The sequence below is a fragment of the Phoca vitulina genome, unplaced genomic scaffold, assembly GCF_004348235.1.
Source record: "Phoca vitulina isolate PV1807 unplaced genomic scaffold, GSC_HSeal_1.0 scaffold66, whole genome shotgun sequence".
NCBI classification, from domain to species: Eukaryota; Metazoa; Chordata; class Mammalia; order Carnivora; family Phocidae; genus Phoca; species Phoca vitulina.
In genome coordinates this window covers 7,056,877-7,342,328 of record NW_022589769.1, presented here as the reverse complement: position 1 = coordinate 7,342,328, position 285,452 = coordinate 7,056,877, and the positions used below count along the sequence as shown (strand labels likewise).

General features: G+C 47.4%; 6 protein-coding genes across 17 annotated transcripts in view; 4 read left to right on the top strand and 2 right to left on the bottom strand.

The window, feature by feature from the left end:
* Positions 1 to 13,814: 13,814 nt before the first annotated feature.
* LOC116624335 (peflin-like) lies at positions 13,815 to 14,684 on the top strand. The gene is given in 1 exon segment (XM_032392142.1): positions 13,815 to 14,684. A coding segment is annotated over 1 exon segment (870 nt).
* A 13,784-nt stretch (positions 14,685 to 28,468) lies between these two features.
* Positions 28,469 to 44,624, top strand: CEP20 (centrosomal protein 20). The gene is made up of 5 exons (XM_032392208.1): positions 28,469 to 28,546; positions 31,640 to 31,837; positions 33,876 to 33,960; positions 38,417 to 38,553; positions 42,917 to 44,624. Exons 1-5 carry the CDS (start codon positions 28,519 to 28,521, stop codon positions 42,991 to 42,993), a joined length of 525 nt encoding a protein of 174 aa, XP_032248099.1. The 5' UTR covers positions 28,469 to 28,518; the 3' UTR covers positions 42,994 to 44,624.
* A 5,950-nt stretch (positions 44,625 to 50,574) lies between these two features.
* Positions 50,575 to 163,136, top strand: MYH11 (myosin heavy chain 11). Of its 6 annotated transcripts, none has more exons than XM_032392200.1 (42): positions 50,575 to 50,645; positions 66,531 to 66,892; positions 75,679 to 75,835; positions 96,938 to 96,965; positions 108,176 to 108,278; positions 109,705 to 109,725; positions 111,803 to 111,895; positions 113,102 to 113,165; positions 116,103 to 116,201; positions 119,200 to 119,343; positions 123,569 to 123,664; positions 125,748 to 125,866; positions 126,883 to 127,035; positions 127,924 to 128,097; positions 129,199 to 129,372; positions 130,559 to 130,673; positions 133,096 to 133,289; positions 134,652 to 134,773; positions 134,901 to 134,970; positions 135,110 to 135,270; positions 136,494 to 136,602; positions 138,349 to 138,480; positions 138,571 to 138,777; positions 139,673 to 139,810; positions 140,807 to 140,930; positions 141,456 to 141,627; positions 143,208 to 143,420; positions 144,622 to 144,766; positions 146,685 to 146,891; positions 148,301 to 148,405; positions 148,494 to 148,646; positions 148,872 to 149,120; positions 150,569 to 150,781; positions 151,132 to 151,344; positions 151,601 to 151,762; positions 152,178 to 152,306; positions 152,583 to 152,671; positions 153,115 to 153,238; positions 153,865 to 154,073; positions 154,988 to 155,096; positions 155,188 to 155,360; positions 162,438 to 162,570. In XM_032392200.1, exons 2-42 carry the CDS (start codon positions 66,548 to 66,550, stop codon positions 162,568 to 162,570), a joined length of 5,940 nt encoding a protein of 1,979 aa, XP_032248091.1. In that variant the 5' UTR covers positions 50,575 to 50,645; positions 66,531 to 66,547. The 6 variants fall into 6 exon arrangements, with proteins under 6 accessions (XP_032248091.1, XP_032248096.1, XP_032248094.1 ...); XM_032392203.1 differs by lacking the exon at positions 50,575 to 50,645 and adding an exon at positions 159,297 to 159,335 and having other exon boundaries at positions 66,548 to 66,892; positions 162,438 to 163,136; XM_032392201.1 differs by lacking the exon at positions 50,575 to 50,645 and having other exon boundaries at positions 66,548 to 66,892; positions 162,438 to 163,136.
* Positions 148,950 to 194,610, bottom strand: NDE1 (nudE neurodevelopment protein 1). Of its 2 annotated transcripts, none has more exons than XM_032392207.1 (9): positions 194,529 to 194,610; positions 187,124 to 187,249; positions 185,953 to 186,106; positions 180,428 to 180,576; positions 171,015 to 171,151; positions 169,489 to 169,668; positions 167,891 to 167,982; positions 166,255 to 166,406; positions 148,950 to 149,006 (listed from the first exon to the last, which is right to left on the bottom strand). In XM_032392207.1, exons 2-9 carry the CDS (start codon positions 187,204 to 187,206, stop codon positions 148,997 to 148,999), a joined length of 957 nt encoding a protein of 318 aa, XP_032248098.1. In that variant the 5' UTR covers positions 187,207 to 187,249; positions 194,529 to 194,610; the 3' UTR covers positions 148,950 to 148,996. The 2 variants fall into 2 exon arrangements, with proteins under 2 accessions (XP_032248098.1, XP_032248097.1); XM_032392206.1 differs by lacking the exon at positions 148,950 to 149,006 and adding an exon at positions 164,273 to 165,468.
* A 4,211-nt stretch (positions 194,611 to 198,821) lies between these two features.
* Positions 198,822 to 238,019, top strand: MARF1 (meiosis regulator and mRNA stability factor 1). 6 transcript variants are annotated; one of them, XM_032392195.1, is made up of 27 exons: positions 198,822 to 198,924; positions 202,687 to 202,888; positions 205,052 to 205,741; positions 206,491 to 206,665; positions 207,594 to 207,820; positions 208,905 to 209,022; positions 209,601 to 209,773; positions 211,010 to 211,435; positions 211,637 to 211,794; positions 211,882 to 212,040; positions 213,079 to 213,268; positions 213,989 to 214,167; positions 215,733 to 215,813; positions 218,132 to 218,368; positions 218,498 to 218,617; positions 219,314 to 219,489; positions 220,796 to 221,016; positions 221,742 to 221,884; positions 222,062 to 222,195; positions 223,523 to 223,725; positions 224,378 to 224,605; positions 227,940 to 228,170; positions 230,537 to 230,749; positions 231,998 to 232,058; positions 232,146 to 232,271; positions 233,655 to 233,825; positions 235,369 to 238,019. In XM_032392195.1, the coding sequence occupies exons 2-27, from the start codon at positions 202,745 to 202,747 to the stop codon at positions 235,611 to 235,613; spliced, it is 5,229 nt and encodes a 1,742-aa protein (XP_032248086.1). In that variant the 5' UTR covers positions 198,822 to 198,924; positions 202,687 to 202,744; the 3' UTR covers positions 235,614 to 238,019. The 6 variants fall into 6 exon arrangements, with proteins under 6 accessions (XP_032248086.1, XP_032248085.1, XP_032248087.1 ...); XM_032392194.1 differs by having other exon boundaries at positions 213,076 to 213,268; XM_032392196.1 differs by having other exon boundaries at positions 211,007 to 211,435; positions 213,106 to 213,268.
* A 9,537-nt stretch (positions 238,020 to 247,556) lies between these two features.
* BMERB1 (bMERB domain containing 1) overlaps positions 247,557 to 285,452 on the bottom strand; it is a 113,701-nt gene continuing 75,805 nt past the window's right edge. The window contains exons 3-6 of the mRNA XM_032392271.1: positions 258,995 to 259,068; positions 252,549 to 252,663; positions 251,158 to 251,240; positions 247,557 to 248,813 (exon numbers count right to left, since the gene is read on the bottom strand). Of these exons, the coding sequence (XP_032248162.1) occupies positions 248,701 to 248,813; positions 251,158 to 251,240; positions 252,549 to 252,663; positions 258,995 to 259,068 (385 nt within the window). The 3' untranslated portion in view covers positions 247,557 to 248,700. The remainder of the gene's footprint in view (positions 248,814 to 251,157; positions 251,241 to 252,548; positions 252,664 to 258,994; positions 259,069 to 285,452) is intronic.

Sequence of the window (285,452 nt, the reverse complement as noted above, 5' to 3'; positions counted from 1 at the left end):
GTGGAGCTGGATGTGGGACTTGATCCCACAACCCTGACATCATGACCTGAGCTGAAACCAAGAGTCAGACACTCAACTGACTGAGCCACCCAGGTGCCACTACAAATAATTTCTGACAATGAATTATAATGTGATATGTGGCAAATTACATAGGAGTTCAAATAGTGTGACCTTGAGTCACTTAGCAATGACAAAATTTCCATTCTAGTCTCCTGTTTATGTGAAAAGCATTTCTCAGTATTTACTTCTATAAAAACAAAACATTGGACTAGCACTTATTCTAAACTCTGTCCCATTCCAGCCATGAGTAATATGCATCCACAGGTAGATGAACCTGAAAAAAATACACATAAAAATAGCCAGCCCCATTCACCTCATTAAAAGACTTATTTAGAATGAAACATTTTATACATTGTACATCTGAAACTAAGATTACAGTGTACGTTAACTAACGAATTTAAATTAAAACTTTTTTTAAAAGTATAAAACAAAAGAATAAAACACTTTTTAAAAAGATTTTATTTATTTATTTGACAGAGAGAGACATAGCGAGAGAGGGAACACAAGCAGGGGGAGTGGGAGAGGGAGAAGCAGGCTTCCCGCGGAGCAGGGAGCCCGATGTGGGGCTCGATCCCAGGACCCTGGGACCATGACCTGAGCTGAAGGCAGACGTTTAATGACTGAGCCACCCAGGTGCCCCAAGAATAAAACATTTTAATATATAACAATTACTCATCAAAATGTAGTATGGTTATATTGTTCTGACCAATTATATTCAGATAATAATTGTAGTGATAATTCAGAGAAAAATTTTAGCACTTACAGCCTTAGGAACACAGGACAGTTTTCAAGATTAGACCCCTGGGGAAACAGGACTTTAAAAATAAATAAATAAATGTCACTACACATAAGCATTTTTGTTGCAGAGAAGTGTGATCAGGGGATTAATTTAAAAAAAAAAGGCTTTCGAGTATATTACCTTAAGATAGAAATCTGTGGGGGGAGACGAATGGAAATAGGAGTTCAAGGAGGGAAAAAAAGAGGGAAATAAAGTGTTCAACTGTTCAGAGCCTGTTCTTGTTTTTTTTTCCCCCCTACGAAATTTTCCATTTGTTTTCATGATGTTGTGTGATTCTGCTTATGAATTTTTTTGTTTTGTTTTGCCTAGTTTTTATTTCATAATCATAAACTTCCCTCTGTAATCTAGACTTGGAGGGGAGTAAGGAAAAGGGACCCAGGCAGCAATGGCGATCTCCTTGCTGCTCTTGTCCTGTCTGGACCCACGGCGCTCGGGGCTCCCACAATATTCAGGCCCTCTTACACCTTGCCAGAGACCACAACCTTGCCATCCAACCACTCAGTCTTGGCAGCGCCGATGAAAAGCTGGGAACGCGCTTGTCGTCGGGTCCAGTATTTGCCGTGGACCGGATGCCAGGACCCGTGTGCTTCAGGATGAAATTCGCATCCTCAAATTTCTCCCCATAGAGGGCCTTGCGGCCAAGGTCGTGGTGGCATGTGACGTTACCACCCTGACGCACAAATCCCGGAATAATCCTGTGAATGCTGGGCCTCCTACAACCAAATCCTTCCGCCCCAGCACGCAGAGTACGAAAGTGTTCTGTGGCCTTTGGAACTTTGTCTGCAGACAGCTCTGAGGAGACGTGGTCTGAGGGCTGGCCATCAGGGGCTGCCTCGACCATGGCTGGGTGAGGCTGGTGGCACCAGACCAGCGGCTTCTGCTCATGGATTTTTTTTTTTCTTTTTTGTCTTTTATGAATGATGGCAGGTATATTCAAAAGTGTGAAGTAGAGGGGCGCCTGGGTGGCTCAGTCGGTTAAACGTCTGCCTTGAGCTCAGGTCATAATCCCAGGGTCCTGAGATTGAGTCCTGGGTGGGGCTCCTTGCTCAGTGGGGAACCTGCTTCTCCCTCAGCCTGCTGCTCCCCTGGCTTGTGCGCTCCCTCCCTCCCTCCCTCTCTCTCTCTCTCTCTCAAATAAATGAATAAAACGTCTTTTAAAAAATAAAATAAACTTATGATAAACAAATTGTAGATGTTGACTTAAAAATGTGTCAGGGGCACATAGTTCTTAGAACTTCTTTCAGGAGAAACACAAGGAAAATACTTGAAGATCACTAAATAAGACCTCGGTCCATCTGCTAAGCAGTACCCGTGTACCAGGCAAAATACTCAAAATCAAAACTGACAGGGTCCCTGCTCCCATGGAGCTAACATCTAGTAAGTAATAAACAAATAAAAACAAAGGAGAAAACAACCCAGTCTCAGGAATTGATACTTTGGGAAACATAATACAGGTGAAAAACACAGGGATTAGGGGCGCCAACCCATCCCCCACCCCGCACAGTTGAAAATCAGCCAATGACTTTTGATTCCCCAAAATCATAACCACCAAGAACCTACTGTTGACAAGAAGCCTTACCAATAACATGAACAGTCGATTAACATAGATTCTGTATGTTATATGTATTATATACTGTATTCTTACAATAAAGTAAGCTAGAGAAAAGAAAATGTTATTAAGAAAATTATAAGGAACAGAAAATACAACTATAGTACTGTACTGGATTTAAAGAAAAAAGTCTGCATAAAAGTGGACCTGCACAGTTCAAAGCCCTGTTGTTCAAGGGTCAACTATAAATGTACCAGTTCCTTGAGTGGGGGAGGGGGGAGGGTTGAGGGGAGAGGGGCAGATGAGTTGGTCAAGGTAAGTCTCATGGGGGAGGAGACATTTGAGCTGAGACCTGAATGATGAAGGTGTCAGGAACCAGAAAATCTGGGGAAGAGAGCTTAGGAAACAGCAAGTACAAAGGTCCTGTGGCAGGAACAAGTCTGGTGCGTTCCAGGAACGAAAAGAAGATGCCTGTAGCTGGAGTATGGTGACCCAGAGGGAGTATAGAAAAGTTAGGCAGGGGACTTGTAAACTGTGCTATACAGTCTGAATTTTATTCCCAAAACAATAGAAATCCTTTAGAACAGAGTTTCTCAACCTCCACCCTATTGACATTTGGTCCAGATAAGTCTTTGTTGTGAGAGACGGTCCTGAGCATTGTAGGATGTTTGGCAGCATCCCTGTCCTCTACTCACTAAATGCCAGTAGCAGCCCACCTCACTCCTCGTTGTGACAACCAAAAATGTCTCCAAACATTGCCAAATATCCTCTGGGTGCTCATATCCCTCTAAAGGGATACTACAAAGCCCCCAGAAATGGTGATGCTGGTCTACACTTGATCAGCTGATGAGCAGGAAAACACTCATGACCCCAGTGAGTCATGGCAGATTGAACACATTTTATCTCTGCTCCCTCCCATAACCTCTCTGAAATGACCATCGAGGAATCAGAAAGGTTTAAGTTAACGAGGACAAGGAGAACAGGAGAGGAAACAACATCAGATGAGGAAGGTGGACACAATTTTAGCAGATGGAAAACAAGTGGTAAGTGAGTCAGCAGAACACAGAGATGGAGGCCAGCAGGAACAAAGCTAATCCCCACGGTAGAGGCCAGAAGAGTCTGAGAAACCAGTTACATGTGGAGGCTGCGTGAGTTGCCATGGAAAGCGGAAGTCAGTAGAAGGAAAGCCTGGATTCCTCCCACCCCACAGAGCAGGTGACTACATCTTCCCCAGCCACAGCATAAGACAAGAAGTGTTAGCAGACCTGGATGTGGGGAGGGGCCCAGCGTGGGAAGGAGTGGGTCGCGGGACTGAAGACAGGAGGATTCAGGGAGAGGGTACCTAGGAAAGGTGAGACCCCCAAGCTCCCATCCCCAATCTGCTCCCAAAATGATGACAGTTAGGCTAAGACCTCTGAAAAGTCAAGATTGGCTAAGTCATGCTGTAGTAACCCAAAACACCTGAACCTCAGTAGTTCAGAACGACTAAGGTCTATTCTTTGCTCAAGCTTCATGTCCTCGTGTCCTCAGTCTGTTAGAGCAGTCATGACCTCAAAGGTGGATGATCGCCATGCTGAAGGGAAAAGAGAGGTTCAGAGAGTCCCACATTGGTCATCAAATGCTCCACTTGGAGCAACACACCATTTTTTTTAGATGAAATTCACATAGTATAAAAGTCACCATTTGAAAATGAACAATTCTTGGGGCACCTGGCTGGCTCAGTTGGAAGAGAATGTGACTCTTGATCTTCGGGCGGAGGTGAGTTCGAGCCCCACAAGGGTGTAGAGATGACTTAAAATTTAAAAATCTTTTTAAAAAATGGACTATTCAGGGCTATTTAGTACCTTCACAATGTTCTATAATCACCACCTCCATTCAGTTCAAAACATTGTGATCACCCCAGAAAGAAACCTGTGCCCATAAACAATTGTTCCCCAGACCCCTCTCCCCCTGCCTCTAGCAGACATCCGTCTGCATTATGTCTCAATGAATTGACCTCGTCCAGATATTTCATATACGTGAATCCTCATTACTTGTGGATTCCATATTTCTGAATTTGCCTACTCTTCAAAATTTACTTGAAATCTCACAATCAATACTTGTGGCCGCTTTCAGGGTCATTCGTGGAAATGCACAGAGTAGCAAAAAATTTGAGTTGCTTAGAGTGTTCCCAGCCAAGGTCAAACAAGGCAACACTCTTCTTGTTCCAACTCTCAGACTCTCAACAAGTATCTTTTTTGTGGTATATTTGGTGCCATGTATTTTGCATTTTTGTTGGTGATTTCACTTTTAAAATGGTCCAAAGTATAATGCTGGAGTGTTATCTCGTGTGCTACGAAAGCACATGTGTTAGATAAGCTTTGTTCAAGCATGGGTTATAATGCTGTGGGCTGTGAGTTCAATGTTAATGAATGAACAATATATATCCAACATGGTTTCTTTAAAAAGAAACACACATAAATCAAGAGGTTATGTAATTTTTTTAAAGATTTTTAAATTGGGGGCGCCTGGGTGGCTCAGTTGTTAAGTGTCTGCCTTTGGCTCAGGTCATGATCCCGGGGTCCTGGGATGGAGCCCCGCGTCGGGCTCCCTGCTCAGCGGGAAGCCTGCTTCTCCCTCTCCCACTCCTGCTGCTTGTGTTCCCTCTCTCGCTGTGTCTCTCTCTGTCAAATAAATAAATAAAATCTTAAAAAAAAAACTTTAAAGATTTTTAAATTTATCTGAGAGAGAGAGAGAGAGAGTGAGCACATGAGCAGAGGGGAGGGGCAGAAGGAGAGGGAGAAGCAGACTCCCTGCTGAGCAGAGTGCCCAACACAGGGCTCCATCCCAGGATCACGACCTGAGCTGAAGGCAGTCGCTTAACTGGTTGAGCCACCCAGGAGCCCCAAGGGGTTAGGTATTGATGAGTTCATAAAAAACATTGTAGCCAGAGGCTCATGGGACCTGTATTTCCCCTAGGAACAACGATTCAGTATGTGCTAATTCGGTGTTCCCAGTGTCTTTTCTGAACATTACTACCATGAATAATGAGGTTCAACTATAAATGGAATTATATACTATGTGACCTTTGGTCTGGCTCCTTTCACGTAGCATAATGTTTTTGAGGTTCATCCATGCCGTAACATGTGTAACATGCGTCAGTATTTCATCATTTCAATGGCTGGATGACAGTGCATTGTATGAATATACCACAATTTATTTAGCCATGCAACGGTTGAGGGACATCGGAACTGTTTCCATCTTTGGGCTATTGTGAATAGTGCTGCTATTCACATGTGTCTACAGGCATTTGTTTGAGTACCTGGGTTTTTTTCCTCTTTTTTTTTTTTTTTAGGTTTTATTTATTTATTTGAGAGACAGCAAAAGCGAGAGAGATCACAGAGGGAGAAAGAGAAGCAGACTAGCCGCTGAGCAGGGAGCCCAATGTGGGGCTCGATCACAGGACCCTGAGATCATGAGTTGAGCCAAAGGCAGACGCTTAACCCACTGAGCCACACAGGTGCCCTGAGTACCTGTTTTTATTATTTTCGATATCTACCTAGGAGTGGAATTGCTGGGTCATATGGTGATTCCATGTTTAACTTTTTGAGGAATGGGTGTTTTCCACATCAGTAGCACCATTTTACATTCCCACTGGCAATGTATGAGGGTTCCAATTTCCCCACATCCTCACCAACACTGGTTATTCTCTGTTTGGTTTGTTTTCATTATAGCTATCCTTGTGGGTGGATTTGCATTTCCCTGATGACTAATGATGCAGAGCATTTTGTTTTGTATTTGTTGACTATTTGCATATCTTCTTTGGAGCAGTATCTATTCAAATCTGTTGTTTATGTTTTCATTGTGGTGTTTGCTTCTTTGTTGAGTTGTAGTGTTCTTCATATATTCTGGATACTAGGCCTTTATTAGATACATGATTTGCAAATATTTTCTCCCTTTCTGTTGGTTGTCTTCTCACTGTCCAGATAATATCCTTTGATGCACAGGAGTTTTTAATTTGTTAAAGTCCAATTTGACTATTTTTCTTTTGTTTCTGTGCTTTTGGTGTTCTAAGAATCTATTGGCAGGGTGCCTGGGTGGCTCAGTCAGTTGAGCGTCTGACTCTTGGTTTCAGCTCAGGTCATGATCTTAGGGTCATGAGATCGAGCACCATGTTGGGCTCCACGCTCGGTGAGTAGTTGATTGAGATTCTCTCCCTCTCCCTTCCTCTCTGCCCCTCCCCCCCACACATTCTCTTTTTTTTTTCTCTCTCTCTCTAAAATAAATAAATCTTTTTTTTTTAAAGAATCCATTGGCAAATCCAAGATCATGAGGATTCACCTCAATGTTTTCTTCTAAAAATGTTATAGTTTTAGCTCTTATATTTAGGTCACTGATGAATTTTGAATTAATTTTTGTTTATGGTGTGAGGTAAGGGTCCAACTTCATTCTTTTGCATGTGCATATCTGGTTGTCCCAGGACCATTCATTGAAAAGACTATTCTTTCCCCCAATGAATGATCTTGGCACCCTTGTCAAAATCACTTGGCCAACGGTTCGAACTATCCACATGGCCCAGGCCAACCTCAAGGGATTAGGTATAGTTGCAAGGAAGGAGACTAAAAATACATGGTAAAAGAAACCAATGACTACCACAGTCTTCATGGGGGTGACTGCAGAATTCTTCTTGAGGAAACTAAGTAACTCAAGAGAAAGAGCCTCAGATACTGATATTTGGAGCTCTCCATGATAGGTGGGGGTCCCTCACATCTCCCTATAATGAAGCTTGCTAGTCTACAAAACTCTCTTCATGCAGAACTTTCCAGAAGCTTTTAGCTCCTCACTCTAAAACATGAACAGGCAGCCAAAGACTCCAGATACCTGAGAAAAGTTTTTATTATGAAAGACAAGTCCAAAACAATTAGCAAAAAGGGATTTGGAGAAACAATGATAATGAGGGTAATAAAGTCCCCAAAGGCTTCTGTAAATATTGTAGAGAGATAACAGATGATATATCATTCCTAAAACAAGAAAAGGGCACCTTTTATCTTTATTTTTTTAAGTAGGCTTGAACTCACGACCCTGAGATCAAGACCTAAGCCAAGATCAAGAGTCGGACACCTAACTGACTGAGCTACCCAGGTGCCCAGTACTGGAGTATTTAAGGTGGATTCATGACCTCTGTAAACTTATCTTAAAATATTTCAGCAAACCACAACAAGATACCACATTGTATGTTCTAGAACGGTTGTATAAAAGCAACAAAAGCAGATGTGGGTTTTGGTTTGTCTTCCTTTTCCCCAACTCCATGTCTAGCTCTTTGTTCCCCCAACTGCTGACGTTGCAGATCCTACAGCAACTTGAGGTCCTCCATCCAATAGAGAGATAGCAGCTGTCCACTGAATTCTCCACCAACTGCCACAATTATATAAAGTTTAATCTCAATAACACATCCCACTCATACTGATTCTACTTCTCTGATCCAACCCTAATTGATGTAAGGTTGATACTAATTATCCAAGGAAAGGCGGCCATGTATTCCTCAATGGTACTGCACACATAGGACATCCCTGAAAGACTCTACCAGCCAGTAGTAATGGTAGGATGTTTGAAGGGAGGGGCTGGGAGGTCCAGGGGTAGGGAGACTTACTTTGCATGCATTTGTTTGTTTGCATTTTTTTTTACCTTGTGCACGTATACATTTTTCAAACACATGCTCATGATAAAATACAACATGCATACAGAAAAAGCACATAATATATGTAGCCTGTGTGGTGATATCCCATTGTGGTTTTAATTTGCATCTCCCAGATTACAAACGAAGCTGAGGACTTCCTTCTATGTTATTGGCCCTATGGATTTCTTACTATTTGTAAGGGCATGTTAAAGTCTTTTGCCATTTTTCTCCCAATTGTCCGTCTTTTTCTTAATGATTTGCAGGAGTTCTTTGTTCAGTCTAGGTATAAATTCTTTGTCATTTATATAGATAGCAGATATCTTCTACTCCTCTGTGTGTTTGTGTGTTTTTAACCTTCTTTTGAAGAAGTTTCTTTTGATGAAGAGAGTTTCTAAATTTAGTTCAGTTGAATTTATCAATTTCTTTCTTTCTTTTTTTTTTTAAGTTTGATTTATTTATTTAAGTAACCTCTACACCCAACGCAGGGCTTGAACTCATGACCCCAAGAGTCCTCTGGCTCCTCTGACTGAGCCACCAGGTGCCCCTCAATGTAGTTCCTTTTTTTTTTTTTTTTTTAGTTTCAGAGGTAGAATTTAGTGAATCGTCAATTGCATATAACACCCAGGGCTCATTACACCCTCAATGTATTTCTTTATTGCTAGTGCTCTGTGTGTTTTATTTAAGTCTCATGGTAAGTCTTGATATCCAGTGAAGCAAATCTTTCACTTTGGTTTCCCCCCTCCCAAGAGTGTCTGGCTATTTTTTGCCTCTTTCCATTCCCATATAAGTTTTGGAATCAGATCATCAAGTTCTTGGGAAAAAAAAAAAAAGCTGAGATTTTGATTGGGATTGCATTTGATCTATAAATTGTTGTAAGGGGAATTGATGCTTTTCAATCGTGAATCTCCTAGTCAATTAACATGGTATTACTCTTCATTTACTTAGGTCTACCTTAATGTCCCTCAAAAATTTTTTACAGTATTTCAAAGAGGTTTTGTACATCTTTTGCAAGATGTTGGATCTTTTTATTAGGTACTCCTTGGGTATAAGAGGAAGCCTTGTTTTTCACTCTTTTGAACTGTGTGAAATTTTTTTTACCATATACATATATTTTTCAGAATAAATTATTTAGATCTTTAAATCAGTGCTATATCATCATTGCTTGAAAATTGAAACTCTAAAGAGGTACACATTAGGAAGTCTCTCTCCCACTCCTGTATCCATTTACGTATCCCCAACTCTTTCCAAGAGGTAACTGTTATTTTTAGTCTCTTGTCTATCCTTCCAGAATTCTTTTTTTAAAAACATTTATTTATTTATTTATTTATTTATTTATTTGAGAGAGAGTGAGCAAGCACATGCGAACAAGCAGGGGGAGGGGGCAGAGGGCGAGGGAGAAGGAGAAGCAGCAGACATCTCGCTGAGCGGGGACCCCAACATGGGTTCGATCCCATGACCCTGAGATCATGACCTGAGCTGAAATCAAGAGTTGGACACTCAACCAACTGAACCACCCAAGCACCCTTTCCAGAATCCTTCATACACACGCCCTTAAATCTATATTTCCTCTTGGTATGGTCTGAATGTTTGTCGTATGCTCCAAATTCATATATTGAAATCCACACCCAGTGTGATGACATTAGTAGGTAGGGCCTTTGGAAAGTGATTAGGTCATGAGAGGGGAACCCCCATAAATGAGATTGATATCCTTACGAAAGTGACCCCAGAGAGCTCCCTTGTAAACTTCCACATTGTGAGCACTATGGACCAGGAAAAGGGTCCTCACTCAACCATGCTGGCACCTTGATCTTGGACTTCAGCTTCCAAAACTGTGAAAAATAAATTGTTATTGTTTATAAGCCACCCAGTCTGTGGTATTTTGTTATGGTAGCGTGGGTGGACTAAGACACCTCTCTTCTCAAAACAAATGCTGTAGATGATGTATCTTTCTGACAAATCTCGCAGGCAAGGCGAAACACAAGGGACCAGCGGCTGTGTTCCTTGCATTCAGAAGAAGCTGAGTGTGCAAATCCCAAGAAGTTCTGATAAAGGGATCCCTGGAGAGGCATTCCCCACTGTTACACTCTGTTCTCTGAACAGGCTTTTAAAGTTTTTGATTATCATTTATTAAGTTACAAAGAGCCAGGCCCTGTGCTCTGCTAAGCAATTTATATACTCGACCTGTTTTCTCTTCTTCACCAGCGCCCAGAGCCCATATACCCATCCAGTTACAGAAGGCACAGTGCCTAAGGCCATGATACTTACTTTTCGGACCCCATGAAAAATACTTTAATTCTTTTCAAATCAAAAGAAAACGATAAATACAACCTGGCCTTTATTATATTTGTCTTTATAACAATGCAATCAAAAGAAAATTAAAAAAAATAAAAATAAAAATAAGAATAAGAAAAAAAAATAAATATAACAATGCAATCATAAAATATAGTTTTACATTGTTTTTTGTGGAGGAATGCAGCCCCACCAGCAACCCTACCAGGTGGGTACTACTGTTATACAAATTATCCAAGGGAGGAAACTCAAGTGCCTTGGCCAAGGTCAGATGGCTGGAAAGTATGGCAACAGGGACTTGAACCCAGGCCTGGAGGACCCTGCGTGGCCACCAAGCTAAAGGACCTCCAGCTCAGCACTTCCTTATCCAGGGCACATGTCTGGCTGGAGCTGGGGAGGTTTACGCCAGGAGGAGAAGAGTTAGAAGAGATTTCATGCAGGCTTCAAATATCTTAAGGGCTGTCACATGGAAAGAGATTAGCCCGGTTTTGAATTGTTCCTGAGAACTGAGCTAGCATAGGTGGAGTGAGGTTGCCAGAAAGTAGATTATGATCCAGTGAGATACTGAACTTACTGAGACTAACAAGATCCCTGGCAGTGACAATTTCTCCTGAAGACCAAAGAAGGGGCATGTGACCCCAGCCGCTGACAAGAAAAGAATTCAAAACAAGGCTCTGTTGGAGAGGTTTGCTGCCTTGGGAGGAGATTCGGATGAGAAAGAGATTAACTTTCATGTCCCTTGGATGTAAAGAGTCTACAGTTTTAAATATGAGCAGTTCATCAGTACAGGGGAGGTGGGATCCTCCCCACCCATACCCCAGTCTCACGAATCCTTATTGAGTCCTCTCATACACCATGGGTGGGAGCCTGAAGGGATAGACTCTTTGGAAGACCTCTTGGCAGTATCTGTTAATATTTAGACTGTTCGTACCTTTGACTTAGCAGTTCTATATGGAGGAATCTGTCCTACAATATAAGCACATAGATGAGCAAAAGCATTCGCCCAAGGGTGTCTGCCACAGTATGCTTATAATTGCAAAAGATTGGCAACAACCTATGTGTCCATCAGAGAACAGATTAATTGGATGATATAGGATTGATATATTGTGAGTGATGAAGACCCCCACCCTTGAGGATATTGCCCTTAGGGAGGGTGGGGGGGCGTCAGACAATTAACAAACATCTTTAATAAGTTAAATCATGCAGCACAGTTAGAGATTCGTGGGGGCTGCGTTGGGAACTTGGGAATGTGGGGTGGAAGTGGGGGCAGGGTGCAATTTTAAGTAGGGTGGCTGGGGTAGGCCTCACTGAGAAGGTGACACCTGAGAAAGACCTGAAGTTCACTGGGACACCTGCCCCTTCCTGTCATTCTTTTTTAATTTTTTTTTCAAGTTTTTGTTTTGTTTTTAAGTAGGCTCCTCGCCCAACGTGGGGTTTGAACTCACAACCCCGTGATCAAGGGTCAATGCTCTAACCACTGAGTCAGCCAGGTGCCCCCTTCCTTCATCCTGAGGGGAAATTTGCCGAGATAAGCCCTTTGATGGGCCTGGCATCCAGCAGGCCTTGGAAGGACTATTGTTCGTTTTAGTCCTGAAATTAAAAAGAGCTCACAAAGCTCTTATCTCAGGAAGATGCCTAAAAACATTTCAGTTTGCAAATCAAGAGTGGGAGGCCTTGGGCTCTGGTGACTGTCTTATCTGCTTCCAAGAAAGGAATTGAAACATCTCATTGGAAGGAAAGGTCCTGCCTGTGCATCCTGTCTGCCTGCCTTCCTTTGTAGCAATCGGCCCATTGTGTTTCCATCAGTTTAACTGTCTGGGGAGGCTCCTCAGCTCCCTTTGTCCTTGATAAAGGCCCACAGGGCCTCCTCCATTAGGCAATGATGAAGCCACTGGTGTGGTAAAATCTCTCCCTGCACAGGAGGTCACTAGTCAGCAGGTCCTTAAACCACAGGAGTTGGTCCCTATCAATACATTTATTCTGTGACTTGGCAGCAGAAGGGTGGTACCAAAGGGATCAATTGCTTGCTTCCTCTGACTCCAAGCAGACCTTATCTGGTTCCTTCTAAAAATGGCTCTGGCCCCTTTAGAGTAACAGGTATCTAATGGGGTCTGCTCTGGTTTACATGTTATCTGACGTAGAGAAAGCAGCTCCTTCGAGGGGAGAAGAGACAAACCGGATTTTTACACAAAGCCAGAAATAAGTATCCCCAGACAGATCAATAAAGTCCCAATGCAGGGATGAGGAAAGGCTTTCCTCACACCGACGACACTGCTGAGAAGTGCAGAGAAGACACAGTTGGGGTTTTGACACAGGGAAATGGGGGATGGTGTCCTAGGCAGAAGGCACAGTTAAGAAAAACACATGGAACCTGCTAACAGTGGAGCATATTCAAGCTGTTCTAAGTAGTTCCTTTTGTCCAAAGCATAGTGACAAAGAAAAGAATAAATCATAGTAATAACTAACATTCATTGTGCACTTATATGTGCACGGCAGCATTCAAAACATTTTCTACTCTGTCTGATCCTGTAAGAAAGTATATTAAATATCCCAACTCTCTGAGGAAGCAGAGGCAAAGATAGGTTGCTAAATTGCCCATTTGTGGCACCACCAATAATAATAATAATAATAATAATAGCCACAATACTCAACTGCCACTGATTGATTACCATGTCCCCTGAGTGTTGGACGTACCTCCTCTTCTGATCTGACCCTCATTGTCCAGTGAGGAAACTGAGGCCTGGGTAGGAGTAAAATTTTTGTATATTACTGAAGCTAAGTTGGTATTAATTCTAACCAGCTTGTTATAAATTAAGAAGTTAATTGTAATTCCCAGGGCAACCACTAAGAAAACAACTGGAACATATATAGTACAAGAGATAAGGGAATCAAATGGTACACTAGAAAACATCTATCTAACAACAAAAAAAGCAGGCAGTAATGGGGGAATTGAGGAACAAAAAGATATGACAGAGAGAAAACAAATAGCAAAACAGCAGAAGTAAGTCTTACTTACCAGCAATCACATTCAATGTAAGTGGATTAAATTCTCCAATTAAAGAGCAGGTTGACAGAATAATCAAATAACATGAACCAATATTATGCTCACTAGAGATCCAAAGACGCAAATAGGCTGAAAGACAAAGGATAGAAAAAGGTATTCCATGCAAATAGTGGTCAAGAGAGCTGGAATGGTTATAGTGATATCAGAAAAATGAACTTTAAATAAGAAACTATTACAAGAGACAGGGGCGCCTGGGTGGCTTAGTCAGTTGAGCATCAGACTCTTGGTCTCAGCTCAGGTCATGATCTCAGGGTCCTGGGATCAAGCCCCAAGTCAGGCTCTGTGCTCAGCGTGACAGAATCAGCTCGAGGTTCTCTCTCCCTCTGCCCCTCCCCACTCTGTAAAATAAATAAATAAATCTTTAAAAAAAAAGGAACTGTGGTGACGTCGAGTCGCCATGGCCAGCTACCCGTATGGGCAGGGCTGCCCAGGAGCTGGAGGATAAGCGCCCAGAGCCCCTCCGGGCAGCTACTACCCTGGACCCCCCCATGGTGGAGGGCAGTATGGCAGTGGGGTACCCCCCAGTGGTGGTTATGGAGGGGGTCCTGCCCCCGGAGGGCCTTATGGACCACCAGCTGGTGGGGGACCCTGTGGACACCCCAACCCTGGGGGACTCCCCTCTGGAACTTCAGGAAGACTATATGGTGGAGCGGCCCCAGGGAGCCCCTATGGTCAGCCGCCTCTGAATTCCTACAGTGCCCAGCATCCTGGGCCTTATGGACAGGGACCTCCTCCAGGTGGTGTTCCTCCCAATGTGGATCCTGAGGCTTACTCCTGGTTCCAGTCAGTGGATGCCGATCACAGTGGCTACATCTCCATCAGGGAGCTGAAGCAGGCTCTGGTCAACTCCAACTGGTCCTCTTTCAATGACGAGACATGCCTCATGATGATAAACATGTTTGACAAGACGAAGTCAGGCCACATTGACGTCTATGGTTTCTCAGCCCTGTGGAAGTTCATCCAGCAGTGGAAGAAACTCTTCCAGCAGTATGACCGGGACTGCTCCAGCTCCATCAGCTACACGGAGCTGCAGAAAGCTCTGTCCCAGATGGGCTACAAGCTGAGCCCCCAGTTCACCCAGCTCCTGGTCTCCCGCTATTGCCCACGCTCTGCCAACCCCGCCATGCAGCTAGACCGCTTCATCCAGGTGTGCACCCAGCTACAGGTGGTGACCAAGGCCTTCTGGGAGAAGGACACAGCCGTGCAGGGCAACATTCAACTCAGCTTCGAGGACTTCGTCACCATGACAGCTTCTCGGATGCTCTGAGCCAGCCCCTCTGGAGAGAACAGAGCATACCAGGGACTTTCCTGGCTCTTGAGAGTGGGAGAGGCATGTGGGCCTCTCCTCTTTTCCTGCCCCTCCTAGAAAAAGATTCTCCCTTGCCTGATGCAGCACTGTTTCCAAAGAGGGCCGGGAGTCTCCCCGTCACCAAATCGTGGGGACCTAGGCTGAGGCCACACAAGTAGTGGCCTGATCTAAGAGAGGCCTGGGAGCTGAATGTCCTTAGAGCCCTGAGCATTTGAATGGCCCAGCCTTGCGCCAGGAGCAGAAGATGTCAGTCACTGCAGTGGAGTGAGTAGGGCTCCAGCCTCTAGCTGTCCCTTCTGCACCCTGACACCAGGGGTGAGTGTTCATCAGCCTCTTGCCATTTGCACCTGAGCCCCCTCACCCATACCATCTTGTCCAGTGAACCCAGTTTCCCCAAAGTGGAAGCTAACCAAGCATGAGAAAGGTTTGTCCGTGGGACCAAGTGGCTTGGGTTCCACCAGCCCCATGCCCCAAATCTGCACATGTTGATTTCTCACTGCCTGGGTGCCGTCCCTGCTCAGGGAGCTCGGACAGGCTGCTCTCTGGGCATCCTTGGTTAGGCTCCCCCTCTGCAGCTTGGAACCCTCCCTTGCCTGCCATTCTCTGCTTGGCTTTAATCCCCAGGGGACAGTTGCCACCTCCCACTGCCAATGCTCTTTTTTTATTTGCGGTTTTTTTTTTTTTTTCTTTCGGGGCCAAAAGTTCAGTGAAACTGTAAGCTTCAATCAAAGGACAAAACTCTGGGAAAAAAAAAAAAAGGAACTGTTACAAGAGACAAAGAAGGACATCACGTAATGATCAAAGGGGAAATCCATTAAGAAGATATGACAATGATTAATCTATATGTACCTAAAGCAGAGCCCTATAATACATGAAATAACAACTACCAGAGTTGAAGGACAAATAGTCCAACAATAATAGCTGGAGACTACAACACCCTACTTTCAACAATCGGTAGAACTACTAGATAAAAAATCAATAAGGAGAGAGACAACTTGAACACCATAAAGCAATTAGACCTAACAGACTTATATACAACATCCCACTCAAAAACACCATGGTAACAGAATGAAGGGGGAGAAAAATCACATGAACATCCCAAATGAGGCAGAAAAAAACCATTTGGTAAAATCCAACACCCTTTCACGATCAAAATACTCCACAACCAGGACTGGAAAAGAACTACATCAACATGATAAGGGGCATACAAGAAAAACCCTCTTTATATGCAGTAATGGAAGACTTAAAGCTTCCCCGTCTAAGATTGGGAACGAGACAAAAATGCCTACTTTTGCTAATCCTATTCAATACTATACTTGAATGTTTTACAATATAGGATTTATAATTATTCGGGTATGGTGAGTCTAACAGATCAGGAGATGACTGCCATTGAAAAGGTACTTTATAAGGGGTGCCTGGGTGGCTCAGTCGGTTAAGACTCCAACTCTCGGTTTTGGCTCAGGTCATGATGTCAGGGTCGTGAGATCAAGCCCCCTGTCAGGCTCTGCACTCAGCACAGAATGTGTTTAAGACTTTCTCTGCCTCTGCTTTCCCCTCCCCACCTCCCCCCAACCCTGCTCTCTCTCTCTCAAATAAATAAATAAATCTTTTTTTTTTAAATCCCATTGTCCTCTTTAGCAGACATGGAAAAGCCAAATCTAAAATTTATATGGTATTTTAAGGGACCCTGAAAAGCCAAAAGGATCTGGGGAAAGAACAAAGTTGGAAGACTCACACTTCATGATTTAAAACTTACGATGAAGCTACAATACCTGAACAGTTTGCCACTGGCGTAAAGTGTAGACAATATAAGTGAGTGGAATAGAGCTGAGATTTTGGAAATAAGCCCATATATCCATTGTTAATGGATTTTGACAAGAGTGCCAAGACCGTTCATTGGGGAAAAGAATAATCTCTTCAACAGATGGTCATGGAACAACTGGATAGCCACATGCAAAAGACGGAAGTCAGACCTTGAACTCACATTGTTTAGAAAAATTAGCTCAGAATGGATCAACAACCTAAATATGAGAGTTGAAACTATAAAATACATCGAAGAAAACCTAGAGGCAAATCTTCACGATCTTGGATTTGGCAATGGTTTCTTAAATGTGGCACCGACAGCACAAGCAGCAGCAACCACAACAATAGAGTGATGATAATAATAATGAATAATTTCCAGTTTATCAAAATTGAAAACATTTGTGCACCAAAGCACACTGTCAGGAGAGTAAAAAGACAGCCCACAGGATAGGAGAAAATGTTTGCAAATCATACATTTGATAAGTCTCTGGTATCCAGAATATGCAAAAAAAAAAAAAAAAAAAACCCTAAAAATGTTTACAACTCAAGAACAAGAAAAACGAATAACTCCATTTTAAAATGGGCCGAGGATGGGCGCCTGGGTGGCTCAGTCGTTAAGCGCCTGCCTTCGGCTCAGGTCATGATCCCAGGGTCCTGGGATGGAGTCCCGCATCGGGCTCCCTGCTCCGCGGGAAGCCTGCTTCTCCTTCTCCCACTTCCCCTGCTTGTGATCCCTCTCTCACTGTGTTTCTCTCTGTCACATAAATAAATAAAATCTTTAAAAAAATAAATAAATAAAATGGGCCGAGGTTCAAAAAGACATTTCTTCAAAGAAGATACTCACATGGGGCGCTTGGGTGGCTCAGTCGGTTAAGGTCTGCCTTCAGCTCAGGTCACCGTCCTGGGGTCCTGGGATTGAGCCCCCCATCGGGCTCCTTGCTCAGTGGGGTGTATGCATCCCGTCTCCCTCTCTCCCTCCCTCCAGCTTGTACTCTCTCTCTCAAATAAATAAATAAATAAAACCTTAAAAAAAAAAAAAGAATATACTCAAATGGCCAACAAGCAGATGACAAAAGGCTCAACATCATTAGTTACTGGGAAAATGCACATAAAACCATGATGAGATGCCACTTCACAGACACTAAGACGACTATAGAAAAAACAAAAAAGAAATAACAATTTTTGGTGAGGATGTGGAGAAACTGGAAGGCTTACACGATAGGAATGTAATAGTGTATTCTCTGTGGAAAATAGTCTGGCAGGTCCTCAAAAAGGTAAACAGACAAAAAAAAAAAAAAAAAAACCAAACCTGCCATATGACCCAGCCCTTCCATGTCTAAGCATATACCTCAGAATGGAAAAGAAGTGTTTAAATATTAACTTGCACACAAATGCTCCCAGCCTCTTTATTCATAACAGTCCAAAAGTAGAAACGACCTAAGTGTCCATCAACAGTTGACTGGGTAAATAACGTCTAGTCTAGTCAAACAATGGACTAGTTCTCAGCCACAAAAGGCAGGGAGGTATTGATACGCACGACATGGTGGATGAATCTTGAAAACATGCTACGTGAAAGAACCCACGCATAGAAAGCCACGTATTAGATGCATCTATTTATATGAAATATCGAGAACAAGCGAATCCATAGAGACTGAAAGTAGGTTAGTGGTTGGCAAGGCTGGGGCGGGGGGGGGGGGGGGAGCAGGGAGTGGGGAGTGGCTGCTTAATGGGGATGGCGCTTCCCCTTGGGGTGATGTAAATTCTCTGAAATAGTGGTGGTGGTTGCGCAATGTGGTCAAGGTGTTAAAAGCCACTGACCTGTATCCTTTAAAATGGTGATTTTTATGTTATGTGAATTTTACCTCAATCAGTTAAGAGATGAATAGAAATGAGACCCAACTTAGATGAATGGGATATGAGGAGAGTTTTGCTAAGTGTTTCTGGGCAAGTTCTGGATCTCTGGGAGAGATTCTGGAAGTTGTTTTCTTCTCTGACCATTGTGGTACTTGAATGGGATCCTTGAAACAACTTGGGTCATCTCATCAACCCTTTAAAAAATGGTGTCCATCTATGGGGAGGGTATGAGGGCATCACTGGCATGCAGTTTGGCACTGTGCCCTGAATCAATGCTCCCCACCGAGTAGGCAGTCGGAGATTGCAGTTTTCAGCCTGTGCTCTTCTTGGGATATGGTTGAGTCTTCTCAAGGAAGGAGATTTTTTTTAAAAAAGTTTTCCGGAGGGGTCCTCCCACTAATTTGCTTAAGGCCACCATATATACACCAGCAGCAGCTAGAGCAATCCATAAAATATAAAGAAAGAGGGCCAGGGACCCAGGCACAAGTCAGGTTTTAAACCTGCTAAGAATCTGTACGTCTAGCTGTGTTTAACATTAATTTATCCTACCAATAGGGAGAATTGATTTGCATAAAAAGTCTAATCAATCTCCCTAAACCAAAATCTTTTGACTCACATATCTAAAATGTCCAGTGGTAGAGCGCCTGGCTGGCTCAGTCGGAGGACCATGAGACTCTTGATTTTACAGTTGTGAGTTTGAACCCCACCTTGGGTGTAGAGATGACTAAAATAAAATAAGGGGCACCTGGGTGGCTAGTCGGTTAAGCGTCTGACTTCAGCTCTGGTCATGATCTCAGGGTCCTGGGATGAAGCCCTGCTTCCCTGCTTCAGGCTTCTCACTCAGCGGGGAGTCTGCTTGTCCCTCTGCCCCTTCCCCTGCTCGTACACTCTCTCTCAAATAAATAAATAAAATCTTAAAAACAATAAAAATAAAACAAAATAAAATAAAATGTCCAGTGGTAAATTTGGTTTCAATCATGGTCCAGGAGCTCAAGAGCCTCTATTACTTGGTTCTCCTTTTCTCTTTGTTGGTGACATTGTCAGCCTGGTTCTCAACTCACGGTCAGAGATGACACCCAGCACTTCCAGCTATATTATTCCTACTAAGCCCCAAAGAAAGTTTACATCCCTTGTCCAAAACTCCAGCTGATGTCTTGGGTTTGAATCTCATTGGCCCTGCCGAAGGCACATGTCCATTCCTGGGCCAATCGCTCAGGTGGGTGTGAGTAGAATCTAGTAGATCCAGGCTAGACCTGGGTTTTATGCCCACTCCTACAGCCCCACTAAAAGGATTGGGGAGCAGGGAGTTAACAGTTCCCCAATGGAACTTTAGGGTGCTGTCCTTAGAAGAATGGACAATGGAAGCTGAGTGGAGACAACAGGTGTTTAGGGGATTTTTGTTTGTTTGTTTTTAGAGAGGGAGGGGGAAGGGTAGAGGGAGAGGGAGAGAGAGAATCTTAAGCAGTCTCCCTGCCCAGCACGGAGCCCCATCTCACAACCCTGAGATCGTGACCAGAACCGAAATTAAGAGTCGGTTGCTTAACCGACTGAGCCACCCAGGTGCCACAAGAAGCAACAAATGCTTAAAGCACATGACAGACGAAGCTCTATGCAATCTGCCCTTTCATATTCCCTTTATGACTCTCTGTCTCTCTGACCCTGTCACTTGAGCCTGCTTTCAGTTTCTCAGATGTGCTCATTGTTTCACCTCAGGGCCCTTCCACATGCTGTTCCATGTTCCTGGAATGCTCTTCCACCACTGTGCCTGGCCAACACCTACTTATCCTTTAGCTCTCAGCTCAAACATCACTTCCCTGGGGGAGCTGTGGCCATTTTATATATACAACTGTAATTCCCATAGCCCATGCTGTTCTTATAAGGTGACTTTGACACTCTGCCCATGAGATGTGTGGTCTGTGTTTCCTTGCCTTGAATCCAGGTGAGCTTGAGACTCCCATCAGAGTGCCACTGCGTGACTTTGGTAGGAGTGGCATTATGTGACTTTCATAAAAGGTGAAAAGCTTCTGCCTGGCTCTCTTGTGAGGCTCACTCTTGGAACCCAGCCACCATGCCATACGGAAGCCCAAGTAGCCATGGCAGGGCCCCCACGGAGGGGAACTGGGATTCCTGGTCCGTATCCCTGGGTGACAGCCAGCTGATAACCAGCACTGACTTGCCAGCCAGCCCTGTGATGAACCATCTTAAAAGTGGATCCTCCAGAATCTTGACAACATCAAGTGACAGAAGCCAGACATAAAAGGCCACATATTGTATGCTTCTATTTATATGAAACGCCCAGAATGTTAATATCTATAGGAACAGAAAGTAGAGTAGTGGTTGCCAGGGGCTGGGGAGAGGGAAGCATGGAGAGTGACTTTTAATGAGTACAGGATTTCCTTTTAAGGGAATGAAAATGTCCTGGAATTAGATCGTGAAGAGGATGACACAACCTCGTGGATCTACTCAAAACCACTGAGTTGTACCATTTAAAATGGTGAATTTGATGGTATGAAAATTATATCTTTAAGAAAGTAGACCCACCAATCCTAGTCAAGCTGCCCTGGCTGATGCCATGGGGAACAGACTCGCTGTCCGGGCCCATTTCTGCCCAAACTGCAGCTTTGTGGACAAAAATAAATGTTGCTGTTTTAAGCCACTAAGTTTGAGGATAGTTTTGTTACAGAAGAATAGATGCTGATGCTGATATGGAAGCTTCCCCCAGCCTCCTCCTCAGTGTAGGGCAGGGTCCCTGTTGTCTCTGTATTTATTATAGCTCCTATCTCAGTGTGTAATGAAATATTTGACTAATTCTGTCTTCCTCATTGACCAGTAAGCTCTGTGCAGTGTCTTTAGCAAGAACCAGTCCCCAAAGGTGTATGTACCCGCAGTGTTCGAGAACCACGTGGCTGATGTCGAAGTAGATGGAAAGCAGGTGGAGTCGGCTTTGTGGGACACAGATGGGCAGGAAGATTAGGATCACTGGAGGGCCCCTCTCCTACTTGGACACTCACGTTCTACTGATGTATTTCTCCATTGACAGCCTTGATAGTTTAGAAAAAAATCCTAGAATAATGGACTCCGGAAGTCAAGCATTTCTGTCCCGACACATGCATCACCCTGCTTGGGAACAAGAAGAGTCTTCAGAATGATGAGCCCACAAGGCAGGAGCTAGCCAAGACGAAGCACGGGCTGGTACAGACCTTTTCTGCCTTCCTTCGGCTTCATGCTTGAGGCACACATAACTTGTCAGCATTCACACCCACTTCTGAGTGACAGTGAAGCTGAGCAGATAACCAGGACCCTGCAGTGGTGTCATAGGTAGGAAAGTCAGAGCAGCAAGGGGCCAAGGATGTGTTTGTAAGAACGTCATCAAGAGCCAGGGCAGCCGCGGTGACCCACCCAGACATCACCTTGCCTGGCTGGGTTCAAGACTGGCTCTGCCACCCATTCCCTATGTGACCTTGAGCCAAGTGCTTGACCCTTCTCTCCTTTGGGTTTAGCGTGTATATTCTCACAACGATTGGAGGTCGAAGAGGAAAGAGAAGTCTTACCTGCGACAAAAATTTGGAAAATTGGAGGAGATTTTGGGGGAGGGCATCAATATTATCCTACATTCTTTTCCAGCATGAAAAAGTCCTTATTGTATGGATCTGTGAGTTCATTGAACCAACCACACATTATAGATTTGCCAGTTCAAGTGGAATATCAAATAATCTGTCCACTTGCTGGGCAAATGAAATGGAAAACCTTGGAGGTGGCATCAGACTGTGAAGGCGCCAAGTCTCCGCCCAGCTGTCTGAACTTGGGCAGGTCACTTTGCCCCCCTGAGCCTTCCATTCCCCTTCTCACCCTTAAACCAGGATAACAATAGCAACTACCTCCTGGGAATAAGCTAAATGGTGCATGCAAAATGCTTCACACAGTACCTAGGATAGGGATGTGTGAAAAACAACAGCCACTCCTATTTTTTGGAATGTGCTCAGTGCAACGATATTACAAATAAAGACAGAAGCTATTTCTCCCTTAACGAATGCAGAAAGAATTTGAATTCCCTGGGATTCCGACCCATCCCTTTGAATCAATGGTTTGGATTTGGTTGCCATAGTCTTAGGGGCCATGAATGGCCAATGTGGAGGCATGTCGTATTTTCAAAAGTTGCCTTGACTTATCTAACGAGGAGATACTATTTCTATAATGTAGTTGTCTCCAATTTGTAAAATTCCATCTACAGATCTTTTTTATTCCTAATCTTTACAACCTCTTGCTGCAGGTCCTAAAAGGAATGCCTACTAGGAGGGAGGTGACTAAGTCTTGGTAAGACACTTGACTCATTTGAACTGAACTTTGTCCAGCTGGGTTCCTCTAATAAAACATATTTCAGCAAGAGTTACCTCAAGAATTCCTTAATCCCTAATCCTTTTTGTAAACAAGACATTGAATAAATTTATAGCTCATCCCTCTGAAAAAGACCTTTAGAAAGTGGCATTCTCATTTTACCCGGCAAATCCATTTTACTTCCTCCAAAGGGCTGACATTACTATCCACTGCCTTCCCCAACTCCCCCCCCCCACACAAAAAATTCCACATTAAAACCTCCCACGCGTCAATGTTCCAATGTGAGAACCATGTCTATGCCACAGTTCAGAAGCTGGAACCTGTAATTTCCGTGGGTTGCATTTTCTCAGTCACTGGAGAGCAGGACGGGGGTATAATCCCAGCTCTACCACACTGTCTACTTGCTTGGGGCCGGTTACTTCTCTGAATGTCCGTTTCATCTGTGAGATGAGCTGCCTGGCAGCCCTTCATTCATTTGGTCATTCTACAGATATGTGTGTCAGAGATGATCACGATAAGCAAGGTCTCTGTCCTGCAAGGCAATCCGTGTGGGCACCAGGCGTGAAATAGAATTGCAGCCCAGTGCATGTGGGCAGCATTGTCATGGCGGTGGTGGAGGGTGGGGGAGTTCTGGAACCGTCTGAGGATGACGTTGCTCAACGTTCCTGCCGCCCTCCAGGTGCAGTGCAGGGAACGCCCTCTGCTCTGGAATTGCTGAGTGATGAGTCACCCTCGAGAACCTGGGGAAGTGGAGCAGGCAGGGGACCAGAGGCCACCAGACTTATTACTGGTCTCCGGGATTGAGTCATGGGTTCCTTGGGAAGCTGACTGTGGGCATTTGTTCGAGAGGGCCACTGGGGTCAACATCTAGAGAGGGTCTTGGGGGAGGGGAGGAGGAAGTTGGAAAAAAAGGCCTCGACCTACCCCCTCAGGAAGCTCTGAAGTCGAGGAGATCCCAAAGAATTGTCCCAATCTGGGGTAAGGAGGCTGGACCTTTAGACCCTAACATGGTTCGGGCACCGGAAGTGGTCTGCCCCCAAGGAGGGGGCATGACCCTGGGTTTTGGTGGGGGGGGCCAGGGGCACGGGTGTGGTGCATCTCTACTTGGAAGCCTTCTCTTGTCTCCATACCCATCCCTTTTCTCAGCCCCTCCCACCTCCCAAAATAGATCTGAGAAAAGGAGCCTAATCTGGCCAGGGAAGTTTTAGGAAGAGCCAGGGTATAAACTGAGACCTGACAAAGGAGCAGGAATCAACTAGGGAGGAAGAGGAGGAAATTTCTGGGCTGAGGGATGGACATGTGCCAAGGCCCAGCAGCAAGAGAGGGAGGGAGAGGAGGGAGGAGGAGGGAGAGGGAGAGGTGTTTCTCACTTCAGGGTAACCAAAAATAGCTACGTAGGGGTCACTGGACTTGGGGTCCAGTTCTGACTTTGCCAAGTGCTCGGAAGTCACTTAAACTCTCCAAACACCAGTTTCTCTGTATAATAAACAAGGATGATTGATACAACTTGCCTCTCAGTTGTTTTTAGGATGACAAGAAATAACACACACATCGTAAGGGCTTCCTAAGTGTCAGGTGTCACATTTCTTATTACTGGCTATTGCTCAGAGAATCATAATGGTTGATCTGTTTTTTTATTTATTTAATGCTTTTTTTTTTTTTTTAAGTAGGCTTCACCCCCAGCACAGAGCCCAACATGGGGCTCGAACTCAGGACCCTTAGATCAAGACCTAGAGCTGAGATCAGGAGTTGGACGCTCAACCGACTGAGCCACCCAGGCGCCCCCCGTAATGGTTTATCTGTTAAATCATATACCCTTTTCCTGGAAAAATTACAGTACAAGGAATCAGGAGTCAGCAAATTTTTTCTTGAGGAGCCAGATTCAATATTTTTAAGCTTGTGGACATGTGGTCTCTGTTGGAACTACTCAGCTCTTACAGCATGAAAACAAGCGCAGTCTATGCATAGAAAACAGGCAGGGCTGCGTTCTGGTAAGACTTCCATTTCCAGAAACAGGCAGCGGTCCCATATGCCAACACCTGAACCTGTATTATTAAAACATCAAAACAAGTTTCTGTGGTTGAAGGAGACATTTCGGGTGTCTTTCCCTGCCTTGCTCAGAATGCTCTGTGTACATACCAGTTCCATGGATCTGCATCAGCTTACAATATCGCCTAACAATGAAATAAAAAGTGAGACACAACGATAAAATTCTCATCTTGTCATCATAAGACCTCATGATTCAGATTCCATGAAGCTCATAAGCAGCCATTTACTCCACTTGAAATGATCAGTTGCCATGATCTTGAGTCAGAAAACTGACTGCAGTAATGAGGCATCATGCAGGGACTCTGCATGGACTTTCTATATATAGGAAGGTCATTGCCCTAGCTTGGTTTAACCCCAAAAAGCAGAATCTGAGTCGAGGGCTGGTTTGCAAATAGTTTATTTTGGGAAGAATTCTGGGAAACTGGAGTGGGGATACTGAAGGGGGTGAAGCCAATGCAGTAGTGGGTTATGGGGATGTTTACTGCCCGGGCTATCCCAATAGAGATCCCCTAAGGAACTATGTAGAATATGTCTCAGAAATGTCCACCCAAGGGGCGCCTGGGTGGCTCAGTCGGTTAAGCGTCCCACTCTTGATTTCAGCTCAGGTCATGATCTCAGGGTCGTGAGATCGAGCCCTGTGTCGGCTCCACACTCAGCACAGAGTCCGCTTGAGATTCTCCCTCTCTCTCTGCCCCTCCCCCTGCCTGTGCTATGAATGAATGAATGAATGAATGAATGAATGAATAAGGAATGTCCACCCGAGACATGGATTATCCACTTGCTCCCCTTGGTCAAAGGAGGTATTAAATCTCTTACATTTTCCAGAATTGAGCATGTTAAGGTACTTAATGCAGTCAAGAGGAGGCGTGAACAGGTTACCCCTGCACATACCTGGCTATGCACAGTAATGCATACACATAATTAAATCAAAATTTAAATCAAAATTAGTCTATGGATTAAGACAGAAGTCTCTCTCTGACCATCACCCTCTAGTCATCCAGTCCTCCTTCTCAGGGACAATTTTTGCTTTACTTTTTTGTGTATCTTTCCAGAGGCATCCCATGTGTAGGCAAACAAATACTTAGTATTTTTCCTTTCTCTGAACCATTGGTGACATACCGCATACTGTCTACTGGACTACGCTTTTAAAAATTTCTATCTATGCATATTGCTGATAATTACATATGTATATGTTTAGAACTCACTCTTCTTTCAAATGATTGTGTTTCATTTATGACTGTACCTTAATTTACTTAACCAGTTTCTCTACTGACAATATTGGTATTTCCGGGAACTTTGAAAAAGTCAGGTTGATTGAGGTATCCATGCAATAAAGTTCATTCTTCCAACTGGGCAGCTCTATGCATTTTGATCCATGCATACAATTGTGTAGTCACAACCAAGATGTAGAGCAGTTCCATGACTCCAAAAATCGTCCTAGTGCATCCTTATGGACAGTCCCCTTCATTATCACAGCCCCTGGCAACCACTGATGAGCTTTCCATACCTTTTCCAAAGGGACTTTGCCTTTTCCAAAACATTACATAAGTGGAATCCTACAGGATGTAGGTTTTTGAGTCTTGTTTCTTTCACCAAGCACAATGCATTTGAGATTCATCCACATTGTTGCATGTATCAGTGGCCAGCTCCTTTTTATTATTGAGCCTTTATTATCCCATGGTACAGACATACGCCACAGCTAATTTATATCCATTCACCAGTTGGAAAACATTAGGTCATTTCCAGGTGGAACAGTTATGAATAAATCCGCTAGTATTTCATACTGGCTTTGTGTAGAGAGAAGTTTTTATTTCTCCTGGGTAAACACCTAGGAGTGGGATTACTGAGTTGTACGGTGAGTATATGCTTGGCTTCATCAGCACTAGCCAAACCGATTTCTTTGTTTTCCTACCAGCAATGAATGTATACTCACCAGCCTCTGATATTGTCATTGTCACTTGTTTTTCTTTTGGCCATTCTGACAGGCACATATAGATTTTGTCTACTATAAACAGCGCTACAGTGAATATTCTTATGTATATATCCTTGGTGATTAGATGTGGGTGTATCCATAAGATACATTCTTAGAACTAGAATTGGTGGGTCATAGGTAGGGTGTGAAAGGTTGATTAGATATTGCCAAATAGCCTGCCGAGAAGGTGGGGCCAATATACACACATACCAGCTGGGAATGGTAATGCCCGTTTCCCCACATCCTCACCAACACTGTGTATTAGGTGATTGCTGTGTGAGTTGTTGGTGAGGACTTGAAGTAAAGCGTTAGAGCCATGCCTATCACACACAGAGTGCTAAAGGATGTTATTGTATGATTTCCACCATTAATCAATCAATCATATTATTATTTGCCTCTCTCTCTTAGTTCCTCATCAATATATCCAGGAGTGCTTTTCTCTGAGGAGCTCAAACATTTTACCTATGGAATTTGGTTAATCCTTATAAATCTCTTCAGATGTTGGTCAGGAATTCAGGCTCTGTGGGTTTTACAGAATAGGGAAGTGTGACAGAATAGGGCCTTTCTAAGTTTACAGAACAGATCTGTGTTCCACAAGGTCAAAATTAATCTACTTTGGAATGGGAATGGACTCCTCTAGGTTACAATGGCTTTCAAACTTTTTTTTCACTGCTACCCACTTTGAGAAATACACCAAGAATCAGGACACACGTTCATACTCAAAACAAAAGTTCCCCCCAAAACCCCAATACTTGTTTTCTATTTGTTCCATCCCATTTCATTGAAAATACATTCATTGGGAGCCACTGATAAATAGATTTCAAAACCTACTATGGGTTAAGACTAGCAGTTTAAAGGGCACTGTTCTAGCATCTAGGTCACAGGTGTTGGTCTTCTGGCAATGGGAGGAATCACCGAACTGGATTCCTAAATGGAAGCACAGAATCTCACACTCAGCTTTGGTTAGATTATTCCCATGTTCTTTCTTCTTCATTTCCTTGGGATGGTAGAGTTTATTCAAAGTTCCTCAATTATTCACAAATAGCTTTTGGACTCCTTAGGTGCACTACCCATTATTAAGTGCCATTAGACTACCCATTATTAAGAGGCCTGCCTGGATTCAAATCTCACTTCCACCATCTGCTGATGATCTTGGTTAAGCCTCGTCAGTCATAAAAGACTCAAGTTTCCTCCTCTGTAACATGGGAGACATAATAGAGAAATCAATGAGCCAACGTGTGTAAAGCATTTAGGACAGTGTCAAGGTGTGATCCCCAGAACAGCAGCACCAGCATCCCCGGAGAACTTGTTAGAAATGTAGTTCTCGGATCTCACCCTGGATTGACTAAATCGGAAATCCCAGCGGTGGGGCTCCGCGATCTGTTTTAACAAGTCTTCTGAGGCACGCTCAAGTTTGAGAACCACAGGCTTAATACATGGTAACCATTGACAATTAGTCCCTGAGGCTGCAGAGGTGAGCAGTGAGCAGATCATGGAAGGATTAATAAGCACTAACTTGACGGCAGCACCCACAGGTGAGGGCTCTAACCTGTCTCAGTCCCGGTTCCTCCTCCCTCCTCCCGCAGCACCTAGAGGGCTCGCTGATTGGTGAGGTCCCTCCAGACTGTCACCACCCACCCAACCCGGGAGAGCGAAAACTGAAAGGGGCGGGACCGAGCGCCGCGAGAGAGGCACGCCTATTGGCTATAGACCACGCCGCATAGCGGGGCGGAGCTGCGCGTGCGCACGGCGAGGCGCGCCCCTGACGGCCGTTGAAAAATGGCGACTGTCGCCGAGCTGAAGGCTGGTGAGTGCGAGTGGGAAGTTTTCCGGATGAGAGGCGTCTGGCCTTCCGCCTGTGAAAGGGATGCAACGAAAGGAGAGCGCGCGGAACACAGAACCAGCCTTTTCGGGGGTCGTTCTGAGGCGTCAGGGCTCGCAGAGCGTCCGGCTGGTGTGGCGGCCGCTTCGCCGGGGCCCTGGGTGAGGGAAGGGGTCGCACAGGGGCAGTTTTGGAATCAGCTGTGAGCTGGAAGAGGAGCTGCAGGACCCGCAGGGTCCTGAGAGGTCTCTAGTCCTGCACGTTGGGCCTCTGGCGCATTTGTCGGACCTCGCTCGAGCCGAGGCTTTGGGCCGCAGCTTTCATTCGGGACTGATGATTACAATACCCACATCCGTTATTGGGGTTAGGTGCAACCCCTAAACCATTTGCTTACTTGTTTTACGGAATCCTTATAACAACCAGTGGGGTAGGTCCCGATCTCCATTGGGAAAACCTGGAGGTAGAAAAGTTTCCTGACTTGGCCATTCTCCTGTGTTTTTCACTCAGTTCCACAAAGGTGCGAGTCATGAAACGGGTAACGCTTGTGCCCGGTGGTTTTGACGCAGATATCCAGGCAAATAATAGTATTTATAGTTGCAAGTGAGCCTTAAATGTCAGACACTGCCCAGTCCCTGTGTCACTTAATAGTCTATGTGACAATCTTATGCCCCATTTCATAGATTGGGAAATTGCGATGCAGAGAGGTGAAATAGCTCGCCCAAAGTAACTTAGCTAGAAGGAGGCAGTGCGTGAGAACCTGGATATGCTGCACCCGAACTCCAGGTCTTAAAACACTGGGTGATACTGCTACCTGATTAATAAAACCAGTTCCAGTGTTCAGGGACCTTGCACTCTAATAAATCAGTAATTCTTAAAGATCTGGCAGAGAAGGGTTGAATCCCTTTGAGAATAGGATTCAGTAAGCATTGATACAAATGTGTATTTGGGGCACTGGGCTGATGATGAACAGTCATAAAAAAGGCATGCCTTTATCCACAAGAACAGACTTTCAGGTGAATCTGAGCACCCTCCCTGCATGAAATACAGAACACATGTAATACTGCATCAGCTTCAGAGGATTTAAAGATACTTTGGGATATTAGGCCAGGTTAAGAACTTCTTTCTGAAGAAGTTGTTACGGTACAGATTTTTTTTTTTTACGGTACAGATTTTTAAGCATAATTAAAGGAAGGGCAAAATGGTATGGAACCTGAAAAGAAAATATAACTGGGGATTAGGAATGTCCTATGCAGATGTATCCCTTTGTTTTTTCTGCATTCTCCAGTTCTGAATATGCTTTGTGTTCAGAGAAAATGTATTTCCCGCTCAATTATCTTACATTGTATGGGCTTTCATCTCCCCCCCCCCCCCCCCCCCCACACACACACCTTGGGGTAATTGGGGAGGGGCAGAGGGAGAAAGAGAATCTTGAGTAGGCTCCATGCCCACTCTGGAGCCTAGTGCTGAGCCAAAATCAGGAGTCAGTCCTTAACCCACAGAGCCATCCAGGTGCCCCTGGGCTTTTACCTTATTAAAACATTTTCACATTTTTCCACCTCACTTGGTTCTGCCTTTGAGAGGTAGAACTCATTATGTTGGAGAGGGCAGCTGAGGCATGAGCTGGTGATGAGAAAGGATAGGCTTCCTAACTCCAGCGTCATTAATACTCACTTCTCTGCTGAGTTTGAGGCTGTGCTGTGTGCTAATTCAGAGTATTTGGGACAGGATCCTGGCCAGGGAAAAAAGTCTCTTCCATCTAATTTCCAAAGATGGAGTTAGAGAACCGGGGTTTGGTTATGATCCCAAGAATACGATAAGGCTGGACCTTCCTTTCATGGGCCTATTACAAAGTCTGATTGGGTGATAACTGTACTTGCATACCTGCCAAAAAGGTTGAGGGGATGATTTAAAAACAAGGGGCGAGAAAGGTTAAAGTTTAGTCTACATTGTGTCTCTGTAATCATATCACCCAGGTTTTTGTTGTTGTATCTTAAAGCTTAAAGGGATTTTATGTTTATGCCTACATGGATAAGCTCCTTGGGCTCCATTTATTAATTTTTCTTTATTTTGGTGTAGTTATTTGGTGCCTTTGGCAGGGCACAGTACAGTATTAAACTATGTTTATTACACCAATAGTATTCAGCACTGTATTATAATGCTCCCAGGTAGCATTTATTGAGCTCTTACTATGTTCTAGGCACTGTGCGTGAGATGTGTTGATTGTCTGGGTTTGTTATTTAGCCATTAGGGACAATGTGAAAAAAGAGGTTCCAGACCACTGCAAGGAATGATGCCAGTTCAGCTCTATGCCCCTCAGTGTCCATACTGGTATTCATGGTTAAATCTCATTATCACAACCGATATTGTAATAGGACCTTTGCTCATCAAGAAGAAGTTAGATTACATTCAGCATATATATCCCTGATTCTTTAAGATGGCAATGATATAGCTACGTGTTAGATTTCTGTCTAGGCTTACAATTTCAAAATCCTGTTTTTTTTAGGAAGTTAACTCATAAGTGTCTTTAAAAAAACAAACAAAACCCAAAGAAACACCTTTTTGTTCAGAATGGGCCATTCCCCAGCGGTTATCTGGGTATCAGAGGTTTTTATCAAAAGACAACAAATTCTTTCCTTTTATGGGATGTACTTGTTATCTTTAACCATCTTTCTAGACCAGAGGTTTTTAGTGACACAGACCTATCTGCAGTGATAAATGCTCTTGAAAATATAGGAGACGGAAAATTTCAGGCCCCAGTAAGCCAAGGATAATTCTGCATTCCCTTTTCCTCCCTCCCTGAAGATGCATACCAGACTATAGCTTCCCACGGTGATGATGCTGGAAAGAGAAACTTGAATTTGCTTAAATATATTAAAACAGCAAATCATTGCAACTTGAGAACTTTATTTTTTTTTATTACAAACATGATGCTAATCGGATAACTTCCATTCAGCACATTGTTTAGATAAAAACAATGGCTACTAGGCCATTTACCTTTTAAACATTTTTCTTCAAAGTATGCCTAAGAATGACCAAATTTAATCTGTAATTGAAGCATTAATGTTTTATGTTTAACAGTTTTAAAGGACACGTTGGAGAAAAGGGGAGTATTAGGGCATTTAAAAGCAAGGATCCGAGCTGAAGTTTTCAGTGCCCTAGATGATGAAAGCGAACCCCGACCATCATTGTCTCATGAAAACCTTCTAATTAATGAACTAATTCGGGAGTATCTGGAGTTCAACAAATATAAGTACACAGCATCTGTCCTCATATCAGGTAAGAGGTTATTATTACTTGCCTGAAACAAAATCTGCTTTTTCCCTTCCCTCACTTCTCAGAAAATATTTAGGCTGAAAATCTAATTCCATTACCACACGGTGTCATCCAGGTGACTGGGACATAAAAAGCTCCTGGGCTCTTTCCATAGCTTGAATACATTCTCATGGGGCGTATTGTATTGTAGGGGAAAATAAATACCTAAACACTTAAACTAGGTGCATACTTTGAAAAATCATCTGTATTTCCTGATACTAAATAAAAAGTTGTTTACATTTTATCTTGTTTGCTGCCAGCTTTTTTCTGTGTAGATGCTTTAAAAATACAGTTTCAGAGGCTCAGTCAGTTAAGCATACGACTCTTGATCTCAGCTCAGGTCTTGATCTCAGGGCCTCGGGTTTGAGCCCTGAGTTGGGCTCTGCGCTTGGCCTGGAACCTACTTAAAAAGGATTGGGAAGGTAAACTCCAAACTCACTATAATGATAGGAGGGAGAGAAGTGGTGTTGGGGGGAGGAGGTGGGCTGTTAAAGAGATATCTATCTCTTATTTTATTTCTGAAGAAAGTAAGTAAATAACTGAAAAGAATGCACATTAATCAGGATAGACTTTCCTCTGGGCTTGGGGGAGAAATGGGATTGGAAGGATTGCTTTCTTTAAGGTTTAATCTGTGCTTTAAGACTATTTCATGCCTCATCAAAAAAAAGAGACCATGAAGTAGATTTTGGAAGAGAGAATGAATTCTTGGTGATGTTGGAACTTTTCCATTTAATAGATTTTTTAAAATTAACATTCTATATCTTTAATGTTAAGCACATATCTTAACTGAATAAAGACTGGTGAGTTTCAGTGGTTTAAGGATCTTCAGAATCAGCCTCCACTTTCCTCAGTTTGTTATAGATGGCTGTATAATACTATTAACACTCAGGAAAGAAAATTATGAAAATATAATGAATTAAGTCTTGGACCTGGGCTTCCCTAGAATGAAATGTAGTCACAATAGTCAAATTTCATGTTAAGTGTCTTGGCTTTTTTAAAAAACTGAGGTATAATTAACAATGCAATATACCTTTTTCAGCGTACAGTTCTATGGATTTTACCGAATGTATACAGTTGCGTAACTACCACTTCAGTTACAATCACTGTAGAGAATATTTTTATCACCTCAAAACATTCTCTGTGCCCTGTTTTAGTCAACTTCTTCACCTACCCCAACCCCTAACAACCACTGATCTGTTTTTTTCTGTACCTGTCATTTGCCTTTTCCGGAATGTCATATAAATGAGCCTATTCAGGATGTAGCCTTTTGAGTCTGTTTCCTTTCACTTAGCATAATGCATTTCAGATTCAGCTGTGTTGGTTTTTCCCCCACTGAATATCAGCATTCCTTTGTATTGCTGTGCCAATTTATCTATTATCAGTTGATGGCCAGTTGTGTATATATTTTGGCAATTATCAATCAAGCTGCTGTAAACATTCACCACAAGTTTTTGTGTGAATGTAAGCTTTCATTTCTCTTGGGTAAAGAGCTAAGAGTGGGATTGCAGGTTATGTGTGGTAAGTACATGCTTACCTTTATAAGAAATGGCTCAACTGTTTTCCAAAGTGGTTGTACCATTTTGCTCTCCTACTAGCAAAGCAAAGGATGAGAGTATCCAGTTGCCCTGTATCCTTGCCAGCACTTGATATTTGGGTTAATTTTACTTTTAGAGTTATTGCCACCAAATGGATATTGTTACTGTCCTGTATTTAATTCGTAGGCTTCTTCAAAAAAAGACTACTGAAGTCCAGTATGCAGAAACATATGTTCCCAACCAAAAATTGGGGGATTTAAAAAATGAATTTATGTTAAACTCTGTTAAGTTATACATATAACAAAATGGTATTTTGAAAATCATAAAATCACATACAATTGGATCTGCCTTGGTATGTGCCATCATCACTCTTCCAAAATCTGGAAAGTCTGTATAACTGGTAAGTGGTTCTTACCAAAATCATATGTGCTTTTTAGATGAATAAAGACTCATGATTTTTCCTCTAGAATCTGGTCAACCTGTAGTTCCATTGGACAGACAGTTTCTCATCCGTGAACTAAATGCATTTGAAGAATCAAAGGATGATACAATGTAAGAAGTTTTTTTAAGTAAAGTTTTTAAAAATAAAAATTTTAAAGGAAGTTTTTGGATATCGTTGTATTGGAGCTGTAATCACGTAGTGGTTTTATTTCATTTTAATTGAGCAGGTGTTTATTTGGTTCGAGTATGCCTCTGACACTGCACCAAATCCAAGGTGTGTAGCAATGAACGGGACAAGGCCTCTGCTCCCTGGAGCTAAAATTCCTGTGGCTTCAGCGGCCCCAGCATCTGTCTCACTAAGGGTCACTCTTCTTGGCTTCTTGATGCATCCCTTTTTTTTTCTTCTGAGGCTTTACTCTGTCAGTTGTTTTCTTGCTCATGATGAACTCTTCCTCCTGATTGTTTCCTTCACTTCAACTTAGGAATATACTCAGATGTCCCAAAAAAACCAGTCAGCTTGTTTTTACCACTGAACTTAGTGAAAACCAACCATCTGCTTTCATTTTGTCACTCTCCCCTCTTTTGCCTTCTTTGCATATTAAATTCTTCCTTCACCATTTATACTGAAACTATGCTCTTGAAAAGAAGGGTGACCACTTTCTAGTAGTTTCTTAGTTCTATTCCTACCTCAAAGTTGCTTAAACTTTTTCCAGAGGATCCCTGAATGGCAAAAAAAAAAAAAGAAAAGAAAAAATTGTACCTAGGACGCTCAAAGCAGCCCCCTCCCCCCCCCCCCCGCAAGAAATTTCTTTGAAGTCTTGAGCGTTTTCCCTTTCTAAAAATTTCTTGAATTTTTTTCTTTCTGCTTCATGGTATAATTGTTTTACCATAAAAATGTTATAAATGACATAGCAATTAAATTGAACTCTCCCACAAACCTTTGTACAATTAATGTTCCCGGATCATATGCCACTTTTATCCTGTACTTTGTCCCAAGTCCCCGGCACCAAGAGTGGGTGTATATCTGTATTTCCAATTTGAGAAGCTCAGTTTTACTTGAGTTTCTGTAGCATTTTGTAATAGTGACTATTCTCCCTTAAAACATTTTTTGTCATTTGTCTTTTATGAACCTTTACTGTCTAGGTTTTTCTTTCTTTTTTTTTTTTTTTTTAAAGATTTTATTTATTTATTCATAAGAGACAGAGAGAGAGAGAGAGGCAGAGGGAGAAGCAGGCTCCCCGCTGAGCAGGGAGCCCGATGCGGGACTCGATCCCAGGCATCTGGGATCATGACCTGAGCCGAAGGCAGACGCTTAACCATCTGAGCCACCCAGGCGCCCTGTCTAGGTTTTTCTATCCGTAATAGTGTTCTCAGTTTCTTCATTGGCTCCTTTAGGGTTCCTTTAAATCGTGAGCACTCTCCAAGTTTTGTCCTTAACAAAACTTTTCTTCCTGTCCCCTTACCCACTTTTCTAAGTATGCCTGAGTCTTTAATGATGCCTCCATGCTGGTGACTCTGCTTTAAATCTGACAGATCCTCTGAATTACGGACCCACATTTCTGCTGGCATCTCAAACTCAGTGTGTCCAAAAATGAAATGTGTTACTTTCACCTCCTTAAACCCCCCCTTGTAGGTTCCTCATATAGCCATTCGGGTCTTAAACTCAGAGTCCATGTACAGTTATGGCTCCTTCCCCTCTCTCTACCAGTCACTCTGTGGGCTCCGTGACTTCTGCCTCTGTACTGTTCAGAAGCCATCTGTCTGCTTTTCTGTCTCTAGTCACTTTCTTTCCTGACTTACTTCATACTGCCAACAGCGGGCTTTCTAAAAGACAGTTACTGCTTTGTTTGAAACATTTCCATTGTAGGGCTGCCTGGCGGGTTAGTCGGTTAAGCCTCGGACTCTTAATGTCAGCTCAGGTCTTGAGTTCAAGGCCCGTGTTGGGCTCCATGTCCATAAAAACAACAAAACAAAACATCTCCATTGTGAAGTTTTCAGATTTTAAAAAGTAATATGGATGGTATATTTGAAATTTGCTGAGAGAGTAGAACTTAAATGTTTTCTCACCCATGAAAGTAACACACAAAGTAAATCGGTGAGGTGATGGGTATGTTACTTAACTCAATGACGGGAATTCCTTCACAGTGTGTGTGTGTGTGTGTGTGTGTGTGTGTGTGTGTGTGTATCAAATCATCATGTTCACTTTAAATACCTTACAATTTTATTTCTCAATTATACCTCAATAAAGCTAGGGGAAAGAAGTAAAGCAAATACTAGATACATGTGCCAGTGTGAACATAACGTGGCAGTCCGTAAATACATTGTTATTTTTCAGGAAAACTTAAGAATTTTCACACAAAGTAGGATAAAGTCTAGAATAGCCTTAGTTAGGTCAAGCCGTGCCACCAAATGAGTTTGTGCCAAATTTATGAAGAAAACTTTCAGAGTTTTTGTGTTTCATCATTGCAAATAAGGTTATGGTAAGGCTGAACTTAAAAAAAAAATTCTTTTTTAAACTTTTATTTAAAAAAATCTTAATATCCATGAATTTGTGGATTAAATATGCAAGCTTTCAATTTTCTAATAACATTTTAAAATATCTGAATCTTAAAAATTTTAAATCTTAAAACTTCATTGATGTTAATTTAAGAACAAAATTGTTCGAACTTAAAAATCTTCTTGAACCAATTAGCTCTTTGGGAAACATGGGTTTAAAATTAAACAAAAGACCGATCTTACATTCCTGGATCTAAGAGTTACAATATAAGATATGCTTTCCTAAGAGCTGAGGCATCTTAAATAGAAAAACTTACTTTCCTGCTCTTGCCATGGTCTGAAGAAGTTGGCATGCAAGCAGTTAATTACTGCTGCATAACTGAGGCCCCAGGATTTGGTGGCTTGAAACAACAATCATTTATTCTCTGTGGTTGGTCAGGAATCTATGGGCGGTTCTGGTGCTCAGCGGAGAGCTGGAGATTCCAGTTACAATGTAGCCAGGGAGGCCCTCATCTGAAGGGCTGCCTGGGGCTGCAGGATCCCCTTCTGTGTGGCTTGCTCACATGGCTGCTTGCACCAGGCCCCCATTCCTTCCATGGCTACCTTTCCCTGGGACAGCTCTGGTGTCCTCATGACGTGGCAGCTGACTTCCCCCAGAGAGAGTGGCCCAGAGAGAAGGCACGGAGGTAGCCACGGTACACAGTGCTTTATGACCTAGTCTGGGAAGTTGCACAGTGCTGTCACTTAATACCTTACTTGGTTCCTAGAAATGACTTGAGCCCACACTCCAGGGGAGGGCAGTTAGGTTCCACCTTTTGAAGGGAAAGGAATATCATACTTTAAACTATCACATCAGCTAATAAATAGATAGCTTGAAAAAATCAGACAAATTGTATTTTCAATGATGAGATTAGAAACGAAGAAAACATTTCTGTTGTACCTCTCTTCATTGTCAGCAAGTAGCTTCCCTTTGTGCCGGGGTACTAATAGAAATCACCAGGCAGATTATTGTCATGAAAAGAATATGGGACTTGGAGTTCAAGTAGAAGGTTTGTTTACTTACAGAGGAATCTCCAGCAAATCTTCCCTGAGCTGTGGTGGGATGATGATTAGGACATTCACAAGGAGAGGATAAAATGGAGAGAGGTTTGGGGCGCCTGGGTGACTCAGTTGTTAAACATCTGCCTGTGCTCAGGTCATGATCCCAGGGTCCTGGGATCGAGCCCCGCATCGGGCTCCCTGCTCCGCAGGAAGCCTGCTTCTCCCTCTCCCTCTCCCCCGCTTGTGTTCCCTCTCTCGCTGTATCTCTCCCTGTCAAATAAGTAAATCTTAAAAAAAAAAAAATGGAGAGAGGTTAGAGTGTTTTGTAAACTGTAAAAATAGCCTTTTTTTTTAACCTGCCCTCCCTCCCTAAAAATAGCTTATTAAATGTTAGTTCTTACTCAACTCCTGAATAGCTAACATTTATATACCATTTAATATGTGCCAGGCACAGTCCTAAACACTTGGTATTTATTAACTCATTTAGTCCACAGCAACCCTAGGAGGTAAGGGCTACACTTAGCTTCATTTGTAGAGGAAGAAACATGTATCAGGGTGGGGACATTAAGAATCTTGTTGAGGTCAAGTGGTGAAGCCAGGATTTGAACCCAGGCAGTCTGGCTTTCGGGCCATATGACCATCTTTAGGCAAGGATTTATTCACCCAGTAAGTGTTTACTGAATACCTACCGTGTATCAGACAGTGCTAGGCACTGGGAAATCTCAACTGGACTTGAAAGGTGGAATTCCTGTGTATTGATGGATTGACCTTGTATTTCAGTTTAGATGATGTTTAAGTTGTTAACATGGGTTCTCTGGGTTTTTAAATTGTCTTTCGAGTTAAATGGTACTCTTAAATTTAGAAAAGCATGAATAGTTTACAGTTTGGATAGTAACTGTGCATCTTCTTTCTTTTAAGTCTGGAGAATTACCTGGCCGTTTTGGTGGCAGAGGCTGCCTTAAAGAAGAGAGATTTTAAGCTTTTCCTCTATCTGCAATTTTAATTGATTTTGCTTTTCTTCCTGCTACAGACCTCTTTTATATGGAATTTTAGCTCATTTCTTGCGTGGAACTAAGGATGACCTCCAAAATCCATTTCTGAGAGGGTCTTCACTTCAGCCTCCAAACCCAAATCTTGGCGAACAACCTAGCAGAAGAAAGCAAAGGGGTATGAATTTCCATTTAGCTGTCAGCAAGTATTTTTTCTTCTTTTGTTTTTTTAATTTTTTTTAAAGATTTTATTTTTAAGGAATCTCCACACCCATCGTGGGACTCAGACTCACAACCCCGAGATCAAGAGTCACAGGCTCCACTGACTGAGCCAGCCAGGTGCCCCGAGTATTTTTTTCTTCTTAAATATTTTTCTCTCAGGTCACCTGGATGGCTCAGTCGGTTAAGCGAGTGCCTTTGGCTCAGGTCATGATCCCAGGGTCCTGGGATTGAGCCCCATGTGGGTCTCTCTGCTCAGCTGGGAGCCTGCTTCTCCCTCCGCCTCTGCTTGCTTCTCCCCCTGCTTGTGCTCTCTCTCAAATAAAATTTAAAAAAAAAATTTTTTTTTGTCTCTCAGGAATAGTTTTTCCTGAGCTTTTGAGTCACAGTTTAATTCTACTTACGTCTAATATAGTTTGAGTCTGTGTTACTTATCCTCCAAAAAACAAAATGGTGTTTGGAAAGAGAATCTTGAGGGGATGGGGGAATGACTGGACAAAATTCTTAGATATTGTTTCTATGCCAAAGTATGGAAAAACCTGATTTTCACATAGATTTGTATTTGGGACAGCTTAGGTCATTGGCATACTCAATAAATAGATTTTTATCAAATCATCACTTTTTTTTTTCCCCTCCAAGACTGAAGAAAGGCAAGATTGCTGAATACAGATAGAGAAGTCACAGGTGTCTATATTCTTTGCATTTTTAGGATACTGTTGGTAAAAGACTGATAGTTACCTACAGATAACATATTCCTAGGAGAATAGCCCCTATTTCTTTCAGAATGTTCACTCTTTAAATGAGCTTTCAGTTGTGATCACATCAGCAATAGGATCTCAATTTGATAATCTGAACTGAATGGTTTATAGCTCCTTCTTTCCAACCTTGGTAGAATTGATCTCTTTCTAAGGACAGTCAGAGGTGGGGCTCAGGCAGAAGATTAGCAGAACAAATCTAAATCTTGAATGTTGAAATAAACTTCTAGGAAACATCTAAAATACAAATTGTCTTTCGTAGTTTTCATAGACTGCTGTGAGCAGTATTGATTCCGTTAAATATTTGTTGTGTCTCCTAAGATCTGAAAACGAAGTATTTGTGAAGCAAGGTTACTTTTGTGGGTTATTTCTGATTTCAGTAGGAGTTACTCATCTATGTATCTTAGAACGCTGAGCTGATGGACCATTGAAAAAGAAATCACCCCCACCTCCTTACTTTACAGTTGAGAAAACCAGTACTGAGAGGTTAAGTGACTCCTCTAAAGCCTACAGCTGATCATTTTTAGCAGAATCAGCATCTCCGAGTGCCATTCCTGTACACTTTTCCACTTAAAGAATGTAAAGAAGTTTTCCTAGTTCCCTTTTCAGGGCTTGGTAAGGAACTGTCATTAGTGGCTACTATTTGACAAGTACTTAAAAAGCAAAACGAAAAAAAAAAGCAAAACAAAACACACAAGTAGACAAGTAAATCTCTAAGCATTCATATAATACAACGTAAAATTCTCTTGAATCTCTTCCCTGTTGTCTCTCCCTAACTCCCTAATCTCCATCCCTTCCGAGGAAGGTCCCTATTAGCAGCTTGCAGGGGGTCTCCTTCCGGACTCATTTCTGTGCATGTGAATTTATATGTACTGCTATTCGACATGTTATCCTGAGATTTGCTTTGTTTTCCCTTGTCCTGTCAATATGTGTAGATCTACTTCGACCTCATTCTTAACTTTGTGTAGTATTGCATAGTACTGCTAATCATCCCTTACTGATGGACTTTTATGTTTTTAAGTTTACCGTATTGTAATGTAGAATTACTTCTTTGTCCACGTAAGTATTTCTCTTATGTGGATGCCTAGAAGTACAGTTGCTGGTTCAAAGCATATGCATATTAAAAAACGTAGTAGATATTGTCTAATTCCCCTCCAAAAAGGCTTTACCTACCAAGAATATATGCTAATACCAGTTTCTCTATTTAATTGCCACCAGGGGATATTGTACACGTGGACACCTGCTAACACAGCAAACCATGACATGGGTAGTTTCAGTCCCATAAGCAAAAATAACCTCTTGAGAAATCACTTTTCTGGCTTACAAGCTTTTTATTTTTATTTATTTATTTTCAGGTGTACAATATAGCAATTCAGCACTTCCATACAACACCCCAGTGCTCATCACAAGTGCCCTCCTTAATCCCTATCGCCTGGTGATCCATTAGTGTGTTCTCTAGAGTTAAGGGTGTTTTTTTGGTTTGTCTTTTTTCTTCCTTTGTTCATTTGTTTTGTTTCTTAAATTCCACATATGAGTGACGTCATTGGTGTTTGTCTTTCTCTGACTTATTTCGCTTGGCATGATACTCTCTAGCTCTATCCATGTCATTGCATGGCTTGTAAGCTTTTTATAATCCATCTCATTCATGGCTAATGACTAATAGCCAAGTTACAAGTAACAGAGTATTTCTTAACCCAGTTCTGTTCTTTTGAGATGTGGGTAGAATAACTAGTGGTAGCTTTACACCGTGGAGGTGGGAGGGCTGGAGCGTGGGTGTGTGTGTGCGTGGGAGAGAGAGAGAGAGAGAGGGCGCACTAGTTGCGTTGGGGCCTCTAGAGACATCAGAGAATCTAGTTCAGTAGAGCTTTGGGTGCGTGTTCTGTGGAAAGCTCCGGGCAGGCTCAGAGGTGAGGAGGACGGCTGAGCTAATAGAAGAACAGGGATTTTGCAAATTATTTTTCTTGACCATCAAAACTTTTCTTGATAACGGTGAACTCTTTGTGCAATGATTTGTGAAGCATTAGCAGCCACAAATCGCATTTTGTCCCAGTAACACATGTCAGCATTTACTTTCAGCATCTGCTTTCTCAGTTCTAGCTTACTGTTTGATAGAAACATGTTTTATTTTGACAACATGGAAAGGTTATGAAAATAGTAAAATATTACTCAGATTACAGTACCTGATCTCTACAGAAGCTCATCTAACTGAGATATAACACACTAAGATGAAATTGTCTTGGGTGTGAACACAAGTCTAAAGCATGCCAACACCAAACCACTTTTATCACAGCTCCCAAAGAGCTGGAAAAAATGAACAGTGTAGACACACTTGCCTCTGGGATGGTAACCAGTTCATTAGGGCTGCTGATGTCAGTGCTTGAGACACTGGAGGCAAAGTAGGTTCTAGCTATAAGTAAAAGACCAGATATTTTGTAACAGAGAAAATCATTAGCAGTGCAACTTTACTGCACATCTGTGAAGTGCATGAATCACATACTTCTTCGTAATGCTTTTCTAGAAAACCTAAAATGTCTGTGGCCCCAGGATATTGTTAATTTTGTTCTGTCCAGCAAAGCTGCCTAAAAATGAGGGAGATAGTCCTCCGTGATCCAGACCTGCAGTCTCCAGTCTTTATGAGGACGATCAGCTGCCAGGGACTAGCAGGCCTGGGTGTAGAATCAGGTTGTCTTTAGAATTAGAAAATCCAGGATGTGTTTTTGGTGCTAAAATTGCATGTTTCTAACAACTGTCTAAATTTGTATTCTTTTTCTCCTGTCATCAAAATCATAAAAATGGGTTTTTCCAGTGTAAAAATGTCTAGGGAATATTTTCAGTTTTTCACGGTTTCTCAGAATTTAGTCTTCGCCTTGCATTTTTGTTGCATTTGGATATTAAGTCTCTTCAGGTTCTTTTACTCCAAGGCACTTCTGCCTTCTACCCCTTTCTCCCCATGACAAAAATTCAGCAGAAGTGACTAGGACCCCTTCTATCCCCAGAGCACAGGGGGTGGTCACAGGGGCTCTGGGCTCTTCTGAACTCTCACGGAGCTTTATTGTTGCGTCTTCGGCTGAAGAACATTTTCTATGATTTCTTGGGTATTTTCTGATGTGGGTAGGAAAATGTAAACTCTGCTAGCTTTTTCTTGCCGCAAGAGGGTGCTGCTGAGAGGCATTTCTATTTGAAGGTGGTTTGTTTTTTGTTTTTGTTTTTGTTTTTAGTTGAAGAACTTTGGCATCCCTCAAAATGTTAATTGAATACCCTGTCCTTTCTCTCATTCCATTCCTTACATATCGTGTAAGAGAAGTTTGTAACTGCTCCTTACACATGGATTTACTCCACGGTGCTCTCTGTTGCCTTAAAAACACTTGACAGTGAGTCTTTAGTACTAAATGTTTCTGACTTCTTCAATAATGTTTTTAAAATGGTGAGTTTATTTCATTGTCCTAAGCCACCTAAAGAACTCCTACAATATTAAATACATAACATCCAAAAATACGTGTAGGTATGTCTGCACACTTCCTACTTTGACTTGGGATAAGTACTGACATTGGTTTCTGTTCATTTCAGATGACCACCGAAGAACGGAGAAGGGGAATAGTGCTAACATTGAAGAGCCTCTCGTTTCTCAAGCAGTGAAGAGATGACATTTCCATTTGGGGCATCTTTTGTCTTAAAATAGACATATTTATTCTCCCAACATAACCAACATACATCACTAATATTTGTCCTTTGTAGAAATTTGAGTTTCTGCAAAACATTTAGCCCTCCTGTTTTACTACAATTGTGAATAAAGGCTAACTCTGTCATCTAGCTTCCTGGATTTGACTCGAAAGAAAATACATTGTTTTTAGAAACTATTTTAAAGGTTTTTAAATTTGTGAGCACTGGAAGGATTTTTTAGTACCCCGTTATTCTTAAAAAAAAAATAAAAGAAAATTCAGGTCTTTATAGCCATATGCTCTGCTCTTTAACAAGCCTACATTAATTAAATTTCCTTCAGGCTGGAATTATGTGGATTTGTAGAAAAATTCATTTACGTTTCTAAAAAACACTTAAAAGAACATTAAAGCCAGAAAAAATTAATTCCTATGAAGTTTGGTTTTTTGTTTATGATTAGCGGTTTTTCAGATAACCATTTATAATTCAGTTTAAATGTCTGAATTTCTATCTAAATTTGAACTTTTAAACTAGGTAACAATGTGCTTTTTCTTTCCTTAGACCATTTTGGCTTCTACTGGAAGATTTAATTAAAAGGTAGAGGGGGAAATAATTCTTTTAATTTTGCTGTAAGTAAAACAAAGAGTTTATTTTATTATATAAAGAATGTGGAATCAGCATGAAGAGACAGGCTTTAGGAGAAATACCAGAAAGCACCTCTTAAAAGATGGCATTGTTTAACCTCCATGTGGCCTTCAGTGATGCAATCACAAGATGAGCTCTAAAAGAGCCAGTCCCTACTTTTCTGGACTCATTGCATGTCAATTTTTTATTCTTGGGATAGAAAAATGGTAAGAGCTCTTCCTGTGCTATCTCTAAAATGCTATTTTGATATTTACTAAGACATTTTTATAACGTGGAGTCTCCAGATGATGGCACTGACGGCAGCCGTGATAATAGCATGTGATTGGCAGAAGTCATAAAGTGTATTCGGCAAAACTGCCCGGGCGCCCACATACCGACAGCATTTAACTTGAATGTTTTCCACAGGGCAAGTGAGAAGGGCTGTAGGTGGCTAAATTGGCATTCTCTTCAGAGTGTCGATTCTGTGCTGTCTTTTGAAACTTTTGAGTGTATATTTGGTGTAAATTCTTGATGAACCAAGAATTTTTATCTGAATGCAGAAAAGTATTAAAGAAATCCCCTTAAGCCATACTTTACAAGTGAGAGGAGTTTGAGAGGCCCTGTTGATGAGCTAGGATTACAGAAGAGATGTAGAAGTACTGTAAGGGCTCATTTCCATTTTTCAAATCAAATCTGTAGTCTCTGATAACAATTATGAATTCCACTGTATTGTATGTGGGAATATAAGTATGTGTATTCTTCTCAGAGGACTTGGTTTACATCCAAGGATGTTGGCAGTGGACGCTAAGGTTACCTCAGAAATTATAATCGTGCAGGACTAGATTAAGAAAAAATGCTGGAGTTTATAATTTTGGTTATTGGTAAACAGAATTGTCACATGTAGTCCATAGTGCGTTTGTATGTATTATTCTGTAACTTGTTTGTACCTAGGCAACTTTTATACTTTCAATGTATTACTTAATAAAAAACAATAAATCAACTCGCCTTTGTGCAAAGGGTGTTCCTATGACTCTTCTGTCACCAAGAGGTGGGCACCAGGACAGGAAGAATGTTGGAGGTGGCTCCCCAGGCCTGCCTTCAGGATCTCCAGCGGCCTAGTTGTTGGAGGGTATAGTGTGAGGTGGAGGGAAGGGAAATTTCCTGGTGTGTGGGCCCCTGGCATCAGCCACATCACCCTGCAACACTTGGTCTTCATCCCGGAGGCTGATGGTGTCAGTCTCCAGGGGGACAGCATTGTAACCTGGGGGGCCATTTAGGGGTTTGAAAAAGCATATTTAGTAGTATGTTTTTCTATTTGCAAAAGAGAAAAACCACCTATTTTCGAAACAGATTTTTGTGATTTCCTCAAAGGAACTTAGGTTGAAAAATCTGCTCTAGAAATTTTTATACTCAGGATTTTTGAACGGTGTCAATTTATAAGCCAGTCGTTGAAAAAGGTGCATGGGCTGAGACATTTAAAAAAAAAACTGAGGGAAAGACAAATAGAAATACAGAGAACCCATTGAACTATTCACACACCTCATAAACTACATCAGTACATCATTGCTGGTGGTTTTCATGGGGTTGTTGGGAGAAGTTCTCTTCCAGAAATAGGGAGAAGTTTTAGGAGAAGATTTGGATTTACAGAAAAATAGGATGTGAATTGAGACTGAAGAGGGGTTTAGGAAAAGTGGAAATATAAAACCTGGGCAGTCTAAAAACCCAGCAGGAGCAGAGGTGGTGTTTGAAGATGATAAATTTAGCTTAGCATGTATGTTTGCACAGAGTAAACTGATAGCTTTATAATTATGTGCAAGAATGCAATTGTATATGACTCACATGCCTGTATGATTATATAAAATTTGATGTGTTCTTTCAACCTAAAGCCAAGTGTACATGAAGGATTAACATTGTGAGAAGATGCCTTTAAAGGCATTTGGGACAGTGCTTCCCAGCCACTTGGTATTTGATTTTTGTTAACCATTTTGCAAGGATTGTATGGTCTTTGTTCATTTTTTTTATTTTTAATTTTTTTAAAGATTTTATTTATTCATTTGACAGAGCACAAGCAGGGGGAGCGGCAGGCAGAGGGAGAAGCAGGCTTCCCGCTGAGCAGGGAGCCTGATGCAGGACTCGATACCGGGACCCCGGGATCATGACCTGAGCCGAAGGCAAATGTTAACTGATTGAGCCACCCATACGCCCCCCCAAAATATACTTTATTTTTGAGAACAAACTTAGGTTCACAGCAAAGTTGAGTGTAGCATACAGAGTTTCTATATGCCTCCTATCCACCCCCCCAACTCACGGCACTCCCCCTCCCCCCAAGGAGTGGCACATTTGTTCCAATGGGTGAACCTACGCGGACACATCATTATCACTCACAGTCCATAGTTTACATCAGGGTTCATATTTGCTGCTGTCCATTCCATGCATTTGAACAAATGTATAATGACAGGTATTCACCATTGTAGTACCACACAGAGTACTTCCACTGCCCTAAAAAACTTCTGTTCTGCCCATTCATCCCTCCAGGCCCCCAACCCCTGGCAACGACAGATCTTTTAACTGTCTTCTTAGTTTTGCCTTTCCCAGAATGTCATATAGTTGGAATCCTACAGGATGTGGTCTTTTCAGCCTGGCTTCTTTCACTTGGTAATACGCACCTAAGATTCCTCCTTGTCTTTTCGTGGCTTGCGAGCTCGTTTGTTTTTAGCACGAAAGAATATTCCATCACCTCAGTGTACTGCAGATTGTCCATGCACCTGCTGAATAGCCGCTTGGTTGCTCCCAAGGTTTGGCAATTATGAATAAAGCTGCTTTAAACATCCCAAGTGCAGGCTTTAGCATGGATGTAAGCTTTTAACTCATTTGGGTAAATCCTGAGGAGTATGATTTGCTGGTTCATATGTTTAGAATATGTTTCATTTTGGGGCGCCTGGGTGGCTCAGTTGGTTAAGCGGCTGCCTTCGGCTCAGGTCATGATCCCGGGGTCCTGGGATCGAGCCCCGCATCGGGCTCCCTGCTCAGCGGGAAGCCTGCTTCTCCCTCTCCCTCTGCCTGCCTCTCTGCCTACTTGTGCTCTCTCTCTGTCAAATAAACAAATAAAATCTTTGAGAAAAAAAAAATAGAATATGTTTCGTTTTGTAAGACACTGTAAAACTACTTTTGAGAATTTTAGGACCCTTCCTAATGGAGGATAGAGAATCTGGAGTTACCAAGACACCAGAGTCGGAAATTGGTGAAGGAAAGAGCATTGCCGGTCCGTCTCCCATGTAGTCTTGTCCTGGAGAAGTGTGGAGCCATCATGAGTGAAACAGAAGTGCCTCCGTGCAAGAGATAGAGCCGAGCTGGGCTTGTGGCCAGGAATGATGTCCCTTCATTCACAAGAAGGCACAGCGCTGTGCAAATCTTGGGCTGGAGGACTTGAATGCTGGTACACTTTTAAATAATTAGATTGTGAAGCACACACAGGGGTAACCCATGCTTGGACCCAATCTTAGATATTATTAAAAACTGGAGGGAATCACATTTTGGAGCCTTTTGAAGCCAATAACAAATACAAAGCTATTTGATAAAGAGGGAAAGACTCCAAGAGAGAAATTTCCCCTTTGCCATCTTGTTTCATGAGTTCATGGAAACTCCCATTACACATCACCTCACAAAGAAGACAAGCCAAGGAAATTTACTGGACTGCTCTCAAAGTAACACTTTTTTTAAAGTATTTTTTCCCCCTTGATCTTAAAATAGCTGGCTTTTTGAGCCATGAGAAATAAAACACGCATTTGATTTCATTATTGTTACAATGCGCTTTTGAAGATTCAAACATCTGAGCTTCTGCGTTGGACAGATATTTAATGAATGACTGTTATGTACACATACTGTCCCTGAGCACTCGTAGAATGTACCAGAAAGGTATGAAATACTTTATACAAGGCCTTCACATGCATCATCATATTTAACAACCCAGTAAGGTGGTTGAGGCAAAGAGTCTGTCCATCTGCCCTCCTCCTTGAGAAGACCCAGTCTCAGTTCACGGACTGTCCTGTGGCTTCCGGTCTGGTGCCTCGCAGATCATGTGTAAACCTCCCCTCTACTTAACACGGACTCGATCAGACATATGGCGTTGGAACTCTTGCTCCAGCACTAACTAGCTATGCTACCTTGGCTTGTTACTTAATTCACCAACCTGGTTTGTCAACAGCAAAATGGGGGAAAAAAGATCTTTTTTAAAGTACCTACTTCATAGGGTTGTTGTAAGGAAGAGGAAAGAGAATGCAGTAAAATTCAGTGTTGTTTTTTTAATAAACCCTCCATTTATTAATAATTGCTTATAAGGATTCTCTTTTAAATTTTACCAACAAGTTCTTTAAGGAGTCAAATGCAAAACCCCTTTGAAGTACCAGTGTTAAGGCCTCCAGTCAAGGTAACTGCTCTTACTCTGAGGCCAGCAAGTTCGATTCTGACAGCCTGCTCTGGGTTCTTTCCAGGACGGGAAGGTGGTGGTCAACTTCACTCTTCCCTTTCCATCACCCTCCGCCCGGCACCCTGTCCGTACCAGCCAACGCAGGGACAATTTCCACTCCTTTTACAGTGCAGACAGTAAAAGGCATGTGGAGAAGCAACTTATCCATCATTTTCTGAAGATCTTTACCCCTAGCTGTGCAGTAAGCTGAACTCTGGCCGTTCTTGACTCTGATTTCGGTCCCTCGCGTGTTTTCAGGGGTGAGAAAGCAAGAGAGCCTGACGTTGGAAGCATGAGGAAGTGACCAAGAGGGTCTGAGATGCTGAGCTCTGCGGCGGGGACCCTGCAGGAGGGACAGGCTCTCACTCACCATCACGCACCCAAGGCCTGTGCCACCCTACTTGGTTTCAAGTTGGTTGAGAATAATAACAGCTACCAGGAAACAGCACAATTGTGTTCATTCTGCATGGATCATCTCAAGGGCTGTTTACAAACAGCCAGGTAGGGAAACTGAGTCACGGAGCCTTTAAGGGACTGGTCCATGCTGGAACAGCTAGAAAGCCGCATGGGCCACTAACCTCAGAGTCCTGTCTTTAGCCCCTAAGCCAATTCACCCTGGGAAGGCGTTGCCCTTTAAAATCTCCCTGGAAGTGAATCCTGGCAACAGTGGGCTCCAGTCCCAGCGAGAGCCTGGGCAGATCTCTGCACACCTCTAGGACCTCAGTTTTCTCACCTGCAAAATGGGGGTATTGATACAGCCGCCCCCTCCCCCCCCATCTGATCTGGTTACCAGGAGAGGGGGTGTGGACCAAGGGCACAGAGCCCGGCAGGGGTCTTCCCACCGCCTCTGACCCTCTCCCCAAACCCTCTGGCCGCTGGGAGTAACTGGAGCCCGCGCGGGCCTGGAGGGCTGTCCCCGCGCGCCGCTGTCACAGCCACGAGAGGCAGGGCCCCCTCCCCCGCGCCCGCAGCGCCGGGACGCCGCTCGGCACCATATTTAGTCAGGGGGAGCGGGCAGCCCCGGGCTGGTATGCGGCGCTGGGAATTCCTGCAGGAAGGAGCCCGCGCCTGCCCTTTTTGGGTTGTCGCCCGCCCTGCGCCCCCCGCCGCGCCCCGGGAGGGAGGACCGGCCCGGGAAGCCGGAGCCCGTGCGGGGCGGGGAGCGGGGCGCGCGGGTCCCCCCCGCCCGCGGCCTGGCGCGGGGCCAGCCCACCGCCTCGGCTTCCTTTTATGGCCTGTGCGCGTGCGGGCCACAGAGACCCGGGAGAAGCCGGAGAGCCAGGGAGAGAGCCAGCCAGAGAGATCTGGAGCCAGAGACACCGGGCTCGAGACACGGGGAGACGTGCGGGAGAGACACCGGGCTCCAGACACAGGGAGACTCAGGACAAAGTGAGAGACAGAGAGAGACAGTGATGGACACAGTGACATACAGAGTGACCGCAAGACAGAAAGCTTGATGGATCTGTGTCATATACAGGAGGGATAGACAGACAGACAAACGCAGGGGGAGGAGGGGAGAGAGAGGTCCTAAGTTTTAAGTGAAGTTTTAAGCAGCTTCTTCATTTGCAAGAATTTCTTGGGCGGGGGAGGAACGGTTGGGAACTTGCAAGAGCGGGGTCGCACCCACTTTGTCTTTGGATCCTGACTCGCACCTTGCCAATTACATAAAGGTACCGGCCCCAACGCACGCACCCGTTTTTCAGCTGCGGACACTGAGGCTCAGAGCAAGTATATGACTTGCCCGAGGTCAGGCAGGCAGCGGAAGGCACATCCAGGCCTGAAGTCACAGCAGCGGGTTTTTTTTTTTTTTTTTTTTTCTCTTTTCCTTTCTTCTTTTGCTTGTGGGTGGAGGTGGGGATGGCAATTTGGGAAAAATAAAAAGTTCCCCTTCACGAATAATTCCCAGCAGTCAGGGGCTCCTGCCTCGCACTTTGCAAAGTTCAAAAAATCCCCTTTCTCTACCCTTCATGCGGCACGGCTGGCCCCGTGCCCAGCCAGTGGGAGGCGAATAAAACGAGGAGTGGGGCGTGGAGGTGACAATTCAGACCCCCCCCAACACACACACATCCGCCCGTGGGGAGGAAGCGGTTAAAATCCGTGCACTGCACTGACCCGGCGAAGCCATTCTCAAGCATCCCTCTAGACGCTGGCCGTTTGACCCCTTTCTCTGGGAATGAGAGTCTCGGTGACTGTCCCAGAGCGGGGAAGGGGGGTGAGACACCTGCCCCCAAGGCTGCGCAGCCCCCTGCGCTCCCGTCCAGCGTGCGCCCCCCTCCCCGCGCGGCTGCAGGTGCGCCCTAGGGCCGGCACAGACGCTGCGCTTCCAGGGCCCTGCAGGGGGAGCTGCGGAGGGAGGAGCATGGGACCCCCTCTCCCCCCTCCCGCCCCCCACCCGGCCGCCTCCCCTTTCCCACCCGCGGGCAGCTCCGGGTCTATAAAGCGAGGCGTCCGGGGCGAACCGGGAGATTTGGACTCCCCTGCCTGGGAGGTGTGCCAGATCTGAGCTCTCCACCCAGTTTCTTCTCCGCTGTCCCCCCAGTTGGGAGATCCGTAAGTAGGGTGGTCCTGAGGTGGGGGGTGGGGCAACTGGGTAGGAGGTTTGAAGGTCCCACGGGGCATCCTACAGGGGCTGGGGAGCCGCGAGATGGTTTGGTTTTCATCCTCTCAGGGACTATGGTGAGGAGGTGGGGATTCACAATTTTCATTTCTCTGCCCCGACAGCCTAGGTTTTTCCCCAAACCAGCATCTCCCAAGGTTGCCAATGATAAGTACCCTCTTGGGGGTACTTACTAAAGACAAATGCCCGGGCCCACCTCCAGTTACACTTGAATCTCCAGAAAAAAAAAAAAAAAAAGAGGAGTCCCATACTATTCTTATAAGGCAAATCTGGGAGATGTGATCCCTTAAAATCTCAGAGGACTAACTTCCCTCAGCTTCTTTTATCTTAGGCACAGATAAAGTGCACCTGAACTTCACTGAAAAGTCATTTCCAGTCACAGAGGCGAGCAAAGTAACGCTCCAGGTGTATTTGGAAGCCTGGCTTAATTCTGCTGATGATGTGTTAAATCAGTTACAAACACATGGGCAGATGCTCTGCAGAAAGAGGAGTGTTTTGCATCAGTTTAGAGGATGTGCTTGTTGATATCCCCGGAGAGGTAGGGCTGGTTATGATCCAGTTTATTTCTTACAGCCCAGTTTTCTTCCAGACCACCCCCCCACCCCCTCCAAAGTGTAAAAAAAAAAAATCTGAGGCAGGTTGACCCCAGGGGCTTCAGATACCCAGACAAATGCCTGAGGCTCAATCTGCATCCCTGACCTGCAGGTAGACTAGGTGAGAAGGGGCTGGGGTTGCCTGCAGAGCAGGTGTTAGAAATGTAGCTCTCGATGCCGCACAAAGTGGGCAAAGGGAGAAAAACCGTGCCCGTTGCACAGAGAGCAGGTGGGGGTTTCGCTGCTTGACGAAAGGCACCATTCGAAGCCATGCTGATCAAGAAGTCAGAGAAAATATTTAGAAGCCCAAGACAGAGAGTGTTCAGTTCCAGTATTAAGAACAGTTGGACAAAATTGCGAAGTGGCCAGGGTTTGGCAAAGGGAAAGCAGGGCAGACTGTGAGTAAGCTGATGTGCACAGCTGTGTTCTGTTTGGTCTTTCTCGATTGGTTTCCTTTTCTTGAAGATGCTGGACTGAAAGGCATTGGATGGCAGTGTGTAACAGAGGATGTTGAATCTCTGTGGGAGGATGTCTTCCTTCCGAGCTTTTCCAGGGAGATAGCCACCGCTGGTGGGATACGTATGTACCCGGCACTGTAGCAGTGTTTGATGTAATTAATCTCCTTGAACCGCCGCAACATCCTTTTAAAAGAGGCATCATGATGCCTGTTTAGTAAAAAGGCAGCTGTGGCTCAGAGAGGTTCAGTAACTTGCCCAGCGTCACACAGCTGCCAAGTGGTAGAACCCGTTCCTGGGTCTGTCTGATGCCAAAGTTATAGCCCTGACCCCCCCATCTTTTGTCTTTACAAAAACTCTCTTGAGTCAGGTTTCTGGGGGCGACCAGATGCTTCCGGGAAGGCAAGTGTTTATCCTCTTCTCTTTGAAGAAAACAACAAACTGACCTTTTGCGAATTTAAAATAAAATGCATTGTTTGTCTCCCGGTGGTGGGGGTGGTGGGCCGGGGGGCGGCCATCCCGAGGGTCCAACCCATGAACTAGCTGGGCCCTCCCGCAAGAAGCTTCTGGGGCTCGCCTGGTACCCACCATGTTTTTTTATTTTCACGTCTGAAATAGACGTGTTATTCCGTACAAGGTATTTGTTATGGGTTTGTTATCATTACTTTTCTGTCCGGGGGCCGAGATTGAGGCAAACATGCCCATGTATGGTAGCGTTTTCCACGAGGCCATCCCCAGCTCGCTCGCAAATTAGCGTTCTATTGCAGCTTTGTTGGTCGTGACTCTGGGGATTTCTTGGCCCTTGTTCTTCCCCTTTGGGAACAAGTGGGGGAGCCTGGAGGAGAAGGCCTTGGGGAGGCAAGGGGGATGACTTTTGCCTGCTCCTTTCTTATTTGGAGGTTTTATTTATTTTTTAAAATTTTTTGACCACTCAGGTTTATTAAGCTACTGCTTTCCAAGGTGGGAATAGAAAACAGAACTTCTGGTTCTGTAAAAAGCTAATTATCTTTGTGAGACCCTATTGCACCAGGGGTTAGTAACGCCAAGGCTTCACAGAGACCATGAGGAGTCCTTTCCAGTCTGTTGATGAATTTCTCTAACACTCCACAGTCAGGTCCCTTCATTCACGAGCAGGTTCCCTGCTGTCTCCTCCCTCTTCCACCATCCGCCTCTGGCACTTTCCCCTCTGCCTTCCCCCTTCCCGGAGCTCTGGCACCCAGAAGGTTCGGCCAAACCAGCTCATCAGAATCCTGCCTATTCATCAACTGCCGATGACCCGAGTCCCTTCCTCAGCACTTGGCCCTCATTATTGACTGAATCAGTTAGCCAAGTGAGGACCTGTCATCTTAAAGGAAGGGAAGAGCAACAGCTCTGGAGGCTGTGACGTCCAATGTCAAGGCGCTGGCAGATTCCGTTCTTGGTGAGGACCCTCTTCCAGGTTTGAAGAAGGGTGCCCTCTCACTGTGGGCTCACATGGCCTCTCCTGGCAGTTTTATTTTTTTGAGCAGGGGAAGTTGTCTCTTTTTTCTGCAGGACATTGGATCCCAGCAGGTAGATTTTCTGTTGTAGGCACAACCATGTTCCAACTACAACTTGGAAAACCAAGTCCAGAGTTAAATCCCCTGGAATCCTAGAATGTCACAAGCGAATTTAGACATCACCCGTGTTGGACTTGGCAAACCTCAGTCTTCCCATCTGAAAAATGGGGTGGAGAAGAGCTAATGAGCACTTTTGCCAACTGACATGCTAAGCCCTTTATTGGCATCATTTTACCGTCTGTACAACAACCCTTTGGAGTAGATATTATTACTGGCCCCTTTTTACTATTGTTCTCTGAGTAACTTGCTCAAGAGAGCTTGCCTGGCCAATGAGAAGGAATGGATTCTGCAGATCTAGCTCTTTCTAACTCTAGAGCCAAATGGATCACCCTGTTGGGAAGATTAAGTGGGATAATGCCCATGAAGGCTTTAACGCTGTGCCTGGCCCCTGGTCACCTTCAGTGGACAGTTACTTAAAACGCACCTGACCAGAGACCTTAAGGATTTTGCTTAACGTGGCAGAGCGGGTACTTGGCAGAACCAGAACGCCTATCTATGGTGTGGCCTTTCTGTAAAGGAGAAACTGGTTCCTAATTTTCTTTTTGGATAATGTCTTCATAAACCCAATTCCTATTTGCCCTGAAGGTGGTTGCTAGAATCTTCTTCTGCTTTCATATGGCCGCACTTCTTTACCTGTGCCAGGAACATCACAAATTCCAGTGCTCTTGGCCCGTTTGTGATTCATGTAGGGCCACGATGGCATCGTTGAAGCGCTCACCTGTGAACGGAAACCTGTCTGGCTTTTAGAGCAGCTCTTTTGCTCCTTGGGGTGTCCGCCCTCCACCCCTGACCTGTAAAGAATTTAACCATGGCCACACGTTGGAGGAAAGGCTGAGTTTGGAGAGGGCCAAGCAGGAATTGGAAGGAAATTTTGTAAGGGTCAGATGATGGAGGAAGGAGCTCTTGGTGCCCATCGTTCTTGCCATGGGGAATCCCGCCCGTACCTTGGACTTGAATCAGTTTTTCAGCAGCTTGGAAGGAACAGCCCTCATCAAAAGTCCCCAAGAAAGGGCCACAGGACTGATCCCTTGTTCACTAACACAGGCTTGAACTTGCCATATCACTAGACCCATTCTTTCCTTACCCTGGTGCAGCCAAGCGTGCAGCAGATGATGCAGAATCTCAAAAGGGACCAACCTCTGAGACCCCTGGGGTCACAATTGCCAGGGTAGAATGCCCTTCTCCCTGATCCCCTGCTCCTCCCCGTTCCCCATCCTCCCTGGAAGTAACCCCAGTGTATTCTCATGTATCTTTCCAAAACCTTTCTACGTCGAATTTCCTTTTTTTACACAAATATTGGCATTCTGGAAATTAGGATTTTTTTTCCCACTGAATCATAGATCTTCGGCATCTTTCCATACCAGTATGTTTTGGCATTTTTAAAAATCAGCTGCGTAATACTCTATTATTTGAAAGTCTAGCTTTTTACTGAAACATCCCCTCATGGAAACATACCATCACTTATAAAGAGTGCTTCAGGGACCATCCTTGTATCTATTTTTGTCTAATTACATGAGATTATCTGTCAGATAAATTCCCAGCAATGCAATGGCTAAGTCAAAGGGCATGCACGTTTATTTTTATTCTTTATTTTTTTGAGACAGAGTGAGAGTGAGCGTGGTGGGGCAGGGGCAGAGGGAGAGAAGGAGAGAGCAGGGGAGGGGAGGAAGGAGAGGGAGAGAGAATCTTAAGTAGGCTCCATGCCCAGCACGGAGCCCAGCATAGGGCTCGATCTCACGACCCCAAGATCATGACCTTAAGCCGAAATCAAGAGCCGGATGCTTCAGTGACTGAGCCATCCAGGCGCCCCGGCATGCACATTTAAAATAGATAGATACTGACAAACGTCTGTCACATTCGAGACTATACATTTATTGTAAGCAGCGTTGTGCCAGGGTTGTAAGCGACAAAGTACAATGGGGCTTTTAGGGCCAGAAATGACCAGTTCTCTCTATCCCAAAATTGTTCTCCATAGGAGCTACGATGTCTCTTGCTAACCCAGTTCTCTCGGTTGGAGAGGAATAAGAATTTCGCTCTACGAACTAAAAACATTTCCTTCCGGAGTTACATTAAACACAGTATTTAAATGAGTTAGACAAATGTCAAAAGCAGCACTGAAATGACAATTTCACCACCCACCTTTTTCCTGTTACGGTGAGGTCAGGCTTCCTCGGGACCCTCGGGAGGTGGGGGGTGTGATCGGTTGGGGGCATGGCGAGGGGGCCAGGCCGTGTGGCAAGGAAGAGCTTTTCTGCTAAGAGTAGATGGGGTGTCAGGCAGATCTGGGCTTAAATCCTGGCTCCAACTTTTACCAGTGAAGGCTTCTAATGTAGTTTACTTTCCAGGATCTCTGTAATCTTAAAGGAGTAATAAATGATGCTCACCTTGCTGAACACTTAGGGCACATAGTGAGCTGGTATATTTAATAAGTGGCCCCCTCCGGGGACACCTGGGTGGTTCAGTCGGTTAAGTGTCTCTGCCTTCAGCTCGGGTCATGATCCCAGGGTCCTGGCTCAGTGGGGAGCCTGCTTCTCCCTCTGCTTGTGCTTGCTCTCTCTCTGTCTCCCTCTCTCTGTCAAATAAATAAAATCTTTAAAAAAAAACCTTTCTAAAAAAAAAATAACAAATGGCCTGACCCAATACCCCATGAATAGAAGGGCCTCAGTAATGATGGTGGCTATTATTAGTAATAGAGGTAGAGTCCGGTGGCCTCTTGGGGACAGCTTGGGGCTGGGACAGCCGGTGTGCTGAGGGAGCCTGGTCCGCCTCTTGCTTCCCCCCACACATTTGGCTCCTCCCACACCTGGGCCAGACCTTGACTTTGTTTCACTGATGCAGAGGTCCTTCCAGCAGGCGGGTTGTGTCCTAGATCGGGCTCAGAGGGCGTTCAGTTTTGTCTGCGTGAAACGGGCAGTGCTTTAACTTGCGGGGGTGGCTCTCTCGGACCTAAATTCAGACTTGTGGACCTGCTGACCACCTGGCAACGCAGGGCCCACATTCTCACCGGCTGACCCCAGCTGGAGGGAAGGAGCTACTGCCATCTCTAGGCAGAGTGAGAGGGCTCTGGCCAGCCGCCTTGAGCCTGGGTCACCCTACATTGTACCTCGGACTCCAGGGACATTTATTTAGGTTTGTGTCTCTGGTCCTAGCTCTGGAGCTGGCGGCTTGGCAATGAAACCTACAGGGAAGCTGTCGAGCAAGCGTGGGGATGTGCAAATCCTATACTATTTGGGCCCTGGGGTATTTTATTCATTTTTCATTAGTGCAGAAGCAGAAAGGGCAAGATCTTTTACCCCCACATCCCTCTGGGGAAAATAAAGCCGATGTGAAAACACACGAGAGTAGCTGAACAGTCTTAATGGGTCCAATTTCAACCCTTTGATATCCACAGATATCATAAAATGTGAGAGCCAGGCCAGCCCACCATTCCCCCCGGCTCAAATGAATGTCTTGTTGGTGCTCCAAGAACGAAACTGTGTGGTGTTGGCAAGGAAGTTAGGACTGTGTCCAAGGTGGACACGCTTAGTTGTGTCGAATACTGCTGACGCCGAGAGCAAGAGTCCTTTGTTCTCACCAAAACGTTTGAGAGCAGCCCTTGAGGAACGAACTGTACGGAGTATCCATCAGTCCTGTGCAATGATACCTCAGGTGCCCTTTCAGGCCCTGAAGCCGATGCAGGCCGTGGGAGGAGGGGACAGTGAACGGGGAGGGCTCGAAGCGGTGGGGGGTCTCCTTGAGGTTTGGCCCTCTGGGCGTCTGTCTCTTGTCTGATCTGCTGTCTTCACTCCACGTGTGCGACCTTCTGCACTTGGCCTTCCAAGTTGGTGTGGATGAAGTAGCGACTGTCCTCAGCTTTACTTGTCTTCCTAAGAGAGCCCTTGCATTTGCTCTAAAGCAGTGGTTCGCACTGGGGACAGTTTCGAGCATCTGGCAATATCCAGAGGCCCTTTGGTTGTCACAACTGGTAGGAGGAGTGGTCGCTGACACCTAGTAGGTAAAGAACAGGGATGCTGTAGACATCCTCCGGCGCACAAGACAGCCCCCTCCCCCACCAAAGAATGATCAGCGCTGCATGTCCACAGCGCCAAGGCTAAAAACCCCTGCTTGAACTGAAGGACCACAGCAGGGAGCAGGGGACCAGGTTTTGCTTCCACGTAGCACGCGGAGAATCCTCTCCCTGGGATGATGCTCCCTGATCACTCCTGTGATTTTGCCAGCTACTTTTTATTCCTCCCTGTGTCTCCCCTAATGCCTGGCCTGAGACTTTTTGCCTAGTTGCCAGCATCCCAGATTTTGAAGACTCAAGGCTCTGGGTGCATGCTGGGGCACATCCTTGTGACAACGAAACTGACTTATCGGGAGCCTTCGACACTGATCCGGGATGTCTCTCAGGCACACCTGTATTTTCTACAGTCCTCAAGTGCTCTGCCCGTTTCAGAGAAGGCAAACAAAGCAGAAAAGATCACCTTGGAAATACACCTTTATTCAGGGTCCACCATAGCTAGCTGTGCCGCGATGGGGAAGTTACTCAACCTCTCTGTGCCTGTTTCCTCATCTGTAAGCCAGAGTTAATGGTGCACCTCGGTGTTAATGAGGGGATTGAGATAATAGCTGGTACCCCATAAAGATTTAGCAGCTATGATTACTAATATTAGTATTATTAATTTGCTAGGCTCACCAAATTTTCTCAAGGGCAAATCTGTAGGATTTCTTCCGTGTGTGGTGGGAAAAGAGGTCTGTGGCCAAATGTTTTGGGGAGCCCTGGGTCCAAAGGCATAAAATCGCTTTTGGAATTCAGGACCTGCCAAGGTCTTGGATGTCCTGATACATGCTCTGTCTCTCCATGCAGAGGTGGGGGGTGGGAGCTTGGGAGAGAGGGAATGGGGTGGGAAAAGGTAGCCCTTTTCAAGTGGATTTAGCCACAGAATCTTTTTTTTTTTTTTTTTTTTTTGAGTATCTCAACTTCCTTGAATCCCACCCAACCCCCACCCCTACTATTTCAAGGGATTAGGGTCCAAGGAACACACTCTGGGAAACGCCATTCCAGGGTGAAGCCAGGCTCCTCTTTCCTTTGACCAAAGCAGATGTTGTACTTCGTAACTGTCAGAAGCATCAAAGCCGTGGGAAGCAAGCCAGCTTCTCTCTCTCCTTTTTTGGATAGAGACAAGACTCTCTGCACTTGATCTTGGTTGTGCTTCTGAGTCCTGGATGAGACAGGGTTCCTGGTGATGGAGATTCCTATGTCCTTTTATTTTTCTGTTGTATTATTTTTGCTGGTTTTCTGACTTTTAAGACAGCTGTGACCAACATTGCAATCTGAAAGCGCCCACTTAGCTGTCGCATAGTTGTCACGCTGCTTGGAACAAACCAAACACTTCCCTGGCCCTCTTGAGTATATTTAGGTATTTTTAAACACTTTGCATTACACACACTAACATAAGTGTACTTAACACTTTTGAGCTGTGCACTTGACTGGTTAATGTGGTCAATTTTATGTTATGTGTATTTCATCATGAGGATCAAAAAGAAAAAATGAAACCACAATTTTTCATGGAAGTGTATACTTTGTATCGGAAAAGTACCCATTCCGTGGGTATGTAGCTTAATGAAATGTCACAAAATGAACGCATCCCTGTCACCGGCACAGATATTAAGAAGGTCCTACTCTTCCAGTCAAGACGTCTGACGTTTATCACCATGGGATAGTTTTGCCTGGTTTGGAACCACCTATAAACAGAATCCCACAGTGCATCCTTTTTGTGTCTCCTTTCTTCGTTCAAATGTGTGTGTGAGATTCTTTTCTTACTGTGGTGTGGAGCTGAAGTTCCCTTCGTTTGATTGGGGTCCCATTTGGAATGTTGATAATGTGCCAGGCACTGTGTTAGGTACTTTCAAGGGTCAGTTCATTTATTGCAAATTCTCCGTTGAACTTGGGACAAGCCCATCAGGCTCATGGGGGGGGGGGGGCAGAGGGGCACAGGTTCTGGAATCAGACACGGGCTCAGAACCTGGCTCTGCTGTGTGACCTCAGGCAGATTGCTTCGCCTCTCTGAACCTCTGTTTCCCTATCTGTAAGGTGCTGACGGTAACACTTAACTCCTAAGGCTGTGCTGTTGTTCCTTGATGGTCCTGCATGTGAGCCACTCAGCCCAGCACCTGTCCGGGGGGGGGGTGTCTGAGTATTAACCAACACTGTGGGTATTCAGAAAACTTGGCCTTGGGGATGACGTACAGGCCAAATGGGAGATGGTGTGGTATTGACACAGCTTACGCATAGACGAGATTCGTACAAATTTTATGCAGTAATATTTTTCCTTTTAAGGACAAATGTCAGACAGAACAGTGTAACCCATCTGCAGGCACCCCACCCCTGAACCCCAGGCTTGTCAGTTCTGTTACAACTGCTTCCCACTGTCTCAGAAAGGAAGGGGCTCTAAATACTTTTTTAAGGTTTATTCGTTTAAAGTCCTCTCTGCACCTAACGTGCGGCTCGAACTCATGACCCCCGAGATCAAGAGTCACATGCTCCTCCCACCAAGTCAGCCAGGCGACCCAGGAAAGGACTCCAAATAGATGAAATCCTAGTACCATGGTCGCCCCAAGAAATTTAACAAATTCCCTAATATAAAGGATTATCGAGTTGATGTTCAAGATTTTCTTGATCATTTCCCACGTTTTTGGGAGGGGTTGTCGGAATTTTGTTTTTTCTCACAATTGCACTCAATTTTGCAAAGCTTTCCACGCGAGGGGTGGCTTTTTAAAAAGATGAAATGTGCCCTTATTTCTGATTTGCACTCGTATGTGTGTGTTAGGGGGAGGAGGGGGTTCTTTTCCTCCCTTCCTCTCCGCGTTTGTCTTTTCTTGTCCCTGTTGGACTTTTTCATTGTGAAAATGTTCCAATGTATGCACAAGTAGAGAGAACACTAGGACAAACCCCCCCCCCCCCACCCCAGGCACCTGCCACTCCCCTTTGGTAATGACCAAACCGGAGGCGGTCTTCATTTGTCTTCATCTCCCATTTTTCCTCTGGGTCTCAAGGCCCCTTCTAGTTTATAGGTTCCTCTCCTTTTTCTGTACTTTATTAAAGGAACGGAGTCATTTGTCCTATGCCTTCCCACCTGTGGATTTGTTGCATCCTCCCCACCATCCCCCATGACAGTGTTCAGCGTGTTCTCTGTGCCTTGCATTTCCGGGGTGTTAGACCCAGAGGCTTTGTCAGCTTTGACCCCCCACCCCCTCCCCTTTTCCTTTCTGGGAGAATATTTCCTTGATGTTAATGGTACTTTTCATGGCTCCCCATCTGCCACCTGATCGACTCTTTATTGTGATATTAAGGTTAATGAGCACATTTGGGTGACATCTGATTGACTCTTTATTGTGATATTAAGGTTAATGAGCACATTTAGGTGACACCATCCTGATGCACGCGTGATAAAGCTCTCCATCCACTTCTCATCTAACACCGTGGGTCCGGAAATGTGGACCCCAGACCCACATCCTCAGCATCACCCAGGAACTTGTTAGAAATGCAGATCCTGGGGCTCATCCCAGCCCTGCTGATTCAGGAGATCTGGGGGCGGACCAAGCCATCTGTGATTTCACAACCCCCCAGGGGAGGCTGGTGCCCAGGGATGTGTGCAAGCCATTGGTCTCATGGTTTTAGCAATTACCGATGGTCATTGTCAGGGTCCTTTATTTTATCAGGGGTTCCAAAATTGCTACTTTCTAGTTTTGTCATTTCTTCTACATTTGTTAACTGAAATTCTTCCAAGTAGAGGGAGTGCTCTTTCACAACAGTTAAAAGTGAGGTTGCGAGAGGGATGCTCCTGGGATAATGTCCCACGCAAAACCCGTAAGAGTTTAAAACTGCAGGAAATGTGGTTGTTAAACTCAAGTTTGTGGGCAGTTCCTTATTTCACTTCTTTGAGTGATAAAGTGATTATTCAGGTTTAGGGAATAACTTGCTCATTTCTCCACCTTCTTAAAAATGCGCTATTAGAGGCATCTGGGTGGCTCAGTCAGTTAAGTGTCTGCCTTCACTCAGGTCATGATCCCAGGGTCCTTGGATCGAGGTCCTTGGATTGAGCCCCACGTCGGGCTCCTTGCTCAGCGGGGAACCTGCTTCTCTCTCTCCCTCGGCCCCTTTCCCCTGCTCATGTTCTCTCTCTCAAATAAAGAAATAAAATCTTTTTTTTTAAATGCGCTATTAGAGGGGGACCTGGGTGGCACGGTCGGTTAAGTGGGCAACTCTTGATTTTGGCTCAGGTCGTGGTCTAATCGAGCCCTGAGTCCGCCTCCGTACTCAGCGGGGAGTTGGAGCCTGCTTGCGATTCTCTCCCTCTCCTTCTGCTGCTCCCCCTGCTTGTGCTCACTCTCTCTCTCTCAAATAAATAAATAAATCTTTAAAAAAAAAAACATGAGCTACTAGATCAGGACTCTTGGAAGAAATAACCTCCCCCTCTGAGCATATCAGTTTCTGGCTTTTCTTACTGTTATTTTCACCCCTGAAAGAGAAAAGTGGCTGTATTTGGCCTTGTAAAGTCTGCATCTCAGGAGTTGGCTGTCCGTTCATGGGATGTGGGGCTACCCCATCTCCATGGGATTTGGGGTCCAAGCGTGGGCGTTACCTTGGTGAGTTCAAAGGAGTTGTGAATTCTTCTCTGCTGAAGTAGGGGTAGCAACCACACAGTATGTCCTGGTAGCCATCCATCCTAACTCAGCCTGCGCCTCAGTTCCTGGGGGCATAGCAGCAGTGGGTGGGGGGAGGCATGGGGCAGGTGGGAGGAGCCGGCTGACCAAATCAGAGCCTGGTGTCTCAGCACCTGCCTCGTGGACACATCTAGACAGGGGGACGAAGACTGTCTCAGATGGGCTCCTCATGTTGAGAGGATGTTTAAGGACTTGAAATTTTACATAAAGACTTTTCTCTGCCAATTGTTTAGTGACCTTGAGGAACGATTTATATCAGGAAGGCCGAATCAATGTTTTGCTTCCCCTCTGCTCATCGTGACCAGTTTTCAAGAGAATGTCTGGGTTGCCCAGCATCTTATATGGACAACCTTTGAAATTTATGTTAATCATCATGCCTCATGGGTTTAACATCCTCCTCTTTCCATTTTTTTTAAAGATTTTATTTATTTATTTGAATGAGAGAGAATGAGAGAGAGAGAGAGCATGAGAGGGGGGAGGGTCAGAGGGAGAAGCAGACTCCCCACTGAGCAGGGAGCCCGATGTGGGGCTCGATTCTGTGACTCCAGGATCATGACCTGAGCTGAAGGCAGATGCTTAGCCAACTGAGCCACCCAGGTGCCCCCTTCTTTCCATTCTTATAGCTCTTTTTCTTTTTCTTTTTTTTTTTAAGATTTTATTTTTTTGAGAGACAGTGAGAGAGAGCACGTGCACAAGTGGGGGGAGGGGCAGAAGGAGAGGGAGAAGCAGACTCCCTGCTGAGCAGGGAGCCCAATGCGATGCAGGACTCAGTCCCAGGACCCCGAGATCATGACCTTAGCTGAAGACAGATGCTTAACTGACTGAGCCACCCAGGCCCCCCTTACAGTTATCTTTCTTACCAATGTTCAAACTCACCTGTATTGGACCAGATAGAACCATAGTTTAATATTTTAGTATATAGTGTTCTGGACTTTTTTTTTTTAAGGTTTTATTTATTTATTTGACAGAGACAGACATAGCGAGAGAGGGAACACAGCAGGGGGAGTGGGAGAGGGAGAAGCAGGCTTCCTGTGGAGCAGGGAGCCCGATGCGGGGCTCGATCCCAGGACCCTGGGATCGTGACCTGAGCCGAAGGCAGACGCTTAACAACTGAGCCACCCAGGCGCCCCTAGACTTTTTTTTTTTTAAGTCATCTCTACACCCAACGTGGGGCTCGAACTCACAACCCCAAGGGCAAGAGTTACATGCTCACTGACTGAGCCAGCCAGGCACCCCAGTTTTCTAGACTTTTAAAAATGTATATACATACATATAAAATTACAAGAAAGATTCTGTTATAAATATTTCAATCAGCTTTATTGAGGTACAAGCTACATACAGTAAAACTCATCAGTTTTTTTAAAAATTCACTGGCTTTTAAGTGTACAGCCCAGTGGGTTTTGACAAATGTGTACAGTTGTGTAACCACCATAATCAGAATTTAGAACATTTCATCACCGTGAAGGTTCCTTGGTGCCTCTCAGCAGTCAGGTCCCTTCCCTGCCCCTACTGATCTGCTTTCTGTCATGATGGTTTTGCCTTTTCTAGACTTGCGTATCAGTGAAACAATAGAGCCTTTGGGGTCTGGCTTCTTTGGTTAAGCACAATGCTTTTGAGATTTGTCTATTTTTTTCCCTGAGTATTCTATTTATACGTAATTTTAACTTAGGAATACATTATAAGTATCTTTGTGTGATCAACGGTCACCTATGGTATGATTCCATTTATATGAAATGTCTAGAAAAGAGGAACCTATAGAGACAGAGAGTAGATTAGTGGGTGCCAGGGGTTGGGGTTGGAATGATGGCAGACCAGCACAAGGGAACTCTTCCTGGGGTGTTGGGAACGTTCCAAATTTTATCGTAGCGATAGATGCACAACCCGGTAAATTTGCTAAAAGTCATTGGATTGAACATTTACAAACAAGGGAATTTTATGGCATGTAAATGACCCTTTAACAAACATGTTAAAAGAAAAGGGATAAATTTTGGCATAAAGGGAAGTCCACACCCTGAATTTTCAGGGGAATTACCCCATTCTAATGCATGGATGTCCCAGTTAAGGCATTACTGAAGGCCATTTGAGGGATTGCAGATTTGCTGTTCCACAGAGCATTGCAACCCACATTGTGGTGCATCTGTTAGCCCTTGTCCATTTTCTTAGGCTAAATTCCTAGAAATGCAATTGCATTTAAGCATCTGCCTTTGGCTCAGGTCATGATCTCACGGTCCTGGGATCAGGTCGGGTCAGGCTTCCTGCTCACTGGGGAGTCTGCTTGTCCCTCTCCCTGTGCCCCTCCCCCCTGCTTGTGCTCTATCTCTGTATCTCTCAAGTAAATAAATACAATGTTAGAAAAAAAGAAATGCAATTGCAGGTCAAGCATTTGCATAGATTTTAATGTTTTCTGTCCATAAGGGTGGTGTGTGCAGAGGCCTACTCCCTACAACTCTTCACGACACTGGATATTAGCAATAGTTTTCATCTCATCCGAGCTGATAGGGGAAAATCAATATCTCATTGCTTTAACTCATTTACTAGTGAGGTTGAGCATCTTTTTCTCATGTGTATTGGCTATTTGAAGGTCTTTATAAAAAAAATAAATAACTATTTTTGTTGATCATAAATTTAACAAAAATTATAAACCTACAGTTATGATAAAAATAGTTAATTGAAAGTATATCCCTGTTCATAGTAGCATTACTCGCAATAGCTAAAACATGGACACAACTCAGGTACCTATCAACAAATGGAGGGATAAGCAAAATGCGGTATATACATACGATGGGAATATTATTCAGCCTTGAAGAGGAAGGAGATTCTGACACATTTGACAGCATGAATGAATCTTGAGGACATGATGCTAAGTGAACAAGCTAGTCACAAAAAGACAAATATGGTATGATTTTGCTTGTATGGGTACTTAGAGTAGTCAGGTTCATAGAGACAGAAAGTAGATTGTGGGCGCCAGGGGTTGGGGGAAGGGGAGTGGGGAGTTAGTGTTTAATGGGGACAGAGTTTCAGTTCTGTAGGACATAAAAAGTTCTCAAGGTGAATGGTGGTGACAGTTGCACAGCATATGAATGTACCTAATGCCATTGAATTATAAACTTAAAAATGGTTGATAGCAAAATTTATGTTACGTATATTTTACTGCGATAAAAAAAATTGGGGGACAAAATGATAGAAAGTAAAAATCCCTAGGGGCACCTGGGTGGCTCAGTCAGTTATGCGTCCAACTCTTGATTTCTGCTCAGGTCATGATCTCAGGGTCATGAGATCGAGCCCTGTTTCGGGCTCTGCACTCAGTAGAGAGTCTGCTTGATATCTTCTCCCTCTCTTCTCTCTCCCTCTCCCCCCACCCCTGCTCATGCTCTCTCTCTCTCTCAAAAAAAAAAAAAAAAAAAGGAAGTAAAAATCCCCTCATAAGTGTACTCAAAAGTGAGTATTTCTCCAATTTTTTGCCTATATTATTCTAAATATTTTAAAATAAAAATGGGGTATTATACTTACTGTTTACATTCTCCCCTCTATTTTTTTTTAAACTTTATTGACCTATAAATCACATACTATACACTTCACTCATTTAAATCGTACCATTCAACGGTTTTCACATATTCACAAAGCTGTGTATCCACAGCTACAATAAATTCTAGAACATTTCCATTACTCCCAAAAAGAAGCCCTGTACCCTTCTCAGCTGTCACTCCTCAGCCTCTGGCGACCACTAATCTACTTTAATCTCTGTGGATCTGCCTCTTCTGGACATTTTATATAAATGGGATCATACAGTATGTGGCCTTTTGTGACTGGATTCTTTCATTTGGCATAATTTTATTGAGATTCATCCATGTGGTAGCATGTATCAGTACTTTGTTCCTTTTTCAGGCTGAATAATATTCCATTGTATGGATAGACCACATTTTATGTATTCATTCCATCTGTTCATGGGCGCTTTGGTGACTTCCACATTTTAGCCATTGTGAGTAACGCTTCTGTGAACATTCGCTGCAAGTTTTTGTGGGGATGTGTATTTTCATTTCTCTTGGGTTTGTGCCTAGGAGTGGAATTGTTGGATCACATGATAACTCTATGTTTAACTATTTGAAGAACTCTCCTCTTTTATTTTTACAATAAACAGTAAGCGTTGGCTATCTTCCTACGTCAACACACGTAGATCTTACTCTTGCTTCGTAACCCCTGGATAGCATTTCGTTGTATCAAAAAACCATGGTTTACGTCTCCAGCACCATGATGGTGGACAATAGGCAATGAATGCAGATCCTCTTCTGAGGGGCTTTGGATTGTTTCCATTCTTTGACCATGTAAACAATACTGCAGGGAACATCCTCGCACTTTGTGGAATGTTTCTGCAGACGGCGTTCCCAGGCATGCGAGGTGAGGGATTCGTCTGTCTTTAGGACTCAGTTCTGGCTGGATTCTGATGCTGTCCCTTTTTTCCACAGGGGACCAACCAGGCACCATGGCACAGAAGGGCCAGCTCAGTGACGATGAGAAGTTCCTCTTTGTGGACAAAAACTTCGTCAACAGCCCAGTGGCCCAGGCTGACTGGGCTGCCAAGAAGCTGGTTTGGGTCCCTTCGGAGAAGCAAGGCTTCGAGGCAGCCAGCATCAAGGAGGAGAAAGGGGATGAGGTGATCGTCGAGCTGGTGGAGAACGGCAAGAAGGTCACGGTTGGCAAAGATGACATCCAGAAGATGAACCCACCCAAATTCTCCAAGGTGGAAGACATGGCAGAGCTGACGTGCCTCAACGAAGCCTCTGTGCTACATAACCTGAGGGAGAGATACTTCTCAGGACTCATCTACGTGAGTATCTGGGGGGACAGCCCGTCACTTCTTCCAAGCCTCCTCCACCCCTGAGGGAAGGAAGAGCTTTCGAGATGTGTTTGGGATACAGGTTGGGGGGGGGTGTCACGTGGTGAGGTAGAATCATTGCCTTGGGTTCACACCTAATTCTGTGACATCGAACAAACTCTTTGACCTACTGAAGCCTCAGTGTTCCTATTTGTGAAATGGGAATAACCACCCTCCCCCCACATAAAGGAGGTGTAAAGATGCTATGTGATCGCCTATGCAGAGTGCCAAGGTGCCTGGCAGATGCTCAGCAGACTTCACTGAAGTCGTGGGGGGATGATGTGACTCGGGGTGCGCAGGTTCCTTGTGGGTTCAGACCAACTCCCAGAGCAAGAGGGACACAGGTGACCCCCTGGTATCAAGCTGCTGGGCAGGGGGTCCTGCAGTTCAGCCTTTCTCTATTTGCCTCTCAGAAAGGGTGTGCTAATCCTTTGGGCGAATTACCTAATTTCTCTGAAATTTCATTTCCTTCTCTGTGAAATGAGCAAGAGATTAGTACCAACCTCACAGAGTGGGTTACTCTCAAAAGAAAGCACTTGGCATGCCTCTGGGCACATGGTCAGCTCTCAGGATGCTCAGTGTTACCACTGGTTATGTCGTTGTTACAGCCCTTTTTTCTCAGATCTTTTGCAAACTTGTGAAAACAGTCCCCCCCTTCCATCATTAAGCCCTCTGGCTCTCCCCTTCCATGTTGCCACATGAAAATTACAAAAAAAAAAACAAAAAACAAAAAAAGACTTGTCCTCTATAAAAATGCTCTGCAGATTTTTTTTCCTAATTAGGAAAATAAGTCACGTTTATTACAGAAGATTTGGCAAATTCAGGAAAGCACAGCAAACGCAAAAAATCATTCCTCCCCCAGAGGTAACAGCTGATAAAACGGTGCATTCTTGAGCTCTTGCTTTGTGAGAATGGTACATGTTTATGTATTTACAAGCCTGCACACATAGGTTAGCCTGCTCGCTCTTTTTTTCCGCCTATGAGTCAATGCTGAGCGTTCCCATGTTTCCATTATAACCCCAAAAATATCTTCTTGGGGGCTATTGTAATCTATCCCATAGATGTGTCATAACTGATTATCCATTCTCCATATGGATAGTTCAGAGGGGCTAACAGTAGCTTTTTTTTTTTTTTTAAAGATTTTATTTATTTATTTGTCAGAGAGAGAGAGAGAGCGCACAAGCAGGGGGAACGGCAGGCTCCCCGCTGAGCAAGGAGCCCAATGTGGGACTCGATCCCAGGACCCTGGGATCATGACCTGAGCCGAAGGCAGACGCTTAACCGACTGAGCCACCCAGCATCCCAACAGTAGCTTTTTTTAAGAGCCAAGAGGGAACAGAGGAGCAACCTGGAATTATCAAATACCTCCTCTCACCCCTGTTGTGTGCCTTGACATATCTTATCTCATTTAATCAACACAACGCCCACGGAATAAGTATGCTTGTCCCATTTTACAGGTGAGCAAGCTGATCTCAGAGTGCTAAAGCCTATCCTTAACTTCCCTAACTATGCAGGGAAAGTCCCCTTTGTCCGAGCCACTCCTTGTATGGAAATACTATCAACTTGGAGCTGTTGGTACAAGATGGGCAATTCTAAGGAGGCCAGCCTTCAGGGAGCTGGGGGTGGGGGATGGAGCTCTTCCGGGCCTCCCACCTCAGATGTGTCCTCTCCCTCGGAGAGGTCAAGGACGGGCCTGCGTATAAATCTCACCTGCTGTCCTCTGACATAGCATTTGAGCCCAAAATACAAATCAGAAAAAAAAAAAAAAAAAAAAGAAGGGCTTATGAAGGTCCCAAGACCCAGAATATTTAATTTGACAGCAGATTAAAAAATGAATCAAAGCTTCAAATTCCTGCTATGCTTCTCTGGACAGATTAGATGAAAAGCCTTTCAGCCTTGTGACCGCATGCCTACTCCTAACTGTTCCTTTCTGGTCAGTTTAATCACTTAAATAGAAGCCGTTGTCCATGATGGAGGAGATAAAGAAGGAGGTGGGGGAGGGGGAGCAAAGCACGGGACAGCAAGAGGCACAGGTGGGGGGCAGGTGATGCCGAGGCAGCCAGGGTGCCCGACTTCGCCTTTGCTAATGAAGAGGACTTTCCCCTCCATTCTGCAAAGTGCACCTCAGATGAAGACCCTTGTCCTCTTGGTTCTAGAAGAGTCTATGGAAGCCATTGGGTCCTGTGTCCTTATCCTCGAGATGCAGGTTCTTTCCTTACCTGTTCATGGCACACGCATGTGACTCTGAGTCCTCGTCCACACATCTGCCCTTCTGGACTCTGGGTTCTTTCTGCCCGGAGCTTAGCACGACCACTCAGCAGTTGGCTCTGTGCTTACTCTTTGGCTGGGGGATGGGACAAGAGGTTCAGGCAGAGGAAGCTCAATAAAGTGTGAGCCTTGCCTGTAGTGGATACTGTCCTAAGTCCTTCCCGGCCCGTTTTGTCCTTTCCATCACCGGTGAGAGCAAAGCTGACCTCCCACCCCGCACGTGACCTGTCCGAGAGAGAGCTGACGTGACTTGCCTGGGAAGGGACCCGGGTCCGACTCTGGCCTGTCCGGTAAAATGCTCTAGGCTCTTCTGCTTCCATCTCTGTGGGATGCTGAGAGTTACAACGCCCAGCCCTTGCCCTGAGGCTGCTTTCTAATGAAGGGGAGGAAGATAAGACACACTTGAGCCAGATGCGAATAAAGGACCTAGATTCTAAGATGATGAACAGATGGAGAAAATGTGGTATGTCCATTATTTCAGGCTTAAGAGAGGAAATCCTGCTATTGGTGACCACATGGAAAGCCGGGGGACATGATACTGAGTGAAATAAGGCAGTCACAGAAGGATGAACAATCCGGGTTCCACCCACAGGAGGCATTGAAAATCGTCAGGCTCAGAATCAGAGCGTGGAAGGGTGGCTGGCTCGGGGAGAGGGAAATGGGAAGGTGTTCTCCAACAGGTACAGAGTTTCAGTCCTGCAGATGAGTATGTTCTAGAGAACTGCGGCTGAAGTTAACAATGCCGTACGGTACACTTAAAAATTGGTCAAGAGGGTGGACCACAGTTGTGTTGAGTGTTCTTACAAAAAAAAATTTTTTTTTTCTCGCTAAAACGTGTTCCATACTCCGTTCCCGTAAATGGGCACTAAGGAGTTTGTCAGCCTCCAGAGATTTAAGGACATGTTTGGGCATATGTACATTTTTTTCTGGGCAGGGGTCTCCGCTTTCATTAGACCCTCAAAGGAGCCTCGTTACCCCCACAATAGTGATGGTAGCTGCTGTTCATTTAAAATCCACCGTGTTACGCGTTCATACCAAGATATTGTTATGGCGACTACTGTTCTTTTCTTTATACACTATTTTGTAGTCTCATGTTTGCAGATAAACTGGGGCTTAGGAAACTTACACAACTTGATGAGAAATAGCTGGGTCTTGAACCCGGGAAGGCTGGCCCTGGGACGACTGCTTTGAGCTGCTACTCATGTAATCCTTCCAACGGTCCTATGAACAGAGGCTGTTACCCCATTTCAGAGACCAGGGCACTGAGGCTCAGCTGTGCTCAGTCCTATTGCTAGAAGTGGGCAGAGCTGGGACCCAGGCAAGGTTTGTCTGCCTCCAGGGCTGGAGGGATTGACTACCCCTGTTGTCTCCCAGATCCTGGGGCTGAGTGTTGTTGCTTGTTGATCACTACACCTACTTTTTCTTCATACCTGGCCCACTTCACTCATCTCTAACCTGCTTGATCCCTGTCAACAGTGGGACTTTCCACTCCTGTGCCAGGGCCCTGGGGTTGGGAACATGATCCAGAGCCAAGGTGGAGGGACTCTCCCATTCCTGGCCCAAATTCCCTACCTGCGAGCCCCAAAGGATATTTTCCTGGTTCTGGTTTCACTGTTCTGGGAAGACCAGCGGGCTAAGGAGAGGCCTTCCTTCCAAACTCAAGCAGGTGATGTTGTTTTCATCCTGGGCCCTTGGCCCAGGGACCTGAAGGAGTATCTGCCCCAGGATGCTGACAGCAGGCTATGAGCAGAGGCCTCCTGAGTGCCCAAGGGTCCTGGAGGGTGGAAAAAAAATACATAACTGCCCCGGGTCTCGGAAGGTAGAAAGAAAACACAGAGGGAAGCTCCCCGTTACTGAGCCCTGTGACCCCACTGTTTAGATCTTTCAAATGGTTATTGCTTCAAAGAAGCTTTCTAATAACACAAGGCTATCTATGCAAAGACCACAAGAAAATATTTAAAAATAAGAAGCATACGTCATGTCTTGTGGCTTCTTCTTATGTTTATTGTTAACTATCTATCTGGCCATGGGGCACCTGGGTGCCTCAGTCAGTTAAGCGTCGGCCTTTGGCTCAGGTCATGATCCCGGAGTCTCAGGATCAAGCCCCATATCAGGCTCCCTGCTCGGCAGGGAGTCTGCGTCTCCCTCTGCCCTCACCCCGCTTGTGCTCTCTCTCTCACTCTCTCAAATAAATAAATAAATAAATCTTAAAAAAAAAAACAACTATCTGGCCAGATTTAAAATGTTATTTTGAATAGGTAATATAGGCAAATATTAAATAGTATATCAGGATATTCACAATTTTCCCTTTCATCCCCATTCCTCGTCTTCCAGTTCCCTTCCCTAGAGAAACCTCGAGGATGTTTCTTACATAGGCTTCCAGAAATATTTTATACCTATAGAGGCAAATATGTGCAAATTTGTGTATGTATGCATGTATGTATATGCATAAATGTACTCTTTTTTAAAAAAAAGATTTTATTTATTTGAGAGAGAGAGAGTAAAGCGAGAGAGAGAGAGAGCGAGCACGAGCCGGGGGTGAGGGGCAGACGGAGGGGGAGAAGCAGACTCTCCGACGAGCAGGAAGCCCGATGCCGGGCTCGATCCCAGGACCCCGGGATCATGACCTGAGCTGAAGGCAGATGCTTACCCACCTGAGCCACCCAGGTGCCCCCCACCCCATCATTTTATAGATGGGGAAGAAGAGGCTCCAGGCTTTGGCCACTCACACAAATCCCGCAGGTGATGGAGGAGGGCCAAGCTAAGGTTCTGCCCTGGGCCGTGTGACTTAAAGCCTGCGTTTCTTCCACCTTCCCCTCCTGGTTCTTGTTTCTGCCAGAGGAGGAGGCCGTGGGAGCAGTCTCCTGCTCAGGGCTCTGTGACTGACCATATAAAGTGTCAGGGAAAAGCTAGAGTCACTTCCTAATACGGTCACAAGAGGGAAACCCTGGGCCTGTGGCTGGGACCTGCTGATGGCATGGGGCCCTGAGATGTTGGCTGGGACACAGCAGGCGGGGATATTGAAACCTCTGAACTTGACCGGCTGGAGAGGGGCTTGTGTGGGGGACAGGGGGGCAGAAACACCACCAACTGCAGTGTGGGGACTGGGTCTGGTGAAATGAACCGAGGTTAAACAGCAGACCTAAAGCCTGCAGATTCTGAAGCCCAGCCACCCTGCGTGGGGTGTGCTCCTGCCAGCCCAGCTCTTCCTCTCGGGTTGTTGTGCCTCAGAAAGATGGGCTGAACTGAGTAGAGATTCAGATCTGCCTGGAAGCTTGGGTTAAGTAAGGGCTTGCTTGGGGGCTTTGCACCAGGAGCTGTCCGAGGCAGACAGGAGCAAAGTGATACTTCTCCTATTCATTGTATTCAGCAAGCATTTACTGAGTGTCTGCCTTGTGCGTGGCCCCGTGCTGGGCTGGCAATACCGGGGTGGGGGTGGGCAGCTTGCAGTCCAGGAGGTGTCATTTAGGATGAGCCCTGAAAGAGGAGATGGAAATGGCTCTGGGAAGATGGAGGGGAGACGTAGAAGGTTCCAAGCTGGCAAGGTTTCTGTCATCATGAAGTAAAGGGAGCAGGGTGTAGTCACCTAACATTTATTGAGCACCTCCCGTATACCACGCACTCTGTTAAATGCTTCACGAGCATTATCTTACAGCAAGCCTGCGAAGGATCTACTGTTACACATCTTTGTTTTGCAGCTGAGGAAAACAGGCTCAGAGAGGTTAAGAGACTTGCCCAGGGTCACACAGCCAGGAAGTAGCAGAATGGGGGTTCACACCAAGTCTGCAGTACTCGATTCTGTACCCTAAACCACTGCCCCTTACTGCCTCCAGGTCAAGGGCTTGGTGAGAGGGTGGTTTGGGCTGTAAATGACACCCACATTCTAACAAGGGCCTGGCTGTTGGCAGGGGCCACAGCGCAGGGGCATCTGGAAGTGGAGTTAGGACCTGAAGGAGAGGTAGGACTTGGCTGACCATTCAAACGACTGATCGTTATCTGGGCACTTACTCTACGGGAGGCCCCATGCTAGGGACCAGGACACAGATGAACGGGACAGAGCCCCTGCCCTTGGTCACGAGGTCAGCAAACCTCTCCTGAGCACCTACCGTGTGCCGGCCCAGTGCAAAGCCCCAAGTCACAGAGATGAAGGCATTGCGGCCCCTGTTCCAGGGAATCTTTGTAATTAACATACCCCTCAGGCATTCATTGGGCAAGCACATAGTGAGCACCTGCTGTATGCCAAGGCCTATGTACGGACTGGAGAAGAGGAAGTGGGTGCTCCGGCGCAGCACGAGGGGGCTGGACGATCAGATGGGGGAGGGGGGCATCCGGGCCGACAGTGGACCCATCAGGCCGAGTGCGGGTCCCGGCCCCTGCCTGCCTCTGCAGGAGCCTCCCCCTTCATCCTTGCTTGTCTCCTCCTTTATGATCCACACACACCACACTGCTTGCCGTGCACCCGCATGCGCGCCCTCGCCCTGCTGCCTTCCGAGCCTTTGCGACCCCCCCGAGCAGGCTAACACCTCCTTGTCTGTCAGGATTCAGGGCAGGGCGCACCTCCCCACTGGCAGTTTCCCTGACCACCCCCCAATGTGGATTAGGGCCCTCTCTTCCTTGCTCCCCTTCATTCCCTGGGCTGCATCCTGGGTCTAGGGACATTATTTTTAAATGTCCTTGTCCCCTCTCTGATCTGTGGGTTCTTGGAGGGCAGGGGGCCACCACTGGTTTATTTATCTCCAGCATCTAGCACAGACCCGGTATGCAGTAGGTGCTCAAGAAATGGCTGATGGTCTGTGTTGACCTCATTCCTGCCTTTTTAGGGGAATGCTGAGAACCAGGGAGATTATTCCCTCCTCCCCCCGCCAATCCTGTCCCTTTTGAAGAATCCTGTCCCCCTCTCACCCAGGCCCATCACACACCATTGTCCCTTAGCAGACTGAGCCCTGGGGGGGACGCCCCTCCTCCAATCAGCCGCAGGCATGGCTGAAATCCCTTTGCGGGCAGGATGTTGTGCTTTTTGTTTTCTTTAACCCCAGAGCCTTGCACGGTGTCTGGGACATACACACTGAATGAGTGAGGGACTGAATGAACAAATGATGCATTGTTTTTCTTTCTGTAGGTCGGGCAGAGTTCGGACAGCCTCATGGGCGGTGCTCAGGCTTGGCAGTGGGCCGAGCTGGGCTTGGTGCCTCTGAGGTCTCGCTTTGTGACTTTGGTCAAGTTGCTTAACCTCTCTGGTGTTTACTTTGCCCTGAGTGTCACCCAGAGATGGGCCATCTGCTCTTCCTTTCGTCCCTTCTAGGGGGATTGGAGGGAGAGCCTGCTTCGTGGCCTCTTAGAGCCTCAGGCAGCACTGATGCTATTGTTTGGGAAAAGCAATCCCTGTGGGACAGGATGGAGCCTGTCCCCTGAGCTGTGACCTCAGCCCAGGGAACAGCCAACGCCTAGGAAAAGACAGCCGGAGCAAGGAGAATGCCTCGAATGTGTGCTCATGGTGGGGTTTGCCGAGCGCCCCCACGCCCTTTCCCTGGTCTGATTATTTCTAGATGCTTCTATGCCCTTGGTGGGAGCAGGACAACTTTTTTTTTTTTAAATTGTGGTAAAATCCATATAACCTAGAATTCACCATCTGAGCCAGTTCCAAGGGCACAATTCGATGGCATTTAGCACATCCACAGCGGTGTACAATCAGCAACACTATCTAGTTCCAGAAGATGTTTTTTTTTTAAGATTTTATGTATGTATGTATGTATGTATTTGAGAGAGAGAGGGAGAGAGGGAGAGAGAGAGAGAGAGAGAGAGCAGGGGGAGGGGCAGAGGGAGAGGGAGAAGCAGGCTCCCCCCTGAGCAGGGAGCCCGATGCGATGTGGGGCTCGATCCCAGGACCCCGAGATCATGCCCTGCCCCGGAGGCATTTAGCCGACTGAGCCAGCTAGCTGTGTGACCCAGTGACGACCTCACATGGACAGCAGGGAAATCACAGTGTGACGGTCACAGGGTAGATAAGAGGATTCAGTGAAGAGATGCCCATGAAGTGCTTAGAGCTCAGTGCCAGGTGCACAGTAAGTACCCAGTAGACAGAGGCTCAGGGAGGTGAGTGGCGGCGTGCAAGAGAGGGGCTGAGGTCTGAACCCCGACTGTCAGAAAGCACACAGCTCTAAGAGAGAACATAGGTGGCCCAGAAACCCAGGGGTTTCCTCCTCTTCCCCCATACCCAGCCTATCCGTGATGCCCGAGCGTTCCCATCAGGACTCTGAGCCTCAGTTTCCCCATCTCTGAAATGGCCATATGAATGCATCTAACAGTTTTGCCGTGAGGATGTAGTGGAAAAAATGCACCCAGAGGTGCTCAGTACGTGTTTAAATGCAGGCGGTGATGGGCGTTGCTGGGCCCGGACCCCGGGGAACCAGACGTCCGAGCTCTCCTCGAGGCCATGTGCTGCAAGTAAGCTTGGCTTCTCTCTTTGGCAGACGTACTCTGGCCTCTTCTGCGTGGTGATCAACCCCTACAAGCAATTGCCCATCTACTCGGAGAAGATCGTGGACATGTACAAGGGCAAGAAGAGGCACGAGATGCCGCCCCACATCTACGCCATCGCCGACACAGCCTACCGGAGCATGCTGCAAGGTGAGCCGCCTGCCGGGTGGCCGGGGTGCTGCGCGGGGTTGCTGCTCAGGCCGCCTCCGGGAGCGCCCGTTCTGTCTGGGCCCCTCCTGCCCCCCGCCGGCCTGCAGTCCTCGCCAAGAATGCGGAGTTTGGCAGGCGGCGCTGGGGCCCAGGAGCCTTGTGCCTGAAAAAGGGAAAAAGCCAGCCGAACATCTGGGTGCGCGGCTGGGAGGGTGAGGGTGGGGAACGCAGACAGCTTGGGCAAATACGGGCATGGGCCGCCCAGCCTCTCTGCTGCCCCCGGGCCTGGCCTGCCATCTGCAGGATAGTGCGGTGCCCTCCCCACCTCCTGAGGGAAGGGGGTGGCCGTCAGCCCTGGGGCCCAACCTGCCAGCTCTGCGTTTTCAGCCCTGGGGGTGGTGTGAGAGGTCTTCTCCTCTCCAGCCTCAGTTTCCCCATCTGTAAAAAGGGAGTGATAGGGTCCACCTTGCAGCTTGTGGAGATTCTCATGCAGCCTTGTCCAAACTCAAGACCTTTGCATATGCCCTCCATGTTTGTGTATTACTATTATTAGTGTTGTTATTACTATTATTAATGAACTTTTAATTGAGGTAAAATATACATACAGTAGAGGGCGTAAAGTGCACAAACTTAGTGTCCAGCCTAAAATTAACTTTGGCATACGTCTGCAATCATAGAGCCACCACTCAGACCAAGATGTGAAATATTTCCAGAAAGTTCCCTCATGCCTCTTCCCAGTCAATACCTCCTCTATACCCCCCCAGAAGTAACTGCTATTCTGACTTCTGTCACCATCAGTTTTGCCTGCTTTTAAACTTCATAAAATTGATGTCCTTATATTACTTACTTAATATTTTTTTCGTAAGCTCTCTCCCCCACAATCTAGTTCAGACCGAATAAAAAAGAGCAGTATACTAGATTAGTTAAGAGCATGGATTCTAGAACAGGGGTGCCTGTGTTTAAATCCCAGCTCTGCCACTCACCAGCTGTGTGACCTTGAGCAAGCTACTTAGCCTCTCTGTGCTCTGCTTCCTCATCTGCAAGAGAGGATTATAATAACTGTGACCTACCCGTAGGGCTGATGTGAAGATTAAACGTACGATTGCATAGCGCTCAGAACAGTTGGTCTGAGTTGGTCAAAACTCATGAAGTGTAAACGATTATCATCATCATGCACGAAACCAGATGTTACTTAATGCCAATTATGTTTGTTTCTTTTTTTTTAGAGAGATTTTATTTATTTATTTATTTGAGAGAGAGGGGGAGGGGAGAGAGCGAGTGAGTGGAGAGAGGAGCAGAGGGAGAGGGACAAGGAGACTCTGTGCAGAGCGTGGAGACTGATGCAGGGCTCAACCCCACGACCCTGAGATCATGACCTGAGTTGAAATCAAGAGTCAGTCACTTAACCGACTGAGCCACCCAGGCGCCTCTGTTATGTTTTTTTCTAATGCACATTGAAGAGAATATACAACTTAAAATTGAAACCATTAATCTCAGTGGCACCTAAAATCACGTCGCCGTGCTTTGTGGTACATGGAATTAGGGCATGTCCTGTGCTCAGCGTGGTGGCTGGTCTGCCAGAAGCTTGAACAGTAGAAGTTTGCCCTGGCAGGCCCTCTTCTCGGCCTCTATCTGAGTAGCACTTTGGGTCACGGCGCATACCTCCTTTCACAAGAACACACGTTTTCTTTTTTTTAATCATCAGCACAGTTCTGTGAGATAGGGTCGGTGTTACTACCTACGCTTTATGACAGAGACAACCGAGTCTCTCAAAGGGCCTGGAAACCCAGGCCATGACCAAGTGGGGCTTCTCCCAGGAATGCAAGGCTGGTTCAAGATTCAAAAATCAGTCAATATAATAGCCTAAAGAAGAAAAACCACAGGATCATATCAATGGATACAGAAAAAGCGTTTGACAAAATTCAAAATCTGTTCATGATAAAATCGCTCAGAAAACTAGGAGAAGGAGGGAATTTCATCAACTGATACAAGGCATCTACAAAAAAACCCTACATTTAACATCATACTTAATAGTGACAGTTTGAAAGCTTGCCCCATAAGATGAGTAACAAGGTAAGGATGTCTGCTCTCACCACCCCTAATGAACATTGTACTAGAAGTTTTAACCAGTGTAATAAGACAAGAAAAAGAAATTGGGGCATCTCTAAGTTGTAAGCTTCACCTGTTCAACTGCCTTGGTCCTCTCTTAGTAAATCCCTTTGCCTCAAAGCAGTTGAACCCTTGCTTTCCTCCTCATGTGTTTTGGGTGCATTGTAAAAAGGGCAGTACCCATCACAGTGTCACTGATCTTTGGGGAAGGGTGAGAGGATTTTCTTTCCTGTAAATGGATCTGGTCTTGAGACACCGGAGTTCTCCCGTCCTTACACTTGGGAGAGGGCAACGGAAAAGGACTTGGCAGTCCTAAAGCTGTATATAATTTTATGTGACTATGAGGTGTGGGAATAGTCCTAAGGTTATGAACCAGCAGCTGGTAGGCTGCATCCAGCCTTCAGATAAGTTTGGTGTGGGCCACACAGTTTTAAGGATACTTGAAGTAGTTGTCAATTTTTAACAATTGGGAAATTATACATAAAAACTGTATGTATTTTTATAGGGGCATGAGTTTTCCAGTTCCCCAGTCCTTACGTGGCCTGGGGCACTCGTTTGTGTTAACAGCCCGGCCCTTGTGTTTGACTTTGCAAACTCTGAAATAGCTACCTCCAAGAGTGTCCTGAGTCAGGAATTGAGAACTCAGTTCTGGAAATGCCTGAGGGCAGGGATCCAGGTGTGTCCAGCCTAGAAGGGCTCAGTAGAAGTGCCCCCAAGTTACTGACAGAATTACCCAAACCCCACGGGTATGACCCAAGCTGGATCATTGCAGACATGGGACTGCCATTACCTTCAAAGACCAGCAGATGGAGCCTTATAGAAAGGGCAATGGAGATGAAATCTCAGGTTGTGAAGGATGGCTCCTGGAGTTAGATATGTGTCTTTGTTTATAAAAAAAAAAAAATTCTTTGTGGTCTCCCTTGATGGAGAAGTTTACAGTGATGGTTCACACACCTTCTTAAGGAAGCTGAACATCACAAAGTTATAGTATTCATGTCGTTTGGGTTGCTTTTAGTTGCACAAAAATATAGCATACCATATAGCAATTAAAGTGGCTTGCTTAAACAATAGGAGTTTATTATTTCACACAACAAGAAGTGCAGGTTGATGATTTCAGGGTTAGTTAATTCAGCAGCTCAAAAACAGACCTCTTTGGGGTTTTCTTGGCTTCTTCCTCATGGTCACAAGATGGCAGCCATAGCTCCAGACGTCATGTCCTCATGCTATCATGTCCAAAAGCCTGAAGGAAGTGGGATGTTAGGTTCTTTTCCTATGTCTCTTTTTTATCAGGGAGAAAAACGTTTTCCAGAAACTCCTCAGCAGGCATCCCCTTATGTCTCATTGGCTAAAACCTGGTTACATGCCAACCTCTAAACCAATGGTTGGCAAAGGACCTGGGATGGTAGTAATTGTTTGTAATTATGTCTCATTGGCTAAACCTTTGGTCACATGCCAACCTCTAAACCAATGGTTGGCAGAGGACTGGAATGTTAGTAATTGTTTGTAGTTATGTCTCATTGGCTAAACCTTTGGTCACATGCCAACCTCTAAACCAATCGTTCGCAAAGAGGACTGGGACCTTTATAATTGGCTTGGACTATTCCTGGTTCTTTCGTGGAGCAGCTCCCACAAGCACGTTTTCTCTGAACACCAGAATAACATGAAATTCTTTTAGCAAAGGAGAAGGGGGAGTATCAGGTAAGCACTGCCACAGTGCTCTTAAAATACGTATGTATAACTTTAAAAAACCTTTAATATTTTACGTTCATCCTAAAAAAAATTAAAACATGTATTTAAGCTAAAGAGAATATACCAGCACCCATAATTCTATTGTCCAGAGATCACCACTGTTAATGCTTTGGTATGTAACCTTTCATGTAATAACTGAGCTGAACATCCTGAAATGGAAGAAATTTTGATTGTCTGAAAATAAGTGATTCCAGAAAAAAAAATCACTTGAAACAGGGACCAAAATTTCACTGTAAGGGGGAAAAAAAGGGTTGACTGGGCTGGGGAAATGACATTGCAAATTGTCAGTCTGTTTTATCTACATATAATAGGAATTTGGTTATAATTGCAACTAGATGCTAAATCTTAGATTGAGTAGAAAATTAAGGGTTGATTTTTTTTAAACTTTTTTGGGGGGGACAGAATCCCAGGAGAGCGTAACACAACGTTCTTCATGTCATATTTGATTTCTGCAGCAGGAGCTAACGAGAATAATTTTTGCAGACTTATGAGAGCGGTCACCGGTTTTCCCAAGGGCTCTTCCATTTTGGGGGTGCTTCATAAAGCCCCCATCGTGTTGTCCTTCATGATGACTCTGTGATACTTTGTCGTGAATTGACCTGACTTTTTTTGTGTGGCCTTCCCAAGCTCATTGACTTCGTGACACATGGCACCTTCAGGGAAATTGGCAGTTTTATGGACCTGCTGCTTTGTTCTGTGCGTGTATCATGCTGGTGGATGTTGCCAGCCCGTAATCGGCAAGATAAAGCGGCTGACTTGGTGGGTGGCAGTGTGCAGGCCAGAGAAGGATGCCTCAGTGGGGTCTGATTTCCAAAGAGGTGGACTCACTGAAGACTATTTTTGTGTTGTGATCATGTTTCAGTGTTACACTGGATGAGGACGATCCCCAGTGTTAATACATTTCATTCCCTCTAGGCTCTATGTTACCACACAAAGTTACATAGTGAAATAGAAAATTACTTAGAAATGATGACACATTTTAACCCCCCAAGAGAAAGTGACAGCTGTGAGCACACATTTCCATACAAGATAAACTTTATTTAGTTTAAGTGTGAATCAAGAGCTGCTCCACATGGGTTCATTCTGGCATTACCTGGTACTTTCTGGAAAACTACTAATGATAGACTCCAGTGAAACAAATCATGGGGGGAAAAATGCAAGCTTGGGAAAATAACTTTTTCTCTAGAAAGTGCAAGTTTGGTTTTTGCAAAGGAAGGTGTAGGCCCAGTTTGTGACTCCGCTGATGAAGGTCGTGATCCCAGGGGGTAAGGTCACTCGGCCGGGATCCACAATGAGCTTTCTGTCTTGTTGGTTCCTAAATCCTTTGTAGAACAAGATGCAGTGTGAAGAGGTGGGGTTGGGGAGAGATGGATGACACATGCACTGAATATAAAATGTAATGTTTGAATGTGTTACATGAACCCGTCACTTCCTGAGGACCCATACATATCCTGCCTAAGAGCCAGACTCCATCCTTGTCTACCTATTCACCTCTGCATCTCCAGTGATCTGATGGGGCCTGGCACGTGGTAGCTGCTCAGTTAGTATTTGTGGATGAATGAATGAATGAATGAATGTACTTAATCACTAATTCTACCCCAAATTCTCCTTTCTAAATGTGTCGATCTCCTTTTACTATGTCTAGATATATGTTGAGGACCCTGCTTATAGCTTCTCCTTGAAGGTGATTACTACTGGAGCCTTCTCACCCACCCTGGCTACCCTCTATGACAGGTAGCTGACATCCAGGACCTTCCTTATCATGCTTGGAATTGGCTCCACCCTCTCATGGTGGATTCCTTGTTTCCTGGTTTCCATGTCTTCCTCTTCCTTGATTTACTCTCCTATTTAAATGGAGCACCTTTTCTAGTACCTTCTCAAGTAAGGATGTATACGAGACAGATTGAGATCCTGCATATCTCATCTGAAGACTTGATGTGTCTCTAATACGTAAGGGCCAGTTTAGCTGAGTTTACAGTTTTAAGCAACAAATAGTTTTCTTTCAGAATTTTTAAAAAAGATTTTATTTATTTATTTGACAGAGAGATAGAGAGAGAGCACAAGTAGGCAGAGCGGCAGGCAGAGGGAGAGGGAGAAGCAGGCTCCTCGCTGAGCAGGGAGCTGATGCGGGGCTCGATCCCAAGACCCTGAGATCATGACCTGAGCCAAAGGCAGATGCTTAACCAACTGAGTCACCCACGCGCCCCTCTTTCAGAATTTTTAAGGCATGGCTTCACAGCCTTCTAGCTTGCTTCATTGCTGAGAAGATAAAAGCCAATCTAATTCTTAATCCTTCGAGTGTGACCAAAAAAAATTTTTTTTTCTCTCCTTCTCTGGAAGCTTTTAGACCCTTCTTTATCCCCATGTTCATGATGTTGATGGGATTTGTCTTGGGTCTGTTTTCACCCATTGTGCTGGAGACTTTGTGGACGCTTTTCATCTGTAAACTCATGGCCTTATATTCTGAGAAATTTTTGTGAATTACTTCCTTGATGATTTATTTCTCTCTGTGTTCTCTGTTCTGCTTTTCTAGAAGTCTTCTCATGTCCGGGACTGTCCCATCTCCTTTTTATTCTTTTTTTCTGGACAGTTACTTCAACTTTGTCTTACAACCCTTCTTTTAAGTTTTAATTTATCATATATATATATATACATATATATGATATACATATATATATACACAAATATATATATTCTTTTTCCATGTGATGTGATGTCCTTTTCCTTGGAGGATTCTTCTCCATGCCTAGTCTGTTTCTTCCAAGATGCTTATTTTCCTAGTGATTCGTTTCCACTTCTGTCTGAGGTATTAGTAGCTTTCTTCAGATGTCTGCTGATTCCTGGCTGCCCATTCATCTGGGATACTCCAGTGCAAGGTGGATGGATGCTGTGGGCTTGCAGGAGGAGCTTGCTGGTGATGAGCTTGGCTATAGTTTGATTGGAGCTGGGCCATTCCACTGGGGCTCTTCTGATAGATCTGTCCATTTTTTTGTCCTTGGGCTAATCAGGTTTTTCAGGGAAGACTTATGCAATCGTCTCCCTGGCAGGTCAAGATCTGTCTCCCTTCATTGTGAGGGTCTAGTTAAGAGACCAAGGGTTTCAAACTGTGGAATGAAACTTGCACTTTATCCTTTCACTACGGTCCCTGATGCCGTCCAGGGATTTTATTCTGCAGAGAATAAAATCTGTCTTCTCCTGTGGGCTGGGGAAGGACAGTCACTCGGCTGCAGGGAGCATGGAAGGTATGTCTAGCAGCTTCTCAGACAGACTTTCAGCCCATCCTTGTGTTTGTAAATCCTCCTTCGCCCTGTCTCCCTGAGCCCCCTGCTGTGGCCAGTTACTGAGGTTTGGCCTGGGGGCAGGGGATTCTGTGATGAAATAGGTTGCTTTTAGCTTTCCCCACCACCAGATTAGACTTCTCCTTTCCTGGAACTGTCCTCACTCATCCTGTTTTCTGGCCTCCAAGACTTCCTTGCTCTTCTCTCTTTTCCAGTTCTTCATTTCAACTTGAAAAATCCCTTTACTGTCATTTTACTCAGGTTTGGGGAGGGAGGAACATGAACGGCAAGTGTTCCACCCACTATCTTTCAGTGGAAATTCTTTCAAACCTTCTTTTCCAAAGAATTGATAATGATAATAGTGGATTTTTTTTCAAAGATATATTTTTTAAGATTTTATTTATTTGAGAGAGAGATTGAGAGAATGAGAGGGAGGAGGGGCAGAGGGAGAAGCAGACTCCCCACAGAGCAGGGAGCCGATGTGGGACTTGATCCCAGGACCCTGGGATCGTGACCTGAGTCAAAGGCAGACGCCTTACTGACTGAGCCACCCAGGCGCCGCCCTCAAAGATACTATTTTTTAAGTAATCTCTACACCCAACTTGGGGCTCGAACTCACAACCCCAAGATCAAGAGTCAGATGCTCCACTGACTGAGCCAGCCAGGCACCCTGATAATAACCCCACGCAGTGGGGACTCTGCTTCTCCCTCTCCCTTTGCCCCTCCCCCCCCTCCCCTTGCTCATGCTCTCTCTCTCAAATAAATAAAATCTTTAAAAATAATAATAAAATAAAATTAAGCCTTGAAACTATTATAGTGCCCGCATATGGACTCTAGAATAAAAACAATACTAAATTATAAAGTCAGGAAGGCCAACAAAGTTTTTACTTTTCCCCATAACATTTCCGTTGCTGGTTTTTATGAAACAGCAAATACCGAACCCTTTCAAAATTTCTCATTATTTTTCCCTCCCTTCCTTCCCGTGTGTGTGTGTGCACGTGGGCCTGTGTTTATAGGACTTGTCCGTTTATCCAACCCTGGAGGCAGGGGCTATATTAATAGCCTCATTTTAGAGCCTGGGAAACTGAGGCTCGGAGAGGCAAAGAACTTGCCAGAGGTCCCGTGAGGGTCAGAGCTGGATTTGAACTTGGCTTATCGGATGCCCAAGCCTAAGGCTTGCCCGGTCAGCTAGCTGTTGTGCGGAGCCCCCGACTGTCCCGGGGAAGGTGGTTTGCTCCCGGAAGGTCTATCTTCTTACACATGTGGGGTGTTGAAGGCTCAGCCCTGGTGAAGCGACAGCTAGCTGACCGGGGTAAATTAACAGGATGCATGTGGGGAAAGCACCACCCCTGAGGCTTTCCCGACAAGCCACTTTGGATCTCCTGCCTCCCCTGCATGGGTCCCCAGGGCTGGGGGAAGGGTGTGAAAGGCACATAGGATTTTGTCCTGATGTGCTGAGTGGAGTCATCAGGGTTTGTTGCTGGAAGTGTTTTGTCCTCATGTAATTAGCACCAAAGGGCCACTCTCAGGGGATTAAAAAAGAAAATCACAGCTGGCTGGCCTCTATCAGCTCCGGGGCTCTCGGCTGAACCCTCTTCAAACTGAAGAGAAATCTGGGAGGCGGCATGGGCTAACCTCTAAGCTCTCTGCTTTGCAAGTTCCCACACTCAGTTGCGTCCCTCTGTCCGAGGGAGGTCGAGGTTGGCGGGTCCTGGGGGGGCCGGCTCAGGCTCACCAACCCCCCAGAGGCTGCTCCGTGAGCTTGGCAGAGGGAGGGAGAGCACCGATGTGTCCCCCCACCCCCACCCCCCGGCTCACTGCTCTGGAAAGCCCACGCGGCTCGGCTCTCTCCAACACCACGAGCCCGCCCATTTTACAAATGGACAAAACTGACACTCAGTGCACCAAGTGAGTTGGCCCCAGAGCCCCATGTCCCACCTGGAGACGTCACCCTCTGCTGCGCTCGAAACATTGATCTTCCCTCCAAGGCTGTGTGGTAGTGGGGTGCTGTTAACCCCATTTCGCAGACCAGGAGACTGAGGCCCCAGGAGGCTAAGGGACTGGCTTAGGCCTTCTCATTAGAAAGCTCTGAACTTGGCCTAATACCCTGTCCCCTTGGGCTAGAATCGCTGCAAGCTAGAACCACTGCACAAGCTCACTATTTTGGGTGACGTGGATGATGGCCCTGGTGATGATCACAGCAATTGCTGAGGTCTTCCACGTGTCGTGGGTAATTTTAAGCTTTGTGCATCCAGTCTTACTTCACTGTTTTCATATCCTGGAAAGGGGTGGATTCCTATCCTTATTTTCCTCGTAAGGCCAGGGTCTTGCCCAAGAGGTAGAGCCAGGAAGTCATTCCCAGTGGTGTTGCTACAATGTGTCCCCGCAGAGGGGACCAGATGCATGGCTCCCGGCCTCTCACAGATTTTGCAGTGGCTCTCAGCTCTGCATCTGGCCGGATGGCGGGGTGGGCAGATGGGGGCTCCGTCCGCCTGGCTCGGTCATCACTGAGGCCCTGGGACATGTAGGTTTGCGCTCTGAGTTATCATGGGAAGTTCACGTTCTTTGCCAGGAAATGAGGAAGGGTAAAGGATTATCTGATTCTGATGAGCCTTTTATGGAGTGCCTGTGGTGTCTTACTTATACGGGGGGAGAGAGCTGGGGAGAATTCTTCTTCTTTTTTTTTAACAAGCAGTAAATATTGAGTTGAAGAAGCAGGCATGCTGAAAGGACTTGGGACAAAGTTTGGCTCTTCAGCTCTGGCTCTTTGACCACAAATGCATGCTCCAGCCTCCTCCCTCTGTGTTCTCCCAACCTCAGAGGGAATCTGGCTCCCCGTTCCCCCTTTGATTCAACAGTGTTGAGACCCCACTGGGGGAGGTGGGATGGTGAGGAGGGGTACCATCTACTTGGTGCAGATGAGGTGAAGGAGAAGGTAGGTGTATAATCAAATCATCCCCACAAATACATGTGCTCAGGAAGGGAGTTCTGGGGAGCTGTGAGGTGGACCCTGGGGCCTGTCAGAGTCTGGGAGGGCAGGGGGTGGGGGGGGACAAGGGGGTGTAACAAAGGAGGTGCATATGGGATCCATAGGCTGGTGGGGCTGGAGCAGAGAGAAGGAGGGAGAGTGGGGCAGGTGGGAGCTGAGGCCCGAGAGCCCACCATGAAAATACTGGTCTCCCCAGACCCCATCTGTCACCTGCTATGAAAGATGCCAGAGCTTCCTGAGGGTCTGGAAAATTCCTGCTGGGCTCCAGTACAAACCCTCAGACTATCTCTTCCCTCCCAGAATCTCTTCCTACCAGCTCTGCCGGAGGACAAGGGTAGGAGAGGAAGGCCCAGAGAAAGAGAAGGACCCTGACCTGCAGAGTAGTGGGTTGGGGCATGGCCCCTAGAGCTGGGTTCGAATCTCTGTTCTGCCAACGCCCCCACTTGTTTGTGCCCAGTTTCCTCTTTTGTCCCGTGAGGCTAAGAACCGGGCCTACCCCAGTTGGTGCAAGGGCTAATTTGGACAGAGCGTGGGGAACACGCAGCCTGCTCCCAGCAAGTGCCACAGGTATTAGCTGTCATCTGTCTACGGCCCACCGCGGAGGCCCAGCACTGACATTCACCTTCACGTGTGGCATTGGGTGGGCAACTGCTCTTCCACACACAGGAGAGGCTGTGTCCTCCATTCCTTACTGGCCTGGGACGGGGAGTGGTGACCCTACAGCGACATAGACCTGGCCCCCTCCCTCTCGCTGGGTCCCCTAGCAGCCTGGCATGGGAAGGAAGAGAAGCAGTGAGCCTGGGTCTGTTCTCGGTCCCAGCTTGGTTTTCTCCTTTTATGGTCAGCCTGCAGGCCTCTGGCTCCCCAGCCATAAACCACGAGCTTGTGTTTGGGATCGGGCCGAAATAGCTGGTCTGTGGGGAGCTGGGCGTCCCCTGAGAGTGTTCAGGCTTTCTTCGAGGGGGCGGACCACCAGAGTCCTTTATCTCCTCGGAAAGCTGACCCGCAGACTTGCACATCCAAGGCCAGACCCGAGTCCGGGGAGAAGGAGGAGAGAGGCATGTTTAGGGGTGCGTGTGAGGTAAGGAGCACCCCAGGTCTCTGGGCTGGGTGATGCTGGAATGCTGGCCCCAGCCCCACACACCTCTGCTCCTGGACTGTGTCCTATCTCCATGTCTGACCTACTGTGTCCCAGGCCCTCTGCTTGAGGTGCTCTGCTTCCTTGGTGTCTCCCCCACCCCCCTCCTGGGATTCCTACACATCCTACACATGCAGCTCAGTATCACTTCAGCTGTGAAGACTTAGCATCTCTGTCTCAGGTGGCAGCAAAACCGACCCTCTCGTACGTAGCACTTTGGGCAAATACTCATTGTAGCTTTTGCTCACTTCCTGTGGTCATTTCTTTGCCCATCGGACTCCCACACTGCATCCCAAGCCTCTCTAACGCAGACTCAGTAGGCCTTTGTGAACTTTGTGTTTCTAGTAGGGGGTCAGGACTTGTTTGCTGAGTGAACATGTGACCAGAGACGTAAGTGTTTACCATCGCTTCTGTCTCGATTGCCTTTAGAGAAAGAGAGATGCAAATGAGTAAGCATTTCTTTTTTTTTTTTTTAAGATTTATTTATTTGAGAGAGAGAGAGCATGAGTGGGGGTGGGGGGAGGGCAGAGACAGAGGGAGAAGCAGATTCCGCACTGAGCAGGGAACCTGAGGCGGGACTCGATCCCAGCTCGATCCCAGGACCCTGAGATCATGACCTGAGCTGAAGGCAGACTCTTAACCGACTGAACAACCCAGGTGCCGCAAGTAACCATTTCTTGAGTACCTACTATGTGTCAAGCACTGTTCCTGGCACCTGGCATCAGGTACAGCCCTTGACCTTCAGCAGCTCAGGGGCCAGTAGGAGAAGCATTGAAAGCAGTTTTGTAACTTCCTTTTTTTTTTTAAAGATTTATTTATTTATTTGAGAGAGAGAGCACGCACGCACAAGCTGGGGGAAGGGCAGAGGGAAAGAGAGAGAAACTGTAGCAGACTCCTTGCTGAGCTCAGAGCTTGATTCATCAGTCCAGGGAGAGGGACAGGCTTTCCCAGAAATCACGACCCTGAGATCACGACCTGAGCCGAAACCAAGAGTCAGACACTTAACCGACTGAGCCGCCCAGGAGCCCCCAGTTTTGTAACTTCTGAAAAACGTATAGATCTGTGTGAAGTTTAAGGAGTCGGATCTCTTGATTCAGAGATGGTGTAAAATTAACATAGTTTTTTTAAAAAAGCTTTATTGTGGTATAATTTATATACCACAAATTAATCCATTTAAAGTATACAGTTCCCTGGTCACTAGTGGATTTACAGGGGGATGCAGTCATCACACAATCTAATTTTCTATTTCTCTCACCCTCCCCCCCAAAATTGTGTGCCCCTTGGTAGTCCCTTCCCCATCCTACCTCCAGTTCCAGGCAATTACTCATCTACTTTCTGTCTGTCCACATTTGCCTATTCTGGATACTTCCTATCAATAGAATGAATGCTACAGTATGTGATCCTTTGTGACTGGCTTCTTTCCCTGAGCATCATGGCTTCAAGGTTCATCCATGTTGTAACAGGTGTCAGTGTGACATTTCTTCTTTATGGCTGAGTAATATTCCACTGTTTGGACATGCCACATTTTGTTTATCCACTCAGCAGTTGATGGATTTTTTATTGTTCCTACTGTTTGGCTATTGTAAATAATGTAAAGTAGCATACTTTTTACTAAGATGGAAAGACAGTTTTTCCATCCATCCATAGAGTCCTGTCATGGACAAATGATCTGTTATTTTTCCAGATAATCTGTACTCTTTCCTGCTAAAAAGTCTTGAGGTGAAACAATGATCACAGTGAGATTAGGTGCTACAATGGAGGGAACCTTTGGACTATCAGAACCAGGGCCACCATGAGGCCATGTGGTGCCTTTATAGAGATAGAAAAACTTACCCCTTTCTCAAGGCACTTTTCCTCCATCTGCTGGAAGATTGTCTTAATAAATGTACAAATCTATAATGACCAATGTGAATGGTTCCCCCTTGAGTTATGCAGTGTACAACTTGTACCACTGTCCATGGCAGTCCCAGGGGGGATATGCAGTAGAAAGGCCTCCAGTTTAGCTCTAAGGAGGTATAGAGTCAGAGAAAATCATAGAAGAAGTGACTCTCAAGATGCCATTTCAGAATGGATTGGGAGTGGGGCACCTGGGTAGCTCAGTAGGTTGAGCATCCGACTCTTGGTTTCGGCTCAGGTCATGATCTCAGGGTTGTGAGATCAAGCCCTGTGTCTGGCTGGGCACTCAGTGGGGAGTCTGCTTGAGATTCTCTTCCTCTCCCTCTGCCCTCCCCTGCCCCCACTTACGCTCTCTCTCTTTCAAATAAATACATAAATCTTAAAAAAAAAAAAAAAAAAAGAATGGATTGGGGTATATACTCCAAAGAATTGAAAACAAGTTCTCAAATAAAACCTATACTTGAATGTTCAGAACAGCATTCTTCACAGTAGCCGAAAGGTAGAAACAACCCAAATGCCCATCGATGGATGAATGGATACACAAAATATGGTATATCCATACAAGGAAATAGTACTCAGCCATGGAAAGGAAGGAAGTTTGGACACATGTCACAACAGGGATGACCTTCAAAAACACCACGCTAAGTGAAACAGACACAAAAGGCTACATATTGTACGATTGTATTTATGTGAAGTGTCTAGAAGAGGTTGATCTTCTAGCAGAAAGCAGATGAGTGGTTGCTAGCAGTTATGGGGGTGGGGAAGGAAGAGTGATTTGCTAAATGGGTTGGGGGTTTGGGCTGATAAGAATGTTCTGGAATGGGTGCCTGGGTGGCTCAGTCAGTTAAGCGTCTGCCTTCAGCTCAGGTCATGATTCCAGGGTCCTGGGATCGAGTCCTGCATCGGGCTCCCTGCTTGGTGGGGAGTCTGCTTCTCTCTCTTTCTCTCTCTCTCTCTCTCTCCCCCCTCTCCCTGCTGCTCCCCCTGCTTGTGCAAGCTCTCTCTCTCTCTGTCAAATAAATAAATAAAATCTTTAAAAAAAAAAAAAAGGAATGTTCTGGACCTAGATGTGCACCAGGCACACCGTGCACAGGGCACAACCCTGTGAACATACTCCATGCCACCAAATTGTTCACTTGTACTTCATTAATGTTGTGTTGTGTGAATTTCACCTCAATGGGAAAAAGGAGGAGGAGGAAAATGGGTCAGGCAGGAAGAGGGTGCTGTGGGCAGAAGAAGCAGCGAGGGCAAAGCTTGGAGGGGACCCTGCTTCCCCCATTCAGAGGACTCTTCTCTCTTGTGTCAGACCCAAGCTTGCGCTCAGGAAGGAGGCAGAACGCCCCAGGAGGAAGTTACGGGTCAGCATGCGGTGCCCACATCAAGCCCTCCTTCTGCCCACAGCCTCGCTCCGTCAGCTTCCCACGCTTGGAGGTGGTGCGTTTCCGATGGGAATGTCCCCGGCCAGAGGTCCCGGCAGCCCCCAGCGCAGAGCGGCCCTGGCAGGTTCCAAGCCTTCCCCAGGAGCCCGCTGCCTCTCCTGGGGACCTAGGGGGAAGGGCCCCAGGACCAGCATCTGACCCTATAAATCTCCTGTGCCCTGGACCAGGCTTCCCAAGGCTGCTGGGAAAGCCTGTCCCTCTCCCTGGACTGATGAATCAAGATAGCCCGTCCGTCTGTCAGTCAGTCTCAAAATCATCCCTTAAAATAGCGGAGGTTGTCTGGGCCAGGCCCCCTGGGGGGTGGTGTCTCTCTCTCTGCCTCGTTCTGATTGCAGAGTGCGTGGTTCCTCTACCCCTCACCCGCTTTCTGAATCAGTTTTTCATAGGTTTCTTATTTGGCTCTGTTCCTGAGCGGGTTTCTCCTTTGGCTGGAAGTTGGAGGCGCAGATATCCATATTCCCTGATTCCAGAACGAGGAGCTGGTGGTCGTGACAGAGCCGGGGACCTGCCCCCGCGGATTTCCCCTCCACGGGAGAGGGGATACTGACCGCTCTCTCTTCCCACCGAGCCCTGCTGAGCTTTAAGGCTTGTCTTCTGCTTTTCTGCCCGAGGTCAAGGCCTGGGCAGGGTTGGTTCCTTCTGGAAACTCTGAGGGAGAATCCGGGCCGCACCTGCCTCCTGGCTTCAGGGGGTGGCTGACCATCCTTGGCGTTCCTAGGCTTGTAGACACATCCCTCCAGTCTGTCGCCTCCTTCATGCGGCCTTGTCCCTGTATCTCTAATCTCACCGCCCTTTCTCTTAGAATTAGCAACACCGGTCATGGATTTGGATCCCACCCTAAATCCAGGATCATCTCATCTGGAGATCCTTAACTACACCTCTAATACCTTGATTCTAAATAAGGTCACCTTCTGAGTTTCAGAGCAGACATATCTTCTGGGGGGTGCCACCGTGACCTTGGGCAATTCATGTTCTGCGCTCTATTTTCCTCATCTGTAAAATGGGGGTGGTGCCAGTGCTCACCTCCGGGGCTGCCTTGGGAATTAAATGGGTCACGCAGCACCAAAGGAGCTCAGCGCGGGCCCGAGGTGCAGTGGGCTCTCCGGAAGGGGGAGATTGTGGGTGGTGGCTATTTCTCTCCTCTGTGTCCTAAGTTTTGGGGTTACAGTGGTTTCCTCAAGAGCAGGAAAGAGTGTTTTTCCCTTGGCCACTTTTTGGTGAGATGAGGGAATGGTTATGCATGCTCCCAGCACAAACGTGAACAGGTTAGAGGCAGATGGAGTGAAAGTCGGTGTCCCTCCTGTTGTGATTCTCAGCCCTCAGACCCTGTCCTCAGGGACAAGCACTGTAGGCCACGTCGAGAGTGGTGGCTTCATGATGTATCCAAGTATTTGAGGGTGTGTGTGCATGTGTGGGTGTATATGTGTGCCTGCCTGCGTATAGATGTTCCTCTTTTTATTTATTTACATTTTTAGAGAGAGAGTATTGCGAGTAGGGGAGTGGGGTAGAGGGGCAGAGGGGCAGAGGGAGAGAGAGAGAAGAATCCCAAGCAGACTCCCTGCTGAGTGTGGAGCCCGACTCAGGGCTGGATCTCAGGACCCTGAGATCAGGACCTGAGCCAAAATCAAGAGTCGGACACTTAACCGACTGAGCCACCCAGGCGCCCTGCTTGGTTCTTTTTACTGGCTGCCTAATGTGCCCTTACATGGCCGTACCAGCATTTAAATCCTGGAAGTTTGACTAGCTCGTCTTCAGTGGACAGACCAGTTAAATGGTTTGCATCTGGTCTTTTGCTACTGCTGATGTTGTTGCAGTGACCGACTCAGGTGTCTGTCGTTAGACACATGTGTGGGTGTTTCTGATGTGGATGTTTCTGGAAGGGTGTGGAGCAGCCAAGAATCGTAGCAGAAGATGGGGGTATCGGTAGGAGTCAGTGCAGCTGGCCTGGAGGATGGGACTGTGTGGGGATGGAGTTCTGATGCAGAAGGAGAGCACTCTGTCTCTCTGTCTTGTTCCTGGGGCGCTTCTCCATGCAAGGGCTTCCCCCTGGCCCTCGGCTCAGGGGTCAGACTTGTCGGATGGAGTGTCTCCACACTCCCTGAACATGGCGCCCGTAGGCAGCTGAGGTCCGTGCTACCACCTCAAGGCGGAAAAACTGAGAGCAAGGAAGAGGAATTGAGTAGTGTTTTGGTACTTCTGCCTTTTATTGTGAGGATTTGCCTCAACCGGATCACCAGAATGTCCATCTGTGATCTGAGAGAAGAAAAGGAGAATTGACTGGAGGTGGCACAAGGTCCATGGAGCTTGCCCAATCATCTCGTTCATCTTGCCCTGCGGTGGGCCAGATCTTCTCTATGAGATAGAACTCCCCCCTCTAGATATGGTCATTAATGTCCTCTCTGTTTCCCAGTGACACACAGGAATGGCTTTCTCCATATCCATCCATCCACCCACCCATCAGTCCGTCCATCCATCCATCTTCCCATCCATCCATCCATCTAACGAATATAATTGAGCACCTACTATGTGCCAGGCACTGGAGATACAATGTTAAACAAAACATATAAGCTCCTACTTCCCCAATAAAGCCTGCTTTCTAGTATGGGGAGACAGTGTGGGCCCAAAGTGATGGTTCTTAGACTAGGTGTGGCAGGGGTGGTGGGACAGATGTGTGGATTTCAGATCTGATTCTTAGGAAGTGGATCCTTCTATCCCAGAGGCCACTCCATGCCCTGGTTCCTTCTTCCCACCTGGACCTTAGCACAGCTTCTTCCTGGCCTGGGAATAGGCCTCACACCTTCCCTTGGCTGGGCTATGCTGATCTCCCCAAGCTGCCTTGTCCCCCAGTGCCTTCCCTAATCCCCTGCAGCCGTGGCCCCTCAGGACCCATGTCCCATTTCCTCTGTGCTGTCATACCTGGGGAAGTAGAAAGAACCCGAACTCGGACCCACGTGTTTCAGAACCCTGATCAGTCACCGAAGTGGCCGTGTGACTTTGGGCTACCTAACCTCTGTCTTCTCAACCCCGAAGGGGTCAGGATCAAAGTTCACACAGGAGAAGTGCCTGACGCTATGTCTGGCCCAATAACTAGTAGGTTGGGGTTCAAATCCTGCCTCACCCACTGCTGTGTAACTATGGGCAAGTTTAAAAGTTTCTGTGTGTCTCAGTTTCTCCATCTGTACAATGGGGATAAAAATAGCCTATCTCATAGGATATGTGAGGGTCTAATGCGTGTTAATACAGGTCAATGCTTAAAACAATGCATGGCATGGAGGAAGTGCCAAGTATTACATACTATTATGTGGTATTTTTAGGGCCAGCGTCATGTCCAATACCTGGTAGATACCCTTAAAGTATTTGTTGAATGAATGAATAAATGAGTCAGTTTTTCGCATGTATATCGAGCTTCCCCATCAAGAAGCCCACTTCTTCTAGGTTTGGGGGTGGTTTTTTGCAGAGCTCACCAAGCTAAACTTTCTGTGTCAGGAGCTCAGGGCTTGGGAGCTGGGGGTCCAGAAACCGAAGGAAGCAAGGTCCAGAACTAGGTGCTTCTGCCTGAGGACTCCATGGTCCTGTGGGGCACAGACACAAGAGAACAGAAAAAAGCAAACCCGGGACAGAGCACTCTGGAAGCACAGGTCCCTATGGGACCAGGGGCGTGGAAGTTCACCCCTGTCTTGGGGACAGGCAGGAACCAGTGAGAGAGCTCCTGAATTTCTATCTGGGAGGGACTTGGAGGCAGCAGTGGGATTCTGGAGGGGGCTGGGGGCTTTTCTCGGAGCTTACTCTCTCTACCAAGGTTGGTGATTTGTGATAGCTTGACAGCGTTGAAGGGGATTTACAGCCAAGCCACCCCTGGCTCTGTCACTGTGGGGAAGGCTTCTTGGAGGAGGTGTCATCTTTGAGGCTGAGGGACCAGGAAGGGGCCAGGAAACAAAGAAGAGGGCAGCCTGAACAAAGGCAGGAGTGAGCTCGGGGGTGGGGGGATCACTGGGGCATCAGAGTGAAGGACACAGGGGTGCCAAGGCTGGGGAGGTGGGCTGGGCCAGTTATGGGAGGTCTTGGGTGCCATGCTCAGGACTGCGGGCCTTATCTAAGGGCACTAACTTTTTATTTTTATTCATTTTTTATTAAAGATTTCTATTTATTTGAGAGAGAGAGAGCACAAGTTGGGGGAAGGACAGAGGGAGAAGGAGAAGCAAACTCTCGGCTGAGCAGGGAGCCCGATGCGGGACTTGATCCCAGGACTCTGGGATCATGACCTGAGCCAAAGGCAGATGCTTAACCTACTGAGCCACCCAGGCGCCCCGGACACTAACTTTTTAAAGACAACTTCATTGGGCACCTGGGTAGTGCGGTCAGTTGAGCGTCTTACTCTTGGTCTCTGCTCAGGTTGTGACCTCAAGGTCCTGAGATCAAGCCCCGTGTCGGGCTCTGCATTCATTGTGGAATCTGCTTGAGGTTCTCTCTCCTTCTCCCTCTGCCCCTCCTGCTCATGCTCTCTCTCTCTCTCTTTAAAATAAATAAGTCTTAAAAAACAATGAAGATGGCTTTACTGAGATAAAATTTGAGTACCAAAAATTCACCCATTTTAAGTGTGAACTTCAAAGATCTTTAGTAAATTGATAGACTTAGGTCAGCATCACTGTAATCCAGTTTCAGAACCCCGAATGCCCATTTGCAGCGCCCCACCCCCAGCCGCTGGTGACCACCCACCTGCTTTCTGACTTCACAGATTTGCCTACTCTACACATTTTGTATAAATGCGGTCCTATAATATGTGGCGTTTTGTCTCTGACTTCCTTTACTTAGCACAATGTTTTTTGGGGGTCATCCATGTCATAGCGTGTGTCACTAGGACATCATTGTCTTTATGGCTGAATAATATTCCCTGCTATGAATCTACCTCATATTGTTTATTCATTCCCCAAGTGATGGGCACTTGGGTCGCTTCCACTTTTTAGCTATCACGCCAACACTGCTGTGAACGTTCGTGAGCTAGTCTTGCAGGGACATGTGCTTTCAGTTCTCTTGGGTATATTCCCAGGACTGGAATTCTGGTCCTATGGTAGATTTATGTTGGACTTTTTAAGAAACTTCCAGAGTGGGAGAGTGTTAAGTTGCAGAGTGATCAGCAGCTCGGTGTGTTAGGAAGAGCACTCTGAGAAGGGGTTCGGAGGAGGACGGGACAAGATCCGGGGAGATCTTTGGCGAGGTGGATCAAGAGGGCCTGAGCACCATGACAGCGAGGATGGAGCCAGGGAATGGATTTCAGAAACACCTGCCACTTTGGCGTTGCCCATCAGCAGATAAGATGCTCTGATTTTTCGGTTATGGTTAATTCGCCAATGGTTGAAGTTGTCGGTAGCTGTCCCTGTATCCCTCATAGGGCAGGAAGTGGGTTCCAGACCCTGGCTCTACCCTCTGAGGCCACTTTAAGAGTAGAAGGTGATCGGGCACCTGAGTGGCTCAGTCAGTTAAGCGTCTGCCTTCGGCTCAGGTCATGATCCCAGGGTCCTGGGATCGAGCTCCACGTCGGGCTCCCTGCTCAGTGGAGAGTCTGCTTCTCCCTCTCCCTCTGCCCCTCCCCCTGCTTGTGCTCTCTTGCTCTTTCTCTCAAATAAATAAAATCTTAAAAAAAAAAAAGAGTAGAAGGTGATCAGTAATGTCTGCTTAATCACGTTTAATCTCACGATGCCCTATGTTCCCTGCCAGGGTTCTCTGGTGGTCAGCAACGGAGACTGACTCAGCACTTTATCTAGGAAAGGAATGTATGGAGGATTGTCAGGGAGCTCACGGATGGGGTGGGAAGACTGGAGAGCCAGGCTCAGAAATGGCAGGAATGGGCTTCTTGGGATCTGGGGGCAGGAAGTGAGGGCTCAGGGTTCTGTCCACCCACTATGCTTCCCCATCCTCTTGGCTGGGGGACCAAGGGGGCAGCCCCACCAAGACTGTGTATGATGGCAGGGGTGGGGTCGGAGGCACATCTCCTAGAGGAACACAGGATGATGCTCTTCCCAGAGGAGGACATGCTAGGTTTTCAAACCCAAACTGTCTAATACCCTATATTCTCGATGCAGGAACTGAGGCATGGAGGGGTTAAGACCACTCGTCCAAGGCCACAGAGCTGAGAAGTGGCCGAGTGAGACCCCAGTCTGCTCTGTCTGGCAGAGTGGGCTCCCGGGACCCTCCCCCGCCCCCCCCAGAGCTGGATGGGCTAGAATGCCCACTGCCTTCTGAACTCATCAGGCTCCAGCATCTTTCTGGGGCTGCCTCCAGGACTTGGGGGGTAGGGAGCAGTGCCGGAAGGAGCCCTGCTGTCCTCTTGGCTCTGCTCTTGTCCCCTGTGCCCTGGGCAATGAGCCCGGTTGGCCCTCGCCACCTTTGTTGGGGCCAGTGTGCAGGAGCTTAGGATTGGGGGGGGGGGGCTTGGGAAGGAGCTATCCCCAGACCCTCCACTCAGAGCTAATTCTAACTCATGGCCTTTTTTCTTTCTGTTCTCAGATCGAGAGGACCAGTCCATTCTGTGCACGTAAGTGGAGCTGCCTTTTCCTGTTTTTCTACGGTCGAGATCCAACCTGCTAAAGAGAGAGGTCTGTGAGGGCAGAGCTTTTGTTGACCTTCCCAGGCGTCTCGCTCGTATCTGGCACGGAGTAGAGCTGCGCTCAACTTGGGCTGAACGGAAGTCCTCATGCTGAGGCAGGCACATCCAAACTGTCGATGATACCTGGTGCCATCTTGTTCTGCAACGTCCCCCTTTCTAAAATGAGCATTTAGTGAGCACTTACTGCATGCTAGGCCCTGAGCTATTTACAGACAGAATTGCATCTCTCTGCATAACAGCTCTGGGAAGGTGGAGGGCGTCTCTGTTAGTGAGGAAATCTTGGCTCGTGTTAAATTACTGCCCTAACATGTCGCAGTGAGCGAGCACGTTTGTGTTGTATTTAGTAGTTGGTGTCACTGTGTCTTCGAAGACCGAAATACATAGTCAGAGGATGTTAACTCAATTTAGAATCACTCAGAGAATCTTTAATTCTCAGGAAAAATCCCTCCTGTCGTGGGCAGAATAATGGGCCCCCAGTGATCTCTGCATCCTAATTTCTGGAAGCTGTGAATATGTCAGGTCATGTGGCCTGAGGGCATGGAGGTTGCAGATGCTGTTAAGGTTCCTAATCAGCAGACCTTAAAATAGGGAGATTATCAAGATTATCCAGATGGCCCAGTGTCATCACAAGGTTCTTAAAAGTGGAAGTGGGAGGCAGAGCAGAGGGTCAGAGGGAGATGCAACGTGAGAACTTGACCCAAGATTGCTGACTTTGATGAGGGAGGACGCCAGGGATGAGAACAGCCTCTAGAAGCTGGAAAAGCCAAGGAACTGGACTCTCCCCTGGAGCTCCCAGAAAGAAAGAAATATAAGCCTGCTGACACCTTGGTTTTAGCCTAGTGAGATCCATGTCAGACGTCTGACTTCTGGAACTGGGTGATCATAGATGCTGAGTTTCTAGTCATTTGTTATAGTAGCAACGAGAAACTCGTACCCTTCCCTTCCATCCTAACCCCTACACCACTCCCACCATTGCTCCTTACTCAGCAGATTTAATGGGGCCAGGCCTCCTGGTGGGTATAAGGCACCTGGGAATGAGCCAAAAATAAACAGTACCCCTCTTCTTAAGAGGGAAGTCAGCACTAGGACGGTAATCACGCACTTGTCTTTTAGACTACCTGAACTTACTGCTTGACTTACCTTTTCAGAAACTAGAAAAAAAACTACATACACATTTTCTTAAATCACTCAAGTGAGTGTGTAATTACAAACTGTGAAAATTACAAAGACTGAAACACATAAGGAACTAGAAGAATCTGCACATAAGAAGTATTCTAATTGGGCAGAACGAGAAAGGCTTCTCCAAAGACGTGATATTTTGGCAGAAATAGCAAAGGAAAAGGGGGAAGCGGTTCCAGCTTGTGCAAAGGCACTGGAGTCAGATGGAGCATGTTCTAATTAAGAAACTAAGAGGTCAGTTTGGCCAGAGTGTGTCCCTCAGAAGAAGCCTCTGTCTGGGAAGAGCCATTCCAGGACATCCAGGACCCGCACTGACGGCTTTTGTATTTAGTGCATTGGTTTAGAGAAAAAGATTTTCAGCCTGCCCATGCTGGCTCAACCACTTGTAAGGCATGATGTGAAACCTTTGTGACAAGGAGCCAGCCCCCAGAAGAATTTGGGAGAAGAGTTTCAGGTGGGGAACAGCAAGGGCAAAGGTCCTGAGGTAGGGACCATTTGCCTTTTGGGGAACAGAGAAGGTTGGATGGGCTGGGGCACAGTGGGGAAGGGTTGGGTAGGAAGATGTGGTCAGGGAGCCAACCAGGCAGGGTCTTGCAGGCTGGGATGAAGGCGTGGAAAAGAGGTAGATCAGATCTTTCTGACCATTCAAGGAGGCCAGAAGGGCTTCTTGGGGACACACACTGGTGCTGTCAGAGTCTGGGGCATGAGTCACCTGGGTTTGCACTTCCCACTAGGGTTGCTCAGACTCTGGTCTCAGGCCATTCTCTCCTCCAGGGGAGGTGACTCAGGCTGACAGCCACCTTCTCCCGCTCTCCCCTGGGGCCCACATTGACTCTTGTAAAACTATAGGGTTTCCCAGGGGATTCCACTGGGCGCCTCACCTATGGCCTGGCCGGAGTTCCCTCCCAAGCAGGCCTCCTACTTTGACCCACCTCCCCCCATCCCTTCTGCTCTGTTTTTGAAGAAGAAACGCTTCTCAGTAAAAGCCTACAGGGTTTTGATAACGCAGTGCAATATTGAGGGACACAGATAATCTCAAGAGGGCAGCCCTTGTGGTTCGGAGGTGGGGCCTTGGAGGCCCAGGGCTAGGTCTGCTTTCCTGCCTTGCTGCATGGCAGCAGTTTGTTCTTGGGCAAGCTGGGTAAGTCTGCAAACCTCAGTCTCCTCATCTGTAGAATGGGGCTATCGATTGTGGCCACGTCCTAGGGTGGTTGGGAGGATGGAAGGGGCAATGTCGGGGGAGAACTGAGCATGGTTCCTGGCACATAGTAGGTCCTGCACCATTGTTGGCTGTTGTCTCATGCAGTGGTGACATTTTGCCAGAGTTTTGTTGAGCCTTGCTTGCTGGAGGCACCATGGTTTTTGAGGGTGAAGCCCAGGCTTAAGAATCAGAATCCTGGCTGCAGTGAACCTCTGCTTTCACAGGTCCAAGGATCCCTGAGTTAGATTTCTGTGATTTTAGGCCAGGAGTCAGCAAACTGTCACCCAAGGGCCAAATCTGGCCCTCTGTTTGTTTTTATAAATGAAGTTTTATTGGAACACAGCCACACCCATTCATTTCTGTGTGGCTTGTGGCTGAGTTTGCGCTACTGTGGCCGAGTTGAGTACGTGCAACAGAAATCATTTGTTTCCTTCAGGGGCTCAAATAGTTACTCTCTGGCCCTTTACAGAAAAAGTTTGCTGACTCCCAGCTTTAGGCAAATCAATAAACTTCTCTCCACTTGCTTTCTCTCTTTTTTTCCATTCTACCCTAAAGACTAAATAAATAAGTTTTAATTTAAATTAAATTGAAATGTGAAATGCATGCGAGCACATATATTTAATTTTTTTGTAACTGTAAGAGTAAGGCAGATAAATACCCAGAAGTGAACAATAGGAAAACTTTACCCACAGTCCACTGCCAAGTTTGGCCCCAGTAAACCTTGGGGTAGCTCCTTCTTGTTGTTGTTGTTGTTGTTGTTGTTTTTCCTAGGCAGTTTTAAACATAAACACGAACTCAACCGTGTGCATACATCTTTTTCTCTTGCTTTTTTCCACTTGACGTTCCACTGATGTCACGTTTCCATGTTATTTACAAATATCCTTTTTGGATGACCACTGACCCTCCATGGAGTTAGTGAAACACTTGAAGCTTTTAGGTCATTTTAAATTTTATCCTTGGGGCGCCTGGGTGGCTCGGTCAGTTAAGTGTCTGTCTTGGGCTCAGGTCATGATCCCAGGGTCCTGGGATCGAGCCCCGCATCGGGCTCCCTGCTCAGCGGGGGTCTGTTTCTCCCTCTCCCTCTGCCTGCCACTCCCCCTGCTTGTGCTCTCTCTCTCACTCAAATAAATAAATAAAATCTTTAAAAAAAATTTTATTCCCAAACAAATATATGATGACATCCAACTTTGTGGGCAGAACTTCCTCTGTGATTCCTCAGCTTCTTTCTTTGAGGATGGAAGTAGGATCCCAGAAGCAGGATCACAAAAGCAAAGTCTGTGTCTGGTGTAAGGCTCCTGATTCTGGAGATTGGCTTGAAAAAGAACTCATGTTTCCCGGACCTCATTTTCCTAGCACCGTGGTTAGGATTTTGGCTGTATGTGCACATTATTGTTAAATTAGTATTATTCTTTAAGTGGAATCACTTAAAAAAATAGAATACTTTTGAAATGATTTTAGATTTACAAAAAAGTTGCCAAGATAGTGTAGAGAGTTCCTATATCCCACCTGCCAAGTCTCAGTTTCTCCTGATAGTAACATGTGATGTCACCACATTTGTCACACTAAGACAACAATGTTGGTTCATCATTTTAACAATGATTTGGTTTTAACAATGATTTAACAATGATTAGGTTTCACGGTTTTCCACTAATGTCCTTCTGTTCCATGATCCCATCCAGAATGACATCTTGTCGTCATGTCTCCCTAGTCTCTCCTTGGCTCTGACAGTTTCTCAGACTTTCTTGTTTTTCATGACCCTGATAGGTTTTTTTTTAAGATTTTATTTATTTATTTGACAGAGAGAAACAGAACACGAGCAGGGGGAGGGGCAGAGAGAGAGGGAGAAGCAGACTCCCTGCTGAGCAGGGAGCCCCATGCAGGGCTCGATCCCAGGACCCTGGGATCATGACCGGAGCCGAAGGCAGACACTTAACGACTGAGCCACCCTGACAGTTTTGAGGACTGATCAGAGATTTAGCAGAACATCCCTCAATTTGGGTTTGTCTGATGTTCTCAGTCGCTAGACTGGGGTTATGGGTTTTGGGGAGAATGATGCCGAGGTGAGCTGCCTTCTTCATCCCACCATATCAGGGGGTACGTCAAACCCACGTGACATCCACGTGACACTAATGTGACCTGTCCCTGGTGATGTTAAGCCTCATCAGCTGGTTCGCGTTGTACCTGCTGGGTTCAGTCATCGTGTCTGTGCCAACTGTGGCTTCCCTGGTCAGGTAATTTTGGGGACCATGACTGCTTAAAACCATCTCAGGTACCCCTGGGGTGCGGGTCCTGCTAGACTTCTGTCCCCAGATGTGGCTGCACATCAGTTGCTGAGCGACTGGTTCTGGAGCCTGACAGCCTGGCTTCACCCAGGAGACTCCTGACTCATTGGCCTGGGGTGGAGCTGGGGACACCCGGGTTTTCATCTAGCGTGACGCGCACCTGCGAACAGGTGGGCCAGCCAGCGAGCTGGCAGGGATGGTAACACTCGGCACAGGCATCTTCCTGGGGGATGCCGAAAGCATGGCTGACTCCAAACTGTGTACACCCACCGTTGGCGTTGGGGTGGAGAGAGGGTGGTGTGGCTCTGGGGAGGAGGAAAGGGGCTCCAGTGCCTCCCCTCTGTGGCCCATTGGGGAGCTCAGAAGGGGCGGAAAACATGAGCTGGGGGAGGACTGGGGGTCCTGGAGATCATGGTGCTCATTTTGCAGTGAGAATATCTGGTTCATCCCCCAGATTGCTGACCCCTGCGTGCAGGTCTTGTGGGAGAAACCCGTCTGGGGTTACTTGGCACATGCAGGGGTTGAAGACAGGGCCCCTGGTCTCAGCTCATGGGGAGCCTAGGCTAGGCTGGGAGTGAGCCCACCCTGGCACGGGGGTCCTCAGACTGTTAGCTGACTCTGCTGGCTGGCAAAGTAAAGCGATGGGGGGCGCTGGGGTCCCTTTGGCCCCTAAGTGATACTGTGACTACACTTGGCTGCCCCAAGCGAGGCAACGTGGGGCCATTTTGGCTCCAGAACAGGCCAGATTTTCATTTTAGGGGCAGCCAGCGAGCTAGACAGAAAAGAAGGGAGTCTGGGACTCGGTTCTGCCATATTCTCATAGAAAGCCACCTACCCTGTCTGCGCCTCAGTTTCCTTGCCTATAAAATGGACAACTGCACCCACCTCACAGGGCGGCTGTGAGGAATATATGAGTTAATTCACGGAAAGCACAGAGCACAGTGCGTGATGATGTCATTTAATGCTCAGCGAACATAACTGTTACTTGTCAGTTGTTTCTAAAAGTGCAGCTTTGCCCTCAGCCACGCCAAGCGAAAGCAAGGAGAACCGTATGGGGTGACAGACGATGAATAGTGGCGAATCATAACCATGATAAGCTATGTCCATGATTATCTTAATGCATTTAGGCCTGGCTGGTAGATCTACAGCTAGCTGCGTACATTCATTGTATCCTCAGATCAGGATTTACAAATGCTAATGTCTCAGAGAGGCTGGTAGGGAACAGAAAGGGGTGAATTCGGTCAGGGGTGACATTAGGGAGTGGTGGGGACTGTGGCAAAGTGGAAAGCTCACACCCATTCGAGGGGCAGCTGTGATCCTGCCCCAGACAAAACTTATGCCATGGGAGAATGCTGATGAGCTGTTCCCAGAGCTAGTTGGGTTTTTTTTTCCTCCCCAGGAGGATCCAGAACTCTGGATTTTAGAAAACACAATGGTTGCATCCTGCACGTGCTTATCTGCTCTTGCTTTTTCCACTCAGCAGTGGATCTTGGAGTGCGTTCTGTCTGATCATGCATAAACCAGCCTCCCTCCTTGAGGCTGCCCAGAAATGCTGTGTTTTATTTAATCCCCCTCTATGGATGGTAGCTGTGATTGTTTTAGACTTAAAAAATACACATTAGTATATATAAAGATATATATACAATCGGTCCTTATTATTTCTTGATTCCATATTTGCAAATTCACCTACTTGCTAAAATTTATTTGTAACCCCCAACCAAGATGCACAGAGCCCAATGACGCACACGTTCCCAGTGGAGGGAACTCTGCCTTTGTGTTTCAGCTCCCTGACTGTGTCCTTTACGTGCTAGATTTAGTACCACACTGCATTTTTGTGGCTTTTCGTTAGTGATTTCACTGTTAATAACACACCCCAAACATCAGGCTACCACCTGCATCTTGCAGAGCTCTGCTCCCCTTCTGGCTACCCACCGACAGCTGCCCCTGGCCCCAGTCCCCCATCATGCCGCCCTGATATAACCATAACAGACCCTCAGATGACCTTGATTACTTACTCATTTCCTTGGCTAGTGTCTGTCTCCCTCTCCTGGAACGTAAGCTCAGTGAGGGTGGGACAGAGTCCTCGTCCCCTAGCATACTGCCCCTGAACATGGCCAGCGCCCAGGGAGTGGACATTGGCTGTAGCCATTCAACTTTTATTTGTACATGTGTCCAGTCGCCCCCAAACCATCATCCGCTTAACTCTCCTTATTAAATTTCATTTGGGCCATTGTCACAATCAGCCGAAGTGACTTGAGGACCAACATGTTGATAGCAGGATATGAGCTTTTAAAAATAATTAGGGGTCCAGGGGCGCCTGGGTGGCTCAGTCGTTAAGTGTCTGCCTTCGGCTTAGGTCATGATCCCAGGGTCCTGGGATCGAGCCCCGCATCGGGCTCCCTGCTCCGCGGGAAGCCTGCTTCTCCCTCTCCCACTCCCCCTGCTTGTGTTCCCTCTCTCACTGTGTCTCTCTGTCAAATACATAAATAAAATCTTTTTAAAAAATTAAAAAAAAATAATTAGGGGTCCAGATAAGCCGCTGGGACTCACAATTTACTACAGGCAGTTATGTCATCAGGAAACTGGCAAGTGAGCGCTTGTAATGTGTAGAGCTGAGTCCTGTGGTCTAGCGTGTAGTTCATACAGTGTGAACAAACAGGGGCCGAGGTGAGGGATGGAGAGGCCCTGGGTTGAGAGAGAGCTGTGTGTTCAGGCAGTAACCTGCATGTGACAAGGGGCTGGATTAAGAGAGAAGGGGGTGGTGGGGCAGGAGGTCAGGGCGGGGAGGGGCGTCTTCTGGGCCCTGGGGAAGATTCTGAACTTTAATCTAAAATGGACAGGAAAGCGTTGGGAGACCACTGCCAGGGGTTGGCAAACTCTGACTGGTGGGCCAAATGCGGCCCTTCACTGTTTTTTGTAAATAAAGTTTTATTGGCACACAGCCATGCTTGTTTGTTTTCCTGCTACAACGCAGAGCTGAGTAGTTGGGACAGAGAATGCATGACCCACAAAGCCTACAGTGTTTACTATCTGGCTCTTTACAGGAATGGTTTGAGGACTCCTGGCTTAGACAGTGGAAAAATAGGATAGGATTTATGTTTTAATAATAGTATGAATGTTGAAGATAATGATATAAACAGAATATAAACATTATATAAGCATTAATATATAAGTATTAATATAAGCATTAGGGAGGAAATGGCTATAAGTAATCATGGCTCCCCTTTTCGTATATCTGGCACTGTTCTAAACACTTGTATACATTCACTTATTTAATCCTTACAACAATCATGTAAGTGCTTTAATTATACCTATTTTGTAGATAAGGAAACCAAGGCATGGGAGTAGTTAAATGACCTGCCCAAGGTCACACAGGTAACTGGCCCAGCAGGGATTTGAACTCAGACAGTCTCGCCTTGGGGCCGCTTGAGCTATTCTGCTGATCGATGCTGTAGGGGAAGGAGGCATTGCTCCTGCCTAGAGGCAGCATTCAGAACAGAGGCAATGCTTATCTGGGCTTTGCAGGGTGTGTAGGAGTTGAACAGCACAATTGCTAGAGGACCTCACCGGCTACAGGGGCGGGAGTCCCATGAGGACCAGGGACTGAACAGCTCTGAAACCCAGAGCTAATTTGGCTTTGCTGCCAAGGGCAGACCACGGGCTGAAATGGACCTGTAAATGGTGTTCAACCCTGGGACCCAGGCCCAGCCACATGATGTGTAAAATCATGCAAAATGAAAATGCAGAGCCCTTTACTCAAAAAGTATTAAGAATTTCAAGATGGCAACATCAGAGCGCAAAGTCAAGCACAGGGCCCTCCCATGAAGCCGGCCCAGCTGGGGTTAAAGCGCCCATTGCCTTTGGGGCAGGACTTGGCAGGGGGGGATTACAAGGCCAGGAGGCCTTATACGGTCATGAGGAGGGAACTGGGCACCAAGTTCCCTACGAAATAGGACAGAGGTTTCGGGTGCGTCGTTCAGGAAAGCATCTTTACCCCCGGAGTTCAGGGGTCAGAAAAGCAAAGATATTAATGTTTCTAAAGCAGCCCTGAGCACATCAATCTTCAGACATCCGTGGGCCTGGAGCTTTGGAGTTTTCTTTGGCACAACCTCCCAGGACAATTTATTTTTATCAATAAAACTTGGAAACTGTTGAGCCAAGCAGCCCACATGGAGAGAAGCAGATTCCCAGAGTATATGTCCTGCTTCCCCTCCCTCGTAAGGTCAAAGGCCAGGGCCACAGTCATGGTCATGCCAATATCTTTGTTGTAAAAGAGAAGAGGTAGGAGAGGCTGAAAACAAAGGTGGAAAACGAGATTATTGTGGGAAAGGGGAGGATCTGGGGATCTGGACACTGTGTGTACTGTCTTAGAGCTCAGGATCACCTATAAAGGTGGCTTCCCACACTCAGATTTTCTCTCCTTCCTCTTGCTCCAACCAGAACTTACCCCTTCAGTCTGGGGTGATGTCTGTCAAGCATTCTGATGTTAGCCTGATGGAAGTAATTCATACTATGGTGTAAATGACTGAATGGCTTGGTTCATTGGTTCCTCTGGCCTTAGAAAGCAAGTTCCTAGAGGGGTGGGCCTGTGTCGTGGAATGACTAGGCAAACGTAGTAGAAAGAGTCCTGACTGCACTGGAATCAGAGACCTGACTTTCAGTTCTGACCGTGCCCTTGCCTCACTGTGTGACCTAGGGCAAGTTGCTTACCCACTCTGGGCCAGAGTTCCTCTTCTGTAATAACTGGGAAGTGGTCCATCCTACCTTCAGGATTGGGGGAGGGAGGCTAAAGGAGATAATGCATGTGAAACAATTAGCATGGGACCTCTCCTCCCCCTAAAAAGGCAACTCTCTCCTTAAAATTAAAAAAAAAAATTTTTTTTAATTTTATTTGGACTCTATTTTCCCCTCAAGAAATCGGGATAATTGACTCCATGGTTCCCAGTTCACAAAGTACCTCTGAGGCTACATGAAATGATGTGGCCACTGGGATCAAGACCATTAGGAAGAGGGAGAGGGCAAGTCTAAGGCTGGCGTTCCTGAAGATCAGACACTTGATATCCGGACATCGGGGCCCACAACACTAGGTCCAGAAATTCAGGGCACGTGTTTCTTTCTTTTTTAGCCATGAGCGAAGTTGTTAACAGGTGCTTGGCAGGGCAGATTAATTTCTTTCTTTCCTAATTAGGAAAAAGAGCTGTGGCACTGGTCCAGGGTGGAGAACCTTGAGCTGACCTCGCGGTAGACACATTCTTTTCCAGACTTAAAAAAAAATTATCTCTTGCATATCAGAATATTCAGTGAGCTCAGAAAATGAGAGAGTCTAGGCAAATAAAGGAAAAACAAAAGAAGAAAATGGGAGGGGAGGACGAGAAGGGAAGAAAGTTTTGGTTGAGGCCCTGTCCTTCCAATTCACCAGGAAGGATGGGAATCAGAGTCCAGCCCACCCTGGAAACCTAGGGTGAAGCAATCCCACCATGATGATCTTTGGTGGCCAAGAGAGGCAGGTGGTTCAAGAAGGCCATTTGATTAAAAAAAAAAAAAAAATCTGCCATATTCTCGGAGTGCTCTTTTGAAAAGACAAACAATGCTCTGCTGATCTAAACATATCAGTCATTTATACTTTAGCGTGAATTATTTCAACCAGGTTTATCCTCCAATACTTGACTCAGATCATTAGCTAGCCATCTTACAATCAGAGTGGGCTTCTCCAGAGGATGAAGGGACTTAAATCTGCCCAGTGATTGGTGGGATAACCTGTAAGGGAAGCTTCTAAAAGTTTTACCTTAGGGTCTGGCGCTCTAAGATGTACCTATTTCCTTCCCAGAAGGCTGCCCTTTGCCTGATCTTTCTATCTGTCGACAAAGCTAATGATGTCTTAAAAGTAGGTGACTTGCAGAGAAACTATTCTGTGTGGTACTATAATGATGGATTCATGTCATGTTATGTGCGTCCAAACCCACGGAACGTCCAGCACCAAGCATGAACCGTGATGTAAACTCTGGACTTTGGGTGATGATACGTCAGTGTATGTTCATCGATGATAACAAATGCACCGCTCTGATGGGGGGTGTCGGTCGTTGGCGGAGGCCGTACACATCGAGGGACAGGGATAGAGGAACTCAGTGTACTTTCTGCTCAACCTTGTTGCAAACCTAGAAAATGCTCTAAAAAAATAAAATATTTTAAACAAAAAGTAGATGATTCCAAATAAACCTAAGTTTGGACCTTGGTAGGAAAACCCAGTTTTTCTCTTTTCCTCTTTGCATCCGAATCCTTTCCTGTGTCCTCTCGGGAGGCGTACATTGAGGTGGTGGCTAGCATTTGAGGCCCAGCCCAGCTCTGTGCCGGCGCCATGACCTTGGGCAAGTCGCTTCCCCTCTGGGAGCCTCACTTGCCCTACCTGGCAAATGGCTGGGAGCTCTAGAACGAGAATAGGCTTATTTCCAGTGGCTCACCGTTCCCGTGTCTTTCAGAGGGGAGTCCGGAGCCGGGAAAACGGAAAACACCAAGAAAGTCATCCAGTACCTTGCCGTGGTGGCCTCCTCCCACAAGGGCAAGAAGGATACGAGCATCACGGTGAGTACAACTCCTGTTCAGTGGCTAAGCCCCAGCGTACGGGCCTCTGGGCTCCGTCGAGAGGCCCTGGGTCCATGTTTAATGGGCCCCTTGCCCGGCAACTCACAGAAGGGGTCTTTTTCCAGCTGGGTGGGCCCTTTGGCTCTGGCCGATTCCTCGCCTCAGCCCCGATCATCATCCTGAGGGGTCCTGTTTCATGACTTATGCGCTGTAGGACTTTTAGCAGCGTCCCAGCCTCTCCCCCACAAGATGCTGGTAGCAACATCTCTACCGAGCTGTGACGGCCGAAAACGGCTGCAGGCATCGCCAGGTGTCCTCTGGGGCACCCAGATTGAGAACCGCCCTGTAAATGAATCTCTGTAAACTCCCTAGGACTGAGACACACCTGTCACTCCTCCACGTGCCCCTCTGACTGGGACCCCAGGGGATGGGAATAGCAGTGTCACTCAGCTATGGGCTTTGGTCCAGTGCAGTGACCGTGCGTCAACTGTGTGCTGGGCATCGTGGGATGGGGTCCAGCCATGAGTCCCAGCGATGCTGTCATTCAATTCACCGGGCTTCTATATGGGTGGGGAAGAGAGATCGCTGTCAGATAATCCTACAGATAAACCCACACTGGCGCAATTTGAGGAAAAGAAGAGCAAGTTTCTAGAATCATCCCTCCTGGGGTCAATCCCTCTCTTCTTCCTCCCCCATCTTAGCCCCTGCCTCATCTGTCCCCGAGGAGGGGACACGCAGTGGGGCTGCTTGAAGGACTTGCCGGCACCTCCGTCTGGAGGTTTGGGGCTGGGGAGATGGCAGCGTGGAGGCCTGAAGACAGCTTGGGGGTCTTGCTTTCTAGACCTCACAGATGACTCTGGATCCATCACAGAGACAGTTTGTCTGGGGCGGGCGCCGCCTGGGGCTCAAACCCCCCTCCCTCCAACAAATGCAGGAAACCCCGCATTTCCAAACTGTCTCTGGCACAGTGTATAGGACCACGTAATCCTACGGTTAAGTTTACACGGCCATGAAACATTGCTTCCTGCTGCCTCTTCTTTCCCTATAATAGTCAGCGTAAGACATAACAATACTTAAAAATGACTGATCTCTACCAAGGGCCTACGATATGCCAGACACTTTTTTCTCTGCCTCTGCAAACCCATCTCAGTCAGTATCTCATTGATCACGTTTAAAGAGCCCACCTTGGCCCCCAGCAATGACAAAAACTTTTGAAATGTCTGAGTCTCTGAGAAATTCTTACAAGGAACGAGGGAAACAGAAAGGAACCAGGATCAAAGAAAAGTTGCTGTCCCCCCCAATTACCTTGGGGGATCCAGGCTGTCTGGGAAGGGGGTGGGATTGCGGTCCTAATTCTCCAGCCCCGGACGTGCGCGTGATTGGAATGACTCTGACATTTGTTTTATACTGTATTGTTCAACTACAGCAGGGCCCAGCTCTTGCCTACGTGAGTAACTAAGAGTGTTTTCCTGGTGTGTACGGGAGGCACGGAGTGTATTTAGACCTGCATGCTCCTGTTGCACCCGCTGAAGTCCCATAGCTGATGGCAGAAGGGGCGGGGCCCCCCGAGTTTTCACAGCCCAAACCAACCAGCTCACCCCAGTACCCTCCGGCGGGGGGTCCGATGCCAACGAGTGGGGTGGGGGGCCCAGGCGCCAGCCGCGGGACTCCCCTTGGAATGCTCCAGGTTGTCCTCCAGCCTGGAATGGAATTCCCCAGTCCAGAATGAATCCCGCCCCCCACCCTTCCCACCAACGCATCTATCACCGGTACCCCCGACTGGACCGCCCTAGAAACATCTGTCCCCTCTGGTTGAGCGTTTTAGGACACTCTGGCCCTGAAGTTTCCCTGGCTTGATTGACAGTTAATGGCACTGCTGTGGCATGCTTCCTTCCCTCCCTCCCTCCTTCCCTCCCTCCCTCCCTCCTCCCTGCCGTCATCCCTATGTTTCTCCCCTGAGCCCTGTCCCCTGCGCACCGATGTGTCCTCGTGCATGTGTGTGCAGTGCGTGTCTGTCTTTGCATGCCGGTTGCTTGACCCAAGGCTCCAGAAACAGGAGACTTGGAGTTTGCAATGCACTAGCTTTGGTGGCACGGTAAGGCCCCAGCTATGCGACACCCAACGGGGTCCTGCCTGGACCTCTGCAGATGTGAACTCATCTCTAACGCAGAGCTTGGGGGGCTGGCATATGGGTCCCATTCTGGAAGAGATCCTCGGAGGTCCTAGCATGTGCTAGGATCACACGCAGTCCATCTTAGTGAGATTCTGGGAGCCCGTGTCGCGGATGGATCAGAAGGAGAATCAGGATTCTTATTTGGGATCTAGTCCTGTGTGACGCTGGCCAAGTCACTTAACTTCTCTGAGCCACAGTCTCATCATCCATACAATGAGCGGTTGGGACCAGATGTCCATGTTTAAAGCTCTCCTGAGAAGGATCTTTTGGTCCCATCAGCTGGAATTCCCATTCTAGAAAGGGAACCTTTGAATAAACACAGAAATAAGTAGGCGCTTCCTGTCCCCTTTAGGGACAGCTACCCATGATGCCTTCCTGGTGGACACAGGCACAGGGAGAGAACTGTGCACTCCCACTTCCTTCTAGAACCGTTCCCAGCTTCTTTTTAGCCCTGCCCTGGTGCCCTGAGGAAAGGGATGTGGGATTCACAGAGGGAACCAGGAGGAAACCCTCAGGTCCCAGCACTTCCCAGGGGAGGCCCAGAGGAAGAGCTTGGATGGGGAGGCCACTGGGCCGGTCTGCAACCGCCATGTTTTGGGGCTAGGCAAAAGCAACTCATCGCTTTCCTGGCATGACTTAACTTGTTGGCCCTTTCCTGCCACGATTAATCACGTGACCGCGTTTGTGCACAGGAGTCCCCTCAGAGGGGGCCAGTGGGCTGTGTACAGTCTCAGCTGCATTTAACCTGATGAATGGAGCTCAGGCAACCTGCTTTGAAGCCTTGTTCTGCAGTCGGTTAAGAGTAGTCCTGGTGGGTTCTGTGCATTCCTTATTTGCCTTCCACAAAATACTTCAGAAAACTAGTCCTGAGAAAAGAAAACTTGCAACTTAAAAAAAAATCACACTAAAACCATCAGGAGGAGGAGCGTAGTGGTTAACTTGAAGACAGCTGCTTGTTAAACGTGCGCAGCAGCAGAACTGCCATGGACAGCAGTGCAGGTTGTGCACTGCACAACTCCAAGGAGCACAATTCATTACAATGTAAATGACGTCCTCAGCATTGTGCAGTGGTTCTCCGTGAAATGACATTGCATAGATGAGCAAGCCCTGTTCAGAAAGTGGCCTTCCTAGGGAACAGATGTCCTAGCTATCAGAAAGCCTGGCCAGTTGCTCCTCTTCTGAAACCGTTGAGTAAATCTGGACGTTAGCATTGGAGTCTCAAACAGGGTAGGAGATAGGATAGGAGAGAACCTCTAGGTTAAGGGCAGAGTTTTGGGGCGACCTCCATCTAGGGCAGAACTGTCAATGCCTCGGTTACTTTCTCCACTAACTAGATGTGAATAAATTTTAGGGTGAGCTGGAAAAGCAGCTTCTGCAAGCAAACCCGATTCTGGAGGCTTTTGGCAATGCCAAAACGGTCAAGAATGACAACTCTTCACGATTTGTAAGTAGCAAAACTCCTGTGGTGCCCTCACCTGCCTGAGAACGCAGAGTCTGTGTGCACAGGGAGCCTGAGACAGGACGGGTGGAGGTGTACCTCACAACAGCATTTTGCTCTATCTTCAGTCCTGTTGTGACCTTTCAAGGCTGCAAGGGCTCCTGCCACACATCCCTTCATTCATTCATTCATTCATTCATTCACTATTCACTCAACAAATATTCATTTTGTTTGTATATGAGGCACCTGTTAGGCATTTGACATTTATTCAGTAAATAAATACTGAGCTCCTGTAGGTGCTAGACATTTAATACTCATTCATTTATTCAGCAAAACATGAACTGAGCACCCACTGTGTACTAGGCACGTACATCCTTCAGCAAGTATTTATTAGGCACCTACTGTGTATAATCATCCGTACACTGGTATATGCACCATCCTCTTGCTTTTTCCTGTGCTCAGTTTTTATTAAGCACCTGCTGTAGACCAGATGCTGAACGAGCTCACAGGATTGTAGCAAACAGTTCAGAAGTGGTTCCTTCGTGAGGCTTGTGGCCTAGTTGGGGAGCTGAAGGTCAACGAGGCTAGAGGTGCCATCTTTTCACATACACTTCCCCAGACTCCAAGAGGCTCCCTTTCTCACTTGAGCCTCACGGGGGCAGGAGAACCCTGAAAGTGGGTGGTTAAGGACTCGAAGACATGGTTCACCTGTCCCAAAGAGGAGGACTGATGCCCAGCTGGATGAACTTGAGCCTGGTGGATCGTGGCGGGGCCCGCGTGCTTCTGGGCAGGGGGCAAGGAGGGAGCCGTCCAGCCCACAAAACTTGCTTGTCCTTGGTTGTGGCTCTACCTCTTAGGAGCCTGACCCATTGGGCAGGTCATACTACCTCTCTCAGCCTCAGTTTCCCCACCTTTAAAATGAGGATAACCATGACCAGCTGAGGGGCGTTGCAAGAGCCAAATGAAATTGATTTGTGAATGTGTTTTATAAGTTCCTCTGCTGCTTCAAGGCCCGAAATTGTCCCAGCTCAGCAGATGGTGGTTCCTTCCGACATGCTGACCCGTGAGGTTCTGAGTGTTTGCAAGAAACTCTCCCTGTCCCCTCCCCAACCCTCAAATGCTCCCTGACATCTCTCTCTCCACTTACCTGCAGGGCGGGGGTGAGGACCCGAGGCCGGGGAACCGCCCCTGAACTGTGTTTTCTGTTGGCAGGGCAAATTCATCCGCATCAACTTCGATGTCACCGGTTACATCGTGGGAGCCAACATTGAGACCTGTATCCTTTGCTGAGCCTGGGTCACACGGGACCTGTCCCGCAACCCACCTCCTGCCCCCAGCCTGAGAGGCCCCAGAAAGGTGGACGAGCTGCCCCTCGCCCCCCAGGCTCTTGGGTTCCTTCCAGAACAGATCTGCCCTGGGGTTGTTGTCTTCTTGATAGCAGGCAAATGTGAAACCCAAACAGCCTGCCTTTGATTCTGGGTTGACCTCTCCTTAGCTGAGTGACCTCGGGCCAGTTACTCAACCTCTCTGTGCCTCATCAGTGCAATGGGGGGTGATCACAGAAACTGCTTCGCAGAGCTGTTGTGAGAATAAAGTGAATTAACTCACATAAAGCAATTAGAACCACTCCAGGGGCAGAATAAGGCTGGTTGAGTATTGGCTCTGGTGTGATCGCCACTTGCTCCTTTTTGGGCCCATGGACCCCTTGTCCTGCAGAGGGAGCTGGTCTGTAACCAATTTCCAGCCCAGAGATAGGAAACTGGTGAAGACAGAGCTTGCCCAGAGGAATAGCAGTGTCTGTGAAGGACACAGAGAGCATCAGTGTTGAGACTCTGGATGGCAAAGTGAGCCACCTGGAAATTTCTGGACTCGGGGACCAAGTCTACGGTTCAGTGATTGATCAACCCAGAAGCATGACAGGTGCCTCTGAGGCTCAGGACGTTGTATTTTTCTAGCTGCTTGTACAGCATTTGCTTGGCACTCGTGGGACCCTGGGGAGTGTTGTAGTTGGATTTTGGTGCCCTGGGTGAGGGAGGACTTCGGAGCGGCTCAAGTCTCGTCCGTTCTCCACTCTGCCATGTCAGCTGTGGGGCCTGGGGCAAGTCGCTTAACCTCTCTGAACTTCACTTTTGCCACCTGTGAAATGGGAGTGATAACAGCCTATGTGTGGAGCTGTAGTTCAACTGTGGTTCCGTGGAAGGATGGGTACGGCCCTCAGCCCAGGGCTCGGCCCATTGCAAGCATCCATGGCTCTTATGCCATCGTCAACTTTTGTCTTTTTTTCTTTTTTAAGAGAGAGAGAGCACGCATGTGGGTAGGCAGGGAGGGGCAGAGGGAGAGAGAGAGCCTCTCCAGCAGACTCCCCAGTGAGCACGGAACCCGATGCAGGGCTCGATCTCACGACCCTGAGATCACTATCTGAGCTGAAATCAAGAGTCAGGCGCTTAACTGGCTGAGCCACCCAGGCGCCCCCAACTTTTGTCATTTTCTATTTTAATCCACCCACACGTTGTTCCCAAGAAAATCAGTATCCATCCGGTATGAAATGTCGGCATTCATCTAGAGAAGCACCCACAGCAAGTCTTAGCTCCTTAAATTGACACATCAGAACCAGGTTTATGCGACTGGAAAATGGGCAAAACCCTAACTGCTGAGGCACGGAGGGGCGAGCATTTCCTCCCTATGCCCCCAGGCCCCCCCACCCCGGATTAGACTATGTCCGGCCACGCAGGGTGTTTTCCCCTCAAGGCCTCTGATGACACAAGTCCACAAATTCTAAAATCCAGAAACTTCTGAAAACCGAAACTCAGCTGATGGCAAAACGTGCCAAGCCCACAAGAGGCTATTTGTAGTCTCTCTATTCCCCTTAGGAGAACAGTGATGTCTTTCGCTGCAGGAGTATTAATGGGCTCCCTCGGCGCCATTGGGAGTGTCCTAGGTTACTCATATAGTATGTCCACAGTGGTCCGAAATCTAGCAAATCCTGAACCTCTTCTGGCCCCAGGGTTGGGAAAAGAGATTGTAGAACTTCTGGCATTTTGATGATCATTAACCTTATGCAGAGGTTGCTGTGCATTGGGCACCAGCCTGGGCCCTTGGCACATAGGATCTCATTTAATTCTGGCCCAACTCTGAGAGGTAGAGATGCTGTCTCTGCAGAGGACCCAGTCGGGCCCTGACCTTCTGCTGGGATGCCGATGAGCAGGCCATGGGCACTGGGGGGCCAGTGGGATTCTGACTCTTTAGACGTAAAGGAACGGTTTCCTGTTTGTTTTGGAGGAAGCAGGCCCCAGGCCGTCAACCCGCCCAGCCACTCTGAGAGCAGGTGCTCCCCATGGGCTGAGCCCCCCACGATCTCGGGGCTGCATGGCCAGCCCACCCAGGGAAGAATCTGTCTTACAGCCTCTTCTTGGAGCCCTGCACATGCTTCTCAGCTGTTCATCTCCTATGTTCACGGCAAGTCCCGGGGAGAGACCCCTCCCTCTGGCCTCAGCTTCTGCCCCTCAGATCCGTGGCCGGCAAAGTGCATAGCCCGGCAGCAGCACCTGCGAGCTTGTTAGGAATGCAGGCCGCGGGCCCTGCCCCAGACCTGTGGGCGCAGAGCTCCAGCGATGGGCCGGCCCCCTGGATTTTAACAAGCCTTCTAAGGACGCACAGTTGGAAGTGGGCTGGAACAGTGAGGCAACTTCTAGGCGGCTTTAGGCTCCAGGAAGGCCAGCGCTGCTACCTTGTAGGGCACAGGTGGGCCTGCCCTAACGTGCTGCGACATCGCACTTAGGGATGAAGAAATCCACCTGGTACAACAGCCCAGCCACCCGTGTGCCCCCCCCAATCCGGGACCCCCGTGGTCTCCATGCCGCACCACAGTGGAATGGACTTTCTCCTTAGATGAATTAGGGGTGTGTTCACATTCTCTTTCCCGAGGCTAGTTGAACCCCACCCCCTCGGCCAGGGTGCTTCTGGCCACCACAGACGTGGCTTTGCCACTTGCTAGCTGTGTGCTCTGGGAAAATGACTTCCTTCCCCGAGCTTCTGTTTCCCTATGTTGAAAATGCAAATAAAATTTGCATTTACTTCCTCGGATAGGTTGTAAGGCTTAAATGAGATCTCCCCTCCTGCGGTTGGTGAGACAGGGATGGGGGAGGAAGGGTAGGTTCTGGCAAAGGAAACACCTGTGATACCCCCAGGATTCTTAACTCCCACCTCAAACCAGATCTGCTGGAGAAGTCACGGGCGATTCGCCAAGCCAGAGACGAGAGGACGTTCCACATCTTTTATTACCTGATTGCTGGAGCCAAGGACAAGATGAAAAGTAAGTGACCTGCAAGGACACATCATTGGGGGGCGGGGGGATGGGGTTCAGCCATCACCTTCATCATGATCCAGGTTAATAGATTGGCTATTAAAGCAGAGCCTCAGGTGCTGCCCAGGGGAATAACTATCTTTGGGCGGCAGGTGTGTGATTCCTCGTCTCTGTTCAGTGAGTGTGGTTTCTGTTCAGGCCACATTTACTGAGCATCTGCTATGTGACATGGCCGACGGTGAGTCTAATTAGATGTTAGATGACTAATCAAGTCCAATTGGACACAGGCTGCCTTCCAGGAAGGGAGAAAGACAATTGCAGTATTTACCAGTTTATAAAACTTGGAAGTATGTAAGAGGCAGTTTCGTGAGGGATTTGGAAGAGAAGGGGAGGTAAGCGCTTTTCATTATACCTGTTTTGAAAGCCACCTTACGTGGCCTTTGTAGGGCAAGGGTCAACAAGCGATCCGTAAAGGGCTAGATAATAAATGTTTTAGGCGTTTTGCGGGTGACGGGGTTTTGTCACAAGTACTCAGCTCTGCCATTGTAATGCAAAAGTAGCCATGGGCGGTATATAAACCATATAGCGCATAGCTATGTTACAATAAAACTTTAGTTACAAAGTAGGCGGTATGCTCTAGTTTGCTCACCTCTGCTGCAGGGAAAAATAGTTTTTAAAAGATTTTATTTATTTATTTAGAGAGACCATGCACGAGTGGGAGGAGGGGCAAAGGGAGAGGGAGGGAGAGGAGCTCAAGCAGACTCCCCGCTGAGTGCCGAGCCAGATGCGGGCCCCATCTCATGACTCTGAGATCATGACCTGAGCTGAAATCAAGAGTCAGATGCTTAACCAACTGAGCCACCCCAGGATCCCTGGGAAAAAAATATTTTATTGAGGTATAACTAACATATAACATAGTGGTTTTGGGTATACAACATAATGATTCTGTATTTGTATATATTTTGAAGTGATCACCACCATAAGTGTAGTTCACATCTGTCACCGGTAAGGAAAATACTTTTTTCTATAAATGCAGTATAGTATATACCAGCTTCCAATAGGAAATTATATGTTCTGAACATACAGTAACTTTAAAGAATATACAAATCACATAGCTGAGAAAAAGAATATATACATAGTATAGTCTAAATTCTAGTAATAATTTTAAGACTAAAATTTTACGAGAGCAATACAAACTTTGCTTCCCATCACTTTTGGGGCCCAGGGTTAGTTATTTTGCTTAAGAAACTTATCAAAGGGATGTGTGCACCGGTACCTTTGCTGTGATGAGGTGTATTTCAATGTTACGCCACTAGGGGGCGACCTCATCCATTGTTTAGTCCTGATGCTTGGTCTGGAGCGTGTAATAGGGTCAGAGGTGAAGCGATTTTGGATAAAAGGGCGGAGATGCTGAACAGATGTTGTACACTGGAAATTAGGTAAGTTATCAGTTACAGTGTGGGACATTATGAGGTGGCCCAGGGAGAAATGTGTATATCTCTCCTTCTCTTTGGCACCAAAGTCAAGAGTTTGCTTGTTTGGTGATCTGGGTTCCGGTTTTGTGCTCTGTCTCTAGTCTTCCAGAAATTGGGCAAGGATAAGGCTAACTCCTGAAATTCCTAGGGGCCATTTTTATTCTTGATGATAGATCTGGCTTTTAGAGAGGATCAATATTTGTAAATTTACCCAGAGTCTGGATAATGAAATCTTGGCCAAGACCCAAATCCTTGTGACTTTAATCAGGCATTGCAGCTAATCCAAAGGCTGGAGTTAACTGGTATCTTGTGTCAGTCTACCCTCAGGCACCTTCCAAGTGACTTGACCCATAAAAGACCTTTGTTCTAAAAGAAAAGTATCTCATTGACTTTTCTCCAAAACCATAATGAAATCCAGCCTCATTAAAGATTGATCTGGAAGAGGACACTTGATGTATTGGAGGGTGTTCTAAAGGCAAATAGTACAAGAAAAAGAGAAGCAATTATAAATTTGGGGGGGAGTGCTGAACAAGAACAGCAGCAAAATGTCACCAGAGAATACTGCTTTACAGAGAACCGTGTTTCCTGTTATAAACAAGGAGTTGGCAAATGTTTTTAATAAAGGGCCAGATAGTAAATATTTTAGGTTTTGGGGACCATATGGTTTCTGTGGCAGCTACTCAAATCTGCCTGCCCCTGTAGCATGAAAGCTGCCACAGAAAAGAGACAAGGAAATGGGAATGGCTGTGTTCCAATAAAACTTTATTTATAAAAACAACCAGCAGACTAGAATTGACAAAAGAGCTAAATCTTTATCCACCATTGCAGGGGATCAATAGATAATATCTCATTTTGAAATATCCAGAAGCAACTTATTATAGATGATATATAAACACATTATAATTTATATAAGCCTATATAATATATGACATATAGTATATACAAGCCTATGTTATATATAATTTATATTAAGCTGTTAAATAGAGAGATAGTGGTAAGTACCAGAAGCAACAGCTAAAAGAGATAAAAGCAGTACTATAGGGTAAGGTAGGAATTGGAAAAAGGGTGAACAGGGAATGGTGTTTTTATTATAAACCTTTCAGTAGTAATTGATTTTTAAAATTCATGTGTATTAATGATGTGATAAAGTTTCATAAGTGAATGGATAAATATTGATCTAATTATTCAGGCAGCTTTGTTCCTAAAGGCAGGGTGTTTTTGGACAACTGAGATAAAGGCATCCCTTTCTCCAGCTAGATGCAACCCTGTGTCAGGGGACGTGGCTTAGCAGGTGGAGCCAAGGCTAGGTTTTAGCTGCCAGGTAACTTGGGGCAGTGCCCAACCTGCACCACTGTATGAGGCTGGTGATGGCTGGTGATGCCTTCTGCGTGTTAGAGCAGAAGGAAGGTTTTAAACTGTACAAGGCTCGGGAAAGGGAACGAACTTCGGATGGCCCAGACCCTTCACCAGGTTCATGCCTCTCGTTCAAAGTTCATCTTCCTGACCACCATCCCATCTTCCTCTCCTTCTAGATGACTTGCTTTTGGAGGGCTTCAACAACTACACATTCCTCTCCAATGGTTTTGTGCCCATCCCGGCCGCCCAGGATGACGAGATGTTCCAAGAAACCGTGGAGGCCATGGCGATCATGGGCTTCAATGAGGAAGAGCAGCTGTGTAAGTCTTCATGCCTTGAGGCTGGGTGCTGGTGAGGGGACCTAGAGTCATGCCTTCAGGACCACCAGAATTAGTTAGAGGCTATTCTCGGGTTAGGACAGATTTCTGCTTGCTGGATTCCCTCCATTCCCTCAAAAAAAAAGGAGAAGGAGAAGGAAAATGAATATTGCCTTAGGTGGCTTATTGGTGTTTTAGAAAAATGGCTTCATATGTTAGGCTGTTTCAGTTACAAGCAACCGAAATTGGCTTAAGCAAAAAGGAAAATGATCCACTCCCAGAGCTGGAAAGTTCAGGGATATGGGTTTCAGGTACAGTGGGTTCTGTGGGCTCAAAGGATACCTCTAGAACCTGGTCTCTGAGCAATATTGTCTTTAGGTGGACTGCCATTTCTTGGCAGCAGAATGGCTGCTGAGGCTCCAGCCCTTGTGTCCTTTGGGTTTATGTCTAGCAGAACAGATTGGATTCCCTGCCTGAGTCCCTGAATGAAGTCTCATTGACTCTTACTGGTTGGCTTAGGTTGATGTGCATATTCCTGAGTTATTCACAATGATCCAGGGTTTTGGAAAGCTCTGAGTGGCTTATGTTATAGTCTCTGTTCCATTTTGGAGCTGGAGATAAAGGATGTTTGCCTCCTCAAGAACATATGGGCACAGGATGGGTGGGGTTGTGGGAGTAACTGAGACAATGGGTTCACTTGGGCTCTTCCTGGAAATTGCCTTCTGGTGATAGACCCATGTTGATCAATATCACCAGCCAATGACCAAGAACACATTTGATCCTGAGACCAAGAAAGCTCAAAGAGATGATCTTGGTTTCCACACTGTGCTTCAAGAAATACTTGTCCTTCTGGGTTAGCCGTGCCCCAGTGTCTGAGGCTAATCTCTTTTGGGAACACCAGGACACGGCTGTGGAAAATTTTTCTTCCTTCCCACGCCCACACCCCTTTGGTGCCCCAGAATAGGCTAAGGTTGCTGAAATGCAGCATAGAGGGAGGGGCAGCTTCCCTCGCGATAATTGGGGGCCCAGAAAAAGCAGGCTCCGTGGGTCAGTGGACAAATGGGTGGTGTTTGTGGATTTTGGCCAGAGCCCCACAGCAGAATCCAATGTTAACAGCATTCCTTCCTGAATGGCATGGGCTCTCCCAGAATGATTTGTTTTATTTGGGACACGAGTCATTTTTGCTTCTAATCTTTGCTTTCAACACACACACACACACACACACACACACACACACACACACAAAATGATTAAGTATTTGCTGTACGCCAGGCATTTGCTAATGCCTCTTAAAAAAAAAAAAAAAAGTACCAAGATGTCCAGTTTTAAATAATAAAAAACCAGAACAAACTAACATGTTGATCAATGAGGACTTATTCAATTATTATTTGGCCTTAAGAAAGAAAATGATGGCTTTCTAAATTGTTTTAGAACAACATGGACTTGTGGAAATGCTTTAAATATATTTAAAGTGAAGACATCAGGGGACAAAGCAATATGCTAAGTGCTTTATATGCATTATTTAATATCAAAAGAACCTAGCAATGTGGCCATTGTTATCCCCAATTTGCAGCTGAGAAAATTGAGGCACAGAGAAGTGAAGGAACTTGCCCAAGGACACACAGCAGGTTGCTGGTGGAGCTGGGACTCTTTCTCGGGTCTCAGGGACTCCCAAGGCCCATTGTGTGATTCACTGTGCTCTGTTTTTGTCTGTAGAAAGGTGGTTTTTGTCCTTTAAACCCTTTCAAAAATCTGTGTCAGAACCAAGGTATGGAAATCAAGGCTAGAAGGAGCCCAGGGTATTCTAAAACGTGGACTGGTATCATTATCAGTGCCGTGGAATCCCACTGTGGGATATTGGTCCTTTTCTCTGCTCCTTTTCAATTCTCCTGATGACTTTCAAGAAGAGAGTAAATAGCAGCTTGGCACCCACTAGGTCCTCAGCCCCTCTCTGGTCCTTGCTCATCCCCCCCTTTCACCATAGAGAGCAGATGCCCGAGCCTAGCATCTTGCTAGAATTTGATAATATTGTTCCTTCTCCCTGTATTTATTTTTATAGTTGCCATCTATTTATATGGCAAGGGAAGCTGATCTTTCACTTACCATACAGTTTCCTAGTAAAGTCAGCTTCAGGAAAGAGAAATAAGTGAAAGTATAGAAAAATGTTAAATGAATAGCAGCGTGGATGGAACGCTAAGTGAACGTTAAGATGAGTGTGTGCAATGACAGATGCCCCATGGGACACAGGTGGTGGGGTGGGGGTGGGGGGATGTGGAGGAGGGAGGTGGCCCCCCCAGGGGACATTTTTGGTTCTCACAACTCAGGAGAGGGAACACTCCTGACATCTAGTGGTTAGAAACCAGGGATGCTGCTGAGCATCCTACAGACGTGCATGGGGCAGCCCCCCCCCCGCCCCCGCAAAGATTTATCTGACCCGTTGAGACCCCCCTGAGTTAGACTGCTTCCCTGGGCTCTGTAAACATTTCAGCAATCCTTAGTTTAAACTTGGAGTTTAAAAACTATTAGTATAGCACTTAACAGTTTACACAGCCCCTCTGCTATTGTTAAAAAGAAGGTGACTTAGTTGTTTCCCATCAAAAGAAGCTTTACTCATTTGGGGAGGAAGGGTTTCTGCAATAGTGAGTGGGAGCAGATGGGTTGGTGGTCAGTAACGGGGCCTTCCTCCTGCTGGGCTGGGCCAGAGTCCCTGAGATGTGAGGGCAGCTGTTGTGAAGGGCTGTCACCCCAAGTCTGGCCTGAGGAACCAGAAGAAGCTGGGATCTCAGGCTTTGTTCCCAGAACACAGTGATTTCTTCTTGGAAGCCAGAACCCTGGGGGATTTGCATCTGTGTTAAACTAAAGGCAAGCGTTTGCATTAATTAGTCATCTATCTTTCCATCCTCCATCCATCCATCTGTCAACCCATCAGTTAGTCCATCTATTCATCAATCCACTGATCAACCCATCCATCTATTGATCCATCCATTGATTCATTCATCTTCCTCTCTTCCTTCCATCCATGTATCCATGATCCATCTTCCATCCATCCATCCATCCATCTATCCATCCATCCATACATACATCCTTCCATCCTGCATCCTCCATCCATCTTCCCACTCTCCCGTAACTCGTGGTTTTGTGGGGATTTCAGACGTAGGAGCCATTTTAACAGTAACATGGCTGAGTATGGAGTCAGAGGGTTCCATGGGTCTGGGAACACACCTGAGTGTGTTGAATGCTGTGTCTTACCCACACATCTGAAGACACCTGGATAACAAGTGGGAAAAAATTTCCTCCTTCTCGATCCTAACATGAGCACCTTGTACATGCAACCAGACAATATTAAGAAGCACAGGGATTGTTGTTTTGCTTTGTTTTGTTTTTTGCTCTTTAAATATCTTTTATTGACATATAATTTACATTTAGAAAATTGTGTATAAGTGCACAGTTTGATTAATTTTTATAGACTGAACACACCTGTGCTCCTCGCACCCATTTAAACTAAGAAAACACCAACAGCCCCCCAAAGCTTCCCATAGCCCTTCTAATAGTTTCCCCCAATCAAGGTTAACCATTGTCCTGACTTCTAACAGCATAGTTTTCCCTATTCTCGAACCTTCTGTAAGTAGACTTACGTAGTTATGTTCTTGTTTGCATTTGGCATCTTTTGTTCAGCATTTGTGAGATAACAGTTTTATTGTTTGGTTGTAAATCATTCATTCTCCTTGCTGTATAGTAGGGTTTGATAAACATTTTCTGTAAAGGGTCAGATAGTAAATATTTTGTGGGCCATACGATCTCTGTTGCAAATGTTCAACTCTGCCCTTGTGACATCAGACAGCTACTGACCATATATAAATGAATGATTGTGGCTGTGTTCCGATAAAACTTTATTTACAAATGGCAGGCAATGGGCTGGAGTTGGTCCATGGGCTGTAGTTTGGTCTATGGGTTGGTCCAACCCCTGCTGCACAGTATTCCTTTATAACACATGGTTTTTAGCAACCATCTGAACATATTCTGCTATCCCCAGCCAGGTTTTCTACCATGATAGCAGGGCATTAGGTTAGTTTGCCTTTTTTTCTAGACTTAGGAGCTCACAACTGCGTCTTTTTGGGAGAAGGAGGTAGGTTGGCTCTACGATCCCCAATAACTTTTAGACTCTAAACCTCCAGAGCACCTTGGTGTTGAATGCTGTGTCTTACCCAATCTTCTCTTCTCACCCCAGCCATCCTGAAGGTGGTGTCATCTGTCCTGCAGCTTGGAAATATTGTCTTCAAGAAGGAAAGAAACACAGACCAGGCATCCATGCCAGATAACACAGGTGCTTCTTGCCTTTTCTGAATAAAATGACAACTTCTGTGATGGCAAGGAGGGTCACGTGAAGTCTTTGGTTATATTTTGGATGAGGGTATTAACAAGAGCTAAACTAACTTATTTTCACTGACTTCTGTCTTTTTTTAGACTTTTTACTGCTGACGATCGTACAGTGGGAAGTTCTTGAATCAGAGCATGGGCCAGGGGGGAGGAGAAATAATAGTTTTAGATCAGAGAGGAAGGATCCTTAGAGAGCCTCAATTCTAACCCTGCCCCCATCATTTGTTTTATTAGACAAATATTTTTGAGCATGTGCAATCTGCCAGGAGCTGGGGTTCATCAAGAAGCCCCATAAGAACAGCCCCATTCCTCATGGCACATACGGTCTTGCTGGGGGGACAGAGCTCAAGTTTCTCTGCAATTAGAGTTGCCAGATAAAATATAAGATGCCCAGTTAAACCTGAATTTCAGATAAACAACAAATGTTTTTATTCCAAGATATATCATTTTATAATATATTGTATGTTCTATGCAATATTTGGGACATAATTATACTTTGTAAATGTTGGTTATTCGTGTGAAATTCAGGTCTAACTAAGCATCCTGTATTTTTTTTTTTTTTCTAAATTTGACAGGCTTACCTGCAAATAAGCGGTGTTTTGTGTTATGGAAAGATTGCGTGGTTACCCCCATGCTTGTGGGTGGCTGAGCCGAAAGGATAATTTCAGTCCCTGGCTTGTCCAGCTGCTGTCTCCACACCACGGTGCAGGCTGTGTATTGTGGTGCTTTTGGAAAGCTCCCTAGAGCTTCCCCTCCATTGCACCTGCCAGTTGTTTCTCATGTGGTATTCTCCAAAATATGGCGAGTGAAAGGACTTCTCTCACCGAGGAGAAAACTTCAGGGAAAGACAAACCAAAAAAGCCCCCCTTGCACAAAAGAAGACAGGACGAAATCCTAAAACCACACCGAGTATCGTCTGCCACCACACACGTGCAAACCATCAGGCAGCACTAGTCTTCACGTGGCGGATGATGATTATTTTCTTTTGAAGAAAAGGTTTAAAATGAGGAAGTGGATAATATAACAAGAGTCCCCCATCCAGAATTGACATTTGTGAATGTGTTCTGACACTGCTTTGTCTTTCAAATGAAACCAAGTAGCCCACAGTGACATCCCCTCGTCCTCCCAGCGGGGTCCCCAGCGGGGTCCCATTCTCCTCCTCATGCCTCCAGGCAACCACAGCTATATTTTACTCTGTCCCTTTCCGATTGCGTTTTTATGCTTTCACACACGTGTATATAAACAATATATGGTGTTGCTTTGTGAGTGTGACTTTAATTTACGAGAGTGACGTCACACTGGAGGCATCGTTCTGCAAATATTCTCTGTACTCACCTTTGCCTGGATCTGGGTTTCTCAACAGTAGCGCCCCCTAGTGTGACAACTAAAAATGTCTCCGATCATTGCCAAATGTCCTGTGGGGGCAAAATCATCCCCAGTTGAGAACCACTGGTCTAGAAAGAAAGAGAAAACGAGTCGTTCCTTTACCTGCTGTTGGGTACTCATCTTGTGAAAACACCGTGATATATTTGTTTGTTTCCATATTAATGGACATTTAAGTCGTTTCCAATATTTTTCCACCAGAAATAATGATGTAACACAGATCTTGGCACAGTGGGACACTCTTTACATGCCTTACCTCATTTAATTGTGTTGACAAACCCACAAGGTACCAGATGGCCCACTCTTTTTACGAGCTGAGAAAAGCAAGACTCTAGGAAGTTAAATAGCTTTTCCAAAATCACCTGGTTAGGAAGTGGGAAAGGGGCAAGAACTTGAATCTAGAACTGTCTGACCCTAAGCCCCCCCTTGGGGCATACCTCCATCTCACCTCTTAGCAAAACACTGGGGATGAGGTCACCAATGACAGTGGTTTTCAGGACTCTTTCATGCTATGTTCACTACCATCATGCTCCTTTTCTCGAAAAATATCCAATGTATGCACAGGTCACGAATATCCCATGTGATGTGCCTTCCTTCCTAAGCCTTCTCTTTTGTGATACACTTAATATGCTTTTTCTTCCATCCAGCTGCTCAGAAAGTTTGCCACCTCATGGGAATTAATGTGACAGATTTCACCAGGTCTATCCTGACCCCACGTATCAAAGTCGGACGGGATGTAGTACAGAAAGCTCAGACAAAAGAACAGGTAACGATGCACTTGCTGTTTATTTTTGCATGTGAAATGATTTCTACACTTGCTATTTATTTCTGCAGAATCTTCCTTCCTTCCTTCCATCCATCCATCCATCCATCCATCCATCTATACATCTGTTCATCCATCCATCCATCCATTCATCCATGCATGCATCTATTTATCCATCCATCCACTCACCCATCCATCCATCTCTCCATCCATCCATTTATCCATTTACCCATCCATGTATCCATCCCTCCATGTATACATACATCTGTTCATCCATCAATTCATCCTTCCATCCATCTGTTCATCCATCCATTTACCCATCCATGCATCTCTTTTCATCCATCCATCCATTTATCCATCCATCCGTTTATCCACCCATTCACCCATCCATGTGTTCAACCATCCATCCATCCATCCATCCATCCATCCATCCATCCATCTATCCGTTCATCCATCCATCCATCCATCCATCCGTTTATCCATCCATCCAGTCATCCATGCATCCATACATACATCCATCTATCTTTTTAGCCATCTGTCCATTTCCTTAACCCTCATCCATCCAATACTAGAATATTCAAAGTCCCATATCAGGTTTTAAAGATCCAGTACTGAACAAGAACAGCACAGTACCTCACTCACGATCTCATCTTGATCTCTTACTTGTACATACAAGGTCAGACCTAAAAGATACATTTTTGAAAATGATTGTGTACCCTTTCTAGAGGCAGAACTGACCACTTCTAAATGGTCCCTGTAATGGAAACAGACCTACTCGGATCCAGGTCCCTCTGATAGGAAGTGTTCAATTAGCCACACAGTCATTCCTTAGGCTTGACCACTCTATTCCTTACTGCCACTTTTCTACTGGGTGTAGAGATGGTGTAATTTCTTTTTTTGTTTATTTTTTTAAGGACTGATTATGGGTAGGAGGGGAATAAAAGTCTGAGCTGCTGGCCAGGCTCATATGAAAATGTGGCCCACTGGGGATGACCATGTTCCCTCACTTGCCCCCACAGGCAGACTTTGCCATAGAGGCTCTGGCCAAGGCCACTTATGAACGCCTTTTCCGCTGGATACTCAGCCGCGTGAACAAAGCCCTAGACAAGACCCACCGGCAAGGGGCTTCGTTCCTGGGGATCCTGGACATTGCTGGATTTGAGATCTTTGAGGTACAGCTTGGTGAAATCATGACAGCAGTGGTCTTGGCTCTCTGGGATGAAACTTCTCTTTGAAGAAGTCATTATTTCAGAGAAGGACAGGCACTACTGAGAGTGGGAGGCTGTCTAGCTAAGGTTACATCCTGGAGGGTGTAGGAAATGTATTGGTTTGTGAAACTGAGGAGGCCAGAGCTACAGCGGGGTCCAACAGGCAAGACCTGATCTCTTCCATATCTCTCTCTCTCTCTCTTTCCCTCCCTCTACGTCGGTTCTGTTCTCAAGCTGGTTTTCCCCTCATGGTGGCAAGATGGCTGCCACAGCTCTAGACAGCCTCTCAGCAACCCTGGAAGTTCAGACCAATTCCAACTGTTCCCCACAGTTCCAACCAAAATCTTGCAGTTGAGTCTCACTGGCTCTTACTCACCTGAGTTGGGCCAAGCCTTGTTTTCAGGGTCTTGCTGTACTTCATGTAATGGGAACATGGCTACTGGATCCCACCCCCATAGATTGGAGGGACATTCTCAGCGAAAGGGAAGGTCTGGAGATGGACAGATAGTCTAAAACATATTCTACTAGAGAATCACTCCCTCTCTTGAGTTTCATTGTCCACATCTGTACAGTGGGGGTGATAAAGTACCCTACACGGTTGTTATACCCATAAATCACTGTACAGGTGAAGGAGATAAGCATCCTCAAAACAACGTGTGTGGGGACCCCGTGACGTGAGAAGAGCCAGCCCCATGAACTCTAGGCAGCCTTTGCTGGGGCTCAGCCCTCTCTGGGCTCTGAAATGGCAGACGGGCTCTTGTGCACAGGGCGCCAGCCATGGGCAGAGCTTCTCTGGTCCCCGTGTCCTCTGACCACGATGCTCACCGGGCCTCCCCGCTGTCGTGCACTCAGGTGAATTCGTTCGAGCAGCTCTGCATCAACTACACCAACGAGAAGCTGCAGCAGCTCTTCAACCACACCATGTTCATCCTGGAGCAGGAGGAGTACCAGCGAGAGGGCATCGAGTGGAACTTCATCGACTTTGGGCTCGACCTGCAGCCCTGCATCGAGCTCATCGAGCGGCCGGTGAGGGCCCACATCACACTCGCCTGCGTGTGTGGCCTCGTTCGGCTGGCATGTGGACCCTGCCCTCGCCCCATGGGTGCACGTCTTTCCCCCCACCCCCCCGCCACCGAGTCCTTGTGAACTCCATCGCACTGTCCCTTAACCCACATTTTACTCTCAAAGGTATTTTCTTTTTTTTATTTCTCCCTCCCTGCCCTCCCCTCCCCTCCCCTCCCCACCTTCTCTTCCCCTCTCTCTCAGTCATTCATCCCCAAAGGCAAGGGTCTTTGTTTTGTTCCCTGGTGTATCCCTACCTCCTAGAACCACGCCCATAGTAGGTGCACAGTCAATAATTGTTGAATGACTGTTTATTGAGCACCTGCTCTGTGCCGGGCCCCCTCTTTAGGGGTGGGGATGTAACCGTGGACCAGATGGACCTCGTCCCTGCCCTCCTGAAGGAGCAGGCAATGAAACCAGACAAGCAAATAAAGCAACTAAAACTTCTGATAAGGCCTCTGTGGATGAATGATTTAGGGAGTCCCGCTTTGGACAGACCAGTGAAGAAATACTTCCCAGGGTGCCTGGCTGGCTCAGCCAGAAGAGAATGTGACTCTTGATCTCGGGGTCCTGAGTTCAAGCCCTATGTGGAGTGTAGAGCTTACCTTAAAAAAAGAAAAGAAATATTTCCCTGATCTGAGTCTAAAAAGTGCAGACCATTCCAGCAGAGTAAATGGCATGTGTGTAAGTTTGGCTATGTTCCTGGCACCCTGGCTTAGCCTGTCTGGGCCACAGAGACGGGCTTTATTCAAAGGAACCCTGAGGTGAATTTCTACGTAAAGCAACAAATACAAGCGTGAGATCTTTGTGCTGGTCCGTGTGTTCTGTCCACTAGGGGGCAGCAGCAAACATGTTCTGTCGGGGCCCGCCGGTCCCTCCCCAGTGCAGGTCCCCTGGACACAGGGTAATTTGAGGATCGATCTGTGGGAGTGGAAGGCATAAATCCATTTAGAAGAGGTGATAGAGCCAGGGGGCTGCCTAGGGTGTGTTTCGGTGGCCAGTTCTTTCTGGCAAGCCCAAAGCTCGGCACCCTAGCTGTGATCCTGCCTTCCTTGTTTCCCATAGAACAACCCTCCCGGCGTGCTGGCCCTGCTGGACGAGGAGTGCTGGTTCCCCAAGGCCACAGACAAGTCGTTCGTGGAGAAGCTGTGCACGGAGCAGGGCAACCACCCCAAGTTTCAGAAGCCCAAGCAGCTCAAGGACAAAACGGAGTTCTCCATCATCCACTATGCCGGGAAGGTATCAGCCGCAGGCCCCAGGGCTCTCCCTGTCCCCGGGGACCAGGTGGGGTGCTCCGAGCAGGAGTAGTTTGGGCATGGCAGAGCCGAAAGGCCTCTGGTGTGAGTCAAATCCAAGCAAGTCTTTTTATGTATGATCTGAGTGTCTATTCCAACCTCTATACCATATTCCAACCAAGGTGACCAGGCAATTCTTTCTTGTATAGTCGCTGAATCCTTCCAGCTACAATTTAAACCCAAGAGGAAGGGCCAGCTGGGATGGGATGACCCATAAACACGTTTCATAAACCTCTCCCTTATCCCAGTCTTGAGCTCACCACTGTTCTCCTGTGCCTGTCCAGGGAAATATGTGACAGTTGTCTTCTTCCTTCTCCTTGTCCTCTTCTTCTTCCTCCTCTTCTTCCTCCTCTTCCTCCCTCCCTCCCTCCCTCCTCCTCCCCTTCCTTCTTCATGATAATGAGGATCATCACGTGAGAGCTCTAAATACACAGGTCCTTCCCCTGTGGCTCCTGAGGGTCCTGGATAATGTAGAAAAGACCCAGCTTGGCCTGGCTTGCAGAATCTGAGTATTTTATTGTCTCTCCAGGGTCCCCCCACCCCCGCCTCATGCGAACAGGCAATGCCCGTGGCAGACCACGGCCCACAGGCCACATCTGACCCACAGCCTGCTTCCGTAAATAAACTTCTATGGGCGCACAGCTCCTATGTTTACATAAAGTCTTTGGCTGCCTGTGACCCAGCATGACAGAGATGTGCCCTGCAGAGCTGAAAATATTTACTCTCTGGGCCTTGTACAAAAAAAAAAGTCTGCCAGCACCCTACCCAAACTCAAGGGCTGTGCGTTCCCTTAAGCACATGGAATAACACTTTCCTCTTTCCCGCTTTCCAAGTGGCTCTTTTCAGTCCCCTCTCTGATCGGGCCTGGTGATCACCGTAGCAGCCCACAGCCCATAATAACCCCCCAGAGCTCTTTTACAGGATGCTTCCATTTCAGTGTGCACAAGGCCCTTTAAAGTACTGATCTGTCAGTCTCTTCGTGGGCGTTTGAGGATTCCCATCACGGTGGCTGTTAACGCCATTTCCTCTCTGACCTGTCAAGATCTGGGGGGGAACCTGGAGGACTTGGGCCCTGGCCTTCATTTGTAACGGAGGCAGAAGCACCTGACCGGTGGGGCGATCCTTGGCAGGTGGACTACAATGCCAGTGCCTGGCTGACCAAGAACATGGACCCGCTGAATGACAACGTGACTTCCCTCCTCAACGCATCCTCGGACAAGTTCGTGGCCGACCTGTGGAAGGACGGTAAGGGCCTGCCGGCGGGAGCGGGGGGACTGAGTACGGAGTGCTCTGCGTCCTTCCAGCTGCCCCTGGTTCGCACCCCTGCTCCCAGGAAGGGGTGGGCCTGTGGGGGGTGGGGAGAGGGCAGGGTGTGCAGGTGACACGTTCAGCCACTTCCAGAGTGGTGACCCCTGGCTCCTCAATCCCACACCCGGGCCCCAGGGAGAAGGTCCCTAAATCAGGGTGCAGGTGGTAACAGAAAACAGTGCAGGAGGCATGGTGACTTCTCATCTGGAATCAGAAAGACTTGACTGTGGTCTTGTCTACCACGCACTAGCTGTGTCATCTTGGACAAGTCTCTTTACGTCATTAAGCTTGAGTGTCCGCCTTAGTAAAACCAGGAAGATAAGAATAGTCCCCGACTCTCCTAGGATTATTGTGAGGGTAGAATTAGACTGGGGGCTCAAGCCTGAGCATGCATCAGGATCTCCTGGGGGACTTGTCAAAACTCAGATAGCTGGGCCGTCCCCCCGGAGGTTCTGATTCAGCAGGTCTGCATGGGGCCTGAGAATTTGCATTTCTAACAAGTTCCTAGGTGGTGGTGGTGGTGGTGCCGCTGCTCTGGGGACCACACTTGGGTTCCCTCTGAGAACCAGCCAAGAGATAATCCATCTGAAGTGCTTAGCACCTGCCAGTCCCATAGTAAAGTCTCAGTACCTGCCTGCTTCTGCGATGACTATTAGGGGAGGTGGGGTTTTCCGCTTTTGTTCCTAGACCTCGGTGCCCGCAGTGGATTGTGTCTTTGCACAGAGCCTGTGGACCTTGGGATTATAGGCCTGGACACCCTTGTTTTAAGCATGGTAGAAAATGTTGGAGGAGGAGTTGTGTTGTGCCAACATTTACTGAGTGCTCGCCATGTTCCAGGCCATGGGATCGGGTGATGGCATCTCACCCTGGGATTTGTGACTGTTTCAGCAAGGCCCTTCCCTCAAGGAGCCCAGAGTCTTGCAGGAGACAGAGACAAGCAAAGACTTTATTACATGGACCCTGAGTACAAGGAGCAGAAATAGGGTATCCTAATGCCAGTGAAGTTGAACTGAACCACCATCAGTCAACTGGATAGAACTGTCATCTATAGACTGCTTCATCCAGCAACAGCAGAATGCACATTCTTCTTAAGCTCACATGGAACTTCCACCAAGCTAGACCACATTCTGGGCCATAAAACACATCTTAATGAATCGAAAAGAATAGAAAGCATACAGTGTCTGCTCTTGGACCACCGTGGAATTAAACTAAAATCAATAAGAGAAAGATAGTTGGAAAATCCCAAAGTACATGGAGGTTAAACTTCTAAATGGCACATGGCCCCCATGTCTTATTTAGAAGTGTCTTGGTGTGTTATTTAATTTTCTCAAGTGAAATTTTAAAATATTTTGAACTAAAAAAAAAAAGGAAAACACAGCTTACCAAGATTTGTGGGGTGCAGTCAAAGCTGTGCATTGAGGGAAATTCATAGCAACGCCAGTGGTTTGGGCTTGGCATGTGCAGTATCCACTGGGTGGTGGGAGTTTCTCATTCTGTTCTGAAAGAAAAAGAACCTTGGTGGTTGTAATGCTACCATCAACACCACCAATAACACCACCACCTATTCCTTGTTGAATACCTATTAATGTGCCAGATTCCTACCTTAGAGTGTTGGCTATGCTTTGTGTCTGGAATATTATTTCTCTGAATATCAACCCTAATAGCTCACTGAACTTATCGGAGAGATCACCCCCATTACTCTTTCTCTCCCCCTTTACCCTGCTTGATCTTTCTAAGCATGCCTCACCACTTGGAATATTGTATACTTACATATGTCATCATTGTTGGTCTCTTTCCACTAGAATATCCATAGAATATGACCTAGGGTGTGTGTGTGGAGACACATGGTCTTTGTTCATGACTGTATCTGTAGGGCCTGGCACATAGTAGGCTCTCAATAAATATTTCTTGGTAGATGAAGGACTGAAGGCAGGCAGGAGGGGTAAGCCTTATTCGCTTCTTCCTGCCCTAAGAAGTAGATGCTGTCGTTACCCCTTTTTGTAGAAGGAGAAAGTGAGGCACAAACTGGCACCAGGCCAAGGCAGTGGCAAGATCAGGATTTATTCCCAGGTCTCTGTGACAACATGAGAGAGAATTTGTTCTTTCTGTCATTCAAGGGCTTTCAGATTTCCCAAATAGACAATACATGGAAAGCAATACTCTGCACACCTCCCCTTACCTCTTGCTACAGGAAAGGTGTTGGCCCCCAGAGGAAAGAATGGGGGGCGGTGCCCACCAAAAGGGAGCAGAGGACTTGGGGTCTTCCACCCTCTGGGCCTGGTCCTCTGTCCTGTTGTGGGGGTGGAGGGCCCCTGCGGCATGGGCCAGAGGCTGACACCAACATTAATGTGCCCCACAGTGGACCGCATCGTGGGCCTGGACCAGATGGCCAAGATGACAGAGAGCTCACTGCCCAGCGCCTCCAAGACCAAGAAGGGCATGTTCCGTACAGTGGGGCAGCTGTACAAAGAGCAGCTGGGGAAGCTGATGACCACACTACGCAACACCACACCCAACTTTGTGCGGTGCATCATCCCCAACCACGAGAAGAGGGTGAGGCCACCTGCCCGGCTCCTCAGGGGGTCAGAATGTCCTCCTTGGGGATATCGTCAGGGGGCTTTGGGAAAGGGAGAGGCAAACCAGGGTAGACGGGCAGGAGGAAAGCCTGACTCTACCCCACGGGTTCCATCTGACATGGGTGGAAGGTTGTCTGAATTGGGGACCCATCCCCCATCCTGGAGGCAAAGGAAGGCAAGGAATGAAAGGGACTTTCAGCCCTGGAGTTTCTGTCCAGGGCATCCAAGCACTCATACATTCATTATTCCGGTCAATATTTACTGAGCTGCACCTGTGCCCAGTGTTGAGGATACAGTGCTGGATAAATTGTGGTCCTCGCCTGCAGGTTTCTTATGGTGATCTAGCACAGGGATGCTTAGCTGGGGCAGTCATGCCCCCCCCAGGGGACATCTGGCCATGTCTGCAGACTTCGTTGGCTGTCATAACTGGGAGGGAGCTGCTGTTCACATCCAATGTATAGAAGAAGCTGGGGATGCTGCTAAACACCCTATGGCACACAGGGCAGCCCCCACAGAGGGAAAAGCAGAGACTAATCCAGCCTAAGATGTCAGTAGTGCTGATGTCGTGGGAGACCCAGTGGGGGAGAGAGACACACAAGCTGATATGCACGATATAATGTGGTAAATTACGAGAACGCTGTGCAGCTGGGGCTCCCACTCCAGCCTCAGGGCTCAGAGAACGCTGCCTTGGGAACGAGTAGGCATCAACTTGGTGAAGTGGAAGGTAGGGTGGAGAAGGCATCCTAGGCAGTGGGACCAGCAGAAGCAAAGATGTGAGCTGAGAAATGAAAGGTCTAGGCAGTGAAACATTAGGTCATTTCATGTTGGCATGTGATGGTGTGAGGCAGGGATTGGGGAGAGATGGGGCTGAATCGCTTGACAGGAGCTGGGTTGTGGCACTCTCTTGTGGATTGACCAGAGGAGGCCTTTGGGGGCTTTTAAAAGCAGGGGTATGTCATGATCAGACTGATGTTAGGGAAACAGAATGAGAGGTTGCAGAGGGAGGCAAGATGGGCAGAAAGCAGGTAGGGGGCGGAGATGGTGAGTGGGTGGCAGTGGACAGCAGTGGGTCCATTGGGAGTTACCTGGGAGGTAGCTTCTGTAGAACCAGTGATGGAAGGAGAGGTGACGGGGAAGAAGCCCCAGCTTCTAGCCAGGTGATGCTGGTGCCACCAAGTACAAGACAAGTGGCGCCTGAACCCTCAGCTGAGACCTCACCTGGTGAGGTGCCTCTGTCAACCTTGGTGGCCTGACGATGGGTCACCCAGGCCTGAGATTTGGGGCTTGCTGCTCCCTGAGTCCTGGCCCCCCTGGTCCACTGTCCTCTCTGCCCTTGCAGTCTGGCAAGCTGGACGCCTTCCTGGTGCTGGAGCAGCTACGCTGCAACGGGGTTTTGGAAGGCATTCGCATCTGCCGTCAGGGCTTCCCCAACAGGATCGTCTTCCAGGAGTTCCGCCAACGGTGAGCCTGCTGGGGCGAGGCATGGGGGTTGGGGTCTGCAGGGGGCAGGGGGTGAGCCAGGCCAGGTGGCGGGATGGAAGGACGCCGGAGAGGCGTTTGATCAGTGGCATCTGCCCCGTGTCTCCAGCTACGAGATCCTGGCTGCCAACGCCATTCCCAAAGGCTTCATGGACGGGAAGCAGGCCTGCATTCTCATGGTAAGCCCTGCCCCAGCCCCTCCCCAGGGATCCCTGGGGGCACAGCCAGGAGCTCGTTGGGGTAGGCCCTTCCTTAAACACACCTAACGGACACTGTCACAGCTGAGAACGAGAGCACCTGTCCCCCTTCCTTCTGCAGATCAAAGCCCTAGAACTCGACCCCAACTTGTACAGAATCGGGCAGAGCAAAATCTTCTTCCGGACGGGGGTCCTGGCACACCTGGAGGAGGAAAGGGACTTGAAGATCACCGATGTCATCATGGCTTTCCAGGCCATGTGTCGCGGCTACCTGGCCAGGAAGTAAGGACCCGAGTGCTGTCGCCTCCCTGCAAACAGCCCAGAAACATGCCCTTCTCGGGGCATGCGGGGGGGCTCTGTGGCCTCGTGTTCTGCTTCCCTGCTTCTAAGAGGCCACCTGCTTTAGGAAGCATCCTGATCAACTGGTAACTGCTTCTTACAGAGGCGGAAATGCTACCACTGTAGGGATGTGCCCTCGTTTTAAAGGCTCTCGTCCTGCCTCCCCCCTTACTTGCTGGTGAACTTGGGCGAGTTTCTCTCTCTCTCTGAGGCTCAGATCTCTCCACTAAAGAATGAGGATACTCATTCCTGCCCCGTGGGGTTGTTTGTGAGGAGTCGGTGAAGTGCATGAAGAGGGTTAAGAACAGGGCCAGGTTGTCATTTCAAAAGTGTGAGAAAAAGGTAAGGATTGGAGGAAAGAGGATTTGGCTGTGTCCATATCCCCATGTTCAAAAGGGATTCAGAAGGTTCATTCATTGCCAAGTGGGCCCAAGATGGTGAAGGCCACAACCAAGATGGTGAAGGCCAGAACTGGGGGGCTCATAGTCCAGGGACAGCCCTAAGTGGTTCAATTTCATAACTAAATTCTCTGATACACCCTCCCGCCTCCACAAACTGGAGCAGCATCATTCTTCAAGTTTACCCATGTTCCAAGATAGCAGCCAAGCAGAGGAAAGAGGATCCATTGGCGGTGGTTTTGCAAACCCATCAGCCCTTAAACACAAAGAGCGCTGGTTCTGAATCAGACTTGAGATTTCTAAGATGCACCTGAGGAAAGAGTAGGTTTGTCAGTCACTCAGCTTTGGGGAAGACAAGGTGCAGCTGGAGATGTGTAAGATCCCCCTTAGGAATGGTGTAGCGTAGATTGATTTCCTAGGTGTTGTTTGGACCACAGCTCTGAGTCCACGGTGTTTCGTGAGCTGGGGGTTTTCCTTGCCCCCCCCCCCGAGAAAGGCTCTGGCCTCCAAATGATTGAAGTGGTCATTGCCCAGACAATATGCATGTGCTGATGCTCAGAGCTTCCTGAAGAATCTGAGCTGGAGAGAATGGGGGGGTGGGAGTGGGGGAACATCCTCACGTGAGTCACAAAATCACACGTGGACAGGTGCATCTTGCTTTTGGGATGCCGTGGGGCAGGATGCTGCAGACGATCCAGGGAGACAGGGTTTGGACCTCCCACCCCCCCGGCCCGGGGCTTCTCACGGCTTCTCCTCTACCCTCCCCAGGGCCTTTGCTAAGCGGCAGCAACAGCTGACGGCCATGAAGGTGATTCAGAGGAACTGTGCCGCCTACCTCAAGCTGCGGAACTGGCAGTGGTGGAGGCTGTTCACCAAAGTGAGTGCCGCGGACCCCGCCCCTGTCCGGGACCCTCCACCTGGGCCCTGCGCCCCAGATGCTCCCGCTGTGGGGCAGCGTTTGGTTGACGGCCCTGCGTGCACATGCACTCAGGGGCTCAGAGTCAAACCTCGCCTGTCCGTAGTTCTCCAGCCCGAGAAGGCGCCCCTCCCCCTTCTTTGGCACGTGGGTTATCAATGACCCTGACTCGGATCCAGAGCATTTCCACAGGGATCCCTCACGTTGCTCGTTTCCGGCCACACCCACTTCCCCCCCAATAGCCCCGCACCGCTCGTCTGTCCTCCCTTCCTGTGATTTTGCTCTTTCGAGAATGTTACACAAATGGAGTCCTACGGTATGTCATCTTGGCGACTGGCTCTTTCACAAAGCACCATCGTTATCTGGAAATCAGGAATTGGGGGCATTCATCGTGGATCTTATTTATAGTAGCAAAATGTCAGTGTCCAGCCCCCAACAGACTCATCCATTGATGGGATACTTTGCAACTCTTTTTTTTTTTTTTTTTTTAAAGATTTTATTTTTATTTATTTATTCATGAGAGACAGAGAGAGAGAGAGAGGCAGAGGGAGAAGCAGGCTCCCCGCTGAGCAGGGAGCCCGATGCGGGACTCGATCCCAGGACCCTGGGATCATGACCTGAGCCGAAGGCAGACGTTTAACCATCTGAGCCACCCAGGCGCCCGGGATACTTTGCAACTCTTAAAGACGATGGCTATCTCAAAACCCCCAGCAAAGCAGGTGTAGAGGGAACCTACCTCCACAGAGTAAAAGTCTGCTATGAAAAACCCACAGCTAGCATCATCCTTAATGGGGACAAAACTGAGAGCTTTTCCCCTGAAGCCAGGAGTAAGACAGGGATGTCCTCTGTCACCACTTCTATTCCACAAAAATGCCAGCTATCAAAAAAACAAAGGTGTAAAGGTGACAGAACAGCATGGGGTCATAATTATTTTGTAGTTTTAAGTAACGGACACGGCATAGAAAATCGGACAGCTTGATCTCCAGGGTGTATTTTTTAAACATGTAGGAGAAAAGAGACTGGTGGGAAAGGCCAACAGCGCATATAGTGACCGTGATGGGGAGGTAGAACGTGGGAGATTTCTTTTCCCCTTTTCTCCTTGGAATGAAATATGCCAGTTGGTCAGCAGTAATTCTCTCTCTGGAAAGGGACTAAATGGGAGAAGGAGAGACTTTTTCCTTTCCACTGGGCACCTTATTCGGTTGCTCTAGTTTATGATTTTTTTTTTTTTTAATTAGAGAGACACAGCGAGAGAGGGAACACAAGCAGGGAGAGTGGGAGAAGGAGAAGCAGGCTTCCCGCAGAGCAGGGAGCCCGATGCGGGGCTCGATCCCAGGACCCCGGGGTCATGACCTGAGCCGAAGGCAGACGCTTAACCGACTGAGTCACCCAGGCACCCCGTAGTTTATGATTTCTCGACCTCAGCACTATTGGTGTTTTGGGATGGGTAATCCCGTGTTGTGGGGGCTGTCCCGTGCTTTCTAGAATTTGCAGCGGCATCCCTGGCCCATACCCATAGGTGTTGGTAGGATCCCCCGCCCCAGTTGGGACAGCCCAAACTGTCCCCAGAAATTGCCAAGCGTCCCCTCGGGGGTGTGGGATGGTGTAAACCGGTCCCTGGTTGAGAACTGCTGAGCTGAGGCATTAGGAGAGCTTCCGCCTTCCTTGCGCCATGGAAGCCAGTGACGGCTGACTGTGTGCGTGCAGGTGAAGCCCCTGCTGCAGGTGACACGGCAGGAGGAGGAGATGCAGGCCAAGGAGGACGAACTGCAGAAGACCAAGGAGCGGCAGCAGAAGGCCGAGAGCGAGCTCAAGGAGCTGGAGCAGAAGCACTCACAGGTAGTGGCCCGGAGCTCGGCGGGGGCTGCGGGAGGTGGGCAGGCACACCCCTGCGGGGCTCACGGCCACCTCCCTGCTCCCCACGTGCAGCTGACCGAGGAGAAGAACCTGCTGCAGGAGCAGCTGCAAGCAGAGACAGAGCTGTACGCCGAGGCCGAGGAGATGCGCGTCCGGCTGGCTGCTAAGAAGCAGGAACTAGAGGAGATCCTGCATGAGATGGAGGCCCGCCTGGAGGAGGAGGAAGACCGGGGCCAGCAGCTGCAGGCCGAGAAGAAGAAGATGGCCCAGCAGATGCTGGTAAGGCCCCACAGGGGCTGCTGCCTTATCATCTGACCCTCACTGCAGGCCTGTGAGGGGCATGTGGTCAGGTATGTCCCCTGCTGGGGACTAAGGCTTGGAGCGGATCGGCCGTCTGCCCAGGCAGGGCCACGTAGCCAGAGTGGTCTCCTGGAGAGCCCGCTCTGTTCTCCTGCCCTGGCCTCCGTGTGCAAACCCCTTTTCTCCTCCTTGCAACCCCGTGTGAGGGGCAATCATGTTAGTTAGCTGTTGTTGCAGGATGAAACACCACCCAGAACTTAGCGGCTTGGGATAACAGGGTCAGGAGTCTGCGAGTGGCCCAGCTGGGAGGTTCTGGCTGAGAGTCTGTCCTGAGGTTGCAGTCGGGATGTGAGCCCAGGGCTGGAGGACCCACGACCGCGTGGCTCGCTCCCGTGGCTGTAGTCAGGAGGCCTCAGCTCCTCACTGGGGGGTGGGGGGGTGGGGGGGAGCTTCTCCTTAGGGCTACACGGTGGCTGGCTTCCCCCAAGAGGGGCAAATCAAGAGAGGGAACAGAGGGGGGAGGCCACAGTGCCTCTTCTGGCCTAATCTCGGACATTACACCTCATTGCTTCCTCTTAAATCCAGCCCACACTGATGGGGAGAGGAATGAGGCTCCACCTCTTGAAGGGACGAGTACTGGAGAATTTGGGGACACATTTTGAAACCACACAATATTTACTATCCCCATTTGACAGATGGGAACACTGAGGCTCCATGAAGCCAGTGGTTTCCCAAACCTTTTATTTCCAGTAAAAGGAGACCACAGAGCACAGGGGGCCGTGAGGCCCAGCCTCCACGAGGGTCAGCCCACAAGCTCCGAGAGAGGGACCCCACTGGGAGCGAGGCTTGTGATTCCTTTCCCTTCCCCACAAAGGATCTGGAAGAACAGCTGGAGGAGGAGGAAGCCGCGAGGCAGAAGCTACAGCTCGAGAAGGTCACGGCCGAGGCCAAGATCAAGAAACTGGAGGACGATATTCTGGTCATGGACGATCAGAACAATAAGCTGTCAAAAGTGAGTGAGTGGGGCCAGCTCCTGCATTAACCTGGCAGGCTCCCCGGGGCTAAGCGCTCCAGATGCTTTACCTTTCTGGCCAAATACAAGATGCCAGAGGCAGGCCTTCCTGACTGCCGTCTAGAAGCAGGTGGACCCCATGGGTGGGGTGCCCGGCGGTCCCACCAGGACCAGGGCTGCCACGGAGCAGGTCTCAGAAATTCCATGCCAGTGGAGACCCCAAGTTGTGCGAAAGCAGCTGCATGTGCCTGAGATTCGGGGGCCTCTCCCGCATTCTCGCAGGCCACTTCCGGTTAGTAATAGGGTGACCCGCGGTCCTGGTTTGCCTGGGACTGAAGGCTCTCTGCGATGTGGGACTTTCGGTGGCCAAACCGGAAAAGTCCCTGTCCCACCCGAGGCAGGGACCACTAAGCAGGTGCAGAGCATGCATGGTTTGGGGTGCAGAGCGTGCATAGGGAAGGGGGGCCCTGCCCTGGTGGGGCTCATACTCTAGGGAGGCAGGAAAAACCTAACCATTAATGACCCTCACAGTCAGGATTCTGAAGAGGGTGTTCACCATAGTATAAAAATAGAGCATTAGGAGATGGAAGCAAGGTATTCAGGGAAGGCTTCCTGGAGGAAGTGACATTTAAGAGGAAACCTGAAGAATGAAGAGTAGTTGGAAGGGGCGTGGAGAAGCAGCTCCGCAGATGGTCCTGTGTGTGCAAAGGCCCTGTGGCAGGGAAGAGCTGGGCTGTGGGAGGAAGGGATGAGGGTGTGATTGCCTGGACCATGAAGTGTGCGGGGCAGAGGTCGCATGAGATGGGAAGTGGCTGGGTTTCTAGGAATGACTGTTAAGGAGCTTCTCTTTATCATTTTAAGGCTAGAGGTTGTCTTTGGTGTTCATGCAGGTTTTCTTTCCAGCTGTTTATCTGGAAATGACTAAAAATGAAACGTGGAATCTGGGGAAGAGAAAAAAAAAAAGCTTCCGATATTTCTTTTTCTTTCCCCCAAAAGGAGCGAAAACTCCTCGAAGAGAGGATTAGTGACTTAACAACAAATCTTGCAGAAGAGGAAGAAAAGGCCAAGAATCTTACCAAGCTAAAAAATAAGCATGAATCTATGATTTCAGAACTGGAAGGTAAACCGACTACCTCAAAGAGGGTTTCAAATGGATGTTTTAAAATCAGAGAGCTGGGGCACCTGGGTGGCTCAGTCGGTTAAGCGTCTGCCTTTGGCTCGGGTTATGATCTCAGGGTCCTGGGATCGAGCCCCGCATCGGTCTCCCTGCTCAGTGGGGAGTCTGTTTGTCCCTCTCCCTCTGCTCCTCCCCCCACTCATGCTCTCTCTCTCTCTCAAATAAATAAATTAAATTAAAAAATAAAATCAGAGAGCAAATCTTAGCATGGCAGATGATTTCAGGGGAGGTACAACCCTCTCGAGGCTCCCCCGGCTGACATACCAGTAATAATAAAGGTGCTTCTCATCAGCCCTAACTTTCCTGCCACTATCTGGTGGTTTGGGCTGTGACAATTACCGGTGGGGACGTGTGTGTGCGCGCATGCGTGTTCACGTGCATGTTCGTGAATTGCGGGAGCAGAAAAGCTTGGCCTCTGGGTGCCCTTCTGGTAGTGCACACCTGCTGAGGGCCCCGGCTTTGTCGTAGTGCGGCTGAAAAAGGAGGAAAAGAGCCGGCAGGAGCTGGAGAAGCTGAAGCGGAAGCTGGAGGGGGAGGCCAGTGACTTCCACGAGCAGATAGCTGACCTGCAGGCGCAGATCGCAGAGCTCAAGATGCAGCTGGCCAAGAAGGAGGAGGAACTGCAGGTGGCCCTGAGCAGGTAGCGTGGCTGGCGGGGCACGTCCTGGCATCCCCGTGGGTCCATGTGCCCCGCAGGCTCCTGCCGAACCACAGTGGGCCCCGTCCTTCCTCCTCCTCCAGGCAGGCCTCCAGGCTCCTGGGTGCCTCCCCTGTCCTGCTTGCATCTCCAGAACCACGCCACCCACTTTCCTCTCTTCCCTCCAAACTCATCCTCTCTCCGCATCTCCCCTCCTCCCGCCACGTCTCCCTCTCGGATGTCCAGGCCCTTCTTGTCTACAGTTGCCCACGGAGTCCATTCCACTGGCGTCTCGGGTACCGTGTGCCTGAGGCCGGGACGACCCTCCTGCGCCCTCTTCTGAGGGTCGTTTTTGCTCCCCGCCCCGCTCTCCTCCCACCCCCAGACTGCAGCAGCCCTCAGATTCTGCCGGTCCTCAGAAACGTGTCCATGCCCCGTCCCCTGTTGGCCCTTCTCCCAGCTCCTGGCTGGGTTCATGCTAACAGCCTCGCACCGGGAATGCAGTGACAGCTAACGGGGATTTTCCTGTTCACCATGTGCCAAGCTCTTCCCAGGCAGTAACTTCACGCACACACCGGGCTGGGGACCCTGCTGCGATCTCCATGTCACTGAGCAGGATGCCGGGCATGGGGCGAGAGGAGGGAACATGAGCTGGGATCTGAGCCCCAGAACCTTCTGACTGGTCCCCTGGCCAGCTCTTTGGCTCCCAGTGTGCGCTGCAGGACGGTGCTAGGGTGATGGGCCAGAAGCATCACCTGGGTTGTGAACCTTTGCGGAAGACTTTGCTGGCTTGTGCAGGGAAGGCCAGGCTCCCGCCCCGCACAGCCTGACCCCAACCCGACCATTTAGCTTTCTCTCTTGCTGCTCACCGTTCCCAAGCTCAGTACGATCGAGGTGCTCACCTCCCCTTGCCCTGAGGAATCTTGCCTCTGGGCCCTCTTTCACGTTGTTCGCTTTCCTTCCATCACAGCAAAGCAAGAGGCCAGCCCCACCATGTGTCAGGAGGGAGCTGCCTTCCATGAAAGTCCTCATGCACTCCAGGCCATTCAGACAATGCTTCTCATGTCTCACCTTGGCCCACGGTTGCCACATCCCCCACACCGGGGGCCCTGGTTTTAATATCTCCCCATGCAACACCTGGCCAAGTGCTTTGCATGGAGCAGGCACTCAGCCACTGTTTGAGCAAAAGGAAGAAAGAAAAACAAGTAGTTTTTAAGGAGAAATAATTGTCCGTGTTCACAAAGCATCTATTAAGCTCCTGGTGTGAACGAGGCACCTGGCTAGTCTGGGACCAGGCTCTGCTTTCTCACACACACACACACACACACACACACACACACTCACACACACACTCACTCACACACTCACCACAATCTGTTTTTTGACATCAGACAAGTCCTAATCTGCAAGCAGTCCCACCTGGCAAGAAGGGGTCCACCGTGTCTTGGGGACGTGGGTGGAACCTGGTTTGATGTCTACGGAACATGAGTATCTGGTTCCAGGAAACAATCTTGGGCAACGTTGGGAGATCTCAGGGGCCAGAGACCCCCGGGGTCTTCATTCTGGTGATCTGTCCCCGGCAGGCTCGACGATGAAATTGCTCAGAAGAACAATGCTCTAAAGAAGATCCGGGAGCTGGAGGGTCACATCTCAGACCTCCAGGAGGACCTGGACTCAGAACGGGCCGCGAGAAACAAGGCCGAGAAGCAGAAGCGGGACCTGGGAGAGGAGCTGGAAGCGCTGAAGACAGAGCTGGAGGACACGCTGGACAGCACGGCCACCCAGCAGGAGCTCAGGTGGGAGGCCGGCCCGCAGAGCCCGTGGCTCCCGCCACGTCACCGGCTGCACGGATGGGGTGGCTGGGGGGGGGCGGAGAGGGGCAGCCCCCAGGCCCATCCTGAATCACAGGGCTCCTCAGGCCCTACAGCTACCATCTGTAATAGATCCTTTTTCATCTTATTTTGCATCTGGTAGTAGGAGTTACTCAGTTCGAGAACAATTTGAAAGCTATAGAAACGTAGACACCAAAAACATCACCCTTAGCCCCAACACAGTCAACGTTTTTGCGTATTCCTTCCTGTCTTTTCATGTGTGTGTCTATGTGTGTCAATAATTCTCCAGGTTCCAGTCTCCAAGAGCGTGTGTTTAAGTTTTGTGATACATGTTTTAAAATAACCTTTGTGGGATGGGTCCTTAAGATTCGCTGGAGGATCACAGACACCAGCACCAAAAAAAAACACCCCAAAACAAACACATATACACACAAAAAAACCCAACAAAAACAGGTCACCCGCTAGATAAAGAATGCTGACTTTAGCGAAAGTAGGTCGCTTATTCATTCAACAAACATGCAAATGCATTTGAGTGCGTCCTGTGCCGCATCCTTTACCTGTACGTGGAAGCCAGCACAGAATTCTGCTCCCTCCCCACCTGGCCCATGATCCAGAAACGCCCAGTGCAGTATTTGAACGCACGGGCTCAGAGCCAGACCATGTGGGTTCAGATTCTGGCTCTGTCACACGGGCAAACTGCTTACCCTCTCTCAGCCTTAGATTTCTCATCTGTAAATTGGAAGAATTAATATATCTGCCTTTGAGGGTGACTCTGGAGGTTATATACAATGATGTATATAAAGAACTTAGGTCAGAGCCTGGCATATGGTAAGTGCTCAATAAATAAGAGCTCATTTTAATATTTGAGGAACATTTTGCAATTCACAGATGTTCTTTCAACATGTTCCTGAGTATTCTTGTGTATTGATTTGCCGGCCTTGAGAGTCTCTGGGCAAGTAACCATGCTCCTCATTTTGCAGCCGAGGAACTGCCGGGTCCAGAGAGGTTAGGTGACTCCCCCAAGCTCACCCAGCCAGGGAGGGGCTGCCCTGATGGAGACCTTAGCTCTGGGTCCCGGGAGAGCTTCTCATTCCTTTGCACAGCACTGTCTGAGGTGAAGCCCTGTCTCTACCCAACGGCCACCCTCTGGGTTCTTTGTGCGCAGGGCCAAGAGGGAGCAGGAGGTGACGGTGCTGAAGAAGGCCCTGGATGAGGAGACGCGCTCCCATGAGGCCCAGGTCCAGGAGATGAGGCAGAAGCACACACAGGTGGTGGAGGAACTCACTGAGCAGCTTGAGCAGTTCAAGAGGGTACGTCCTGATCTTTTTGGTGACCACACGCAAAAGCGATATGGCGACAGCTTCCAATAACTACAGATCAGGGTCTGTGCTGAGACACATAGCCAGCCCTACAAGACTGTAATGACAGTGGTCGCGAGAGCATTTATTAAGCGCTCCCTGTATATATGTCAGTTGATCCTCACAACCACCTATGAGGTAGGTACTCACCCAAGGTCATACAGCGAGTGACCGAGCTGTGATTTGAACCCAGGCAGGCAGGGTCTATAATCCACTGCCCCCCAGAGATAAGCCACTATTGAGCAAAACTTCTGGGAGGATAACTTAAGATGGAGAACATCATATAATTTCTCTGCAGATTGGAGGAAAACAGTTCTCTGGCAGAGTTTGAGAATGACTGGATCTAATCGTTCTTTTCCCCGCTGTGGTTAGCTATTTGGGGTATATGGGACATGGGGCAGCGAAATAGCACTCCTCTGAATGCTTTGTGGGGAACTTCCTCTCCCTTGGGAGAATTTCCCTGTGTTTCATTCCCAGGGGGAGCTTTTTAGCTTGCAACATCTGGATTGTTTCCCTCAAGATCTGAATTCTATCCCTCACCTTCAGTGAATATGGCTTCCCGGCATCCCGGCACTTTCTGGATATCCCCCCAAGCTAGACTAAGTGGGGGTAGCATTACCTAAAACTTGTTGGAGTTTGCATTTGTTTCTGTCACCAGCCCAGGTGAATATTCTTCAGGAGGTGGTTTACTAAGCACCTTCCTGTGAGCTGGGTCACGGCTGCTTCTATCAGAATCTCAAAATTTCCTGCACTTGGAAATAAAGGCACCAGCCCCTTATGTCGCACAGACTATGAGCCAGATACTGTTCCATTGCTTTACAAACACGAATTCATCTCCTCTGTGGCCTTGTTAACGAGCAGATCCCCTGGCCCCATCTTCCGCCCTTATATAGGTGGTCTTAGGACCACTCTGAAAAGTGCGGTGCAAGACTGAACCCCCCCACCCCCTCCAAATGAATAAAAGGACACTTGTTCGTGTCCTCTTGTCAAGTGGGATCTGAATACTAACTTTTGACATTGTCTCAATTCTTTGTGCATGTTGGACAAATAAGATTTTGCTAATCGTAACTACAACGTACATTTCCCCTTGCGGTACTATGTTGAGTAAAAGTGATGAGTGTGGACATGCTTATCTTGTTCCTGACCTTAGGGGAAAAGCTCTCCGTTTCTCCCCACTGAGTATGATGTTTGTCTTGTTTTTTAAATGTCAGAATTCCTGAGGTATATGAAGTAAAACCCTGTAACTGTAAAGTTCAATGAATTTTGACAGATATATGCATTTGTATAACCACCACCTATCATGATAGAGAACATTAGAATTTTTTTATAAAGAAGCTGGAATCCAAATTTTTTTTAAATGTTATCTTAAGATTTTATTTATTTACTCATGAGAGACAGAGAAAGGCAGAGGCAGAGGGAGAAGCTGGCTGCCCACTGAGCAGGGAGCCCGATGTGGGGCTCGATCCCAGGACCTTGGGATCATGACCTGAGCCGAAGGCAGATGCTGAACAGACTGAGCCACCCAGGCGCCCCTGGAATCCAGATTTACGTGACATTTCTTTATTAAAATGTTGGCAACTGAGACTAGGTCGACCAGGACATGACAATAAGTTGGATGTAGCTCATGGAATGCTCGTTTGCAACCTTTGAGCTTTAGAAAAACAGAATACAGGAAGTCTTACAGTGACCGCGTGTCCCCCACCTCACTGCGTCCCTCCCTTGAGGCGACAAGCACAGGTCCTTAGAACCCTCCTGACTGGCAGAGGGAAAGGGAAAGAGGAAGATGCCCCAAGGGATTGAGGTTCCGATCTTAAAATGCGTTCCTGGCCCGAGCTCTAATGCCTTCCCTGCCCTCTGTGTACCCGGCCAGGCCAAGGCCAATCTAGACAAGAACAAGCAGACACTGGAGAAGGAGAACGCCGACCTGGCCGGTGAGCTGCGGCTCCTGAACCAGGCCAAGCAGGAGGTAGAGCACAAGAAGAAGAAGCTGGAGGTGCAGCTGCAGGAGCTGCAGTCCAAGTGCATCGATGGGGAGCGGGCCCGGGCCGAGCTCAACGACAAGGTCCACAAGCTGCAGGTGAGGCGGCCACACCGCAAGCATCCCTTGGTCCCAGCCCTGCAGGGGGATGAAGCTTTTCCCAGCGAACTGAAGTCTCGCTTGCTGCCAAGCAAGCTGGTTTCCTCTTGTTCCATTCCTCAAGGACAGGAGATGGGCTCTCTCTTCCATTCGATCTTTAGAAACCTTCATCTGCTCATTCAGCAAACATTTGAGTATTTGCTGTAGGCCGGGCACCATGTTTAATGCTGAGATACAGCGGCTAGAAAGACATGGCGCCTGCCCCAATAGAACTCTGACCCAGTGGAGGGAAAGGCATTTCTAATCCCATGAATGAATGTAAAATGATGCAGTAAGTGTAAGTAACCAGGGGCCTGGCCTGTAGGAGGAGGAGTTGGGAAAGGCTTCCCTAAGAAGGAGGTATAGTCTGAGATAAGTAGAAGGCTAGGACGCAGAGGGAGCAGCATGTGCAAGGGCCCAGGGGTAGGTGGGAAATTAGAAGAGATCACAGAAGTTAGCTAGAATGCTGAGCTGGAAGGGGAAATGTGGTGTAACGTGGGACTAGAGAGGTAGGTCATGGCCGAGTGACACAGGGCCTTCGAGGTCCCATTGTATGTACATTCGTCTTTACTCTGAGTGACAAGAAGCCATTGATAGGTTTTAAGCTGAGCAAGGACAAAGTCTGTTTGTCTTTGGTCTTATTTAGCTTTGACTAGACGTTTGGCCTGACTTCCATTCATGCGATACAGGCAGACCTTTGATAAATATTTAATGTGCTTATAGCCTGGGGCAAGGGAGCAGGGGAAGCATTAAATATGATTTTTTTCCCCCACATGCAGGGGAGAGCAGGGGTTCTGCTCTCATAACATAAGCAATGTCCTAGAGGAGCAGAGTCAAGATCATTTATACCCTCATTGTAAGTGGGAAGAGAATGGACAGTGGGATGATATCTCCAAAAGGACCTGCTCGCGCATCTCTGGTTTTGGCCATAAGGACCCATGAAAGGGCCAAGAGTAGGGGTGAGGAAGAGGGTGGTGGAAAAAGGGCCCTGGGAAGTAGAGGGCTATCGGTATCCTCTTCTCCAGCTGTAGGGAACAGGCGAGTCCAGAGCAGCTCTATGTCTAGACTCAAACCGGTTTCATTTTTTGCCAACCTTGGCAAGGATCCAGGACCTAGGATCCACTGAGCGGGATTAGGACCCAGTCAATACAGTTTGGGGCTCTAAGAGGTTCTTAGAACCAGGCATCCCAACTTGTAGGCAATTCACTCCCCTTGGGAGCCATGGGGCTACCGTGATCAGGCCCCATAGCTCGTGGGTGTTTCTCAGTCGGCAGATACTGCACGACCTATCGTGTGAGTAGAGAGGGCTTCTCTTACTTACCGGGGATCCTGTTCTGGAGGTTCTAACCACAGTCTCTTGGCATCCTCAGAATGAAGTGGAGAGTGTCACGGGGATGCTCAACGAGGCGGAGGGGAAGGCCATAAAATTGGCCAAGGACGTGGCGTCCCTTGGGTCCCAGCTCCAGGACACCCAGGTGGGTATTCAGCCACATCATCCAGAGGGACCTGGGGTATGAGCTTCCCGGGCATGGGTCCCTGGGACTTCCACGTGTCCTTCCATAGGAGCTGCTTCAAGAAGAAACCCGGCAGAAGCTCAATGTGTCCACCAAGTTGCGCCAGCTGGAGGATGAGAGGAACAGCCTACAGGACCAGCTGGACGAGGAGATGGAAGCCAAGCAGAACCTGGAGCGTCACATCTCAACTCTGAACATCCAGGTGCTGGCTGTGTGTCCTTGCTTTTCTAGGACTGAGCCTTGGGGGGAGATCAGGAGCTCGATGGGGCCGTGGTGGTGTGCTGGAGCCATTTTGCTTGGCTCACTGGCTCCCCCTGCTGTTGAATTTCTGCAACGCAGAGAAGGTGGTCTCTTCCCAGGGTGGGGTCGGGGATGGGAATCAGCCAATGGCCCTCCTCTTACGGGACCCCGGACACTGCCATTTTAGCTCTCCGATTCGAAGAAGAAGTTGCAGGACTTTGCCAGCACCGTGGAAGCCTTGGAAGAGGGCAAGAAGAAGTTCCAGAAGGAAATCGAAGGCCTCACCCAGCAGTACGAAGAGAAGGCAGCAGCTTATGACAAACTGGAAAAGACCAAGAACAGGCTTCAGCAGGAGCTGGACGACCTGGTCGTCGATTTGGACAACCAGCGGCAACTCGTGTCCAACCTGGAAAAGAAGCAGAAGAAGTTCGATCAGGTAGGGGCTGGAGGGTGGTCCGCTCTGTGCGCAGACTCGGGCCGGGGCAGGTGGGGCTGCGGTGTATCTGCATTCCATCCCCTGCTTTGCTGGCCGCGATGGAAGGCCAGCTTGCCTCGGGTGACCCTGAAACACGAGGGCTTTCTAGGTCAGAGTGAGGAGAGCGGCCCCACCCGGACGGGACTATTCAGGTACCCCCACCAAGAGGCTCACCTGTGACCCCGCTGATGCCTTAGTTTCTAGCCCCGATAAGGAGATTCATTTTATTCACTCAACAAGTATTTATGGAGTGCCTCCTGAATATTCCAAGTAATTTAATGTTTCTACCCTTTAGATAACCACTTTCCCCTAACATTTCATTACGCACAATTTCAAGCACCCAGCAATGCTGAAAGCACGAAACAGTGAACACCTATATGCCCACCACCTGCATTCGATCGTGAACGTTTTACCAAACTCACTTTATTACATGTTTACTTATAAGGATGAACTGGACATGTCAGTGGTATCTTATCTTTTGGATGCATTTCAAAGCAAATTACAGACCTCCCCCTCCATACCTCAACACTCTGTGTATTAACTAGAGTTCCTATTTCAAATACGATTTTGCTTCTTGTGAGATAAAAATTTACCTACACAGAAATGCACAAATTTTTAAGTGTACACTCTCTTGAGTTCTGATAAATGCATCCACCTGTGCGGCCCAGACCCCCAAATACCGACTTTTACTTCGTTACTCAGAGTTAGCAAACATCATTTGGTTTGCAAGTGACTTGGGGTTATCCTAAAAATCAATTTGGGGATTGTACTGGGTCAGAGCCAGAGGCGTGGGGGCTCAGAGCACCAGGCTTCTAGATGACATGCTGGCCCTTCCCTTTTTTTGTCTCTGTGCGGTTGACCTGTCTTCCCTGTTTCCACTCTGCTGTCCCATTATCGGTTTCAAGGCCTGAGGTCACGTCTTTTATTTTCCTGTCACGTTTGGTGTAGGGTTTTTGTGTTGACTGTGCTATTTGGGGGCCCCTATTACTTACCTGTCTTTGCTGACTTCTAGAAGTCTGGGTTTGGCTCTCTCTGCAGATGAGATTAATGTCCCTAACTCTGGCTCCTGGGGCACTTTTGAGAGCCAGAGACGAATGGCCATGAAAAAAACAAAAAGAATTATTGGCCCCCGGCAGGATTAAATGTCACTTGGACCTCAGCAGCAGTGTGTTCTAACCAACATGGGCGGCATAAGTGATTTCAAAGCACAAAGACTCAGCAGATGCTGGTTGTGCTAGAAGTCAGAAGCAAGCTTATTATTCATTCTTGCCATAGATATCTTGACTGGTTACACCTGCCCCTGAGTACATTTAGCAGGACACAAGGCTTCTCGCCCTTATTTGCAATGAAATGAAGCTGAGCTTCGGGTATGCGGAGGGGTCACTTCCGGGGCTTCTGTTGTGTTGTAGTTGTTGGCCGAGGAGAAAAGCATCTCTTCCAAATACGCGGATGAAAGGGACAGAGCCGAGGCAGAAGCCAGGGAAAAGGAAACCAAGGCCTTGTCCCTGGCACGAGCCCTCGAGGAGGCTCTGGAAGCCAAAGAGGAACTTGAGAGGACCAACAAAATGCTCAAGGCCGAGATGGAGGATCTGGTTAGCTCTAAGGATGACGTGGGCAAGAACGTAAGTCGCTCTCCGTTGTCTTTGCTCACTCACATGTCACCAGCCCACCCTCCCCGCTATTTATCAGTCCCTGGGGCGGGCTGGGCAGGGGATGGGGGGGCTGGCTCTGTGCCTCTTTGATGTGAAACCATAATCGGGACTGAAGGCAGTCCCTCTGTCACCCACACACTGGCTGGGAACAGCAGTTGGGGTTGGGGTCTGAGTCCAGGGCTCCCAGAGGAAGGCTCTGGTCTTGACTCCTTGGCCATGTATCCTGTGGGGGGGCAAAAGGCCCTCTCTCTGACCTGAATGAGCTTCCTATCATTGTGGGTTGCCTGCCCATCTACATGAAGTCAACTCTCACGTGAAAGGTCCATGAACTGGAGAAGTCCAAGCGGGCCCTGGAAACCCAGATGGAGGAGATGAAGACCCAGCTAGAGGAGCTGGAGGACGAGCTGCAGGCTACGGAAGATGCCAAGCTGCGGCTCGAGGTCAACATGCAGGCCCTCAAAGGCCAGTTTGAGCGGGACCTCCAGGCCCGCGATGAGCAGAATGAAGAGAAAAGGAGGCAGCTCCAGAGGCAGGTAATCCGGGGCAAGTCAGGGAGAAGCGGGGCTGGGGTGGGAGGTGGGGTGGCCAGTTTCCTTCCTCCCACCACCACCTCCTGGCCCGATGGGAGACTTGGTTTTCTCCCCTGCAACCTGGGGATGAGCAGACCCACCTGGCAGGGGGCTGTGCACACCTGGGAGCTGGCTGAATGCTGGCTGAGGCCGGGGGTAGGGGGGAGGGCCTCCAAGGGACGGGTCAGCCCAGCAGCGCACATCTCCCCTCCTCGCTCAGCTTCACGAATACGAGACAGAACTGGAAGATGAGAGAAAGCAACGTGCCCTGGCAGCCGCGGCCAAGAAGAAGCTGGAAGGGGACCTCAAAGACCTCGAGCTGCAGGCCGACTCGGCCATCAAAGGCAGGGAAGAAGCCATCAAGCAGCTTCGGAAACTGCAGGTGGGTGATGGCTCAGATGCAGGGCGCAGGGGGAGGGAGGCCATGACTTCCCCGAGGCCGGGGACGTCAGCAGCAGCAGGACGCGTGCCTGTCACTGGTGCCTACTAGCTGCTGTTTTCCCCGCCACAGTTCGGCATTTGGGGGCTGTTTCCTGCCCTGGGTAAGGCACGGTTACCGGGCATTTGGCCGTGGCCCTCCGATCGCATGGCCATTTTTTAGGTCTGCTGAGCCCATCCAGAACGGTGCCCCTCAACAGCAACCTGGCCATATGTGAGGTGGTGGGCTATGCTCATACGATGGGGACGTCTCTGTGGTCAATCGTGGAAAATCCTAGGGGTTGGCACGCAACGATAATTTGGGCAGAACTTGGGTGAGTAAGGACATCTTAGCTTGTCCTTCCTGTTGACTCACGCAGGCTCAGATGAAGGACTTCCAGAGGGAGCTGGAAGACGCCCGTGCCTCCAGAGATGAGATCTTTGCCACCGCCAAAGAGAATGAGAAGAAAGCAAAGAGTTTAGAAGCGGATCTCATGCAGCTCCAGGAGGTAACGCTTTCTCTCTCAGAGCCTCAGACAGGGGTCTCTTGGTAGGCACCCTCAGCACCCCAGTGATTTCTTTCGCTCATCCAGCATTCCACATAGGCGGACCCCCAGAGTAAGGGCAGGGAAAGACAGGATTTTTCTCCTCCAATATAGATGCAGGGCTTCCCCTGAGCTCAGAGAAGGCATAGCCACTTTCAAGGGTGGCTGTAGAAACTGCTGGGGTTCAGCCCTTCCGTGGAAGATAACAGGTTTCCTTCCTCCCCACCCCCCACCGTCCAGGATCTAGCCGCGGCTGAGAGGGCTCGCAAACAGGCCGACTTGGAGAAGGAGGAACTGGCCGAGGAGCTGGCCAGCAGTGTCTCAGGAAGGTATGGAGCCACAAAGGGAGGAGGGGGTCCTAGACTCAGATGATGAGGGAGAGGCAGCTCATGGGAGAACCTCCCGGACCCCCGTTTTACTGCTGAAAAGGACAGTGTCCAGCTGAGCTTGTCACAGGGGTCACAGGTGTCTCCACACCCCATTTGAGTGTGTGGCCAGGTTGGTTCATTCTGAATGAGCAGCATGGTGGGGCTGGGGCTGGGGCGGTTGGGGACACCAGAGAGGGGAGGGCTGATCTTGGTGCCAGGCCCCGGCTCTGCTGATACCTACTGGATAGGAGTCCTGGTCCCCTTTTTCCCAGCTGTGTGACTGTGGACAAGTCTCTCAGCCTCTCTGAGCCTCAGTTTCCTCCTGGGCATCGCTCCTCCAAGGAGAGGGACTCTTATAAGCCAGGGGGAGGCTGGAGCCCCAGATGTAGCTGCATTTCCCTTAGGAACACACTTCAGGACGAGAAGCGCCGCCTGGAGGCGCGGATTGCGCAGCTGGAGGAAGAGCTGGAGGAAGAGCAAGGCAACATGGAGGCCATGAGTGACCGCGTGCGGAAGGCCACGCAGCAGGTGGGGGCCAGAGCGGGGCAGGGCGCCGGAGCAGCACCAGCGCTGGGCTTCACCTGTAAGAAGCCCACCCTGGCCCAGCGACATGCACTGCAGGCTGCCGTGGGCCGGGCCTGGGGGGCGGTGGGGGGGGGGGGGAGACGGGAGCGAGGGGCCAGCACGCCTGCTCCCTGCACCCAGTCCCACCTCTCGGGGTCCTGCAGCACCCTGCCAGCCTGCGGTGTCTCCGCTGGTGGCCAGTCTAGGTCTGGCTCCCTCCAGCAGATGCCGTGTGCCTGGAGGAAGGGCCTCGGGGTACTTCTTGCTCTGTCCCCAGCCCCCAGCCTTATCCTCGTGAGTACTCAGTGCCATTACTGAGTGCCAGCTCCAGGACGGGGGCTTGGGACCCACCACGTGACCTAGAAACGGGGAGCCTGGGTAGCACTGGGACGCTGCCCCTTGAGTTGTGCCCAGGAAGGAGCTGGTGGCTGCAGGAGCCAGGGAGGGCTCTTGGGGGCTCCAGCTCCAGGGACCCACGCCAAAGCCGAAGGCTGGTGGGGGTTGGGGGGCAGCAGGAGACGTTCGTCATCTCCGTGGACCATGCCGGGCTTCTGTGCCCTCCACCTCATGACCTTCACCGTCCTCCACAGGCCGAGCAGCTCAACAACGAACTGGCCACGGAACGCAGCGCAGCCCAGAAGAATGAGAGTGCAAGGCAGCAGCTCGAGCGGCAGAACAAGGAGCTGCGGAGCAAGCTGCAGGAGGTGGAGGGGGCGGTCAAGTCCAAGTTCAAGTCCACCGTCGCGGCCCTGGAGGCCAAGATCGCACAGCTGGAGGAGCAGGTCGAGCAGGAGGCCAGGTACGTGGGGCCCGGGCTGCGAAGACAGCACGCGTGCCAGTGAGGGGTGGGGGGGCCGGGGGGCCCTTAGGCTCTCTGGGCATCAGTTCTGGCTGGGAAATAAGCCCCGTGGTACCCGGGCTGCAGTTGTACCGGGAGATGGGTGTGTGAACGCCAGGGCGGGGTGGGCCAGGCCCGGAGAAGGCCCTTAGCACTAGCACTACGTAGCAGGCCTGCTCCGTGAGGTCAGCCAGCCTCCCCGGGGGCACGCCGGCTTTTCCTGGCCTGTGTTTGCAGGACGTCGTGTTAAGGGCTACACAGAAAGTCCCAATCAGCAGCCTATGCAGCCCAAGCAAGTGTGGGAAGGGCCCCTTCTCATTTTAATGAGAAAGGAAGGTCACAGCACCGTGGTCACCGGCAGACCGCAAGGATTCTGACCCATTCTTTTTATTTTGGTAGTGGCTTTACTGATAACATCCATACGATAGAATTCAGCCGTTTAAAGTGTTCGGCTCAATGGCTTGCAGTGTATTTGCAGAGAGGGGCACCCTCTCCACAGTCAACCAGGGAACGTTCTCGTCCCTTCAGTAAGACACCCTGTACTCCTTCGCCCTTGGTCTCCCCCAGCCCGCAGCAACCACTAACTGACTTTCCGTTTCTGTGGTCTATTCTGGACATTTCATATAAATGGAATCACATACTCCGGGCCCTTTTGTGACTGGCCTCCTCCACTAAGCGTGTCTTCAGCGTTCACCCATGTTGGAGCAGGTGTCAGAACTACATTCCCTTTTACGGCTGAACCCTGTTCTTCTACCTGATTTGGGGGAGGAGCCCCGACATGGGGCTCCGGAAAAGCGCTCACAGTGGGCATGGTGCGGGTCGAGTCTGTGCGCCAACGGCAAGGGAAGCCATCCCCTCTCCCTCCGTCTATGCAGAGAGAAGCAGGCGGCCGCCAAGTTGCTGAAGCAGAAGGACAAGAAGCTGAAGGAGGTCCTTCTGCAGGTGGAGGACGAGCGCAAGATGGCAGAGCAGTACAAGGAGCAGGTAAGCCAGCTCCTCGGGCCCCTCCCGGCCCGCTGCCGACCCTACTAAAGGGGGAGGGCCCTCCCCTAACCCTCGGGCGTCTCCCTGACAGGCAGAGAAAGGGAACGCAAAGGTCAAGCAACTCAAGCGGCAGCTGGAGGAGGCGGAGGAGGAGTCCCAGCGCATCAATGCCAACCGCAGGAAGCTGCAGCGGGAGCTGGATGAGGCCACGGAGAGCAACGAGGCCATGGGCCGCGAGGTGAACGTGCTCAAGAGCAAGCTCAGGTAAGGCTCGCGGGCCGGGCTCCGGGTAGGCCTGACGCGCCCACAGTGAGTTTCTTTATCGCTGCAAAGGACGCCCTTTCCCCAACGCCCCGCTCCTTTCCACGGGTTCCCCCTGCTCGTCCGCACTTCTGCAGGCACCAGTGTGTGCCAGGCCAAACCCGTGGGCGCGGATCCTCCCTGCGGTTCTGTAATGGCTGCTCCCCTTCCCATCCCAACCTCAGGTGAGGAGGAAGAGGCCAATCCCTGTCCCCTGAATCAGTACAAGTCCCTTCTCTCCTGAACCTCTTTTCTGGACTCTCTTCGGCTCCTTGGTCTACCTCCGGGTCTCTCATCACCATTGCTGTTTGTTTGGGGCTGGATCATTCTTGATCACACGAGCAGGCCTGTGTACTGTAGGATGTTGGGCAGCATCCCCAGCCCCTCCCCACTGAATTGTCCCAACCCAAAATGTCTCCAGACATCGCGCAATGCCCCTGGGGGTGCAGTCGCCCATGGTCGAGAACCTCTGCCCTAACTGGGGCTGAGTTCTCCCCCACACTCCTGCACCTCTGGGCCTGAAGGTGGGTAGGCAACGCCCCCTGCTCCTCAGGGCTCCTTCCCATCCCCACTGGTTCCCTGAAGGCTGGGGCCCCGAGCCTCCTGGCACACGTGCCCACAGCCCTCTAGGGGGGGTGATCCAGCGTCCCCTGTCCTTGACCTTCTCTCCTCCGCGATCCCTCCGTGGGCGTCAGCATTAGCTTGACCTTGCCCATCAAGCATCGAGTCTTCTGCCTGCCACCTTTTTTAAGTTTGTTAAAAACACAACCCAAATGAAATACACTTTCTACCTTCGGCTGCTCAGAATGGTTTGAGAAAAGCAAACACGGGCACTGCCCTTTCCTGCTGGGTGTTCTCTAGGGCCATGTGGAGCAGACCCCACTCAGTGCTTCCTGGACCTCAGGCTCCCCTCATCCTCCCTCTCTCTTGGACATTGCTTTTCACTTTCGCCCCAGGCTTTCTCCCCCCTGCGCATCCTTACAAGCCCCCGTTTCCCCCATCGACCCACCTCCTGACAGATGTATTCGTTTCTTCTCTGTCCCCCATTCTGGGCTGGACCCTCCAGCACCAACTCAGGCCAACACCTCTGGTAGACGTACCTCTCTTGTTCACTTAAGGACATTGTTCCAGAAATTCTTACCCTTCACTCCTTTGCAATGTTTTCCCTCAACAGAGTCATTCCATGAGCTGAGAAAACCTCTCAGCCCCACTCCCCTCCTACCCTTTACCACAAAACCCTAATGGTCAGTCCTCAGGCCTCACCCGACTCAGCTGCAGCATGCCCTTCCTTGGCTGGGCTTCCCGGACACTCCCCACAGCTGGTTTGCTTCCTGCTTTTCTGGCTGTCTTTCCTCACCTCCTCTGCTGGTACATCTCCTCGTCGGCTTGCCATTGGCCTGCCCCGCCATCTTGGTCTCTCTTCATCTCCATCTCTGCTCACTCCCTGGGTGATCTCAACTAGGCTGGTGGCTTTTTTTTTTTTTTTTAAAGATTTTATTTATTTATTTGAAAGAGAGAGTGAGAGAGAGCACAAGAGGGGTGAGTGGGAGAGGGAGAAGCAGACTCCCTGCTGAGCAGGGAGCCCGATGCGGGACTCGATCCCGGGACTCCAGGATCATGACCTGAGCCGAAGGCAGTTGCTTAACCAACTGAGCCACCCAGGCGCCCAGGCTGGTGGCTTTTGAATTCCACTCACAGTGAGTGACTTCCTCGTTTCTATCTCCAGCCCAGACTTCCTGGAACCCCAGACCCTCACACCTTGAGCCCTGACTGAACCCCTTCACCCCCAAACCAGCTTCCTGCATAGACTTCTCTAGCCCAGCAACTGGTTAATGATAAAGCCATCATTAACCCAGGCCACAAACCTGGGGTCATATTTTTCCCTCTCCCTTATACCTCGCATCCAATCTGTCAGAGAATCTGGTCAACTTTCCTTAAAAATACCATATATCCAGAATCCAACCATTTCTTGTCATTCTGGTCCAAGCCACCCTCTCCTAACATCTAGATAACTTTTACAACCTCCTCATGGGCCTGTGTTCATGCTGTGCCTTTATAGTCTGTTTTCAACACAGTAGCCAGAGGAATCCTGTTGAAATGGAGGTGAGTCACGATCCCCCCCTTTGCTTGAAACTATCCAATGGCTTCACCTCATTCAGACTGAAAGCGCCGTCTTTACAATGGTTGGTTCCACTAGGCCCTAATGATCTCCATCCACTGCCTCCTAAATGAGCCCTCCACCTCTACACACGCTGCCTTGGGGCCTTTGCACTGGTGGTTCCTTCTGCCTGGAATGCTCCTCCCCCAGCTCTCCGCATAGCGGGATCCCTCCTTCCCTTCCTTCAGGCACTGACTCATCCACATTCCCCTGTCTACAACTTCCAACTTCATTCCTTGCTGTTCTCCTCCTCCTTGCCCACCTATCACCATGTAACCTATTTATTTTACTTATGTCATTTGCAGCCTTCACTTGGGCCCCACGAGCACAGAGGTTTTATCTGTTTATTCATCCCCAGTGTCTGGGATAGTGCTGGGCACAAGCCTTCAGTCACTGAATCAGAGATGATGTTTCCCCAACCTCATTGTCCTATCACCTTGGCCCTTCTGCCTTAGCCTCTTACCACCTGTACCACTGTTGACTTCACGTGGTCTTTGAAATTAACTGTTCTAATCACACGCACATCCATTTGCAAATAAATCCTACCACCCCTGTATTGTTAAACCAGCATCACCAGCATTAACAGGTCACAACGAAATTAAAATAGTGAAAACAAGACAATAATGAATTCTAGCCACTGTGGCTACGAATTGATGACTATGACCAGAAGGCCTACTTCTCCGTTAACAAGGGAGAGACAGAAGACATTAGCACCAAAAAGACCGTCTCTGACATAATCAGATGTATTTAAAAAGAGTTGGAAAGGGAATACCTTTGTCACTGTGCAACTGAGTTATCCAACGGCATGCCCAGGAACCATCTGAAACCACCTGCCGTATCAACTCCAGACTCTCAGAACCACTGCATGCGACGAGGGGAAAGCCCAAACCCTTTTCAGAATGGGGAAGAGAAGGGCTAGTACAGGGTAGAGGGCTTCTGGAGGGAAACCCCCCACTGCTGGGATGGAGGCCAGACGTAAGCCCTCGGGTCCAGCAGGGGCTTAGGAACAACCCCCAGGGTGATGTCAGCAAGAGAGCTGTTCTCACCACGCAGGCCCCTGGAATCTGCCCCCACTGGTGACTGGTCCCTGCCCCTCCTCGGCGCTGGGCTGAGTGGTGGGGCAGCAGTCAGCCACGCTGGCTCTGTCACCCTGAGCTGTCACTGCTCCCTTTTCTCAGGACCAACGATTCTTTTGGCATATGCTGAACATCCCCTGTGGGTTCTGCCCCAGACAAACGGCCCTTCTTAGGCTGACCAGGCCAGTATTGAACATTCCGTTTCTTACAGTCCTAGTATGAGCATCCACTAAGGCGGGGTGAAGACCGAGCAGTACGTCTCACACTCCTGAGTCTCGTACGTGTGCAAAACCTAAAGTCAGGTGCTAGAACTTTGCATGAGGTTGGCAAGCCTAGCCGGCTCTCGGAGGACAAGGAATTGCAAAGCAAGTTTCATAGTTCTACCGACCCGACAAATCTCAACAAGAGCTCCTGTTAAAGCCTGACCACCGTGCCCAGCCTTTGCCACGCCGCCAGTCCTCTCTGACACGAGCTTATAAACGATGACTTATGTGTACCAGCCTCTCTAAGAGCTCTTGCTGGCAGGTGCTTCACTGCCAGGTTGCCTTCTAAGTGCCTTTAATGATTTAATTGAAGCGAATGCCTTTAACGATTAAACACGCACTGAAATGGACTCCCTCTCGTTTGCGGATGATAACCACCAGGGACTCTCTCTCTCTGTTTCAGAGGCCCCCTCCCCCAGGAAACTCCGCAATGACTCACCAGGTATCATGCCTTCAGCTTCGCAGCTCATGTGTGTTGCGCTCGGTTTCCACACTTCTCTTCCGCCATCCCACCCGCCCTATCCCCGGTGGCCCCCCGTTTTGGCCCCCCCCAAATTTCTGTGAGATTGCTGCAAAATCTGAAGGTGTGGAGATCTTAGTTCAAAACTCTTTCATCACAGCCAAGATCAACCTAAGAAGACTTCATCTCTTGACCCATGTTCCTTCCCTACTTCTGCTTTGGCAGTGTGACATGGCACTGTGTCCTTGTCACCACGTGCTGACCAGTGTTCAGAGGCTGTGTGTGTGTGTCACCTGGATTGTTCTTACCTGCCTAAGAGGGCATCTCCCACACTGTTAGGACACTTGGCCGCGCTGTCCTCTCTGGTCTGGTTAAGACCCCACCCTGAGCGGGTAGGACAGCTCCACAGTCTGGGTCCATTCCCGGAGAACGGCTTCAAGCTGGCTGGTCTGGCTCACAAATCAGAATTCATAGGGCACAGGCTCATGGTAACCACAGCCCAGCAACCGGACCCCCCCGCAGCTGGGCTTTCACAAACACGTCTGCGAAAGAAATGAGCTCTCACCGCGCGTTGTACGGTTGCTGAGGCTGCGTGGGGCTGAAGCAGGGCCGGGCTGCTAGCTGCATTTCCAGCACACGAGGGCGCACGTCAGCCACCTTGGAGCCAAGCGGGGTCCTGGCAGAGCCTTTTCCAGAGGTCTTGCGGGCACATACTCAGAGTGGGGAGTGGACACCCAAGGCTGGAGGAAGAACACAGGGCCCTTCCCGAGAAAGAGTTAAGAGGCCTCGACTTGTCTAGGAATCTAACAGCTTTAGCACATGTGAAGTTAGGCAGTGGGGCTGGGTGTCCCTCTCATCTTCCTCGAGAGGCCAAGCCAGCCCTGGCTGGTGTCCCCCTTCTGCTCTTTTGGAGAATCTCAGCTTTGCTGCCACTATGCAAGTACTTAAAGCTGATTGAGGTATTGGCAGGAGCTTTAGGAAGAGCTTTCAGCCTCTAAGACAGAGCTTCTGGCTCCTGCCAGCTCAGACTGGAACGTCGGACCCACTAGTTGATGGGAAACCGAGTCCTTGCAAAGCAAGTGCTCATAGTCTTGTGCTGATTCATGATGTGCCCCCAGGGCCTTGCAGAAGTTCTCAGAGTCCATGACTAGAAGCCAAATGCTCCAGGATCAGAACCTTTAAGAAAATCTTTACCGGGGGTTGGGGCGGGGGGGGTGGGGGGTGGGGTGTTCCCTTACTTCATGTGACAGATGTAGCCAGTGCCAATCTCTGCCTTGAATTTGAAAACAGTTCCTTCAAGAAGGGCACCTGAACTGGGAGACAGGCTCACAGGACTGGCGGCTAAGCAGGTGGAGGGAGGGGGGAGGCTGACGGTGACCCAGGGTGTGATTTACCTCTCAGATCAAGGGAACCCATTTCTCACTTTAACTCTTCTCAGTTGCACAGACTGTTCCAAGAGGTAAAGAGTGCTTGGAGCCTGGAATGGTAGGGGAGACAGTTTGCAGCCCCAGGCTGTCCCATCAAGTTGGAACCGGGAGGGGAGATGCAGGAGACCCATGCAAGCAGCAGCCGCTACTTTTTCTGTCCTGTCCTCAGAGACCCTTCTCTGGGACCCAGGTTCTTGGAAAGCACAGTGCTCAAGACTTTTTAAGGTCACTTCTAGAAGAGAGAGAGTGATGGAAAGTGAGTTAGTTCTAAGGGCGCTGGGCACCTCCAGGCTTCCCTCTGATGTGAGTGAGGCTGGCCAGAGTCTTCAGCTGGGAGTGGCTACAACCTGAAGTATTCGTTCCTGATCGCTGTGCTCCCGGAAGTACCATTCTCTGAAACTGGGCAGGTTTTCCCAGCCATGTTTCTCCCACCCTCAGACCCCAAAAGGCTCAGGTTGGGACTCCCCTTCTCAGCGATCAGGACACTCTGGGCCTTGCTTTGCCTCCAGTCTTACCTCTCTGAGTTGCCCCTTTTGACTAAAGTATGGATAACTGGAATGGGCTCTCTCCCTCGTGGCTTTTCTGTCCAGCCTTTGTGTGGTGAAGTGGGCCATTTTCGTTACAAAGAGTCTGCACTCCTCTCAAGCATCCTAAAATGAGTTAAGACAGGTCCTCCGATTCAGGTCAAACAGGGCCGGATGGCCAGAGCCCAACAAGATTATTTGCTGTGGTCGCAGAAAAGATGGCAACCATGTCTTCCAAGCAGAGGAGGTTGAATGCAGGTGGATCGGACTTCTCCTTCTGCCTGCCTGCCTGCCCTTCTAAGCAAAGCCTCACTTCAGGTGACCTGGGCAGGCTCTGGCAGTAACTCAGGGCATCTGGCACTCCAGAGATGGGAGCTGTTAAGGACAGAGAGGGTGTCCTACCAGCTAGAGCTAAAATACACCTCGGATTAACAGGTCTATCTCACTTTTCTAACAAATATTCATTGAATATCTATTATAGGCCATGCATGGTGCCTGCATGGTGAGCAAAAATCAGACAAGACCTCCGCCCTGTGAGAACTCATGCCAAGAATTCTGCTCCACACAAGCAGGGGGCCCTGCGTTGCCTGAACCAAGAGCACACTTCTGGCATCCATGCAGTGACCTCTCTCCCTGGAGGCTGCCTTTGACGCTCATTTCCACCTCCTTACAACTGAAAACCTAAACCCCCCCCCTTTTTACCTCCTGAAGGCAAGGAGGTACAGCATGAGAACACGTTCCCCTTTATACTGGCCCCAGAGGGTATGAATAAACCCATGGGAACGTGCTAAGCAGAGTCCCCTGGGTTTGGAATAAACCCACGGGAACTTGTTTTTCCCTTTTCTAAATGAAAGACCCCAACAGACCAGAATCCTGTGGGTCATCGGATGACCAAGCCAGATTTTTTTTTTTTTTTTTAAGCAGATGGTCTTGCTTTGAAAAATCTACTTTTCCCCCATGCCAGCTGATGAAATGCTACCGAACTTTGAGACTGGTCAAGGCTTAACTTCAACCTGAATACTTGTCTCTCATTTGAGTTTGTCTGCATTTGTTTTTTGCCCCTTGAAAAATCTCCTCCCTTCTCGAGGGAGATTTTGGTACTCAAGAAACACGTATTCTCTTAAATCCCACAGGCGAGGAAACGAGACCTCTTTTGTTCCGGCTAGAAGGTCTGGAGGACGTCGGGTCATTGAAAACGCGGACGGCTCTGACGAAGAAGTGGACGCTCGCGACGCGGACTTCAACGGAACCAAAGCCAGTGAATGAACGACTTGCTACAAACGGAACAAAACCAAACCCAGTGGACTCTGCTTAGCACCGTCAAAATCCATCTTCAAATTCCAAACGTCACAGACACCCCTCACGATGACTATAAACACCACCGCCCTGAGTCTGGGGCATCAGTGGAACTTTTGAGTGATGTACCAAACGAGAAAAACCCAACAGGCGACACAGACCCCACCCGCTGCCCCTATCGGTGAATTGTGCCGAAATTGTGAGGTTTTAGGAAAGATATAACCACCGTAACTGATCACTGGCAACTGAGTTTACATGACAGAGGGGAGGAAGTCACCAAAGTGGGTGCCGCCGCCTCCCCCTCCCAAGTCATTCCCATACCCTTCCAATGTGTCGAGTGGGCCCCTGTTTGAGTTCTTTCCCCTCCTGGTTACCACACCTCAGACGCACACAGTTCACGGAGACCAAGTGCCTTCGGTAGTCACAGGAATTAAAAAGGAGACTGCTCCAGCGGGTAAGAGCAGGAATGTTACACTGTTTTATATGCACCCCGATTGTACTTAAGGACACCCTCACGAATAAAAGGTTATAAATCACTGGCATGCACTCAGCGCTTCTGTTGTTTTCGAGAGTGAAAGAATGGGGGAGGGGCGTTCTCATTGAAGCCGTATGGTGACCCTGTGAAATCAGCTTATTCTTCCTTCATAAACGGGGAAACTGAGGCCTAGAGAGGTGAAATCAATTGTCCGAGATCCCACAACTGGCAAAAAAAAAAAAAAAAAGGCAAGCAGAAATGTCACAGGAGTCTGTGTTGAGGGGACTTCTCCATCCAGAGGTGGGAGGCTCCAGGCCCAGGAAGTAGGAACGTGACCAAAAAGAACGTCCTTATCAATTCAAACCCATACATACATACTGGGAAGAATACAAGACATCCTTGCATTTTAAAGTTAAAACACAAGACCTTCATCCAGCAGGGGCCAACCGACTTTCTGTGAAGGCCAGAGAGTCAATATTTCAGGCTACGTATGATCTCTGTCACATGGTTATCTTTACTTTTTAAATTTTTTTAAGATTTTTTTTTTTTTAATTTATTTGACAGAGAGAGAGAGACAGTGAGAGAGGGAACACAAGCAGGGGGAGTGGGAGGAGAAGCAGGCTTCCCACCAAGCAGGGAGCCCGATGCGGGGCTCGATCCCAGGACCCTGGGATCATGACCCGAGCTGAAGGCAGACGCTTAACGACTGAGCCACCCAGGCGCCCCTAAATTTTTTTTTAAATAACCCTTTAAAAACATAAAAACCATTTCTACTGCGGGGCCATATAACACCAGGCCGTAGGTCCTTTCCTTCCTCAGCTTGAGTGTTCCAGACAGAGATCCCTTGCAAAAGTTCTGTTCAACACAAACAATTCCACACACCGACTCCGTGGGGCCCAAGAGATTTGAGAAGAGAAGAAATAAGGCAAACTGAAAAACTCAGCCAGTGACCAAATGCGAATATACCCTGAGCAATACACAAACATACCCCAATTACACTTACTTCTAAGAAGCTAACTTGAAGGGAATTTTTTTAAAGTAGGGTTTTTTGTTCGTATTTAGTTACTTGGTTAAAAAACAAGTTTTTCGCCACCATACGAGCGAACATAAAAGCACAAACGAAGCGGCATTTACTGACCACCACGACAAGCTAGGTGAAAATTAGTTTCTCTTGATTTTATTGTTCTTTTAAAAAAATAAAAGTACGTCTTTCACCGATACAGGTTAGAATGTTCCCAGGGTAAGGAGCCGGGCACCAGAGATCAATTCTCTGTTGAATTTCAGTAGCACTTCTAAAGTTCTATCTTCAACTCAAGGATATTTTTGCTATTCTTTTGGAAAAATAACTTAGTAACAAAAGGTCATTAAGCTGCATGCATGCTCCTGAATTCGTGTGTTCTTTTTACTCGCCTCCAAAAGCGTGAGACGGCAGCTCACACCAAGCAGGGTTGAGTACATATAACATCCGCGTGGAAATCCCGTGTTTGTTTCTTCTTTGACAAGGAAGCTTCCAACAACAATCCTGTGGTTTAATCTTATTTGGAGGTCACCCCGATTATTTTATCAAGGCTTTGAATGATGTCCTGCTCTTAGGGGTTGCATTCCCAAGGCCATGACACCCTAAAGACCGTCAGGGTCCTGAAGCGGAGGTCACCCTCAGGCCAGGGCAGAAGTTTGAGGAAGACTAACCATCAGGATTGATCTAAAGAGGACACAGACTTTCCACTGACCTGGTCCACACAAGATCTCCTCTGAAACACAAGCACAGCTCTCAATGCCTCAGTGAGAGCCAGATTAAAAAGTCCTAGAGGTATACAACACCAGAGTTTCTTTTTAAAAAGGCATGCGCCTATTCTACTCCTCTCTCCTAGACATGATTTCATTACACAGACCCTCCCTGTGCCACAGAGCCTTGGGAGATTTTGTTCTGGAAGACGGCCTGAGTCTGAGGTGGGCTCACATCCCACTTTTAAGGCATCTCCCGACATTAAAAACACGTCTCAAAACCATTCAGGACTCAGGTCAGCTCACAATGATGGGGTAGCCTCGGCGTCCATACCTTCAAGCCCTTTCCAGAGGGTCCCGTTTGTCCCTTTCCACACCAGCAAGCAGGATGGGGATCATGACACAACATTTCCCCAGGACAACTACCAGGGGCCACGGGTGATGATCTCATTGGCTAATGTGACTGTTTGCTATTTTTCAAACTAACTTAAAAACACAAAAACCTAGTTTAAAGAGGGGAAGAAAGGTAGGACTCCTGCACAGACACACCGGGGCTTCAGCTTCCGTGGATTTCCTAAAGCAACATCTTGACTACACCCTGGGCTGACGGCAGCGACGGTGCGGAAATATTTGAAGGCGGCTTCCCAAATTCCAGGCGTTTTCCCAACCTTCAGACAGAGCAAACCAAATTAGGCGGACATGACAGCTGTGACAGACTGGCTAGCATCGGGGCCCACAAAGTTCTAAGAGTGAATATCAAGAGTCAGGAGCAGTGTCTCCCTGGGTATCATGAAATGAAGAAAAAAAACACTGGCCAACTAGCTCACACGTTCCCAAGGCCACATGAAAAGCCCGGCCACAGAAGACCCACTAAAAACATCCTCTTCGACAGGGTTGGAAGTTGTGTGCAAGCCATGGAAAACGAGTCTTCATTTCCTGCCATCGGTCTGCCATGGGCCTACCACGGTGACGTGGCGTGGGGGCCAGGAAGATGGCGGCACAGCTTAGAAAATCAATGAATCTAGAAGCTGCCCCGATTCTCCTCAGGTAAGAAAACACCCAAAGCTGCCAGAGGTCAGATCTGTGTCTTCTCATCAGGCGACTGGCTTTGGGAATCTAGTCTGGCTGGAATGTAGTGCCTGTTTCCTGAGTTTCTAAAGATTTTTTTTTTCCCTTCAGGAAAAAAATCCTCCTCTGGGGGAAGGAGAGCAGTGTTTGAAGCCCAAGTCCCAAACAAGGGTTTCATACAGGACATGCTCACAGCATGACCAGGAGCTGGGGCTGCCAGAATCAAATAATGAAAATGAGCCCCTTCCTGGCCATTTGCCCTTAACCAGAAGACACCACCTAACTCTGTCTCAAGGGGGTAGAGGGTAAGGTTAACGGACATAACCCCGCAACTTTTCCAAATGGCTATGGGCTCCCCCCTGGAGTGGACAGCTCAAGGTACTGACCCTTTGTCACCCAGAGGCACGCCAGAGCTGCTCGGCTGTCTCTCACCACCATCTCTGTGTTTGCTCCCCCGCCCCGAGGCTGGGCCACTCGTTCGGTTTGGGGACTGATCATACACGAAGTTCCGGCAGGACGCCAGCTTGGACTCCAGTGCCTGCAGAGAAACAGTTTTCATCCTCCAAGTTAAAGACAAGAACTCACCTCTCACCCAGAGCCTGCGCACAGACAATAACCAAAAACAGGGGTTCTCAAATTGTGTTGGACGCTGGAATTCCAAAGTGGGGCCCTGAAGGAATCCAACGTACGTCCAACTTTTAGAGCCACTGGCCTAAGACATTTCGGGGCTTCCTGGGAAAATCACTAACCCTGCCTATTATCCAGTTCTGTCTATGGGAAATAGGAAATCCACTTTTGGAATGATTCGCTCTTTTGTTTACCTCAATAAACATGCTCAGAGTGGCTTGTGTGGAAGCACTGTGCCTTGCTGGAAAGGGACCCCATGAAAACCAGGAGGGCACTGAGACCACCGCACACTTCCCTATACTCTAACTGTACAAAACATTACCAGAGAAATGTGTTGGGGCGCCTGGGTGGTGCAGTCGGTTAAGCATCCGACTCTTGGTTTCAGCTCAGGTCGTGATCTCAGGGTTGTGGGAATCAAGCCCCGCGTCAGGCTCCACTCAGTGCAGAGTCTGATTCAGATTCTCTCCCTCTCCCTCTGCCCCCCCCCCACTTGTGCTCTCTCTAAAATGAATAAATAAATCTTTAAAAAAAAGAGAGAGAGAGAGAGAGAGAAGTGTGTTTACAGAACAGAAAACCAGACAACCAAAAGGTAAAAGGAAAAACATGAGAAATGAGTTGCAACCTTCTTTGAGGTTGCAGTTTTGACTATATACATTCTGGCAGGATTTAAATTATGTGATCTTCCAGGCCATGATTTTTAAAAATAAAAGAAACAACCACAAAGAATACCTGTGTTATTTCTTTTTTTTTTTTTAAGATTTTATTTATTTATTTGACACAGAGAGAGAGCTAGAGAGGGAACACAAGCAGGGGGAGAGGGAGAGGGAGAAGCAGACTCCCCGCCAAGCAGGGAGCCCGATGCAGGACTCGATCCCAGGACCCTGGGATCATGACCTGAGCCGAAGGCAGATGCTTAACGACTGAGCCACCCAGGCGCCCCACCTATGTTATTTCTTAAGCACAGAAGAATCTTTCCCTGTAATGAATATAAAATCTATAAAGTCAAGTTTTTTTGCCCTAGCCTTTCGAGATTTTTGTCTTTAACTCCCTAAGAAATTTAAAAAGAGGCAATTTTTAAATGTTTCTCAGTTTTTTCAAATTAAGAAAAAAGAAAAATCATAGACACCAACCCAATTTCCCAAATTCCAACGAAAAATGACCAGGGAAAGATATGCCCAGGCAAAGAGATGACAGAGTCAGGGCTCTGGGTGTTCATCAATAACAATGCTCACAGAAGCTCAAATGATGCTCAGGGACACTAACAGAACCAGAGTTTTGCCTAAAACGCAGGGAGTCTCTGCTAAAGGGGAAAGGAACTGGTAAGGTCACCCCTCTCCGATAACCTGAAACACAGGCAAGGAGCCACACCAAACCCCAGGGAGGTGGTGGTCTTACCCCTACTTTCCGAAGCAGGTCTCCCACGATGTTGAGGGCCGATATCCGCGCTGCAGGAGTGAGGGGGGTCCCACCCGTGGAGTCATCCAGACCTGGGTGTGCAAAAGGAAGCGCACGTAATACCAACCTGCAGTCCTAAGTCCGTGCACTAACATCCCTAAATGCAGAACAACAGGGGTGGACTTGGGAAGCTAACTCTGCCCTCTGATCCCAGATGCTACCCTGTTGCACTCACTAGTTAACTAATACAGGAAGAGTCTACTTGATGACCAAACTTTTGCAGCCTTACAACCACTATATTAAACGTTTATCTTTACGTGTTATTCTTTTAAAACAAAATTGAAATAAGTCCTCTTGAAATTCTAGGAATTCCATATAGTTAGGAACAGCACTGGAGCAAACCAAATTTGTAAGAAGCTTAACTCCCCAGAGCCCCTCTCTCTCCTCCAAGCACGACCCGGCATCAGCATCACTGGGATGCTGGTTAGGATGCAGGATCTCAGGCCCTGCCCACACCTGCTGAATCTCAGGGGCATACTCAAGTGTGGAAAAACCCTGCTCTAGACTGGGATTCTGGAAGTCTCACCAGCCTCTTGATCCCAGGGGACATGCTAAGAGATAAAACAGTGTGAGCCCTGGAGCCAGCCGGCCTGGGTCTGAATCCCAACTCTGCTATTTACCAGCCGTATGATTTTAGGCAAGCTCCTTTATCAGGGCCTCAGTCTCCTCATCCATCAAATGGGCATAGCACTTGCATCTTGGGCCTGTGGTGAGAATTCAGTGAGGTCATATATATGCAAAGCATGCGAAGCACAGTGGCTAACTAGCACACAACGAGCACTCGGTAATTGTCTATCGTTGTTACTTGCTATTAAGCGGCCCAGTAACAGTCTCGGTTAATCAGCAGAGGAGCTGGGGAGAAAACTCAAACTGCTCATTTTTTTTTTTACCATGCAGCCCAGGTTACATTGGCTCCACTTCTGGATGGATGTTATTTATTGCTAGACCCATAAAATGCTTTTCAAATTTTTTTTTTATCTGGTTATTGAAATTTGCAATTTGGGAGATTTCATGTTCAAGAAGAGGATTTCCGGGGGCTCCTGGGTGGCTCAGTCGTTAAGCGTCTGCCTTCGGCTCGGGTCATGGTCCCGGGGTTCTGGGATCAAGCCCCGTATCAGGCTCCCTGCTCGGCGGGAAGCCTGCTTCTCCCTCTCCCACTCCCCCTACTTGGGTTCCCTCTCTCGCTGTGTCTCTCTGTCAAATAAATAAATAAAATTGAAAAAACAAAAAAAGGATTTCCGGCTTCTGATGAAGAATGAAATGTCTGCTAAGGCTGAGCCCACATGTCTTGGGGTAGGAGCAGAGCGGCAGCTTCCTTCCCCCGCTCCCCGCTCCCCTCAGACTCCAGCGCTCCCCTACTACCTCACAACCAAGCTCTTCTTGCTTATCTCAGAGCTGCCTCCCCTCCCCCCGCTGCCGTGAACACCCCAGTTTGCTCCCCGCAGTACAGCCTGGCCCAGAGGCTCTCTCACCCAGGACCCTACCCCCGGGAAAGCTTTATGAAGCAAAGAAAATCCTCGCGATGGCTATGCCCTTACCACGTCTGAACGTGCCTGGTGTGTTTAAGCTAGCACTGGGTCCCCGATGAGCTATGGGTGTGGACGGCACAGAGCCGGTGGCCTGCACTGCTGTGTCTGTCCTTTCGGCCTCCACCGAGCCGGGCATGGGGGTCCTGGGCTTCTCCTGCTTCTGCTGCACAGCCAACTCCTGCCGTAAATCTGAGACAGGACAGGGATTCAGATTAGGTCCCTGCTTTGGGCGACGGGGGTGGGGGGGGCTCAGCAGTAGACGCTGGTCAGGGAAAGGAAGTGCCAGAACGAAAAGCCATAGCTGGAAACGCTCAACGAAATGAAACCCACAGGACCTGGCCTCGCAGGCTTGTAAAACTACATAATTTTTTAGTAAAAACAAAAAGGTTTAAAAATTTTTAAAAACTATGGCAGTGATAGATACACTAATAAACAATTTCAGTGCAACAGGGTATATAGAATACTAAGTGAAAATATGCTTTCTCAACCCATCCCCAAATGCCCCTCCTCACTCGTAATCACTATAATATGGGGGAGATATTTTCAATCCTTTTTTTCTGTATTTTCAAAGAATTATGTATCTCTATTAAGCATATGATAGGAATAAGTCTTATTAAGTATAAATAGAAATATATCTACTGTCTATGACAGTATGTCTTAATCTTTCTAACTATATTTATATCTATAACATTCCAGAAAATAAGTCTATGTAATTTTTTTAACCACTTCACTACTCATGGGCATGTACAGAACTACCTTCAAACTTAAAAAAGTTTTTTTCTTAGGGGTGCCTGGGTGGCTCAGTTGGCTAAGCGTCTGCATTTGGCTCAGGTCATGATCCTGGGGTCCTGGGATCGAGTCCCGCATTGAGCTCCCTGCTCAGCAGGGAGTCTGCTTCTCCCTCTCCCTCCGCTCCTCCCCCTGTTCATGGTCTAATAAAAAAATAAAATCTTAAAAAAATGATAAAAATAAAAGGATACATGCACCCCAATGTATATTAAAAAAAAAGTTTTTTTCTTTTTAATCTCCCTTCTACTGTCTATACGTTAGGAACTAAATTAATGTTATGAACAATTAATTGGGATGTTTAAAAAAGTCTCTTCTGCACCCAGATCTACCTCTGGAACTGTGAACTTCCACGGAGCAAATGCTGATGGGAATTCAGAGCTCTAAGCCACATGCATCAGCAGCCAGCAAGCCACAAAACCAACGGGCTAGCTAGCAATTGCATCAACAAGAATTTTCTCTCCACAAAACTCTTATACTCCTACCAATCAAAAAGCCCGGGGTGGGCTTAAATATCCACAAGGGGGCTTCACAGGGTCGGACATCTGACAATTCTTAGCACGGGGTAGGGACCAAGGCTGAAGCCTGCCCAGTGTGGTTCTATACCCTCTGACCAGACTGTGCACCGAGCAGGGCACGGATTTCCAGCAAAGGTAACACTGGGCGACACTGCAGGACAAGCTGTTCTCAGGCAGGGAGAGGAGAAAACGCTGGTCAGGGTACACAGAACAAAGCCAAGGCCTCCTGACCTCTGGCTTCATCCTTCAGTCGCTGAACAGATTCTAGGAGATTCTCCTTCTCATCAAGTTCACTCTCCAGGAAGGCATTTCTTTCAATGGCTTGATTCAAACGCTGCTCAAAGTCTTCCAGAGACATGATTGTGGCCCTGGTAAGAGAAAAATAAAGCTGTCCAAGAGAGCAAACAGCAGCATCCATTTGGTGCCTACAAACCCGGGAGACAAGAAAGGCCAGACACAAGGGGGGCATGAGTCCCAGCATGGGCACTTCCTAGACACCACGGACCTGAACAAGCATCTTAACCTTCTGGGACCCAGGCTCTTCGCCTGCAGAATGAGAATCATCTTAGCTCTTGGGGTACACAAAACCGTCCTGGGGATTAAATGAGAAAGGTCCATATAGCACTTAGCAATGAGCCAGCACCTTATTAGGATGACCCAGAGGGCCCAGCCAAATGCCAAAAGCAGCAAATCTTCTCTTGGAGACTCACAATGCAAATCAGTATTCAGAACATCCTACTAAAATCCATACAGAACTTATTAATGTACATTTAAACAGGGAGAAGAGACCATCTTTTCAGTTACCTTAAACAATTCAAAATGCCCAGCTGCCCTCCTAAAAACCACTTCCTCTTGTGACCAGTATAGACATTTCACTGGAACGCTATTAAAGGACTGAGAAGTGGGGTAATAAAGAAATGTGTCTAACTCTGAGGCACAAAACAGGTAGCTTGCCCAGACAGTTTCCTCACAAGCAAAGCAGGGGCAGTAACAGTACCTCCGCATGGTGGTGGGGGTGTCAAGGGGCAAGTAATACATTAAGCCTCCAACAGATGTTTCGCATGTGAGTGCTCAATAATTTGAGCAATTTTTATTACTGACCCCGTGTTTGTCCTGCTACTTGTTATCTCACAGTGGTTAGAAGTTTATGTTTGGAGCAGAACCCAGGAGAACCTAGCTCTTCAACATAAGACTACTTAAGTGTTCCTGGGCAGCTTAACCTCTCTTAACCACTGGTCCTCAAAGTAAGGATCAATTCATTAATTCATCAATTCAATATATCCTGCTATGCCTAGACTGAATTATATTCGTACCCTCCCTCAAAGGGTCTTCAGAGAAAAATAAAGTTACCAAAAGTGCTTAAAAAAAAACAACAAAGGAATAACATTTAGGAGTACAATACTGGAAACAGTTAAAATCACCCTAAAGGCTTGACATGTCAAACAACAAACAAAAAAGATAAAACGCGTAGGAATTCATCTAACAACAAATATGTAGGATTTTACTACAGGGCACGGAAGGCTTGTTGAAATGCAGACATATGGTGTTTGTGAAGAGGAAGACCCAACATCGCAAAGAAATCCATTCTCCATAAGATACCTCAGAGTTTAACAACATCCTAGTAAAAATATTAATAGCTTCTTGTTGGGGACAGTGGCACAGGGGTCTGATTTAAAAGATCACATGAAGGGCGCCTGGGTAGTTCAGTCAGTTAAGCATCTGCCTTTGGCTCAGGTCATGATCCTAGGATCCTGGGATCCAGCCCCGCATCGGGCTCCCTGCTCGGCGGGAAGCCTGCTTCTCCCTCTCCCACTCCCCCTGCTTGTGTTCCCTCTCTCGCTGTGCCTCTCTGTCAAATAAATAATATCTTTAAAAAAAAATTTTTTTTAGTAAAGAAAAGATCACGTGACAATAAAATAAGAATGGCCAGAAGAACTCTGAAAAAGAGAGAAGTAGCTCCCCCAGATATAAAGAACACACTATTATAAAGCCTCAATGGTGAACAACAGTGTGGTGCAGCCTTCAACAGTTATAAGGACCGACCAGGGAGACCAGAGATTCAGAACTAGATCCAAATACATAGGAGAACTTAATTTATGATAAAAGTGACATCGCAAATCACTGATGAAAAGACGGTTGATTCAGGGCACCTGGGTGGCTCAGTTGGCTAAGTGACTGCCTTCGGCTCAAGTCGTGATCGGGCCCCGCGTGGGGCTCTGTGCTTAGTGTGGAGTCCGCTTGAGACTCTATCCTCCATCTCCATCTGCCCCTCCTGCCTGCTCTCTCTTGCAAATAAATAAATAAATCTTAAAAAAAAAGAAACAAACCATGGAATTACCCTATGACCCAGCAATCACACTGCTGGGCATATATTCAAAAGAAGTGAAAGCAGGAGCTCCAAGAGGTATTTGTACATTCATGTTCACAGCAGCATCACTCACAATAATCAAGAAGCAGGGGCGCCTGGGTGGCTCAGTCGTTAAGCGTCTGCCTTCGGCCCAGGTCATGATCCCAGGGTCCTGGGATCGAGCCCCACATCGGGCTCCTGGCTCAGCAGGGAGCCTGCTTCTCCCCCTCCCTCTCTCCCTGCTCATGCTCTCTCTCTCTGTATCTCTTTGTCTCAAATGAATAAAGTCTTTAAAAAAAAAAAAATTAAAAAAAAAAAACAATCAAGCAGCAGAAGCAACCCAAATGTCCATGAACAGATAAATGGATAAAGAGAACGTGGTATATACAGTTGACCCTTGAATAATGCAGGGGCTAGAGGTGCCGACCCCTCACGTAGTCCAAAATCTGCGTGTAGGGGCGCCTGGGTGGCTCAGTCGGTTAAGCGACTGCCTTCGGCTCAGGTCATGATCCCGGAGTCCCAGATCGAGTCCCGCATCGGGCTCCCTGCTCAGCGGGGAGCCTGCTTCGCCCTCTGACCCTCCCCCCTCTCATGCTCTCTATCTCATTCTCTCTCTCAAATAAATAAATAAAATCCTTAAAAAAAAAAAAAAAAAATCTGCATGTAACTTTTGACTCCCAAAATTTAACTATGAATAGCCTACTATTGACCAAAAGCCTTATCAACAACATGAACAGTCAATTAGCACATATTTTGTATGCTGTATATATTACACACTGTACAATAAAGCTAAAGAAAATGCTATTAAGGAAATCTGTAAGAGAAAATACATTCATAGTACTACTGCATTTATTGGAAAAAAAAAAAAATTCCACGTGTGAGTGGACCCGCGCGGTTCAAACCTGTGTTGAGTCAACTGTACGTACACTTGAATATTATGCAGCCTTAAAAAAAAAAGGAAATCTTGTTGCACGCTACAACATGGGTGAATCTCAAGGACACTATGCTAAGGAAATAAGCCAGGCACACGAGGACAAATACTGTATGATTCCACTCCTACAGAGCATCCAAAGTAGTGAAAATCAGGGAAAGCAAAAAGGGGATTACCAAGGGTCTGAGGGAGCATGGAGGAGGATTTAGTGTTTAGTGGGTGCAAGTTTCAATGTTGCAGGATGAGAAAGGTCTGGAGAGCTGTTGCACAATAATGTGAACACACTGAATGCTACTCAGATGTACACTTAAAAATGGTTTAAATGGGGGCGCCTGCGTGGCTCGGTCGGTTAAGAGTCTGCCTATGGCTCAGGTCATGATCCCAGGGTCGTGGGATTGAGCCCCGCATAGGGTCGTGGGATTGAGCCCCGCATAGGGTCGTGGGATTGAGCCCCGCATAGGGTTGTGGGATTGAGCCCCGTATCAGGCTCCCTGCTCATCGGGGAGCCTACTTCTCCCTCTCCCTCTGCTTGTGCTTGTGCGTGCTCTCTCTCCCCCTCTATGTCACATAAATAAATAAAATCTTTAAAAAATATTGGTTAAGATGGTGAATTTGATGTTGTGTGTTTTTATCACAAGAAGTTTTTTTTTAACATCTATGTAACAGTACTACATAGAAGAGTGAAATTAGATAAAATCAATTTTAATCTTTGTATAACTTTTCTGTACCTTAGCATTCATATGTTAAACAAAAAATAACCTTTAAGGAATGCATTTAATTTTTAGTTACTTCCAATGGCCCTGAGTCTTTCAAGGTTATCCCCTTCCTAAAAGTAAGTCATTTTGTTTTACAGATATACCGTGGAAGGACTTTAACAAGCAAATAGCTGGTAGGGATGAGAAATTACTCTTCTTGAAGTAGGCGGTCAAATTTTCCACATATAACTATTAAAATTTTACAATAAAATTGTCAGGTTTTTAATTTTTTAAAAAAATAAAACTTCAGTATTCCAGAACTTTATGCATTCTGTAATGATGATCTGGGCCTTGCCTTTACCTCATCTGATTTTAACACCGAACGATTCAGCATTTGGCCAAAATGTGAATCCAATGCGCCTTTAATTTTAAAAAATGTAAAGCAATGTAACAAAAAGAAGAAAAAGCAAGCATAGACTAACTGCTTTATAAACCTTAGACTGCACAATGCCCTCCCACCTGTGACTGATACATCTGACTACAGAGAAATCAAATAACTTTTGACAGTAACATATACAACAGACAAAGCTGGAAGACAAATCTAAATGCCAAATATTTTTAATTTGTACCACAAATCTATAACAATCTCCTAGAAATGAAAAACAACAACACAATTTAAAGACAGGCAAAGATAAAGAGTTCATAGAAAAAGAAATAAAACAGTTCTTAAATTAGGAAAAGGAATCAACATCACTCATAACTGAGAAATGTACCCATTGGTCACTTACTAGACTGGCAGAAATCCGAGTTTTGAAAACCACTGTTAGTGAAGCTATTTGGAAAAGAGGGATTTACATACGTAGCTGCCGGGAATGTAAAGTGATACAACCATATAAAGAACAAATGGGCAATAATATCAAAATCACATATGCATATATCCCTTGACCCAGCAATCTCACTTGGGGAAATTTATTCTACAGATAAACATCTGTGCAAGCAAAGTTTAGGATTCATCACAGCAACGTTTATCACTGCACAAGAATGCAAATGTAGCAGATATCCATCCACAGGAGACCGGACAAATAAATCATGATGTACTATACAACACCAACCATACAATAGAATATTATGTACTTGGGGGAAAAAAAAAGAACAAAGAATGCTCTGTGTCCTGAAAGATCTCCAAGATCTACTGTTATGTGAAAGAAGATGTTCAATAGTGTGTATAGAATGCTCTTTGTGGGGGATGGGAGAAGATGAATGTCTATTTTTATTTGCTTGAATTTGCATAAAAAACCTCTACTCTTTGTATATTACTTTGTAACCAGTCAATGTACTATTTCTTTGTGGTAGACTGCATTATTGGGCCTAATTCTTCACCGTCCCTACATCCACATCCTTGTTATGGCCTCAGTGTGAGTGGAATGCACTGTCCCATCTCTTCACTTGGACCACATGACTTGCTTTGATCAATGAAATACGGGTGAAAACAATGGCATGCCAATGGCTTGCAAACATACTACAAAGTCATGGTAATCGAGTCATTATGGTATTGGTATAGTAATTCACAAATTGTACACGGGACCAAAATAAAGAATCCAGAATGAGATCCCAGGATATGTTAGAGATTAACATATGACAGAGATGGGTTAAATTCAGTGGAAAAAAATGAGTATTTAATAAATAGTACTGGTACAATTGGCTATCTATGTACTGAAAATACAACTGGACCCGTGTCTTGTACTAAGTAAATAAATTTCAGGCAGATTAGAAGTATAAAATAAATAATAAAAAAGTCTTACAAAAAAAAATTAAGAGAAGACATGCATAATCAAAGGATCAAGGAGATTTCCCTAGTGCAGTCTGGAAACACAGAAGCTAAAAAAGGAGACAAAAACTGGATAACCTAAAAATGAAAATTATTTGTATGGAACATGATACCAGAGATAAAGGCAGAAGACCAGATTATTCTATGAAAAATATTTTCCATGTAGGATAAAAGATTAGTGGAAAAATATACAAAGAGCTCTGAGATCCCACTTTTGATAATGATAAGGTGGCTTGTATCAGACCAAAGCTCTCATACAGATTACAACTACAAACTCTGGGTCAAACAACAATGGTCTGAAGGCACGGGCAATAACGGCAGCCAACACTTGGAAGAAAGAAACAGCAGCGGGTGAATGTTGCATCTCTGTTAATGTTTTGCCTACAGCTCCGTGATAGAAATCCATCACTAGTGCCAAATTCTCATCTAAACTCTTCCCACATCTCTGGCTAACCTCTGGACCATGCAAATGCTCAGCAGACTTGAAGCAGCCTGGTTAAGGCTAAAAGAATCAAACAGATTTCAGCTACTGCCCATGACGCGGAAACAGTTTGGAGTGTTAGTTCATCCTAGTTAACAGACCAAAAAAAAAAAAATCAAAAACAAAATCCATAGTTTCTGCCACACATCATTCATAATGTCCAGAATTCAAGATTACTCAACATGACACATGAAGAGCACAAAAAATGTGACCCAAACTCAGGAGAAAAGGCAATCACTGGAAATAGCCCTAAGATAACCTAGATGTTAGAATTAGCAGAAAAGAAAAGGACTTTAAAGTAGCTATTATAGCTATGCTCAAGGATATAAAGAGAGGAGCACCTGGGCGGCTCAGTCTGTTAAGCGTCTGACTCTTGATCTCGACTCAGGTCATGATCTCAGGATTGTGAGATCAAGCCCCATGTTGGGCTCTGCGCTCAGCGGAGAGTCTGCTTGGTATTCTCTCTCTGTTCATGAGCTCTAATAAATAAATCTTTAAAAAAAAAAAAGGAAATTCAAAAAAAAAAATGGGGGGGGTGCCTGGGTGGCTCAGTCGGTTAAGCACCTGCCTTTGGGTCAGGTCATGGTCCCAGGGTCCTGAGATAGAGCCCCGCATCAGGCTCCCTGCTCAGCAGAGAGCCTGCTTCTCCCTCTTCCTCTGTTCCTCCCCCTGCTTGTGCTCTCTCCCCCTCTGTCAAATAAATAATTTATTTTTTTTTTAAAAAGGAAATTCTAGAACTGAAAATACAATCTCTAAAAACACTACTGGAATTCGTTTATCAGCCGATTAGAGAGGAGTCAGTGAACCTGAATCAAATCAACAGAAATTAACCAATTTGAAGAACCAAAAGAAAAAAAGATTGGGGGTGGGCGCCTGGGTGGCTCAGTTGGTTAAGCGACTGCCTTCGGCTCAGGTCATGATCCTGGAGTCCCGGGATCGAGTCCCGCATCGGGCTCCCTGCTCAGCAGGGAGTCTGCTTCTCCCTCTCCTGCTCCCCCCTCTTGTGCTCTCTCTCTCTCTCTCTCACTCTCTCTCTCAAATAAATAAATAAAATCTTAAAAAAAAAAAAAAAAAGAAAAAGAAAAAAAGATTGGGGGTAAAAAAAAAAAGGAAGAGGCTGTGTGACAATATCAAAAGGACTTAATGTGTGTGTAGTTGGTGTCCCAGAAGGACAGGAGAGAGAAAATGGGGCAGCACAAATCTCTGAGAAATAAGGACCAAAGTTAAATTTGGCAAAAAGAGAAATTTACAGACTAAAGCAGCCCAGCAAACCCCTATCAAGATAAATACATACAGGGGCTGGCTCAGTCGGTAGAGCAGCTGACTCCCGATCTCAGGATCATGAGTTCGAGCCCCACATTGGGTGTAGAGATTATTTAAGGAAATGAAAAAATCAATTCTGGTTAAATCCAACAATTAAAAAAAAAAAGTTAGGGCGCCTGGGTGGCTCAGTTGGTTAAGCGACTGCCTTCAGCTCAGGTCATGATCCTGGAGTCCCGGGATCGAGTCCCGCATCGGGCTCCCTGCTCGGCAGGGAGTCTGCTTCTCCTTCTGACCCTCCCCCCTCTCATGCTCTCTCTCTATCTCATTCTCTCTCAAATGAATAAATAAAATCTTTTAAAAAAAAAAAAAAAAAAAAGTTAAGTATATATAAAATCTAGCCACATCATAGACTGCTACAAACAAAAAGTCAAGAGAAAATCTGAGAGCAGCCAGAAAAAAAAAAAATTACATACTGGGAAATAACCATTCAAATGACCACTAACTTCTGACCTGAAGCAAGGAAACCAGAAGACAGTGGAACAATCCCCTGAAACAAAACAAAACAAAACAAAAAAACAACTGTCAACCCAGAATCCTACATCCAGTGGACCTATCTTTCAAGAATGAAGGCAAAAGACACTTTCAGATAAACTAAAACAAGGAGACTTCACTGTGAACAGACCTGTGCTATAAGAATTCCTAAAGGAAGTTCTTCAAGCTGAAGGGAGAGGGTACCAGAGGGAAACCCTGGTCCTCAGGAAGGAATGAACCAGAAATGGTACATATATGGGTAAATATAAAAGCCTATCTTTTTAACTCTCTTGATTTCTTTAAAATATACTTGGCTTTTATTTATTTATTTTTAAAGATTTTTATTTATTTATTTGAGAGCGAGAATGAGAGAGAGAGAGAGCACGAGAGGGGGGAGGGTCAGAGGGAGAAGCAGACTTCGCGCTGAGCAGGGAGCCCAACTCGGGACTCGATCCTGGGACTCCAGGATCATGACCTGAGCCAAAGGCAGCCGCTTAACCAACTGAGCCACCCAGGCGCCCTATACTTGGCTTTTTAAAGCAAAAATTATAGCAATGTATTGTGGAAACCACAGCATTTGTAGACATAATAGTATTAGGAGTATAGCATAAAGTTCAAGGATGATAAAAGTGAAACTATAAGATTGTAAGGCTGTTGCATTTTACATGCAGTGGTACAATGAAGTGTATGTTGTGATCCTAAAGCAACCAGTAAAAAATAATGCAGGGGATGGGGCACCTGGATGGCTCAGTCAACTGAGCGTTTGACTTTTGATATCAGCTCAGGTCTTGATCTCAGGGTTTTGATTTCAAGCCCTGCACTGGGCTCCACGCCAGGTGTGGAGCCTACTTAAACTAGTAATAATAATATTATTAACAATAATGCAGGGGACTATGGGGGCAACACAAAGGTTCCATATCTTAACAAGAGCATGGGTCCCGTGAACGTATATGCAATTTGCCCAAAATGATGGAACTGTATGCTTAAAATCTGTGCATGCCACTATAAGCAATTTATATCTAATTTTTAAAGTGTTTTCATTAAAGAAAAAAGGGGGCCTGGCACAGAGTAGTTATTCAATAAATGTTAGTTATGATTGTTAGTATTCTGCTAAACAGAACGTCAGTTTAAGAAATCCTGTTCTTGGGGTGCCTGGGTGACTCGATCAGTTAAGCATCTGCCTTTGGCTCAGGTCATAATCCCAGGGTCCTGAGATCAAGCCCCATGTTGGGCTTCCTGCTCAGCAGGGAGTCTGCTTCTCCCTCTGCCTCTGTCCCTCTCCCCAGCTCGTGCTCACTCTCTCTTGAAAAAATAAAATCTTAAAAAAAAAAAAGAATGAACGAAATCCTGTTCTTTGCACATGCTTACCTTAGGGCAGTATTTAGCACATGCTTGTCCTTCTGCCTGGCATGTTCTCACCTCATACCCTTCCCTGGATGATATCTCTGCATCCCCTGGTCTTAGCCCAAATGCTGCTTCCACTGGGAAGTACTGCCTTGGCCAAATGCATTCCCTGCCAATGGCCAAATGAATGCATTCCAAAACCTGTTCTCTCCTTCCCAACGTACCGTTTTGCTCTTTCCAAGTCATCATTTGCTTGCTCCAGCTCTCTGATGTATTTCTGAAGTTGATCCTTAATTGCTTTGGTCTGAGCAAGGTCATCCTCCAAGGCTGAGATCTGCCGGTAGCCTTCTGAGTGCTGCGTTTCAAACTTCTCCTGGAGGACAAAATCGACACTGAGTGTGTGATTTAATCTTCTGATGAGCTGTGTCTATCTCCCTTCCCTGTCATTTCCTTAAAATACTGAGGGATTAATCCTGGAACATATGCTCTCCTGTTGGAGTGGACACTATTGTTTTTAGCTTGTGAGTGTCTGATCCTCCCCGTGTGCACAGCTCGGCAGCACCCTGATTTCTTTAGGAGATTTAGCTCTCCCATATCATAGGATCTTTATGGGACCGGTCTTCACATCACACTAAGGAGGCTCCAGACATTCTCGTAGCCTCCCACCACAGCCAGGCCACAAGCCTAACCTCAGCCAGTAGAACCTTCTCTCCACAGATATGGACTCTGAAGCAAGTGAGGGCAGATGGCGAGAATGGGGGCCACCATTCAAAGTTGTTATGTCCCAAGTACCTCCCACCTCTTGGCCCACAAGCATCTTGCAGCCCGCCCCCTCCTGAACTTGGTCCCTGCAGCCTCTGAGTGTCAAGACCCCCAACAATCTTCAAAGGAATTATTTTGCTCAAGGTGTCCACATCCATGGAAAGCCATATAAACCTCTCCAAGCCTCATCCACAAACAAGGGCAATACCAATCCACTTCATGTGACATCCCTGGATTGCGTATCAGGAATCACAGTAACTTTGGTTGCTTGGGCCTCACCGTAAGAGCAGGAAACCACGTACTTATTCTGACAACTGTTCTAACTTTGTGATCCAGGACACACCCCCTGCAGCATGGGGGAGTTAGAGAGGACTTTTGGACCTTTGGGGGAAGGAGGGAAGGAAGGAAGGAAACAAAAAAGCCCCACAACCTGTTATTAATTATCAAAAGAGCTTAGTGTGATCTGTGCTTTCCAAGGCAAGGACTAGCCAAATGACTTCATGATCTGTTGCTGCGCAATTTCAGCAGCTAACATTCATTGCGTGCTTACCCTGGGCCAGCTTCTGGGCTCAAGATAGTTCTTACGTTGGCTCATTTAATGCTACTTCAGAGACGTGAACTGGGGCTCCTTCATTAGCCCAAAGTCAACTGGTAGCAAATGACTGAGCCAAGATCCAATGTGGGCCCCTGGGGCTTGTGCTCATTAAACAACTATGCTTAACTGCCCTCAAACATTTCCTTCCGGGCCACAGAGGTATCGACCACACATGCACACGCACACATACATTCTGCTTGGGCTACTCTTTCAAATCACCTTCCTTCACCAAACACCCTTACTGCTTTCCCTTCATCTACACACGAAAACACGTCCCACAGGAAAGGCCCAAAGTCTAATTAGAAAGTTTGAGGGGTGCCTGGCTGGCTCAGTTGGTAGAGGATGCGACTTTTCATCTCAGGGTTGTGAGTCCAAGGCCCACATTGGGTGTGGAGATTACTTTAAAAATAAAATCTTAAAAACAAAAAAACAAAAAAACAGGGTGCCTGTGGGGGCTCAGTCGGTCAAGCGGCTGCCTTCGGCTCAGGTCATGATCCCAGTCCTGGGATCGAGCCTCACGTCCGGCTCCCTGCTCAGCGGGAAGCCTGCTTCTCCTTCTCCCTCTGCCTGCCGCTCTGCCTACTTGTATTCTCTCTGTCAAATAAATAAATAAAACCTTTAAAAAAAAAGAAAAGAAAAAAGAAACTTGAAAAACAGACACACTCTTGTTTCCTCAGTCAAGTAAACACAGGCGTTGCTAGAAAACAGTCGGGATGCACGGGGAGAATGACATAATGGTACCTGGGCCAGAGAGGCGTGGGAAGAACTCCCACAGAACAAGCAGATCATTTACAGGGTGGCGACAGGGAGGGCATTCCACATCCTCACACTGCTCCATCCCCTCTGATACTCTGTTTCCTGGCCATGAGCAGAGGAAGCAACTCCCCTCAGCCAAGGAGGGGCCGACCAAGCCCCACGCAAGGGCAAATTCCCAGGGCTGGCTCTGACAGCCTCACCGCCTTTATCTGGGTGCATCTCCAAACAAAACAGGAGCGCAAAGGATCCTACGTCATTAACCTCAATTCAAACCCAGGTTCCAAGATGATGCAGTTAACGGGCTTCTCCACCAGCATAAAGATGCAAAGGATGTCCTTTGAACTTGTGGACATGAAAAGCCGTTGCTAAATATTGTGCTTTCATTTGGGGCTAATTATAATAAGCTGTCAGCTGATGGAGGCATCAACAGACTCTCTGTTTGATCCCTTATAGGCCTACAGGCCTTCTTATTCAACTTGTGATGAATAAGCCAGTTGTCAAGAAGTCTGACTCAGTTGAAAACATTTCTCTGGGATGACTGACAGATATTTGCTGGTGGCAGTTTTTTTTTAAAGTAATCTGTACCCCAACATGGGGCTCGAACTCACGACCCTGAGACCCCGAGTCACATGCTCCCATAACGGAGCCAGCCAGGTGCCCCGGTGGCAGTTCTATTTACCCGGGCATTTCTGTTTCTTCTCCTGCTTTACGCTCCACACCTCAGGCATCTGTCAGGTGGTTGTCATGAAGGGTCTTCTGCAAGTTCAAAGGCTCAGTCTTGAAGCAGTTAATTACTTCATAATTGCTCGACAGGAGTCTGCCTCCATGGAGGGCCTGGTCCCTCTCCCGACTATGGTTCACACCGCCGATTGTCCTTCCACACAGTGTCCCGTCCCTGAGTCCCCTTCAAGTTAAGCACCACGATTCCTCAGTGCCAGTGGCAGGGGTCGGGCTGCCCACAAAATGAGTGGCATGGACCAGGTGTAAGGATAAAGCAAAGGACACTTATCCCTCAGTGTCAGGGATGGAGGTGGGGGACGGTAGTGGGGACTGGGATGGGCTGGTGAACGCTTGCTCGGTCTCAGTAACCGCTGCCTGGCTTTTCACTGGTGTGGAAGAATGCAGGCCTGGCATGCTGATTCTCAAAGGAAGTCAGAAATCCAGACTTGTATACGAAGCCTCACAACTTTGAATATTGATATTAAATACTTAAACACTAGGGGCGCCTGGGTGGCTTGGCCGGTTAAGCATCCAACTCTTGATTTTGGCTCAGGCCATGATCTCAGGGTCATGAGATCGAGCCCCATGTGGGGTTCTATATTCGGGGTGAAGTCAGCTTGAGATTCTCTCTCCCTCTCCCTCGGCCCCTCTCCCCGCTCACAAGTGAACTCTCTCTAAATAAAATCTTTAAAAAAACACTAAAGATATAAATTTTACTATCAAAAGAGTGAACTGTAAACAGACCCTCAACTCTAGTTAATAACAGCATGCTGAAGTATTTACAGGGAAGTGTATAGATGCGTGCAAGGCGCTTTGAAATGCATCAGAAAGCTAGATTGATGGATGGATAGATACGTAATAAAAAACAAATACGGCCCCCCCCCCCCAAAAAATCAAGTATGGCAAAGGTTATAGGTAGAGCCTAGATGGTGGATATACAGGTGGTCACTGGAAAATTCTTTCAACCTCGCTGTGTGCTTGAAAACTGTCATGATAAAATGTTGAATAAAAACCACGGAAGACTAAGCAAAAAACATCAGTGGGCCAGACGGATCTGTAGATGCCCAGTGTGGGCTTTGCTGTCTACAACATGAAAAGCTTACACTCCACTGCTCAGCTTCTGAGGTCTTTGGGGATCTTTCCTCTGCCCCTCCCCATCCCTCAACCCCCAATCCATTTGTGGGTCCCACTTTTTCCTATGCGCTACTAAAGCCAGGATTCTCAAGTCTGCTTGACATCCATTCTTGTCTGTGTCTACGGAAGGTCCAGATTAACTATTCATGAACCCTTAAGCCCCAACCTGCTGGCTACGTGTGCACATGCACACACACACACACACACACACACGTGCACACACACTCCCTTCACCTTCAAACATCAGCTCAAATCCCTCCCACCTCCCCCGGGAAGCTGTCTCCAGCTCATGCAGACCCTTCTCTCAGACGGATCTCTCGATCAGTACTATATAACTGAGCATCTTTTTCCTTAAGTGCTTTTGGGGTTAGGTTTGTCTTCCTCACAAAGCTTCCAGAGCTCTAGGAGCACATCTCCTTCCAGTATCCACCACACCTCGCCCTTGGTTCTTTCCCCCCAGCAGCTCATCAAAATTTACATGGGGAGCTTTATTTTTAAAAATGAAGAGGCATCTGGGTGGCTCAGTCAGCTAAGCAGCTGACTCTTGATTTCAGTTCAGGTCATGATCTCGGGCTCTGCACTCAGCAGAGTCTGCTTCAGGATTCTCTCTCTCCCTCTGCCCCTCCCCCCTGCACGCTCTCTCTAAAATAAATAAGTAAAGCTTAAAAAAGAAAAGACATGTTGGGCGCCTGGGTGGCTCAGTTGGTTAAGCCACTGCCTTCAGCTCAGGTCATGATCCTGGAGTCCCGGGATCGAGTCCCACATCCGGCTCCCTGCTCCGCGGGGAGTCTGCTTCTCCCTCTGACCCTCCCCCTTCTCATGCTCTCTCTCTCAAATAAATAAATAAAATCTTTAAAAAAATAAAAAATAAAAATAAAATAAAATAAAAAAGAAAAGACATGCAGACATGCCTAGGTCCCCCCCAGACTTACTCAGATCAGGAATCTCAGGGCGAGGGTGGGTTCAAGCCTGCCTGGCCGTGAGGGCTGAGACTGCAGTCTGCAGGGCACGGGCGAGTGCTTATCTGCTAAGCCCTACAGAATGTCCAAAAGGCAGTCTTTACCCTTTGGACCAGTGGTGCTCCTGATACTTGGCAATGTCGACAGGTATTTCTGATTCTCATAAATCTTTGGGGGGAGAGGGTGCCCCAGGCATCCAGTGGGTGGAGACCAGCGGTGCTGTTCAACACCCTACAATGCAAAACTCAGCCCCCACTGCAGAAAGTTACCGGACCTCAAAGGTCCACAGTGTCCAAGTTGAGGAACCCGCTCTAGACTGGCACTATCTAACAGAACTTTCTGTAATGATGGAAATATTCTCCACTTCTCTGTCCAATAACGATACCCACTAGAGATGTGGGGCTGTTGAGCAGATGAAATGTAGCTAGCACAAGGAAGGAATTACGTTTTTATTTTATTTTAATGAACTTAACTGTCAATTACCACACTGGGCAGCCTAACCCTGGACTTTGTATAATCTAACGATCAGCAAATCTGGTGACACTCCATACTCCAAAAATGTCTACCTTTCACATGCCTGGTGCGGTTGTGATAGACAGCCAGGAATGACCATGGGGACACATGTGTGATTCGCTTCTCACAGGGCTCCTCCCAATGGGGGCAAAAAAGATTTCCAACACCACTTCCACCCAGCAGGTCTTGAGGGAGCAGGGAGCGTGCCCAGGGCTGGCCAGGGGCCCCCTCACACAGCCGGGCTTGCTTTCCCAGGCACACACACACCACGCTGGAAGCCTGTCTGGACATGCTATCCATGTTCTCTCACCTTGATGGTTTCCAGCTCCATGCGAAGGCGGTTATTTTCCGACAGGAGGTCCCTGTTCCTGGTTTCAATCTGTTGCAGCTGCGTCTCCAACTCAGCTTCATATTCACGGCTTCCCTCCTGGAATTCTCGGAGCTCCTCTTGCGTGTTCTCTGCCCTACAGAAGTCCCAGACACATTAGGCAACCATTTACTGAGCACCTAGCCGTGCTGTGGAGGGTGATGCATGGATTAGCTTGTCAACCACCTTTCGAGGCAGAAACTAGGCTTACCCTCATTTTACAGATAAGGCTGAGAGAAGATGTGACTTGTCTCAACGTCATGTGAGTCAGAAGCAGAGCTCACACCTGAACCCACGTCTGCCTGACTCCGAAGCCATTTCTCTACCAATTCACTCCCCGCTCATTCACTCAACGTATTTGGTTTTTGAACTCAACGTGGAGTAAATGTCCTTGGGACTGCGTACCCTCTGCAGATTTACTTGTAAGCAGGAATTGGATCTAATATAAACGTTTGCTCACCCCACCACTACAGTGGGTGCCTGGCCAACCCCAGACACCCAGTTCCAGGTCCTCAATCCTTAAAAGTCAAGCAACGCTTTTTTTTTAATACTAAACCTGAGTTATCTTATAGTCAAATTAAGAATAAGAAAATTAGAGGGACTGGAATAAGACCTCCATGTGAAGAATATGAGTCCATGAGAAATAAAAAGAAGCAATACTGAACACACACACATACACACACACACACACACACTACTCCCAGATATGGACACTGAACCGCTGGTTTCACATTTAAAATTTGCAACAACCCATACTGTCAGGCATGGGGACTGACCAGATACGGCATCCCCAACTGATAAAACCCTTCCAGAAAATAGGATGGGAAAGAGCACAGCAGTTTGCTCAGGACCGGAGGCTTTGACGCTCATGTTCTAGCCCAGCTGCTTACTGGCTGGCGTGACCTCGGTGGGCAAGTTACTTGCCTTCCCTGAGGCTCAGTTCCTCATTTGTAAAATGGGGTGATAACTGTTTCCTCATGAGGCAGTTTTGAGATGTAACGGACAGAATGTGTGTCAAGTCCTTTGTAGTGCTTGTCACCTCAGAAGCCCCAAACTGAATGGTAGCTGCCACCAGGATGGGAAGAAAAAGCAGGGTGGACTTGGGAAGACTGACCTCTGCTTGTAAGTCATAGCCAGATCTTTCCAGTAGTTAGCTTCTTCCTCCTCAGAGCTGAAAGTCTTTCCCGAGTCCTCCATGGTGAAAACAGAGCAAGAGGTCACTCTTCTTGTGGCATGGTGTCTAGGAGAGAAAGCTTTATAATTACCATCCATGTCTGGTTAAAGAGCTTATTTTTAATGTGGCGGGGGGGGGGGGGGCGGCAAGAGGAAGCTCCTGAATTTTATGTTGGATTAATTGATAAAACATTGCCGAAAACTGAAACCAAACCCAGACAAAATACAGCCCACCCACATGTTACATTCCATGAATAGATAAAACTACCAAGATTTTATTCATTTCATGGGGGAGTGTGCAAGGAAAAAAAAAGGAGGGGAGGACATCTCTGGGGTTCTGGTTTCGACAACTGGTGCCACCACCATCCCCATCACCAGAGATGAAGAACAGAAGAAAAGTCTTTAGGGCGAGAGGATAATGAGCCCAGTTTGGGATATTTCTAGTTTGACATGCCAGTGACACATCCAAAAGGAACAGCAGATCTGAAACTCTGGGGTGAACTCTGGCCTGATACAAATTTAAGAGTCCTGAGCCCGTAGCTGCTTCTTCCCTCTTTCTCGTGACGGAACTGCTGGAGAATCTAGTGAGTACTATTTATGGAACTCTGAGGAATGCCAATGTTTGACTGGTAGGCAAAGAAAGAAACAGTAATCTAAGGAGACAGGGGACAAATGAAGAGACAAGAACCAGAGAGTGAGCTGTCCTGGCAGTAGATAGGTGGTGTCAAGGGGAAAAGAAGGACCGGTCCACAGTATCCACGATACAACAGAGAAACTAAGATTAGGACTGGAAAATACCCAGGAGACTTCGCGAAATGTCGGTCACTGGTGATGTGAGCAAGAATAGTTTCAACACAGTGGTGGGGGGGGGGGGAAATTGGGCAGAGGAGTTATGAGGAGGTAAAGAAGAGGAAGTAGAGGAAATTTTGGAGAGCTGGGTGTGAGAAGCAGACAAAAGGGACAGTAGCTACAGGGCAGGGGGTGGGAATGGGGCCTTGGCTCTGAGGACTTGGAGAGATCCAGAGCAGAGGCTGGGGAACAGATCTCTATGAACAGCGGGCCATTTACAGACTCCCCGCTGATAGAGCCTTATTTAAGGCTCTGAGCTTGTCAAAAGTTCATCAGGAATCCAAATGAGATGTCTCCAAAGTCCCTTCCTTCCCTCAAGGGAGCTCACAATCGGGTGCCCTTAGGGACAAAAGAATGAACACAACCCCTCACTTTGCAAGGCATAACAAGCTGTATTGTTTTGTTTTGTTTGTTTTTTTAAGAGAGAGAGAGAGAGAGCTGGGGGGGGCGGTGAACAGAGGGACAGCATCTTAAGCAGGCTCCAGTTCAGAGCGCAGGGCTCGATCTCACGACCCTGAGATCACAACCTGAGCCGAAATCAAGAGTCAGACACTTAACTGACTGAGCCACCCAGGCGCCCCATAACAAGCTATATTTTTGACTACAAATATTAATCATTCAGCTAAATATGTTAGTGTTAACATGGACACAATCACCAACTCTTGGATCCCTGGTTAAAAAAAAAAATCAAACAATTATATTCAAGCACAGCCCTTATTGATAACTAGATTTGTTAGTACCTATATTCACATCTTCTCTCTTTCCTAATTTCTCACCCTTCCCTCATTCAGAGACAACATGCGATGTGCCCCACCCAGCCCCTTCTGGGGAACAGAGTTTCTCTGAAAGCTGGATGGAAGCAGAGAAGCTGCAAAGAGTAGAAAGCTGTCCATTTGTTGATCTTTCTCCAGTCCAGCATTTCTTCTTCTAGCTTTCTGTAACACCACTCCAATCTTGGGGAAACTAACCCTACATTCATTCCATGTGATTCAGATGTACTTGACATCAGCATCTAGGAGGAGGCACAACACTGGAGGGATGCCTCCAGCATCAGTAACTGGCTCAGAGGTGGGCTGAACCCAAGCTGAGCCAATGACAGGGGTGGGCCTAACCCAAGCTGAGCCAATAACAGGATGGGTCTAACCCAAACTAGGCCAATGATTGGTTCAGGGGTGGCCCTAACCCAAGCTGAGCAAACCAGTGTCCAGGGCTTTTGCAGAGCCATCAGGAAAGACACTCTGGAAGGGTTAACTAACCTTATTGTGGTAATGGTTTCACAATATATTCGTTTATCAAACCATCATGTTATATACCTTAAACTTACACAATGTTCTATGTCAATTATATCTCCATAAAGCTAGGAGAAAAAAGAAAGAAAGAAACTCTTCCCATTAGGGTAAGATGGTAGGAGGTAAGCTTGGAGCTGCCAGTGATCAATCCTTCCATCACAAGGGAGGAGTCTGCCAGAGAATGAAGTCAAAACAGAGGAAAGCAGAGCCAAGAGGTGGAGGCACTGGGTCCTGATGATCTCATTTGAACCCCGGGATCCAGTCATACCTGATTTAAGGTTATGAGAGATAACCAACTCCCTTTCTTGACTATACCAGTTAGGGTTGGATGGCTGCCACAGAGGGTCCTAATTAAGGTAGGTAGTGAAAGATGTTGTTTGCTGAAAGTAAAAAGAACAGAACACCTAGAGTGTAAAGAACAGCAATTAACATGGCAATGGGTAAGGGTAAACTTAGATGCGGTACTCCCTGCTCAAGTCTTAAGCTCTAATGAGCCCAAAACTCATCTAATATGAAGTCACCAAACCAGCCCCTATAGTGTCAAAAGCCCGTGCAACTGAGTGCCGTGTGACCATTATCTTATTGAAGACAGTCTCAACTGCATGGCACGAGAGTCCGTGTAGTAGGGCGAAACAGTTAGGAACTAAGAACAATGGATGTAGACTGGCTTTTCCTGCTGTTTGGGAAAATATCATATCCAATATTTAATGTAATTAGTTCCTGCCTACTTCTCTAAACATTCCCCATCCCTACCCACCCACCCCATTAGCTTATGTTCAAGCCACATAGCCTTCTTTCCGTTCCTTTTTTTTTTTTTTTAAGATTTTATTTATTTATTTGACGGAGAGAGACACAGCTAGAGAGGGAACACAAGCAGGGGGAGTGGGAGAGGGAGAAGCAGGCTTCCCGCGGAGCAGGGAGCCCGATGCGGGGCTCGATCCCAGGACCCTGGGATCATGACCTGAGCCGAAGGCAGACGCTTAACGACTGAGCCACCCAGGCACCCCTTTCTTTCCGTTCCTTGAGCACAACACACTTGCTCCCCACCTCAGGGCCTTTGCACTTGCTGTTCTCTGCCTAGGTATCCTCCTTGTCATTCAGATCTCAGCTGAAATGTCTTCCCCAGAGAGACCTTATTTGAATAAACCACCAAATATCCTCTCTAGCCCTTCACTATTTATTAACCTCTGCTTTATTTCATCATTTTGAGTTTTGTTTTTAATCTTCCCCCACTGGAATGTCAATTGTTGAGCACAGGGGCCTTCTCCATCTTGCTTTTTTATCCCAATGCCTAGAACAGTGCCTGGCATGTAACAGGCACTAAATAAATGCTTGTGGAATGAATGAGCAAAGGGAAAGATAGAGATGGACCACTAGTAGGAAGGGGATGTGAGGTTAAGGAAAAGCAAGAAGCCATAAACCTCTGAAGACTGGTTTATGGTTGACCTCTGTACATCCCTAAGAGGCTGGTCAGGATGCGGGAAAACCCCACACTCCCTCAGCACCTGAGTGGCATCTCATTAGTGGAAAGTGGCAGGAGGAGAGAATACCTTGTTGGAAACTACCCTCTCTCCAGGTGTACATGATAAGGAGCATCTGATACTGTTCTTGGGGTTTAATGTTCACCCTGCATTCTTATGACAGGTGAGTTTTCGGGAAAAAAGCTTCCTAAATAAAACACTTACGGCCAGTGAGGACTAAAACTTAATCCTCAGGAAAGAAACGAATTTGAGATGTTTTAGGAGGCACTTCCATTGCCCGAGAGGCTCTAATTACAACCGTGCTGATGGGAAGGTTCTGGTTTTGGACTTCAGGGCCAGGGAGTGGGGTAGTGGTGGAAAGAAGCTAAGCAGAGACCTGAGCCCCTGTCACAGCCTGCATCATCTATAGCTCCTTCAACTAAAGGGCAAAAACCACAGGCCCGGCATTTCAACCCAAAACCCCCCTGCATTTTTTTTTTCAAGATTTTATTTATTTATTTGAGAGAGAGAGAATGAGAGAGAGAGAGCACATGAGAGGGGGGAGGGTCAGAGGGAGAAGCAGACTGCCTGCTGAGCAGGGAGCCCCGGGACTCGATCCAGGGACTCCAGGATCATGACCTGAGCCGAAGGCAGTCGCTTAACCGACTGAGCCACCCAGGCGCCCAACCCCCCTGCATTTTAAAAACAATCTTTAGGGAAGAGGGAAAATATATTATAGACTAAGAAGAAGTAACAGCCAAACTTCACTTTGTTCTGAAACAACAATCTTAAAAATGTACGCTTTTTCCTTTGCCATCTGAAAATGTCTCACAGTTCCAACGTGCATTATTCTTTGCCACAGAAAGCAGGTAAGATGACTCGGAAAGACTCCCTCTCCCTATTGAATGGAACCACTGCGTGCTGGGTGTGTAATAACTTATCTTCAATTTTATCCCCTTTAAGCCATTCGACTATTAAGAGTAAGTGAGACATCACTTGGGTTCTTAGAAGCAGAAGCTGGAGCAGAAACATTGCACGCCTTTGGCCACCTCCAGAGGTACAAGTGGACAGCAGAGGCAAATCAGACCCAAGTGCAAGTTGGGGGGAGGGAGTGACTGGAGGGTCTTTGAATTCAAGTTCATGGTCTCCTTGGGGTTGCAAAGAGACTGTTCAGAGGTCAGATTCACTCGTTTCATCTGGCCCCCAGTCTTTTCAAACGCACTGTGACAGGCACGGGTCTCGGTATATACAACTCTGTACCCACGATCTTAAAAATGGGCCCTGCACGCCTTTCATTTGTGCTACAGGTGTCATAGGCATTCGGCCTCCGTGCTTCTGCTCTCGCGCCCCAGGAGCTCTGTGCACGAACCTAATGGGCACCTCAAAAGTATATGCTACAGCAGGCAAGGAAGAACCAGCTGGGGGCACAAAGTTCAAAAAGTATGTATTCTCTATTTTGCATCACTTAGATCTCCCACCCCACCTTTGATTTCAAAACCCTAGAGAAAACAGAGCACTCTCCTTTGGCTTTCCTCTGAGTGAAGAAAGCCAGCATAGCTGGTCAGGAGCAGCACACACGGAAAACTATCAAGAATTAACTCACCACCCTTCTCCACGCCAACCTCAATCCTTCCCAATCAAAACAAAGGGAAGAGCTGAAGGGAAATGGAGGGGACAGAAAGACACGGCCAAATGTCTGCATGGGCTTCCACAGCTTCTTGGTTATGACGCTGGCTCCCCATGTTGCAGAAGTGGCGTCACTGGGGCAAAACCAGTCAAGAGCCAGCAAGTCTGGCTTCTGCCTCTGTGCTTTCAAAGTCTGTAATGATCTGCCTACAAAAATACTTAGATAGACATGCAAGGACATATACTCAAGGGTGTATGCCATCATTCACTGATGTGGAAAACTGGGAGAAACTTAACTGTCAACAGAGGACTGATTTGGAAAATTACAGTTGTTAAGAAGTATATGAACTAACATAGAAGAAAGTTCATGATATGTTAAGAAAGGGTGCCAATTTTGTTTATAAAGGTATCTCTCGGGCACCTGGGTGGCTCAGTAGGTTAAACGTCTGCCTTGGGCTCAGGTCATGATCCCAGAATCCTGGGATTGAGCCTGGCATCAGGCTCCCTGCTCAGCGGGGGGCCTGATTCTCCCTCTCCCTCGGCCTGCCACTCTCCCCGCTTGTGCTCTTTGTGTCAAATAAATAAAATCTTAAAAAAAAAAAGATGCTAGGCAAAGATTTTTTTTTCCTTCTGTGATTTCCCTCTCCTCCAGCCCTTCTCGAACATTTCCAAACACCTTCTAAGGGCTAAAGCAGTGCTGGGAGAGGCAGAGAGAAAGCACCTACATCAGTACTAGGTGCAAAAACAGTCCTAGCTGCTGACACAAACTTTCTGTATGCAGGCCCACTCATGTTAGGAAATTATCTGGTAAGGAAAGGGAGTGTAATCTCTCTGGGCTCACAAGTTCTAAGGCAAAAGAACACACTTTGGAAACAAAAATAACATCCTAACAGAATAAGCCAAGTTAAGAAACTATTATCCAAAATGAGAGGATAAAATATGCCAATTGGACGCCCCTGAGACTTAAAGGATCTAATCCTACACAAAAGACACAGTAAGAGTAAAGATTTAAGTTTCAAACCTGGTTAAATACCAGTGTGGTGGTGGGGTCAGATAAGTGGCTCTGGGAGTCAGTCACTGGGATCCAATTGCTCTTCAAAGCACCCTATCCGTGTCCTAAAATGCCATCCTACCCAAGAATACAGAAACAAAACTAGCATAGAAAATGACAAATCTCTGCCCAGTGCACCCTGTAAAGGCCGTTTCTTTAGAAAGGAAGTTAAAAGGGACCTCGAGGCTAAAAGTAGAAAGAGGCACAACCTTGTACCAACCCTGGACAAAGAAATCGGGGAAGCTCAGGCCCTCAGGAGGCAGAGAACCTGAGATGACTGGAGAAGATAAGGTAGCTTCCCAAAAAGCGGTGTCAAGGTGATGGCGGGATTTCCCACGACCTCGGGGAGGCAGGTAAGTCCCAGCACTGCATTCAAACTGTAGAATAAGCGTTTTCATCCTTTATCCTATCCTTCCCCAAAGTGCTGTCAGGGGAAATCTGAACCTTCCTGCAGCAGAGATCTGAGAAAAGCAGAGGGAAGGAGACTGTTCCAAACACGTTCCCGAAGGCACGGAGATGCCAAGCAGGGGGGAGGTTTTTGGAAAGAGGCCTGAACTGAGGGTGGAAGTGGCAAGGGGCAGTGGACGAGGGCGGGGGGGAGGGAGATACGAGGAATGAGGGCGAGTCTGGGGCAGCAGGAGGCAAGGGGGTGGCGGGGGCTGAGAAGAGGCAGAAAAAAGAGCGAGAAAAGACCAAGAGAGCCAGGAAGGCAGAGGAGCCAGGCAGCGGGGGCTGGAGACGAGGAGGGCACGAAGGACCGTGGAAGTCATGGAGGGAGCGGAGGGCGCTAGAAGAGAAAGAAAGTTGGCAAAGGCGAGGAGCTGGGCGCGAGGACACAAGGGTGGGAAGGCACAAAGTTAGGAAGGGAGGCTGCAGAGAGCGGGATTTTTGAGCCCAGCGCCCGGGACCGGCGGAGTACAGGCGGCCGGGAAGGGACGCGCGAGCGAGGGGCGCGGCAGGGTCCCTGCAAGGCGGCTTCTGGCGGGCCCCAGGGCGGGCCAAAGAGTTTCCCGGTGGTGGCGGCGGTCCCGGGACGGCCCCCACCCCCGGCCACCGCAGCTCCGCACTTACCCCGGCTCGGTCCGCGAGGACGGGCGGCGGCAGCGGCGGACGGCGCAGCCCGGGCCTCTGACCACCGCCCCCACCCCCGCGCCCGCGGCGGGCGCCGACCATTGGCTGCGGCGCCACGGGACCGCGTCGGCCTCGGCCAATCAGCGCCTAGCAGCGCCGTTTGGAAACTTTTTTCCCAGGGCCCGGGCGCGGCGTGGCCACGCGGCGGCACTGGGCGGGTCGGGCCCTGGGAGGCTCCCGCTGCTGGGCAGGGACCTCGCTGGCCTTGGAGTGTGCAGGCGGGTCCCTGGACATCCGGGGACGGGCTTGGACGTGAGGGCCACGCTGTTCAAGAAAATACGACTCCCTCCCCTAGACACTGATCGCATTTTCCCCAAATCGAGGGAAGGACAAAGATCCAGGTCCGCTTAGGCTAAGCAATGCTTCATGTTCTTTACACCCAAAATAAAAATTTCATCATCATTATCTTCTTCAAAGGCAGCGAACTTCGTGTATAAGGGCTTGGTTTCGAACCTGGCTTTGAATTCTAGCTGTATTCCTACAAGCTGGTTGATCTTGGGCAAGTGACTTGAACTCTCTGTGACTTAGTTTCCTCATCTATAAAATGGGGGCTCATAGTTGGATTCTACCTTGGGGTTATGCGGAGACAAATTGAGTTGACTTGGAGTCTGTAAAACGTTTAGGACCGTGCCTAGCACAAAGTTAAATACAACCTGTGCAATTCTTAAGTGATCATGATTTGTTCATTGGTTGTGTGTCAGAGACAATGCTAACTTCTTGACATGGGTTTTCTTATTCTCACAGCAATCCCAATTGTTCACCAACAAATATTTATTGAGCACTCAGGCTTATAACACAACAAATATCAGACAAGATGCCAGTCCTCAAAAGGCTTATGTTACTAAGAAAGCAAGACACTAAATCAGCAAGCAGAGTAAAATGATTTCAGATGCTTGTGAGCAATAATTTCAGAATTAACAAGGTCCTTTGAGAGAAAAGGTTCGGGAGGGGTCACTTCAGATGATCAGGGAAGGATGCTCGATGGAGGTGACAATGGAGCTCAGATCCAGATGATGAGAATCACAGAAAAGCACTTTTATTGTCCTTGTTTTAAAAGATGAGAAAACAAAGGTGCAGGAAATTAAATGCATTGCCCAAGGAGTCCCAATTAGTAATAACAAACCAGGCTTCAAACCTGGGTCTGTTTGACTCCTACACCCGAATTCTTTAGCACTACCCTAGAGGCAAAGAGATTTTTAGCTATTTTGAGGCCTCTGGCCATACTCTTAGAATCCTTCCTGCCTCCCTGCCTTGGTTAAGAACGACCTTTCTCTGTCATGAGAGAAAGTCATAAGAATGACTGTTTTGACTCCTTCCTAGTTGCCAAAGAAGCTCAGAGACGCAAAAGGGAAACTCGCTGCCTATATCAACAGAGTTAAGTACCAAAATGTCTTTCAGGAAGCTTCCATCCTGCTCACAAACACTAATAAATCATTCACACCCTCGTCTCAACACTTTTCCTCTGATGCTTTCTTTCATCCTCAGAATTTTATTTGACTCTCACCACTCTGTGAGATTTCTGGGCAGGGAGTAATCATCCCAGTTTACAGATAAACTGAAGCACAAATCAGTGAGTTAGCCACTCCTGCCTGAATGGCATTGATCACTTAAAAGTCACTTAAACTAGCTAGTTTCCAATTTCCTTCATTTTCCATAAAGACAACCGGGAGGACGTTGAAATGATTATCATGAAAGTTCTCAGGAATAGTTTAGGAAATGGCTTTGTTATTGGGTAAAACCCTAGAATGAAAAGAAAATTCTGGAGCATGTTAAAACCTTTTCCTCCCTTTATTCAGTGTTTTCCTTGTAGCTTTTAGATATGAATTAGCAGAGAGCTCAGTTTCTCTTGCTTACGTCCTTCCATTATAATTTATTATTTCAAAACACTAAACTGAACATAGGCAGAAGAGAAGTTGCTGGGGGAGAAACTCCTTTAGTGACAACTAGGTTAACTTAGGAGGTGAATTGAATGTAAAATGGCCACTTAAATAGCACAAAAATAAAACTTCATCCTAGTTTCATAAATGTGAAGATTATAATTTGGACAGGGAAAAACTGAAAGTTACTCTTACTCTCTGATAAAAGAGTTTGCCCACTAAAGAAATAGGAGTAAGATTAGCAGAGACTATATTTAAGAAAGCATCTCTTAAGAAAATGTGAAAGCACTCTTTCACAAGTATCAAATTGCATTTCACTTCATAATTACTTCCAAGGACTGGTGTAGTCTGCTTAGGCTGGTTTTCTTTCTTTTTTTTTTTTTTAAAGATTTATTTATTTGACAGAGAGAGACACAGCCAGAGAGGGAACACAAGCAGGGGGAGTGGGAGAGGGAGAAGCAGGCTCCCCGCAGAGCAGGGAGCCCCATGCGGGGCTCGATTCCAGGACCCTGGGATCATGACCTGAGCCGAAGTCAGACGCTTAACGACTGAGCCACCCAGGCGCCCCTTAGGCTGGTTTTCTACAGAAAACACTAAAACTGCATTTCATTAAAAATTATTTGTAATTCAGACTTTTCATTAACTTTCCATTTAGTAGAATTGATTCGGCTTTATTTACCGCATTTAACCTGTTGAGATCAGACACAGCTCTGGACTTGAAAGAATGCCAAGCAAAGTCAAACAAAATGTGTCTGTTCTGTATTGTTTTGTAACCAAAAAACCTTTTTAAAGAGGCAATAAAAAATCCACACTTTGTTTCCTTTTTATATTTTTTAGTTACTTCCGTGTGCTTTCAGAGATACTCAACTGGCATAAAAAGAAAAACTCCTCTAAAGAGAAGCATATTTGTTTGGTACTTTGGGAAAAAAAAAAAAACACACAACACTAGACACAGGGTTGTTTTTCATCTGTTCTAATTCCCACTTGGAAAATAATACCCACACACACACAATGAAGATTTACTCAGCAGTAATAAATACCTAAGCAGGCAGATGATGTGTGTGCTTGTCATCTGCCTTCTGGAAAATGAAAAGCACAAAGGGCGCTTTAGCTACGTGTTTGATCTTGCCCTGCGCAACAGGAGTCTACAAGGATGTCTACAGGGATGTATCATCTTCCCCTGAAATTCTCTTTAGAGGAGTTTTTCTTTTAATGCAAATTGCCTAATGAAATTGCCTCACCCTGCAGACTTCAGGCAGGGGGAAAAAAAACCAGAACAACTCTTCGCGATTTCTACTTATTCGTCTGCAAAATTAATGTTTCTCGGCAAACTTCAGAAGTGAACTTTTAGGTCGTATTCAGCTAGCCCATCGTAAATATGTCTCGATTTAGGTATGTTTCGTTTTTCTCAATGGCAACAGGAAATAGCGAGCAGTTAGCAGTTTCAGAAACGATGGTCGTGCTGAGCTTTAAAAAAAAAAATTACTTCAGGTAAAAGATTGTGAAGCACCAACCCCCCCCCCACGGAAAAAAAAACAACCCTCAAACCCCCCAAAACCCCAACCATGTCACATCCATCCTCCTAACACACAAGCCGTCACAGCCTTCATAGGGCTTTCCTCACCCTGTCCCTGGAAAGTTTGCATGCACTTGCAACGGGCTCTGGACCAGAGCTTTTAAAAAATGACGTTTTCTAACTGAAATCACGAGGATCCCTTAATAGTAGGTGACAGTGCCCAGCCGAGCCTGAGCTCACACTTCATTTTGTGCCAGCTGGGTCGCCACCTTGAGAGAAACCCTGCCGGCCCGAAGGACCTCGCGGGAAGCCCGGCTGGCGGTTATTTTTCTCTACACTCGCCACTAGGTTGCACTAGATTAAGGATCTGTGGAAATTATGCGTCATTTAATTAGAAAAAATAATCGAAATCCCGTTTAAATCGCCTTCCCTCAAAAGACTGAAAGAGCTGAATTGTATCAAATCCCGGTTGGCAGGTTTTTTTCCCCCGGCTCCACCTCACAAGCCCACTCATTCTTCGCTTTCAGGTTCCTTTCCACTCCACCACGATAAGCCAGGGAGAAGGCCTCCTTAAACTCGGGGTTTTCGCCAAAAAAGCCGGGGTCTCCCCCAGGAAAGGTCCCTATTTAGGGGTTTATCGGGAGGGGACTGAGCCTGACGAGGCTGCAGGGCCGCGAGGCCCCGCCCCCCCCGGGGTTCCCAGCACGCCCCGCGCGGGGAGGACGCGGCGGCGGGGGCGGGGTGGAGGAAGGGGCGGAGCGAGGGGGGAGAGAAGGGCGTCGGTTTTGCGACAGGGGCGGTGCGGTGCGGAAGCGGAAGTGGAGGGTGCGCTTGGCGGCGGCGGCGGGAGCTGCGGAGTCGGGAATCAAAACAAAGGGCTTGGGGGGGGCGGGGGGAAGGCGGCGGGGCCGGAATGTGAGCGGAGGTGGAGCCCGCGGCTGAGGTGAGTTGGCTGGCAGCTCTGGGGACTAGTTCCTGACGGGCTCACAGCTCTGGGGCCACCGGCTGGAGGCGGGACAGCGTCCCCCCCTTCCCCTGCCCTTTGCTGGCGGGGGGTGGGGGAGGTTGGCTACTCCGAGGGGAAGGACTGGGACTCAGCAGTCAGGCCCCCACCATAGGTTCGGGTTGTCTCCCTTTCAGGTCCGTTCACGACTCTCACTGCTGCGCCCCTGCTGCCCTTTGAGGGTGTTTGGCTCCCCGTCCGCACCTGTCCCCCTGCTCCCTGTCGGGGTTCCAGGCGTGGAGAGCAACCTTTCCGGAGCAATGTGCACAGTTGGAAGGTTAAGAGAGGAAGAAAGGGGCGGGTGTTTTCAACCCCACTGAGCGTTTTTGCATTCTCCTCGGCAGTTTAGCACTCCCTAGGGTGTAGTCTCTGGCTTGACAGATAGGGTTGAGTTGCCTTAGGGCATGAGCCACTCCCACTACTAATTGTAACTCTACACCGTAATACACATTTTCGTTTCTCAAGCACCTTTCTGGTATTACCAAGAGCTTTCCATTTACATTTGTATCTTTTGGACTTCCCCACTTCTCTGAGCGGTAAATACGCTGTTTTGCATACACGGAAATCAAAACCTAAACTGTCTTCCTAGATACTGAACTCTTCACTCGTTCAACAATTGTTGATATGCACCAGGCACTGGTAGGTGCAGGAAATACAGCAATGAATGAGAAAACATGATGTCTGCTGTCATGGAGTTTACAGTCAAGTAGGGGAGACATATAATAAAAAATCAAGCAAATAAACAATTTTGGATAGAACTATGAAAAAAAAAAGGACTGGGTGGTGTGGGTTTCCACGACTAACTTGGGTGTTAAGAGAAGGTCACTTCTAGGGGCGCCTGGGTGGCTCAGTCGTTAAGCGTCTGCCTTTGGCTCAGGTCATGATCCCAGGGTCCTGGGATCGAGCCCCGCATCGGGCTCCCTGCTCCATGGGGAGCCTGCTTCTCCCTCTCCCTTTGGAGCTCCCCCTGCTTGTGTTCCCTCTCTCACTGTGTCTCTCTGTCAAATGAATAAATAAAATTTAAAAAAAAAAAAGAGAAGGTCACTTCTAGATTTTATACTTTGATTGTCTCATTAAATCCCAACAACAGCCCTATAAGGATGCCACAGTTATTATCAGGCCCATTTCACACATAGGATCTGAGGTTCAGAGAGGTTGTGAACTCTCCATAGCGACACATATAGGAAACAGCAAAATTGGGGATTAATACACAGACTGACATCAGAGTCTGTGCTCTCAAGCACTATCTGAATTGTTCAAAGAACGCCACTCAGATCAACAGAAAACTTGCTTTGGCTACCTAAGTTACTTAGTGGTATTTCTGGGAATGCTTGGGAAATTTTCTGGGTTCAGGCCACTAACAAGCTAATACATTTGTACTTTCTGTTGATTGTGTTGAGCCATACCGAAGGCGCCTTGGTGTGGTGGAAAGAGGTGGACAAGCCTGGCTCTGCCCCCTTTTTAATTATGTGATCTTGGCAAATTACAAAACTTAATTAAACTTCTGTTTACTCCTATGTAAAATTGTGGCTTATTTTTCCCTTGTCTATCAGATTTACTGTGGGGGAAAAGATGACATAAATGAATCTTATTGTCTGGTTGTTTTCATCATTGTATCTCTTGTGCCAAGCACAGGCCTGTTATGTAGTAGATATTAAATAATTACTGAATGAGGAAATAATGTTAAATAAAAAGGCTTTGTAATTGGTATCGTACACTACCTGTTAGCACCTTTCAGGATTGGCCTTGAAGAGATTTGAGAGAGCATGTTGAAGTTGTATATTGTCGTGAATATCCCAGATTTCTGTGATCTAGAGAGGGGTTTGTTGGGGGATACAAGACCTGTGTTTAATAGGAAAATCAACAATCATAATTTATTGTCATTGTGGCAGTTAACTCCATTTCTGCTTCCATACTAACTCCTAACTGTACATAGTAGGTGAATAGTTGCTGTATTCATTCCTTAATTTAACAAATAATTACTTAGTTTACACTATGTTGCAAGCCCTGTGCTTGGCACAAGCTCTACATTGCAGAAGACAAAAACGGGTGGTGGGGTCCTTTATCTAATTCCACCCCCCCCAGCATTGCTGCGGAGGGGGAGAAATTAGCCACACTCTGCAAAGGAAGAAACTGAAACTTAATGAAGTTTTTGTAGCTTCCACATAAGGGCCAAATAGTAAATATTTTAGGCTGTGTGGGCCATGCAGTTTCTGTTGCAAATACTTGACTAGGTAGCTGTAGTGCATAAATAGCCACATACAGTATTTAAACAAATGTCTCTTATTTATAGACACCAGAAGTTGAATTTCATATATTTAGTGTCACAAAATATTATTTTGATCCCCCCCCCCCCCCAGAATTAAAAAGTGTAAAATACTTTCTTAGTTTGAAGGTCACTTAAATACAAGCAGTGGGCTGGTTTTGGCTAGCAGGCTATAGTTTGCGGGCCCTTGCTTTTTGTGATCAGTTCTATATTTTAGATTGAGTGCTCATCTCTCCCTTCACCATACTATGTAGATGTTACAATCTCTTGAGAAGAGCATCTTATCAGAGAGAGAGCTAAAAGAAATTGTTTTCTTTATGTCCAGGAGAAATTTCTGATAAATTGATAACCTTAAAACGGCCACTGTAGGTAAGAATAGGTGGTGGTTCGGTATGATGGCAAGGTCTTGGAAATGAGGTTCAGTTGTCCTTACCATTGGCAGGCTGCCTCCATGCCCACTGGCTCTTATTGATTTGATCTGCTTTTATCGTACTGTTTAAGACTTATAAGAATGTGGTTGCACTGGAGTAGACACAGCACATCTGTGACTTGAGATTTCTCAGATTTTTGGTGGTATATCAGATTGTACTTTTGTAATAAGTAAATGAAGAAATTAGTTCAATTTGTTCTGTAGCAGAATCAAATTCACAGAGTCCACAGAGTTCACTTAATTTGGACCTTCCACAGTCACATCAACGACACAGTGGGATAGGTTGCTATTAAGTCAATTTCAGTACGTAATTGGCAATGAAGACACGTAATTGTTCGTTTACTAAAATTACATGCTCTCTTTGTTAACTTTTTCACCCTCACCAGTAGGGTCTTTAGGGAGAGATGGTCGAGAAGAATTAAGAAAGAACTATAGAAAAGGCCTGCGCAGGGCCGGAGGAGGTTGGCCCTTGGCTAGAATGCTACTTTTATTCCTTATGATCTGACTTGTTGGGAGCCATTGTACCATAAATATAGTTGTGCCATAAGTACAGCTGCAGTCTCACTTTTTTACAAATTTGAGAGAGAACGGGAGTGCACACACAAGCTGGGGGGAGGGGAGAGGGAGAAGCAGGCTCCCCACTGAGCAGGGAGCCCAACTTGGAGCTCTTGATCCCAGGACCTGAAGATTGTGACCTGAGCTGAAGGCAGACACTTAACCGACTGAGCCACCCAGGCGCCCCTGCAGTCTCACTTTTTTTTTTTAAGATTTTATTCATTTGAGAGAGCGCGCACGCACACAAGCAAGGAGAGAGGCAGAGGGAGAGGGAGAAGCAGACTCCCTGCTGATCTGGAGCCCAACATGGGGCTCAGTCCCAGGACCCTGAGATCATGACCTGAGCCGAAGGCAGACACAACCATCTGAGCCACCCAGGTGCCACAAGTCTCACACTTTAATAGTGAAATTTGTACTTAGGCAAATAACTTTGAGATCTCATTCTTAACAGGGTGGAAGAATGAAAGAAAAGAAAGATGAAAGAATGTTGAACCACTTTGTATGGCTGTATGATGGAAGGAAGCGGAACTGAGGACTCCTGCAGTAGAACACCTGGATGGCTGCAACAAAATAATGATGCTAAGCCATGGCTTTGGAAATTCTCTAATTGCTTTTCTCGTCCTGAGCAGACATTGCCACTTAGTCCCCAAACGGTAACTATGCGCAAGACAGAGGATGTAGCAAATTCCTTATGCAAATAGATGTGCTGTCTGTTTGGTCTGGGGCAGTCTCTCTCTCCCTGGAGTCTGTGCTAAGTTTTACCTTGTATCCTGCTTATTCTTCTTCATAGCACATGATTATAATTCCTGACTCAAGGAGAGTGTAAATTTTTTAACTCCTGCACTCCTATTCTAAGGAACTGTAGGTGCTTTAAATATTTAATGTTAACATTTGGGGAAGATTTGTTTCTTAAGAAAGTCACAGATTCCAAAGATAAAATCCAGATTGTAGAGTCAAATCAGAGGAAAGTATAAAATAGATTTTATTTCACTCTAACCTTCTGAGGTTTGAGTCTTAAAATCAAGGGAAGATTGATAGGACCTTATTGGCAGTCTTTTCCTGTTCCAGATTTCTCTTGAATATTTAAATGTGTCTGTAACTTCCTTTGCCTTTTCATAGTGATTTTGACTTTTTCTGATTTCATTCCATGCACCATATTACCACATTTCTAGTCTATGTCTTTTTTTCTTTCTTTTTTTTTTTCTTTTTTGCTACTGCACTTGGGATTTAAATGAGTCTTTACTATGCATTTACATAAGGGTATTAGTAACTTTTTAAAAACTCAACTAAATTCCCAATCTTCTCCAGGTTTTCATTATATAGTTACCTTTTTTTGCATGGCATCAGTAATTGAGGTCGGTGACTTCAGGGGCACTTGGCAACAGGGTTGGCAGCTCAGACAGGGCTTCCTGGGATGGAGGATCTGGCCCTTATGGAGTCACACGATACAGGATTGCACTCAACTTTACAGATCCAGAAACCTGATTTTATCAGTGGCACCCAGGATTGAGTAAATTCAGGGGAACCAACTCATGATAATCCTGACCATAAGAGCCAGATCTTTTTTTTTTTTTTTTTTTTATGAGCCAGATCTCTATAAATCAGAATGCCAGTAATTTCCAGCCTAAACTGTAATTACCAAGAGGGCAGAACACACTGCTTGTTGGCAGTCAGTCAATTGCTATCTCCTCCCTTTTAGGAAATGTCCAAGTGAAAAATCCAAATTTCTCCTAAATGAGTGTACTCTCCTAGATGAGTGTAGAACCACAGCCAAAGGAGTGAAATCACAGCAGTCAGATGGCCCTTTCTATGCTCTGAGGGAAGAGCATGTCTCTCTCATTGTATCAGGACATCCTCTTTCTCTTAATAGTTCCTGCAGTCAGCCAGTAGGGGCTATTGATTAGTTAGATCCCCTTTTCAGTAGCCAGGTACTCTGCTGAGTGCTTTATGTGCACTATCTCTTTTGTCCTTCTAACAACTGTAGGAGAAACTGAAATGTAGAGAGGTTATGTAACTTACCCAAGGTCCTAAAACAGTTCCTGAGTATCACATTCAAACCCAGGTCTCTGACACGGGTGCCATGCTATGACTTTGTAAATATACTGGCCTCCTGTGTCTGTGTTAGAGGCATATGACAGACTATTTCTCTGGAATCTTATTCCTAAATAGTTTTCTAATTACTCTAATTCTTGTCCCTGACTACAAAGTAATTGTTGGCATTATGGCTTTAGGTCATGATATCCTAGAGTTTGCCTAATAATGTCAACAACACATTTAAGACCTCTCCATGGATGGGCCACTGGGGCAGATGGCTATCTCATCCTTAATGTTTGGAATCGTCTGGAGGACCTTCCTAAATCCTTTATGGTCTGACTGCAAGAACTATTAAGTCTTTTCCTCCAAGCGCTTGGCTCATAAGCCATCTTTATTGAATACTGTTTGTGACTGTGTTGTTTTCATACCATCTGTTTTGTCTTTAGAAGACCCTGTGAGGCAAGGGGAAGTTATCAAAGGGAAGTCCCTGAGGCACAGATGGTTAACCTGCTTTGCTGAACATGTAAGCAGAACCCTCCCCCAGTCTCCTAAAATTCAGGAAGGACAGTCTTGATTTTAGTTGTCTGTTTTGGTGTTCACCTCCTGCAGGCCTCTCTGAAGAATGCCCCTGGTTTCAGCTGCCATTCCATATTGTTTGGTTATGGTTGAGTGATGTAAACAGGACTGAACGCTGTTTCCATTTTTGGATTGCAGTAGGATGTGAGTAACCAAAAGTCTCTGGCCTCCTGACATTAACTGGCGTTCTGATCTTCTCTTCCCAGAAAGATTACATGGAGAACAAGAAAGTTGCTGTGGAATTAAAGGATGTGCCATCTCCCCTTCATGCTGGCTCTAAACTTTTTCCAGCAGTCCCACTTCCAGATATCCATTCTCTTCAGCAACCTAAAATACAGCTTTCACCTGTCCCCAAAGTAAGCTGCTGTGCTCATTGCCCTAATGAACCCTCCACGTCGCCAATGCATTTTGGTGGTGGTGGTGGTGGTGGTAGCGGAGGTACTGGTAGCTTGATTCACCCCGGCGCGCTGTTAGACTCGCAGAGCACCAGGACCATCACGTGTCAGGTAGGGTCAGGGTTCGCTTTCCAGTCTGCGTCTTCACTCCAGAATGCCTCAGCTAGGAACAATTTGGCCGGCATTGCAAGTGACTTTCCCAGCATGTGTCTAGAAAGTAATCTATCTTCCTGCAAACACCTGCCCTGTTGTGGGAAGCTTCATTTCCAATCATGTCACGGTAACGTGCACAAGCTGCATCAGTTCCCGGCTCTCCAGGGCTGCGCCTCTGCTGGCTATTTCCCCTGTTCTGATTTCACAAGCGGGGCTCCAGGGCATTTGGAAGAGCACATTTCACAGTCGGAGCTAACGCCTCACTTGTGCACCAATTCTTTGCACCTAAATGTGGTACCTCCGGTTTGTTTAAAGGGCTCACTTTACTGCGAAGACTGTCTCAACAAGGTGTGTATCTTTTTATTTATTCTGTTGGGCGCGGCTGACCTTTGAGGAATGACTTTCTTAAAGTAGATAGATGTTTCTTGAAAAATCTTTATTGTGCGCGGGGGTGAAGATTCTTCTGTGAGGTAGCTTTCACCCCATCAACATAGCTTCTCTTGGTCCTGAGAGAAGCAAAGGGTAAAAGGGGAAGGGCCATTCAAAAAAGTGCAGAGTCATTATTTATGTAGTTTATGCTTTTAGAGGCTCTTGTTGTAATCAGGCTGTTTCCTACGTGTAAACCGAGTTCGGCAAAGCTTCGTGTTCTGTTTTGTCTTTAAAGGCTAGAGCACGATTGCAGTTTCTCATAACTAACACCTTATACATGGACCCATTCATGTAATGTAGGTCACGCCATGTTGTGCCTTTGTAGTAATTTGAGGGACTTGGAACTTGGCCTCAATCACACCGGTGTTAAAAATCTGTTACCTTCACGTAAAGTGTATTTGGGGTCGCCTTTGGAGGATACACATGCCCTAGAATGATCATGTGACTACCTTCCCAGATCATTTCAAGTCACTTCTTGAAGTGAGTTTATGAATTGATAGCTAATAGTTCTGGGAATGCCCTGAAATACTGAAAATACATTCCATCAGAGGTTAACAGGTGGAAAGAAGAAACACTTAGACTGTGTTTTCAGTTGTTGTTTATAACTCTAGGTTCTGAAATGATGTATCTGAAACCTCCTCCTTTTCTTAAAAAAATTTTTAAAACAGCCGGCAAGAAATAGTATAATTGATGCTGCTAAAGTCTGGCCAAATATACCACCTCCAAATACTCAAACTGCACCTGTTACTATTCCTCTGTGTAATGGCTGTGGAACCAAAGGAACAGGGAAGGAGACCACGTTGTTATTGGCGACCAGTCTAGGCAAAGCTTCTTCGAAATTTGGTAAATGACAGTATGGTATAAAATGTGCATATTTAAGTAGTTTTCAGTATCTGATACTAACACTGCATTTAATCACCTCGAAAAGAAAAGATTCCTTGTGGTTCTGAAGCTACTGGGTAAATGAGTCTCCATTTCTACCTCTTGGTAAAAATCTTTTTATTCTTAGAGACCAACAAGCCATTTGCCTTTTATGTTGAGCTGCTGCTGTTTGAGACCAGAAGCTGTGTATAGAAAAACAGGGAGTATATTAGGAGAAATCAGTGCTAGAGGGGACTCCTTGTCAACTTAGGTTCAAAATCACACTGTTAGTTGTGCACTCCATGGAAGAACTTAATATTTAGAAAGATTTTGTAATGGTTGATGAAAAACTAATTGAAAAAACCTAATGTCATTTCCCCCCAAAAGTAGTTAATGTGATATGTTATCTTTTGAAAGCATTTTTTTTAAATATTAGATGTTAATGCAGTGTTAAAATTTTTTTTTTTTTAATCAAGAACAGTAACAAGTTCACCCTTTGTCACCTCTTCATTGGTCTTCCATACGAGCAGGTAGACAAGCGTGGGCAGAGCATGACAATCAGGTCCCAGAGCTGCAGTGTCCGTTTACCTCCGCGTTAGTGTTAAGAGAAGCATAATGATCAGCATGAGAATGGCTCATGCATTGCAGTGGATTTATTGTGGGCTTGAAGTAACTTGACCTTTAGAATTGTTCTCTCCTGAAAAAGAGGAATAATCGCTTAGAAATACTATTGGAACTTGCAGTTGTGCTCTTAGGTCAGCCGGTGAGGTTGGTATCCTTAAGCTTAACATCAATCAGTAATTTCGTTTTTCTGCCACTAAGAATGATAGCTAGCTACCTATTATTTTATTTTTAGTTTGCAATTTTTTTTTTCCACTATGTGTGATTGAAAGTGTTAACATTTCCTAAGGGTCACCAGAAGTTGCACTAGCCGGACAGGTGCTGGAAAACTTACCCCCCATTGGAGTTTTTTGGGATATTGAAAACTGTTCAGTTCCCTCTGGCCGTTCAGCTACTGCTGTTGTACAGAGAATCCGTGAGAAGTTTTTTAAAGGCCACAGAGAAGCAGAATTCATCTGTGTGTGCGACATTAGTAAAGAAAACAAAGAAGTTATTCAAGAGCTGAATAACTGCCAGGTAAAAAAAAAAAAAAAAAGAATTTTAATCTATTATGGTAGGAGAATAAGCACATGTGGGTTTTTTTTTTAAAGAATTTTAATTCAAAGTTTAATACACATTTGTCCTGAGTTTGCAAATAAAGGAAATTAGCAAAAGATTATTTCTAAAGTACTAGAAGTCATTTAATCATAACTGATCTTCCAATAATCTGCTTGTATGTAACTAGTGCTCTGCTAGTATGATGGTTACATTTATATCCTTTGTTTTGACTTCCATGACTGCTCTGTGCAAAGGGCTCATTGGATTTATTATTTGAAATATTACAAATTTAACTGAAGCACCAAGATGTTAAGCAACTTTTTAAAGATCACGTGGCCAATAAATGGATGAGCTAGGATTTAAATCCAGATTGGCTGCAAAGTCTATTAAGCTGGAACTAGAATCCAGTTCTTTTGACTCGTAGACAAGTAATTCTATCGATACACCGTATTGTTGCCTAAAATTCTATATTTGTGCTCCTTAAAAAATGAATAAATCTTATTGTGTATTGCACGTAGTTGAAGCACCTCTCAAAACCTTTCCTTGCTCTGGAGACTTCTGTGTAAGCCTGAGGGCTTTAACAGAAATAAACACATTTTAACTCTGTTGGGGACAGATGCCTCTCCTCTCCCACCACCTGACCCCACATCCTGGAAGCCACAGACAATGTATAGTGGAGACAAATGACATCAAATACAGCGCTGAATCTTACCTTCATCATATACCAGTCTCTGCTACTTCCCCAGCTGTTGGCAAAAGCTATTAGAGCTAATTTACCTACTTCAAATTTCACTTCCTTTTCTGCCTGTTTTCTCAAAGGCAGATGGACGAAGTACAAAAGCAGAAGATTAGAGAGGCGAGAAGAGATAATAATGGGTCTAGCTCATTTGTATGGAGAGACAAATTTGAAATTATTGAGATCCACTTATAATTTTTTTCCATTCCTAAGTGGCAGTAATAACAAGAGTGTCTTTCCTCAGGGACCATCTGTTAAGATGCAGGCAGAATGCGTAGTGGTTTTTCTGACCTCAGCTCTTGCTCATTTGTCCTTACTTTAACGCAGGTAACCGTTGCCCACATCAATGCTACAGCAAAGAATGCAGCTGACGATAAGCTCCGCCAGAGTCTCCGGAGGTTCGCGAACACGCACACTGCTCCGGCCACTGTGGTTCTTGTGTCAAGTAAGTGCAGAAGCGTCTGCTAATTTCCACTAAACTCACTGTATGGGAATTGTTACAGAAGCCAGAACATGTTTAAATAAAATATGCCCCCAGAGAGGCTGAAATACACAGGACATATTTATGCTTATGTCTGAGAGCTGTTTAGAGAAGAAATGGAGTCTGTGTGGGTTTTGTGTATTTTCTCCTTAGAATGTGAGTACAGATTCTTGTGGGGCCAGTTAAAGAAAATGTGACTTTTTTTTTTTAACCCTGGGCCCAGTATTGCAAATTTTAATAATCTAAGAAGAATCATTTCCAAAGTTGATGCTCCCCAAAATGTTAATATTTCTTCTCTTCTACGAGAAGTAACATGTGTCTTGGAATTCAGTATAAGTATGTGCTAAAATTGTCTTGTGTTAATTCTTCTGATATGGAATGTGTTCCTGTTCTAAGAAGAAGGGGGTAGGAGGTGGGGAGCAACTCTGAATACTGTAGTCCAGCCATTTCTTTTTTTCTCGGTGGGTGTCAATGGAGTTGTGTGTCTCTGTCCAGTCCATCTAATGTTTGGGGACGGGGGTGGGCTATACCTTTTCTTTCAGCTGATGTCAATTTTGCATTGGAACTCAGTGACCTGAGACACAGGCATGGTTTCCACATAATTTTGGTCCATAAAAACCAGGCCTCAGAAGCACTGCTGCATCATGCCAATGAGCTGATCAGATTCGAAGAGTTCATTTCTGACCTGCCCCCCAGGTTACCACTAAAAATGCCAGTAAGTGGGTTTGTGTTCTTTTTTGCTGTATTCTGATGTTACATTATGGAGGCTGAAGACCACCCATAACAGGGGCCACCAAGTGAGGCTGCTCTTTGTAGGAGGCTGGCCAGAGTTTTGAAATAAGGCTTAGAAATAGTTCTTCTCTTACAAATATACAGAGAATTGATATGTATGGATTTTGCTTTTATTTTGTTGCACAGTATCATAGGGAATTGATGTGTAGGTTAACCTTACCAATAGCCACTTCTCAGTGTCTCCAAAGCTAGCAGTGTTCTGTGTCCAGTGGATGGAAGTAATGGAAACATTTATTACTGCTTTTGCCTCCAGGCATGGGTAAAGAATATAAGGATGGTTTGCACACACTCGTGGTTGCAGTCAAATAAACAGAGAAATTATACACTTTTTTTTTAAAGATTTATTCATTTAAGAGAGCACACATGCGAGCGAGCAGGGGGAAGGACAGAGGGAGAGAGAGAATCTCAAGCAGACGCCATGCTCAGTGTGGAGCCCGACATGGGGCTCGATTCCATGACCCCAAGATTGTGACCTGAGCTGAAACCTAAGAATCGGAGGCTTAATCAACTGAGCCACCCAGGTGCCCCTAATTGTACACTTTTTAGGCATTTAATCCTCAAGCCCCAGAAACCCCTGGGCCTGTTTACTACAGTTTCATTTCCCACCATGCACGTGCACTTGCACATTTTGTAGTGGTTATTGCTACAGCTGTAGCTCGTTGAGCCACATGCTAGGAGAATGTGAGCATATTTCCAGCAGGGTGAGCATTTCTTAAGGTCTTGATTTGGGACAAGCATGTTTACGACAGTGTTGAGCTGTTTTTAAGCTATTTGGAGAATATATATGTGACTCCTGAAGAAATCGGCATTCCCTTTTCTAACGTTAAAGGACTTTAAGTCAGTTGTAGTATTTTAGGTAACAGATTGTCCACTTTTGAGATCCTTATTCTTTATGGTAAAAAAAAAAAAAAGACTTGATTATTCAGAACTTTAAATCTTGCCATTCTCATTCACTAGAATGATCATTTAAGGTATATTTCTCTCTTTCTGTGTTTTTCAGTCTAAGTAAGTTTACCTTCTCCCCTCTACATCATTGTTACCTCCCCTCCAAGGCTAAGGCTGTTAGCTTCAGTCTGGAGATCACTCCTTGTTCTAATTGTGTAATTGAACGTGTGCCCCTGAGTTAACCTGTTGTAACACTTCTCCTCTGTATCAGCAGTGCCACACTCTGCTCTATGTTTATAACCTACCAGCAAATAAAGATGGCAAGAGCATCAGCAACAGGCTCAGGCGCCTGTCTGATAATTGTGGTGGGAAAGTGCTGAGTATCACAGGCTGCAGTGCGATTCTCCGCTTCATAAACCAAGATAGTGCGGAACGGGCTCAGAAGCGAATGGAAAATGAAGATGTCTTTGGTAATAGGATCATTGTGTCATTTACTCCAAAAACTAGAGAACTCTGTGAGACAAAGAGTTCCAGTGCAATTGCCGATAAAGCGAAGTCTCCCAAAAAACTTAAGAATCCAAAATTGTGCCTCATCAAAGATACAAGTGAACAATCTTCCAGTGCCAAAGCCACGCCTGGAAAAGGGTCGCAGGCAAATTCTGGATCTACTACAAAAAACACAAATGTTAAAAGTTTACAGGTAACTTTGATACCTCTTGCTTTCTGAAGTTTATGGTAGGTTTGGTTTCTTTGTGTCTGTGTTTGATATGCCCGCTTGCTTTTGGCATGTCCTTTTTTATTTCCATTTTTGACCATACTCAGAGTTCCATGTTTCCTGGACAGGCTTTAAGACACGTTGGGTACTTACATTTTCATCTCCGCCGCGCTTGTCTCTTTTAAGGAGCTGTGCCGCATGGAGTCGAAGACCGGGCCTAGAAACAGTGACTCCCAGCAAGGTAACCTGAGGCCGGCGGCACCTCTTCACAGAAGCTTGAGTGCGGCAGCGCCCGCAGCTAAAAACTCGGGCACAGCAGAGTCTGCTTACAAAACCAATCCGAAGTAGGTTCCATTACTCTTTCTCACAGATGATTGTCTAATGTGAAGGAAATCCAGTGACCCTTCCCCGTCACTTTTTCTCTCCATTAGAAAAGAGAACCTCTGTGCCCGAAGTGTCACCAGTTCTCCCATAGAGAAAAAAGATAAAGAGGAGACCCCGTTCCAAGTGAGTTACCCATCGGCTTTTAGCAAGTTGATCGCATCAAGGCAAGTCAGTCCTCTGCTCACCGCACAGTCATGGTCTTCTCGGTGAGTCTAGCTTTTTGGTCGTGGGGGTAGTTACCTGCAATAGGAGGGATTACGAAATAACATCTGTTTAAAAGAATGCAAGCAATACAGGGGTACATAAAGTAAACGATGAGTCTTCCACCCCTCCTCCTCCAGCCTCCCTTTTCCTCGGTTAATCTTAGCTAGCGTTTGGGGGCAGTGCTTCTCACCGTTTCTCCCTCCTGCACGTGGGAATCTGGGTAGGCAGAGGTCAGAGAAACTTGTCTAGGAGTCCCTGGCCTGGATGGGAGGCATGTTAACATGTCCTTACTTGTGTCCTCCTCTCTTCGTCATGTTGTGGAAAAAGCCCAAACTGGACACGCATTGGTTATTCTTATTCCTAGGGTAATTACCAGGAGCTGTTTGAAAAGCAAGGGTCTCTGTAAACCACTGTAATTACCTAAGTAACACTTACCTAAGTTCTCCAAATTCATACTGAGTACTTCTGGGGGCCTGGAGGACAGGAGGCATAAGGCCACGTTGCATCACGTGAACTCTTTCAAGCATTGTATTTTTTTGCTGAGTTGGTGAAGACTCGCTCCAGAAAGTGACTTTAGATCTGTAAAGTTACATTTTAAAATTCACGTGAAAGTTTTCCTGATCTGGAGAAAGACTATAACACATGAGCAAGGATATCTAGCATTTTCAGAGCCAGGGAGAGGTTAAATGACTTACATGAGTATCACAGGCTAATTAACCAAGAATAAATACCCAAAGTGGAAAATTAATTCATTAGGCCCACCTATAATTTTTGTCTTTAGTTTTAAATAATCCAGTGAAAGAATATTTGATATTAAATCATGTACTGGTTGTTAATAGGGATCAACAGGTAGTGCTTTGACAATAAATCTAAATCCATGTTTATTTAAGATAAATATACATTTGAAAACCAAATATTTAGTTTGGTTGTATTGTGGAAAGTTGTTTCTATATATAGCTTTGAGCAAAGCCTAAATGATACAAACTAAATAAATAGAATCACAGTTTTTAAAAATAATTTAATATGTATGTCTTAAGCAGGAGTATGTCTCCAAACCTTTTAAACAGAGCGTCCCCGCTTGCTTTCAACATTGCAAATCCAAGCATTGGTGCCGACAGCCCAGACCCATTTGCAAATGGTGCTGACATCCAGATCAGCAACATCGACTACAGATTATCCCGGAAGGAGCTGCAGCAGCTCATGCAGGAAGCGTTTTCTAGGCACGGCAAGGTAACCTTTTCTCTCTTGTTCCTGCCTTTCTTTTACCCTTTGCTAGCACTCCAACTCAAGAGAATGTCATTCAACACACATAACCACAGCCAGGATATAAGGATTACTGAATGAGTTTGAACTCCATCCTTTTTCCTTTGGTCTGCTCATGGTGATACTGTACATCCAGTTTTTAGGACAAAGCCCCAGAGAGCAAGAGACCTAGTGGAGAAGCACTTATGGTCATGGGCAGGGAAATAAGTGGCACTTTGGGAAATAAAACACAGATGGATTTTATTTAGCTCTGGCTGCTAAAATACAGAAATAGGATTCTAAAGTAACTTTGGCTGTTTTTGTTAACATCTTACTGTATTGATGCAGTTTTTAGGTGCTGTTTGCTATAAGTGCACCTTTTCCAGATTATTAAAATGGCTATGCCCCCAGGTGTTTGCAGGGTCCAGAGAAGACCCCAAAGACTCCTCACATGTATTGGCTCCTGAGCCTGCATGGGAGTGCTGTGTGTGCCAGAGCATGCAGGCAGGCCAGGCCAGTTTCATATTCCTGAAGGTCACCCAGTTCTAGTTCACTTAGGTTTTGCTTGGCAGAAGTGTAGAGTTCGGACAAGTTCCCTCACAGAAGCACGGAAGTCCGCAAACGTGTTCCCTAATGATTCACCTTCAGTTTTAAGATGACAGGGTTCTGGGTAGACATAGCATTCCATTTTCCTTTTTACTGCTGTAGGTGAAGAGTGTTGAGCTCAGCCCCCATACAGATTATCAGCTCAAGGCTGTTGTTCAGATGGAGAACTTACAAGAAGCAATCAGTGCGGTGAATAGCCTCCACAGATACAAAATTGGCAGCAAGAAGATCCTGGTCTCACTTGCCACAGGAGCTGCTAATAAATCACTCTCTTTACTGAGGTAAAAACAAACCATTTATTTCAGGAAATAACATTTTGGCCCAGAAATAACTTTGGAAATAAGAAAATAGATTTGATCACTCTCCCAACCCTCTTAGGCGATTACATATGCAATAGTGCTTACTCTTAATTGGTAGAGCTTACAAATAAGTTAGAAGTTAGCAATAAGCTAGTTAGAATAGTTCGACTCTTGTTCAAGTCATTCCTCAAAGGGGAGGTACAGCTTAAACTTGGCAGGCAGTTAGGAGTAAAATAATACACCACATATCCAGAACAGGTTCTAAAAATAGCCCTCTATGATAAAAGTTTATAAGCCTGGAAAGTCTGAAATACTACCTCCAAATCTTAGGAGAAGGTAGGTTTGTCTGTAAAGGGTAGATCTACAAAGCTCCAAGCTCTCAACCTGCAGATAGATCCTTAACATCAAATAGACACTCCGTAAGTCTGCATTATGATTATGTCAATTGTAGGAATCTGGTGATGATTTTATTCTTAATGCGCTTTGGTGATTCTTCGGCTCTCCCTGTTTTGGGGGAAACTAGTAAAACAGAACTCACTCCTAAAAATCTGTTTGAATTCTCAGAGGTCTTTTTCTGTGACATGTACTTCACCATTATTTTAAATTACGGTTTTTATCCCCTAGGATAAAAGTAATACTCATTGAAGAAACTTCAGAAAGGTCAGAAACATAAAGGAAGAGGGGGAGAAATCCATAATCCTGTGGCTCAAAGCCAGTCACTCAACAGTTTGCCTTTTGTTTTCCCTCTGAGTGTTTTTGGCTGCCTTTTTCTTTTTTAAAACCATAGTTGGAATGATACATTGTATTCAGTTTTGTATCCTCAACTATGGGAATTCCACACCCATGTGGAATTCATGAACCACAACGTGGCAGGAGACATTCAAGCTGTTCTGCTTTTTACTCTGAGTTAACAAGGTGTTTGTCTCATAGAGTAGTCAGTGTTCTTCTGATACACAGGTGTGAGAAGCCCTATGCTTGAGTTTGGTAAAAATCCCAGGGTGTCTTGACTTTATATTCTTTAATCACCTTGTCCCTAAAGTAATTTCTTTAAGTTTTTCCAGAAAATTAATTTTGACATATCAGAAACTGGTAAATTTATGTTGCACGGACCATTGAATAACATAGGGGTTAGAGGTGTCGACCCCCTCCCCATGCAGTCAGCAATCTGCACATAACTTCTGGCTCCCAAAATCTTAACTATTAATTGAATTACTGTTCACCAGAAGCCTTACTACTCACATAAACAATGGATTAACCCCTGTTTTGTATGTTATATGTGTTATATACTGTATTTTTACAAAAAAGTAAGAAGGAAGAAAATGTTACTAAAATCATAAGGAAGAGAACATACGTTTACAGAACTGTACTGCCTCGATCAAAAGAAATCCACATGTACGCAGACTCGTGAAGTTCAAACACATGTTGTTCAAGGGTCAGCTGTACTTTGTGTTAATTTTATGAGCTCAGTTTTTTAAATACAACTTGGAAATCATCTGTTGATGTCCAACGACATCTGTTCTCTGATTGAGTGCAATTTTGTTTTACAGTTCAGAAACAATGTCTATTCTTCAGGATGCTCCTGCCTGCTGTCTGCCTCTTTTTAAATTTACAGATCTCTATGAAAAAAAGTAAGTTAGGTTTATTTTTTTTCCTCATTGATCCAGTCAATACTGATCATCAGCTTCCACAATTCCTGTATTGATTAGTGACTGGCATAAAGCTGTCGTAGCTAGTCTTAAGGAATTTCCAGCCTGGTGGAGGAAAAGACATAAAAGCAATGGTATGCAGATTCAGAACCAGATTTTGATTTTAACATAACTTTCGTTTTTACTAAATTTAGACCTCAGTCCCTAAAGCTGTACTTTCATTTTTTTTCCAATTGATCGATGAGTTTTGTTCTTCATTGAGTGAACATTTTTGAACACCTTCTAGACTGTAAGCTCCAGGACAACAAGGACTTAGGATGGTCTCTTCAGTGCCCAGGGCTTAGTAGGTGCTCAGCAAGTATCAGTGGAATGAAAGTGTCAGGCTCTGTGCGGAACGCAGAGCTGAGAGGACACAACCCTTGTCCCTGAGGAGCTTATGTCTAGAAGGGAAGAGAAAACACTCACAGATCATTATAGAACCAAGAAAACTGTTCTAAAGGAGGAGCAGGGAGGAGAAACTGCTACGAGGATAGAAGGAACAAGGATTGGGACTATTACTCTGTGAACCGTGGGAGCCCTGAGTCGAGGAGGGAGAGGGGAGGTGTGGTGGCGGGAACCACGCTTCAGGAAGATTTTTCCGGTGATGGTTCCGTCTGCAATGGAATGGACAGGGCAGGGAGGGAGATAGTGGAGGGACAGACACCAGTCCCCAGGCCTGGGCAGATGCTGTTGGAACACCCAAGTTTGAGTCGTCAGTGAGACAGGACTTGGTGACTAGTTTTATGCAGCCGGCAAGGAAACAGTAGAGGTCATTTTGATTCTGAGGTTTTTTGCCCCAGATGACTGGGAGGATGGTTGTATGGTTAAACCAGAAATGGAGAAATAAAGCATGTTTGGGAGGTACAGTGAATTTTTGACCTTGGTTTTGGACACTTGAGATACAGAGTTGTGGCAGTTATTTTCCTAAAGGGGATCATGAAAGACAGGGGAGCAGATAGGGAGGGAGAGGGAACCCAGAGAAAGACAGAACTGGATGAAATGCCACCAGAGACGGGAAGTGGGAGAGAACCCAGAGGTGAGGGTGACATCAGGACGTGTGGGGATGGTGCGAGATTTGGCAGGGAGGAGGAGGCTGCTGGTGACTTGAGAGCCATCCCTACAGAGTCCTGTGGATAAAATCCTGGGGGGAACAGGCTGACAGACTGGATGGTGAAATGGCAGAGCAGCTCCCGAGAGAGCAGCTGTTTCCATTAGAGGCACGACGAGGTTACAGGACTGAGTGAGAGCACCAGGGGTGTATGTGTTCAGGGGCAGACAGCGTGAGTGAGGGCGAGGGCGTGAGACCGCGTTTGGTCAGGGGGACGTGTGAGCATCAGTGTGGGGCCCTGGGAAGAAACCACTGGAACGGCTAATGTTGAATGTGCGCTTAAGGTGTGCCAAGCTTTTTCCAGACATAACATTTAATCCTCATATCAACCCTGTGAGGTAGGTATTATATTCCCATTTTGCATTTGGGAAAGCTGAGGCCTGGATTGGTTCTAGAAGGTGACTAAGGCCACACAGGTTGAGTTAGGATGTGAACTCAAACATGTCTGCCTTCTGACCCTGTGCCTTTTTTTCTTTTCTTTTCTTTTCTTTTTTGAGAGAGAGAGCACAAGCAGGGGGAGCGGCAGGCAGAGGGAGAGGGAGAAGCAGGCTCCCCACTAAGCAGGGAGCCCAGGATCACGACCTGAGCTAAAGGCAGACACTCAACCTACTGAGCCACCCAGGCACACCTTGTGGCTTTAAGCTCCAAGTGTGAAAGACCTGCGTCGGGGGGATGATTGAGGAGTTGAGCCTCAGGGAGTGTGGGTCATGAGGTTGAGGCATAGATGAGGTGAGGGAGTAGCTGGGAAGAAGTACACCTCTTCTGAGGGAGGAGAGCAGACATGGTGAGGGGGTAGGTAATACAGAGGGATTTCCAGCTTGGGGGAACCAGGATGAAAGAGGTCATTATCAGATAGCTTTCCATCTCAGAAAATTAGGTGAGGTCATTTACAGAAACTGCAGGGTTCGAGGAATAAGTACCAAATGACATAGTGACTAATGGGCAATGAGCCAGAGGTGACTCGAAGAAGTGCCAAGCATTACTGGTTTGGTAGTGAATGAATTTATAGTAGAATTATTCCAGTTTTACTTTTGAAGAGACAGAGGAACCATTCTTGGCAATAGCCCTTTATTTCATCAGATACATAGGCATTGCTGTATAATCAAAGAGAAACATTCTAAATCAGCCTATCTCTCCTTTTCCTCGCTTTTAGGTTTGGACACAAGTTGAATGTGTCGGATTTATATAAATTAACAGACACGGTCGCAATCCGTGAACAAGGGAATGGCAGACTGGTGTGTCTCCTACCGAGCAGTCAGGCCCGGCAGAGCCCCTTGGGGTCTTCCCAGTCACATGATGGCTCCTCGACGAATTGCAGCCCAATTATATTTGAAGAGTTAGAATATCATGAGCCTGTCTGCAGACAGCATTGTTCCAATAAGGACTTCAGGTATAACACTCATTTCCCTTTAGAAATTATCCTTTTGTATAAGGTGATGGAATATCTGTTACAGTTACCTTGCAAATGTTTTAGACCACGGAGAAAAGTCAGCTAACTGTTGTGTTCTCTTTTCTGTAGTGAGCATGAATTTGATCCAGACTCCTATAAGATTCCTTTTGTGATTCTCTCGTTGAAGACATTTGCACCCCAGGTTCATAGTCTTCTGCAGACTCACGAGGGCACTGTGCCTTTATTAAGGTGAACATGTCAAAGCCATTGAGATATGATGCCTTGGTTCTCCTCTTTCTAGAAAGTCTGCCCTCTGCCCACACCTCTTCCCAAGCGAGTATTATAGAATGCTTCATCCTAACATTTTTAGCACCGTGCAGTCAAAGTATATCTGAAATGGGAAAAAAATTTGTGTGTGTGCTGATTTTTAGAAATGTAAGCAATGAATAGGAACGTTTCTTCCCCACAGAGATGAGATTAGTGTAAACGCTGTACTAGACGTATGCATGCGTGCTGCAAGGGTGTACAGAACCTCAAGCAGTAGATTGTAAAGCTTGAGAGAGAGGTGTTCTTCAGAAGGCTATGTAATCATCCCGTGGGCCACGCGGTACACTTAATATAGGGGCCAGCATGGGACAAAGTTTGCCCTAAAGCCATTGATACCTTAAGCAGGTATAAATAACTGGCTTGGAACCCAGTTGCCTTGTTTCTCACACCCTCTGCTGGAACATTGTCCAGGTATTTCTGGTATCCTCAGAATGCATCAAAGAGGTCAATGCCACAGTGATGGTCTCCCCCCTCCCTGGGACCTGAATTTTCACGTTCAAACCCAGATCCTGAGGATTTAAGGAGAAATGGTTTATGAATGGATTTATTAAAGATTTCAGTTTAGCAGGTGCTTTGCTTTTCCATTATTTTGATTAGCCTTCTTTTCCCCCACTTCAGCTTTCCAGATTGTTACGCTGCTGAGTTTGGTGAACTGGAAGTAGTGCAGGAGACTCAAGGGGGTGTTCCCTTGGAACACCTCATCACCTGTGTTCCAGGTGTCAACATTGCCACTGCACAGAATGGCGTCAAAGTGGTCAAATGGATTCACAACAAGCCCCCGCCTCCCAACACGGGTAGGAGTCAGGCTTTCGGTTTTTCTGAGCCACTGGCTACCGTGAGAGGAGCCTGCTGGCTTTTATGTTGTATGGCAGCACTGTTTGCCAAGCGCAAAGCACCGTGAATGTCTCCTTTGATCTTTTAAAAACTGAAACTACTCTCTAAAGTGCTGAAGATCTGGCAGAACCAGACTTTTTGCAAGGACCAGCATAAATTCCGTAATAAAATTTAAAACCCACATTTCACAGTTACAATCTCTTTAGCCCTACCTAATTTCGTGAAGCTTTTTGGCTTGTCAGTTGACTGGCCTTTTAAAAATCGTTTCACATATTTGAAAGAAATACCTCTAAATGCAGTTTTACCTTTGAAATTCATTTTGGTCAACGTTTCTGACTTTGATAAATATGAAAACAGATTTAGCTGCCAGTGTAAAGGACCAGGCAATGTAAACCTAGCTTTGGGTGAGTTTCTGCGTTCTGGGCCTCCCCTGGGCTGCAGGTGTCTAACCCCGCCACCTGGGAACAGCACTGAAAATTGTTGCCTTCCTATGGGTGTGTCCTTCTCTTTGACCCCAAACACTTCCTCTTTGCTCCTCCCTGTATGGCAAGAAAGGTAAGGATTACCAGGGAAGGAAAAATGTTTGTATCAGAGCTGCTTACCACTTTCTCCTGCCTTTCCCCTCAGTCCTAGACCACACAGGCTCCCATATACTTGTGCTCTTTCTCCTTTCTCGTTAGCCTGCCAGTCTTGTAGAAAGGTTTCCATCCGATTATACTTTCATAATTAAAACTTTTTCTTGATTACATGGACATTCAAGATAAATGCAAGAACCTCTTTCTTAGTTTTATATCAGCTAGTTTTATGTTACCGCTTTCCATGGTTCCCTGAGCAATGTTTTCAGCTTCCCTACGGGTTTGTTAGGCTTTTCTGGGCTACCTGCTTGCTGCCCATCTATAACTTTGTTTCTGTGGGAAAGTATGTTCCATGGGACCAAGTTACAAATGAATCTTTGAAATACAACCAGTTTATAAGCTGCAAACGTCCTGTGTAATATCACTTCTGCTTTAACACTGCTGAACTATGCTTTACTTTGACTACAGGACTTTGAGAAGTAGTAGTAAAGCATCTGCCAGCCCATAAAGAAGTTGGGCTAGCCCGTAGATTATATGGGACCTGAGTATAGACACTGAGAAGTAAAGCAGCCCTTTGGTCTCATCTCCTTGGTCATGGTTGAGCTCAGGCGAGGGAGGGTGACGTTAGTTAACTTTCTTTTAGGGGTGAAATCCTATCTTAGGCATGTTCCGTTTTTCTCCCCCTGTCTAGACCCTTGGCTTCTGCGTTCTAAAAGTCCTGTGGGCAACCCCCAGCTGATCCAGTTCAGCAGGGAAGTGATTGACCTGCTGAGGAGCCAACCGTCCTGTGTCATCCCCATTAGTAATTTCATCCCGTCCTACCACCACCATTTTGCAAAGCAGTGTCGGGTATCAGACTATGGATATTCCAAGCTGATAGAATTATTGGAAGCCGTGCCTCATGTATTGCAGGTAAGGAAAGCTTAAGGATTACTTGTTTAAGGACGGGAATGTTCCTCCGTGGCTTTGGCTCCTTCCAGGAAACAGGATAGCTGGTAACCTCATTCAAGGTGGCTTCTCAGTTTTTCTAGAAAACTGTGAGTTTAAACATAAAGAAGGAACCCCTTAGAGCACTGAGGAGTATTTTCCTTCTAATCTCTGTAGACTCACCTTCCTCTTCCTAGCCCAGGCCTCTCCAGGATTGTTCACTCTTACAGAGGAGCTGCCATGAACACAGGCTTAGCTCTCATCAATGAGTTAAAGACCAGCTCCTGGGCTGGGGCCTAGCATTGGTTCCTAAGGAGTCTTTGCCCTATTAATGTAGAGTGTTCTATAGCTTCTTACCTATAAAACAGCTTCCCACTTATAAAATGGCCTGGAACACCTTAGCTGTCTTTTGTAGACAAAATTAGTTGCCCAGATTAATAATATGCTTTTTATTTGTATACTCATGACTATTTGAGAAGGGATATAAAGGGCAAACAAAAAGGGGGTGGGGGTCCCAGGCACTTGAGCAGTTGTTCATTTTGACCATCTACGTTCCGTTGATCTTCATGCGTTTGAAAATGCAGATACCATGTATAAAAGGACTTGTTCTCTGAGAGCAGTAACAGGAGAGAGAGAGAATGCCATCAGCCAGAGAGTCAGTACGTGCCAAGGTCTGACAAGTATAAATAATCGAAGTGTTTGATTTGCAGATTCTCGGAATGGGCTCCAAACGTTTGTTGACCCTTACCCACAGGGCCCAGGTGAAGCGCTTTACTCAGGATTTACTAAAACTTCTCAAATCCCAAGCCAGCAAACAGGTCATTGTAAGGGAGTTCTCACAGGCTTATCATTGGTGAGTTGATGAGAAGGGGGAAAAAAAGGAAAGCAAATATTTCAAAACACTTTTTTTCCCCACAAATTTAAAATAATTATCTAACGTTTTCTGCTTAGCATTTTTAAGGAAGACTTAAAAGTTAATTTAGCAAGGGATATTTCTCATTCTTCACCCATTTTCCTGGTTAAATTCTAGGTGTTTCTCAAAAGACTGGGATGTCACCGAATATGGTGTTTGTGAGTTGATCGATATCGTGTCAGAGATACCAGACACTACCATCTGCTTGTCCCAACAAGATAATGAAATGGTGATTTGTATCCCCAAGAGAGGTATGTTGACTTAAATATGCTGGAAGACAGTTGCGTATCTCAGTGTTTACCTTATTTTTTTTTTTTTAAAGATTTTATTTATTTATTTGAGAGAGAGAGAATGAGAGAGAGCACATGAGAGGGGGGAGGGTCAGAGGGAGAAGCAGACTCCCTGCCGAGCAGGGAGCCCGATGTGGGACCCGATCCAGGGACTCCAGGATCATGACCTGAGCCGAAGGCAGTCGCTTAATCAACTGAGCCACCCAGGCGCCCTCAGTGTTTACCTTATTAACATGGACTCCTATATCCTTTCCGCCACCTCCATGGTTCCTGAAGATTCCATGGAAAGTGCATTGTGAGAACTATCGCTGTGCAGTGGATCTGAGGTTCTTCAGAGCAGCTGCAGCAACTTGCCAACAAGAAAAGCAAACTGGTTTTTTAGGATTCACTGTAGGGAGAAGAAGGGCATAAGCAGCACTTTCTTGAAATGCCTTCTTCAGCCTGTCTGTGGCTGTTGTCACCATAATTATCCAGCTGAGAGTCAGTTACCATGGCTGTTGCTTGTCTCTTCTCTTTAACTGAGCTACTTGACTGTGCATTCTTGCGAAGGAAGAAGATCCAAGCAAATGTTTTGTTTCATCTTTCACATTTCGGTCATTCCGGTTGAAGTCTGGGAGCTGAGATAGGTAAAATTACATCTACCTACTGTCCTGTTCTCCCAGTATCGTTAATCAGTGCTTCTTAACTTGTGTTCCTGCAGAACGCTGACATTCATGAAATCATAATACTCCAAAGCTTTTGGAGTAGTGTCAGTTTTCCGATTTTCATTTAAAAATGAATAGAAACAAAAATTAAAGTTGAAGCTTTTTCTCCCCTGTATTTTTGTTAAACTTTTGTTGCCTGTACTCTCTTCTGCTAGCAATTTTAACTGAAGATCAGAAGAAGACACAAAAAGTGTGTGGCTATTCAGAAATGCAGTTTTATAGAAATAATGTCTAGGTTACTTTTTCAAGTACAGAGAGCTGGATATGTGTCATGCTCATATATACGGGATAGGGGTGGGGGACGGGGAGCTAGAGAAAATACGTCCAGCTTGCAAGGCCAAATGACATGGGTGTGTATGTGTCCTTCACAGTATACCATAATAGTCTCCTAGCTTCCTGGTGGTGTGCCCTCAAGAGAGTTTGAAAACCATTCTGCACAGAGAGAACATGAACCTATTTGTTTTAGGTTGTGGGTGTTTGGAAGGCAAAGATGGTTATTTCATGTCATCTGTGCATAGGACTAATCCAGCAATCCAAATGAATGGAAGAAGACTGATTTATTTTTTTATTTTTTCTTTTGTAAGAGCGTACCCAGGATGAAATAGAAAGGACAAAACAGTTCTCCAAGGATGTTGTTGATTTGCTACGGCACCAGCCGCACTTCCGGATGCCCTTTAACAAATTTATCCCTTCCTACCACCACCACTTTGGCCGGCAGTGCAAACTCGCATACTACGGGTTCACCAAACTACTTGAACTTTTTGAAGCCATACCTGATATTTTACAAGTGAGTGAAGAGATTGCAGTTATATTTTTCTGAACAATATGGGAGGGGACTTTTTCTTTTCCAGGTCTATTTTTCCTGGGAAGTAGTGAGTTAGGAAATAGGAAAACCTTAAACATTTTGATCAGAGAAGCTAGGTTGTTGGCTCGTTAATATTTTTAGGTAAATGTGGGGTTTTTTTCCTTCAGTAAAGAAAGAAATCATCCTTCAAATTTGTTTCAGGGTAATTATTGAAAAAAAAGATTAAATAGTTCGATTTCTTAAATGGAATATTCTTCCATTAACGCCATACTTTTCAAATGTCTTAGGTTGGCAGTGGGGATGAGTATATGAGGTGATTCGAATGCTTAGCTGTTAAGCCACTGTGAAGTTGAACCAGATTTCTGTTGTTAATTTTATTAGCATTACTATTTTTGACCCTTAAAGTGCTTTTAAAGTTTTTCTCGTGTGTGATAAAATACACATTACCTGGTTAACCCTTTTTTAAGTGTGCATTTCAGTAGTATTAAAATCTTGCAAAACTGAAGCTCTATATCCATGAAAGAACACCAGAGTGCTTCCTAGTTACTAAGTGTATATGTTTATATGCTGTTGAATTCCCTGAACAATCCCAACTTGTTCACTCTCGCCTTCCTCCTCCTGTGTGTTTTCCAAGGTATTGGAATGTGGAGAAGAAAAGATCCTCACTTTGACAGAGGTGGAACGATTCAAAGCTTTGGCTGCCCAGTTTGTCAAACTCCTTCGGTCCCAAAAAGATAACTGCCTTATGATGACAGATCTGCTTACGGAATATGCTAAAACTTTTGGTTACACATTTCGTCTCCAAGACTACGATGTCAGTTCAATTTCGGCTTTAACACAGAAACTCTGCCATGTGGTAAAGGTGAGCAGATTTTTACTTTCATGGATGAAAGCGTGGCGGCAGCATCTTCCCCGGGGTGTTTACCTATGCTTAGCATTTCCTCGTTCACCCCTGGCACTAGTCACCGCTTCACTGCACGTGCTTCATATGCCATTAATACGTTACTAGGTAGCAGGAGCTGACTCTGGTTTGACAGGTAAGAGTTCTGCACTTGCCCTTGTGTGTTTCTTAGAGGCCTTGCCAAAGTAACGTCCCTTTGAGCCGATGAGGTCTCTGTTTTATCTGAGGGTGTTTCTTCTCAGGAGTATCCATCTAAGCAGACTGTGGTCTCTGAAGTTGTAGGGAGACTGTAATCACAGATCTCTTGCCCCTCCCAGATTCTGACAGACTTGAGTAGATTCAGGAGCAGGCTAGGCTCACAGCTGTCTTTGTTGCTGTTAACAGGAGGTCGGGGAGGCTAACTTCCTCATCCTGCCCTGGGCTGAGCTGACCCTCCCCGTCCCAGGTAGAGCAGCTGGACCATTTCAAGCTGCCTCCTGCACGGGACCAAGAAAACTCACTATAAGGAGGGAGAAGTGAAAGGGAAAATGTACCTAGTGGGGGCAGCCCCAGTTACAGATCTGGAAGGAATCCAGTTATGTACTGTCTGGTTAAAGGGAGAAGAACCTCCACAGGAGACCGAGAAGGAGCTGCCGGAGAGCAGGAAGGACACTAGGAGTGTGGCGCACTCCCGGTGCCGCCTGCTGGGAGGACGGGTGAGGCAGGGGCTAGCGTGACCTGCAGGCCTAGCTAAGTGGGGGGGCTTAGGGTTGCTGGCCAAGACGGCGTCAGCATCAGTGTGTGGAGACCAAAGAAAGGCACACGGAGTGGGTTGAGGCAGGAGGAGTGGGACATAACAATGGTGACCGGTCATGCAGACAGCTTTTCGGCTTGTGTGCTTGTGAGGGAGGAGAGAGCATGGTGAGAGGAGACCGCAGGACGGAGTGGGCCAGTGCACTTTCTGGCGGCTGCTTTGCTTCAGTGGAGAGACTTGAGCATGTGTGAGAGCCATAGGGGAAGAGAAGATAAATACCCAAAGGCGAGACGGGGTGGCAGGGTGGGGGTCCTGAGGAGGCAGGCCTGGGAATCGGCGTTCAGTGGAAGGAGGCACAGCCCTGATATTAGTTCTGTGACCAAAGGGAGGGAGTGGAGGGTGGAGGCAGTAAGTTTGATGTTCTTCCCTGGGAAGAGGAGGGAGGTACCTGAAAGAGACAGGATTCACAGTTGAAGTGGCCACCGTGGTGCGTGGGACCCGCTGGGACCTCAGGCAGGGGTGCTGGGAGTAGGGGGAGCTCCGCAGGGGGATGGCAGGGCCCGTGGCACTACCGTGGGGACGCTCAGTGGCGCAGGGCTGCTTTGGTGCAGGCGCAGGGGAAGCAGACAGTTGGGCTGAAGGTGGGAGTTTGCCAGATGGTGCAAAGAAAAGACACAGGGACAAGGGAGCTTCCAGAATATGACCAGAAAGGCGATGAATTAATGGCCCATCAGCGCCAAGGTGGATGAAAGAGGAACATGTAAAGAAGGGAGAGGACTTGAATTGGGAGGACATGGGAGTCCATGCAGGTGAAGCTGGAGAAGGGGTTAAGAAGAGCCGATCGTTGGAATCTCTTTCCGGTCTCCCACCCCAGCATCTGCCCCCAGGCTTCCTTTCACGTGCGGCCTGCGTGGGAGGTTTGCATGAGCTACATGGGAAGTGGGCGGTAGCCGGTAATCACAAGTGTGCCCTGGGAATGGGGGTCTGCAGTGGAATCGAGTAGGAGAGGATGTGCCTGGAGATGGGGTGGGTGAGGAACGGAAAGGCCATGGGGTGGGATAGGCCCCCTGGATGCTCCGTCACTCAGCGTGTGAAGGCAGTGGTGGGCTCCAGTGGATTGCAGGTCTAAGCTGTGACCAGAGATTTTGATGAGCGAGGGTGGGTGAGTGGGGAGTTGGAGCGTCAGCAGTCAGCATGGGGAGGGATCGGAGGGGCTCTGGTGTGCTGCCCTGCCTGCTGCAGCCTCTCCCAGGAGCCTCTGGGAAATGCTGATGCCCGGACTTCACCGCTGCCTCCGAGATTCTGATGTAATCAGTCCCAGTGCGCTCTGAGCGTTGGCATTTTTTGTAAGCTCCCCAGTTGGTTCGGTTGTATAGCATGGGTTCAGAATCAGGAGCTGTCTCTAAGCATCAAAAGGGCAGGTTTTTATTTTTTTCTCCTTGAAAGGCTGGAGTTGTAGCAATGGTCCAGGCATCTGAGAATATGGCCCGGATTCCCCTAGGCTTGAATCTGTTGATTGATTAAACCCTGCGTCTGCAGAGGAATTCTGTCCTCGAAATCTCCACAAATCTGTCACCATGATAAGTGGGGTGGGGGGCCTATGCACTAACCTCCTGTCTTGGCTCTGGGTGAGCGTCCAAACCAGGGACACACTGGGATTGTGATGGTTTCTCAAGTGCTACTCACCTCTCTGCCTCTGAGGACCCAGAGCCCCAGGGAGTACGAGCCTGTGATTACCCAGCCCTTACTGAGGCACTGAGACCTGTGGTCTTGGCTGGGAAACCAGACAGGGGGCAGTTCTGTAACAGTAAACTTGGTTTGCGTACCAGCACCTAAGCACGCGCATACTGAAGCTCTGCCTGTTTTAAGTCCAGTGGCGGCTCGGTTCACAGACTTGTTCCTCTGCCCAAGACCTGCAGCTCTTGGTTAGCGCGTGCCTGTTTCTTCACATGCTCTTTGGTCTCCCGTTGCTAACCTGTGTCTTTTCCAGAAGGTCCCCCTTCCAGTGCACTTCATCACTCCAACCCTGTATCTCCTCGAGAAGCGAGGGAGAGACATGTAGTCAAATAGGAAAATACCCACTTGCTGGCTAGTGATGATGGACTAGAGGAGTGCGGGTGCCTTTAGTCAGAGTGGGCCTTCAGTCTACTCTGGGACACAAAGGTGGGGTGAGTCAGTCTGCAGAGCAGCCCTGTGGACCATCACCTGCAGTCCAGACTCCCGCCTTGAGCGCAGAAACCTTCAGTTCAGGGTCTTGGGCCCCTGGATGTCGGCCGGCCAGTCTTCCCTCCTTCCACAGGGGAGTGGAATGAGTGCCCTAAGAGAGGGCTGGTATCGATGGCTGTCTGATTGTGGACCAGCAGAAAGGGAGGGTACAGCTCCCACTCTGGTGTCCCACGGCAGCCGAAAACAAACTCACACACTCACTTACGGGTAAGAGAAGGAAGTAGAGGTTTTCCCTCTATTGGTCTCCCTAGCCCGAAGGATAGTAGCTGAGTCAGGTAGCCGTGGCCCAGTGTGCCGCTCTCGAGCTGGGAAACTCTGGGACTCTTATTCCCCCAGATTGCTGACATGGAGTCGGGCAAACAGATTCAGCTGATCAACCGCAAGTCCCTGCGCGCCCTCACTGCCCAGCTACTGGTGTTGCTGATGTCTTGGGAAGGAGCCTCCCACCTTTCTGTCGATGAGCTCAAGAGACATTATGAAACTACCCACAGTGCTCCCCTCAACCCCTGTGAATATGGATTCATGACCTTGACTGAACTTCTGAAGAGTCTGCCCTACTTAGTGGAGGTACGAGTGCTAACGGTTCTGTAGAGCCATCTTACTGAGATCTGCTGGACTGTTCCTGGGCACCTGACGGTCTGGGTTAGAGGGTGTAGAGCGGAAAGGGACCAGTCCGTCATTTTGTACTTGAACAAACCGAGTCAGAGCAGGGTTGCAGGCACCTTGCCCAAATGAGTGCCCAGCTAAGAGGGAAGCCGCGGCCTCCTGAGTCCTGAGCTGGGGTGTTTTCATGCTACACCAGGCTGCAGTTTGCTACTGTTAGCGCTTTCTGACAAGATGGATGGTGTGGGGGCAGGGAGGGGGGCTGTCATCAGTCAGACACTGGTCAGAAAGGAAGGCTGGTGACCCGAGTACTCTTTTAAGAATAGCACTTAAGATGAAAAGAATCATAGGAGAATATTACAGATGTAAATAAGCCCCCCCCTCCCCTGGCCAAGTTATCAAAATTGACCCAAGAAGTTAAAAATTAGACCAGTTGGGGTGCCTGTGGCTCAGTCAGTTAAGCATCTGCCTTTGGCTTAGGTCATGATCTCAGGGTCCTGGGATCAAGTCCCGCGTCAAGCTCCTTGCTCAGCGGGGAGCCTGCTTCTCCCTCCCCCTCTGCCTGCCGTTCCACCTGCTTGTGCTCTCTCTCTCTGTCAAATAAATAAATAAAATCTTTTTAAAAAAATTAGACCAGTTACCACAAGAGAGGCTGTAAGATCATTGAAATTTTACCAGTGAAAAAGACACCAGGACCAGATAGGTTGTTAACAGTTGGATTTTTAACTAACTTTAAAGAATTACTCCCAGGGACGCCTGGGTGGCTCAGTCGGTTAAGCGTCTGCCTTAGGCTTGGGTCATGATCCCAGGGTCCTGGGATAGAGTCCCGCGTTGGGCTCCCTGCTCCATGGGGAGCCTGCTTCTCCCTCTGCCTCTGCCTCTCTCTCTCTCTCTCTCTCTCTCTCTGTCTCTCGTGAATAAATAAAATCTTAAAAAAAAAAGTTAAAAAAAAAATAAAAGAATTACTCCCAACTTTCTAAAAACCATTCTAGGCCATATTAAAAACAAAACAAAAAGACAACAAAAACAAAAAACCTCACCACTTGATTTTATGAAGCCAAAGCAACTTTAACACCAAAAACCTAACTAATACAGTCCCCCAAAAGACAATGATTCTAAATAGGATATTAACCAGTAAAGTCCAGCAAAGTGGAAAAAGAGTGCTATCCCATTGTTACCATATAACCATGTGATTGATAATTAAATAATTCAGAGATATTGACAGAAGCTCTCTCCTTGGCCAAACTCGGGCCAGGCTCTTGGGAGCCGCCTTCTACACTAGACTGCGACCTTGGATGTCTTGGTAATTTTCCATCCACAAATACCCCCTCCCTCCTTAGCTATAAATCCTCACTTTTCTTCGTTGTATTCAGAATGGAGCCCAATTCTGCACTGAGGTTCTTTCCTTTTATTGCAGTAGTTCTTGAATAAAAACTATTTTTCCCACTCTAACTACTGTCCAGCTCTGGTTTGTCCTCACAGTATCACATCCAACATTTTCAGAGCTCTGTTAATTATCTTTAAGGTGAACAGTGGTTCTAGGTAGCGTAAATGGATGATCCAAGACAAAAGGCTTTCCATGGCCAGCTTGGGTTGGGAAATATCCCTTCCTTGGAGATTGTCAGTGCACATTAAAGACTCTGGAAAGGTTTATGGTAAAGAAATTTGTTTACTTGAGGACAGAAGAACTTCGGGGTTTCTTCCCTTAAAGAAGACTAATGTGGTCATCCTGCAGCGCAGAGTTCCTTGGATCCCCACTTTGGGCGAGGGGGTTCATTGGCCTCAGTCCCTGCTGTCTGATGCAGTCCTCTCACTCTGAGGATTTGTCTCCCCGCCTCACTGCCTCCTTTTGTTTGAGACCCCATATCGGCCAGTTCCCTTCCTTTCTGACAACGCTATTTCCCCAGACCTCTGCCATCTTAGATGCACAGATAGAATTGAAGTTTGCTCTAAGGTAGCACTTTCTGTGGGAGGAGATCCTTGAATGAGAGCCCCCTCCTCCCAAGCTTAGTGCCCATTTTCAAGTTGACTTGGCACCTTTTCACTCTCAGCTGAAGGCCCAGACTCCCTGGAGGGGGCGGGGTGGGGGGGGCAAGGCTAGTCACTGGAAGTTTCTTTTTTTCTTTTTTAAGATTTTGTTAGCGAGCGCGTGCGCACAAGCGGGGCGCAGAGGGAGAAGCAGGCTCCCCGCTGAGCAGGGAGCCAGACATGGGGCTTGATCCCAGGACCCTGGGATCATGACCCGAGCCGAAGGCAGACACTTAACCAACTGAGCCACCCAGGCGTCCCACTCTGGAAGTCTCTAATGCTGCGTTTTTCTCTTGAACCAGGTTTTCACTAATGATAAGACAGAGGAGTGTGTGAGGCTCACGAACCTGTATTTGTTTGCCAAGAACGTGCGGTCTTTACTTCATACTTACCACTACCAGCAGCTTTTTCTCCATGAGTTTTCCATGGCCTATACCAAGTATGTCGGAGAAACACTGCAACCCAAGACCTATGGCTACAGTAGTGTGGAAGAGCTCTTGGGAGCAATCCCTCAGGTGGGTATTCTCGGAGGTTCTTGGAGAGTATCTTCCTGGAGAGCCCCAGGCTCACTCTCCTGAACACAGTCATGAAATGCTGCCAGGCTAATGAAATGGCAGGCATTTTGAAAAACGTACTGTTGGCATTAAAGGAATGATTCTAGCGTTTCTGCTTGATTGTGCAAGCCTTTATTAAATCCGTATATGCCAGGTGAGTAAGTTGCAGCCCCTTCCTCAGAAAGGTGTCAGGTGATGGACAGTCAGGGCACCTGGCAGGTGACGAGGCAGTGTGGTCAGCGCAGCCCTCCATGGGTACCCTGAGGAGGGCCACGGGCAGGGCCCATGCCCAGGCTCGAGGTTTGTTCCAGAGCCGAGATGTCAGGGATTTATAGACATGAACCATGTGACGAAGAGGGGACATTCTGGGCAGAGGAGATTGCATAAGCAGATGCAAAGCAGTGACAAGTAGTGTGGAACGTTGAGGGCATTAAAAACCAGGCAGGGACCTACCAGTGCAGTGAGAGCTCACTTAAAGAGGGCCTTGCTCCTCCGGGTGAGCAGAAGGACCTGGAGGAGAGAAGTGGGGAGCCTCAGGTTTGTGTGTGAAAAGCACCAGTGTCACTGCTGTGTCCAGAGTAGCAGGAGGGGAGGAGGGAGCTTGGTGAGGACCCTTGCCATGGCCGGAGCCCAGGTGAGAGTGATAACGAGACCGAACCCTCTTGAAAGTAATGCAAGAGACAGTGAAGGACCCAGGGAGGCTGAGATTGGGACTCAGTGCAGACGCATGTGGGGGAGTGCTGGGAGCCAGGGGCCTCTGCTCCCACTCTTGCTTGGCTGAGGAGTTGAAGAGAGGACTCTGTTTCAGGATTAGGACCAGGAGCTTAGTTTGAGGGGTCTGGAAGGTCCCCATTAGTTCTCTTAGGGTATATTTAGTTTCTGGAGAAAATAGGAAGGACTCTTGTGTGAGAACTGTCTCCTTTAACAGACCAGAACTTGTGTTGGGGAGATGGTCTTTCTGAGAGCCCTAAAGAATATTTTTAAAGCTGAGTCTCACCATTTTTAGACTACACGTCTTCTTGTAAGAGGCGTGTCTCTGCCAGCTTCTATTACTTTAGAAGCTAAAGAAAGTATAGAAAAATTTTCCTTGGCATTAGTTTCTAACTTCTAATATATTTAGGTCAGTGCAACAGGTCCCGTTCTTCCTGGATTTAGGGTTTATTTCCCCTCCTTTTCCACTGCTTAACCAGTAGTATGTCTTGTGTGCAGGTGGTCTGGATAAAAGGACATGGTCATAAGAGAATTGTAGTGTTAAAAAATGACATGAAAAGTAAGTAAGCACCTATCCCCTCCCTGCTTCAGAAATCCCGGTTCTCTCACTGACTTTTCCTTCTGACGGCTGCTCTTGGTCCCCCAGGTCGTTTGAGTTCACTCGGGCTTGCCCCCACCCATCCTGAAAACCAGCCCTTGGCCACAGAGTGCTTCCCGGAGGTGCCCGAATCTCGCACAGCCGTGGAACTCGAACTTGAAGCAGGCAGCGATGGTAAGCGAGGCACAAGACAGCCAAGCTTGCGAAATTCTCGGAGAACTGGTGGGGTGTGGGCTGGGAGTGGGCGGGGGCAAGGACCACAGTGGACCATCTTCATGTATTCTCGAAAGCAGCCTGGTGTTCGGTTGGTAACAGAAAAATGAGCCTGCATTTCATAGCATTTTATGGTTCCTGGTTCAGGTTCTTGAAGGATGTTGACACCCCTGTAATGACAGTATGTCAGCCCAGTTCAGACTTCAGAGGAAAAAGTTTTTCTGACATTTGTTAAGCAGTATTTTAAGACTATTGCAATAGGGTCAACTCTGCTGCACACAGGGAGGGAGATGGAAGTCAACTCTGAGTACAAGGATGAACGGGGATGTTTTCATCAAGGAGCAGAGCGAGGGGAGAGGTGGGGGGGCACATCACCCAGGGGAAGACATCAGGGGTGGAGGAATGAGGGCCTTGGTCAGAGAGCAGGGGTGGGGAGTACTCGAAGAACTGACTTCCCAAGATGCCTAAGACTGGGTTTGGTAAGGACCGGACAGACACGGAAGGCCAAGGTCAAGGCCTAGTGGAGAAGAGGACACAAAAGGGCCAGGCTCAAGTTGGATCGAGAGAGTCTTTGTCACAGGGCCTCCCTGGGAAAGACTTGGTAATAATGCATAAATAATACGCAAAACAACATTGATCCACTCAGATTTTATGTGGAGCCGCCTTTGTAGATAGAAATCGACTAATTTGAGCTCTGTAGCAATTGTAACTTTATTGAAAGACTTTTGAATCCATTGCTGCATATGAGACTTTTATCTTTGTATGACTCTGTAATCACTAATTGGAAGTGTTACTGTGGCCTGTATGTGGAGGACGCATTTCACGTTTTATAAAGCATGGGAATGGAGCTCCCGCCCTCAGCTGTCAGCACAGCCTGCAGGGAAGTTACCTCCCGTCTCCGAATGAGGGACCCAAGTTCCAGGAGGTTAAAGAGCTTAACCAGGATCATTTAGTGAGGGAGTGATAGAACTGGGGCCCAGGTCTTAGGATTCAGAGCTTTTACTCATTTTAACTACTTTATACCCCTTTCCAAGGACTTATTTCCTCTCTTTGGATGCTGATTGTGGAACCTTTTTTTTTTTTTTTTTTGGCTTCTGCCCCTTGGGGCATTGCTGTTCCTGAGAACACAAATCAGGAGATCCTGGCTTGTGGCATTTCATTTACCAAAGAGTGATCCAGACCTTTCTGTTAATGGCTTTTTTGTTGTTGTTGTTGTTGTTAACCTTGAGTTCTTGAATACTTCCTGGCCTTTTTCATCTTGAAGGATGAGACAGAAAGCCTCAGGCACAGACTTGTGATAGACTGCTGTCCTGAGTCGAGCCCCGGCCTGCCTTCTCTGTCTAGGGCCCCACCAGATAGAGCAGGAGCTTCTCCGCCTGACCAACGACTCCCCTGTGGACCTTCTGTGTGCACCCGTCCCTTCGTGCCTGCCGTCCCCTCAGCTGAGACCAGATCCTGTCATCCTCCAATCTGCTGATCTCATTCAGTTTGAGGAACACCCTCAAGAGCCTTCTGGTAGGATGCACTGTGGTTGCGGGGGTTTTCTCTCTGGGTTAAAAAATCAAAGCACGATGCCGGTAAGGGAAAAGTTTGACGGAGGTGGGGAGAAACTATATTTTCAGGCACAAGTATACCTGCGCCGATTATTCAGGACCCTCTCTTCCGGTCAGTTTTCCTGCAAAGCTGGGTTCACAGCCCAGGGTGGCTTGGGGAGCCTCCAGCCCGGGAACAACGGCAGGTCTGGAGGGATGACTCAGCTGGGCCGTGAAGCCCACAGAGGCGTGTGTGGAGGGCTTCCCGGGCTTGTGTTGCCTGCCTGCATAAAGGTGCAGCAGCTCATGGGCACACCCGGTACCCCACGTGCGTGCACGGCAGCTCTGGTCCGGCGTAGAGGTGAATGATGGCTCCAGGTCGGGGCCTCGTGAGGGGTATGAGCAGGGGAGGGAGGGCCATCTGTGACTTGAGCTCTGGGCCCTGCACAGGGAGCTGAGGAGGGACGTGAAGCTGGCTGCGGCGAGCACCGCCTGGTGCCGGCCCCGCACTTGGGCTCCCAGGCACGCTCACACCTCATCTCACCGCAGCCCTGCAGGGCGGGCGACGGAGGGTGCAGCTTGGCCTGCCACCAGCGACCACGCTGGCCCCAGGCTGCCGGACTGGAAGTGGCCGAGCTGAGATTTGAACCCCAGGCCCCTTGTCTTGCTCTATCACCTGACCTCCGGAGAGGTGGCCCATCTGCTCTGTCGAGGCACCTTCCCTGTCGCCTTCGTCTGCCATAATGGGTTCTTCTCCACTCCACTTACTGTTGCCAGGGGGAAGCCAGACAGCCTCGTGTAGCCCAGTGAAAGAACTGAGGCTGTTTATCGGGAGAGTAGGAGGTAGGGAAACCTGCCACTGGAAGAGTAACGTGTGACAGAAGCAGGAGTGTGCCCCTCTGGGAGGCACGGCAGGAGCCGGTGCGAGACGGATAGCAGTGCGCCCGTGGGGTTGCGGCTTTGGTGCATTTTGCCTGCAGCAGGCCCAGTACTCGGGGCTCGGCCAGAGAAAGAGCAGCCTGTAAACACTGCAGGAAAAATGGCTGTGTTTCACCGCCTCTGTGCACTTCTCTCCCTGTCTCTGTCCGCCTTAGATCCACGCAGGACACAGCCCTCCGTCAGCGGAACGCGCTGGGGCTTCCTGACACTGAGGCCCCTCCTCATGGGAAAGTCTTTAGGTCCCATGAGGCTCATGGGTCTTTAACGACCTGACACAGTGAATGGGCAGAGAATCCAAACTGGGGAAAAAATGCTTCTGCACCGTTGCCCGTTGAGTTATAGCCCAAAGTGAAGCTTTCTAAAACTTTGTAATCCCAGGGAGAGAGAGCTGAGGCGCCATTTATTTATAAATACCTGACTCACGTGACGTGTTGGCCACATAGCTGATATGTAAATTGCAGCATGGGCGTGATGTTTGGTGGGTGATTTTTAAAAATATTTTTTGAGATGATACGAGGGAGAAACTAAAAACCCCACACGTCTTGCAGGTCCTAGAACTGAATGTGTTTGCTTTTTGGTGTTTACAGAAATTATGATTTTAAACCAAGAAGAGAAAATTGAAATTCCAGTACCAGTAAAGAACAACAGCCCAGCCTCGGACTCCAGCTTCTCTGGCATCTCAGCAGCTGTCCCAGTGCCTCCCTGCCCCTCCTCAGAAACCTCAGAGTCACTGCCCAGCAAGGACCCCGTGGAAAGCCCAGCCAAAAAGCAACCCAAAAATAGAGTAAAATTGGCAGCCAATTTTTCCTTTGCACCTATAACCAAGCTTTGACTCGCGTTTTGAACATAGAATTAGGATGGGGAAACACTGTCTGATTCTGCACACAAAAGTGGGTTCGAAAAACACAGCCTTTTCTGTTTGAATGCAAACCCCCTAGAAGCCAGTTCATCTTCAGATGTATCCCATAATGTTTGGTTTCTTTTACATTGAACACAGCTTTAGAGCTGAAGTGTTTCTTTCCTTTTCTCCTCCTCTAATTATTTGGAAAAAACAAACCAAAAAAACAACAACAACAACAAAAACCCCAAAAACCTCCTGGCATGTTAAGGAATCCTTAATACAGCTTACCAAATTTTTCTTAATTATTCTGAAATGTAATGGTGTTCCGTAAGGAGAAAGCAGTGAGACCTCAGCTAGAAGGGAGTGGTTTTACTGCCATTAAAGCCACATCCGTGGTAGAATCTTACATGTAGCATAAGATAGCCTCTCAGCCTTTGCTTACTGGTGTTTCCAGACAGTATGAATCAAGTGCATGGTGTGATACCGCAGAGCCTGCTCCGCGGCCCTGCGCGTTCCCACACGGAAGCAGAAGGGCAGGCGAGGCGGGGAGAATGTATTTTCGGGCTGGATATGAAGCTTCCTGGCTTCCATGTGACTTGTAAGCGTGCCTTGTTTGTTTTATTGAACTATGTCTGTAGTTGACAAATGTGGCTTCATCACAAATTTTTTTTAACACTGTTTCCACTTCGGGGTGCCATGTAGGAGCTTTCTAGAAAGTTGAGGATGTTTTAAGCTTCCCTTTTATGTTACGTTCCAGTGTGATATGGATTAGGTTAAGGAAAAGGAGATGGTCTTGGTGTCATGAATTTAAAGTCAGCATTTGAATTCCAGCACACAGTATTGTGTGTCGAGCGGCAATGTTGGGAAGAGAGTCTGATTTTCTAAAATATGCATGAAATGCATAAATTACAAATCAGAGCTGAGGGGTGAGGTGCTTTAACAGGAGCGATATCGATACTCTTTCCACTAGGAAGAGACAGAAATTCAATCTCTACGTGTGAAGGCCAAGGTTGATCATCTTAACCTTGTATTTGTAATTTTAAACCTGGTTTTGGTAGCTGGGAAGCTTTATGTGTGAGAGTGTGTGTGTGGGCGGGGGGGGGCTCAGTGTCTTTTAATAGTGTCTGCTTTTACTGTTACTTCTCGCTGTTGGAAGCATGTTTGGTTTTTTTGTGGTGTCTGATGTTGGCATTTGGGAAAAGCCAGCCTTTGAGGGAGCACTGCCCTGTGGAATGACCTTCGCCTTGAGGTGGCGGAGGCATCCAGTGACGGGTGGTCTCTCACCCCTCTTGGAGAAACCTGACATTTACAATGGGTTGTATTTGTTGGGCAAAAAGGCGGATTCATTCATAGAGCAGAAAGAACCTGTTGGCATAAGGTCTTCCACTACTGAGATGGTTTCTTTTGGGGGAAATGTTTATATTTTGTGATTTCTAGAAAGCCAGAAAATGGGCTCTGATTTCATAGCCAGCATTTTGATAAAATGCCACAAAACAAGGGCTCCAGAGAGATTTTTACAAGTCGGGTTTTTGTTCCCCAAAATCTTTAAGATGAAGCCAGTAGTTCCCAGTTCTCCACACATGGCCCCAGTCGAGATGGAACAACCCTGGAAAAGCTTGCAAGCAGTGTGGCCCTCTGCGAAGCCTCTCCGAATGAAGGCATTTCTCCTACAGACATAGTACGGCAGGAAGTCAAATGCAGATGTGCAATTTTTTTTTTTTTTTAAGAAGCTTTTAACCAGTGTGAGAAGGTTGGTGTCGAGAACCTCAGTTGCCTTATTCTGAGACTTCTTAAGGCTGAGTTTGCACTCTTGGACTTTAGTTTTGCTCACCTAGGGCAGGATTGACTTTAAAAACGTCAGAGGTACCATTACAAGTCATGAGGAACAGTCTCAGAGCAGTTTCTTTGGGCAACCGTCAAAGAAGAGCCTGCGGGTGCGCGCTGTCATGGGAGTGTGGTCAAACCCAACCGTTCGCTGGAGTCGCCAGCCAGTCTGGGACGTGTGTGTGACTAACCGTCACTGTTGGAAGATAAGAAAAGAAATAACAGCGTGAGCTCATTGTGTCCGTGATGTACTCCACAATGGCCAGTCTGATTGCTATCTATTTTTTTATCCAGAGGCTTAATTAAATGATGTGACGAAATGATGTATGAGAATTAAGACAAAGAAATTCTTTCTGGGTGGAAAGATGTACCAGATTAGATATATCTGTTTAAAGAAAAAAGACAAAAAGTTATCACCATAACCCCCTTTCCCATCTTGCACTGTTTGTTTCAGATCGGGCTTGGGGGAAGATGTTTTTCTTAACTGTCTACTTTGTTTGAACACTTTTTTTGTGGTTCAAGTGCTGTTTTGTGTGTTGGGACCAAACAGTTGTCAATAAACTTTACAAAGCAAGCATCTAATTTGAGTCTTCCAAGTGCTGTGTTATTTGTCTGAGGGGAGGGGTGAGAAGCCAGTCCGACTAGTCCTGTCCTCTTTTCAAGTTGGGTTCCCCCAACTTCTCACCCCTTCTGAAAATCCAGCTGTTGGGGAGAGTGAAGTAATCTGACATTCTCGGGGCCCTTCTCACTTAGCCTGCAGCCCCAGCAGGTGTCTCTCTGTACTGCCTGCCCCCCTCATGGTTAGGGCCCCCCGAGGTTTCCAGCTGAGTTCCAGTGTATAATCACATGTGGGCCAAATACAGTAACCACAAACACCTCTGGTTAGAAACCTGAGATAATCCCTCGGATCTCTCTCCCCATGAGAGAAATCCATTTTGCAGGCTACCTTGTTTTTGGTCACTGCCTGGCATGCTTTTCCAGTAAGCCCATTTGGAAAAGACTTCTTTCACCGATTCCACGGTGAAGCCCTTCCCCTAAGATCACCGTGACGCCCGCCCCCCACCCCCTTGCAAGAATCTGAAAGGACCTAGAAGACACTTGAATGTTGGGGTGAATTGCTTCTTCATGAAGTGCCATTTTTTAAATTCCAACACTAAACAGCTCTTAAAGACCGTTGGCAGTCCTTTCCAAACATCTCTCGTGCAGCCCATCTTTGCAGAAAACCTTGAGCTGCCACCACGCCCCTACCCTATCGAGCGACACGGGGAGGTACTGTAGGTCTGGACTGGGATTTGCATCGGGGCATCGCATTTCTCTCTGTGCGTTTCCCTCATGGTCTGGAGGTGGTAGCTTTGAAGATGGCCGGCTGAATGAAGGCGCACCTGTCCATGCAGAGGAGACTGGTGTCGACATCTAGAACCTGGCTCCTGATGCTTCACCCTAGCTGTTCCCTCCACCATGAGGAGCATGGTGCTCTGGGATGTCTGTCCTCTGCTTTCTAGCAGCTTCACGTGGGCAGGGACCCAGTCATGGCTCAGAAGCATCCTCGCTGCCTCCCCCACCAATGGGCTTGCTCCGTGGATTGGGACAGGTCACATGTTGGCCCTGGGACTGCGAGAGGAGCAGGCACCCTGACTCACTGCCCCATAAACCAGCGGTCGGCGTGGTCCCCCCACTGCCTTGCCGGACCTGCACCGCCTGACGGCATGCTCCCGTGATAGCCGGCCAGTCTCCTGGCTGCTGCTGTGTTAACAGCATCAGCGTCACCTCATGCCACTCTTTGGGGACAGACTGAGCCCATTTGCTTGTTTGCATTGATACTTCCCCAGGAAAGTTCTAGTCTCTCCCTGGGAGGAAGGCAGCCCTGGGAAATAGGAAGCAGCTGCTCGCCTTTGGGACGGGGTCAGCAAATTATGAAAATGGCAACAAAGAGAGATGCCCTCACTTCTCAGGTGCATGGGGCCAGGAGCCTAGAAGATCTCAGCTCCGAATATAGAGGACCAGGACCTTCCTCAGCGAGACGAGGAGAAGAATTCGCATTTTCTGGGTAGGAAGTACTTGGAAATGGGGGACTCCGAGCACAGAGGAGGCGAGCGGAAGCTCAGTAGCCACCGCCGCTGTGTGGAGAAGCCAGGAGCTGCTGCAGCGGTCAAGGGTGGGGTGGCGCCATCTCCGACCACTGCAGGCAGCTCATGGGAAGGCCTCTGCTTCCACCTCTGCTGGGAAGCCCTCCCGGCTGGGCTGCAGGGCCTGGCACGGGAGAACCCCCACTCCCACCTTCCCCCTGCCTTCTCCCTCAGAGTTTCTGATGTCGCTCGCAGTGAGTGCAGACGAGCCTGCCCACGGGCCTGCAGGGCCCCCGCCCTCCGTGTTAGCAGCCTCTGAATCTGGTGTGGGGCCCGGGTGCGGAATCAGGAAAGACCTCTCTGTTCTTGAGTAGAATCCCTGTTTCGCTCCCCTACGTGAGGAGGATAATGGGGTTTTACACATGGACTCTGAGTCCTGACCCCTGCCAACCTCCTGCATCTCCCCTCCGTTCTGAGTGAGGGCCCCAGGTTTTGTTGGCCGTCATCTGGAAGCCACCTGTAAATCCCGGAGGCCGTCCACAGGTCCCTGCCACATGGGCCTCCCTCAAAATGGCAGCTTAGCTCATCAAACCCACGAGGAGAATCTCCAGTCTGCTGAGAGAGAGCCCCGCAGAATGTCACCGAACCAAGGGAGCGGCTTCCCATAGTCCTTGCCAACGTCCATCAGGTGGAAGCCAGCCACAGGCTCCCACACGATCCTGGAGGGAGTGAGTGGGGAGGAAGGAAAGGAGTCCCGGGCTAAACCCGCTGAGGGTCAGCAGTCAAGTTTCAAAGCGGCAAGAGCCCTGATAGACCCACTTGCTGTCCACCCATCTTCCACCTCCTAGCGCCGAGGTTTCCAGATGGGAATGGGAGGCCACAGAGGCTGACCAGAGAAGCACCCCCTCTGACCCAGCCAGTAATTCTGGGCCGGCCATGTGACCATTAAAAAACAGGACAACAGGCCCAAAATGGAATTGGCTGATGCTAAGCTCCGTGTCAGCACACCGAGACGTGACTACAATTTCGGCGCTCCCAGAAATGGAATCCTAAACCAGTCAATCAGGAATAGTCTGATCAGCACTAGCCAAGTAACGGGCCTGCCAGACCCCTGTCCTGCCCTAAAGGAAGGTGGCCTTGCAATAGCCAACCTGCTTGTGTGCCTAGTATAACTTCCGGTTCCTGCTCCCTCCTGCGTGTAACAGCTCCTCAGAGAGAGCCTTCCTCTCTGTTCCACTGGTACTGCCTGATTCGAATTGATTTTTGCTCAAGTAAACTTAACATTTTTTTTAAAGATTTTATTTATTTGTTAGCGAGAGCGCGCAAGCAGGGGGAGTGGCATGCAGAGGCAGAGGGAGAAGCAGGATTCCTGCCGAGCAGGGAGCCCGATGCGGGGCTCGATCCCAGGACCCTGGGATCATGACCCAAGCTGAAGGCAGACGCTTAACGGTCTGAGCCACCCAGGCGCCCCTAAACTTAACATTTTTAATATGCCTCAGTTTATCTGTTACCATGATGCAGGCCAGGCAGGCCTGGCAGACCCCGTGCTGGGGTCCAGGAGACCCTGAGGAGTACGAGTGCCCAGAGCTATTGCTGTGAGCCTCACCGGGAGACTCTGCCCAGGATAAAGCCCTGGAGGGAGGCGGGCAGAGAGGCAGACAAACACGGAGTCCAGGTGACAGTGCTTGAACCCCTGGACTCAAGGGTACCCCACACCTCGGCCTGGGAACCAGGAAATGCTCTGATGTTTTGGCCTCTTTGGCTTCAGTTTTGGTTACTTACGACCAGAGCATCTCACTGCAGAGCTCCAGCTCCACATGGGGGGTAGGGGGAATAGGGGGACAGCGGGGGCCACTGAGAGTTCCTGACAGCCTCCCGTGGCCTCCTGTCCCCACCCCAGCCTCACCTCCTCCAACTCTTCTCCGTGCTGCATCTCGCTGCGGAAGTGCGTTCTCCTTTAGGGCCATCCCTGAACCCCAGAGTCCGGTAGCTGCCCCCTCCCACGCTCCCGCGGCCTCTCTGCTTACCACCATCCCAGTGGGACAAAAAGTCCATAACCGTTCATCAAAACCCAAACCCACCGCAGCTGCCCCTCCTGTGGGCGGAGGGGCAATGAGCCACCTTATCAGTAGAGAAATAAACCTTGGTGGGGAGAGTGGGCCCTGGGGCCTGGAGTCAGGCTAGCGTGAAGGCTGGCGGGAGCTGCATTGTTCCAATAAAGTGGGAGGGTAATTGCTCACGAGGAGGCCCAGGGACAGAGGTGAGCCCTTTGGCGGCTGGTAGCAAAGCTGGTGGGAATAGGAGCAGTCGATCTTCACTGGTGTGTGTGGCTATGATGTGAACCCACATCCACCTCCATACACATTTGGGAAGGTCGGCTTCCTGTCCCGAGGCTTCGGGCAGCTTGGTTTCTGTGGTGAGTGAGTGAGGAAAGGAGGTGAGTTCCACGTCGGACTTGGCAGGAGAAAGGAGGGGACAGCTGTGGGAAGGGATGTGAGGGGTGTGCAGAGCTAGTGGGGCCGCAGTCCAGTCATGTGTGACCTGGGGTGGGGTGGCCGTAAGCCCCCGGGAAGGTGCGGACACCTTGGGGAAGCATGTGCAGTGAACTCCAACTGACATTCAGGTTACAGTAACTTTTGTCACTGCAGCCTGTTCACGTGTCTGCTCACTGTCGGCTTCATGAAGGCAGGACCCAGCGGGTGTCACTCACCCTCTCCGCCCCAGGCCTTCCAGAACCATAGCAAGGCTTGAGCAGCCTTCTGATCACGCAGCTTCTTCCCTTCAGCTGTGGCCAATAATAACCCACTCTTCTAAGTGCGTTTTCTACCACGTGCATTGTTCTAAGCCCATCCCGCACAGCTGATGTCTCGTTAATGCCCCAGTGTTCTCTCCGTCTTACAGGTCTGGACACTGAGGTGCACAGAGGGGCAGAGATCCCCCAGGATCACCCAGGGAGAGGTTCAGCTGGGATTTTCACCCAGGCAGGCTGACTCCAAGCCGAAGCCCTTCATCACCTTCTAGATGGCTTTCCCTTTTGCTAATCCTGCTGGTCAGTGGGTTTTGTTCGGATTTACTGCCGTTGAGGAGGCCTCCCCCCTTCCCCCCACCTCGCTCCTGTTGGATGTCCATCTCTCTCACTAGAAGGTAAGTTGCAGGAAGGCGGGACCCTCCCTGTCTGGTTCATCTGTGTTCCCTGGTACCCACCATGTGCTCCATTCCCTGGCGGAATTAAACACAGGAACGGATGGAAAAATGACCTGACCTTTGCTCCTCAACTAGCTTCCCTGTGTGTCTTGCCCCAGCGCAGGACGCCCACCCGGCTGTCCTGTGGTTGGTGGCAGGTGTCTGAGCCTTGCTGCGGGCAGTGGGCCCATTCTAACTGCTGCTTCTCAAGCTGTATTGGAGCTGAGCTGGTGCATTCCCACAGCTCGGGGCTGCTCGGCTGCCACGGAGCAGAGAGGTTTAGAAGAGGCTCAGCTGCTGCGGGCGTGGCCAAGGCTCACCTCCATTCAAGGACAGCTCAACCGGGAATGGGGTGCGAGGCTGCTGGGCTTAGAAATGAGAAACACACTGAGCCCGACTGGCACCCTGCTCTCAGACTCAGGTCCCAGCTCTGCCACGGACGTGCTATGTGAACTTGGGCTAATCACTTCCCCTTGCTGAGCCTCAGTTTCCCCAGCTGCCACATGGAAGTGATGACCCCCCCCCCCACTGCGATGGAACAGTGGGGAGGGGCCACTCTCCTGCCTGATGCATCTGGCTGCTGGGCCAGCACCTTGCTGAAACTGCTCACACCAACCCCATCCTATTGTAATGTCCCCTGGGCCCTTTTCACAAAGTTTTGAAGGCCACATGATGTCTGGGTCAAGTTGGATGCTGCAGAACACCCACTCCTTGATACCACCAGGTGTTCCTTCTTCCTCCCCAGCTGCTCCTCCTGTTTGCTCCCTTAAACGATGGTGTGAGCAAGGGTGAGAAGCCCGAGGAACAGGGAGGAAGGAGGTGGGGAAGGCCCTGGAGGTGCTGACTCACCAGGCCCCAGCCCCAGGACTTGACCATGAGGGTGGGGGGCAGGTGCAGGAGAGCTGGAAACCGGCCAGATCTGCACATTAGGAAGGTCACTTTGGCTTCAGCAGGGTGTACAGGTAGATCAGAGAAAGAATTGGCAGGCAATCCGAGAAGTTCTTGGCATAGGGGATAATGTATGAGGGCCCAGGAGAGGGGCCAACAGACCGCATAGCCAGAAGAACCATAAAATCCCAAGAAAGCTTCGGTGCCCCCCCCAAAAGGTGAGCGGATGGCATGGGGCCAGGGATGTAGGGAGGGGCCAGGTCCAGAGTGCCTTTTCATCCACACGAGAGAACCTGGATTTCAACCGAAAGGTGTAGGCACCGTTTTGAAGAGGGGAATGACAACTAGGTTTGTGTTATTCAGAAAAGCAGCTGGCCACTGTGTGGACCGTGACCAGGTGCTAAGGAGGCCGGTTCAGAGCAAAAGGTGATGGTGGTTACACTGGGGGCGTGGTGGTATGCACAGACTCTAGGGAAACTCGGTTTCCTAAAGCTAAAGACTTGGCAATTGGATGGATGTGTGGAGGAATAAACGAGCCGAGGTCATGTCCTAGGATAATCTTTCTTGAGATGGGAAACTGCAGGGGAAGCTGAGGCAGTTTAGGATGGGGTTGGCCAACTTTTTCTTAAAGGGCCAGCATAAATATTTTAGGATTTGCCAGCCATGGGGTCTCTGTCACAAGTATTCAACTCTGCTGTTGTAGCCCCCAAAGCAGCCAGAGACAATATATACACAAATGCTCTTGGTTACCTGTCAACAAAACTCAATTTACAATAAACGGGTGATGGGACCGTTCACTGGCCCCTGGTTTAGGATATGTCACATTTGATGTGCCTTCTCTGGTTCCAAATGGAGAGTCTAGGAAGCAGTCGGGGAAGTGGGTCCGAGTACAGGAGAAAGGTCTATTCTAGGTGAAGGAGGGAATCCAGGAGCAGTCCGGGTGCAAAGGCCTTCTACGGCCAGGAGTGGGGAAGAGCAGAATGCTGAGGGCCAGGCCCTGAGGTCAAGGAAGAGAGAATGGAGACGGGAGAGAGGTCCTCCTGGGTGGTGGGAGGTTCGCCTCGAGATGGGGCATGTTGGCAGTGTCATAACTGGGCCATAACACCCCACAGAGTTAGCGTGAGGGTTGACTATGTGGATGGGATGTAAATGTGAGGTGCCAGAATATGCCACCCCAAGAAATGCCCCTTTGGCATATGGATTATTTCCGAGCTAAAGGCCCTTGAGAACCAACAAGTGCAGAGAAAGCTCTCCATTTATAAAGGCAATCTCCCTTTATAAAGGAAATTTCTATTCGTAAAAGATGTCTCTCTCTCCCACACCAGGAGGAGAAGTCTCATCAGTGGAGAAGGCAGGTCTTACATCTGCATAACAAACCTAACCACACAACACTTGTTTACCATACTTTTTCTGGCCCTCTTCCCATAACTTGCTACCCTATTGAAAGCCCAAAACCCCTTTTCCTTTTAGTTCAGATGGTATGTGGGTTCAAGTTCTAAGGACCTCTTTGGGTTGTTCATTGCCCAGTGCTCCCACATGTACTTGTGCAGTGCCTGTGTTCATACACTCCTGCTTGTTTTTCTCTTGGTCTTCTGTCTTTGGCCCATCTCACTGAAAGGACTCCAGCTGGAAGACATGAGATGGGTAAAGAAAAGAATTTTTCCTTCCCTACATAACCACATGATGACATCCCCAGTCAGAGGGGTCAGGGATAAAAGAGTGACAGAAACCAGATTTAAATAGGGTGAGGATGGCACTAGAGATGGGGAATGAAGACAGCAAGATGGCGGACAATTCTCAACATGTAAAGCTATGAAGATGGACAGAGAGATGGTGGCTGCAGGGGAAGATGGAATGGAGTGCTAGTTGGTTGGTTGGTTAGTAATGGGAGAGATTTGTTTCAGTTCTGATGGGGAAAGAAAGACCTTTTGAGACTACAGGAGAAGGGATGGATTAATGATGATTCCACCAACAACCCATAGGGCGTTGCTCAAAGGACTTGGGAAAACTTCATCTGTACGGTGGAAGTGATGAGAACATATGCCTCTGGTGTTGATGTGAGGAGCTACAGAGAAAATGCACACGTGGCTCTCAGTAAATGTTTCTCCTGTTGTATCTTTTCTGCTCCAGCTTCCAAAATGAGTGAGTCTGGGTCTGCAAGTTTTCCTGGCTTTGATGGCAGCCCTAGTGATCCGGGAACATCTTGAATTATTACTTTTTTCTGTTCTTGTGTGAAAGCCTGAATAAATGGTGGGATTTTTATTTGTTTAAAACGAATCAATAGAACTAGCAGGAACATAAATTAGGTGTACCCCAGGGCTCAGGGGATGTACTAGAGGCAGGATTTTTATGAGGGTTTCGATCTCCTTTGGCTCATTGGATCAGTGAGTGACTGCTCTCTAATTGGTCTGAGGTCAAGCCTTCCAGACCCATGTTTTCTACAAAGAAAGAAGAGTGGCAGCCCCTTTGCAGCCTGGGTTTTTATTGCAAGAGTGGGAAGCATCCGTGGAGTGGCTTGAAGAGCATTCCCCTCCCCCCCGCCAAAATTCATGTCTACTTGCTATCTTAGGATGTGACCTTATTTGGAAATAGGGTCTTTGCAGAAGTCATTAAGCTAAGGATCTACAGGAAAGCATGGTGGGTTTAAGGTGCACCTTATAAGAAGAGGATAGGACACAGACACACACACACAGGACAAAATCATGTGAAGACAGAAGTGGAAACTGGGGTGATGAAGCCAAGGAATGCCAAGGGTTGCCAGGAGCCACCAGGAGCTGGAAGCAGTGAAGAATTCTTCCCTAGAGCCTCCAGAGGGAGCAAGGCTCTGCCAACACCTTGATTTCAGACCTCTGGCCTCTGGAACTGTGAGAGGGTACATTTGTGTTGTTTTAAGCCACCCTGGTTGAAGTACCATGTTATGGGAGTGTCCTGGAAAGCTCACAGACTCTGGCTTCATGCTTGGTCTAGGGCAGAGAAGGAGGCCATGGGGTCCCCTAAGGCCAGCGTGGTGGCACAGGCAGTGGCCAAAGACAGCCTCTTCTGCTTCAGAGTGGCAGGAAGTGATGTGAAGGCCAAAGCTCAGACTGAGGCACAAATACATCTGAGACAGTGGGAGGGATTGAGGGTGTGCTGCCCACTGCGGGGGCCATGGAACCCAAGGCTCCGGGGTCCTCAGTCAGAAATACTTTGTGTCAACTGCAAAGCTGCTGTAACTTGAAAGACCTTCAGATTCACTTTTGATTTACAAATATTTTTGAAAAAGGTGACCCTAAGAACTTTATTTTTATCTTAAGGAAAAATCAGAAATTCAGATAAAGCTCTGTCCCCCACGGTATTTATCTTGACATTCTTTTTTTTTTTTCCCCAAGATTTTATTTATTTGAGAAAGAGCATGAGCACGGGAGGAGGAGAGGGAGAAAGACAATCAGACTCTGCACTGAGAATGGAGCCCAACGTGGGGCTCAATCCCAGAACCCCAGGATCATGACCTGAGCCAAAATCCAAGAGCCGTACACCCAACCAGCTGAGCCACCCAGGTACCGTGACATTCTTAATAATACTGAAAAAGTAAAAACAGCCTAAATGTCCAATAGTAAGGAAAGGGTTAGTTAGACAGATTATGGCATAGCCACAAGATGGATTACTAAGCAGCCATCGCAGATATTTGTGAAGTGTTTAATGTTACAAAGAGCTCTTAATGATGTGGGAAAATGATAGTGATATAACGCTCAATGAAAAAAACTGGTTATAAAATGGTACAATATGATGCCGATTGTGGAAAAAAAAACACATGAAAGGAAGTCCGCCAAAAGGGCAGTGTGGTCTTGAGTTGGAAAATTTGTGGGAGATACAAACAGAAAACAAGAAACTTCTTTATACTTTCTATACTTTTAAAAGGTTTACTGGGTACATGGATGACTTCCATAATCAAGAAAAAAGTAAAAAAAAAAAAAAAAACGTTAAAAATGCTGTGTACATGGTTTCCATTTTTATTTTCTCCGATGGATGATTGCACATCAGCGAATCTTGAGTTACGCGAACTATGTTAGGCCGGTCACGACACACACGTACAGAGAGGTCACACGGGCTGTGCCGAGCTGGCTGTAGCAAATGTACATCAAGTTACACAGGTGGAATTATCAGGCTGATTAAAATACACCACCAAACGATGGGACACGGTTGGGTCAGGCCACCTCTCCCGCCCGCCACTGCTGTTTCCGGAGGTCTGTGTGTTAAGCTGGTGAGTGGTGTCCTGCTGGCACTCCCTCCAGTGGACCACAGTGGGTGGAGAGCGCCTGAATCAGCATCTGCTCTGAGTCCCCTTCTCATCTGCCCATGCCTGGTGTTGGAGCCTCCAGCTCTCCGCTACCTCTTCTGAGCACTGCTTGTGCTCCAGCCCAGGCCCTCATCCCCGCTGTGCTCCACACACCTGGGGCAGACATTGCAAGGGAAGGAAGAGCCAAGAGCGAATGGACACACTTCTAATGTGAACTGTGCCCAGACACAGGAGGGGAGGAAGCAGGAGACGTAACCACAACACCACACACAAGCTCAGTCTTTACAGATGGGCCCTCGTGTCTCCAAGATGCATGGGCTGTGTGGAGCCCTCCAGAGCACAGCCCCTGGGAGAGGACAGACGGGGGACAGGAGCTGTGCCCATCTGGGGCAGGCCTGATAGCAGAGCTAGAAGGGTGGATGGGGGATGTGTCCAACATGGTGCTAGATTGTTGAAAAGTCACGACTATACACACCTGGGGATCATGCCCCTCTCCCAGTTCATTCGCACAGTGGGTTAGATAAAGATAGATAGATAGAAGTGGAGATATACTTTTTCAAGGGAGGACCTTTCCTGGTGGTTGGATAAACAGTGAGACAGACTCCTGGGTTTGGCATGCTCTGGGGGGGGGGCCATGCGACGGTGAGGGACTCCCTATTGCTACACTCTGTACAGGGCGGCCGGGCCCGCCCGCCACGCCCACGGCCCCTGGCGGCAGTCACAGGCTAGCCTTCAACCCCTTCCGCCTTGGAGAGCTCTTGGGCCCCGGTGAAATGGGGGCTATGAAGACAAGAGGGTGGGGGGGGGTCCCCGTGGCCCTGGGGGCACCCCACGTGGGAGGCTACATGATATTGCACTGGGTGGCCCCGCAGCAATCCTTGATGAGTGCCAGCCCAGTCTTGGCCACTGTGGGCTTGCTAGGTGGGGGCTCTGCTTTCTTCTCTGCTCGGGAGCCTGCAGCAGGATAGGAGCATGGAGGGAGAGAGGGGAAAAGGGAGAGAGGAAGAGGTGATATAAGGAGAGCCCTGACCATCGGCAGCCCCTGTCCCATCCCAACCCCTAGCCAGGTCTTGCTCCAACTCCACAGATCAGGTTCGGTGCAGCGCTGGCATGTGTTTTATATGGTTCCAATGACTATTCCCACCCACTGGCTCTCAGTCCTCAGCTTCCAGTCACAACCTTTAGCTCTTATCCTATTCAGTTCTCTTCGCGGTTGTATCTGCCAAGCCTGGCACAAGGTCTGGCACTCAAAAGTATTTGGTGAATGGATAAATGGGAAATTTTGTCCAAGTCACTTTAATATGGGGCTTCATGTCTTATGATCATACATTATCTTTTCTGATTCCTCCAACACTTGTTTTCTGTTATCACTCCTTCCAGAATGCCTATTAGAAGTAAGTTGGACTTTCTTATTCTATCTTCCATGTTTTGGAAGACATTTCCATCTCTTTGTCTCTTTGTGGTACATGCTGGTTAATTTCCTCCGCTCTGTCTTCCAATTTATGAATTCTCCTTTCAGCTCTGTTTAATCTATGAGTTTTTACTTCTGTAACAATACCTTTTTTAGAAACCTAATTGTTTGCAAATCTACCAATTCTTTTCTCATGGTATCCTGCTATTTCATTTTGGGTTTTATCCCTTCTCTCTTTCATCATTTTAAATATACTTAGTTTATTGTCTCTTAGATAGTCAGTTATCTCTGGTTCTTGGGAGGACATTCTCTTTGTGGCATCTACTGACTCCACTCATGGTGGTTCAGTTCTTATGGGTTTAAAATTTTTAATCGACAGCTCATTTTCATGGAGGTTGTTTTATCTGTGGGTTACATATTATGGGATGCAGAAGATTCCCCACTGAGCAGTTTTGCATTTGCTTTGCTGGGGTCTGAGATTTCAGTGGCTTTATATTAGTTTTAATTTTTCAATTTTAGATCCCAGCACTAGATGATTAGGGTAAATTTGGACACTTGGCCCCTTGCATGGGGTACAGACTTGGTGTTTTGATTTCTTGACAGATGACTTTTTGCTATCCATAACCCTGCATAAAAGACAAGTTTCCTTGCCCCTTCCCCACACTGTTAGGTGGAGTTTTTCTAACTGACCTTTCATGGAAGAGACAGTCCACTGAGAATGCAGGATTTAGGCAAGGACCATGTGCCTTGTGATATTAGGGGCCTGCAGAAGGTACCTTCTTTCGTTATTCCCTTGCACTCTACCCCACATTTCATGGGATGTTAATAGATGGTCAGGGAAAACTGAGTTTGTGGCCACAGTAGATGGTGGCAGCCTTTGAGTTTTGTCTTCCTAGCAAGATTTCCAGTCCCTTCACTCTGATAACAGCCAATGTCCCTGTGGCTAGAGGAGTAGGCTTGCAACGCAGATCTGGCCAATCATAGTACCCCAGCCTCTTGATGATGGTGATGGCCTAGGGGGTGGGAACATGATCTGAGAAGGGCCAATCAGAATATTCCCCTGAGATTGATGTGTTTGGATACGAGGAGAGAGAATGTATGGTGTTGTCTTGCTGCTGCTAAGTTATGGTTCTGGTTCAGGCCCCATGAAGAAGGCCTGTGTAGTAGGAGAAAATGAAACTCACATACAAAGAGGGGCAGAAATAGAAACGGAAGGAAAACAAGGGCATTCTAACAGTGTCCAGTCCCCAAAGCTGGTTCCTGTTGCTCTTCTTCCAACAAATCCCCCTTTTTGCTATTGCAAATTTGAATTGGGTATCCATTTCCTATAACTGAAAGGAGCCTCACTGGGTCGACAAAGAGAAGCAGGACCTGTTATCACTTTTATAGGCTAATAGACATTGGCACCAAACAGAGGGTCAAATACGTAGCATTTCCCAAACTTGTTTCACACAGAACCCTTTTCACTCTGATTATCAACAGAGGTTGGAGTTCCCTGAGCCTCAGCCCCCACCTTTTTGCCTCAGTGGCCATGCATCTCCTAAGAAATCCACCAAACCTGTGATTGTTAAGGGACAGCTGCTGCCAGGACCAGCTACACAGTCTGCCGAACCCAGGGCAAAATGAAAATGCAGGGCCACTTGTTCCAAAACTATTAAGAACCTCAAGACAGCAATAGCAGAACATGAAAGCAAGCACAGTGCCCTTCTGGGCATCGGGGCCTGGGCAGCTTCCCTGGTGGCATGCCCATGAAGTTGGCCCCAGCTGCTGCCATCGTGTGCCCAAGTCTGATCTCTAGAAAGCATTTTGTTGTCCCCACTTTGGCTCTCGGACCTCTTTTAAATTTCCTTTTCTCCTGGATGGGGGAAGGAGGAGGAATGCACTCACTGGCTGGAGATTTGGTTACTTTATCTAGAGGTTTTAACTTGATTCTCAGGAAATCCGCCATTTCCTTGTCTTCTTCTTGCTCCCTGTGAAGACAGGTGTGTAAAAACAAGAGGGAAGTAGAGTAAACAAGGAAAGCATCAAGGAACTGAGGAAATGGGGCCAGAGGTTAAGTGTGTGGGGCCATGAATCAGGCTCTGTGGCTGGTGCGGGTATGCTTTTGTGCGTTATGTGTGGCTGGTGTGAGTATTGTGTATTATGTGTGGCTGGTACACGTATGCTGCGTGTTACGTGTGGATGGGAAATATATGTTCTGTGTTCTTTGTGGGTGGTGTGTGTATGTTGTTGTGTGTTATGTGTGGATGGCGTGTGCATGTTGCATTTGATGAACTTGCTCTGAAGCACAGACACGTATCAACAATGGAGTAACTGTCTCCCCAGGGCCAGGGTGAGATCCTGGGGCAGAGGCAGGGCCATGCTAGGACCCAGCCTCTGGGGGGGGGTCAGTGAGCTGAGTAACACCCCCCTGACCCTGTGCCCTTAAGTCACCTTACACATCTGAGCTCCCATGAGGTATGTGGCAAGTGTCAGAGAGCGCGTCACCTGAACTCTTCCAAGGGTCATCAGGAACAAAGTTAGCGGGCCCAGGCTGGCTGAGCCAGGCGAGGAGCATTCCAGCCTTCAGAGGACCCAGGAAGACACAGACAATAAAGAGCTAGATGCCTTCTGGGTTGGAAGAAGCCCTGTGAGCCTCTTTCCTTGTGGGGGGCTCCAAAGGCCTGGCTCCAGGACAAAAATACTCAAGAATCAACATCCGCATCTTCCTATGAGCAGGTGCCCTGTGGCTCCAGGGCCGGTGGCTGTCCAGATCAAGTGGCAGGTGCATCTGCAAATAGGAGACCCTGAGGGATAGGGAGGGGTGCTGGAGCCACCAAGGGGGGGAGGGGCGAGGGGGAAGAGCATAAAACCGGGAAGTGGAGAGGGCAGGCAAGGAAGCAAGTCAGTTCAGGGGGCAGGGTTTCTGCAGAAACCCACAGAAGTTTCTGGAAGTGGCCTTGATGAACAGTTTGCCTTGGGAGAAAGGTCAGTGAAGAGAATGTGTAGGACGCTCTACCATGTGTCATGTGATGTAATTCCTCCCCAGTCACCTCCTTGAATAACATTTACTTAAGAACAGGCCTTTGCAAGACTTTTTGGAGCTGGATTCCAGTTCCCTTGGAATGTGCAACAGATCCTCAGGCCAAGAGGCTGGGGGTTCAATTGGATCCAGTGTGTGGGAGCATTTGCCGAGGCCACACCTGTCAGGCCAGGCCGTGAGTCCCTGCAGCAGAAGATGGGGTTGGGAGGAGGCCAAGGACTGCGTTCTAGCAGCACGGGGACGGGAGCCCACTCACCTTAGCCGCTCGACCTCTGCATCATCCACCAGAAAGTCTCTCTTCTGCACCAGCTTGTGGATCTTCTGTATTAGCTCATCTTCTCTCTGCTTCTGCGGCTTGGTCTTTTCTTTTTCTGAGAAGAAGAAAACACCAGCAAAGAAACAGTCGAGTGTAACTGCTGGAAGCACGTGAGTCCAGGGGCCAGGGTTGGGTTCCTGGCTCTGCCAGGTCACTCGCTGGGTGACCTCTTCAAGGCTCAGTTTCCTTTCCTATAAAGACACTGGTGGGGCTTAAAGGCAGTGGCGTTAGTATATGGCTTAGCCCAGAGCTGGCCCAGTGGCAGGTACTAAGGAAGTGGTAATGATGAAACAAGGGGATCATGCAGAAGGCAAGGGGCTTGGAGGGCTCAGGCAGGGGTGCTGGGGGAGTTACTCTACAGCCAGGAAATCATCCATGCTGATGGCTCTTGTCCTGTCCCAGATACCAAGGGCTGGAAGGCCAAAGAGAAAAAAAAGACCCAGGGCTGGAGATGATGACTGAGAAAAGGAGGAGGGCAGAAACTTGAACCTGCTTCGGCTCCCTCTGCTCAGACCCCTTCAGAAGATAAAAAGTGTGGGGCGACTTGTCTGCAGGCACCACCCACCAGCCTCCAGGTACCACCCACCGGCCTTCAGGTACCACCCACCGGCCTCCAGGTACCACCCACTGGCCTCCAGGCATCACTCAACTGCCTCTAGGCACCACCCACCTGCCTCCAGGCATCACCCACCTGTTTCCAGGTACCACCCACCTGCCTCCAGGCATCAACCACCTGCCTCCAGGCACCACTCACCTGCCTCTAGGCACCCCCACCTGCCCCCAGGCATCTTCCAACTGCCTCCAGGCACCACCCACCCACAGGCAGGCACCACCCCTTGCTTGGTGATGTGATCCTTTTGCTTGCCAACATCATCCACCTACTTGCCAATGAGAATTGCCAGCTTGCCAGCTTCACCCCCTGCTTGTTGGCACCACACACCTGATTCCTAGCATCTCCACGTGCTTACCAACGTGACTCTCCAACTTGCTTCTCATCTCCTCCAGCACACCTCCTTAGCACAGGCCATCTCTTCCTGGACCATGTGTGCCCTCCTAACTGGACTCCCTGGCCTGTCACCCCAACATGACTGTGAGCACCCACTGTAGAATCAGACAATCCTGCCTTCACACCCTAGCTTCTCCTCTCCCTAGGTATGTGACTCTGGGCATGTTCCTCAACCTCTCCAGGCATCCAGTCTCTCAACATAGATAATCATGAAGTTGCTGCAAATTTTAAGAGAGACAAACCAAGGAAAATAGTAGGCTCACTGCCTGTATGTAGTAAGGGCTCATGAACTGTCAGCTGCTCCTATTATAAGCTATCATTTTACATCATTATTGTTGTTTTAATGATTAAATGCTCCCCTCTTAAATATTTACTGAATCAAGTACAGAAGAAATACTTAGTTAATGAATAAAAAGCAAATCTCATAGCATAAGTGTGCAAATGAGAAGTGCTTCATAAATTGCAGCTATTATATTTGTATTCCCATGAGCTCGTCACTTTCATTTAATCTCTGTTTCTCAACCTTGGCACCGCTGACATTCGAGACTGGATCATTCTTAGTTGCAAAGGCCGTCCTATACACTATATGGTGTTTAGCAGGATCCCCCCCACCACAGGTGTGACAACCAAAAATGCCTCTGGACATTGCCCAGTGTCCCCTGGGTGGGGGGCAAAATCACCCCTGGTTGAGAACCACAAGTTTAGTCCTTTTTAACAACCCTATGAGGGAGACTATTTTTATGTCCAAGGGGAAAGTGCCATGGCCTCTCTAGCTGGGGCTATGCATCCCCAGTTCTGAGGTAGTGGTAGGGGCAGTGGAGGTGAGATGACACATCTTGGCTTGTCCCAGAGGAGCCCTCAAGGCAGACAAGGCCCCAGGCATTCTCTCCAACCAGACATCTGCACCCACCACCCGGGAGCTGGTGAATGATCTTCTGACCCTTGCTGGAGAGGCATGAATTTCTTGGCCATTCAGTGATCTCTTTCTTTAATACCTTTATTGATGTGTTGCCAGGAGCACTGTTTCTCCCTCCCACCCCCCACCCCCCCACGCTCAGCTGAATCCATCTAGACACCTGACCCTGGTCCAGGAATACACAGAAAGACTCAACAAGGAGTCCGAGGAGAAGGTAGGGAGAGGTGAGTAGGAAAGCAGAAGAAGAAAGAAAATTTTAATATGTGAATTTCTGCACAAAGGTCACTGGGAAAACTTGATTTCCTGGGGGAATCAATGGGACCAGCATTAAGGACCTGAGCTCTATTGCTAACTGGTCCCATGACCTTGTCAACCCATGTTTCTTAGCCACATAGTCAATGACATTTCAGGCAGAATTCGATCTTCATGTGGGATTCCCCTGCGCTGTAGGTTTGGCATCCTTGAACTCTGCCTACTGAGTATGGGTACTGATCTTGTCTTAATTTAAATTTTTGGTATTTTATTTATCATGGATTGTGTGTGTGTGTGTGTTTTGGTATTTTTAAAAATTTTTTAAAGATTTATTTATTTTATTTTAGAGACTGACAGAGAGAGTGCATGTGGGTAGGGTGAGGGGCAGAGGGAGAGAGAGAATCCCAAGCAGACTCCCCACTGAGTGTGGAGCCCGACTCGCAGCTTGATCCCATGACCCTGAGATCATGACCTGAGCCAAAATCACGAGACAGACACTCAACCAACTGAGCCACCCAGGCGCCCCTATTTTGGTATTTTAAATATTGCATTAATATATTATTTGTCCTGGTTACTGAATTTTTTTGTGTTCTAGTTGAGTACCTTGTCTTTCTCACCATAGTCCTGGTTCTGGTCAGTCAGGCATCCCAGGGACTATGTCAGCCAAAGAACCCTGCTCCCATCCATTTCCACCTGTGTTCTAGAGGCTGCCACAGCCCCGACTGGAGCCCCTGTGGCCTGAGGTGGTCCTGGCTGGTTCAGTGGTCACACACCCATGTCTCCTTTGCCTCAGCAGCTCCCACGTGTTCTGCTGAGCCAAAAGTGATCTCGGAAATCAACCCATGTTTGGCCCATCAGAGCTCTCCTTGGAGGCTGAAAATTAGGACATAGAGGCCCTAAGAGTTGGGGTTTTTGTTTTGTTTTGTTTTGTTTGTTTGTACTGTGAAAGAGAGGAGAAGGCAAGGGGATCAATGCTCAGAGATGAAGACCCTTTGCTCTTCTTTGCTCCCGCCTTTATTGGTCCTTCGGGATAATCATAAATCTTTATCACTGTTTCTCAAGCATGTGATGTGTGACAAGGGGTCTTACTGAACTAGGAGGATCTGTTTACGGGAAAGGATACGATATGCTAATCTGCGTGTTCTACGAGTTCTGCTAAACATAGAAGAGTTGGGTTTTTGTATGAGAAGATCATGGGAGGGAGATGGAGTGGGCTTGCTTGGCTCTTCCAAAACAGGAGAGAGAGAATGAAAGAGAGACAGACAGAGAGGGAAGGAATATTCCAACAGCTTTCCTGTCTCTGGTTCCGAACCCTTGTGAGGTTGGGTTGAGCTTCAGGCCGGTATTGAGTTGAGTAGTATCCCCCTCCCCCAAAAAATGTCATGTCTACCCTGTTTGGAAATAGGATCTTTGCAGATGTAATTAGTGGAGATGAGGTCATATTCACTACGGTGAGTGTAAATCCAATGACAGATGTCCTGTGAGAAGGGAAGAGGATGCATAGATGTACAGGGAAGAAGCCATGGGATGAGAGAAGCAGAGATTGGAGCAAGTCAGCTGCAAGCCAAGGAGCACCAAGGACTGCCGGCAGCCACCAGGAGCTGGAAGAGGTAAGGAAGGATTCTCCTCTAGAGCCTCTGGAGGGAGCAGGGCCCAGCTGACACCTGGGTTCCAGACTTCCAGCCTCCAGAACTGAGAGAGAACCAATTTATGTTGTTTGATGCCGCTGAGTTTGAGAGAATTTGTTAGGGCAGCCATAGGGAGCTCATACAATGGCCCAGGGCTCCAGAAGCCTCCCCCATCCTTCCAGTAATTGCCCATTTGGTGCTGCCATTGCGGGGGGAGGGGATTTTTATACCTTTGAAACTAGTTCTTGGTGGGATACGAAATGCGACAACAGAACCGGCCGTCCCCACAGGCTGGCTCTTCACCCTGGCTGCTCCTCACAGTCACACGAGGCTTTAAAAAGTGACCCGTGCCAGAACTCCACACTCACTGAATAGAATTTCTAGTGGGTGATGTCTGGACATTGCTCTTTTTGCTCCCTTCTTTGGCTGTTGACTTTCTATGGTAACAGTGTTCTCAAGATACAATTCACATACCATTACGAGTCCCCCATCGAGTCATGCAACCATGACCACAATCAATCCTAGAACAGTTTGATCACCTCCAAGAGAAACCCTGTACCCGTGTGCTGTCCGCCCAGCGGCACCTGGTGAGTACTCGCTGGAGCAGCGGTGTCTGAAGGATCCGCTAGCCCCGCACGCACTGTACCAAGCACTCCCACGGTTTGCATCTCCCACCTCATGGCATCTGCACAACAACCATGGGAGGCTGGCATTATTGGCCTCATTTTGCAAACAAGGAATTTAAGGCTCGGAGAAATTAAGTTGCTACATGAAGGCCACCTGTTTGGCCAGCCTGGATTCAAAGCCAGGTCACTGGACTCTAAAGTAGGGGTTCTTGGGGCACCTGGGTGGCTCAGTCGGTTAAGCGTCTGCCTTTGGCTCAGGTCATGATCCCAGGGTCCTGGGATGGAACCTCGCATCATTGGGCTCCCTGCTCCGCGGGGAGCCTACTTCTCCCTCTGCCTGCAGCTCCCCCTGCTTGTGCTCTGTCAAATGAATAACTAAAATCTTTAAAAAAATAAAAATATAAAATAGGGGCTCTTAGACAGGTAGCAATTTGCACCCCCCTGCCAGCGTATATTTGGCAACACCTGGAGACATTTTTGGTTGTCACAGCTGTGGGGGAGGTGCTACGGGCATCTAGTGGGTAGAGGCCAGGGGTGCTGCTAAGCATCCTACAGTGCTCAGGACGGGCCCCCCACCGGCCCCAACAAAGAATAGCCCAGCCCTACCTGTTCCTAGTGAGAAGGCATTAGAACAGTGCCCTGTTCTACAACACATTCTCTCTTTTTTTGAGAGAGAGAGAGAGATATTGAGTGTGTGTGAGTGGGATGGGGGGAAGGGCAGAGGGAGAGAATCCCGAGCAGACTCCCCACTGAACATGGAGCCCCACATGGGGCTTGATCTCACGACCCTGAGATCATGACCTGAGCTGAAACCAAGTCAGACGCTTAACCAACTGAGCCACTCAGGCATCCCCCAAGGCAAGGTTCTTGAGACAGAGTTGTGTTGCTGCACCCAATACACTTTCCCTTAGCACCTGCCAGGCCCTCATTCCTGCGCCTAACCCAACCTAGATGGGCAGGGAAGGCTCTCTTGGGAAAAGGGGCCACATAAATTAGGACCTGAAGGATGGGTAGAAATTGTGTGTGTGTGTGTGTGTGTGTGTATCTGTATCTGGCTTTATTCCACATACTTGAAGCAAAAACAGTATCTTCCAACCCAATACCTACCAAAGCAGATAAGGCAATATCTTAAATGAGATGTAAAATAGGTTTCATAAAAATTTTTTTAACATGCCACTTTTCTCATTAAATATTTGTGGGTTTACAAAAGATAATTATGGTTCATAAAAAGGAACTTAGGTTAAAAGGTAATAGGTTTGCTACTGCCATGTTAAAATGAATTAGTATATAAATATAAGGGTGGGTAGAAACTTGTTCAGTTAATGACAAGAACAACAGTAATAATTTCTGAAGCACTTACTAAAGGATGGCAACTGTGCCTAGCACCGTACGTATTTTTCCCTCAGTCAATCCCACAACGACCCTACGAGGTAGATACCATTATTGTCCCAGTTGACAGGTGAGGAAACTGAGTTTTGGTGGAGTAAGTTGCTCCAGGTCATGTCATTAATAATCGACAGATCTAGGTTGCACTCCGAAGTCAGAGCTTGTAACCCCCATACTCTACCCGTCTCCAAACAGAATAGTAATAGTAATAATCATTAATACTTACTGGACTCTTCATTTTGGCCCAGATGTGAAGCTAAGCCCATGTCTTGCCATGTTCAGTGTATCACAATGAGATTTATACCCAACGAATTAAGTGCTATGACTGGTACTACCCCATTTTCAGAGGACGGGAAATTGAGTGCCAGATAAAGTGACTTTCCCAAGGTCAAGGAAGGGGCCAGAATGAGGACTTGAAGCCAGTCTACCTGACATGGAGTGCTGCATTGCAAGAATGGGGCTGTGCTAAGATAAGAGATGAACTCTGTCTTCCAGCCCTAAGGGGTACAGATGGGGCTCGCCCAGGCGGCTCTGGGTGGCTCCTTAGCTAGGCTGGAGTCCCACATGCTTACCTGGGATGGCGACCAAGTTCTGTAGCTCCTGCTTAAGGTCCATAATGTCGTTGCAGAGCTGGATGTCGTCCATCCTGGGGAGACAGGACACCATCCCACAGCAGGTTACATTGACAGAACATTCTACACCCTGAGCATCACTCAGGTTAAACAAAGGGTTTGGGGAGGATGATGTCCTTTGTAAGGACCACACACACTCTTCCTACAGGTTCTCCCTCAAGAGAAACGGGTGCCTGGCTGGCTCAGCGGGAAGAGCTTTCATGACTCTTGATCTCAGGGTTGTGAGTTCGAGCCCCACATGGGGTGTAGAGATTACATAAATAAATAAAAGCTTTATAAAGAAAAAAGAAAAAAAAAAAAACAGAAAATGCCTATTATCCTACTACTTAGAAATGACTGGTCACTGTTAATGAACCCTTGATGGAATTGCTTTTGGTTTTCACGTCCTCACTTCTGTTTGCTCATATGAGTGAGCTCAGGCTGCAGGCTCAGTGTTTTCTCTTAGCAGCTATGTTAAAAAATGTTAAACATTATGGAAATTTACAATGTAGAGAAAATCTCCCTCAGTCCTTTAGAAAAAAAATAATAATGTCAACACTTTGGTGTATTTTCCTCCAGATTTTTTAAAATGTTCATGTTTATACTATGAGTTATGACATCATTGCTATTACACAAAAACATTTTGCAATTTTTTTAACTTAATGATATACCTTGAGCCTGTCTCCATGTCAGTACATGCATGCCTCCTCGTTTTTAATGGCTGCATAGTATTCTACTATATTGATACATGGTGATTTATTTAACCATTCCCCTAAGCACAGACATCTGGGTTGTTTCTAGGATAAATTCCTAGAAATACATCAATTCCTAGAAAAATTAATCCCTAGAAATTCAATCACTGGGTCAAGTGACATGAACACTTGCATTTTACCTTTTATTTTTTTTTTAAAGATTTATTTATTTATTTGAGAGAGGGTGCACATGCATGCACGCTCACAGTGGGGAGGGGCAGAGGGAATGGGAGAGAGAATTTCCAGCAGACTCCAAGCTGAGCGAGGAGCCCAATGCAGGGCTTGGTCCCAGGACCCCGAGGTCATGACCTGAGCTGAAACCAAGAGTCGGAAGCTCAACCGACTGAGCCACCCAGGTACACGAACACTTGCATTTTAATTAGGAACTTCGAAATTGCCCTCCAGATGGATGGTGCGTGATATTCCTGCCAACTGTGTGCAAGGATGCTCACTCTTATAATCTCAGTCATCGGGCTGCCCAGACAGTCTTGCATCATGCATTACGGTTTTGTAGATCTGCTATAATATTAACTCATACTGTTGTAAATGATATGTGTACTGGATATCTGGAATTTCACCAAGTGTATTTATCAGGGCTGCTTTAATTACCCCCTTATCTTGATTACTTATGTGGGGTTTTCAGGTTGCGCTTTTTGGGGTGTCATTTGAGCCACTGTTGTCTACACACGGATTCATATAAGGCTTTTTCTTCAAGTTGGATTACTTGGAGTGGGGGCTGTGGATTCTCAGAAGTGGCGCCCCTGAGTACAACGGGCTTGACGTGGCTACAGTTGTTGAGACATATTTTCAAATCGCTTTCCCATGGGGCGTGGAGGGTATTTGCCTTCATTCTGCCCGGCTCCAAGCATGCAGCAGCCTCCTCTGCCCCGGGGAGCCGAAATTTAGGTGGGGTGACAGAGGGTGAGCACAAATACTACAGAACATCACATGTGCTGAAGAAGAGTAAAACGAGGGGTGGGGGGCGATGGAGGGGCCAGTTGGGACACATCATCCTCCTATCCCAGGAAGAGAGAGGGGGGAGCATTCATGTTCTCAAAGGACTCGACTGAATCCAGATGGCAAATGGGAACAGGACAAGGACTAGAAATGAATCCTCTGAGTCGACTGATCTTCCTACCTCCTTGCAAGGATCTGCTGCCCCCATTCAGAAGCGCCATCCACAGACCAGCTTGGGCCCCCCCTGCCCTTTGCTGGCTGAGAATCGCCCGTTATCACCCCTTCTGATCCTAGCTCCCAGCTTTCGGGACAAGCCACAGAACCATCTCCCTGTTGCCAGAGGCCCCCCCCCAAACATTTGTCAGGCCCTGCCCTGAAATGTCCTAGCAGGTGGAAGCTGCCTCAAGTGAGCTTGGGGGCTTGCCAGGAGGGCACAGCCTGTTCCCGTGGGCTCCAGTCGGCGATCATTCAACTGGAGGGGCTCCAGAATCCTTTGCCACATCGACTGCAGAGATCAGCCTCCATCCGTGGCTCTAATGAGGATGATTCTGGTCTCTGGGGATATTTGGCGACATCTGGAGACGTGGATGGTGACAACGGGGCGCGTGTGGGGATCGCCACCGGCATCTACTGTGTGGAGTCTGGGGATGTTGCTAAATGTCCCACAGTGCACAGGACAGCGCCTTGGTGGAGAACAATCTGGTCCGAATGTCAATCCTGCTCATGCTGAAAAATCATAGGTTACAACCACAGAATTGAGATGGGTACCTGACTGATAATGTTCGAGAGACGGAAGAAGAAGGTGGTAAAAGGGACAAAAGAGAGACAGACAGTGGTCAGAAGCAAGAGCCCTGGAGCCCAATAGCTGTCCTTCAAAGGGGCCCGTGCGCCAGCGACTGAACTTCTCTGAGTCTTGCTTTCCTCCTTTTTAAGATGGGAGTAATAACTAAGTCTTGCTGCCCAAGATTATTCTGCATGTCAAGTGCTGGGACACACAGAGTAAAGTGCTTGGTAACTGGTATCTAGTAAAACTATTCGCTATAATAAAGAAGCAGGGAGAGAAAGAGAAAACGATGCTGGGAGAATATGTGACAAATGGAACATGTTCAACTTTAAAAATAATCATCTTTATTGGTTATATTCCTCTATATCAAAGTTTCAAAATCTTGTCTAATTGTAGAGGACACCCCTGTTCACTGCAGAGTTTTTGGAAAACACCAACGGATACGAAAAAGGAATCTAAAATGATGCATAACCTTGACTTCCTGTGTACCCAGAGGCTACTATTTGACTCCGAGTGTCTCCGTGTAGTTCACACCAGTCTTTTGTCCTTTCTGTAACCCAAGTGTGGCGGGCTTGCCCTGGGAGGCCTTCGCCCTCACTCTCTGTCCATCTTGAAACTGCAGTCAGTATGATTTTGAGTTCTCCCAAACACACTCAAATCCACCACCATTAACAGGTCAGGTGGAATTTTTTGGAAGCTCTCATGGGGAGTCATGATGCAGTTCCTCATAAAAATCTCTATTCGATCCTGCTCTTTTCCTCAAAGACAAAAAGTCACCATGTACTGAGCATTTACTATGAGCCAGGCACTGTCTCAGCACTTTCTATGCATAAACTCATCTAAATCCTCATTGCCATCCTCTGAGAAAGTTGTTTTTATCCCCATTTTACAGACAAGGAAATGGAAATGAAGCAACGTGCCCAAAGCCATAACAAAACACCATAGATGGTATGGCTTAAACCAGGAACATTGATTTCTAATAGTTCTGAAGGGCTAGGAAATCCAAGATCAAGATGTCAGCCAATTTGGCTCCTGGTGAGGGCCTCCTTCCTGGTTTGCAGATGGCCACCTTCTTGCTAAATTTTCACATGGTGGAGAAAGAGATCCTCACTTTGGGGTCTCTTGTATAAGGGCCGTAATCCCATTCATGGGGGCTTCACCCTCATGACCTAAGTACTCCCATAGGCTCCACCTTCAAGTATCATCACATTGGAAATCAAGGCTTCAACATATGAATTTTGGGGGGAAAATTCATTCTGCAGCAAGAATGATGGCAATCCCATCTGCCTTTGCTGAACATCTGCTTTTCCAGGCTCCCTTGCAGCTAGAGGTACCCATGAGACCCACTTCGGGCCAACGGGATGGAAGAGGAAGTCTGCTTGGGGGCGGTCCTGGGAAAGATGATACAAGACCCCAGTGCTACACCCCTCCTAGTCCTGATGCTTCTGCAGTCACTGTGGTGAGAGTGGCAAGGAGAAAGGAGCAAAGAGCTACCTTGCTGATGCTCAGATCACCTGCATCTGGACTTCTTGGTAAGTAAGTATTAAGTGTCCTTATGCTTTAAGTAGAGTGACCAACCGTCTTGGTTTGCCACAACTGTCCCAGCTTTAGCCCTGAAATTCCCATGTCCTGGAAAACTGCTCCATCCCAGGCAAATGGGGACAGTTGGTCACCTTAGATTTAAGACACTAAGTTTTTTAAAAATTTTTTTCAGGGTGGGGAAGGGCAGAGAGAGAATCTTAAGCAGGGTCCATGCCCAGCTCGGAGCCCGACACAGGGCTCGATCTCACTACCCTGAGATCATGACCTGAGCTGAAATCAAGAGTTAGACGCTTAACTGACTGAGCCACCCAGGCACCTCTAGATTTAAGACACTATTAATGGAATGTTCTGTTGCTCATAGCTGAAGACATCTTCATTGATACATGTGCATGGATATGTGTGCTTTGAATAAAACATATGTATGCCCTGCTCATTGTAAGCATTACATGGTGATGGAATTTCAGTGCCATTAAGTTATATTGTTAACAAAAGCATTTCAATAGTTCATGCAAAGCACTTTTGAAGCTTGGCTGGACCTTTTGAATAAGGCATGTTAGTCCAGTTCTCCACAGGAATAGAGCTAAGTCCTGGAAATCAAACTGCTGTTGCCAGAGAGAGAGAGAGAGAAATGTCATCTCCAAGAACCTGATTAATGGAACAGGGAAAAGAAGCCAGCTCATGCCATTCCGCATCCCAGCCTTTCATGCTGGGACGATGGTGGAAATCGGTCATTTTACCAGCTCTGGGAGGAGAGAGGTGATCGAGCTCTGTCAGAATAATAGCACAGCTGCTTTACAAAAGATCTTTGAAAATGACATGGTCTGGAGCCTAATGGAAATCCAGCAGACACTGCCATGTGAAGGTCGAAGTAGACTGACAGAGGAAAAGGCTGACTTTTAAAAATCATATTTATCTGGTTCTTTCTTTTATAAATTGTGGATGCTTGGCATTCTGGGGATGGGTGAGAAGAAGTAACACCCATCCAGAGATGAAGCACTGGTCTAGGGTGTGGAGCCTGGACCCCAGCCTAAGTCCCACCACAAACCTCTCCTAGGACTAAAAGAAAAACTCTGTTTTTCTCTACAGTTTACACATCTGACACCAAATGTGTGCGTTTTTCCGCACCGAGGCAATTCTCCAATTCTTGGCAGACCCCAACTGGGTGTCCACAGTTTAACTCAGTTCTGATACTCTGCTGCCTGGGGCTAGCACAGACCCCAAGGTTAAGGGCTCCATCCCATAAGCCTGCCCCTGCTTCAGATGCTGATTGCCAGCCCAGATCACCTGTTCTTTTGACCAACTGGCCATAAATCGGGGTTCCCGTGACCCCCTCCTCAGGTTCAATACTTTGCTAGAACTGCTCATGAAATTCGAGGAAACATTTATTTACATTTGCTGGTTTATTAAAAATGATATTACAAAGGATACAGGTGAACAGCCTGATGAGGAGAAAGCACAGAGCAAGGTATGGGGAAGGGGCACAGGGCTGCCACGCCCTCTCTAGACTCTCCAGACATCATACTCGAGAGATTTTTATGAGGCTTCATCACATCAGTGTGATTCATTCTTACATCAGCCTCCAGATCCTCTCCCTTCCCTGGAGAATGTTCCACACTTCTAATCATGCCTTGGTCTTTCTGGTGACCTGGCCCCATCCTAAACCCATCTAGGGGCCCTAGCCACCAGTCATCTTATTAGCATACAAGGAGTTCCTCATGTCAGGAACTTTGGTCAAAGACCAAATAGTAGCAAAATGAAGCTCCTAGCACCTCCTATCACTCAGGGCAGTATAAGAGTGTCCCAAGCTTTGTGTCAGAAACTGGGGTCAAAACCCAGACTTACTTCTTACTATACCATAATGACTTTGGGCAAGTCATTCCTCCCCCCAGGAGCTCTGTTTCTTCATGTATAAAATGAGGGGATCCCTGGGGCCATGTTCTGTTAGCACCCAGAGCCAGCCAGACCTGAGTGCGGATCTGGATTCCACTGTTCACTGGCTGTACAACGTGAGCAAGTCCCTTCACTGCTCTGGGCCTCAGTGCCCTCACTTGGGAAAGGAATAACACCCTTGTCTTGGGCTTGCATGAGCATGAAATAAGCTCATGGTATAGGGCAGGCAGTCCTGTGCTTCACACACACCTAGTAGGTGCACAGGGAAAGGCCCACTTCCATCCGCCCCTCTGCCCTGGGCTGTTGCCTGGCAGACACTCCTGAAAAATCTCTGCCAACATTCCTGCGTCAGAGAATGAGTCTCACTTTGATGAGCCGTTTCCATTTCCTGAAACCGAATGGCTCAGGGATGATGAATGTGGGCATTTGTTTAGTGTTCTTGGATTAATGAGCTTAAATGCTATCCCCAGGGGGAGAAGAAGTACTGAGACATCTCCAGGGAGCCTGTGCCGGGGATCAGCATCCTGCCGGGGATCAAGGGCCCAGACAGGTGCCTGCCATGGGCTTAGGTGACACATCTATGAGAGGGACGTCTTTGTGATGCATCTCTGAGGAGCAAGCTGCCTGTTGGCTCCCGGAGGCACGTTCAAGGTTTGCGTGTTAACTTGGCTTCTCCTTCGGTTGTAACCCGACCCTCATTCCTACATGCGACCCTCTGTTCCCAAAAGAATGTCACCTCCCTGGAGCATGGATGACTCTTCTCTCCCCTAGAGCTTTTCTAGACCTGTTCCCTTTTGAGTCAAAGGAAATTACTAGCACTGAAAAAAACTCATCACGCTGAACTGTTGGGGTCTGTACCCTTTGGTGTGCATGTTAATGTCAAGCAAAACTTTACCTGAAAAAATTATCAACAATATTGGTGACTTTTGTTTTAGGCCAAGAAGGGTATTTCTGATCTTTTGTTACTGTATAAATATTCCTTTTTTTTTTTTTTTTTTTAAGACTTTTTATTTTATTTGTCAGAGAGAGCACAAGCAGGAGGAGGAGCAGAGGGAGAGGGAGAAGTGGTCTCCCTTCTGAGCAGGGAGCCCGGCACGGGACTTGATTCCAGGATCCCAGGATCATGACCCGAGCCGAAGGCAGATGCTTAATTGACTGAGCCACCCAGGCGCCCTGTATAAATATTCCTTAAATACAGCCTCCCTGTAGAAATGTCAAGCAATACAGCAGTATAACCGTCATTGGCATTTATTCATGTTTTTGTCCTCTTGGTTCCAGGCTCCGGGCTAAGCATTTTACACAAAATGTCTCAATTAACTCTCACCGCGACCCTCCCAGGTGGGTACTATTATTATCACCCTTCTGACGATGTCAGGAACTTATTCAAGGTCACAGAGTAGATGACAGGGACTTGAACTTAGGCAGTCTGGTCTCTCCACTGGGGAATACGCAAGTTACATCCCATATGGTGGATGGAGTTCAGGGAAGACAGAGATCAGAGTAGCTGGTGGGGGGAGGGAGTTAGTTTTCTCAGCTTGAGGGACCTCCCTGGTTGGCCAGGGAGAACAGTGGGTACCAGGCCCTCAGGCAAAGGGAGCAGTTCACTCAAACACTGACTGTAGAAAGGGGTGTGGTGTCCCCGAGTATGTGGCAGTGAAGCGTCCACCTGTATAGGACATATTGGTGGGAATGGGTTACAAAGACCTACCATGGGAGCCATCTTAGGTTCTAGAGTGAGAGCATGGCACGGTAATGGGTCTATGAAAGCCAATTTGGCGGATGTGGCGACCCGTATGTACACACCAAGAAGAAAGAGCACCCTCATTCTGAACTTTCTGTTTAGAGTGCCCAGGAGACTTGATAGAGGATAGGTTTGTTCATGAATCTTCAGCAGCTTTGACAAGCTATGGCCCACAGGCCAAATCCAGACCGCTGTCTGCTTTGGTACATTGCGTGAGGTAAGAATGGGGTTTTTTTGGTTCTATTTTTGGGTTTTGTTTTATTTTTTGAGAGAGAGCACACATGAGGTGGGGAGGAGGGGCAGAGGGAGAGGGAGAGGGAGAATCTTAAGGAGGCTCCACAGTCAGCATGGAGGCCAACACGGGGCTCAATCCCACGACCCTGAGATCATGACCTGAGCCGAAATCAAGAGTTGGATGCTTACCCGACCGAACCACCCAGGCGCCCCTTGGTAAAAACAGTTTTTACATTTTTAAATAGGAAAAAAACAAAAGAAGAGTAAAATTTCTGGACACATGAAAATTACATGTAATTCAAAGTTCAGTGTCTATAAATAATGTTTTATTGGCACACAGCCATGCCCATCCGTTACGTGTTGTCAGTGGATGCTCTCACTTAGCTGCAGGGGTAATTGGGACAGAGACTGTATTATGGCCCACTGGACTCTCAAATTTTTACTGGCTGGCTCTTTGTAGAAATGTTTTGTTGCGTCCTGATCTTCAGAAAGAACCATGCGTTAATCAGAGACTAATCGAGTTGCAGAGGCTGGAAGAACTCTCACCTTATATGGATGAAGAAGCCGGTGCCCAGAGAGGGGAATATTGATCCTGGATGCATTGATTTGCTGACTCATCTAATAAATCAATCATCCAGAAAATGCTTATTAAGAGCCTACTGTGTGCCGGGCTTCCTGACTCAGTTTTCATTTGCACCAGCCACTGAGGATCCGGGCTAGCCCCCAAGGCCACGTGGCAAGCCGGCAGGGCTCTCCCAGGTCCCGTTGCTTTTCACTAAGGGTCCAGCCCGCTTTCTGCTCCGGGCTCCAGCAGGGGATCGGGCTGTGCCCAACGCATAGAAGGTTGGCCAACACATTGCCTGCAGGCACCAGCTAATGTGATCTGGCAGTTTCTGCAAACGCATTTGTCCTTCTGTGTGTCCTTTGTCTCCCTAAAGGAGATACGAAGTTCTGAGATTTCATTCCTTATTTACTATGTTTATCCCCCAATCTCCTACCAAGATAGAGGCTAGACTGAGACACGTACGTCGTTCCTTGCTCAGCAAGCTAGGAAGGGGAGAGGGCTTCTGGCCCTGGGTTTCTCTAATCCTAGCCCTGAGGCCCTTGGCTGAGTGGCTCACCAAGAATTAAAGATGTGGACGGGGTGCCTGGGGGGCTCAGTGGTTAAGCATTTGCCTTTAGCTCAGGTCATGATCTCGGGGTCCTGGGATCGAGCCGCACGTTGGGCTCCCTGCTCAGTGGGGAGTTTGCTACTCTCTCTCTCCCTCTGCCTCTCCCCCACCGCCCCGCCGCTCATGCTCTCTCTCAAATAAATAAAATCTTTAAAAAAGATTTAAAGATGTGGATAAAGATTAAGGTTCAAACAGGTGAGGGTGGGAGGGAAAAAGAAGAAAGAGGAGGAGGAGGGAGGAGAAGGAAAAGGAAGAGGGAAAAGGAAGAGAGAAAAGGAATCACTACAAATACCCAATAATAGCACATGGTTCCATATATAATTTTCCACCTCTACAAGGAAGAACTCAACAACCATTACAACGTTATGGCCAGCCAGCCTGCAAGATTTTCTCAAGAGGACCCCTCGAGAAAATACAGGCAAGAGAGGGAGCCAATACAGCCAATAGATGAGGGAAGATGCTAAGGGGTTAGGATTGCCAGATTTAACAAACAAAAACCAGGGCACCCAATTATATTGGATTTTCCAATAAATATCGAATAATTTTTAGTATAAGGATGCCCCATGCAATATTTGGAACATACCTGTTCTAAAAACAGGATCTGTGGTTTATCTGAAATTCAGATCTAACTCGGCATCCCGTGTTTTCTCTGGCAATCGTATGAGAAGAGGGTGGCTAGGGTTTCAGCATCAAGCTTATTTCCAAGCCCAGGAGGGGGCTGTTTTGTGCTAGGGGAAATGTCCTGAAGGCCTCAGGAGTCAGAGTAATGGCTGCATCTCCTAGACTCATGCCTCCCCATGGCCACTGGAGAGCCCGCTATTGACCGGTTTCCTGCCATGTGGGAGTTTGAGAAAACAGGGATGAAAAGCCTCAAGGAGAAATAACAAATATGGCCCATGGACTGATGGGAGGAGAAAACTGGGGACAATTTGGAAACCTATGTCAAGGGCTTTGACAACATTTAAACTCTTGAGCCCACTGATTCCATTTCTCAGATTTCATCCTAAAGAGATCATTAAGGGTACCATAAAAATTTAGCAATGATTATGTGCAATATAGCCTTGTTTGCAATAGCAAAAAAACCAAAAGCAACCTAAGTGTCCACCGATAATAGCAGACTGCTTAAGGTAAATATGGGACGTATGCATAACGGAATTCATAACAGGCATTAAAAATGATGCTCGGGAGACATGTGATTGATATCAGAGAATAAACCCTATAAAAATGGTTAACAATTTGCACAGTACCTGTGCATAGACTCCATTCGAAACATTACAATGATGATTTTGAAGGAATTTTTATTTCTTTCATTTGCTTCTCTGTTTTTTTTTTTTCCACAATATGCATGTATTATCTGAAACCACTGTGGTTGGAAAAGATGCTTGGTATGATATCTAGATGACTTTTAAAGCGTTTTGTGTTTTGGGTGCCTGGGTGGCGCAGTCAGATAAGCAGCCGACTCTTGGTTTTGGCTCAGGTCATGATCTCAGGGTCATGGGATCGAGCCCTGCTTTGGGCTCCCTGCTCAGTGTGGAGTCGGCTTGAGATTCTCTCTGCCTCTCCCTTCCCCTCCTTCTTGTGCTCTCTCTCTCTCTCAAAAAAATTTTTTAAGGCATTTTGTTTTTTGTTTTAAATTACCACTGGCCACCCCTTTCCTCAGAGGCAAACCCGGCCAGCCTTGGGTTACTGTAACCACAGTAAAAGCCCCTCCGTGGCCTTTTATCTCTTTGGCTTCCTCTCTAGCCAGGGAGCACCCATTCTGGGCTAGTAGCCCACCTGCATGCCTGTGTGAATCCTGACCTGCAACCTTTAAGCCCACTCTCCCTTCAAGTCTTCCCGGGATCAGAGCACCTTGGTCTCAGACTAATTTCTAAGCAACTCCCGAGACGGCCTTCCTGATGCTCCCACGCTGATCAGGTGCTCTTCATTCACGCTGCCAAGACCCAGTGTCCTACCACCGTCCATCTCTCCCCCCCTCCCCTAGTCACCTAGGCGCTTGTGTTTCTCCCTAAATAGCCCATGTGCACCCTTTAAGGCACTTGGCCTCCTCCCTCGGTGATGCCTGACACACAGCCTGTGATCAAGAAAAGCAGGACGGGGCGGGGGTGGGGGGGGTGCAGGCACAGAATACACACAGTCCTGGAGTTTTATTAAAACAAGACCTCAAGACGGCAAGTGCAAGGTGGAAAATTTTCAAATCCCATGATAGAGACCTCATGAGGGCAACAGCATTTATCAAAGGCAGTGAGTCACCCCCAGAGAAATCCAATTAAACATTTCAAGGGATCCTGCTTTGCATTCTGCTGTCAATACAGTTTCTATTCTTGAGCCCCCTCGGTGGCGGCGCTGGGGCCCTCCTGCAAGGTCTGTTCTCCGCTACCTGCTGAGCTCCCACCAATGCATCAGCTCCCCTCCCAAACCTACCTTCCCCACTGCCGTGGCCATCCCTCACGCTGATCCAGTACTAACAGCAGCTAGCTTTCACCTGAGCATGTACCCAGGTCGGGACCTGAGCCCGGCACGATCTCACTGAATCTATAGGGTAGGTATTATCATTCTTAACTTTATAGAAGGCTCAGAGAGGTTAAGTAAATCGTCCAAGATCACAAAGGATGAAGGCAAGATTTGAAAGGAGGCAGTCTGACTCCAGAGCCCTAACGATGGCCACTACAACACACTTGACTAGAGGTTCTCCGCAGACACGCCAGCTTGTCCCATTCTGCCCCAGGAACTGCCCCCCGCCATCCTTTGCCCCATCGCTGCTGACAGGAGCCTCTTCAGATGCTTTCAACAAGGGGCAGCTCCAAGATGTGGGCTTTCCTGGGGGATGGCTTCAGTTCCATTCCATGATTTCCGTTAGCTGGCAAAGCCACCTTGATATTTTAATGTTTTCTAGATGGACAATAGGAATTGCCCCCAATTTTGTGTAAAGCGTAAGTAAAAAACTTGGTAGAAAGCCATGCTATTTTTGTTGCTTGGTCCCACCCAGTGTTGGTAAAGACAGTGGTCATGCTGTGGTAGATGCAGATTTCAGATCAATCCCCTGCTCCCTCCTTGTGACCCCACTGCTGGCCTGAAGCCCCCCTGTACAGGAATTCCAGGAGCAACTGGGTGACTCAGTTGGTTAAGCATCTGCCTTGGGCTCAGGTCATGAATCTCAGGGTCCTTGGATTGAGTCCCGTGTCGGGCTCCCTGCTCAGGAGGGAGTCTGCTTCTTCCTCTCCCTCAAATAAATAAAATCTTAAAAAAAAAAAAAAAAAGAATTCTAAAGCTGTCATTCCTTACTGAGCATCTAAGGATGGAAGAAAAAAAAAATCTTAGAAACAATTTGCAAGCCCCTAATCCAGAAAGGGCTCCCTCACGGCTCTCCCCACCCATCTTTGGTAGTCTATGCACTGGGCTGCACGGTCAACACTCTGGCTTAGCTTTAGACCTACCAAAACACCAAGCCTCCTTCTGGAGTATGAGCTCTCCGCAATCACCACCTGAAGTTCCTGTTAGACTCACTGCACTATCAGCAGCAGATCTGCTTTTGATGAGAAGTATATTAACATTTAAATCAGCCTCATGTTTTTTCAGCACCAGTGATTAGTGGCCTCCTACTAGGGAAGCAGAACCTTAGGGCTTGGCCGAATCACAAAGAAACAGCAAGTGTCCTCTGCTGGATGCCCCAGAGCTGGGCAGAGAAGGGTTATAATTAGCGGGGGCTGCTAGCAAATATTTAACAGCTGGCTAGGAGTAGGGGAGGAGGTAGACGCTTTGGTTTGTATCATTTGCCAATTTCCATGGTGTAAATACTCCCACCATGGCAGACTTTGAGCTTCCAACAGTTCAACAATGAGCTGGCAAGATTCCTGCAAATTTAGCATCGCTGGTTAGAATCAGCAGGTGGGCAAATTTGGGGGGGGGGGTGCCTCTTCAACATTCTTTAAATATTTATTCAACATTTATTTAGAAAGAGAAGCTGAGCACTGAGTAGGGAAAAGATTACCAGTGGTGATGATGATGATGATTTTAACTACAATTTATTCAGAATTCAGCACATGCCAGGCATTAAGTACTCTGCACAGATTATCCCAATGGAGACATAGGGTTATAACAACCCTGAGAAGTGGATTCTTTTTTTTTTAAAGATTTTATTTATTTATTCATTTGAGAGAGTGAGAATGAGAGAGAGAGAGAGCACATGAGAGGGTGGAGGGTCAGAGGGAGAAGCAGACTCCCTGCTGAGCAGGGAGCCCGATGTGGGACTCGATTCTGGGACTCCAGGATCATGACTTGAGCCGAAGGCAGTCGCTTAACCAACTGAGCCACCCAGGTGCCCCGAGAAGTGGATTCTTATGTGATCATCACTCTCATAGCTGAAGATCCTGAGGCTCAGAGAGGTAAGTGGCTCAATCAAAATCACACAGCTAGTTAAATGGTGGAGCCAGGGTATCCTGGTCCGATCGGTCCCGTGGCCAGCCCCTGGAGCCCTCTTAATGCCTGCTCATTTCCTGAAGCCCCCTCTTCAGTTCTGTGAGCCCTCCACCCCACTCCACCCCAGTCCACCTCACTGTCAGCCTTGCAGTCAATCCTGTTTGAGACTTGCTTGAGTCCAGTCGAGTCGATTTCTGTTGCTTGCAGCCAAGAACCCAAACAGAAACGAGCTTCTCCCCCAAGGGGCTCCTGCCACCTACATGAATCCTCCCTCTGAGGGAAGTCCTGAAGGGGACAATTTTCTCCATCTTATGTCACTTTAATGAGTCCGTAGCACCTTCTGTGGATTGGTAGCTGGCTAGCTTGCCCTTTAATTCCTTTCTGGACAGAAAGATGTCACTAAGAAGGTGTTAGAAAGGACTGATTATAACACTGGGGCTTCCTTTAGCTGCCTTGGGGGGGCGTTTTTACTCTGGATTGGATATTGTCAGGAAGTGGGGCTGATGATCCTCTGATAAGTTATTTTTCTTTTTAAGAATTTGTTTATTTAGGGCGCCTGGGTGGCTCAGTTGGTTAAGCGACTGCCTTCGGCTCAGGTCATGATCCTGGAGTCCCAGGGTCGAGTCCCGCATCGGGCTCCCTGCTCAGCAGGGAGTCTGCTTCTCCCTCTGACCCTCCCCCCTCTCATGCTCTCTCTCTATCTCATTCTCTCTCTCAAATAAATAAATAAAAACTTAAAAAAAAAAAAAAAAAATTTGTTTATTTACTTGACAGAGAGTGAGCAGGAGAAAACAGGCAGGGGGAACGGCAGAGGGAGAGCAAGAAACAGGCTCCCCGAAGAGCAAGGAGCCCGATGTGGGGGCTCCATCCCAGGACCCTGGGATCATGACCCGAGCCGAAGGCAGACGCTTAACCGACTGAGCCACCCCGGTGCCCCCTCTGGTAAGTTATCTTAATAATTCTTACCTATAAAGCAGGAAGAACAGAGCAAGCTGAAGCTGGGATAGGTAAGGAAGCAGCAGTCCCTCAGATGAGCCAGGACACCCAGCTGTCTGGTCATTTGTGTGCTTTGCATGATGTTCATGTCTTACTCGCTTCCAGATACGCTCGTGAATTTGTCTTATTTTTGTCTTGATCTACCACGGTCTCAGATGGCCTTGACTGATGTTGGCGATCTGCAGGAGTGTTTATGCCCAACAGGAGAATGCTTGGACCTAGGTCTAAGTACCAGGTCAGCTCCTGGCTTCCAGAGGTTGCTTTTCTCTTCCTCACAGTGGAAAATTTAATTTGTCTATTTCCTATCTCCCCATAAGTAATTATGAAATCCTTGGCTCTAGGGACCAGTCCTACCCATTTCTCATCTTCCCTGTGGTGCGCAGCATAGTGCCTTGCACACAGAATGGGCTCTGGGGATGCTCCCGGAACTAAATCACGGCCACGGGGACCTCTCTGGGACCTGACACTATGATGATCAGGCGGAAGCAAAGTTTCAAAATTTAAAAACGTGATGCGTACAAATAGAATGAACACTGGTCAAAAATGTATTTAACTCATTAGTTTGGGAACTAGTAAGATGATAAAGCTCACTCTCAGACCATTTAGGAAACGATTCATGGGCACTTCTAACGTATGGCCAAGTCCGTGCTAGCCTAAAGCTATGTCCCAACGCCTACGTCATTAACCTCACTCCGTCTCATTACCTAGGCATTTTATCATCTCCCATCACCCCAAGAAGAAACAGGACAATGAGATATTTTGAAAGAGAGGCCACATTCACATATCTTTTATACATTGTATTGTTACAATTGTTCTATTTTATTACTAGCTACTGTTAAACTCTTACTGCACCTAATTTATAAATGAAACTTTCTCATAGGTATGTTTGTCTAAGAAAAAAAAACATAGTATATACGTAGAGTTTGGTAGTATCTGTGGTTTCAGGCATCCACCTGGGGGTCTTGGAAGTATCCCCGTGGAACTATTATATATTTGGTCTTTGTCCCTGGTTCCTGGCAGAGAGCTCCTAAAACCCTTGGTGGAATGTCCTGGGGGAAAGGAGTGTCTTTTGTTATTCATAATGATCCCCTCAGGCACAAACACCTGAGTTCATGCCAAGGAGGTGATCAGAGTGGAACCCTGTGATAGCTTCATGTAGGGGCTGGTCTGCCAGAAAGACCAAACATGTGATTAGAAGGTGGGAACTTTCAGCCCCAACCTCCCCTCCAACACCCACCCTCCTCCCCCACTCTGAAGAGAGAGAGGGAATGCAGACTGAGTTATAAAAACGCTTGAACGATGAGATTCAAGGAGTTTCTGGCTTGGTGGACACACATGGGCTGGGAAGGCTAGTGTGCCCACAAAGGGTATGGAAGTTCCGCGTCACCCCACCATCCCTATCTTGTGTCCTACGCCTCTCTTCCATTTGGCGCTTCCTGAGTTGTAGCCTTCAAAATAAACCAGCCAACACAAGCAAAAATGCTTTCCTAAATTTTCTAGCCAATCTAGCGAATTATCCTGTCTGGGGGGAGGGGCTTGGGAACCCCGAATTTGTAGTTGGCTGGACAGAAGTGTAGGTACCCTAGGGACTTGTGACGGACATCTGAAGTGAGGACAGTCTTGTGGGAATGGGCCCTTTAACTTGTGGGATCCGACCCTAACTCCAGGTCGGTTGTGTCAAAATTGAATTAAGTGGTTGGATATTCGGGCGCCTGGGTGGCTCAGTTGGTTAAGCGACTGCCTTCGGCTCAGGTCATGATCCTGGAGTCCCGGGATCGAGTCCCGCATCGGGCTCCCTGCTCGGCAGGGAGTCTGCTTCGCCCTCTGACCCTCCCCCTCTGATGCTCTCTGTCTCTCATTCTCTCTCTCGCAAAATAAATAAAATCTTAAAAAAAAAAAAAAAAAAAGAAGCTGTTTAAAAAAAAAAATGGTTGGATATTCCATTGGGGTCAGAGAATCAGAGAATTGGTATGGAAAAAGAACGCATATTTGGTCAAAAACGTCAAACACTAAACCAAAGAGTTACAGAGAAGGTAAGCAATTTGCCCAAGATCACACAGCTGGTGAGCTGCTCAGCTGGGATACCAGCCCTTACACAAATAAAGCTCTTGACCTTGGATCACCCCATTATGCTTCCTCTAGCTGTTGCTGACTCCTTCACATCCCCCAGCAGAGGCAGTATTCATATGCCCCTTGCAGGAAAGAAGGCTCGGTGTGGCTAAGTCAGTGTTTCCTAAACATCGGTCATTTGCGAAACACCTTGACAGTATCTGCTCCGCTATTACTTAATTGAATATTTTTCTTTGCATACGAAAACATCTTAATATAAAACTTCGGACACTTTTATATGGAGAACCAATATTTTCCCCTGAAACATAGAAATAAATTCTCAACAAATGTTTCCCCAGGGCGCCTGGGTGGCTCAGTTGGTTAAGCGACTGCCTTCGGCTCAGGACATGATCCTGGAGTCCCGGGATCGAGTCCCACATCAGGCTCCCTGCTCAGCAGGGAGTCTGCTTCTCCCTCTGACCCTCCTCCCTCTCATGCTCTCTGTCTCTCATTGTCTCTCTCGCAAATAAATAAAATCTTAAAAAAAAAAAAAATGTTTCCCCAGCTACCACCTAAAATCATCCCAGAGTGCTGCCCACTTTGGGAAAAACTGGACCGACTGAATCACCAGAGGTCACACAGCCGAGATCTCAACCCAGGTCCCATCTCTAAGCCTGGTGGCTGGCTCAGCCCCAACGCCGAACCCCCGACCACGCCATGTTTCTCGTTAACTGTGCTAGCGCAGCAAGAGGAAAGGACCTCTCGAAGTTTCTCAAGATGGCTCAATGTGACCAAAGGGAGAACCAGACGGAAGGATGGCAGACGACAGATGGCCAGAGGGCTGACTCCTCCAGGCAGTTAAGGATGCCCTGGGCAAGTCTCCCTGAATTTAATCAGAGCGCATCACAGTCTGAGACTCATCTACTCTAAATTGTTCTAGCAGCTGGTTGAATTTTCCCCCAGAACCCGAAAAGCCAGTCCTAGCTGGTTTAAGGGGCAGCACAAGCACCTGGAGACAAGAAACAACAGTGGATAATCACCCTGTCCCGGGGGGCAGGAGGGTGCAGAGGTCCCTTTTCATAACCTGGTCCAGCTCACCAAACTCCATCTGGGGAAACCTCTTGTGAAGCCAAAATGTTAGCTTATTCAGGCATTTTCTGAAGTGTTGCTTTCAAAGTGAAATTCAGATCTGATTTTATAACTGGACAATTTTTGTCTTGGGCCAAACTCGAGGTCCACGACTCCCTCATGGAATCACAGAAAGACGTGGGTAAGCATTCTCAAGACTAATACATAGGAAGTGCTTACAGGGGCTGGGCTCTATACGAAGTTCTTTTCATGCATTCACTCATTTATTCCTCATTCCAACAGGTGTGAATTATATTTGTACCGGTTTTACAGATCAGGGACTCGAGGCTTAAAGTTTGCGCAGTTAGTCCGTGGTAAGGCTGGGAGTGAATTTCTGCACCATCTGGCTCCAGAATCCACCTTCATATTACATCCTGATCTCCCAAATCCCTCTGCGGTTCAGCAAAGAAGCTCAGAAATTCCCTATCTGCCAACTCTCGGCTTGCTCACCTGATCTCCTTAAAAAATAAAAACCAAAAAGGGAGACTGTGTGTTGGTTATTAGAGGTCAAACACAGGTGGGCCATGGAGCAAACTGAAAGTGATCGTCGCTGAATGATTATAAATTCGGCTTTCGGTGATAAGCTTTTAGAAAGCTAATCGTTGTGAGTTTCTCAATAAATACAGCACCAGTTTCAATTAAAGGCTTAATCAGTGTATTTTGATAACGGACACGATGATGAAGACAACAGATGGCTTTGGGATTTTCATGCGCCACAGGAGACCACAAACATACATTTCATTCTGATTCCGATCAGGATTCGAAGCAACTGGAGAGTGAGCTACCTATTGCCATGCCAGGAGCCATGCTAATGTTGGGCAGATTTTACACTTTCAGGTTGAGACCAATTTTCATCAAGAAAAAAATTACGAAAAGAAAGATGAGTCATCTGTAAAGCAACCGACGACCACCAGCGTTATACTTTCCCCTAGGGAAGAGGTGAAGGGACGTCTGTGCAGTGGGAAGTAGAGGGTAGAGATGGGGGGCGGGGGGGTCACCCCAACTGCTTTTAAAACTTGCAATGGCTGCACCACATCCTGGGTCAAATAAATCAGACTCTAGGATAAATCCCAGGCATCGGCATTTTCTCTAAAGCTCTCCGGGTGATTCCCGTGTGATTCACTGCCTCCAGCCTCTGGCTGCTGCTTCTGGAAAGGTTCTGGATGTGTATCAGTCAGGGCTCCATCAGGGAAGCAGAACCACCATGAATTATGGGGCAAGGGATGCACGGTAGGAATTAGACCTTTCACAGTTGTGGGAGGAGCTGGGGATGCGAGGGTCTGGGAGGGGTTGTGGAAGACCAGAGGGGTCACCAGCCAGCCCATCTGAGAAGTCAGGCACATCTAGCTGGCGAGGTGGGGCTGTAGAGGGAAAGTGGGGGGAGGGGTCTTTGGGAGGCTGTTGTCTTGTCTGCCAAGCGTCTAGATGATGGAGGACTGCTGTTGGTCAGCAGGGCCAGCATTGGGGATGACAAGCTGGATGGGAAGTTGGGGAGAGTGAGCATGAGATGGAACCTCCATGGCCTTCTCTATCTGATTACCTCCTCATCCAAACATGGTGGACCTCAGTGAGTCAACATTGTACTTCCTGTCTGCCGCTCAGATCTCCCATCTTTAACCTAGAAACAGACAAGGAATGGGATTCTGGGAAATGGGGTTCTCGATTGAGCTAAGATTTCAACTGAAACTCCCAGCATGGGCTAGAAGGAACAGAAATCCCCTCAAGCTCGTTTGATTTAAGATAGTTTAATAAAGGTTAAAAAATGGGGAGAAATGTTAGCACCTTAATAGCTGGTACCCAGATTTATCTTGGGGAAGAAAGAGTTTTTGCTCAGAATCATAACTTGACAAACAGCTGGGGTGGTGTTCCTGAGAGCCCAAGGGTTTTTGGCACCATGGCTTCTTGGAAGCAGGTGAAGCTGCTCTGCATACGACCGGGAAGGGGGGTTGCACCTGGGTGGCTTAGTCAATTGAGCATCTGACTCTTGGTTTTGGCTCAGGTCCATGATCTCGGGCTCCATGCTCAGCAAAGAGTCGGCTTGAGATTCTCTCTCTCCCTCTGTCTCTCCCCCTACTCTCTCTCAAATAAATAAATATATCTTAAAAAAAAAAAAAAAGACAGGGAGGGGAAGTTGTCTTCCTTGGAACTGAGAGGTCTGAGCTAGAGAACTGCAAGCAAGGTGGGTGAGCCTGGGCCCTGGGAGTGGAGAAGGGCCAAGAAAAAGGAACCACTTAGTACAAGATGGCTAAAAGGATCTCGTTAGGTGGGAATGTCAACTGTGGGTTTTTAAATTGTTGGGAAGAGCTCAGAGCGAGCCCTTTCTGGATGTTTAGTTTGACAACTCCTCGGATGACCTGTGGGAGTAGCATAGGGCTTTGTTATGTTCTGTCGTTATGGAAACTGGTGAAGCATCCGAGTTTCCTACCCACATGGATGGGGTTCCGGGATGCAGGAAACCAAGCCTGGGAACAGAGAAGAGCTGAGCAGGGAAACCCTGAAATTCACTAACATCACAGCGGCAGATTTTGAGTTTCCCCAGGCTACCGCCACACAAATGTGAGACCTTTCTCCAAGGGTCTGGACAGTGGACACCCAGGGGGTAAGAAGACGCAACATCTTATGGAAAGGTCCAGTTCAGCTGAGCTGCTTTGGGACTGGAATGGGGATGTCATGGCCAAGTTCATTCTCTGCTTTCAGGGATGACAGTCTCTCTTGTTTGCTACTCTGAGGCAGCTGTGCTGTCTTCCTTCCTTCCCAAAGACTGGCTTTCTGTGCTCATCCACTGTCTTTGGTTTGCAAATCCATCACCAAACTGGCCCAGTCTCCCTGTAGCCCAAGGAGAGAGACGCTGATTGGCCCAGACTGAGCCAGTCTGGACCAGTCAGCTCTGGCCTGCAGGAGGGGAATAAGGAGAGACAGAGACCCCCCCCCCCCAAGCCCCTGGGACTGGTTCTCTAAGGAGAGGGGATGGGCTGGAAGGCAAGGATTGGCCCTGGGTGAGCACCGTAGAGCCAGGCACTGGGGTCAGCCTACTGCATCTAGAATCCCAACCCTGCTGGTTCTTAGATGGGTGATCTTGGGCAAGTCTCTTAACTTCTATGAAACCCAAGTTCCTCTTCTGTTCAATGTGGCTCCTGATAGTAGTGGCCTCATCTGGTTGCTATGGAGATGAAATCAGGTGATCCATATAAGAAGTGTAGGATCGTGTGTGGCACATGGCAGTACTCAGGAGATGTTAGAGAAATTAATAAGAATGATAACCTTAAGAATTGAACATAGCATCCTGGCACTCACTGTGCCCATCTGAAGTTTCCATATACCGCCCTCCCAGGAGTCCTGCAGTTTTTATGTCCTCCCTCAGACTGCATTAAGACAGAGCTCCTGTCTACACTGTTCATGCCCATGTTCCTGAGATCTGACACATGATGATACGGTAGATGCCGGCTGCATGAAAGAAGGAATAAATAAACGCTCAAATATCCCCAGGTGTGGAAACTCATCACCTCCCAAGGCTCCCACTTTTTATAGTTCCAAGTGTTTGGAAAGGCCTCTCTCAGGCTGAGATGGTAACCTGATTCACGGGCGGCATCTATGTTTGGTCCCAGTTGCACATAGAAGAAACAGACTCCCTCTTCCATGGGCCAGTCCTTCAGCTGTCTCGAGACGCATCTCAAGTGCCCCTGAGCCTTCTCCTCTCCAGTCTGAACATCCTTGTCATGGAGGAGACCTTCAGTCCACCTTCCAATCTCCCCCCCTTTTCCCGTGCCCCCTATTCAAGATAAATAACTGTACGACGAATAACCAAGAGCACGGGCCCAACATCTGCTCTTACAAATGTGTCTGTTCATTTCCAAACTCGATTTCTTCCGGAAGCAAAGGAAAGTAACATTTCCTGAGCTCTTTTATAAATGACTTCTTTTCCTCCCCATAACCACCCTCTGCAATGTTGGAGCCTTCCCCGTTTGACAGGTGAGACAGCTGGGGCTCAGAGAGGTTAAGGTATTTGTCCAAGACTGCACAGCCTATAAATGGCAGAGCTAGAGTTCAAACGTAGGTATAATCTAACCTGGAGTGAGTATAGTTCTCTCTCTCGATCAGAAGGCCACGCTGTCCAAGATAAGGACCCACAGGCTGTCTTCCCACTGGCAGAACCCAACTAGGAGTGCCTTGGATTGACTTAATCTAATTCAAAACCCCTTTCAGGGGTTTAGGGGACCGAGGACAGAACGACCCAGAGTGGGTCAAAATTCCAGAAGGAAAAAAAAAATCCACATATCTGATCATTCAGCAAATAGCAGCCAATTAAATAAAGGGAAAGATGTAAATCAGGATATTTACATTTCCTGGGGGGCGGGGGCCAGCGAAGCTCGTGGACCCGAAACACCAAGTCACACCTGCTAAGTCGTTCATACCTTCCGTCCTTCCTTTTCTCTGTGAGCATCCTGCCCAGGAAATATCAAGGGAGGGCTGGCTCTCATGTGAAGAGACAATGTGGAAATGAAACTGGCCTGGTCCAGTGTGATCTGATTCCGCACCGAGCGCCAAGGAAAAGCTGAACCCTCCGTTGAGATCATCAAGTGATACAGATGAGCACTTCTCAGGCTCTGTGGCCATTCAGATCAGCACTGTTCCAGAAACACGCAGAGAGAGTGAGAAAACCCTTAATTGTCAGGCCGCTGTGTGTGCATTACCGAGGTGCTCGCCCTCCCTCCCTCTCTCTGTCTCATAAGATGTCGTTTCTTTTGGAGATTTCAAAAAAATGATGAGATCTTAGCATAAGATCAAGCAATGTGGGTTCTCCACGTGGAGTGCGCCTTCTCCACTCAGCCTGGCCACGGCCCTATCTGTCATCGTTGCTGCCACGCTGGGACTCCAGCTCCATGCTGAGCCCCGATGCGAATTGCTATTGGTCTCTCCTGTGGCCGGCTGAATAACGTCCCTCAGAGATACGCACAGCCTAATCCCTGGACCCTAGGAATATGGGACTTTGCGGGTGGGATTACATTAAGGATCTTGAGATGGAGAGATTTTCCTGGGTTACTTGGGTGGGTTCTAAATGTACTCACAAGTAGCCTTATAAGAGGGAGACAGATTTGGACACAGAAGAGGGAAGGAGACGGGATGACATCAGCAGAGAGAGATTTAAAGATTCCCTTCTGCTGGCTTTGACAGGGGAGGAAGGGGCCACCAGCCAAGGACTGCGAGAAACGCAGCTCTAGAAACTGGAAAACGCAAGGAAGAAGATTCTCCCCGGGGGCCTCCGGAAGGAGCGTGGTCCCGCTGACGCTTGATTTCAGCCCAGTGAAGCCGATTTCAGACCTCTGGCCTCCAGAACTATGAGAGCATAAATGTGTGTTATTTGAAGACCCCAGCTCTGTGGGAGTTGGTTACAGCAGCACGGGGAACTCATACACGTAGCAAAGCTGCTGCTTCACACTGTCATTCTGCAGGAATGCTATGAACTGGATCCACCGTCTAAGCTTCAGAGGGCCTGGCGGCTCTCACTGCCTGGAGAAGTGGGAACATGAACTCTTGCTCATCGATGATGTACGTATTCAGCGTGCATCTGCTCTGAGTTTGGGCATGTGTTGGGGGCTGCTGACACTGCTGGGAGTGAAAACAGCTCAGCCTCCGTTCTCACCAAGGCCAGTGTCTGGTAGGAGAAAGGTAGCGAGCCCATACTCACGCCAATGCATGTAGATCTAAGCGGAGGGAAAGTCTTTCTAAGGATTGTGGTTATGGGGATAACACTGGACACAGACTGGGAAGTCCTGGAAAGGCTTCCCTTCCCTGGATCTGAGCCCTGAGAGTAAGTACATGCTCATCTTTACTAGGTGATGCCAGAATGTTCTACAAAGTGCTAGGGAGAGGGAGAGTTAACCAGGCAAAGACGGTAGCGGGAGGAGGGGTCCAGGCAGAGGGAACAGCACGGAAAATGGCCCCAGTCGCAGGACAGCGTGTGGAGTGCGTGTGTATGTGGGAGGCGGTGGCGAAAGGTGCCCCGTGGGGTACAGATCAGGGGTGGGGGCTGCAGGTGGAGGAAAGATGAAGAACAGAGGGCAGAAGAGCCAGGAATGGACCTGGCGGTATCAGGTAGGCTTGATCACAGTAACAAATTCTGGAAAGTGTTTAAAACTGGGAGCCATGGTTTGATTTGCATTTCCAGAGGCTCCTTCTGGCTGTGGTACCCTGACCTGGATGGCAGCAAGGTGGAAGGCTGGGAGGCTCTTGAGATCCAAGACAGAGATGGGAATGCGCACTTGGGTGGCAGCCATGGTGAAAGAGGAAAGTGGACAGTTTTTAAAACTAGTTTAGGAGATAAAATTGACTCAATTTGGGGATGGAGTGAATACGTGAAGTGGCAAATTGGAAGGAGTCAAGAATGGTGTCTAACTTCAGAATTTGACATTTCCATGGGTAGATGGTAATGCTGGGCTATTTGCAGAGCTATGTTTGGTGAGGACAGGGCTGGGGGATGGCACGGGGATCATGAGTTTGGACTTGGACATATTGGGTTTGATATATCTGAGACATTGATGGAAGGCATCAAAGATCATAAACTTCCTTCCCTTTCTTAGTATTTTTCCTTTAAAAAGGTGTTCGTGGGGGCCACCTGGGTGGCTCAGTAGGTGAGTTTCTGACTCTTGGTTTTGGCTCAGGTTGTGATCTAGGATCATGAGATCAAGCCCTGCATTGGGCACTGTGCTGGGCGTGGAGCGCTCTCTCCCTCTCCTTCTGCCCTTCCCCCCTCCCACTCACACATGTGCACTCTCTCTCTAAAAAAAAAAAGGGAAGAAAAAGTAAACGGTGCATGTGTGTCCAAAAAGGCAAACACTGTATGATTCCATTTATATAAGGAACTTAGAGTAGTCAAAATCATAGGGATAGAAAGCCAACAGTAGTTGCCAGGGGCTGGGAAAGAACGCGGAGTTATTGTTTGATGGACACAGGATTTCAATTTTGCAAGTTGCAAAGTTCTGGAGATGGATGGTGGTAATGGTTGCACAACAGTGTAAATATTCTTAATACCACTGAACTGTATACTTACAAATGGTCATGATGGTAAAATTTCTGTTTATGTGTATTTTGCCACAATAAAAAATTGGAAAAAAGTGTGTGTGTTTGTGAACTATATACAAAAGTGTGCATAAGATACATACATGCCATCTATGGAATAGTAAACAATTATGTCCCCATCATCTTGCCTAAGTCATGACCTGTATGCGACCCTTAGAAGCCTCATTGTGCCCTGTTCCCTTGAATTTCCCTCAGTCCCTCAGAGGTGAGCCTTAGGCTGAGTTTATCTTAATGCTTTTTCTTTGTATAATTTACTATCTCTATATAAATGCCTGTACCTTTTTTGGTTTTACACATTTTGACCTTTACATCATCATGGCTGAAAGTCTTTATTTTTGAGATGCATCTGGGTTAATGCCTGGGGGGCATCTATTTTTCACTGCTATAGAGAATTCCACAGAATGACTAGGCCACCATGGATTTTTCCTTTTCTGCTGCTGACAAACACCTGAGTTGTTTCCAGTGTTTTGCTCTTACAAACAAGGCTGATAAGAACATTCTGGAATATGCCTCCTGGGACTTACTGTGCGAGTTTCTTTAAGGCACTGCTGGGATGATGGAAATGTTCTACAAAAATGTGTATGCTTTCCAGTAGGACAGCCATTAGGCTCAATCGATGAACGAGCACTTGAAATGTAGTAACTGTAATTTTTATTTTATTTCCATGACTTTAATTTGAAATAGCCACATGAAGCTCGTGCCTACCCAGTTATACAGAGCAGCCCTAGGGTATCCCCAGGGGAGAAACTACTGGTTGTAGAGTAAGTACATGCTCATCTTTACTAGGTGATGCCAGAATGTTCTACAAAGTGCTAGAGCCAATATCCCTTTATCTTAATCAGTGTTCTCCAACTTCCTAGGTCTTTGCTAGCCAGAGAAAGCATCCAGGGGGAAGTTTCTGAGAATGAACAGGGCTGTATTAGTCAGGATTCTCCCATGGAACAGAAGCAAAAGGAGATCTGATTGATTGATTGATCGAGCGATGGATTATTTAATTATAAGGAAGTGGCTCACATGATTATCGAGGCTGAGAAGCCCCAAGATCTATCGTCAGCAAGCTGGAGAAGCAGGAGAGCCGATGCTATATAGCTCCAGTCCAAAAGCTGGCAGGCTCAAGCCCCAAGAAGAGTTGATTTTTCAGTTCAAGTCCACAGGGAGGAAAAGATCAATATCCCAGAAGCTCAGTAAAGCAGGCAAATTTCCCTCTTTCTCAGCCTTTCTGTTCTATTCAGGCCTTCAGGGGATTGCATGAGGCCCACCCACACTGGAAAAGGCAATCTGCTTTACTCCGTCCACTGATCCGAATGTTTCATCTCATCCAGAAGCCCCCATATAGACTCCCCAAGAATAACGTATGCCCAGATGTCTGGCGACCCCACGGCCCCAGTCAAGTTGACACATAAACTTCACCATCACAAGAGCCTAATATGGTGATCTCGCTCCCAGCTCACCAGCACAGAGGAGACTCAGATCCTCAGAGGTAAGAGAATGAAGTCCTCGAGAGTAAGACAGTCCAAGCTCCCAGACAGAACAATTTCCTTTCCTGAAGTGTTTCTGACTGCAAAAAGCAACTTGGAACAGCAGAAGCTTGTCGAGTGGGGGGACGTATCTTTCTCCGTTTGATCAGCCCAGTTTCCCACGCCCATCCCTACCTCCTGGCATGCTTAGAAATTCAGGA

Bases quoted from the DNA above. Each gene is read 5' to 3' on its own strand.
- CEP20 (XM_032392208.1), top strand. From the start codon at position 28,519: ATGGCGACTGTCGCCGAGCTGAAGGCTG. The intron at 33,961-38,416 runs GTAAGAAGTTTT...TTCCTGCTACAG, and splicing joins GAATCAAAGGATGATACAAT to ACCTCTTTTATATGGAATTT. The intron at 38,554-42,916 runs GTATGAATTTCC...TGTTCATTTCAG, and splicing joins TAGCAGAAGAAAGCAAAGGG to ATGACCACCGAAGAACGGAG.
- MARF1 (XM_032392191.1), top strand. From the start codon at position 202,745: ATGATGGAAGGAAGCGGAACTGAGGACTCCTGCAGTAGAACACCTGGA. The intron at 218,369-218,497 runs GTATAACACTCA...TCTTTTCTGTAG, and splicing joins TGTTCCAATAAGGACTTCAG to TGAGCATGAATTTGATCCAG. The intron at 223,726-224,377 runs GTGAGTGAAGAG...GTGTTTTCCAAG, and splicing joins CCATACCTGATATTTTACAA to GTATTGGAATGTGGAGAAGA.
- MYH11 (XM_032392201.1), top strand. From the start codon at position 66,548: ATGGCACAGAAGGGCCAGCTCAGTGACGATGAGAAGTTCCTCTTTGTG. The intron at 148,406-148,493 runs GTGGGTATTCAG...GTCCTTCCATAG, and splicing joins CCCAGCTCCAGGACACCCAG to GAGCTGCTTCAAGAAGAAAC. The intron at 154,074-154,987 runs GTACGTGGGGCC...CCGTCTATGCAG, and splicing joins CAGGTCGAGCAGGAGGCCAG to AGAGAAGCAGGCGGCCGCCA.
- NDE1 (XM_032392206.1), bottom strand. From the start codon at position 187,206: ATGGAGGACTCGGGAAAGACTTTCAGCTCTGAGGAGGAAGAAGCTAAC. The intron at 180,577-185,952 runs GTGAGAGAACAT...TTTGTCCTCCAG, and splicing joins TGGAGCTGGAAACCATCAAG to GAGAAGTTTGAAACGCAGCA. The intron at 165,469-166,254 runs GTCAGTACCTTG...CTCTGTCTGAAG, and splicing joins GTGCCTCTGGGTGACAAAGG to GTTGGGAAAACGCCTGGAAT.